The sequence below is a fragment of the Bactrocera dorsalis genome, chromosome 1 (assembly GCF_023373825.1).
Source record: "Bactrocera dorsalis isolate Fly_Bdor chromosome 1, ASM2337382v1, whole genome shotgun sequence".
Lineage (NCBI taxonomy): Eukaryota > Metazoa > Arthropoda > Insecta > Diptera > Tephritidae > Bactrocera > Bactrocera dorsalis.
Genome location: NC_064303.1, coordinates 91,561,402 through 91,840,275, shown reverse-complemented (window position 1 = coordinate 91,840,275; position 278,874 = coordinate 91,561,402). Strand labels below are relative to the sequence as shown.

General features: G+C 35.6%; 1 protein-coding gene and 1 long non-coding RNA gene across 10 annotated transcripts; both read left to right on the top strand.

The window, feature by feature from the left end:
• Nucleotides 1-12,745: 12,745 nt before the first annotated feature.
• LOC125775840 (uncharacterized) lies at nt 12,746-14,002 on the top strand. The gene is made up of 2 exons (XR_007421407.1): nt 12,746-13,217; nt 13,273-14,002. It is a non-coding gene; the product is annotated as an uncharacterized LOC125775840 (long non-coding RNA).
• A 42,268-nt stretch (nt 14,003-56,270) lies between these two features.
• LOC105223796 (CUGBP Elav-like family member 1) lies at nt 56,271-258,952 on the top strand. 9 transcript variants are annotated; one of them, XM_049446804.1, is made up of 10 exons: nt 56,271-56,858; nt 87,214-88,600; nt 107,705-108,054; nt 113,108-113,190; nt 129,138-129,186; nt 232,164-232,342; nt 241,893-242,400; nt 253,188-253,631; nt 257,660-257,806; nt 257,932-258,952. In XM_049446804.1, the coding sequence occupies exons 2-10, from the start codon at nt 87,891-87,893 to the stop codon at nt 258,201-258,203; spliced, it is 2,742 nt and encodes a 913-aa protein (XP_049302761.1). In that variant the 5' UTR covers nt 56,271-56,858; nt 87,214-87,890; the 3' UTR covers nt 258,204-258,952. The 9 variants fall into 9 exon arrangements, with proteins under 9 accessions (XP_049302761.1, XP_049302760.1, XP_049302764.1 ...); XM_049446803.1 differs by lacking the exon at nt 56,271-56,858 and adding an exon at nt 69,305-69,544; XM_011201646.4 differs by lacking the exon at nt 56,271-56,858 and adding an exon at nt 73,750-74,174.
• The last annotated feature ends 19,922 nt before the right edge of the window (nt 258,953-278,874 follow it).

Below are 278,874 nucleotides of genomic sequence, written 5' to 3'. Positions count from 1 at the left end.
AAACACGCAAGCCTAACATTATTTATTATAATAAATATTTGGTGCCGATAATGCCGATAATCTCGATTTGCAGTTTGTTTCATATATATAGGAGGTAACAACTCTTTCTTCTAATCTGGAGAAAATAAAAATAATGCGTGATGGTGTTCTTGGTTCAATAATAACATACATAAACTAATTAATGGTTATACGTGAGCACTTTAGTCCTAATACGCAAGCTATTGCCCCTAAAAAATTTCTCGTTGTAAAGTCACATTATCTATCCTTTTTGAGTGAGATTTAAAGCAGAGAATAGATCCTTCAAGAGAATACAATGGATGCGAGCGCAAATCGAAGACCAACTCAGGCAATTGTTCTATTTTTTCTTGGATTTGCTGATTAATTGATTCAACTGCAAGCTCCTACTTTACACAGCTCTCTCACAACCAATTATTTATGAACGACATGTCCAAAACATTTTTTTAATTTTTATGTCAGCTATTTACATCAAGTTCAATGTGTAGTCCTTTCCGTTAGTAACAGTTCTCATAGAAATGTAATGTGCTTTTTTTGATGTTAAGCCAAATAATTTAGAGAAATGTAACAGCCTGTTAGCCCGAGTCTCCTCTAATTATGTAGACCGAACAATCTTGGAAACCGTAGTTCAGTGAGCTCTTCAGCTTTGCTGCTCATATCGACTGTAAAATTTAGCGAACCACCTGTATTTTGGCTATGACACATAGCTTTCTTCCACTTATCGGTATCTATCGAAACACCGTGTTATCTATACCAACGAGTATAAACACACAGCTGACTTTCTACTTACTTTTATTATTAAAAGAATCCGTTAATCTGTGAACTTTTTCAATAATGAATCGTTTGGTTGGAAGCCAGACCTTGAATAGATTTTTCCAAAACTGATTAATTTCATTGATTGGTATGTATTGGGGAATAGTAATGCTAGTCGTAGGGCTATCCAATCCCAAATCCTACTATTGTATCTTCGCCGCAGACCCTGGAAAGACGAGTAACCCTTGGTTAAGATGCGGTAGTTAACCTCTGTGGCGCCTGGGGTCATGGCTAAAAAAAATAAAGCTTCAGCGGAGTCACTCCGATAAATTCGGTTTAAGGGTTCGCTGAACTCTAGTTGTCTGTGCACCTCTGCGAACGGGCGTCGGTCTTGAAGCAAGCGGCTCACTAAATAAATGTGTCTAAATCTTTACATTACTCACCTAAAGAGGTACTGCGCTGAGTTTGGGACCCGCCACGTAGAAACCACTCCAAATGAAAAAGAAACAACAGCCTCGGATGGAAGACCCCACTTTTGATGACGACCACAGCAAACAGCAAACACATGGTTTGTACGGTCTCTAAATTGGGAAGATGCCGATGCCCAGCTGGTTGATGTCCTCGTAATAGTAAAGGCGAATATCACCGCCGACCAAGAAATGCGATGGATGGAACAAGGACGGAGACGAGTAAGTTCTTGTGACATTTACTACAGCGGACATATAAGGGGGCTCAAATTCACTGTAGGATTTGTGGTTGGAGAAGCAGCAGACATCGAGTCCTGGCATTCACTCCGGTGGATGAGCGTCTAAACACAATCCGCAATTTTGTTTTGCTTTTTTCCCGCAGAAGGCATCTTCGGTACATGGACTAACGGTAGGTTTAAAGATCGGAGTATACTACTTTATTACTAAGAGTGGTGTTCTAGCGGCTTATGTTCAGGGCATTCTGAAATTATGAAGGTAACACTTCTGCAGCCTGCTAAACGGCATGACTATAAAACAAACATTTTATTAGCACCCTTCACTCAGAATATATTTTCTTCATTAAGGTCCTAGGAATGTTTTATGGTATAAAATATCAGCGAGGAGTAAGAGTTCATAAAATTACTCCAAAACAAATTTATACTTGTATAGCCTTGAAGAAAGTGAACATACATCTAAGAAAATGTGTGGTATATACGAATATGGTTCTCATTCATTTGAAATTTCAACAAATCTATCATTGTGAAGAATTACTTTTGAAAATTTTGCCAGGAAAATATCAAAGTTCCAGCTTTAGATTGATGAATGCTAAAAGCCCACTCAATAAGTGTGAGAAATATTCCTTGTGAGCTCGTAAATTGAAATTATTGCAGTAAATATATAATAATCCTACACCTTTATCCAATAAAATTTTCCACACCCAATCTCATACTTATTTATGAGATAAATGTGTCAATAATACACATATATATAGATTTACCCAGAAATATATGTGCTGGCTTAAAGGAGTCGAAAACCGAAAGTAAAAATTCTTATGAGTTATGAGCACGCATCACTCTTTCTGTGCCAGAAATCAATTTGGACTGCAGGAAGTGCGAGTGCTTCATACACCATTAGATGTCAGTATGTATGTATGTTTGTGTGTCCGCATGAAGCGCAGGTTGTCTAAAACACTTCCATCAACCAACAATTCCAACAAATGTAGCAGCAAAGTTATTTACAACAACAGCTAATATGCGCAACCAATCAGCTAACAACGCAAAAGTGTAACAACAAAAGCAAAAAAAAACAACAATAATATTACAAAAACAAGGCAACAACACAACAACTTTATCGACGTAGCGCCCGCCCACCAAAACCCGTTCCTCGCTAAATCAAAATTGACAGATGACATTCGAAAGAGATGACAAATTCCTAAATGACAAAGTATTGATCAATCAATGTCACCTGTCCGCCGGAAATCTATAAACAATATGATACCATTTTTTGCCACCCACACCGAAAACTTCGCCAGCGCGTGAAGCGATACGACTAGCTATATACATATATAGGGAGTATACAGAGCCTCGCATAGTACAGCAGCTGTGCTAACTCGTTTCAATTGTGTAGTTATTCGTCAAAATCACCTGTGTGTTATCGATGGTTGTGGTGGTGGGTTGAAGATGAGTTACAGGTATACGTATTCCTGCTGGCAAATATTTTTAATATTGACTACGCACCACAATAGTAACTGTAGCATTACTTGGGGGAATTCAAGTGTCGTAATATACTCGCTGGCGCTGCACTGCGTGGGTTGCGGCAACCAACACGATACTTACACGAATAGACACGCTTCGGAACAAGCTACTCTATTATTATTAAAGTTATGAGCGCCCACATCTGTGCGAGTTTGCTGAACGACCGCGATAAAGTATGCAATAATAAATGAGCAAAAGTTGTGGTTTGCTAACGGGTTTATAAGTAGCAGTGAATGTACTTCAGGTTGGAGTTAATAATTTCGAAGAGTTTATTTTTTGTGTTTAAGGTAGGTGGCGCTGTCGTTGAGGCTTTTTTACGCTTTGACATTTATTATCGAATTTTCAATAAGTATTACTACTAAACATTTCAGATTTTAATATTTTAATACCGAAAGGATAAGCTTAGACCCGGTAACTTTTTATATCTTTTGTATTTTCCTTCTTTTGTTATAAAACATTCTAAATTCGCCCATAAGTGGGTCTTTATTTCTCAAGATAGTCTCTTAGTTTGATATACTTGACTCTTACTTCTTTAATTTTTCAATCCCGCTTTAAATCAGCTCAATAATTTAATTTAGCAGAGTCCATGATCGTCTTGTCCCTTTCTTCTGCGTTGCATGGCTTTTTCCAGACTGAGATTAAAATACCTCGCTAAACACATCTTTAGAGAACCTGTCAAACTAGCTGGTAAACTTTTGATAGCTCACAACGCATCGACATCTATAAGGTAATGTACTTTAAGAAGCCTTTGGGTAAAAATAAATATTAGTCTAACTGAGATTCATCAACTTTAGATCAATCATACAACCAAACTTAATCTAACCTATCCATCTCCGCGTAAACTGAGTGTAAATTATAGTACTCGCTGAAGTTGGGTGCAAAGGGGTTATAGTCATGCCTCTGGGTAACCAGTTAAAGTCGTAGGGCTATACCGTAATCCTACTCTTGAGTAACCTTTGTGTACGATGCGGTAGCCAACTCGTGTGGAGCCTGAGGCTACGGCTAAAAGAGAGGAAGCTTCAGCGGAACCACTCCGACATATTCAGTTTTAGGGTTCGCTGAAGTCTAATTGCAGCGTCTGTTCACCAGAGGTGTGGCTGAGAGCGAGAATTGGTCATGTCTAGCATTAAAGACCCCTCTTTTGGTACACAACCACAGCAACCGTAATAAGGACTATGATTTAGCAGCATGCACCTGGAAATCGGAAGAGGTAAGGACTGACATCACCACCGTCCAAGAAATGATAATGGGCGGGACAAGACCGCAGACGAGTAGTTCCTTGTGGCACTTATGAGCGACTGGGGTGCGCTTATGACAACTGTTTTCGCCACGATGTAAAAATTGTGTTTGACGATTCCAATGAATTGAGGCTGATCAACGTCGCACGGGCCCGAAATATAGTTGTTTGTGGTAAAAGATCCTAGCACAAAAAAATTCATGAAGCTACTTGGCTGTTTCCGGATTTAAATGCTCGAAACCAGATCGATTATGTTATGAGAGGTGGTTGATATGTATCCAATGTTCTTGACGTGCGTGCGCTCCGAGGACCTGGGGAAGATCCGACGTCGAGAAGCTACTATTAAAACCGACAGCGAAATAGCTCTTTTGCAAGAAATTCGGATGAAATCATGCCCGAAGATTGGAGCCTAAGTGTTATCTATCCAACCTGCGCCAATTGCCGTGGGTTTCCTTAATACCGCATATAAGATCTTATCGAGCGTAGTGCTTGAAAGATTGAAGCATATAGTCAACAAGCAGATTGGATCTTATCAGTGTGACTTTAGATCTGGAAAACCTAATGAGGACCAGATTTTCACCATTCGCCAAATTTTAGAAAAGACCTGTGAAAGGAAGATCGAAACACACCAACTCTTCGTCGATTTAAAAACCGCCTTCGATTGCACAAAAAAAAATTGAATCTATGCCGATGTGTCGGAATTTGGTAGTCCCGCACAGGCAAAACGGCTGAGTAAACTGACTTTGAGAAACAACGTCAAGATCGGGAACAACCTCTCCGAACCGTTCGATATGAAGCGAGGATTCAGACAAGAAGACTACATATCATGTGACTTCTTAAAAATATTGCTGGAGAAAATAATGCGAGCGCCAGAGCTCAATAGAGAAGTTACAGTCTTCTTGTATTAAGAGACAGCGGCTACGCTGGCTAGGTCATATTGTCCGAATGGAAGAGAACTTTGAAAGTTTTCGATTTAGTAGCCGTCGGTAGAAGCACATGAGAAGAAAGACCTCCTCTCCGTTGGTGAGATCATGTGGAGAAGGACCTAGCAGCCCTTGGTATCTCGAATTGTCGTCAAATAGCGAATAGAAGAAAGGGCTGCCGCGCTATTTTTAAGTCGGCTACAACCGCGTAAGTCATCCAACATGAACTCTCCCTTAGTCCGTGAGGTGTACAAGTGGTTACGTGTTTCGTCGACAGTTTCGTATAGGATATATCGCCTCAGCTAACTCGCGCATCTTCAATCAGCGGTTTGGCGAAGGAGATCGTGAGGTTTTATTCTATTATCCTCCACATAATTTTCAGAGTAACTGAGCATGGCTCATCAATATATACTATACGGTTCCCATCTGAATAATATGCTCGGAGATTGGAGAATTTTCTTCGGCATTAGTCTAACAACGGCCGAAAGGTTTCAAACGTTCATAGTCTCAGTTTCTATTACTTCAAATATTGCGCTAGAATATCGGTGAAACATATTAAATATATATTTATTTATGTAAATAAGGCCACAAGTCATATTCAATTATGAGAACCCTATAGGGGGTACATAATTATGCAATATGAAATCCATTCATATACTCGTAAGCTTTATTAAGATATTCCGTACTTTCAAGCATATATAAGAATATATGTATATACCGTTATGTACGTTTGTAAATGTGACCTTATGTACACCCTAACAAACAAACAAACAGATATTTGTTCATATAGATGCATAGGTGTAAACACCACCAATTGTTCGATTCTTTTTCGCCTAGTAATTTAATTAAATCAACACAGCAGTCGACATTGCTTTGTCCTTCCAATGGCATAAATAGAGGTCGGAAATGGCGACGACGGTGCACAACACCTGCTGATAAAGATCACAAATTGAAAATACAATATTTTCATCTAGCACAAACGAGCAGAACTGATGAATAACTTGGCAGGCGGTCGGGCAACGGCCAACGGGCTCCAGGCATCGAGCACTGGCTGAGGTGAAGGCGGACCATAGCCAACAGCAGCTTGACTGACAATCATAGCTTGAAAAGCAAATGAAAGCAATGGTAATGGAGTGGAATAGTAAATTGAACCGAAGCCGTAAGGTATACGGGCACTGTTGATGCTGAGGCGTGTTTATGTGTTTGTTGTACAATGTCTCCTCAGCAAGTCCATCTGGTGTCAGAAGGGCGCAATGAATGGAACTGTTGAGAAATAGTGGCACATTGAAAGACATTTGTTGCAGCCATGGGAGCACAAATGTCGAGGTGGAAGTTAAATTAATAGCGTGTTGCCAACAAAAGCAGCCGAGATGGGAATAAATGAAAATTCAGCATTACGGTACATACATACAAATCGAAACACAAATAATTGGCAAAAGAAAAAGGCAATATTACTGATGTTGGGCATCAAAGGTACATACACTTTAGCTGAGGACGGTGCGGGGCGTGAGTGAGAGTTTGAAAATTTCATTAAACTAATCTCTAATAACAGTACTACCTGAGCTAATGTGTTCATGTAGATATTTTTAAGTTTGCAACTTAATTAATTCATTTATCAGCAAAAGTAAAAACATTTGATGTGATTTTCCCCGGAAATCAATATCTGATAGATCAACTGATGACTTGCTGATGAAAGCATCTGTAAACCATTAGTGCAACATTTAAATGGAATTGGTCGTTAAATTTTGGCAGGATGATGCAGAATTCTTTGACATATGAGTGAAAGGTGACAGAGATATGGTATGGTAATGCTATGCAGATAAGGTTTGAGGGTTATTTGTTTAGGACTGATAAGTCTTGCAGCCTTATTGTGCCTCAATGCAGTACCAAGAATTCAAGAAAGTGGCATAAAAAGTTGGTATCTTAACGAAGATCGTGCCTTATTCAAGTCATTCATTCACTTCTCTTGGCGAATATAACGTCAAAGGCAAAAAGCGGAAAGTTGCGGATGAAATCGAGCAAGATATATTATTGTTGATTTAATTGATATCGCCGAAACTCTTATATCGGTAATATTGAATATTTAAAACAAAGACCATTCACCGGGTCTAAAATCCCCTTACTCTTTTATGTCCTCTCTGAACCCCCTTGTGCTCCGCTCCCTCTACTATGTCCTCTCATAGAAAAAATTGTATATGTCCCCTCTCCCAGACATTGTCAAGAAGCTCTCGGCCAATAGTTGCGAATCCTTTCCCATACAAAGCTCGCTTAGAAGATCTATAATATCATCTTCTAACTCCTAACAACTTCTGCAATAGTCACTGTATAGTGTTCCCTGCTTTGTCTGCTAATTAGAAATACAGTGACCTGCCAATTTCCATACAAGAGTTTTTATGTCATTTGCTTGCTTTTTAAGCAAGTTAGTAATTGAGTCTACCTAGACTATGACTAATCTCTACAAGTAGCTAGAGGCATGAAATTTTCTCTATCTCGAAGTCTAATAGTAAGGTGGTCCTGCCTTGGCAAGTTCGTCTTCTTCACATTTACCAGTAATATCCCTTTGTTCTGAAACCATTGGTAGACCAATAGTTCAAGGCATTATTTCAATATATTTGATGAAATCCTGCGAGACTTTAGTGTTTTCAAGTTTCTTGTCTATCTGCATATACAAAATTCAGCAAATGTTGCTGTATTTTCAATAAGTCGAACAAGAACAGCGGTCTTTACCTGTATATCGATTGGAAAACGTATTCTCTTCGAAATTCGCATCTCTCTTACAATTATGCAAAAGTTGCATCCCCCTATGCCAGAATTTTCGTTTTTACTTTCTACGACACAAAAGTCAACGGATACTTTTTTCGAAAATAGGATTGCAAATACGAAAACAATACAAATAAAAAATTTCGAATTCGACTAAATTCTCTAGGTATTCTCTGACTATTTCATATATTAGCTCTAGTAAAAAATATATAATTTTTCCAAAATATGGATTTGCCAGCGATACGCAGAATAAATTTTGATCCATGGCGTATTTATGCCTTAGCTCTTGCGGCGCTCAGACATCGGGCATCTTTTTTTATCCGACATTGTTCAAATAGTTCCAATCGATTCATTGCGCAATGTTTAGCTCCTGGGCAATCAATGATCGGACTCGACGATTCCCATCATTTTATCAATATGTTTCCGAAAAAGCGCTCCAGAATCAAAATTATCGGAAGAGATTAATCGAAACAAAAACTGCATGAGTGGCTGCTATAGTATAAGGACCATAAATACTATTCCCATTTTTAGCGGCCTGCGTTTTCGCCTTTTTCAACAAAAATACGTAAAAAATCGCTGATGTTCATCTCTGACGCTTGCTCAAACAATACTGATTGCCTGAAATCACAAAATTGTCTGAGAAGCCTATACTACGAAATCTTAATTTCTTTCTAATGCCATATAGTGCAACCCGATCGCATTTATGGAAGCCGAATTGAATACTATATTATATTTAAAGGGTGATTTTTTTGAGGTTAGGATTTTCATGCATTAGTATTTGACAGATCACGTGGGATTTCAGACATGGTGTCAAAGAGAAAGATGCTCAGTATGCTTTGACATTTCATCATGAATAGACTTACTAACGAGCAACGCTTGCAAATCATTGAATTTTATTACCAAAATCAGTGTTCGGTTCGAAATGTGTTTCGCGCTTTAATTTTGTTCAGCGATGAGGCTCATTTCTGGTTGAATGGCTACGTAAATAAGCAAAATTGCCGCATTTGGGGTGAAGAGCAACCAGAAGCCGTTCAAGAACTGCCCATGCATCCCGAAAAATGCACTGTTTGGTGTGGTTTGTACGCTGGTGGAATCATTGGACCGTATTTTTTCAAAGATGCTGTTGGACGCAACGTTACGGTGAATGGCGATCGCTATCGTTCGATGCTAACAAACTTTTTGTTGCCAAAAATGGAAGAACTGAACTTGGTTGACATGTGGTTTCAACAAGATGGCGCTACATGCCACACAGCTCGCGATTCTATGGCCATTTTGAGGGAAAACTTCGGACAACAATTCATCTCAAGAAATGGACCCGTAAGTTGGCCACCAAGATCATGCGATTTAACGCCTTTAGACTATTTTTTGTGGGGCTACGTCAAGTCTAAAGTCTACAGAAATAAGCCAGCAACTATTCCAGCTTTGGAAGACAACATTTCCGAAGAAATTCGGGCTATTCCGGCCGAAATGCTCGAAAAAGTTGCCCAAAATTGGACTTTCCGAATGGACCACCTAAGACGCAGCCGCGGTCAACATTTAAATGAAATTATCTTCAAAAAGTAAATGTCATGAACCAATCTAACGTTTCAAATAAAGAACCGATGAGATTTATGCGTTTTTTTTTAAAAAAAAGTTATCAAGCTCTTAAAAAATCACCCTTTACTTCTTCTTCTTCTTTATTAGGGTAGACTCCGCTTACGCGATTATAGCCGAGTCAACAACAGCGCGCCAGTCGTTTCTTCTCTTCGCTACGTGGCGCCAATTGGATATTCCAAGCGAGGCCAGGTCCTTCTCCACTTGGTCCTTCCACCGGAGTGGAGGTCTTCCTCTTCCTCTGTTTCCCGCGGCGGGTACTGCGTCGAATACTTTCAGAGCTGGAGTGTTTTCATCCATCCGGACAACATGACCTAGCCAGCGTAGCCGCTGTCTTTTAATTCGCTGAACTATGTCAATGTCGTCGTATATCTCGTACAGCTCATCGTTCCATCGAATGCGATATTATATTTACTGTACTTATTATATCAGTCTTGTGCCAGTCTATATACATATATACCAGATGTTTGTTCGTTTCTCTAATTTCCAAGCCTTGTCGAAACACTTAATATTTCTTTAAAAAAGTATATTGACTTGACTTTTTACTATTCATACTATCCATATTGGTGGGTGGTTAGATACATACATATATTCATACTTTGATACTCAGTTCGGTGGTTTGATCTCTATATCGATTGTATTATACAAGCTTCTCATAGAAGCTATTATTTTTTTGCGTTATCAAAATATATGTTTTATTTGTTTACAAAACAACTAATTGTAAATAAAAAAATTCACTACGTTAAAGCGCTCTCCTTTAGCTCTTATATTGGGCAGTCGAAAAAGGTTTTTCGTATTACAGTATAATGTGTGGCTGTAGGTATTTAAAATTTGTTTAGTTACAATTAAATTAAGTGTGATATCATTATTTATTTTAGTAAATTGTTGATTGTTAATTTAACCAATCTGTCCATACTGATTCGTGGAGTAGTATTTCTTTGACATGCTGCGAATGTCTTTCAATGTACAGTGATCGAATGAAAGATCAAGAGGATCCCTGGACATGCACGGTCATCTGTTGATTGGTTCCCTACAATACCAGCATGCCCCGGTACCCACATGATCTTAACTCTTTTTTCGTGTTGATATAAAATTTCTTTTGTTTTGTTAATCAGCATTGTGATATTGTCTTATTCAAAATAGCGTTATTAGTCGATTTGCTGTCGGTCCATATGATATACTTTTTCCTGTTTTTGCGACAAATAGAATCGCTTCATATATCGCAGCCGCTTCAACTGTAAGTATCAAGTAGCATGTTGGTAAAGTTCCGACGGTAGGTGTATCTGATTTGGAACCGTCGGTGTATACTAATTTCCACTCCGGTTTGTACTTTTCTAATGCATCATTGTCTAGCTGGTTATATTGCTCTTCATAGGTGGTTGTTTTTTGAAATCCGAAGAGCGTACTTATTATAGACGATTTTAGCGTCAGCCAGTGCGGATGAGTGTTCACTTTCATGAAAAACCGTGCCGAAATTGAAGCTAATTTATAATATTCAAGCATTTTAAGATCGATTGATTTTACGATTTTATTTCGAAAGAATAAAGAAGATCGAGTTTTTACACTGCAGAAACTTTTGCATGAGCATCATTTTGCTGAATTTTGTTCATGATGATTGCTTCAGTTAATACAACTTTGGTTGTTCAGGTGGTGAATGCGCGAATACTTCTCCTTGCCACTATGTGGTGTGTTTTAGCCCAGTGTCCACAATTTGCGAGTCCTTGAGATGTGTATGTGATAGAGCTTTGACTTTATTCAAATTCGTGAAAACCGAGAATATTAAGACTTCGTCAGCGTAGATAAGATAGTCTACGTTTCGGTTTGAGGCTATTAAGTTGCTGTGCTGGTTAAAGGCTACATTAAATAGTGCTGCTGAGAAAGGAGATCTATGTGGTATGATATTATGGTGGGGGGAAAATATTGGAGTTACAATTTGAAAGGAATACTTTTATAAAGCTATACATTTTGTTTCCAATGCCTCATTTCTATAGTTTTTGTAGCTCTATGGGCTGCAATTCTATCAAAAGCTTTCTTAAAGTCTAGGTTGCGGACGGATAAAGTTTTTTGCAGATATTGTTGAAGAGGATGACTGTTCAAAGTAAAGTAGGGGGTCAATGACACCAAGACCACTTTGAAAAGCAAACTTATTGAGGCTTATTAATTTCTTTCGTTTAGCATACCACATTATTCTCTTTGAAATGATTTTTTCCAAAATTTTTGCGAGAAATCGGTCAGAAGTCACCGATTGAGCTATTTGATTTGTGAAGTTTACGGATAGCGATAATTACAGTTTTTTCCAGCCTTGAGGTAGTATGCTTTGTTCTTAATTATAATTGTATAAATTTATTAGTCCTAAAGTTAGAAATTTTATCTGATCCAAGTGTTTTTCCGAACATTTTGCTAATAGTAGAATCAAATTATTTTATTGTAAGGGAAAATTCTGTCAAGGCAGCTTCAAAACACGATGATGGATTGTGTTATGTTTGGGAAATGACTTCATTTGAAAAAATATTGAACGCTTCACTATTTTGCGTGCCAGGTAAGTTAGTCTAAGGATATCCCCAGATATACGTCTTGAGAATCCCGCGAACATATTTATTCCAAAAATTTGGTTTCCACAAAAGTACATAAATTTCATATGTGTGCCAGATATATATATATATATATGAAAAATATATAACAATTAAGAAGGCAGAGATCCTTCTCTATTCAAAAATGCTCACAATCAAATCTTTTTGATGCTTTTCAAACTTAATTTCACCAATTAAGTGCTAGAACTCTTTCAACTTGGCTGCAAAAAACCTGTTGTAATATACAAAAACAAATAAAAATGTAAGAAAATACTTTTTGTTGTAACTAACAGTTTCCTTCCGCCAAAGGATTAATTCAACTCAGCGGAGAATTTGCGAGAAATTCGTCTTTTCTTGATTTAGTAAAGCAAAAATGCTTGCGAAGTCACCGAAACGCTCGGCACTTAAGTGTGTGTGTGTGCGTGTAAATGTGCGCTTTCGTAGACATTTCTTGGCGCAATTGTCTCTGCGAATTACGGCTTGAAATTTGAGTTGTAACAAAAAGTTTTTATTGCTTCATTGTTGCGCCCTCAGCCGCATAATAACCAAATGCAAACTTTTGCCACTTGCCACTTGCCACATGAATGCATCCGTGCGCTTGCAAATTGTAATCGCACACACACACAAACGCATGCATTCCTATGCATATGCATGTATATATTCTGCGTATAACCCTGCAAAAAATTGTGCGACTAATCTCTAAAGAGAGTATTCCGGGACTAGTCTCGATGTGGAACAATTGAGTATTAATTAGTCGCAACTAGTCTCAAACGGGTATAATTGGAGATCAATTAGTCTCAATTAATCCCTATCGGGTACTATTGGGAAAAAAGTTAGAATTTTGGCAAAAATACATTCATAAATTTCAAAGCAAAGTTACTGAATTTCCTTCAATTCAATTATCATAACCTATTACATTTAAAAAAAACCATAAGTAATGAATTTCGTACATGTAGGACAATAATAAAAATGGTCAAATAGTTATCAACAAGTTTGACTATTGTGAATGGTATTTACATGGCAATTGTCAAAATCAATTGTTTGACAGCAGCCACTTGAAATAACGAAGCGCAAAATATTTAGTTTTTTGGCTTTGTTATATAGATTATGGAATAAAGAAAACGCATTGAAGAATAATAACTAAGGTAAATAAACATATAATCAGATAACAAACGCGTATTAATATTATATTGTTTGCAGGGATTTAAAGTCAATAGAGGTTATTAGTGTGTTGCTGAAATTTGAGAACCCATGTGCTGCTGTAATGGATTCTACTAATGTGCAAGTGGTTTCATTTGACGACGAACAAATAATTGCTGTTGGCCGGGCTCTCAGAGCTGTAGCGGACGAAGTTTTCGAAGAACCCAAACAGGAACTCGTTTTATAGGAATCTGCGATGTCTGCTATTTTATGCAACAATCTCAGAAATATAAGGCTGCTGTTAAATAAGGACGTCATAGCGTCAATAAACGTGGATGGTTCACATGGAAAGATAAGCTTAAAATCTTTCCCAAATTTTTATGCTTCATTGACTGGTAAGATAAATATTCCATACCATTGTTTTACACATATGTATGTTTTTATTTCAAGTTAAATTAAATCTTCTTTTCATTTAGGAGCCCTTGCTAAATTACCATTTAAGGGATTGTCGCCGGAGGACGCGCTGCGCAAAGCCATTGCTTTCGAAAAAGCTAAATGCTTTAAGAAAGCTTTTGTTCACGCGTTATATGAAAGCAAGAAATCAACGCGAACTTTTTGAGTGGAGTACAAAACTGCGTAAACGATTTTTTTTAAGATACATTTTTTTAAATTTTGATGATAATTTCTTTCATGAGTTTTGCAAAAATTTTGATTTGTCAGATTTATGTTAGAGAAGCTGTATTTAAAGTGTTTAAAGTCAATTAAATAAAAATACATATTTTAAAACGAAGGCTTCGGATAAAATTTATCTTGATTGTTAAAGGGATTTTAGAGGTTTTATAACGACTGGTCTCATTCTGCTACCATTGCGACCTACAAAGCGACTAGTCCCTTTTTATACCCATTTGGGTATAAATGGGTACAATTAGTCTCTTCATAGGACATGCTCGAACAAAAGGGAACAGTTCAGTCCATACAAAGAGATGTAAAGTGGGATTAGTCGCATGTTCCTTTGCGACTAATCCCGGACACATCCCGGACTAGTCGCATTTTTTGCAGGAACTTACTTGTAACACATATATAATATATGTAAATGCGTGTGTATTGGTGTGAGCTGACGTGTGAGCTCGTAAGCAATACCATTGTGTCGAGTGTGCAGTGCTTTGGAAAGTTTTCGACTTTAAAGCTAAACTTCATAATTGTGTGATTGAATTAATCATTTAATAACACAAATTTAATTTTATGAATTTGCACAAGAAACGCTATTGCACACGAAGAAAGGCAGAACTTTAATTTGTATGTTCGCAAATCAAAAACACATACAAGCAAATTAAGAAATTGATTGGAATGTAGGAATATATGTCAAAAATATGTATACGTATATAAAGAGTTTGAATAAAATTGATTGATAATCAAATATTGAATGGAAGTTACGAGTTTTTCGATTATAATCAGAGCTCAATTTGAAACTGTCAAATATGAAGAAATTTTATGAACAAAAATGTAATTTTGTTTAAATATTTTCAAGAGAAAATCAAAAGCAATTAATCGGGCTGAAGCTTTTAAATATGTTAGGTTAGGTAAGTTTATGTTAGGTTACACGGGCTGGCTGCCCCACAATACAAAGATTTACGGGACCCTTGTAATGTCGGATTGAGTATAGGTTTAATTAATACGATCTGAAGTTTACATTGTGTAGGTTGTAAAAGCTTTTTACGTGGTTTAATAGAGACTTGGTTTATAATTGTGATATTCATGCCGTTTCTTCAACTGCGGGATATCTTGGGATAACTGTATACATATATGATAGATATCTTAATTTCGAATGAGTTGTAGACAACGCGGGACAGCAACAAAGGATATGTTGCAGCATCTCTCTCTTATATATTTTCCTGCACTTCCTTTATGTGTCATCGTTAATACGTAATGGTAAAACGGCTGTGTGAGCTGTGGCTAGGCCAAAAACCGTCCTGCATTCTTTTCGAAATCGTGTACGTAGAAAAATGTGTGTTTTCCTTCCGTTTCCTTGCATAAGATTTTGGTGATGCTGCATGCCCCTCAGGTATTCCATTAGACCCTGCAGCTCTCTCGAAATTTTCGTTATATATATTTTGGCGACTTCCATTTTTCCGGAACTAGTTCGATAGCCTTAATGCGTTTGCCACGGTCGTCATCAAAAGGGGGATATCTCGTCTGAGGCTGTTGTTTTTTTATGGGAGGGCGCTTTTTACCTGCCGGGTCCCACCACAAGGCCCCGAGGAGATATGGTTCACCTTCTCACTTAATCTCGCCTTAAAACAAATGTTCCTCTGCTTCCCAGAAAATACTTGGTCTAAGACCGCAAGTCGTAAGCTGCTTGAGCCATATGTAGAAGAATCCTTTCTGGCCACTCCCAAATGAATGGCACTCGGAGGGCTTCCTCACTGCCGTGAACTTCTACACACGACCCCATCCGCCTTGATAGTGAACGAGGGCAAGACGAAATATTTTCTGTCATCAGACAATGTGGACAGTCATAACTTCACAGTCGTAGGTAATTTCGTCTATCTTAGAAACATTATTAACAGAAACAACAATATTTGTCTCGAAATCCAGAGCACGATAACTCCTGACAGATGCTACTTCGGACTGAGTAGCCAATTGGAAAGCAAATACCTCTCTTTACGAATAAAAACCCAATTCTATAAGTCGCTTATTATTCCCGTCCTGCTATATGGTACAGAGGCCGGGACGATGACAAGATCTGATGAGTCGACGTTATGAATTTTCGAGAGAAAGGTTCTGAGGAAGATTTGCGGCCTTTGAGCGTTGGCAACGGCAAATCTGCAGTCGATGGAGCGAGGAGCTGTATGACTGGTGTAAACTCGGCTATAACTGCGTAAGCACTCTCTTCTTCTTCTTCTTTACTGGCGTAGACACCGCTTACGCGATTATAGCCGAGTCATGGAGGATGGAGTCATGTGTAGAAGTTCACGCAAGTGAGGAAAGTTCTCTGATCGCCATTCACTTGGGAGTGGCCAGAAACGATTCTTTTACATATGACTCAAGCAGCTCACGACTTCCGGTCTTTGACCAAGTATCCTCTGGGTAGCCTAAGAACATCCGTTTGAAGGCGAGCTAAAGTGAGAAGGCGAAATATCCCCTACTTAGGGTTGTGCGCTGGGTTTGGGACCCGCCACGTAAAAAACAAAACACCCCCAGTGAATAGTAAGCACTCTCTACGCCAATAAAGAAGAAGAAGAAGTTCGGCAGCCACGTGGATGGCTCTTTTAGTTACCTAGCAGCTATTTCGTTCCTCGAAACGCCCTTGCGGCTTGGAACCCAGTATATTTGCAGCCGGTTTCTTGTATTCACTGTATCTACTACCTGTTGTTTCTATGGGTATTCTCTGACGTAATGCGATATAAGTTTATTGCCTTAATTGTCGCCTGGCGATCGACGAACACATTGATTTTATCTATGTCGTTTCCAGCGTTATTAGCTGTCTCAGCAGCTTTCTTCATCGCAAAGACTACAGCCTGACAGTCTGGAGTATGCCGATAGCTTAAAGTCTTACCTGAGATCCAGCACCGCGCAGTAGATCCCGACGCTCACTTCATTTTGGATCCGTCTATATAGACGTTGAAAGTTTTTCTGGTGGGTCGTTTGAATATGGTAAGTGAAGTTCAAGTAGATTGAAACCTATCGGAAAAGGAAAATAAAAGAGAGATTTTGAAACACTTAGACAAAGTTAGTCTCAGTGAATAATGTAAATGGTGGAAGTGAGGGGAACCTATCTCGATAAAGAAACACTGCACTACTGATACTATTCTACTAGCGCCAAGACGCCCAAGTAACTCTCTTGGGCCGTCCCAACGATTAACGTTATATCCTGTTTCACGTCAACAGTACCATTGAGGCATACAACTACAACGATGGATTAAATTTTCTCGCGATTCGATGAATCCACGACCAACAAACACAAAATGAATATATCTAGATATGACCTGCCAAAAGCTCAAAGAATGAAATGGAAACCTGCTCGAATCTAATACCCAAATAAGGCCTGTCGAAGAGATATGATGTTTTGAAGATTGTTGGAGATGCGTTCTTAAATCCTTATTCTGGTTAACCACTATCTTAAGAAAGGATTTTATCAGCATAACATTGAAATTGTGCCGAAATACCGGAAGAATGCACACTTACGATAGAAACAGCTTCTAAAATGTAAAATTGAGAACGCAAAACTATATAAGATCCTTTGGTAAAGCGATGAAAACAGCCCTAAATAGGACTGACTGAAATATTTATTAAAAAAAAATTTCTCACCAACATTAAACAATTAAATCAATGTTGGAAACTCACAATTAAATATTCTTATACTTTGAGTTTCCTGCTTACCTCAGCATTGTTACTGTAGCGGCTCTTTTCGTAAGCTGATTAGCGAAAGCATATGCCAACAGTTTGTATAAAATAGTCTGTAAAATTTTCCGTACTTCTCATACCCAATAGTTGCGCTAATCCCACTTCTATCCCATTTCGAACCATTAACTCCTGATGTCATGAAATATGACAAGAAAAGAACGCCACCGCAATCGCATTGCGGTTGAAAGCAGCCAAATGATGGCAAGTTGGGCTTTACCGGTAGCAAAGGCAGCACAAACAAAAAAAAGGTTGCACACACTTGGCCCACCAGTGACCCATGAACATTTCAAACCGTGCGAATGTTCGTACATCGTATGCTATATGCTCGTAGGTATGTACACACGAATAACTAAGAGTCGTTCTTAACGACAGAAATATTAGAAAATCTCAAAGAAAAACAAAGTGAAATGGTGGGTTAGTTGGCGGGCATGTGGTGGCTTGACAGCAAGCGAATGATTCAAGTGCTGCGAGTGAAAAACCTGGTTGGCGAACTAATGCCAGCAAACGAGCCGCAGCTGCCTAGACGAAGTTGTTGGCGGGAGTGTGTGTGTGTGCGTGTGTTGGCAGGGCTCAGTGGAATGACATAAACTCAAAAGAAATCAGATTGTGGCCGAGTTCAGCACTGAACTTCTCCGGAGAGTTTGGCTAATTAATTAAGTTCATTTCATTTCGGTTGGTTGCCGCAGCTTAGAGTATTTCAGCTATGCCGTCTTGCCATGCTCGGTCGGTAAACCAGCCAAGTGATATGTACTAGTGAGTAGTATGCCGAAAACAAAGAAGAGTAGAACTTGTATGCGGAGAAAACACAAACTACTTTCAAGTTTTTTCAAAGTTCAAGAGCATGTATTCAACTCAAGTTATACTTAGCGGTAAACGTTGAGTGGAGTATTTGAAGAAATTTGTTTTATTCGGTTTTCCTGTTTTTTTTTTATTGCAAAGTGCTTCATCTTTGATAGTCGGATTATATGCGGAAGTAATAGCGATAATTTATATATAAATTTAAGATATTTCATTATTATATGAGTTATGATGCTTTTTAGAGTTAGAATATAGATAAGGTAAGAATATAGTTTCTGGTGAAATATGCTCAAACTACCGATTCTGTACCCTCCCTATGGAGACATATATATATCCCTTGATTCGCAAGATATCTGCATATCATCTACATTTACCCAGGCACTATCTTCTGAAGCCAGTAAAACGGTCAATTTTTAATCAAATCTTTCATTTTTTCTATATCTTACTTTAACAGCTTCCATGAGGCGTTCTGCGAAGCTGATTTTTCAGTTTCTGAAACAGATTAAAGTCACAAGAAGACAAATTTGTTGAATAGGGTCGCTAACTCTGATTTTGTGTTTAGCTGAAAAGACAGTCACAATAATATTAGAATGCGTTCATTTGCGTCCGTTTGCGCCGAATTGCTTCCCTTCGACATCACAGACTAAGTTGTATTCCTGATTGATCGCTTGAATCTCTGCGATGTAATCATTGCAAACCCTCATTACGGTAAACAATGAAATCGATGAGCATCACCTTTAGCTTTGCATGACTTCCACGTATTTTTTCGGTTTTATTTAATTTTTGGAATGTGAATGGTTGGCTCCGACCTCCAATCAACGAGTTTTTGCAAAAAATTCAGGTCTTGTGATACGAGTCTCGAATTGACATCTTCGTACCCGAAACATTAACTAATATGTATTGAGTGGACCCATCAGTGATATTAAGTTCCGCTGCTGTGTCTCGAGTTGAGTAAACTTTTTGCATTACAACTACCAATTTTGGAAGACTTATCTGAATATTTTGTGCTACTCAAATACTTATGTTCCCGACAAAGTACAAACCCAAGACACTTCTTCAATATTTTAATTGATTCCGTAGTTGTTAATTGAAAACACAAAATTTTATTCAAACTTGTTGTTAATTTCTTTGTCATAGTAAACATCGGGGGATGGAGCCATGTGTTGAAGTTCACGTAAGTGAGGAAAGTTCTGTGACCTCCATTCACTTGGGAGTGGCCAAAAATCCATTATTTTACATATGGCTCCAGCAGCTCACGACTTCCGATCTTAGGTCAAGTATCCTCTTAGTAGCCAAAAAAATCCGTTTGAAGACAAGTTAAAGTGATGAAGTGAAACATCCCCTCCACAGGGTTGTGCTGGGGGTGTGGGACCCGCTACTTAAAAAAACCCCCAAGAAATGCGACAAGGACTGAGGCGAGTAGGCCGTTGTGGCATTTACTACAGTGGTTATATAAAGGAGCGCAAATTCAGTGTGGGATTCGCTGTGGGTGAGAGACTCCGTTGTCAAGTACTGCCATTCATCACGGTGGATGAACGTGTAGCCACGATCCGCATCAACGCAAAGTTCTTCAATATTCTTCATATACCTGATTCGCGATGCCTTCTATGAGCGCTTGGAGCGCACCTACTAGAGCTGGCCACGCCACGATGTCAAAATCGTACTTGGCGACTTTAACGCCATTGTGGGAAAAGAAGGCATCTTGGGCACTACGGTCGGTAAATTCAGCCTCCACAATGAAACAGCCCTTCTCAAACTGATCTCTCCAACGGAACGAAGGTCTTCCTCTTTCAGTGCTTCCACCGGCGGGAACTGAATTGAAAATCATCAAGGCTCGAGTATTTTCTTCCATCCGGACAATATGACCTACCCTGTGCATCCGCTGTCTCTTGATACGCTAATCTATGTCAATGTCGCCGTGTAATTCGCCAATGCGCTTATGTTCCTTATGTTCGCTCACTCCAAAAACTCATCAGATGATGTCATTGTCCATGCCTCCGCACCATATAGCAGGCGGGAATAAAGTCAGACTTGTAGAGTTTGGTCTTTGTTCGTCGAGAGAGGACTTTACTTCTCAATTGTCTACTCAGTCCCGACTGGTACCTGTTGGCAAGAGTGATTCTGCGTTGGATTTCAAGACTGATATTTTTGCTGGTGTTGATGCTGATTCCAAGATAGACGAAATTATCGACGGCTTTAAAGTTATGGCTGTCAGCAGTGACGTGTAAGCCAAGTCGCGTATTCGATGACAGTTTGTTTGAAGGCATGAGATACTCGTCTCGTCCTCGTTAACAGACAGACCTATAGCTTTCGGTAAGGTCGTACATAAACAAACAGTTGATGAATTCGGTCTGAGTATGAGTCAAATTTGGTCTGGTTGTACATATAAATCTCAGTTTCACTTCGCTTCAAAAGTTTCCATAGTAAAGTAGTCCAAAATGGATTTAATATTATATTATATTATTATATTATCTTTTGATAAGCTAAAAAGTAATCAATTTCTCCTTCGCTTAGGCGATCAGAGTACAATTTGTTTCAAGGAATATACAACAATATTCAAAAATCGGATATTTTGCTTCCTTTTTTTAACAATTTTTCGAAATGTGCGGCATTATTTAACCCTCTAATATTGAAAACCTGCCACCTACCAGTTTTCACTTTATTGAATATTAGTATAACAACATTTCCCGCTTTTAACATTTTCATGCTAAAAATAAACAATGCCCTCCACCTTCCACCTCACACATATTGCTTATTTTTCCAACTCATTAGGCATCAGCATCATGCCTATGTGCAGCGAGCGGGTTAATTCAATTTAATTATAGTCTGCCAATTATAAGCTGTCAGAAAAACTGTGTACACCCTACGGCACGACTCTGTTGCATTTACATAATCACAAGCACACAAACACACACATGCATGCAAATAAATGGTAGCTCATATGCGCTTATTATGTGCATTTAAATATAAAAAATGTTTATGGGCAGAATATATATATATATATATACATATAATATATATATATAAGTATATGTATGTTAGGTTGTATATTAGGGTGTTCGTTATTGCCCTAGTTGATTGTTTCACTTTTTCATCAAATGTATGTACTGACAATTTATAGAGTGATTTATATGCACATTCTGAGTTGCTCATACGACATGGTGTCCTATATGACTATAGTGAACTTTTATGAAAAAAATCAATATAATCTTTTTTGTAGAAAAAACATTTTTTTACTCAAATATTACTTTTCTAAAGTTCTTGGTTTATTTTATTTAAGATTTTTATTTTAAAAGGTCAAAAAATCACATAAAATATATATTTGGGCACGACTTAAATTGAAACCAATCCTTCTTTAGGCTGAAACTAAAGTAAAACTTGCGCAAAATCAATTTGTGAAATTACACATACCCTAATTTATATCTATAAGTATATGTGCTATCACATATATAGCAATATAGTCTGTGCAAACAATTTTTTGTGGCTCCAGCTCTTATTAACTGATGAATTGTTAAGTGAGCGCTGAGCATTTGGTGACAATACCCAGTTTATTTGCTTATGCCTCCACTTATTTACACACCAACACACACACACACACACTACTTATGCGCCGTGCATAATGCTTGCAGTCCCGTTACAGTGCTGTTTAAAATGCATTCATTTGCATGCCTGTATGTCTGTGCTTGTGTGTATATATGTAAGTATGTGTATGTATTAATATTCATGCACGATTGTACGGTAATAGCCGATTGCTGCGGCCCTGTCGGATCCATATAGGCCGATACGTCAACAAAGCCGCTGCGGCAACTCTCTGTGACATTCACTTAATTGACTGCTGACAGAATGATGAACCAACACAGTGGCCATGATAGGCAGTCCGACAGGCGGACAGACATATCACATGGTAGCAGGCAATAAAAGTCATGTGGCCATTTGGACTGGAGTTGCAGCGCTGGCAACTTGGCTTGCTTGTATACGGTTGCGTGTGTTGTTGCTTGCATTGTCATTTAACATAATGAAATTTAAACAGTTCCTTGTTGCAAGCGGTCGAAGGTTTAACGGTATTATTTTGACCTCAATCGAAATGGCTGCAATTATCAATAAATGCAAATTTACACCTTTTAATACAATTTATATACAAAGTACCGTTTCATTGACGCCTCGAGCGCAGAAAATGTTGTGGATGCTACAAATGGTTGCATGGCACGTAGCGCCCGTCTGCCTATGATGCATTAAAAATTAAACTTAATTAATGAAAAAATCTACGCATTTGTCAAAGTAATTACTTTTCTCCAGTAATGAGTGATTGTCTGCCTGCAATTATATGCAATATATGTTTACACATGCTCTCATTCATTTTATTGGCAAATATAATTTCTTTTTCTGCAAAGTTGTGTCAGGTAGAAGCAACAACATTAAATGTAGGACCATCAAATCTTTCTCAATAAAAAATAAAAATGTTAAAAAAATCAATTCTATAAAATGTTCAAGAAATTTTGTAAGTTTTGAACCAGGAAGATAATATGTCTGAGTCGAGTAGTCTTATTTGTCAACATAGTCTCATTTTAAGATGACACACTTCCGACAGCGATGCCTCAGCATCTTTATTCCTTCTTAAAAATGCGTTTCTAAAGTTCTACGAAGAAAGAGGTTATGTGTAGAAGTTCACGCAAGTGGACGATTCTTTTACATATGGCTCAAGCAGATCACGACTTCCGGTTTTAGACCTAGTATCCCCTGGGTAGCCTAAGAACATCCGTTTGAAGGCGAGCTAAAGTGTGAAGGCGAAACATCCCTTACATAGGGTTGTGCGCTGGGTTTGGGTCCCGCCACGTAAAAAAACACCCTCAATGAAAAACCATCAACAGCCTCGCATGAGAGACCCGCCTTATGATGACGACCATGGCAAACGAAATAAGGACTATGAATTGAAGGCATGCACCTGGAATGTCCGGTCCCTTCAATGGGAAGGTGCCGCTGCTCAGCTGATTAATGTTTTTGGGTAGAGTGAGACTGACATCAGCGCTGTCCGAGAAATGCGATGGACGGGACAAGGACTGAGAAGAGTAGGTTCTTGCGGCATTTACTACATCAAAATACAGATTGATCATGTTGTGATAGACAAAACACACATCTCCAGTGTCCTAGACGTGCGTACGCTCTGAGGCCCTAACATCGACTCGGACCACTCTGTGCAGAAAAAAACGCACATCAACAAACACAAGGAAGGTTCGACATCGGCAAGCTGCAATCACAACAGACAGCCGAACGATTTTCTACTCGGCATGCGCTCCTGTTCTCCGAGAGCACTTGTCAACAAGTCGGTATAAGGGAACTGTGGGACGGCATTTCAAACTCCTTACGTACAGCTGCAACCGAAACCATTCGTTTTCGGAAAACGCAAAAGAACAGCTGGTGCGACGAGGAGTGCCGTTTCGCAGCGGAGAGAAAACGCAAGCAACGTCATGATCAACCACAACTTCTGCGGTATGGGATAGATAACGAGAGTTGAAGAAGGAAGTGAGACGCATTTGCACACAAAATAAAGAGAGAAGCCGAAATGCGTGAGTATCAAGAGCTTGATAAGCTAACCGACAGGGGTAATTCTCGACATTCTGCGAAAAAATGCATAGGCTTACAGAAGGTTTCAAGACCTGAGCATACTCTTGTAGAGCCCCCAAAGGTGATCTAGTCACCGATGCCCAGAGCATACTTAAATTATGGAGGGAACACTTCTCCAGCCTGCTGAACGAATATACAACAACAGGAGATAGTGAATCGATTCCCAAATCTATGACGATGGAGCAGAGGTTTCATTGTCCGACCATGAAGAAGTTCAAATAACAATTACCCGCCTGAAGAACAACAAGCGGCGGGGTCTGATAGATTGCCGGCCGAGCTATTCAAACACGGCAGCGAAGAGCTGATAAGGAGCATGCATCAGCTTTTTGTAGAATATGGTCGGACGAAAGCATGCCCAACGATTGGAATTTAAGTGTGCTCAGCCCAATGCAAAAAAGGCAGACCCCACAATCTGCACCAACTACCGCGGGATGAGCTTCCTCAATATCGCATGTACATACTGTGTGAAAGATTAAATCTCACCGTCAAAAAACTGATTGGACCTTATCAGTTGGGCTTAAGGCCTGGAAAATCAGAAATTGCCCATATATTTCATGCGACAAGTCTTGGAAAAGACCCGTGAAATGAGGATCGACACCCATCACCAGTTCCTCAATTCCTAAGCTGCTTTTGACAGCACGAAAAGGAGCTGCCTTTATGAAGCGATGTCTGAATTCGGTGTCCCCAAAAAACTAATACGGCAATGTAAACTGACTTGGAGCAATACCAAAAAAAAGAAGTATCTCTCCAACCCGTTCGATGATGTGGATATCATTGGCCTCAACAACCGCGCCGATAGTTCTGCCTTTTCCAGAATGGATAAGGCAGCGAAGGATAAAAGTCTAGTAGTGAAGGAGGGCAAGAAAAAATATTCTCTGTCATCATACAAACAGTCATCGCACTCGTGACATGACTCCCACGTAACTGCTGCCAGTCTTAACTTGGAAGCCATAGATTATTCCGTCCATATGGAACCAGCATAAACATCAACAACAACGTAATCGAAATCCAACGCAGAATAACTTTTGCCAACAGGTGCAGTAAGTAAGTAAGTCACTCATCATCCCCGTCCTGCTATATGGTGCAGAGGCATGGACGTTGACAACATCTGATGAGTCTGCTTCAGCCCTGAAAGTATTCGACACAATACCCGTAAGGCAATATAGAATAAGAGGAAGACCATTTCATTTCATTTCAAAGACCAGGTGGATAAAGACCTGACTACACTTGGAATCTTCAATTGGCTCCAAACAGTGGAAAAGAAGAACGAATGGGATGCTGTTGCAAACTCGGCTATAACCACGTAAGCGGCATCTTCACCAATAAAGAAGAAGTAGAAGCTATTGGACGCAGAGGAAATCACGCTGCTTATATATAAACAAATCCATTGCCTTAATGAGGAAACTCCGTCAGATTGTGTCTAAATAGCGTCAAATATGGCTGTAAACCGGAGTGTTCCCAAGCGAATCAGGGACAGATCTTGTTATTTTTACATTTTTCTAATCACACATTTGATTGCTAACGCACTCAAATTGAGACTATTAGACTGATTCGTCTGAATTTTGATAGAAGCGTTTCCTTCATTATAATAAATTTCTTCTGTGTTATGCCATGTATTAGTGAGGTTAAGTGCTTATCGAATATCAAATTTCCTCTAAACTAAATTTACAACTTCTGTAATGGTGCCCTACATAACACGAGCGTGACGAAATTTTATTGCGCTACATAAATTCTTTACAATCGAGCAATTTTTCACCCCTTTACTTTAAAATGGAACTGTGCTTTTAAAGAATAGTTTCGACATCACTGCAAAGTATAAAAAAGGGTTAGAAGAAGAATTTGTATAAGGACAACTTATAACCGAGACTGAGACAATGAATTTTGGAACAGAGTGTCTTAAGCATACCCTCACTTACACTGAATGAACCAATGGACAATGGACCTATAGTACAATAAGTTATGTACCAGAGTATCTAAGCAAATCCTCACTTATACTGAATAGACCAAAAGTCATAAGAACAAGGTAAAAGTATTAAAGCCTCTGTTGTTCTCTAACACGATTTCGTTTGAAATATTATTTTCTTTAGCTTTGCTCATTCATTATTAAATCACTATAGTCAGCGATGTTGAAAAAGTCAAATGAATGTCCAAATTTAAGTTAAATACGACTATACATATATACACTCTTATACTAGGAGTGAACAGAAGACGAATTATTTCTATTAAAATTAGCTGAAGCGCAAATTCAAATAAAAGGGCGCAGAGATTGACTTCAACATCTTGAACTATGTGCTTGAGAGAAAGATGTCAAAAAGTTTGGCGTGAAATGTCATTACACAATAATATTACAAAATGAAAAACGCCAAAGTGGCAAAGCATGAAATTAAAATAAGAATAAGTTGCAGCATTCAACTTGGCGCAACAACCCAACCCACCCTCTCAAGGGACAGAGGAATGGGCGTTGTTGCGCACTGTTTATTATTTCATTTTTCACTTTTCTATTTTACTTACGACGTCGAAACAAGCAGAGAGCACAGAGCATAGAGCACAGAGTAGGGCAGAATTCATTGACAAAGTGTGAATTCTGTCGACCCGGAAGGCATTCGACACTGTCAACGGTAGCACCGTTAAGCGAGCCAACTTCTTGGAATGAAGCCAAGTGAGATGAAGAATGGCGCCATCACAGCAGACACCGTTTTACAACTCAAGACGAATAGTCTGAATGGCAGACGACAAACTGCTGGAATAAGCTGATGAAATGAAAGTCAAATGAAGAAGTAGCTTCAAGCCTTCTTGGCAGTCGGAAAAAAATTCGTTAAGTTGGCGAAAATACTTTGGCTTTTTATAATAACTCTTTCATTAGTTGCCTTATTTATTTTATTTGAGTGGATTATAGTAAATTGTTGTTGTAGTAATAGTGTGTGTCATAATTGCGAATTTTTTAAGGGAGTTAAGATTAAAAGCGGTGAGTTGAAGACCTTGCAGAGTAAGGACTATATGTAGTAAGTCCTTGATACCAAATTGCCATCGATTACTCTTAACTCATCCTTCCTATACTCACTTTGTGTGGACAGAGATTTTTTTCAGTAAACTCTTAGAAGAATCAGCAAGAAGTAAGTCTGAAAACGTCATTGTAAAGAAATTTCCATTCCATTAAAATCCGAATTGACTTCGTTCAAGTTTTTGAGCATTCGTTTCACTGCTCTCTAAGTGAAGTCTTTACTTTTAACAGTCTCTTTTCTTTCTGCTAGTGGATTGTTCGTTTCGCAACTCTCTAAGTGAAGCTTCTCCGCCGCTTTCTAGATAAATCCTCTCCGATTAACGGACATTTTTCTTCGAATCGAATTTGATCAAGTTTTTGAGCGTTCGTTTCACAACTCTTTAAGTGAATTCTTTACGCTTAACAGACCTTTTTCTTTATGCCAATGGATTTTCGTTTCATAACTCTCTAAATGAAGCTTTTTCTCGAAGTGAAGCCTCACCGGTTAACGAACATTTTTTTCATATTAATAGCTTGTTCGTTTCGCCGCTTTCCAAAGTGGCGCATCGTTGTTGGGAAGGTAATATTATGACTGTAGGAATTCAAAATTAACGTTAAGCGCTGGGGGTGATGAAGGACTCTACTAAGTTTTTTTGATCGAGAGTTTTTCTAAACTTTCCAGTTCAACTTTTATTTACTAAAGTTTGGCTTCTCTTTGTGATTCTAAACTTCAGTGAAGACTATAAGATCTCAAATAAAAAAAGTTCCTTAAAGAATCTCATTGTTTCTCACTTGATTAATAACAGTAATTTCTCTTTTACCTATTATATATTATACATGTACCCTATGCTTACCCGAAAATTGTTTGATTGCGAGAAATGTAACACTTCATTAATAAATTAACTTACGGACTAAAACCCATACATATTATTTGCCAAATTGCATTATCAAAAAAGGGTTGTACACTTTAATATTCTGCCAACTGCGTAACTACACCTTAAGAGAAACCTAATAAACACCTCTTTTTTGCTAATTTCACGCAACAATAATTTTACGTTGTAGAACATCAGTGGAAGTCAGTGTTTTGGTTAGTGGGCGGCCTAACCGTCTTACCCTATCCACTTGCTACGGAGATGAGGTCAAACTTCTAATCCTCATTACAAATTCCACGGCGAAATGTACACAGCATCAACACTTTGTGGCGTAAAAGTAGAAGAAAATCCCTTAAAAAACACACACCACATCGCTTGGATAGCTTGGATGGCTGGGTATCCTCGTGTCCGGGCTAAGTAGAAGCGCCAAATAAAAGAGATGAAAAATGCAAGACGTTGGCAAGAAAAAGTTTCCGCATTAATTTTATTGCTTTTGGCATAAACTGGCGCACCAAAAAAAACAAAAAAAAAAACAGAAATTGTCAAAGGGCTTAGGCGGCGAAAATGTGGCGCATTGAGGCTGTTAAAGTTATCGTCGTCCGAGTCCCTAATTTTATTACCCAAACAGTGTCAATATGCTCAGTGAACGCATGCTTACTCGGGTGGCGGGTAGATGTGGTGTTGGCAACTAAGGAATTGCTGCGCTTTAGCACGTCATATTGTGATTTTCTTACCTTTAATTTAATGCGATAAACTGAGAAAAAGGTTAAGCTTTATAAGTTCCTCATTCTTTTTTAGTTGGATGAGTTATTAAATTTTTAATTTCATCAAAGAATTAGGAATTTGGTAGAGTTAATTTTGTAATAACCAAGAGTAAATTGGAAACAGTGATCCTAATGATGAAGAAAAGTGCTCCAGAGCTTTCGGACTAAGCACCCACGGCTTACTTGAGTTAACTGTTAGGTTTCCTGTTGTACATATTTTTTTTTAAGGAGGCTGGGGTTAAGATTCATTTAAGTCAATATAATCAAAGAGTATCATGTTTTTCTTTCATCACGATTATATACATATACATACATACATACATATATACCCTGAGCATCGGAAGACCTATAAAGTGTATGAATAAATGATCAGTATAATGAGCTGATTCGATGCCCGTCTGTCCTTCCATTTGTCCATGTACAAGTATACGACAATTAGTCCCTCTATTTTTGAGAAAGGGATCCAAAATTTTCTGAGATTATTTACTCTGCAAAAAGCTGCTAATTTGTCTGAACCACTGACATCAGAGCACTATAGATTAATGCTGTAATGAATTTCTTCTATAGAAAACTCTTTTATTTCAAAAATATTCGGCGAATTTCGTAAATATTGTTCAAAGCGATATAGCGAACCAGATCAAAATAAATTTAAATATATCAGACTATAGCCTCCCGCTATTGGAATAGTGACTTCTAGGTGAGAATATCTATGTCTTAAGTTAGGATTTCAATGTTGGCTCCAGGTGTTAATACCCTCTAGACGTAAATGGAGAAGATATTTAGTTGGAAAGTAGAATACTATCTCAATCCATACTGACGGATCCAAAATAAACTGCGGAGTAGAGACGGTGGTAAACTCGGAGCATCTTGATATATTTCTATCCACCCGACTACAGAGCACAGCTAGCATCGTCATCCAGTGGAAGTAGTGGATATAGAAAATATCTGTTGAGTTCTATTGAGGGTAATATAGCTGACTACCACATGCCCAGATAGTCAGGCGGCATTACTAATAGCTTTGTCGTCGCCAAAGACAAACTCCGACGAGGAAGGCTTTAAACTCACTGTTCCATTATTTGGCTTCCTAGTCATTGGAACATTTTCAGAAACAAAAACGCAGACAAGGTGGCCAAGTCAGACGGGTCTGATGCGGCAGGTCCAAAAGTAAATACAGTCCTGCAGCCACCATAATGAGACCATGCGTTAACAAGTAAGGAAGGGCTAAGTGCGGGTGTAACCGTTCCTTTCGAGTAGTCACACGGATATTCGAAAATCTTTATATTAGGTACATCGGCGGTAAGGGAAGTATTGGTCAAATTTTGTTTATATACATATGTATCTCACGCATTGAAGTGATGATTTCGGTAAAAAGTAAAACAAAGACACTGAGGACCATATATTCCGCACTTAGAAGGTTGCACAGTTTTGCATCGATTTTGGGCATTTTTTTTTTGAGAATATATGTCGTTATATGTCGAAGTTGGTTGAAATGGGTCGAGAAAGCGGAGATATATGTGATTTCACCAAAAAATGAGCAGTGCAACGCCCATCGTTAGAGTAGGAAAACGGTTCTACACTTTTTCCAAGTCTATCCCACTCCCAATGAAAAGCTTTCAGACACAACACAAGAACGAAAGGAGATAGCAATAGTTAAAAGTCTTACGAATATTGTTTATGACATTGATATTATACTACTATGAAGCGATCAGATGTAACAAGATGACAGAGAGATAAATAAAGAATCCGTAACCTACCCAATATGTGTGCAAAGGAGATTACAGCTTCGAAGCGAGTTTCCAAAATGTTTAAGGTGTTGGACCCAAGACTCTTGGTGTCAATTCCACTTCATAAATTTATGAAATTTTGGCATTCTCTAGAGTTTAGATCAGCCATTTTTAGAAAAGAATCATATGCAAAATTTTATCTTTATCGCCAAATAGATTTCTCAAGACAGAGATATAAATAGGAAAACTTATTTAACCCAAATACGTCACTCCTTAAAAAGAGTATATAAATTAATTCTATTAAACTCCACAGCAGCCAAATCTCTTTTAATTGCAATAATTCAACCACAAGCCAGTGTACATCCTAAGTCCCAAGCAGCTAACAACATTCGCTCACCTTAATTCAGTCTTAATAGCGATAAACACAATGGCCATAATTCAACTACCACAATTCCATAGTTCTCTTCACTCAGGCAATTCATCAAGATTCATACAAATGAGGCTACAAATTGTATAACAATGAGCAGTTGACATTTTGAGGCAAAGATAATTTTCAGCCTATTAAGAAATCCTGGTGCAGTGGATGCGTTTTGATCTCTGCACTTTATGCAAATGAATCCCCAGCGCCTGACACTGACATTTCTTCACTTACCGAGCGGACGGAAGGTGTTTGGCACTGAGGAGCAATAAATTCACAAGAGAATGAAGGCAGTGTCACCAACTGAAATGATAACAGCGCCTTTAGAGAGAGAGAGAGCTGTTTGTATTTGTTGGAAAGTGAAATGTGATTTTATTGGTGAATGAAGGAAGGAAAAATTATAATGTTTATAAATAGACTCTTTAATTTTACAAATATACTTATATACCATATGGTGGACTTAATGTTTTTTTCAGACTTTATTACAGAGGCTTACAAATCATTATTTTCATTTTCAATGCTAAAGATCTCTAGCAGTAAGAAGGTTTGAACCAAATATGATAATAGGTCGCTCGAACAAAATTTTAGCAAAGTTTGATATATATAACATTCTCGTTAAGACTAAAGTAGCATATGCTGAAATGGGTCTAAAGTGCATAAAATTCACACCAACACCCTTTAGACACACATATACTCTGTAAAAAGCTACTCCAACCCAAAAGCTTATGTTAACTGTGAATAAATAACTGAAATAAGTAATGATAAGAAATAAATTCTATTTAGTAACACAGTTAATAAAGTAAATTCATAGCACTCTTAAACAAAATTGGCATTAAATATTGTCAATAATAAATTTCAATGATAAACTCATATGTACATATACATATAAGTTAGTATTTAGAAGTTTAATATTCGATATGGACCGACTTAAAATATTTTTTATTACCAACTTTATTCGTCGACTTAACAAACATATCTATATGTATTTTATATACATCGGCTCATATCTATATACATACGTATATGCTTCTATGCTTGCCATGAAAAAAATGTGACTTCCATTCAGCTGGGCTCTCACTTTTGCTGTTTATTATTGACTTCAGTTTTTGCTGTTCACCTAAACCCATTGAAACTTGCTACATTCGTACTTACATTCATACATGTCGTCACCTTAAATGCAAAACAACGTATCATCAAAAAGAATTGAAAATCTTTGTCAGATATAATAACCAATATATAACCATTTTATAGCGAAAACTCAAATTTTCTTTCAGTATGGGTGTATGATAACCAGCATATTACCATTTAATAACCAAAACTCTAGTGTATGATAACCAGTATATAACCATTTTATAACCAAAAACTATAGTGTATGATAACCAGTATATAACCATTTTATAACCAAAACTCTAGTGTATGATAACCAGTATATAACCATTATATAACCAAAATTCTAGTGTATGATAACCAGTTTATAACCAAAACTCTAGTGTATGACAACCCGTATATAACCATTTTATAACCAAAACTCTAGTGTATATAACCGGTATATAACCATTATATAACCAAAACTCAATTTTTTTTTTTCAATATCAGTGTTTCCATTATATCGTTTTTTCTTCGCCTGTAAACATGCGAAAAGTGATGTTACGTTATATTGCATTTTAGTTGATGACATATACTCGTACAAATGTTTGTCAGGCAAAAAATCATTCGACTGGATTAAGAGATTAGAATGGGATTATGATTGCAGTGTGGTTGAGATACAAGAGCGACAAAAATTTGTATTTGCTGCACCGAATTAAGTTGACGTTGGATAGAACTAAGTCTAAACAATCACTTTTTTCAAAAGGGATATTTAGTTATCTCTGTATACCGTAGGTGAATAAGAGAAATTTTATGATAGCATCAAAAGCTTTGATAAGGTGATAGATTTTTTGGAATTATTGCAGAAAATTTGTTTGCGAGGTGAAGAATTTTTGCAAAATTTTGCAAAAGAAAATTTTAGGCTTGGTTAGCTAAGAACCTAATTACTTTATCCTAAGTGTACTTCTTCGAAGAAATGTGTATATAAATAGATAAATTTCAATGTACTAGAAATTCAGTTTTGAAAATGTGAAAATTCTTGGCTTTTTAGTAGGAAAAAATAAGAACATTCTATAGCGTAAGAGAACTGATAGTGCCTCACAAACTTGAGGTAGCAAAGTCATTAGAGAGAGAAAAAATTTCAGTTCAGTATAACTGTCAAAAATTCTATGTTATGCATACAGATAAGATAATTAAACTTGGCTTTAAATCAATTAAATCAACGATTATCTATGTATGTAATGGCATAGAAACCTCTATCCTTATCAGCAAAATCCTCTTGAGACGAATTTTTCCCCAGTGTAGTTATTCGCCATAGGCAGAAAGAGTTAGTAATCATTTGGTGTGAGGTTCGGACTATAGCGTTTATGTATGTATAAGAACCTCCTAGCTAAGCCATCAGGAGAGGTAATATCGATGTCTTTGGCCTGTAGTTGTTCTGAAAGAACACAAGAAAGAAGACGAGACACGTGGGACATAATTTGGAATTTAGAATTAACCGCAATAAACAGTTTTCATTTTAATTTGTTTTATATTACAGGGTGTGTCCGGAAAGTAATATGATTTTTGAGTTTTCTTTCGCCGCGACTGTATTTCGGAACGTGCGCGCACCGACTGGATTCGGCAGAAGGCTTTATTAGCTAACGTACGAGCGGCTGCTAAGTTATCTCCGAGCACCTGAAGAGTTAGGCCAAAAACGATGCTCATTGTCGTTTTTGACATCGTCCAGCATGAATTTGTTCCCTTTGGACAAATCGTCAGCGTGAAGTTTTACGTGGAAGTCCTCAAGAGACTCAAACGAAGGGTCAATCGGGTGCGATAGGAAGTCGCAGCCTATTGGAAGTTGCACCACGGCAACGCCCCGCTTCCGCAACCGCCCTACAGCCCAGATGTGGACCCTCGGACTTTTTTTGTTTACTTGCCTGAAAAGGCGGATCCCCTTTCGTCGGCAGCTTGCACCTAGTCTCTGAAGGCCATTCCGGAGAATGCCTTCCGTGACGCCTTCAATTCTGGGAAATTGCGCTGGCAGCGCTCCATCGACGCAGAAGAAGCCTATTTTGAAAGTTTTTAAAGAGTTGTAAGGGTTGGTTGAATAATTTTTTTTTAAATCGACTTAGTGCTGTTACTTTCAAGACAAACCCTGAATTTAATCGAGCTGCAAAAGAACTCTCAGTTTGGGTAAAATTTTGCTGAAGTTAAAAATGTTTGAAGGTATTTTTTTTTTTTTTTTTTTTGTTATTTCGAAGATTTTTGGTAGAGAATATTTGAAAATTGTTTCATATTGTTTCATATATATAAAAAGTTGGTTTTTTTTAATGCCATGACTTGTGTAGAATATTTTTGGAAAGTTTCAAGACAATCGCATAAGAAACGTAGGATGCAGAAGAATTGGGAGAGCAGCCCATCTGGCTAGATCGGTCAACTTTAAAGTATTTTTTTCCGAAACATCGTTTTCAAAGTCTTTTGAATTCTTCGTCTCTTTTTTTGCCTATCGGGAGAAGACAGTTTTGGAACCACCGGAAAGCAGCTTCCAATGGCTGAACTAAAATGGATGCAAAATAAATTGGCTAAAATAGGCTTTTTTTCGGCCGTTAAAAAACCACGTAACCCTATAAATTTATAAACAGACTTTGATATAACAGAGAAAAGACTTGACTTTTGTTGTTGTTCCACATATATTTTCCTATGTTGTCGATTTTTTTTTTCAGAAGGGAACTGGGATGTTATATCATAATTTTAGTATCATCAAGCCATAAATGTAATTCTAACTAACTTCACGCGGAGTTTAAACCCAATGCACAACTTATTATGCTTTTTATTAACATAAACTCGACAAATAGAGAAATTAGAGATTGATAAATCCGTATTACTCTAATGAATTTATAAAAGCAAGGACTGCAACCGAACAGTTATCAGTTAAAAAGCTAAGCTTTGGAAAAAAGTTTGCACTTAATACCATCAAACAAAGTCGCGCCTATATGCTTTGCTGCCGGTATATATGTAGCAAGCCTGTATGTATGTAGTTGAGCATTTGACAAAAAATTCTATCGGGAATCCGCACCAGGCTGCGGTCAGAGGTAAAAAACTTTTTGCCCGTCACAGTTGGACATATGGGGATTTAAATCAATATGGACATCAGCGTCAACATGGACGACAGTCTCGTGCAGTCTACTGAACGCGGCGCAAAAGCGGATTAGAGCACACACACGACGACACATAGTCACATATATGCACCCATGTGGTAATGTATTACCTTTGCCTTCACACCCAACCGCCTTGCGCCGTCATTTCCGACTATTTTTATTGTGGTGTGATGAGTTTTATTTTTACGCTTTTCACGAGGCACAAAAATTTCAAATATTTCCTCAATGAAAATGTTACATTTGCCTTCGTTTTTCAATGTGTCGGAGTCAACACACGACAACAAACCCCACCAAAAAAAAACGCACACGAAAACGACTGAGTGAAGAGTGGACCAGCCGTTTTGCTGTCTTCCTATAAGGCCGCGCATATAAAAGTTTGGCATTTTGCTTGCTGGCCATTTAGCTTCTCTCCGGACATTAAGCGCAGTTTAGTGGGCATTATGTCGAACTTGGTTTGTCAGCTGGGCCGGCAACGGTGGGCTCAAAGGCTCACAAGCCTACAATACAACCACATGTGGCCATTTTTTTCACTTGTTCGAAGGTGGGTTGCAGCGTCACTTATGTGTAGCTCCGTTATATAACTGTAATGCGACATTTTTTCAGTAGTCGCTTTTTTCTACTTTTCAATTTTTCTGTGGTTTCAGTCGGCTTCAGCCGGGCATCAACTAATAATTTAGGACATTTCGGTCTCCGTTGTGTCTGCTTGTCATATATTGGTTGTTGCGTGCCTACTGTCAGCTCATGTCACAGAAATCAAATTCAAATTGAAATGAAAATTTCATTACTTAGCAATACTAACTCGCATCGAAGCAAAAATTCACTTACAAACAAACACAAATATTTACACTCATACACAGAGGCCAGCTGCTGTGTTGCTCTTCAGGAAAAAAAAATCGCTTGCCACAAAAAAATATAACCGGAGATCACTGTCATAAAAACATCTCCGCTTAGGCGCACTGACAGCTCGATTTAGCTACGCCAAAGATGAGTGGAGTAAACTAGCAGCACATACCCAAACCGAAACGCAGTGTTGGAGCACACATTATGGATGAGCACTATCAGGAAAATGCATTTATATATTAACACTTGATTTGGCAGCCCTTGCTTGTGCAAATCCGCCAGCTTATAAATCAATTGCAACATGAAATATTCTTCACTCACTTGTAAAGTGGTGTGTGTGTATGTATGTAATATAAAGGTATTGGCAAGCTTTTATCTGACCAAAATCTTTCGGAGGCTTATTTCGGTCATGCGATTTAGTGACAAAAGGAAAGAAAATGCCAAAATAAGCCTGCCAGCAAGCAACGAAATTATCCTTTAGGAAGAGCCTACCAAATGAAAACAAGGTATGTAGGAGGTCGTATGTATGTATGTACTTACATATCTACCATATAGGCAGTTGGGCTAAGACACTAGGGTTACCATTTAGTTTGACAAATTTACAATTAGAGTTTGACAGCTGACAGCAAGGCATTTTAGCATTGTCTCTTGAAAGCTTTGCTGCCAGAAAACGTGCCAATTAAGAGAGCCAAATTGAATACTTTCGGTCAGGTAATTAGCTGGGATATTTAGGTATTAAGTTGAGTTGAAGACTGTGGTATCTAAGTGAACAATTATAGTTTGACAGTTGAGAGCAAATTATAATTGATATCGACTTATCTAACGGATTCTTAAAAAGGGACGCTACAAAAGTAGACCGATAGGGTCTAGCAAACGACTCCATATTTTTGCCGCTCTTTTGACATTTCTCTTCAGTAAAATTTGCCATTTTATCATTGAAAGACATACGATTTAACAACGTGTCAAAATTATTAAAATTTACTACCGAAATTCGGAGTCAGTGGCCTTAACTTTAAGAGCGCTATTACTAATTGTCCTGTCAAATCAGCAATTGAGCGTCTAATGGAAAAATTTGCATCCACAGGCACAGTACAAAATGTTCGCTTGCCAGTGAGACAAAGAAAGACGTAGTGTGAAGAACATTGCTGCCGTTAGGCCATCAATTGAGGAAGACCCAAACCAATCTCTCAAACGTCGTACCATCTCTGTGACGTCGTTGTGACGAATTTTGCGAAAAGATCTTGATCTAACTACATCCCTACCACCAGAATCGTCGTATATTTGTGAATTTTGCAGAGCAACAACTTGAAAATGATCCGGATTTTCATCAAAAAATCATCTACAGCGATGAGGCTCATTTCTGACTAAATGGCTTCATCAATAAGCAAAATATGCGTTAATGGTCAGGCAGCAACCCACACGTACTCCTTTAATCACCATTGCATCCCAAATCAATTACGGTTTAGAGCGCTTTATGGGCCAGCGATATCATTGGGCGTACTTTTTCCGTGATGATCAAGATCGGCACGTTACTGTAAATGTGAACCGCTACCGCTCAATGATAACCGAATATTTTTGACTCAAATTGAATGATATGGACTTGGACAATATGTGGTTCCAACAATACAGCGCCAGAAGTCACACAGCAAATGTCACAATCGATTTATTGAAAACAAAGTTTGGCGAACGTGTTATCTCACGAAATTCAGTTGGTCGCCTCGGTAGTGCGATTTGACGCCGTTAGACTATTTCCTGTATCTATCGTCTATGCCAACAAGTTGGCGACGATTAATGAACTTCGTACGAATATCGAACGTTAAAATGCAGCGATATTGACCGATTTATGCTTGAAAACTGTCGAAAATTTGGTTCAGTGTCTGGATTTCTGCAACCGTGCACGTGGTGACCATACAAAAGATATTGAGTTCCATACTTAATGGCATCGAATCTACTTTTACAGGAATAAAGAATTTCATAGTTTTAATTTAAAAAAAATTTTAGTTCGAGTACTCTTATTGAAAATCCCATTATATGTAAATTATTAGCACGGCGAGCCTTGTCTATGATCATTCATCTATCCATCCGTTCGCCTGTAAGTACGCGAATTGGTACCTCAGTACGTCCTTTTCTCCTAAGGATCCTGCGCATTTAGCGGAATCGTCGATATCAGATCGCTATATCCATGATTTTCATATTCTTGAAGAAATTGTTCAGATCTTGCTATATAAAGTAGCCATGTAAATTTGCCGCAAACTGTATGACCTCTTATGCTATAAGAATTGTACCTGTGAAGGACTTTAGAGCCGAAGCTAATGTTTATTCTTTTTTAATATCAGAAACTCGCCTTTCGAAGAAATAGCCTTCATATTTAATACTCATTGCTTTATTGTTAATTGAAGTAGAATTCAATTAGCCCTTATTAATTACATGAAACGCGCAGGGTTGCAAAGGGAATTCAATTTATTAGCAATTAAGTACTAATTAGTAACAGTTGGGCTTATTATTTAACATGGGTGTGTATATTAGAGCGGGTCGGTGTATTTTTCTATAAAATTCTGCACTACTTTTTCCAACAGAGTCTAAAATAGGTTTCATACTAGCAATTTTTAAAAGAAGAACACTTAAAAAATCTGAATAATCGGCCATGTGAGATATATATTATATTTGTACAATCTGACTGGTTCCGACAAATGATCAATAGAATACCAAAATGCATCTACATTTAAAATTTTATGCCTCAAAAAGAAATTTCGATATTCCAAAAACAGTGTAAAAAATTGTCATGATCCCCAAATAACTTCGCCTAAAAATCGCTGGCTCGAAACAGCTTTAGATCCATGCTCTTTTCGGCAATGTTGTACAGAATGATCCATAGAACATTTCCTGCATACGCAATTTTTAAGTTTTTTTGGCTCCCTGTAAATCAACCCGCTCTAGTGTACATATGTGAATTCTCAAAGTGGATCAATACTTATTTGTAAGGTGTTTGATACGTCGGAAATTTAAATTGAAGTGCTTGGAGCAACGAAATCGATTTAAGTAAATAAAATTACCCCGACTAATGATCATATTGTATTTGTAGCAAAAAAATTGTGTAAACATTGTTTGCATATACAATACTAACTGGTCACTGTCTGGTGACGAGACACGGCCGCAGGGTAGAGCTGATACTTACGTCGAGAAGACTGCAGCAGATCACCAGGGAAACAATGGAGTATCTCTTCCTTAGACTTGGAAATGTACCCTTTACAATACATGTCGAGCTCTAAATAATTATACTAGTGAATTAAAAGGATAATATGAAGCATTTCTCTCAACATTCTAATAATAATTCCTTTGGTAAAAGTAAATCCTTGGCAACCCTTGTAAAGCTGATTTTGTAAACATGTATCCTTTCTGTTTTGGCAATTCTAAAGTCTATTTCCGCCTATGCAAATATGTACAAATGTATTTGTTAGCCTGAAGAGGGATTCCATTGCCTACGGCACCTTTTTAACACTTTCCGAAGATTAGCCACATAAGCATTGTTTGTGCGTTCCTTTTACACAAAGTTTAATACTTTAAGAAATCTGCCAATAATAGACTTAGCTACACAACGCACAAGCTCATATCTACTTTAAAATTTATTCATTGTATTTATTATGGCCGTATACTTTTAAACTGGATATTCCCCGAAATCTTGTGTTTACAATTACATACATATATGTAATGTGTGATAGGAGATTGACCGCAAAGTGTTCTCGGTGGGCTTAGATACCTTTTATCAGTTGCCCTCAGTATATATTTATATTTGAGTATATATATACAAGTATAATATGTGGACGTTTATTTGCAAAATTTTGACATCCTGTAATACATACATACATGTGTATTCGGCTCCTACGGTTAATACCGCTTTATTTCCGTAAAAGTCAAATGTAAACAGTAAACCTTTACGTTGCGTTCGTCGATAGTGATTGTATGAGTACGAGGAAGGCACAGTTTCACGACATTGTTGAGCATATTAAATCTCATCAATTTGCTACAGCTTTGAAAAGTTGCGAATCGAACAAACAACTGATATAAACAACACAAAGTAAATATAAAAAGATAAGAGATTATATCGTTCTACTACATGTATAACGAAATAGCGATTAGAAGTGAGCATTTATACCACTTTAGACGTAACCTAGAGATAGCTCTAAGCTTCATATTATATTGCATTTACCACATTAAGTATTATATACTGGTACTTTCAAATTTGCAAGGTGCAGTGTTCTTAATAAAAGTCTTAAACATGCCAAAACTGAGTGAGCGTAGCGGATTGAAAAAAAACTGGTATAAATATATAAAACTAACTCAAATTAACTAAGTGAAGATAAATTTTATTCAATACACAATGTTTTAAACTGGTATAAACATGACAAACTGGTATAATAAAAATAAGCAAAACACCAAAAACCAACAGAGAATGAATAGTTTATAAACAGACAAACTGCAGTATGTAAAGAGTAAAAACAAAAAACTGGTATAAATAGGAAAAACTGTTATAATGAAATAGACATAAAATACCAAGACTTTAGTTGAATGTTAACATGCAGCCCGCGGGATATAAAAATTAGAAACACTAAACTGGTATAAATCGCAAAAACTGGTTTATACCAGCGTTTATATCATTTTACTAAAATGTAAATAGAGAGATATTACCGCTATATTCTGAAACATAAACAATGTATTTAAGAGTAGAAAAAATTGGTATAATTCGAACAAACTGGTATAATAAAGTAAACATAAAACCTGGAATTTCACAGAACAGCATGGTATATACAAACAGACTGCATGATGTGAAGAGTACGATCATTTAACTGGTATAAATCTCAAAAACTAGTATAATATTATAAATAGAGATCAAGTGGTAGCGTATTTGTCATTTCAGTAAGATGTAAACAGACAGCAATTACTTCTATATTATGATAGAACTGGTAGTCTAATTTTGTCATGTACTCGTTGTGGGAAATCAGTTGAAAAACTGGTATGAATGTAGTATATTGTCATTTGAAGAGAATTATATTCGAATTGCGGCTAGTGACATAAAATACACGGAAAGTAATCATAACATTTTTAATGTTCTTCCATGCTTTTGTCTACGCTTCGAACTTCTTGACGTATTTTTTGACAAGAAAGCAGAGCTCATCTGTAATCAGCAACAAACTGGCAAATAGAAACAAACTTTAATAAAAATAATTTATGCACATACAGCCTGACGCCGATCTGAAATGGATAATGTATTTTATGTGCAGCTTTCCAAGGCAGATATACAAGCTCTCCATGGCAGATACTGTAGTACTTCCGCACCACGGCGGTAACTGAACGCGTTATGTAAAATATTTGGAGCCTTTCTTTCCAGAATATCTTTATTCGAAAAGAGACAAATTTGAACTGCTCTCTCTACGCCCTTTCTTACATGAGCTTCAGGGTATTAAAGTAGCTACAACAAACTCACTCGGATTTCGTTCATGAATTTTATTTTTTTAACGGTGTAGAGGCTTACTTCCGCATACGATCTTGTCAAAATTTGTAAATTACATTTCAAAGTACATCCAGATTGCCGAATAACCTACATTTGCCGACCAGCAGCGCTTCTAAACCCAGCTCATCTTCACTGCAGTGATCTTAATGAGCTACGAAGTGCAGATATTAATTATTTTCGCTTTTACCCACAACAACTGTGACTCACTTTATCAGCAAAACTTAAAACTTATCAAGAAACTCATAAAAATCATTCGTATATGCTTGAGGAGTACGTTAAGAAAGTTGGCACACTTCAGTTGCAACCATGCTGCCCGTTCGCCTTCCGCTCGCATCACACACCGTTATGAGTTGCACTCATATTTCAAACTTGCCTTCCTCTCTCTCCCCAGTAACTTAACGCAGCGTAGCAGTTTTGCTCATTTTTCGAGTTGCTTGCGTTTACTTCGCAATTCTTTGGTCGAACTTCGAGCCATTTTCATTTCACTTTGCCAGCAATACCGCAACATTTAACAAAAACTCTTGAAACAAAAAGCAGCAAAACTTTTGCCCACTTTTCACGCTGTTAGTTTTAATTTTAAACACCCGCACACACGCGTCGCCCACGAATGCGCTCAACAAACCAGGACAAAACAGCGCGATGAGCGGGCGTTGGCGGTGGTGGTCCGAGCTGGCCACAGAGCGGGAACGACTTGGCATTCCAGTCGCAAGCTGTTCATGAGACCACTTTCGAAAATGCATGTCAAATTTAATTAATTTCTTGATTTATACGCAAAACTTTTAACACTCTTTTTCACTTGGCCATCAGCTTGAGCACCGACCCCACCACTCACCCACACACACACACACTGCTATTTGTACAAAAGCAACGCCAATACAGGCTGGTGGTCCGTGACGTACCAGTATCACGGTTTCGCCTCAGTAATTGGTCGTTTGTATGAGCGAAAGTCCCAGGAGAGTTGAGACGAGCGCTCAGCCGCCAGCGGCCGCAATTGCAAAAACAACAGTTTGGTCAGCAAGTTAAGTGTTAAAGACCTGTCATAGGCGTGGGCCACCCCGAGATGCCCCTTTTTCGCCAACTAGCCGAGAGTGTGCCGCTTTTACTGCTTTCAGCACTTTTAGCCAGCAAAGAAATGGAAAAATTCACAATTGCTTAGATTGCATAAAAAGCAGCAGCAGCAAAACTGGGCTCTTATCGGCCGTAAAAATCTGTGTGTGCCCCCGGTTAGTCACGTTCAAAAACCATAAATAGCGGCTCACAGCAAGCCGTCGAGCAGCAAAGAGAGTGAGACAGATCTAGTCGAGCTGTTGGAAAGTTGAGTGCGGCGCTGGTGCGACACGTGCGCACTTTGCACTCGAGGCTGCTGGAGGCTGTGCGGAGTTCATTTCGGCCAATTTTCATGTTTGACGTTGTTAAAATTTATAACCAAATTTCCACTTTCAATTTGCATGATTTTTTACTCGATTACATTTAGGTTTTTCTGAGTTGAACATTTATGATAATTTTTTCAGTGTTTTTTGTTTTTTTCAGGGAAAAGGTCTAAATTTGTACTAGAGAAACTAACTAGATTTTGTTTATAAATCAGAAAGGTAGAAAGTGATAGATACATACCATCATTCAGTTCTTAAGTTATCGATCTGAAATTTTGCACACTTCCCCTTTTCCCCAAAAACTTGTGAAAAAGAAGGGGCGATACCGGATCACTTCATCATACTTCTATAATTGCTATACGAACAGAACGATCGGAATCAAGTTCTTTCTTGGAATCTTTTGTATTTGTTAAAAAATATTCTCAAACTAATTCATACTTCCAAGAGTAAATATATTTTATTTTTAAGGAACAGGCTTATGGTATCGATTTCAGTTTTAACTAACTTGATTTATAGTACCTCATTCTTAAAGGATTAGACAGCTAATGGATTGTGCTCATTATTCTGACTCTTTATCCGAAATTGGCATAACCAAACCTCAGCTTCTACTACTCATACATTTACTGACATTGCTGAGATTTTTTATAAAACATATGGACTTTCATAAGATCTATAACGATCCCAAAAATTGTTATAAAATTTTGACCAAAAAATGTCTGTTCTTTTGATAAATATTGTGAGTTTCTCCATATAATGTACACGAATATTTACGCGCTGCACTGTTATCCACTTAATATATTATATATAAACTTACATAACTCCTTTCTGCGGCATTTGCCTTCTTCACTGCTGATAATTAATCTTCTAAAGTTTCTTAAGTGTTGCGGTGAATTTTCGTTTTTGCCCTTTTCGCATTTGCGGGCTTTTGTTACTGTCACAATTAAATAAACTTTTGACTAATTGAAATATGTCAAATGGTATTGCTGGTGAAATCAATAAGTTTTCGAATAGTTTGGCTTAACTTTGTATGCAAACTAATCCATTCTTCCAAAGAATAAATATATTTTATATTTAAGGAACAGACTTATTGTATCGATTTCGGTTTTAACTAACTTGATTTATAATACCTCATTCTTAAAGGATTAGACAGCTAATGGATTGTGCTCATTATTCTGACTCTTTATCCGAAATTGACATAACCAAACCTCAGCTTCTACTACTCATACATTTACTGACATTGCTGAGATTCTTTATAAAACATATGGACTTTCATAAGATCTATAGCGATCCCAAAAATTGTTATAAAATTTTGACCAAAAAATGTCTGTTCTCTTGGTAAATATTGTGAGTTTCTCCGAGGTCCATATAATGTACACGAATATTTACGCGCTGCACTGTTATCCACTTAATATATTATATATAAACTTACATAACTCCTTCCTGCGGCATTTGCCTTCTTCACTGCTGATAATTAATCTTCTAAAGTTTCTTAAGTGTTGCGGTGAATTCTCGTTTTTGCCCTTTTCGCATTTGCGGGCTTTTGTTACTGTCACAATTAAATAAACTTTTGACTAATTGAAATATGTCAAATGGTATTGCTGGTGAAATCAATAAGTTTACGAATAGTTTGGGTTAACTTTGTATTGAAGTTTAAAGAAAAATAAACAAAAAAGCCCTGAAAATATGTAGGAAAATCGGTGTTCACTTCAACACCTAAGTGCAAAATGAATGCTAATTAATGGAAAAAGGTTTGCTATAAGAAAAGAAGGTTTTTTAGACGTGTAGAGTTCACTGACGCAACTGTCAAGTTGCCCATGCGCTTTTGCCAGCTTTAGACTCATTGTGACCCCGGAAGGTTATCAGTTTATCCAGTAACTCTTCAAACAACCTGTAAAAGAACTGAATGGCCTGGGGAGCTTATGGGAATTGTACCTTCAGCAGCCCATAAGCCGACCAGCTTACTTGCCTTTATCTTTCCTTCTTTTACAATATGACTAGCTAAAAGTCTACTGATTGCCATCTTGCAAGAAATATTGGCATTACGGATGGCCTTAATTGCCGCTTGACTATCCACTAGAATTTTTATGGATTTGCCGCTTAGAGCAGAAGTCCATTTGTCACTCTCTTTTATGCCCACAATTTTGGCCTGAGAGACTGAATTGCAGTGATATAGTCAGTTTGAAGCTGCTTTTCGTATATGGATTACCTTACTACCTTTCGATCCGTTGGTAAATGTGTAAATTTTTTCATTTTAACTATTAATTGTGAAACTATTGATTCATACTTCTCAACTGAGTATTGAAAAAGTTGTGTTTAGTGCCTCGTGGGTATCTTTTACTTGATCGTATTTCCAGCTTAATTCGAGTTCATTAACAAGGTGTAGTATGATGTCAAGCCCATATAGCGTCTAATTAGGCTACAGCCGGCTGGTTGTAAGCATTGTTTAAAACTTCACTTGAGTGAGTATTGCCTGAATTCAAGGATAGCCGCTAGAGCCTTTGTTGAAGTAGTTTTCATAGCGCCCGTAGTCCCCAGCAAACAAGTCAATTGTTTTTGTTCCAGGGGTATACATAGTACGGCACTTTTCCGATAGTGCCATCTACACAGCGCTGCTCTAAATGTTAGTACGGGGCGGAGACCCCTGTATAGAGCCATTAGACCATGTATGTTCGTAAGCTCCATTTTGCTGCAATGGCTGTTCTGCAGGAGTTCCAGATGCGAAGGGCTTTTGAAGCCCTGCTCTGAATGTGTTCTCTCCGGCTTAGTTTTTAACACCGAGAGCTCGAGAGGAAATAGTTCTACCCCTTAATGAAGGGAGATTGAATGGCAAAGAAGCCGATTTCTATTTTTTTCCGGATTAACAATTAATCCGTGGCCCTCAGCCCAGCCGGCGGAGATTTCATAGAGCTATGGGATATACCTTGAAAAGAGAACAGCGACATCGTCCACGTAGCAGACAATCTAAAAGTTCTCCCTGTCAAGGAGAAGTAAGGACTCGTTAATTTAGGTGATTCAACAGCACAGCAAGGTAAACGTTCAACCAACCTATCGGGACAATGCAGCCTTGCACCAATTGTATAAATCAATGTGACCCCACCAAAGATTCCTTCCATTATTTGAGGCATATCGGTTTATTGCCATATTTGTAACAGAAATTGCATGTTGAGTACTCATATGAAAGCTCATACCAAATATTCTTTCTTTGTTTGTTTGAGGTGGTTAAAAATGCACATGAAATGAATAAATATAGAATTGGCAGAGAAGGCGCAGAAGTGACGGTCGAAATAAATGGAAGTGTGCTTTTTGGCGCCACTGTCTCATGCATATGTATGACTTCACATTTTGGTGTGATGAAGTGCTTAAATATATGCGTAAATAAAAGCGGTGCCGATTGAATGACATGGTAGAAGATGTCGCCTAGACCATAAGTATAAATTCATCAAATTTATTTTTTAAAGGGGCACACATAATTTGACAGCCAAAAAAGATGGCTTTGGGAATAAAGAAAACTACTACATCAATTTGTAAAAAATTTTAGAGTATATTTATGAATATGTATACACAATACAAATTTTTAATAAAAAAATAATTATTTTTCGAGTTACATACGATCACCGACGAAGCTAGAGAACAAGGTCTTCCACAGCTGCAGTGATTTCGGTATTCTAAAAGAATGAATGGAGTAAGGAGTCATGTGTAGCAGTTCACGCAAGTGAGGAAAGTTCTCTAATTGCCATTCACTTGGGAAAATTTCAGAATTTCTTTGTTAATAGTGTGTGTTTTTAACAATAAAAAAGTCTAAAAAAAATATTTAATTATTTGAATGCGAAAAAAAAAATTGGAAAAAATGCTGGTTTTTACCCGAGGACACTCATGTGATCCCTTAACCTACTAATATTAAACTACATTATATTCGTTAGTATGTAAATTACATCAATTATGCAAATATATACTATAAAAATCCTCTGCCAACCCAACCCAGTGCTGCCCGGCGCTCTTTGGTCTCACTCACAAGCGTCACGTTTGCTAATAATCATATTTGTGTTAATCAGAATTAGTGAAATCATACGCATAACTTTGTTGATTAGAAGGAGCCAAAGGAAACGGCAAGATTGCAATCAACACGTACGCAGTAAAGACTCGACGCAACAAAATGCACGAGCAATAAACCCGAAGAAATCATTTACGCTTGTTATACAAACACATTCGCAAAGTTAATGTGTGGAAAATATCCGTAAAAATGCTTACAACGACAAGTACCGCCTACATGAAAGGTTACGCAACCATATTATATGTATATACCTATAAGTATGTGTGTGCGTGTGTGTGTGAAGTTGGGTTGTAAGTAATTGAACACGCACAATTCATATAAATCGAATTGGCTACACTTAAATCTGATTTTTGTTGTTGATTGCTTCGCGTTATGTACTAGTAGAGTGGATTTAGCAAAAGTATTGCTTTACTTACTTGTTTTCGGCGAATACATGAGTGGCATGTTAAATGTTGCGGAGTCATTTTTCTTTCAACTTTCAATAAAAGTCTACCGAGAGAAATGTGTCAATGGGAAACTTGTACTTGCGTGTCGAAAAATGTCAAGGTGGGCTATTAAGTACAGCCGTGTTCGATTGACTGCAAAATCACTCAATTTATCCGAAAACTGGGTCGAGTTAACGTCTGCGAAATAATGATTTCCGACTACTAGGATGTCATGAAGCGTATTATTACTGGTGATGGGTCTTGGATCTATGTTCATGACCCGGAAACAGATGATCAATCAGCCGAATATCGTGACAAAAGTGAGCCGATCCGAAAAAACCACCTCATAGCAGGTCAAAATTCAAGGTAATGTTGACAATTTTCGAGGTGTGGTGCACTCCGAACTTCTTCTGACCGGCCAAACTGTCAACAAGAAATTTTATTAAGGTATTATGCGTCACTTTTGCGAAGCTTTTCTCGATACTAGTAAGAAAGGGTTAAGTTCGGGTGCAACTGAATATTTTATACTCTTGCAACTTGCAAAAATCAAAGCCAGAGAAATACTTTAAGAGTCTAAAACCAATCATACAGAGTACAGCCAGCCGGATGTTCGAAAATCCTTATTATATAGGGTCTAGGTCAAGTTTTCGCTTAAATTTATCTAATTTCAGCACAAAGATACACGGTTATGAATAAAATACGCAGTCTTATTTTCATTGAGACAACTCACATATTGTCCGTTATATGCAGTACAAAGCCACCCGGAAATTTGAAAATCTTTATATTAGGTATATGGGGCTAAGGGAAGTATTTGTCTGATTCAACCCATTTTAGGCATACAGACACAGCTTTATAAGCGAAGGAGTATCCCTTAATTTCAGCTATATACTTGTATATCACACATTGGCCGACATTTTCGATCAAAAGTCAACTAAAGGTACCGGGGTTCGAATATTCGGTACTTAGGGACTTGAATGGTTTTTATTGGATTTAAACAGTTTTTGGTCATAAGTAAATTCCATAAAATTAATTGTTTGTCAGCAATATACTCAAGATTGTCTCAACGCTCTGATATTCTCTTTAAAATTGCTGCTTCTGAGCTTCAAAGGCCCAAAAAAACAGTACAACCCAGAAATTGCTAATTACACCGCACACTACAAATTCAATTTTTAAAGCGCTGCAATGCAGAAACATATTTTTTAATAAATATTTCCATAGCTCACCCAAAAAAAGTAAGCTGTTGGTGTCGAAAGTACGTTTATTTACGCAATGTTCAATAATACGAGCCGATTGCATGTAGCAATGAGGTATGTATGTATATGTGTGCGCGTTTGTCCAAATGACATGCGGCAATCGCTAATGTTCCCAAACACATAGTCAATACGTGTATGTGTATATGTGTAGGTATACATATGCACATAAATGACAAGTGCTCACACGCGGCGAACTTGCAGGGCAACGAAAATGTTAAGAAATTGAGTCACGTAGCAACAATCACGGACAACTGATGCCATTGTTGCTCGTTCCAGCAATGTCTGCGACCGGAAACGATGCCCTCTCGCTTTACCCACTCACTCACTTATGTATGTCCATGTGTGTGTGTAGGCAACAGTATCAGTGTGATTGGGTGTGTGTGTTGAATAACGGCGGCGGCTTCCTTTTTCAAAAGTGCAATTGTTTCTCGATCCACACAAACGCCACTGCAGGCAATTGTTGCCTACTTTCAGGCGCAGCATAGTTGGGTGTGGTAGAGAGAGATAGAACCACTGCGTGCTACAGAAGCTCATGGATTGTTTTATGCTTGAATTGACAACGTCATTTAATAGAATTTTAAATTATTAACTTGTCATTCAGAATTGAAGGTCCAGTAAGCCTCTTAAGCAATGAGGGTCAGGAAGAAGATTGCTCTGCAAAGCATAACAACATGATGTTGTTATTCGAAGTTGAATGCACATTTGTGTGTGGTAAAGTATATGTGTACATACATATGTACATATTTATGATATTTATTACTCGGTGCTTATTTTAAAGCAATGTAAGGGCAGCATGTCATTAGTAGCAGTAATACATTTTGCTCAAAATAAGAGAGGCTTATCTGAGTTATGTTACTAATTTAAAAAAAGTATTTTCGGTTTCCAATTTTATGGGTCGGACAGTTCGTACGAAGTTTCTTGTTGTGTTTCTTAACTCATTCGATTACAACTATTAAATTAAATTATATTCATAAGATTAGTTCATTTTCGAACTTATTTTGACATTTTAATTGAATATATTTCGGTATTGTTTTTTTTTACAAGTAATTTCGAATTAATGTTCGAAAATAAATTTTTAATGTTAATTCATATTCGAAATTATTTCGGTAATATAATCAAATATATTTTGGTATTATATTCAAATATATTTCGATATTATATAATTCTATTCGAACAAATTTTTTTAATCAAAGCATTAATTTATAGCGAGTTCGAAATATTTTCTAAAATATTTGTTAAAAAAATAAGTGAAAGATGTAATTCTCACAAATTTTCTTCGAAATTTGTAACTGCAATAAAAAATTGTTTAGGAAATCATAGTGTTAATTTATTTTGATTTCGAAAAATTTTATTCGAAGTTCGTAAGAAAGACATTTTTTAGTAACTTTTTCAAAAGAGGTAAAACAGTTTATTATATCGATAAACTATATTTATTAATTTAGATTTCGAAAAATTTTATACGAGTTTCGTAGTAATTCAACTCGTTTTCGAAAATTGATTTAAAACTTTGTAAGGAAAGTAAAAATATACCTGGAATAAGAAACAGTTTACCGAATTCATTTAATAATTTAATTCGAGTTCGAAAAATATTTTTCAAAGTTCGCAATAAAAATAATTCTTACTTAATTTCTCAAATGATGTACTTGGAACCTAAAATAGTTTAAAATATCTATTATTTATTAATTTCGATTTCGAAAAATTTTATACAAGTTTCGTAGTATTTAAACGTTTTCGAAAACTTTATTGAAGTTTCGTTAGGAAAGTAAAGATTTACATGGAATAAAACAGAGTTTATGGAACTTATTTAATAATTTAATTCGAGTTCGAAAAATGTTGTTCGAATTTCATAATAGTAATAGTCCTTACTTACTTTTCACAAAACATGTACCTAGAACCTTAAAGGGTCAATCGTATCGATATAACAATTAATTTCGATTTCGAAAAATTTTATTCGAGTTTTATAGCAATTCATTTTGTTTTGGAAAAATTTTACTTCAGGTGTGCAAGAAAAGTAAGCAGCATGTAGACATCTTCATTTCAACAAATGTAATTAGTATAAAAGAGAGTTTATCGTAAAAAAGTAATAGATAATTTCGAATTTAAAAGACTTATTCGAAGTTCGTGAAATGATAACGGGAGGATCCTCGATATTTTGACATCGAAAAATGTACCTAGAATATGCATACATAGAAGAGTTTTTCGTATCCAAGTAGTAACTAATTCCTATTGCGAAAAATTCTATTTAATATCGTAAGAAAAAAAGTTCGAACTTTTAGGAAAAATTAATGACAATTATTTTTGTTTTCAAAGGTGCACACCTGGATATAAAAGAGTGTGTGATTTTAAGGAAATAATTAATTTCGAAAAAATTTATTCGGAATTTGGATATAAAAGGGTTTATGATATTAAGGAAATAATTAATTTCAAGTTAGAAAAATGAAAAAAAAATTGTAACTCATACAGATTTTTGAATTAAAATTTTTCTTAAAAATACAAAAAATGATTATACAAGTCCTATCACAGTAATAGTTAATTTCGATTTTGAAAATTTTTATTCGTTAGAAAAGTAGCAAGATAAAAATCATAAAAAGGTTTGCACCGAAGAAATATATAGTATTTAAAGAGTTTAAAATACCCAAGTAATTAAAAAAATTCGACTTCGAAAAAAACAATCGAAGTTCGTGAGAAAAGTAATTAGATGGAAATAGTACACATTTTTGCATGGAAAGAAGTATCAAGAATACAGAAAATTTAAGGTATTTAAGTAATTTCGATTTCGAAAAATTTAAAATCGGCTTCGAAAAATAAATCAATGTTAGTGAAGATATTAATAAGATGGAAATTTTAAATGGGTAATCGGTACCTAAAATAAAGAGAAGTTTATGGTATTTAAGAAAAAATAATTTCGATTTCGAAAAATTTTATTCAAGGTTGAAAAAAAGCAAGATATGCAATAATCTTAGATATCTTTTCTTCGAAAGAATATAAATAGTGTACAATTAAATTAACACTAAATTTCGAATTCGAAATTTTGTTTTCGAAGTTGTGTATAGAGCTTGATAGGATGCACTATCCGTCGATAGGTCAATTTGGTAACGATTACCTATTCTCAATTTGAATTTTTTCAGTAAATTTTGACCTTGAATTCATTATTTAAGAGAGAGTATTTTTTATTCGGTTTCGTACGAATTTACTGCGTTCTTACTTGTAACTTGGTAAACCTTCGATTTTGTTATCAAGCAAAATTGTTATTTCTTCCAACAAAATTTCCAATTTGTTGCCAAACTTTGATTGTTCATTGTGTGTACGCAACAACAACGAAAAGAAACAGAAAATCAACTTTATTGAACTGCCGAACACCATTCACGAATAATAAATGCGCGAGGAAATTAAAGAATCCAGCCCAAAGGCAGGTAATAACAATCGCCAGCGAGATACAAGCAAATAATTGAGCAGCGTGAAAGTGAAATAATTTCATGCTGATTTGTCTTCACTGACCATGCGACCAGCGCGCGCCACGCACCACGCCACCACCCCACGTTTAGCACCTTGCCAGATTGTTATAAATTTGTAGAAAAGTTTTTGCGCAAACGCTTGCACTGCATACTAATTTATTACGACCACAACGACAGCGCGCTATAGCTTCATGTAACTGTACATACATACACATCAAGTTCGGCTTAGGCGGTCGAGCTATCTACTCCAACAGGCGACATGGTGACCACAGCTGTTGCCATCTGTACCAACCAGCGTCTCACCGCTGCCCCTCCCCCGCCTTCCGGCGCTATAACGTCGCCGTAAACTTTACTTTGCCATGCATTAGGCAAACTTTTCGCACTCACCGACGCCTATAAGTATTTACTTGCCCAATTTCTTGCCACTCAGACGATTTATTTTGTTAGCTTATTTTATTTTATACTCATTTTCGTTTTATTGCCGACTTTTTTGGTGCAGCATCTCGGCATCGTCTTCGTTAAGCATTTAAGCCATTTCGCGCTAACGAACAATGTTATCGAATGTTTCAACAAAGAATTTGCTCAACTGCATGAATTGTGTGCAAAGTTGTTATCAACTTTTCCTTGCCACAAGTATTTACTATTCGAAACACGTCACAAATTATTGCCGTTTTTAGAATTTACTTCGACAAAAGTGAAAATTTGCCAGTTTTATGAAGCCAAAAATGACGAACTGACAAAGGAAGCGCGAGGCAGAAGGGAAAGTTTGAATTTGCGACGGCGTTGCTGCACGAGTTGGTAAGGCGCAATTTATTGATTTTGATGGAATGTTTTTAGCGGTGGTGTTCGTTTGAAGAGGAGATAGAAAAAAAATTGTGTCTATATATATTAATATATATTTTGAACTTGTCTTATTGGTAACCTACGTAAAATTTTGAAGTTTGAGTCAAGAAATTGCGAAATAAAAATATACACGGCATTCTTACTGCCTTAGACTCGACTAGAGAGGCTACTGACTTGACAAACCCGTCAGCTTCTTCGTTGTCGAAAAGACTCCTATGGCCGGCAACACAAGTTTAATTGATCTTTAAGTGGACTTAAAGCCTTTATACATTTGTTGATCACAAAGGATTTTATACTTGGCAAACGCCTTTTTGTGTATGGCAGCTCTCTGTACCACTCCGTAGTTAGTCAGTAGAACTAAACAGGCATTTTTATACTGCGCTTAAAAAGCAATTGCCGACCTACCTGTGTCTAAAAATCTTACGGAAGGACCCAAATTGCGGTACTAAGCATTGCATTCCATTTTTTTCACTAAGAGGTTTACATCTGCGGACCTTCGTCCAAGTCCCGCACATTTCTGCATAATCTCTCAGTTTATTTTACTCTCCAGCATGGCTACAATTAGATTGCCGACCTTTATTGCATCAATCAGGTCTTCTACGTCGATGCGCTCCCGATTCCATCGCAAACATTTAAAGAATATGGAACTTTGAGAGCTGCGATGCGCTGCGCTCTGGCCAATACCTTTTCCCGGTTTTTCTTTTTTGCACATTTGCCATTAAAAGCTTTCTCTTTTCTTTTGTGGGCCTTCCTATATTGGCCCTATTATGTCTGCTAAGATAGTAGGTGATTTTTGCTGCCTTTCCTACGACGTGCTGGATGTACCCAAAAGGTTATTCTGGGGTACAGTATATGTGTTTAATTGTTAGTAATAGTAGCTCTGTTTTTTTGCGTAGCGAGCTAGAGGTTGTATGAGTCGAGTCATGCTTGCGTCGTAATACTCTTTGTCTCGAGCTGTAAATAGAAGATTAAATATTATTCATCTGTCAAGTTTTGGTATTCCGTTTCTCCAGAAACATTAAGACGAAAAATTGGAAAATAATCCATGGTTTCCAACCAAAAAAAAAATTTATACAATCTAAAAGAAAATCAATAGCCAGGTTATATTACATGAAAGAACTTCATATAATATAATCTGATGCCTAGTTGAAATTCCATCTGGCCAACAATGAATGTCGAAGTGTTCGACAATCTTACACTGAATTATTCTATTGACTGAATTGGAGGAAGTTGATGTAGGCGATCGTCGCTGCCTGTGGCGTGGCCTCCATGATCATGCGATTTAGCACTTCTGTACTATTTTTCCGGGGTTATGTGACGTCGGTTGTCTGTGCAGATAAGCATGAGACGATAGACGTCTTGAAAGGGAATGTGCGACTCTTTATTGCTGACATACGGCCTCAATTTCCAGAAAAAAGTTGCTCTCGGCTGGTATACTAATATTCTTGACATCTTGCCCATAACTCTAATTTATATCTATATTTTATTCCATCTTCAAAACTACATGTGAAAAACCCCAGTTGATTGAGCTTGGTGTGAAATTATGGAGCCATGCTTCTTCAATTGTCATACGATCGAACAGCTTCAAATATATGTATACTTCTCATATTCATCAACCCAAATATTCAGTCATAATATAACCAAAAAGTATCTTTCATATCTTTTGAGCGTCAGCTTGATCGAATAACCTCACTTTACGGTCATCCAAAATGATTTTGTGGGACTTGTTTTTAGGTCTTCATCGGTAACAGCCGTTTTAGGTCGACCACTGCCTTCATCGTCTCATTTCGCCTCGTTCAAACTTGACAAACCACTTCCCAACGCTTGGGATTCCTGGTACAGTGTCCAAATACTGTTCATCAAGCCAAACCTTGGCTTCAACATAAGTTGCTTCACCGTCCATTTGTACACGTATCTTTTAAAAGGTATGTATGTAGGTGCTGACTATGAATCATATGGATTTAAGACAATATTTATAACAGGCGACGTACTTTTCAGCTCATCTGATAAGGTAAAATTTGGTTTTATTATAAATTCAGTCGATATTTGGGTAAATTTCTTCCACTTGGAGCAAAACATTATATGCCACATACTGTTGTATTTTTCTTCATTATATCACATATAAGGGACCTAGTGATTTAACATTTCTTCTATGTTTTTTATAATAAACACACATAATTTAAGATTGTATTTTATTTTTATTTGTAATAATTCTTTTTAATTTTCGTACCTTAATCCAAAAATACTTTAATACCAAGTCAATCGCGGCGTTAATTCCAAATTGTCTTGTGCTGATTTATTGTGCTCGATACAACAGCAACTATTTCAAACGATTTATTTTCGCTTCAACTTTGTTGCTGTCGCCTGAATTAAACATAATTTAATTAAATTCTTCTGTTTGATATCTGTCACCGCCCGACTATATTGCAGCGTCACCGCAGCCATAAAACGTTTTACTATACACCAGCGACAGTTCCCGAGCACAGAGCAGAGTCCAATGCCGCGGCGATATTCTCCACCGAGCATACGAGCATACAAAGTGAAAATGAGAGCGGGCGAGCGCGATCGCGCGATGTCACCTAGAAGCAATAAAAACATACACAAAGTTTTTATTATGATCATGATCAACGCATTCAAGACATTTTCGGCGGCGGCGGCGACGACTACGAATGAGCGCATAGCGGCCGGTGAGCAACCGGAAAAATTAAACGAATCCATGGAACGTTTTGGGCGATTGCGGCGGACCAGAAACGTAGCAAAACAACTCATAAATATTCTTACAAAAAAAGAAGACATAGTCGCGACAACAACAGCGCAAAGAAAAAACCGAAATGATTTCGTATGAAATTTGTAAAGAAATTGTGGCGGCATTCGTGAGCGCTGGGGGCGCGCCACTTGCGTTTGATTAGCCCACTCGAATATACTCGTATACTATGTAGGCAGCATTTGGGCGACGCGGAGACGTCAGCGTTGAGCGCTAACAAAAAGTCGCTGTCTATTATAGTGAATTCGCGCTGACGCCGATTGCCTTACCTGCAGCGCACAAGTTGTTTGTGCTTCTCCTCTTATTCGCGTCCGAAAATGGAGACTATTCTATTTATTACAATAATTTAGATCTATTATTATAATAGAAATAAAAATCGTATGCGCTTTAAGGTGTAATATCGCCTGACTTCTCCTCCCGCTTGAGCAATTCAACGCGTCTTCGCGCACTCGCCGCTCCACCGTCGAAGTGCATCTCATCCTCATTTAATTGCACCGGCTGTGATCTCTGTCAATCGTCAGCAGTGCAACGTTCCGTGGCGCATCTATCAAACGCGTTGTTGTTGCGTGTCGCTTGTCGATCAAAACATCGGCACTCGTATGTGACACGCACCCCCTACGAGTGTCACTCAACGATCCTGATCGCTGTCGCACTCGCAACGCATGTGCTATTCGCGTTGTGTTCGCTGTCGCATCTGCTACATACCGACATGTGCTTCCAAAGAACCGCTTGCCACTGGCACAACTCTCGGCAATGCCGTTGTGCTTGCGACCACTCGCGTTCGGGAAGTGTTGGCGCGCAGCAAAAGCACACCCAATCAATTTAATTCATTCCGAAATCGCATCGCGCATAGTGCAAACATAATGGAAAATCGTCCTCAAGTAGCCTGCACTTAGGAGAAGTGTAAATTTCTTACAAAAATAATAAAAAAGAAAATTTAAAAAGTGTAAATAGCGTCGAATGGAAAATTTCGTGCAGTTGATGCTATTTATAAAGTGTTTGTTGTGATCGGCGTGTATAGACCGTTGTCAATGTGTTCATTCGTGTCGTGTTTTCGTGTACTCTTTGTAGTGTAATTGCTTGTACCGAAGATGTGACCTCGCACTTCACCAGTCAAGTGGTAGAGAGAACTAATATTATTTTGTTGTTGTTTATTTTCTATAACGCTTTGTTTGTGTTATTCTATGCGGTGTTTTGAAATTTCACTTTGTCGGTGTTTTCTCGTGGTTCTAATTTTTTTTATGCAAATCTCATTGCTAATTATTTAAATGAGTCAGTGAGTGAGGGTCATGTGATTTATATCGAGTGATTTATTTCCGATTCAGGTAAGCAAAAATCATCAAACCCTATCAACCAAAAATATAAAGGGAATTGGCATAGACTTTTATTGTGCTTACTTGACCACAATTATGCTCTACTGTACTATTTATCAAAATTGCTTAATGTTTAAGGTGATTTCTTTTAAGCGACTATAGAACGTTTTATGGCTTTTAACAGAAATATCCCTTACTATCTTCTTAAATAGCGAACCGATTGTTATAGTGGTAACCAATCTACTAAAGAGCGAGGCACTCGGTTGAAATTACATTCTCCTTACTCATCCCCAATATTTTGAACCGTCAAACCAGTCACATCACAATCACCGAAGCATCCAAATACTTTTACGAAAAGTATACATTCTTATGGACCCACATCCTAAGTCTCTAAAAAATTCCAGCCGAGATACCCATTTCCCTATTATTTTTTGTAGCAATTGGCGCATTTGAGATCAATAACGTGCCCAATATTCCCTCCCAATTCGTTTATCGTCCCGAGGTTATTTGTGAAGATAAGTGACTTATTGGAGACCACGCCATTAGCCCATCACTTGAGATAATGAGTTCACCAAAAGTTTCCTTCAATAAATTGATTGTTTCTATAGCTTTATGGCATGTAGAGCCGTCCTGTTGGAGCCAAATACATTCTCAAATTAGGGCACGAAAATGTCATTTTAACCCCTTTAGTCGTTCTATCATCCTCGAACATCCAATAGTTATGATCATCGTCATGATATCAAAGAACTTTAAGATCCAATAGTTATGTTCGAGGATGATAGAACGACTAAAGAGGTTATAAAATTTTGTTTATACGGTTTTATAAAACATTTGCCTTAAGCCTCAAAATAAGCTTAACAGTCCAGTTGGATGATACTCGATTGAACTCCGGTGTGAAATTATGGATTTGTAAGCGCGCGCGGTTTCCACTTTGCACAGAGATTTCGCATATCCAAATATTTATTCACAATATAACCAAAATATACCTCTGATATTAGAGTGTCAGTTCTATCGAATTATTTCATTTTACGGTCATCCAATATTATTTTGGGGACTTTTTTGACGTTTTCGTCGGCAACAGCATCTTTAGGTCGACCGCTGCCTGCTGCCCATTTTCCCTAATGCATAGTTTCAATCCAGTCCTTGTCACTAACCATGACTTTATAGCATGAGGTATGGCTATTGACTGTACTATAGGCCGGCATCACTTGCCCATAGAGCAAAACAAACGGTGAATTTATCGTACCTTTTCAAACGACCTTCTTCTCTGAATAAACTTTTCTTGTGAAAATTGGGATCAGTGTCATTAGTCATTTTAGGTAATTACACCGAATCTGCGACGTGTCCTTCGTAAATACTAATAAAGTGAACAAGCACAGTACTGCGCGTGATGGTGGATGGACTCATTCGGGTCTTCTTCCATATTCTGTTCCAAAGCACCAACAGCGTGCGAAACCGTCCCATGGTTGTTCGAATTAATGACACTGGTGGCTGATTATTGCCACCGAATATTAGACGCAGCGCATGATACATCGCGCTATTCATTATGAAATGGCCAACCAAACTGAATATAAAGCAAGTAATAGCTGTCATAAAGATGAACTAGGAAAAGATATTGCCTTATTGAAAACCACACGTGTAAAAATACAACCGTCATGATATCAAAGAACTTTAAGATCGCTCTGAACACTAATGCGTTTAAAAAGCGCCTTGAATTCATAGCGATTCTATAAGGGCTTACAACGATGGTTAAATATAAGAGGTCCAAAATGTTTCTTCCATTGTTTTGCAAAAGCCGAGCAATTTCCTACTTTTCTTGGATTACGCATACTTTCAATCGATGGTACTATAATACTAGGCACGGGCGTAATCTTGTTATCTAAGTCTGATTTCTGATAACTTTTATCAAAAGACCTTTTAAAAAATTGAGATATTTAACTTATTATCTGAGATACTTATCAGGATCGATCATTTAAACTAAAGTTACTCATAAGAAAACTGCAGTGATATCATTATTTATAGGTAGGTAAGACGGCTGACCTAGAGAGATTGCACATGGACTGCTGTATGCAGTCCTTTGTGGGGCCATAGAAAAGAGGAACTCCTGTGGTTGAACTTATAAATTAGCAAAACAAATGCGTTTAATTTCTATTCTCTCCAGCTCGGTAGGATGTCTGACGGTGTACGCTCCCAAGTGTTTAAGCCTTGACCTATAGAAGTAATACTAGTCATAATCTAGTACCAAAGCAAAAGTCGTCCAAAATTTAAAGGCCAAGAAGACCGCAGGACATTTAGCGTTACCAAGGATGCACCAACTTGGAGGCGGCCTGCATACCATATAGATAAGAGTCAAGAAATTCTTCTCTTTTTATTATTCTTGCTGTTGAGATGTTAAAATAGTATGCCACAGCTTGAGTGTTCTGCAAATTTAATTTTTTTCCAGTTGTTTTTAAGATCGGATCGCTTCATACAAGAACTTCCAATTAATTCCAAAACTATTGTCAGCGTTGGAAAAATACCGGAAAATTTACCGCTACATGCATATGGAAAAGGCCGCAACTCATTACAAGCCATTTTTGAGTTTTGCTTTGTCACGTACACAATCTGTTATTTATTTTTCGAAAACAAAAACACTTTTCGAAAACAAAAACAAAATTTGGAAACACCCACAGATGTAGATTCAGTACCCGAACGAAAATTCAATATATCTAATTTTAATAACATACGGATTATTAATAGAAACACTATTTTTGAATGGTGGAGGAAGCGCATATGTCATGTTCTCCAACTAAACATAACAGAAACAGTGGCGCTGGCATATAAACGAGTGGGTCTTGGACCCCTTTAGTGACAATTATGTAGAGGGAAATGAGTTGAGATAATACTCAATGAAGTGGTTAGCAGTGCTGCCATATAATTTTACATATATATGTCGTCAACTAATATGTATAATGACGTAACATCACTTTTCGTAAGTTCAGAGGTGATAGAAAAACGATGTAATAGAAACCACTCATATTGAAACAAAATTAGAGTTTTGGTTATGAAATGGTTAACCAAAATTATAACCAAATTATAACTAATATATAACCAACTTAAAACCAATAGTTGGTTATAAATTAGTTATAATTTGGTTATATATTGGTTATAAGTTGGTTATATATTGGTTACATATTAGTTATATATCGGTTATATCTGACAGCTGAAGCAGAAAATTTTATCTTACATAAGTGTAATATGATGTAGTGAATCGTAAACAATAAAAAACTCAATTTCGATTTTTTAATGATACGTTGTTTTGCATTTTAGGTGACGATATGTTATTCAGAATATTTTCAAAAACAAACCGCAAGTCAAAAATTATATATATTGCTAGGAAAGAGCTGACTTGAAACCATTATTTTCTGTACACTTGAAAATTAAAAAATATTTGTTATTTGTCATTAGGTAATATAAAAAAAAAATTCTAATAAATTTTTACAATAATAATAATAACAAAAATATAAAAATTTTGTAAACAAAAAATACTCAAAATCCCTCCAAAAGCCCCTTCAAAGTCATATGCATGTATTCAAATTTTGCTTATATTATTTTGACAAAAACATCCAAATATTTCTAGTACATTGTATAGAAATATGTTTGTATGCGCATATCTATGTAGGTATGTATACTGCTTGAGAATCCAAATCATTTAGCTTTTGCCTCATTTTCCGTCGCAATTGACCGACAGGTCGTCGGGAATGCGTTGGCGGCGCAAATTGACAAATAATCACAAAATAAAACCAACACACATACACACACATATATTTATATATCTACAAACAAACATATCTATATTCAAACCGGCCCACAATATGTTGTTGAAAGCGAAAAAATGCGACATAATTCAAACAAATTAGAAAAAGGAAAATGGAAAAATTAAAATCAAGGAAAGCAATTAAGTAAAAAGTTTCGTTTTCCATTTGTATTCTTATATATACACAAGTACATATGTTTGTGTGTGTCTGTAGGTTGCTTTTCCGCTGCAGATGTGTGCCATATTTTAAATTTTCCCTCAATTCGATTTGCCATTCGCCGATCCACAACAAATGTATGGCATAAATTTCAAAAATTTATGACGTTTTCTTCCTTTTTTTGTGATAAGTAATTAATTCGCATCGAACGCGAGCACTTACGAGTGTGAGGCTGCGATTGGTAGGTGAGTGTGCAAAAGGAAAGCATATGTAAGTTTTTTTAATGGTCATTTTAATTTTGCATTGCCGGTGCCAATAAGTGCCACGAATTGACAGATATATGGTTGTGTATTGGGTAATGTATATATATATATGTTTATATATAGTTATATATGTCAATATTGAGTTACGGTACTTTTGGCAAAGTTTTCAAAATGCAAAAATAAAAATCAAAAAATTCAAAATTTTGAAAATGAAAAAAAAAAATCAAAAACTCTGCAAAAAATCAAACAATTTTAAATTTTTTTTTTTTAATTTCGCAAACAAAAAATATTATCGAAAATATTGCATGTTGGCGAGTTCCACAATTTCGAATTATAATTGCTGTCCTTATTCATAAAATGCAGATAAAAAACTTTTATGTAGTCTTGAATCATTTTATCGTCTTCTAGCTTGCCACGGACTGTGGTTAGTAGTGGAACGCAATCGTATTCGTATAGCCAGTCATAATATTTCAAAAATATTAAAAATTATGACATATGCTTGATAATTTTATGATACACATTAGTTTTTTAACATCTGTCTTTTGCGAGTCTTCTCGACAATAAAAATTTAGCTGAAAATTTAAAAGGAACTTGTATTACTTTGTGTATATTATCTGCTAGGAAACTATTAAGCATTCGCTTTTTAATTAGCTATACAATTACCAAAACCTACTTCTACAAGACAATTAAAGAATCGCAGTTTTGACAACAAATTTAAATCACGAAGATATTTAAAATATTACCAAAAAATCGTTCCCCAAGATTATTTTATATGACATAGTGAGCTGATATCAGCGGTTCTGACAAATGATTACCGTTTTGATGAGGAAAGAATATATGCGTAAATTTCAAGACTGAGGGACTAGTTGAATTTATATACAAGCAGATAGTCCGTCCCAATGCTGAAACCTGAGTAACAGCCAACAAAGCGGAGTCCTATCGTCTGATAACTCTCCTCTCCCTAGTAGTCAAGACACTTGAGATCTTACCACTTCAGGCCTTCACACACCGCCTGAGCCTAGTAAACCTCTGACAAGGCTTCCGAAAAGTGCACCACTACAGCACATAGCGTCATAAACGGCCAGATAGTTCAAGGCCTCAAACAGAAACCACCAGCGAGCGGACGATCCTTGTAGCGTTGAACTTTTCAAAATCCTTTGCCAATTGATTGCGGCAACGCTAATTGAGGACATCGAATAATCTATGCTCCCTCCAGCTCTGCTCATCCGCACTATTTCGAGGTAAAAACTCCAAACTGAGAAGAATTAAACAAGGAGTTCCACAGGGTGGTGTCCTCTCCCTGCTACTCTTTAACTTCTACATCTCGAAACTCTCGCAAAAACCAGAGGCAGTCTCCATCACCTCGTACGCTTATGATTGCACAATAATGATGTCGTGCAATGGAATCGATGGCATGTGCTCAAACGTAAACGGCCATATTTCCGACCTTTCTCGCTGAACAAAGGAGTACAAATTTGGCCTTGATATCCAGTCAATGGCGTTAAGATTCCGCCTGTCAATAACTCTAAGATTTTAGGTGTAACTTCCGAAAGCCTGTGCTCCTTCGCTCCACAGCCGACCGCGATTTCTACCAAAGTACAAAGCCGCAACAAAATCCTCAAGTCGCTAGCCGGCAGCAAATGGGAAAAAGACAAAGAAACGTTGTTGGCAACTTACATAATAATCGGCCGGATCCAAATGCATTGAAATGTAGACGAGGAAGCTGGAAACATGTCAGAATAATGCCGTTCGGTTTACGACAGGACGCCTCCTGATATCTCCCATCGAACACCTGAATAGTGAGGTTAACGAGCATAATAAACTCTTCTTCAAGCAGTTTCCGTGGGGTGCTTTCGCAGAAAACATCCCTGCAGTCACCTGCTCCAATGACCATCAAGAGATCATTCCTCAACTACGTCGACGATATAAAACAATACGCTGAATAAACTTCGGATAGAACTAATTTCAGACATGCACTGAACGCCATTCAGAATGGAGCCATTAACACCTTCACTTACTATCTCTCAGTGAATGGCGTACTTGGAGTCAAACTACCACCCATGACACAAAAAGCTCGAGTTACCGCAAGAAACGATAGTGACGCTTGCACAGCTTCGTGCTGGATACTGTAGCAGATCAAATTGCTACCTATCCAGAATAGACTCTGCCATATCAGCCTGAGATTAATGTTCTGACTGAGTTTTAGTTCACCCAAAAATCTGTAGATTTATCACCAATCTACCCCCAAATAATCTTGTGGTGGTGTATAATCCACAAAATGTTCCTCTTAAATCCATTCCCTTAAGAAACCTTAGCATTAACGGTCCAAAACGGTCCGGGCCATATATGCTAATAACGCTGGCTCTATTATCAATTATTTTGAAGGCATTGATCTAGAGCAGTCTACGTTGATAACGTCTCTGGTATGTGGTTGGATACATATATGTATGTTTGTAAATATGTAACTAATTTTTGTAGAAGAAATAACCAAGGATTTATAGGGCCAATCTATGCCTAAGCGGTTGAATACCAACAATCGAGGCAGAGGGGGTGCTTGAAATTGCTCTGTCATGATGGTCTTCATAATATGCAGTTACGTTCATCATATGCTCCAAATTCAGTTCAAAAACGGAATTCCATAAAATTTCATTAAAGGTATTAGTAGTTTACTTGAGCATAGATCAGCTTGTCCACTTTATAATGCCAGCCAGTAGTCGGGAGCTCAATTGCAGCTTTTTTATATTTACGAATTCAGTATGAAAGGCGTATTTAATTGACATCATGAAGTTGAGACTCTCCTGCATTGAGGTTGCAAAAGATGCATCTTGTTTAATGACGAAGTCAAATTGCTATCCTTCCTTGAATTTGAATTTGTTGAGGTCAATATCCTTCATCTTCTAACATCGACATATGCTCTTCGGCTGATGTTTAAATAGATATTTTAAATTCTTGAGTTACGTCTTACTTTTTACCAAGAGTTTTATAGCAAAATGTGGTATGACCTCATACGCACTGTAAGAGTGATCCAGATAACCAACACTTTGAGGCGGTTGACTGTGAACACTCTTTCTTTTTTCTATTGATTTTTCTTTCGTAGGTGGCTTTGTTAGTGATAAGTTACTTCTCATCTAATAAATTATATCAGATTCAGAGGAGGAACCTTTTACCAAACTGCGTTATGCATATAGACACTCTTTAAAAAAGACATAGATTCCTTTAATCGGGTTACAAAACTTTAAAACATTTCTATTCAAAATAAAGTGAGATTGACTGTGAGATTGACTGTGCAATTCCTCATATTTTCATTGAGTGAAAACTAATTTAACTGTGTGTGAACACCCCATGTGGTGCCTAATTATACAAACTGAGTGCTGCAGTTATTAATTGGTCTCTCGAATATGTTGTATGCGGTATCTCATCCTATACAAATGGTGACACTTATAACATTTAACGCCTGCTGGCTTTTGCCAATGATTTTCCCAACTAAAATATTCCAATTAGTTTCCAAATTACTCGCTGACTGTTCGCTAGTACCTTACAAACAACTTTCTTTTCAATTTTAAAGTTTGTCCGCAACACACTACGAAGTTGCAACCCACCGCGTGGTAACCACATAGCCAACGAGCAACCCATTCACCTATAGTCCACGTCAACGCATGACTCGTCAATAAATTGCTATACAAAATTCATACAGCGAAAACAACAACTTATTATACACCCTAATACGCACACATCACAACCATTTCCTCTGGTTAATACAACGAGCAAGCTTCACTTGTATGCGGTAATTACAGCAAACTTGTCACAAAATTATTGACCAGCTAAATGAACACTTCCCTTCGTTACCGGTTTTGTGGTCGACAGCTTACAGCAAACATTGCTCTATATAGTATACCTATAGCTATAGCATGTAAGAAAACAAATGTACAGTTGTATGCATCATAAAACATATTCTCGTGGTCGAACGGCATGCAATCAGTTACAAAAATAACCCAAGTCAAGTCAATCTGGCAAGGACAATCGACGTAACTGCGGTAAAATCCTTTGGTTGTCGAAAATAATTATTGTGCCTGCATCGAATGGCGGTTAAATGGCGCTCAAATTGAGGCAACCCAGTAAAGCAGAAAATGGATTTACATGTGTGAGAAAATATGCAGCCGAACAGCAGGGGTTCCCAAACGCGTATACGCTATACCTTTATGACCTAGCACCCAAATAAGGTTACGATCTGGTATACTATTCAGTCATTCCATACATTCCTGCACCAATAAAGATTTGATATCGTACGCAGAGATGGCTTTGAGTGCCGCTTGGCGCGTTCATTGTGTCATTGCGATAGTTGCGCTGAATATTTAACTCTACGCACCGACTTATAGTAAAGACCTAAGCTTGGAATATGCTCAGAAAACTATCCATAGGTACGGAGAGTTTTGTGCGTGGACCAGCGACCCCCGCGTCAATTTCCTCCAACGTTTTCGAGCCCTCGGTAATTGTACTATCACTAAGCAGTAGCTCGAGAGCGGAATCCTTTCATTAGGTCTTACTGCTGAATGTAAGTTTAAACTTCTTATTGAAGTAAAGACTTTTTGTAATCCTATCCCTTAGGAGGTGAGCCAGTGGTATTTCGGACTTAGGTCCTTCATGCGTTGGGAAGAGATTACCTCTGCTAAACCCTTCTGCTGTCAGTTGGAGCAGAGTGATTTTGGCGACTTGACCAGAGCGGTTTGAATTCCAGCAAGACTTCAAATGCCGCCTTCGGACATGAGCACATGGCACCCGACACGCAGGACGCAGGCGAGTCGTTGCAGCTTCGATAGTTTAAGTCATACCGAAGTCTGCGATGCTTTTGGAGCCCAAGCCACGCCTCCATATGCGATAATCGGTCGAAGGATCATGGTGTAAAACCACTTGACAATCCTTGACTTGCAGCCTCAGGATCTACCAGCATGCCGATTGCACATCATAAGTGCTTTCGTAGCTTTGACTGGTCATATCAACATGCTGCTTCCACGGCAGAGTAGAATTCAGCGTGAGACCAAGATATTTGACCGGATTAGTCAGCTTCATCTCTGATACCGAGGGTTAGGTTCCTGAGGCCAGACAGAGACCTCCGTTTCGTAAATGAGACGATTGCTTCTTCAATGCGTTGATGTTTAGTCCAACACCTCTGTACTATTCCTTGACTAGGCCTAGTCTCCTTTGTACAATATCGCAGGGAGTGTCCTCAAATTTTCCTCCACTTCTTAATCCAGATTTTCTAAGCAAAAAATGTGGCGACTGCTTTTGTTATGTGGGATATAATTACATAAATATACGTACAAATCAATAAATATCATACATTTACCTACCATTGACGGCGCTTTGCACAAATGTCCTTGCATATGCCTTGGGCCGCATTACCCCATCTCCAACTTCTTCAAATACCTGCCTGACAAATTGCTATGCCTATAGTAACAATTGTCTTATTGTTCTATGGCTATTTGTTTACTATTAACCGCAGAAGCAGAAAGCAATCGAACACGTGGGCGGATGCCATAGAATTTAAGGTTATGGCCGAATTTCCTGCAAGAAATAATGATTTACTTACAGGACTAACATTTGCTAAGATTATCAAACTCGTGAACGGTTTCGGAAGGGAGATTAACATAAAAATATATAATTCTATGCCAGACTAATTAGATTTATGGAAAGTGAACAGAAATTTTTGTTTTTCGAGGTTAGAATGACAGGCTAATTTATTATCATTAACATAATTTCCGAAGGTTCTTGTCTGAGCTAAAGAAAATAACTCTGAAGGGTTTTGAATTCGTCATACTTTCTTCCAGCTTTGGGAATATTCTAGCTGTGTGGGAACAAAAATGATTTTTCTGGATGTCATATCGGGACTGTCATGTATAATTCTCGAAACAGGTCATTACTTGATTAAATAACACTCTCCCTCTTGTAACAGCACCAAAAATTTATTCTAAGCCAATCCGCTCCTGTTCAAATAATCGAATTGAAAGACACATGTAGCGGGGACTGACAGACGATGAAGCTGCCGTAGGGCATATGTGGTACCCATCTACAGTGCAAACCAATATATGCGGTGCATTTATTTTGGATCTGAACCAAATTCGTATCCGCTCATTGTATGTTATTAGTTGTGGTCAACAAGCCACGAAATTGTGTTTTGACTTTGAAACGACACTCCGACCACCGGATCCTTATTGGTTAGCTGGTTTGGCATTTGCCTTTGATTTGCGGGTGACATTTTGAATGCGGCAATTCTTAAGCATGTGCATATACTCACACACACTCATACATTATATAAGTACATACATGCATACATATATTAAAGCTTGGTTAGCTTGCGGTTTGCTATGGATTTTTCCGTGTGGTCGGCACTTAACTTTTTCTTGTATACATTTTTAATGAATTATCGAACAATAACTGGCACAAGTGACATTTTCCGTCAGTACCTTGGTGACTTGGGGTAAACACTGCATGCCCCGATACGATATTGGCGCCTTTCCTATTAGGTGCAAGTGGAAATGCCAAGCAAAATATTTGCTATAGTCACCCTGAGTAAATCGGCATTGAAGGGTATAAATGCAAATTCGAGTTTTACGCTGACTGACAGCACTTGTGGGAATTTAAAAAGTGTATGATGGAACCATGGACGTGAAAAACCAAAAATTAACTAACCCTGCGCGCTCTCTCTCCCTTCATTGGTAATAAAGTTGGTCCGACTTCAGCTCTAATTACTCTTGCCATATAATCTAACCACATAAAAGTAAGTTCTTTCGATAAAAGTCAGCTTTCAGAGCCTCTGCCGAATAGTATAACACTTACACTTACGATTCCCTACATCTTATTAAATATAATATATGTATGTATGTATGTAACAAAAATTTTCGGCTTCTGCTGTCAGATATAAACAGTATATAACTAATATATAACCATTTTATAACCAAAACTATTTTTTTTTCTAATATGAGTGGTTTTGTATTATATCGTTTTTAGTTCGCCTGTAAACTTATAAAAAGTGATGTTACGTGATTTTGTATTTTAGGTGACGATGTGTATGTACAATATAAGTATGCATATTTATATATATGTATATCAAAGTAAGTACGCGTAAGTATATCTCTCGCTTTTAAAATCTCAAAATTTTCTTTCAAATTTTCAACGTGCTCTTTGATTGTAAGGTTTCTATGCACAGGAATTGAGATAAATATTATATATAAACTATTTGAACAAATAAGTGGAATTTGAATGTCAAGTTACCTTACCACTGACTCAGTACAGAAATATTTATATAATACAAGGATTTTTTCAAAGAAAAAACACACATATGTATGTACACATGTACACACAAATATATAATTATCAAAACCATAAACACCCCATAAAAATTTCAGAAAAATATTTTATACCCGCGTGTCCCAAAAAGACGTAGTAAATACGCTTTCCAATGCATTGATTATTGTTTTAGAAGCATTAGTCTATACATATAAGTATAAGCACTCAGGCATAGACATATTTGAAATAATTATTATTTATGCCTAAATGGCTGTAGATATATGGAAAAGTGCCACCCCTGCTACCCCCAACCATATGTATATAAGTATGTGCCTATGTGGCGGCTGCCAGCCCATTTAAAATGTAACTGCCCACAACATTGTACAAAGCAATTTAATGCAACTTTCACTCACGTGCCTCCCACTTTCCGCTACAACTACACATACATATTTCTATAAGTACTGTAATGTAAGTATGCGCGGCCAAACACATATCTACATGAACAAGCTGAACCTATACCTCATATATGCCGTTTAGTATGCGCACATAAACACACACATGCATATGTGGGGTATATATGGTTGTACGCACATATGTACCGTATACCAATAAGTTGTTTTCCTGTCCATCACAATTCGATTATTTCCACGATTAATGTGAACGCGCATACGGCGCCACCACACCGCACACCCACGCCTTTAGCACACAACCCTTGCGCCGGACATACCACATATACATACCTACACACATATATATATATATAACTTCCTACTCACACATACATCTATATATACATATACATATAAAAATGCACACCTTCCCACGTACATCCATGCAGCTCCTGTTGGTGTGTGTCCTGCCAGTGGCCGGCACTTCAATCCATTTCCAATGTAATCGTATAATTTCGTTGAACGTCGCTTGCTGTTGACTTTGGTATTGGTATTTTTTTGTTTTTATTGAACGGTTGAGTTTAGTTTATATTTATTACCATTATCGAGCGGATATCGCGCGCGTAACCGGCCTACATAAATAACAGAAAAATCAAATGCGTTTTATATTATTAAAATAGTAACATTATGAATCACAAAAAGCAATAATCGAATAATATTTAGAGTGCTTCTAACGGTTTATATGACGAAAGTTTTGAATGTTTCTGTAGAAATATAGTGTTCGAAAATAAAGACAACAGTGAAAATAAGTAAGTTGAAAAATATATACATATATATTTAATATACATATATACAATTATATATATACATATATATAACGGGTGATTTTTTTGAGGTTAGGATTTTCATGCATTAGTATTTGACAGGATCACGTGGGATTTCAGACATGGTGTCAAAGAGAAAGATGCTCAGTATGCTTTGACATTTCATCATGAATAGACTTACTAACGAGCAACGCTTGCAAATCATTGAATTTTATTACCAAAATCAGTGTTCGGTTCGAAATGTGTTTCGCGCGCGTGTTTTGTTCAGCGATGAGGCTCATTTCTGGTTGAATGGCTACGTAAATAAGCAAAATTGCCGCATTTGGGGTGAAGAGCAACCAGAAGCCGTTCAAGAACTGCCCATGCATCCCGAAAAATGCACTGTTTGGTGTGGTTTGTACGCTGGTGGAATCATTGGACCGTATTTTTTCAAAGATGCTGTTGGACGCAACGTTACGGTGAATGGCGATCGCTATCGTTCGATGCTAACAAACTTTTTGTTGCCAAAAATGGAAGAACTGAACTTGGTTGACATGTGGTTTCAACAAGATGGCGCTACATGCCACACAGCTCGCGATTCTATGGCCATTTTGAGGGAAAACTTCGGACAACAATTCATCTCAAGAAATGGACCCGTAAGTTGGCCACCAAGATCATGCGATTTAACGCCTTTAGACTATTTTTTGTGGGGCTACGTCAAGTCTAAAGTCTACAGAAATAAGCCAGCAACTATTCCAGCTTTGGAAGACAACATTTCCGAAGAAATTCGGGCTATTCCGAAATGCTCGAAAAAGTTGCCAAAATTGGACTTTCCGAATGGACCACCTAAGACGCAGCCGCGGTCAACATTTAAATGAAATTATCTTCAAAAAGTAAATGTCATGAACCAATCTAACGTTTCAAATAAAGAACCGATGAGATTTTGCAAATTTTATGCGTTTTTTTTTTAAAAAAAGTTATCAAGCTCTTAAAAAATCACCCTATATAAACTATACATATATATGTATATATATATATATGTGTGTATATATATACAGTCGAAACTCTCTCTAACGAATTCCAAGGGACCGGATATTTACCTCGCTATATGGAGACTCTAATATGTATGTACACTCAAAGTAGACCCAAAACATAGTATTCTTATAATTGCTTTGCACTAAAGAAACCTTTGTTATAGAGAATGTCGACGTATATTCCCATTACGGAAAGTCCTTATAACAGGACACCATCCATAACTGGACAAATTTTTTGAAAACAACGTTTTCATTAATATTTTCCTCCAAAAGCATTCCTACAACCGCACATGAGTATGTTCCAAGGACCGGACATAGACACTATTTCGGCAATTTTTCCTTAATATTATCACTGATAAACTGAAACGATTTCATACAATGTGTAAAAAACTAGTTTACAGTTCCCATGTTTTGTAATCTTTATTATTACTGTAGTGTTTTTAGACAGTTTTTTAAGGGGTTACATGGTTTTCCTCGGTAAAAAAGCCGTTTTTCAAAAATAAAATATTTTATTACAATTTTTTATTGTTACAAGCATTCACTATTAGCAAAAAAAAATTCTGAAATTTTTGGAAAAAAAAATATTTTAAACTCGGCCATTGCGCCGGCAATGCCGGTGACGTGTTTTAGTTAAAACCTTAAACTTGGAACTTGGACGAAGGAAAAACAAACTGAAAATTGGATTTTCAGAGAAAATTTCCAAAAAAATGTTCGTCCAAGTCTTTAAGAATTGTATTTGTATTGTTGTGTAATTTAAATTTTATGAAGATCGGATGAGTAAATAATTGTGGAGAAATCTTGTTCAACCAACTTTCGAGAAAAGCGCGTTTAAAGACGGCGCGGAGATACAGCCTATTATTACTCGGTTCAACATGAAAGTTTAAGACAACATTTCTAGAGGTGTTTAATAAATCAATAATAAAAATCGTTTTTTTGAAACCCGTAAACCCATGCAAACCCTTAAGAAACGTACGCATAATGATCTCAGCAAATCAATTGACTTGCCGTCTGTTTCACGGAGACTCAACCGAAAAAGGGAAGAATGTCAGCAGGCCCCGATGACATTTGGGAAGTTTATGGAGACTATGCTGTATCAGTTCGTGTAGCACAACAATGGTTAGCTTGCTTCCATTCTGGATTTTTCGATATGAAAGATTCATCTCGCTCCATTACAAAAAGAAGAATTAACATCTGCAATTCTTTGCCGAAATTAAATGAAGTCGAATTATTTCTGAAGCGCCACCATACGAGGAGATGCAAAATGGTTCAAATACGACAATAATATGCGAAAAAGATTCTGTTCCAAGCGTGGTGAAGCTCAACAAATGGTCGCAAAGCGAGGATTGACGCCTCGAACCTGGTCGAATGATTGATTCTACATTTTACTGTCTACAAATGATGAGATTGAAGCAAGCGATCGAATAACCGGCCAGAAATGATCAAAAGAAAGTGCTTCGTCATTCATCAGGACAGCGCTAGACCACACACTGGGAGAGGTTGGCTGGGAGATTTTGATGCATGTACCATATAGCCCTGACCATGCACTATCGGTCAATTTGTTTCGGTCAATGCAGAACTCCTTTAGTGGCATAAAGTTGGCTTCAAGCGAAGCCTGTGAAAATTACTTGTCGAAGTTTTTCGCCGAGAAAACAGAAAAGTTTGCCACTGATGGAAAATGGCAAAAAATGGTCGACCAAAATGGTACATACAAGTATTTGGTGCCTTAAAGTTCATTATATATATAAAAAAATAAGTTGAAGTTTGATTAGAACTACGAAAAGACTTTTTCGACTACCCAATATAATAACATTCTTCATAAACAAAAAACATGCAAGAATTTGATTTTGATTATTTAGTTTGCATGCCAGCTATACGCCATAGTGAGCCAAAGTTAGAACACGATCTTAGGCAGTAACTCCTGCCAAATTTTGTGGAGATACATACATATCTCGTAAAATTATAAAGATTTCCATATAAGCACTTGATCTAATCGTTCAGTTTTTATGACCACTATATGCTATACTGATCCGATATCGGCGGTTGCATCAAACGAGCTAACTCTGGTAGGAAAAAGGAAATTTCAGAACGATATCTCAAAAACTGAGCTGCGAAGTAGTTAGCGAATATACAAACACACAGACGATTCCGGTTCAGGCAGTAAAAAATTTTGATTTTAGCGCTATGAATTTCAACCCCACCTGTTATATCACGAAATATTCGCAGATTGATTGCCTTGCGAAGCCATCAAGCTGTTGCGTAATTGCAATTTTAAGCTTATGCTAACTGAAGTTGACTATGAGGTAGTATACATATACTCGTATACACCATCCAGCAAGATATATTAACTTCTGTCTTGTGTTTTCAGTAGCTGTAGGCAATTAGAGAAATTTAAACTATATTCTGCCGCAGTTACTCTCTTATTCATATTTATTATTTTCATTTTGACTTTATACTAGCATTGCTGCGGGTAAGAAAATCCCCTCCCTATCAACCATGGCACTATATACTCAACTTACCGCGAAACAAAAGTATTGCACTTACGAAATTTAATCTTATCTAAATAACATTTGATATGTAAAATTTATGAAATTAGTCAACACCGATGAAGGGAGGGGAGTATGGACGCACAACGAACTGTCATAAACTCACGTTTCTATTTTATCGCACACTTGTAAATGTTTACACCCACAAATGAGGGAAACAAGTAGACAGCTATGAGCTGCCAGAAAACAAACACACACACGCACACACACTAAGAATAACGAAGGCATTTTTGTATGGACCCGCTTGGGTTTCCGGGCGTAAAAAATCTACTTGCAAACCAAACAATGCGTGGAACGGGCGACGCGACTGAAAAAATGCGATAAATGTCACTTGAATTACCTGTACCGTTGTGTGGACGAAAACTATATGAATACAAGTATATATGTTTATTATATTTATAAGTATACACACATGCATGTGTGAATGTTTGAGTGTGTATGTGGGTTTTAAAGTGCATGCTCATTGCTGTGTTCTGGCTCATGTGCGCGCTGGCATTAACGCAAACACTCACACACTGCTCACGTACACACATATTCATACTTATCCATACACTTACACATATATCCTCACATATACATATACATATATACACACACATGTTCGCTCATTCACTAAATAAACATTTGTAGTGCTGCTTTATAGCTCGCCAGCGGTAACGATCAACAATTTGCTTTAAGATAAGAGCGCGCTATATATGCTTATCGACGAAATGATAAGATTATTCTTATCTAAATGAACGCAGATAAAACAATACACTACTCATATATAGCAATAAACGAAACTGGAGCAGCGTTAGCGTCAGAGAAATATTTTTCGAGTTAGTTGAAGTTCGTGTCTTCTGCGGCAAAGGTTCGATATAACAAAATCAGTAGTTCATAAAAAAATACAAGTGCTTACACACACACAGATATACAATATATATAAAACTATAAACTCTTTCTAAACTAAATTTAAAAGCGAATTCGAAGCGAACTCAAATCTAAATCGCAGCAACAACGCGCGCTCAAAGTAATCGAATTATAATTCAAATATAGAATCATTGGAGTGCAAAAACTAACGTGAGTGAATAGAAAATAATGGAAAAATATCTAAACACCATATACATATATGTATATACATACACATATATGTGACTGTTAGAAAAATTGTCTAATAATACAGCGCATAAAAGTTTTTGTTGTTGGCTAGCCATAGCCGGCAGGATTAACTACAGCCTGACCAGTGTTCCACTGATTGCATATGAAAAGCCATTCGGAAAAGCCAAAGTGCATAACAACACTCGGTCGCACACAATGCCAATAACACAAACAAACACACACACAACTATTTGCTTATACACATACATAGAAAAACCCCCACACACACACCTAAAAACACACACACATATGTAAAAAACACAATAGCTAACACTGACACACCGATTCTAAGTCGCCCAGTCACAGAGTCAGTGGATGAACTCGTTTTTGTGTCACTGATCTACAAAAATAATGGATACGTTGCATCGATTTTTCCGGCTTTTGTGTGCCACACTATTACTTATACACACATACATATATGTATAACTGTTTTTTTGTAGCTTTGCGCACGTATTATTTTCTTTTTGTAATTTGTGTGCCAATAAAGTGCTGTGAAGGCAGTGCTTGCATATGTGCGTTCCCAGGTAAATGTGCATGGCTGGCTGACAGTGTTGTGCGAAATAATTGGTGTGCTTCAGATAAAAAGTTTAGAAAGAAATTATATAAGCGACGAAGAGTTTGTGAAGGGAAGAACTTTGCGTTTTAGGTGTTTTGCAAGAAAAGATAATAAAAAAAATTTAAAAATATAATATGAAAAGAAAAATATTAAAATATAATAACAAATAAAAAAAAAATTAAAAATATTGTAAAACAAGCAAATATTTAAATATTATAAAAATAAAAAATTAAAAATAAAAATATTTAAAAATATTATGAAACAAAAAAAATAGAATAAAACCTGAAAAACCTTTAACTTCAATTGCACTGAAGCTATACACCCCTTCATTAATACAACAGATTTCTTACAAGAACTTGATTTTGATTGATTAGTTTGTATGACGACTATATACTATAATGGTCCGATTTAAAAGATTTCTTCGGAGATTTTTTCTTGGTTTCTGACAATAATTTCTGCTAAGTTTCGTGAAGATATTCTGATAAACAAAAAAGTTTTTCATATAAGTATATGATTCAGGTCGACCAGTTATGTGGCAGCTACATGCTATAGTGAGTCGATCTAAACAATTTTTTCGAAGATTGTACCACTGCTTTAGATAAAAATTCATACGAAATTTCGTTAAGATATATCGCCTTTAAAACAGTTTTTTATCAATTTATGGGCGTCATTCAGGCAGTCTGTATAAGAGCCTTATAAAGTAGTTCCATATCTGCTGTTCCAACATAAGGGCAGTTTTCTGGAAAAAAAAGTGCATTTGGTTCACATACATTAGAAACCATCTCGCGTATATACGCGCAAGGTTATGACTAAATCGATTTTCGTAATCAACTAAATGGGCCAAAAAGTAGAGAGAGAGAGTTGACGGAGAACGACATAAATTTTTTGAAAAAGCGTTAGGAATTTTAAAATTATGAACAAAGTCTTATTATGTTTTGCTCATAGTAGTAAATATCTTAAACGATCACCGACACTTCTTTGAATGAAATGTAAAATTTTTATACCAAACGCTCAGCTTTAAAGTCTAAATTTTTCTATGGGAATGTTCAATAATAATGTTAAATTACTTTACAAATGTTAAATATTTTTCTTAAATTAAATAATGACACTAAAGTTTTGTGTTGTGGACTGTTTAGTGCTTATTTAGCATATAAATTGATACTAAGCTTAAGATTTAATTTTTTTTATAAAAAAAAATTTGTAAATAAACTAGACAGTTATTTGTTAGTCCTGCCATTCACAATAGTAACCCTTGTCGAAAATCTTGAACTTAAAACTTCGTAGCATTGATAGTTGCGTTTATCTTCTTTAAGGGTTTATATACAGTCAGAAGGCCGAAAAATGGGAAATTCCCAGAATTTTTTTCTGAGAAAACTTTTAAACTTATTGACTCAAAATTTATAAAAATATTACGGTATCTTTTAACTGTATTTTATGAATAAGAATTAGTGAAAATATTTATTTGGAAATGAACTACAGCTTATCTCCGGGAGCTCCTTTCAAAAAAGGCGTTTTTCGGTGACCGAATATATCTGAACTGGATGCTCATAAATTTTAAAACCAAACAGATTTAGTTAAAGTAATGTTAAATCTAGTAAATAATCGAAAAATAAGCAAAAAAAATTTTTTGCCAAAATGTCAGATTTAAAAAGAAATCAATTTTTGGCCAAAATTTCGGCCTTAAATCGTTTGTAAAAAAATTATGGGTGAGAAAAAATATTGTATTAGTTACTAAAAAAATATTTTTAAAAAGATCGTGTTAAAATCGACTAATCGGTTTAGCCATTTTGAAATAATATTGGTCACCCCTTTGAAAACACCTTTTTGAGATAAACGCGTTTGAAGTTTGGAATACACTTCTGAAAAGCCTTTTCAAATTTGCCTGTTACTTCGAAAATATTCACTGAAACGATATAATTTTCTCTGTGTATTCTTAAATATATAAATTTTCATTACGTAGATAAAATAAAAAACCGATTTGTTTTAATTTTAACCTCTTAAGGTCGAGAGATGAGGACAAAACTCAGAGTTGTTGGCAAAGTTTCCAAATTCGAATTGCGGCTTGTCACAAATTGTCTGATAACTGGGTATAGCTAGCCAAAAAAGCTACGTTCTTAATGCATTGGGTTTAGAATTTATAGAATCTTTCACTTGTCGCATATCTTTTATAAAAGCTCCACAGTTGAGGAGTTCAGTGCAACCATAACAAATAACTGAGTAATTAGTAAATATTTTAGGACCGATAAATTCTTAAAAATACGTTGTTTTTAAAAATTAATAGTTGTTAAGTGTTGCAGACTAATTTTCAGATTCAATTCAATTAAACTAAAAATAAAATCAGCGCTCAATCTGCGTCATCCCATACATTAACTTTATGGCCTGTGGTCTGTTAATTTTCACATAACTGTAAGTGCATATGAAAACAATAAAATAAATGGCGCACAAAACTGCTCACACATGCATATAGACACTACATGTAAATAAGCTAACACGCACACATACAAGCACACAAAAATGCACGACAATAAAATATATACAAATGTGTTTACACACACATTCACAAGTCGCCGAGTTCATACATATGACCATAAAATAAAAATAAATGCACTACACACACACATACAGAGGACGTAATGTCCTTTCCTAACTGTAACACCTTTCAACAGCAGCAGATAGAGGACAAAAAACGATAGCGCCAGCAGATAGCGACATCAAAACCAAAAGTGCAATCTAAAAAATAAAAAACAAAAAATAAAAAATAAACTAAAAAAATATATAGAAAGACACATACAAGTATATATGAACACATACAAGTATAGTAAATATAATGGGTGTCGGTGAGGTGGAGGCAACAGCAAACTTATTCAAGTGCATTCAGATAAAATAAACCAAAAATAAAGACCAGATTAAAAATGCATTTAAGTTTGCTTTTGTTTCTTGGGCGCATATGTGTGTGTGTGTATGTTGTACGTGCTGATGTTGTTCTTATTACTATGATGCGCTGAGCACAAAAACCCAAGCACATGTGCGCCTGTGTGTGGAAAGACCTCCAAACACATGTGTAGCCGAGGCGCTCACGTGTCGTGTGTGTCAGCTCGGCTGCAGTCTGCTATTCATGCATGGGAGAAACCTCGATTGCCTTGTTCGTGTGCACTTCTACACATGTCTAAGTACGGAGTACCATAGTTGTATGTGAGCGCTGTACGGTCGCGCCGGCAGGAGATGCGCAACGCTCTTGAATGCCACCGGTGGCCATGCATTGGCAGACGCGACAACTGCGGACGACATATTTGGCTCGGCCGCTGTTGATATTTTTATGAGCATCACCTGGTATGCATTTGGAAATCGCTTTACGGTAGCGGTTCGTAGGCAATCAGCCAGTGAGGCCACTCATAGTCAGCGCATACTTTGTGTGACAGCCATAAAATGAAATTATTATTATTTTACTGATGACAAAAATAGTTCATTTATGAGTTTAATAAAAGTGCAATAATGAATGGGGACCATTAAAGCGGAGAAATAGTCATGAATTTGAAATCAAAATCATGAACTTTTTGGTGGCGTTAGAGAGAGGGGTGGTAAAGTGGGTGGAAGAAAGGGAGGGTGGTTGCTCACTGATATAGATATCTGTACAGATTTTTTAATATTTCAAGTTTTTGGACAATAAATTATTTTTAAGGCGGAATACTTTACTGCAAATAGCCCATAATTTATAGAGGCAACGTTGTCCAAGTCCATAGACGAAACGAAACGTGAAGCATTAATACCAACTATAAATCTTTAATCTTAAACTCCCTTCGTCCATGTAGTCATGAATGCATGTACATATTTTCTGTCAAAGAAACTAGAATACCCTTCACAGATAAAGAAGTTTTCATAAAAAAGCTTGATTTTGGTCTTTTTGTATGTTGTTGTGGTCCGATTCGAAAAGTGTCTTCAGATATGTTAGCGTTGCCTTAGAAAAGCCAAGTTTTATGCAGATAACTTTTCAAATGATAAAAATTTCCATACAAACACTTTATTTCGATCGGACAGTTCGCATGGCATCTATATGTAATAGTGTTCCGATATCGGCGGTTCCGACAAATGAACAGCTTCTTGGGGAGGAAGAGAATTGTGCAAAATTTCTGGTCGATATCTCAACAACTGAGGGACTAGGACTAGACTAGGTAACCGTTGACCACGCATTATTTTCTTGATGTGTCGGAATAAAAAGAAGTCATTGGGTGCCAAGTCAGGGCTGTACGGCGGATGACCCATCAATTCGACGTTTTGGCCGGTCAAAAAGGCGCTAGTTTGAGCCGATGTGTGAGAGCTCGCATTGTCATGGTGCACAACGATTCGTCTTCTCTTGTTCGTTTTTCGAATTTCTCCGAAGACTTCAGGCAAACAAATGGTGGTGTACCATTCAGAATTGACCGTTCTACGTTGCTCAAGCAGAACAGTCGCCACATGACGAGTTTTGCCGAAGTGCTTCTTCCACGAACAACTTTCGTTGGATTTGGCTCGTCTTGGAAGACCCACACGGTCGATTGCTGTTTTGTTTCGGGCTCATACGCATAGATCCATGATTCGTCACCTGTGACAATCTTATAAACGTCTTTTGAAGCACTGCGATCGTATTTTTTCAGTATTTCTTTACACCAATCCACACGAGCCTTTTTTTGAGCGATTGTCAAATTGTGCGGGATCCAACGAGAACAAACCTTTTTCACGGCCAGATGTTCATGCAATATCGAATGTATGCTGGTGGGAGAAATACATAGGCAAGCCTCTATCCGAAGTTACGAGTATGTTACATGACGGTCTTGCATTATCAGTTCACGCACGGCATCGATGTTTTCTGGCACAACGGCTGTTTTTGGACGACCTTCACGGAATTCGTCTTTGAGCGAGCGTCGGCCACGATTGAATTCGTTGTAACAGTTTTTCACAGTGCTATAGGATAGTGCTTCATAGCCATTTAAAGATTTTAGTTCATCGATGCACTCTTGTCGTGATAATCCACGTCGAAAGTTGTGAAAAATGATAGCACGAAAATGTTCACGAGTTAATTCCATTTTTTGGCCGAGATGAATGATGTTATGCTAAAAAATGTCAAACTTTCCAATGGAAATGTCAGATTGCACCTGGCAACACTTAGTGTTGCCTAGGCCAGAAATATATATAGCAGCCCTCGTAACATTTTTTAACATAAAAAAGAAGGAGAGATTACATATACAAACCGATTGAACTCAGATTTGCTATAACAATTTCTTCATTAGGAAAACGACTTTTCACTTGGGAGAGGCCAGAAACGATTCTTTAACATTTGACGCAATCAGCTCACGATTAGACCAAGTATCCTCTGGGTAGCCAGAGAACTTCTGTTTGAAGGCGAGCTAAAGTGAGAAGGCGAACCATCCCTCCCAAGGGTTGTGTGCCGAGTTTGGGACCCGCTACGTAAAAAAAGTTCTCTATGAAAAGAAAACAATAGCCTAGGACGAGAGACCGCTCTTTTGATGACGATCATAGCAAATGCATTAAGGATTACGATTTAAGAGCATGCACCTAGAATGTCCGGTCCCTTCATCGGGAAGGCTGCCCAGCTGGTTGATGTCCTCGTAAAAATAAAGGCTGACATCACCGCTGTCCAAGCAGTGTGATGGACGGGACAAAGACTCAAACGAGTAGGTTCTTGTGGCATTTACTACAGTGGCCATTTAAAGGAACGCAAAATTCGGTGTGGGATTTGTGGTAGGAGAGAGACTCCACCACCGAGTCCTGGCATTCACGCCGGTAGATGAATGTCTAGCCACAATCCGCATCGAAGCGAAGTTCTTCAACATATCGCTGATTTGCGCCCATGCCTCGACGGAACAGAAGGACGATGTGACCAAAGATGCCTTCTATGAACGCTTGGAGCGCACCTATGAGATTGATATTGGCGCCAATTCCAGCTTCCAAGTGTAGCAAAGTCCTTCTACATCTGGTCTTTCGAATGGAGTCTTCATCTTTCTTAGCTTCCCATGGCGGATACTGCGTCAAATAGCTTCAGAGCTGAAGTGTTTTCGTCCACCATAGCCGGTGGCTTTTAATTCGCTGAACCATGTCAATGTCGTCGTGTAACTCGTACAGCTGGTCCTTCCAGCGAATGCGAAATTCGCCGTTGCTAATGAGCAAAAGACCATAAATCTTCCGCAGAACCTTTCTCTCGAAAACTCGTAACATCGACTCAACAGATGTTGTCATGGTTCTTACCTCTGCACCATATAGCAGGACGTAAAATTTGGTCATTGTTCCTTGAGAGATTATTTTAATTCTTAATTTCCTACCAAGTCTAAAGAAGAACCTGTTGGCAAAAGTTATTATGCCCGGTTGTAAGCCAGCAGTTTTACACCCTTGTAGCAGATTGTACCTCCTCTATTCAGCTCTACAGCTTGTATTTTTTTCTTCAGCAATAGATTGAAGATGTCGCACGATAGGGAGTCGCCTCGTTTGATATCCAACGTTTCGAAGAGCTCCTCCCCGATTCTGATGGAGCTTTTGGTATTGCTCAACGTCAGGCTCTAATGGGTTCCAAAGAAAATAGTTCTGGAAACCTCATCAATATTCTTGTGTAGTGTATATCCTAGGCTGCCAAATGGTTTACGTTTGGTAGATATATCGATAGGTAGATTGTTGGTTTCTTCCAGTAGATCTTGGTTGTTGATGATGGGAAGCTAATAAGTCTGGGTTTTGCGGTATCATATTTAATACTATTGTATAGGCCAGTAGCTTATGAAGTTTTCTACTGTACTTTTGTATATTTTTAGAATTTTTTTTTAAATCTAAACTGGTTGAGTGGGTATGGAGCAAAGTAGGGCTAGTATTTTTTTAACTTTGGTCGGAGCGTGAGGCCAAAATGTAGGCGTTAAAGTCGATCAGAATTTTTCTAGTTAGTACAAAATTCCTTCAAGTTACCGACGTAAAGTAATTTCTTATTGAATTCTGTAAAATGGTGCTAACGATGATGAAGATAGAACGAATATGGTATGGAGGATGTCTTTGCAAATATATATATTTTTAATTTAAAACTTGTAGGCATGATTTTTATTCAGAAATACTTGGCGAACGAAAGCAAGAACGATTTAAAAACTTGTTGCCGACAAGCAGACGAACTCAAGCTGTGTGAAATTGAGCCACCCCATGCAGCATTGAATGTGAATCCGCTCCTTGCAACAAGCGAGCAAAGCTATTCGCACAGCCAGGCAGAGTGTGGCAACATAGTAAACCCCGAGGGCTGCAAAATTGGAAGCATAAAAGAAAATAAAACGACTGTTTGTGTGTGTGTGCATATGTATGTTTGTGCGTGTGTCCGTAAGCCAAGACGAGCGTGTGGCGGTGACAAAAAGGAATATTCATACAAAAATGTACAATAGATAGATAAATAGAAAAAGATAAAACCAATAACCAATATCTGGTAGATAAATAGATTTACAAGTTGCCAGCAGCAGAAACAGCAGCAACAGCAACAGGACAAACAATATAACAACAACAATCAACATAAAACTATTTATAGAATACTCAAGAAAACAAACAAGCCAGCAGCGCATATTTACGAGTAAAGTGAAGGCGAGTGAAGGCAGCAAAGCCAGCTCGGGGGAGAAGAGAGCGAGTGGGTTGCACACTGGCGGCTGCAGATAAAATGGTTATCTGCAAACAGACACACACACACACAGCCATGCAACGCATCACATTGACATACTTGCGTGTAAACACACACACACACACTCACAGGCGTGCATGGCAGTGGCAGGCGGCATTAGAGTGCCGTTCTTTATTGTGTGCTGAATAAATTATCAATTTACAACAAACACAAGTAGCACAACAAATACTGTTACACACATTGTTAAGCTTACATTGAGTAACTGTAGACACTGTAATACGATGTTTGCTCATCCTTCGAGGCAAAACAGGAAAAACAAAGGCGAAAATGCAAAGAAACGGGCAAAAACAACCAACTGACAGCCAGCAACGGCGAAGGTGCAACAAAAAGTGTTCAATTTGATTGAAAGTACAACAGTATCGCACATGGCGGCGGCAGGTGACAACAAATTTGTAAACTCAGCTCTGACGCGCAAGTAAATTTACCGTTACACTGCGAAAAGGTTCAACACGAAATAATTAAATTAGCTTGTTATCGGTGGAACGACAGCCGGGCGATAATGTTGCAATCGTGTTTTTGCTAAGTGTTGTTGTTGCAAACGAATTATTGCGTATACAAGGTGATTAATGGCGCAAGTAGTGTGATTTCGCATATATAGTTGGTGATTATAAATACAAAAATATGTATATATATGTATGTATATGTGTGTGTGATATAACAGACATATATATTAAGTTGGGTAACTCCCTTGGTGGAGTAAGCACTACTAGCCAACAACAGCCTAATTGTGAGTAAGTTAAACAATATCGATAATGCTAAGTGCTCGTAGCACACGAGCGCCTACTCGCTTTAATGGCAACAACACATATGAAACTCCTCGCTGAATGCTCGTCATAACACGATTTATTGCTGATATGCTTGTGTGTGTGTGTTAATAGTTCTTAGTAATTGTGTGCGTTGAATTAGAGTTGCCACTTCGGCTCATTCGGGAAAAATATAATATTTTTGTGGGCCAAAAATGTTGAAAAAGTGGACCTGGCTCCGTCTTCCAAAAAGTTTAATATATATACATATCTCCTAAGCTACTAAAGCAACAACAACTAAAATGGCCTAGAACAAATATTACAAAAATTCCTACCGACGGTGTGAAAATGAATGAAAACGAAACATAACCCCATTCACTCCTCATATAACGGTTAAAAAGTACTAAGACCGCCATAAATCAATAACTAAATATGCCAGAGACATTAAATTTTATGCTCGAAATGGTATGACAAGCTTTTATGGAGTCGAGGTCGATATCGGACAATGGACGTGGACCTCCCATTTTTATTTCAACCAAGTTCTGTGTATGGCACTGTACATATATTCCTATGTTACAGGGTGGATATGAGTCATATCGGGCTAGAGCCACTCCTACACTTAATATACTTATTTTAAAGATTTTCAAACCTATGGGGACTTTAAACCGCCCTTTTATGGTACAAAAAATAGTATTATGGCTTAGGAGCAAAAGTTAACATTCTTGTTTTTCATTCCATAATTTTTTCGTTATATGTGGCAACATTGTCGCTGTTGTTCAATAAGCTCACTGAGTTCACTCTTAATGGTGCTTGTGTACAGCGAAGCGTGTAAAGTTTACATTTCAGCAATTGACCGATAATTAAGCTGCGCCTGCGGTATTTCAAGTGCGACAGCAAATAATTCGATTTCAATTAAATAAATTAGCCAAACATATGCTGCATTCGTACTTACTTTACATATACATACGTATATTACTCTTGTATACACATATTATGGTAATTAATCGTATGAGTATACCTTGAATTAAATGTGAAAGGACTGTACGGAATGTCCTTGATAAGAGGCGGAATATATAGAGCAAGATTAATGATTTTAACATTTCTCAGTTCTTATGGGATACAATTATCAGAAAATAAAAACAAAATCGTTGATTTTAAAAATTAAAGTTTAAAAATACCAAAAAGTAAAGATTTATATTTTTTTGGCTTATTATGAAAATTGAAAATTATATAAACTGTTAAATGTTGATATGAAATAAATTAAATTTAATATAGGAAATTATATTACTTTAAAGTAACAACTAAGAAGGCAATATTATATTAATTTAATAATAAAAAAAATATAATAAAAAAAAAATATTTTCAAAACAAAATATTGAAAAAAATATTAATTTAAAAATCTGTTTAAAAGAAATTTTGGAAAAAAAAATTTTAAAATTTTAAAATAAAAATTATAAAATCTTTATTACAAAATATTTACAACTTATCATACATTATATGCATTTTATTAAATTGATTTTTAACTCAGATCAGCACAATCAATGGTAATGTCCTTGCTACTGTACGATTTCTCTTGCATTTTGTAACTTAACGAGCCAGAAAAGAGAATGATTTTCAGAAAATATGAAGTTGATTCGTTTACTTTAGGGTCCTAACCACATTATTTATTAAGTTGTGCAGTGAAAAGAGTTTTTGGTGAGTTTCAGCGCGTTCTTTTGTCAACAAGGCTTTTTCAAATCCGTATATATACTTGAAATTTTAAGTATAGCTTATAGTAAAACTATATCCTATACTAGATATGATTGCTGTTATTGTATATTTATACTCTGAGATATATTAAATTTGACACGAAGAACAGAAATGTCTTGGAACTTATACAAAATGTGTATATATTATATGTACATATACTCGTATATAAACGATCAGCCTGATGAGCTGATTCGATTTCGCCATGTCCATTTGTCCATCTGTCTGTATATACCCGAGGGACTAGTATTTTCTTCCCAACAAGCTGTTTATTTGTCGGAAACGGTGTTAAGCACTACTTCGCAGGGTCAAGCTGGAAGATAAGTATCTCTACACACCCTCGCTTCAGGGTCATTCATATTGTCTTATGATTTTCCGCTGAAGTTCTTTCATTCTTAGTTTTTGGAATCTTATTGCAACCAATTTATAAGTTTAAGCCCACTCCAACTCTGATCACAGCATGTGACTCAGTATGTTGTCGGGAGTCATTCCTTCGCTTGTTATTTCTTCTATGGTGGTTCTCTCTACTACATACCTCGAGCAGAAGAAAGAGAAGTGCTCTGCTTTTTATGTGGCATTTCTGCAGAAAGAACTCATCGTCGGCAAATTTGTGCTGAAAGGGCCATGGCTCGACAAGAACTGCATTTAATAGAAGTCTGTGTCACTATCTTGTCTATCAATCCATGCTGATACATTCTTAATTAGCCTATACATGTATCCATCTTCCTTTATCTACCGCATCCCATTGCTTTTATCACTCACCGAGACTCGTATTTTTCTCTTTTTTTAATCCTATCTTTTGTTTTACAATAGATTCTACTTAACTCGAAGGCCTTTATATGCGGTGGCATAAAACCACATATGGTAAAATCGGTTCCTGCGATACCGTTCTAAACGCACTGGCAACTCTAAAGGCGCATAACCTGCACACAGCTTTTGCCTTATTGACACATTCTTTTTGAGGCAGTGCTGTCCACCCTTTCGAGGATCTACGTACATAAGCATTGCCATGCTATCTTTAGCTAGTAGTGCTCTCCTACTTTCGCTTGGGCCACCAATGTTACCACAGTTACCTGTCGAGGACCTTTGGAAACATGTAACTACGAAGCTTGATCGACATTTTGTATCAAAATTCTGTAATTTTGTTTGTATACTGAAATATGAGTTCAATAAGTCCACGAAGAAAATAATTCGATTCATTTTTTAACAACATTTAAAGTTAGGCCTTTTTTCTTGTTTTGGACTGGCCTAGTTGCTTAAGTTTACCTTAAGAGGTTACATGGGTTTACGGCTTTCAAAAAATCGAACTTTTTATTATCTTATTACATTCTACAACACCTCTAAAATATTTTCTTGAAATTTCAAGTTGATACGAGTAATAGTTTCGGAGATGCAGCCTTGAGAACTTGTGTGCTCGAGACTGGTTGGGCTAAGTGCGCCGTCTTTAAACGCGGTTGGCAAGAAATCTCAAGAGCTCGTCAACCGGTCTTCATGAAATTTTAGACAGATCTTTGAAATACAATGCTTAAAGACTTGGATGAAAATTTTTTTGTGAATACAACTATTTGAAAAAAATGTCGCAAAATATTCTCCGAAATTTAAATTTTTTTGTAAGAATATTTGCCAAAAATCAAATTTTCAGTTTTTTTCTATCGTCCAAGTTCTAAGTTAAGGTTTAACTATTTCTTCACTTTAGATGATCCTGTAAACAGTTATCCAGCCAACGTTTGCGCGTATTTTTTCCGAGTGGTCACCGGAAATGACCTCGCAATGGCCGCTTTTAAATTATGGTTTTGCACAAATTTCAGATTTTCTTTGTTAGTAGTATTTGTTTGTAACAATAAAAAATTCTAATAAAATATTTAATTTTTTATATGAGAAAAAAATTGTTGAAAAAATTCTGCTTTTTACTCGAGGAAACCCATGTAATCCGTTAAAATAACTTACTGAGTCATCGGTCACAGGTTCCTTGGCAATCTGTGGAGCTCGATTTTGCTGATAAAAATAGTATTTTGTATGCATGTTTTGCAATGATGAGCCAACTTTAGGCTAATATAGTAGAAATGTGTATATTTGGATATATATTTTTAGTCATGAACAATTTTAAGCTTCTCATACATACTCATATACTTCCTGTGCTACGCCATATAATATATACTTATAATATATAACACATCATTCAAAAAATTTATTTATTAAACTAAGATTTTTTTTGATTTTTTATTACAGTTAACTACTTCTATCGCAACTCTACTGTGTGCCATTTGCCTAACTTATCTGCTGAAAAGATAAATATAAAGTAGATATATATATGTACATAACGGTGTGCAAACATATAATGGCAGTTACAGCAGTGCTGAAAATCTGTGTCAACATCATTGAACTTTAACTGCACCGTAAGGACCAGGCAGTTAGCTTTAATTACGACGCGTCTTATCTGACTAAAAACAACAAAAAAAAAAAACAGAAAAATACAAAAACTGATAAAAATCATATTAAACTGATAAAGTGTGTAAATATTTGCTGAATTTGTGCAACTATTGTGATAATAATAGAGTGTTACCCAGTGCCATACAACCAAAGCAGCAGCCAACTACCGTATATTATTAGCAAATCGCTGAAAACCGCGGCAGTTAATTTTTGCTGCTCAAACCAAAAGCAACCAACCGAGCGCTAGTCCCACACACTTACAGACACGCACACACATATGCATGCGCGCTTTGTGCAAATAGCGGAAATAACGGCATATTTAATAGCGCGCCAACAGTGCGTAGGTGTAATAACGGCATATATGCATTAAAGTGTACGTGAGTGTGTATTAGTGTATGAGTGCGCGTGTGCGTGTGTATGTAAAGTGAAGAAAAACCACCACAAACGCCAATAAAATTTGCAAACAAACCGCGTAAATGATGTTGCACTCCATGAAATTGTGCGCCGATCAGCTCAATGGCATAACGGCAACACCTACGGACGCCACAGCAGCGGCAATGCGCGTTGCTAATCCGTCGGCAACATTGCCAACACCTGTTGCCATTGTAAATGCAAATGCCAATGCTGCCATTTCGGATAATAATAATTTAAATACTAGCAACACGGCCGCCAGCATCGCCAGCCTAGTCAGCAATGGTAATATAAGCAGCGGCAACAACAACAGTAGCAACAGCAATGGTGTTGTGCATCGGCAACTTCATCAGTATCAAGGCAAATATTTGGAAGCGCCGACTGCCTCGAAATTCCATCCATATTTGCGTCCGACGGCAGTGTTGGCCAACGAGAATTCGTGCAGCTCGCCAACTGTGGCGGGTACAAGTGCATTTGCGGCAACACTGTTTCCCGCATTTCAAAGTACGGTAAATTCCAACATTGCCGCCAACAAAACAACTGTAACCACAGCGGTTGTTGGCGGCGCTGTTAACGCCACGACAGCATCGAGTGGATTACTAACTTTGCCAACAACGCCACTGACAGCCGTTTCGAACACCACCACCAACAACAGCAACAGCAGCAACAACAACAGCGCGTCAGCAACAGCAGCGGCATTCATTAATTCCGATGCTAGCTTTGGTAATGGCAACGGCGGCGGCGGCAACAACTACACAACAGCGCACTTCACAAGGTAAGTACAGCCTGCCCAGCCTAGCATTTAAGATAACGGATTTTATGGCTAACGGCATATGAATATGAATGTTAATGCGCAATTAAATGTGTTTGCAGTTAGCAGTGGTTTTCAAAATGGCTTATGTGTCATAGAAACCGAAAGGTTACTATAGTCAGAGCCTATGAGTGGTCACATCTAAAATGAAAGTCTTTTATTTTATTATATTGGTGACCTATTTTGTAGCTAATACTACGTTGAAACATCTTTTAACCTTTGTTTAGACACACATAACACGATTTGAGAGAGTTTCTAAGCACTAAGTATAGGGTTTGTCCGGAAAGTAATAGGACTAAGTCGATTTAGAAAAATGTAAAGAACCATTCTTTACAATTCTTTAAAAACTTTCAAAATAGGCTAGTTCTGCGTCGATGAAGCGCTGCCAGCGTGATTTCCAAGCATTGAAGACGTCACGGAAGGCATTATCCAGAATAGATTTGAGAGCCGAGGTGCATGCTGCTTGGATCCCCTCTACGGCGTGTGACACTAGAAAGATTGCCTCTTTGTCTCGGGATCATACTCAAAGATCCACGACTCTTCACCTGTCATTACGTTATCCAAAAAAAAAGGGGGGGGGGCACTTTTAAACATGTTCAAATTTTCTTGGCACACTTCCACTCGCCGCCATTTCTGGTCGCCAGTGACACTTTTGGTACCATCTTCGCGCACGCCTTTTCCATGTTCAAGTGCTCCATCACAATGTCAGTCTACGGTTTGAGTTAAAAACTTTGCGCATACGAGTCATATTATCGGTGTTTGTGGAAGGTCTTCCAGCACGGTCTTCGTCAGCGACCTTTTCCCGGCCTTCCAAAAAGGCCTGGTGCTACCGAAACACACCACTTCTTGCTAAAGAAACGTCTGGGTCAGCCAGCTTGTTCATATCGAATGTCTCTGTCGTAGATTCGTAGTCCGGATAAGCCCAGTACGCCCCCCTCCCACCAAGAAACTGCTAATTTGTTAAAACCATCGATATCAAACCTCTGTAGAACTCAAGTCCTTGTAAGAAAAATTTGTTTGTTGGACGAGGTTTCTTCACGAAGGTTAGATTAGGTTAATTTGGTACGCCAAAAAGCCACGCATAGACCAGCTTTGGTCATTTGCGATTCCAGATGGAGTTCAGTTACTAGGTCTATAAGGAGTAGTCATCCTTTAGGCTGCCTGTGCTTGACGTGAATTTTAACAGACTCTGCGGCCCCACTATCGATACCTCCTCCTCCAGTGCATCATATCGTGGGGACCCCAGGTGCTTACAGCATTATATAGCCAGTGCGGAACATGTGCACAAGAGATGCTCCACTGTTTCCCTGGTACCTTGCTCTAGATATTTGTCGCAGTCTTCTTCAGCTGCCAGCTCCATATTTCACCACCAGACAGTGACCAGTTAGTATTCCGATCATGTTCCTACAGTCTCTTCTATCGAGTGTCAATAAGAATTTTGTGTGCTTCCGATCTATCGTTTTGCACATGATCTTTGCAATTTTACACCCAGGTAGCTCGTTCCGTCGTGTTTTGATTTCCTTTATCATGCTTCTTGGGTTTCCCAATGCCGATTACGTTTTCGGATTTCAGTCGTACACTATTCTTTGCAATCTCGTTCACTATTTCACTGTCCCCGATACTTTGTGGCCTGATACTCAGTAGAAGTAAAGTTGCCTCCATCTGGCAACAGATTTCCCTGCTGCCCTGCTTCCCAAGACACTTCCGCCCGCTTTGATTACTACTTGGCTGTCTTCGTAGATGTTGACTCTAGAATTGCCTGCAGGTGCATTAGAGGCCAGCACCGCGGCTTTCGCAATAGCAAGGACCTCAGCTTGAAATATACCGCAGTAGGTCGGCACTTAGATGGTTGCCTTATGCCTAACTCTGGACAGTATATTCCCGCACCAACTTTATCCTCCATTTTCGAGCCATCTGTATAGACTTTTACCTTTACGCCAGCTAGCTTTTCCTATGTTTACTTTGAACCTTCTCTCCCAGTTAAAGAGTGAGATCATAGGGTTGTGCTTGCCAAACCGCCATTATCTACCGAGCTATGCCCGAAGTTTCTATATGTAAACTCTCCTGCAGCGAGTAGTCATGCAGTCGATTTTGCTGCGCAGTTTTCAGTGCAAAGGTCTATAGGTGGCGGGTTTATTACCAGCTTAAGAGTCGCCGTCGGAGTTGTTTCTAAAGCTCCTGTTATGCGCAGCGCTGCGAGTCTCTGAAGCCTGTTTATTGGTTTCCGGTAGGTGATTTCCGTACGCCCGTCCACCATACTACTGCACCGTAGAGCGAAATTGGTCTTACAATAGCTGTATAGCACCAGTGCGTGAGAGAGGGATTTAACGTAACATATATTCATCAAATTCGGAACAAATTATTATCCAAGACATTGCTAGAACTTTTGTATAAATTGTTCAGATCGGATAACTATAGCATATAGCTGTCACACAAATTGTCCGATCCAACTAAAGTCGTTGGAAAACTTTTTTATTTGACAAAAAATCTACCATAAATTTGTCATATACTTTTCTCCAAGACAGCGCTATAAAACTGAAAAATGCAGATCGAATCACTATGGTATAAAGCTGTCATTTGCACAGGTTAATCAAAATCTACATTAATAACGATCTTTTGGTACTATTTTATACTCTAAAATTCGCAAGTGTGTAGGATATTATAGCTACGGTGCAACCGAGGTTAACCTTGTTTCCTTACTTTAATTCAAAGTTCCACCTTCTTAAACTTTGTCTCCATTTTTGAAATATATACACCTGTCCAACTAAGGGTTAAGAAATGAAAATGTGGAAAAAGTGCAGCTGACTTTTAAATTGAAATCGATTTTAGTTGAAAATACTGCAATTACAATTGCTGGGCTTATGATTAATTAATGGGTAGAAATGTAATTGTGGGAAAGAAGGCTTGAAGTAGCGCACAAAGTAGGGCAAAGCATTTTAGAGCCATTTCCACAGAAACAGACAAAATAAGTCGTATTTGTGTGTATAGGTGGGCTATATAGACAAATTCACAGTGAACAAGCTTAGGGTTGTAAAAATTCCACATACAGAGACATAGGTATGCATGTATGGTACAAGTATTTTCTCAATAAAAATTAAACATGATGACAAGAAAAACAATGAATATCGATTATTGTCGGTTTTTTAAATAATCTGAAAAATACTTTATGAACTTGCAGCTTATAGCAACACAGCCTTTGGTTTTAATTATTAAAATTAACAACTAAAAATTTATAAATATATTAATAAAAATAATACATAATACATCACGATATATAGTACACGACAAATGGTGATGATAGTTAGTAGAGTCCGACTAAGATCAAAAATATACCGTTTTTCTTGATGACTAGTTGCTATGTGGAAAATTATTTCTTAATGCCACTCTTAGAACTGAGACAGTCGGTTTTCACTAGTTTCCTTTGAGGCTAATTTCACGAATAAAATCTTTCACCAAAGAAATTTATCATCACTTGATGCCCAGTTCGTTTTTTGAGATGTATGTATAGTAGCTCCCAACCAAGCTTTCGATGTTTCTCAATGATACACAGGAGATTTTTCCAACCCAAAGCACCGACGTTTCAAATGTTCAAATGGAATCCCTGTGAACGCCTTGCGGGAACCTACTGTTAGCTTTGAAACGTTAATTCTATGTAACTAAATATTATATAGCATAAGGTTAGTGGCTAGAAAGGAGGCTTAGATAAATTTCACCTTTAAAACCTCTCCTAGTTCGCCTTTCGAAAGTTTTTTTCCCAATATATTTATTGCCTGAGTAATCTTGACAAACTGAGCTAATGAATATCATGATAGGTGAGTTTAAGACCAAGGATACATTAACCACATCACAGTACCTGTATTTTCTCTGCGTCTCTCTGGTACATATTAATTTTTACTTTTTTTGAGCAAGTTTTAAGGCTTTTCAACCATGTATTACATATATTCAACGACTTGTAAATAAGTTACTTATACGCCACCACTTCTACCTACTTAAAACTTCATGTTATACGAACTAACTTTGCAGATTACAAGCTATGTATGTAGAAGGTTTGCCGTCTAGCAACTCAGTGGATTTGGTATAACTCTTTAATATTTTCCACTCCATTCTTCCAATGCCTCTAGTTTTGCCATTTAATGAAGCAGGGATCTTAAGAGTAGATGCCCTGCGATAAACCCTAAATTGTTACTAAGCTCCCTTTTGCCTAGAAGTATGAGCTTTTTGTGTTATTTATCATCAAAACTACTCCAAAGTCATTTTGTTGTTTGTCCTGTGTTGCTTATGTTCCAAGATCTGAGGTGTTGGACCTAAGAACATTGCTTCAAACAACCCTTGAAGTTCTGCTCCTTGCCCTGCCCTGCCTGGCCTTCCATAGTCTAACGTAGTGAGAAATGGTATTAGCGCCATGAATATCCTCTAATATCCGCTTGGCATTTGAGGGTTTATGGACATGGTGGTTAAAGCAGAAGTTGATTGACATATTTTGTTATGCTCATGATTTCTGCGTGAAAGACTGAATGGTAGTCATTTAGCTTGATGCTTACTTCTGCATATGGATTACCAAAAAGGAATCGGTGAATATATATATATTTCTTCGTTGGAACTATTCTTCACAAAATCACTAGTTCATTATCTAAAGTTCACTAACAAGTTTGAGTATGAAGTAATGTCTGTGGTGATGCCGAGTCTGACTCTATTGACCTAAGATCATGAGCCGGCTGGACGCAAGCATTGTATCTCATTTGTATGTGTATTGCTCGGATGTCGAGGATAGCCTCCAGAGCTTTAGGTCTACTACTGATTAAGTTGATGTTTAAAAATTCGAAGATATAAGTTTACTCATATTGTGTGCAATTAATTGAAGAAAGCTTAGCTTTGTTAAAAGTCCTCTTCTAACAATGAAACAGCAGTGGAAAGAGAAATGAATTCAAACGTTTTATGTCTCTCATTCCGATAACAGAGGAAATATTATAATCAGGTCTACTGCAAAACTTAAACATTAGAGTTGAGCTATTTAGTCGAAGAGATCGAAACCCATATCGTCGCCTTTCTCTGACTACTGCTTTTTGGAAAGGAAGACTTTTCGGCAACATTTAAATTGTATTGTATTGTAAACAAATAATTGTACAAATACTTTGAAGAAAGCTAATTATATTTGAATATGTTAAAATCGTACATACAATTAGATCTGGTCTTGCTATGACTTATCATGCATTCACAGACGTTGTTCGAACTGAAATTGTAATAAGACGAGTCCACACTAACACAACTACCACACCACACTACAACTACATCGCCCTATTACCTTTTGAACGGCAACAACTGACACCTGCGGTTGTCAGCGCTTGTGGAATTCATAATTAATAAATGAAAATTTGACAATTTAATTTAATTTCGTATCTCATCATCATTTTTCATACTTTAACATGCAGTCAGTGGCGGCGGCGGCGGCGCCAACTGTCAGGTGACGATTGTGGCGGAGCTGTGCTGCCCTGCAGGCAGCTAACTTATCGCTTTAGAGGCACGTTTGCGCTTACGCCATGATAAACTCATTTAATTGCCACATTTTACCCACCGACTGCGTTGAGTGGAAGCGCCGCGCTGGGAAGCGTCTGCAAATACATTGTGCAAGGTACACTAGAACACGCTACGTGTCTGCTGGAATAGTATAATTTCGGTTAAAATGCAAATATTACAAAAATAACATTTGTATGCGTGCATTGAAGCGGCTGGGGCCGAGGAATATGATATTCGCGATAACCAGCGCGCGGGCAAAGAGTCTTATTGATTTAAGCGGCGACTTCAGGTAGATGTTAGTATGTATGTAGTAGAAGTGCTCAAGTAAGAATTGCTATGAGTATTTCTACGAGAATTGGTATAAGAATTGCGCTAAGTATTGGTATAATTGGCAACGCCGCTTGTATGTGTGTGCGCATTTGCATAATTCAGCCATAAAAAATTTCTTTTGCTGTGAAAATTTATTGTCGGAAATTTAAATTCTCAATCGAAGCGCGCACATACATACAGACAAACGCAGTTACAAGTCCATTCCAATGCCGTGTGAACCGCAACAACACAGCTACTTGCGCGCTAATAGCGTAGCTGCTTTTGGGGCCAGCTGCACAGTTAGCTTTTAGACCGCAAGTGTTGCTTTTACGGATTTTTCCATTTATTTGCAAGACGCTTCGCGCTTTAGTTGTAGCTGCCGCGCGCTTGAAAAGCAAGTATATATGTATGATGCGGCGCCACCACCCACCTGTCAGTTTGCCGCTAGGCAATAAACGTGCTGGAAATTGCATTGGCATTACAAGTGTGCGCTTCAAGCTTCCTCATCCGCTTCCTGTTGTACGCTTGAACGCGCCGCTAACGCAGCGCGCGGCGACCGGTTGTTGCGTATCAAACTCTAAATCAGCATCACACATCGCCCGCAGCGGAGTCAACTCGACAAGCGGCACGCGTTCGGAAGATGCCAATGCCAGTGCGCCCTCTTTCCTCGCTTGCTGGCATATTAATAATTCAGGATATTCAAATGCGAGCGCTGCAAGGGCAATGAAGATGTCAGCAGCCGCCGCAACGCAGACACGAGGCGCATAGCTGCGACAAGACAAAACAAAGACGAAACGAACAGCCAAATAGCAAGCTGGATGAGCTGCTCACTCCCTGTCCTAGCATACATACAGGCGCACACACACATAGCAGTCGCTTAATGAGAAAATCGCCTGTGGTGGCACAGGCGGCTTTGTTGCCGTGCCCCACCCGCACTTCGTCCCATCTTGTGCGCCATGTGATTATCTTCGTTTAGTGTGTGGAGTGGTTATGGCAAATATTTCACGCGGATACGAAATCCCCGTAGGTTGAGCAAGGCACATGACAGCATTTTTTTGTTTCGCAATTTAATAGCGATAATTTAAGTATATTCGTTTTTTAGTGAATTATTTCGATATAAAAAGATTTATTCCAAAGTGGCGCAGTTGCGTAGTGTCTTGCTAAAGCCGTTTAGATATACGGAAATCTCTTGCGTACGGCACTAAGACATAAATAATAAGGGGAGAAATCAAAATCTTAAATGAGAAGGTGGTTAAGCCTATCAGGGTTGCTATTAGCTGTGACAAGTAAGGCAAGGGAGTGCTAAGGTACAAGCAGAAATGAGTGCCAAAGTGGATGTATGTGCGACGCACTTACGACCTGCGGTGATTTACGAGATGGCACCACGCTGATTTTGTTAAATGAAATTTATTTATTCATACCAAGATAATTTGAGGGTAAATAACAATTCCGCAGAATAATTGAGGTTAAACACCATAAAATAAATAGCAAGATTTTTAAACATTTATTTTAGACCGGTTCTTATAGATGCTTGTCTCGCTTAACTGCCGAAGACTCTTAATTTTAATACTACAGTTATTATAGTTTTCAAGATTACTTCTCTACTTTGTTTCTTTAAATTAATGATCCTCCTCAAAATGAACTAAAACTCGCTGAAATAGTTTTTCACCTGACGTATGTCAGAGAGACAGCGATAGTTTTGAAGTTTTACAGTCTGAAGTTCGAAGAGTTTTTAGTTTCGAAAACCTTGTTGTTGATTGAAAAAATTGATTGTTTGTTTAACACTGAATTTCAGTCTTCATAGGTATGTTAAATATTTTAATATTATTTTATTTGTAAATGTTATTCCTGATATTTGTATTTCAGAAATAGAAATACCACACGTAAACCTTAAAGGATAAGTTAGTCTGATAAAGTCGATTCTCACACATATACCAATCTTGGTCCTTAGCAATTCCAGATGGAGTGCTGTTACGTAGATTACGAGAATTAGTCACTATCGACATTTATTCCAGTGTTTCATGCCCTCGCCAACAAACAGGGGCGGAACCACGGGAGGTGAACTGCGGGAGAGTTAAACATTCGATAATAATATTACTGAAAATAGTATATTATATAAGTTACCACTTTTACATCATTAGGTACACTCCGCGAAGAAAAGGACTTTAAGTTGGAAAGACATTTTTTATTCCTATGAGGATTAAAATAAGCGTATTTCTGCGGGTGCGCATGCTCAAGAAAAAAGGTAGTGGTAGAGAGATCTCACTCTCTTTCTCACCGCGTTGAAGCTACAGCGCTGAGGCAGATAACATAAAACAATAAGAAGGTGCAGATTCGACAGCGAACATTTGTAAAATTTTAACCGGTGCACTCACCTCACAACAATGGAATTCACCCCGTGAAATATTAACATTGCTTAGATTTTAACAGATAGGAATCTGTAGAATATCATGAAGAACCTACCACGAGGGCAGATAAATGTAAGTATTGAAGAAAACAATCACGAGGAGATTTCATTCACGGGAGCTGCGTTAGGACAGTTGGTTTTGAAAGAGATGAAAGATAGGAAGTTGGATGTTCAGAAATGAGTTGCAACAGGTACTGACCATTCAAATTGCTTTGATTAAAAAGATATGTGAAATATTCATAGAAGTTACAATGTTTTTTCCAAGTTTAGTGTAATTCTGCTGAACGAATCAATCGACCTTTCGAAAGCATCAAACGTAATAACAACATTGGTTGCAACACGAAGAATGCATACTGAATATCAATTTAATGAAATTTTTTAAATGCTACACAGATGGTTGAAAAATTAGATGTTGAAGTGAAAAAACCCAGAATATGTGGTCGCCAGAGTCATCGAAGCAATCACCCATCTCAAAGCAGTGAAGACTTCTACAGGGTTTCTGCATACATTCCATTCAATGACACGGTCACGCAAGACTTAAAAACGAGGTTTTCCGATGAAGTTCCTTTAGGGTCAGCTGTTACCAAAATTTAACATAGAAAGTATTAAAGGAACTGAAAAATCGAAGCTCGAAGCAGAAGTAGCGTTTTAGCAACAACAATGGCAGATGCCAAGGGCTACAAGAACGCAAGCGCTTTCTGCCTTCGAAACACTCAGCACTTGCGATAAGGTTTTAAACTCGTGGCCACGCAAACCTCACCACTATACTTTCTTATATTTTTTTCCGGACTTTTTCGTTCGTTTGGGATTTTCTTCAATTTGGTTTTTTATGCTTTTAGTAAGCATAAGTAAACTAAATTATATTATCTAATTATAATTATAGTTTTTAGTTTATTAGCTTTTCTGTACTTATACAAGCGGCCGATTTTATTATTTTTAAAGACATGCACCTACTAAAAATCGTGTTTCAATTAAAAAAAAATATAATTAAATAATAACTTTGAGTATGGCGGAAATGAAATTAAATCAAAACAATAAAAAATAAAATTTTTTCATCGCATGTCAGTGTCTTACATTTCTCGCTCATTTTGTAAAGCTTACTATCTTTCAATTGATTTGTCTTTAGCTGAATGTGTTTTCTTTTTATATTTTAATATTTTTGATTAATAATACTCGTATGTCAATAACTTATTTCTAAATAAAAAAAATTCTATACTGCAAAAAGTACCGCTATAAAACGTAATCAAATATGCACAATATTTGAAATTTTGGAGTGGTAAGGTTTGCGTGGCCACTGGTGTATACCCGACGATTCATACTATTCTTCACTTACTTTGCACTTTGCCAGCCACAAATACTACCGCTGAACAATCCTTTTCTTCTTTGCGCCGAATCAACACTCAGAACAACGATGCTCCAGAAAAGATTGAACGGCTTAGCACTCCTCAACATAAAATACGACATTGCTGTTTAACCCGAAGAAGTAATAGAAAGATTTAGTAAAATTAGCAAGCACTGTATTGATGCTGTAAAATAAATTTTTAAATATGTATCCAAAATAAAATTGTAGACTACAGTTACATATTTCTGAAATCAAAAGCAAAATTAAGATACTGTCCCGCACCAACTCCGTTCTCGACTTTTGAGCCATCTGTATTAAAGTTTAATGTGTTGCGTGCACTTCAGTTACCTTTACGCCAATCATTTTGTTCTATGATGCCTGAAAAAGCAAGTCATCCTCGAAGACTCATAATTTGATGAGTATTTTTCAACATAGCTATATTCGAAACATCTTTTCGAACAATGTCGAATTCTAGCGAGGAATAATTAACTATTTTTAGGCAAGAATGGAATATGAGCAATAGAAAAACCTTTCGATTTAACTCATTAGTTGACCATCTCATATATTCGACAACATAATCATAATCTTACACAAGTTATTCGATAAATATTTATTTCCTCAATGGACTCGATGACAACTCATTTTTTGAAGAGAAATAATTTATCGATATTTTGAAAACAGTCTTCAACTACATAAGATCTTATGGTAAAAGTCGAGTTAGTCGTATATTTTTTGCAGAGAGTAACGGGCACCAAAGATTTTAGAAGTTGGTCTAACAGGTCTGAAAAGTTCTAAAAGACACTGTCCACACTGATGGCTTATAAAGAAAAAACAACTGCAGCCAAAGTATACAGAAGAGTTATATACTTCAATTTAATTCTCATTTATAGTATCGTTTCTTGGCTATTATATTTTAAACTGCTTTTATGCCAGTCTATTTAACTTATACCAGTTGTTTGTTCTATACGCTGCGTCCAAATGTTTGCTGAATCAAAGAGCGCTAATGCTATTATTGAATTGTTGTCAGAAAATTGACAACGGATAAGGCTTAAAAGCTTTTCTTAAATAAGATTCAAAAATTACAAAAAAATATAAAATTTTCCTTGTGCACTTTTATTGCTTTTTATAACAAAAAATGCCACAATGGTTGAAAGTGTATGTCCTCGATATTAATTGACAAAGTATGTAACAATTAGAGTGCCTTTTCTAAAATTTGTTTGAGGGAGATTAGTCTAATATATGTGTTTCTTTTTTTCTCATTTTCGTCTCCGCGTGCCACGCATAAATTAAGACATTCGATTTTCTTTGGAATGGTGCTTATCTAAAAATTCCATTATCTTCGGCTTGGCCTTGAATGGCTTTCATACGACACAGCTGACTACTCAGCAGCGTCTCAATATTACATAGCAAACCAATAATCCCTCCACAAGTTAAATTCCAAGCAAATATGCCATAAATAAATATATAAAACCATGCTGTGCATCCCTGTTTGCCCCCAAAATTTGCGAATGAGACAAAAAGTGACAGTTTGAGGTGGGACGCGGTCTGCAATTGTCTTTTCAAATTCGTAAGTTGCGCTCCCTTACTTTCTACCATCTCTCCCGTAAGTGATATACTGCGCTCCACAACCGCCTTATTACTCGCGCCAAAGCCGTGCAGCACAGCGGCGCGTTTAATTTATTACAGCAGTTTGTTACGGTGTTTCTGTCACAACAGTCTACATAAAAATGACCCATCATAAATTTAATATTCTTGCTTTATTACTTAATGGCAGCAAAACATTTTATTTACACCACACTGCGCCTCACCTTACGCGCGGACCTAGGCACGGCGCGCCGTTGTACTCGGTATTTTTAGTCTACTATTTTATTTAATATCTCACACCGCGCGCGGCTATAAATCTGCGAGTATCTGGTATATGGTAAGTAGAATATGACTTTGTCTTTATGCCGCGCTTTCTTATTTTTTCTGCTTTTCATACTTTCATCTACTTCCATTTTTAATCCATCATAGTTCTACGACACTGGGCTAAATCATTTCTCACTTATATGTAATTTTACGACGAAGGCGAGAGCGCTGCTGTTGCCGGCGGTATGACTCGGCGACCCGTCGACCCATTTACATAGCGCCCGCTCTACGCTCCAGCGCGCTGAATGCATATAAAATGTGTCTTAATATGTAGGCCTGTCTGGACATTTACATATCTACTTTATATTGACATATCTACAAATATACATAGTTATATAGATATATATAGTTATTAGTTGTTCTATCTTTCGTGTTGATTTCAATGTGTCACTTCGTCTAATTGTCTCACCAACACTCACACACAGCCTGATAGCGAAATTGTCTGCTGCGCCCAGTGTGAAGGGAAAGCCAATTAGACACTGAAAGGAAACTAAATAATAGGTGCACAACAACAAGCATAATTGCAATAGCCTTGACTTCAATGTGTTACATTGTTGTTGTTGTAAAATGAAGAGAAATTATTGTGTGTGCCGCTGCAAGGTGCCGGGTGTTAAGTGCCATTCGAAGGCAACTTTATGATTATAAATATTGTCGTCAGCGCATTGTGTCGATCGAGCAGCCACGGCCAACCGCTTGTAGCCACCACCAGCACCAAGACATTTATAATTAATGATATTAATAGCACGTAATTATCATTACTGCGGCTTTTGAAACCGCCTTCCGGCATGATTAGTGGGTGGCATGAAGATTTTTTTATTTCGTTTTTGCTTTTGGTTTGTTGTTGTGGACATGTGCTGCTCTATTATGCATAAGTTGAACGATTTTGTTGTGGATTTCTGTTTTAAATATAAGAATTTAAGCGACTTTTACTTAAAAGCGATGATTATTATTTATTATGATTACTTATGGCATGATATTTAAGGTATGAGTATTGAAGCAATTTACTTAGTGTCCATACGAATTTAACATTGCTAAGTGGTTGTATATGTTATATTTAATTAGGCTTATCAGAAAACCAATATTTGATAACCAAATCAAGTACTTCGATAAAAAACAAAAAAAAAATAAATATAAAAAATATGTGATATAATTTAATATTAATTATAATTAGTTTAATAGTATTATTAAAAGCAGTCGATGTTTGTGATAAGATATTTGATATACATACTATATCCTTATCTTAATAAATAGAATTTACGTATTGATGTTATTTTTATAACTGAAAATCGTTCATCAAATAATAGAATTTTCATAGATGCTATGTAATAAAAAATCTATGAAAATTCCATATTGGGAATGTGAACTTGCTCATGGTTCTCGCATTGTTTTACGTACATATATGATAACAGAGGAAAAATATATACAGATCTTCTGCTGTAAATCACCTCTCAGCAGCCGATTTCATGTAGGTAGGTATAATGGCTGTCTATGACGCACCTAGCCGGCCCCTAGTTGTACTACTGTCACTAAACTCCCCTCACTCTATTGGCTCTGCTCTGAATAATCCCGCGTTTCTGATAAATTTCATCGGTACGATAATTTGATCTGCGCAACTTCTGAGAATTTGTCAATAAACACTCGACAGATAGTTCCTATTCTTTTCCTATATGTAGGCTTACAATTGCATGGAAGATGTTTAATTGTCTCCTCCTCTTCTACTTCCTACTCCTAATATTATTCCTATATTATTTCTTTTGAATTTTAATAATTGGTATTTAATAATTGGTATATCCGCTTGATTCAACTGAGACTCGGCTATGCTTATGCAAGTAATATTCTAGTACATAAAGAGTACTCCTAGGCTAAATATTCCATGTTTACAATTGCTGAACCCTTCTTAAATTTTCCTTGATTGATTGTATCGTATAATACAAAGTACTACTTACGTTTTTGAAAAGTCATTTTTAACTCATCCTTAGCTTATAAGTTTCCTGTGCAATATTGGAATCAAAAGAGGTCAGAGCTCAAATAAAGTAGATAACAAGACAAACAAAGAAGTAGCAAGTCCCTCCAGCGAAGTCTCTTATAGTAGACTTGGTGCATATGAGGACTCTTGCATTCACCCGAATCTGGTCACTTAAATCTGAGAATTTTTTGTATTCACATTCTTATCCGTAAACATTCTTTTCTAAAATATTTCTTTTATGTATATTTCTGCATACATTTGGATATATTACCATACATAGATAGAAAATTGAGGCTTTGTATTGCGAGCTATGGTACATTATGTATTGAAATTCATATCGAAATATCAAATATCTTAAGATATATCTTTCTTCGTCGTCCCTTCCCCTAAAAATAACCGGTTTAAGCGACAAAGCAGGACTCGTATGAACAACTGGTGTTACCAAACGCTCACTCGATTTCAATCTATAAGCTCTATAAGGTTAATTCAAAGAGCAAAGCGACAAAATCGTTATAATTTAAAAATCTTCTTCGATAAGAAATGTTTTTCTTTTGTGTTCATATTCACTTGAGTTCCCTTACAGTGTTGATGTTAATGGAAACTAACTACTTCCTAAACCAAAAGATAAGGATACGATAAATTAGGTTTATATTATTTTAGAAAAAGTTTAAAGTTTATTTAACAAATATAGATACTTCGAGGCTTTCCAATACGATTTCCAAAGCTCTTTTGAATTTTATTAAATAAAAAGATTAAATAAAAATAAAAAGTCATAACTTTTATATATTTTAAACACATCACGATTAGTTCATTCAGAAATACGCTCTCGTGCGAAACAAAAAACATCCTACCACCCCTTTCTTAACTTAAGCTTCGCCTACTTGATTTTGTTGACAGTCTTCTTCTGAGCAAAGGTGACTTATATCATTTTGTAACTTACGTCCTTTTTGCCACTCAAAACTCCCCACACCATGTTTCTCTATTTTATTGTAAGGCTCTCCATTTTTATTGCGTTATTATTTCACGTCGAAAACAAACAATTTTAACGACACTTGTGATGGGTGTTTGAATGAAGTCTTACACGCACTTTACATGGATATTCAATTTGATCACATAAATATTTTACTACTTTTGATTTTTATTTATTTCGAATTGCCGCCATCTACAGATATATACGAGGAGGCACAAGATGATTTGGTGTGTTAAATTGAGGTTCTCATACGGATATTTATGACTGTGCAAAATAAACACGAAATAAAATTTTAGGTATTTTATTTCCTAATTTATTGCGTCTATGTGTTATGCATATTTTTTAATGGTGGACAACCCAAAATGGTGCAAAAACATAAAAATTATGGGTGGAACTCTAGAAAACAAGAATGTTTTTGTGGTTTATTTGGCAAAATATAATCTAATGTCACCTTCATTTATCATTCAATTGCATATGTGCTCACCTAGATTTTCCCACGCCTCACATCATCGTTCGGTTAGGTTAGGTCCTCTGTTACGAGGTCGACCGTAATAGGGAATCTCACATGGATGATGGCATCTAACTTGGATAGCTTAGAACGCTAGTCTGCTGTACATATTGTATATATTGGATTATAAAAGCCTTACAATGAGACAAAGCGCTTTAAACTTATAACAAGTTTGATGAGACGGCTAAAAACTGATGGCAATGTCTTCTACTTCACCGAAAGAAAGATTTCCAAGATATTTCAGCTTAAGTCGTACAAGAGTTGGGCAGTGGAAGAGAAAGTGTCTAGGTGCACCACCTAACCCTCCTGCATACAACTTTCGCCATTAGCGTCCGACAAGGCCTTACCACATGAGTGCCTATTGTCTATTAAGAACTCCTACAATTGCGGCAACATGAACTTTGCTCCAGAAAAGTAGTTCACTAGATCTTCTGCATTCTAATTTAGTCCAAAAGATCGCGCAGTCACACAGGAGATGGTCTTCGACCAGAGCATACCAAACGCACGCGAGATTCATTGGTTCAGGGCCACAATACAAGACGCCAATGGATATCCAATTCGAACTCAATTCGATGTGAGCGCACAGTTATCGTGCTCAGAGCCGGTATTGCCGCTAGGCTATCTGAGTAAATGCTCATCTCCCTCAAAACAAATGCACTTCGTGACAATACATCTATACATATACCGCCTCCTTAATAGTAGCCACTTCTACATGAAAAACACTACAGCGGTCTGCTAGCTTAAAGCTAAGTTTGACGAAGAGTTCCTTGCAGGGAACTCTTTCTGTGTCACTATCTCTCTCTCTTTCTCAAATCAATACGTAACTGGCGAATTACAAGCGTGATGATTTCCTTCAAGGCCAGAATCAAAGCCGGATTGTCCCGCATAGGCTTTTTACTATACATATCCCCATAGAAAAACGATATGATAACACACGATGTTGGTGACCAGACGACCGGCCCAAAACGTGGAGTTATCTGCTTACCGAAGTGTTTTCTAAATAAATCCATTGATAGATGCGATATGTGGGAAGTGGCGCCATCTTGTTGAAACCAAATGTCGCCGAGATCATGAGCCTCTTTTCAGCCATCAAACAGTCGGTTATCATGGCGCGATAGCAGTCGCCATTGACGGTTACGTTCTTTAATAGAAGACATACCCAATATATGTCCTGCATACAACGAGTCTCCGCATGATACTGGCCACCTCTTTGCATGCGCTACGAACCCTACTTATCTAACACCATCCTCCCTCTGGTCCGACTCCGTCGAAACAGCACGTTTCTTGAGCCTCCCGTTAGATGACGTCGACGACAATACCCTTAGTGACCTTTACCATCCTAACGGGGATTAGATACTCCGTTAAAATAACAAGAACATCACGGTTACGTTCTCACCGGCATCATTTTTAAAGAAATAACAAACACCAAACCGTGTATTTCTGGATAAAATGGTAGTTCTTGAATCTCCTCAGGTTGCTCTTCATCCCATTGAGCCAAACCACTGAACGAAATTTGGCTTGAAAACATCGGATCTTCTTGGAACTTCTCAGGAGCCCATAGATGTTGCTTGGAAAGATCGATTATTTTGTACACTTTCAATTTAAGATCTCGACTTAAAATGCACCAAGTTGTTCTGTACGTCAATGCGTGTTGTTGCGAACGGCGTCGAGCCGACTCTACACGGCCTTTGTGTATACCCTCAGCTGCAGCTGCTATATTTTCTTCACTGCGCACTGGACGTGGTCTATTCGATCGAATATTATCCAATAATATGGGCTCAAGATGGGTGATGGTGTTGCGAATAGTACGCTCAGTAAGTCTTTCCATGGTGAAATGCCCAACAATACTAAACAAAAATAACATGACACCAACCACGCCTGATCTGTACAAAAGCTCACTGAAAAGATGCTTCTCCTGTTTTTAAATTTTTGTGGTAAAAAATTTCATTTTTCTAAATCTAAATTAAATTTTCTTTAAAATGTTTAAATATTGCACCAATTCAGGGTTATTCTCTACTATTTATTGATCTCACATACACACCAACACGCGCATATTAACAAATAAGTTTGTTTTATCTACCAAAAGTTGGAAACGGCGAAATTTTCGAAACCAAAAACGAAAAAATACCCACTTCACCACACATTCGTTGTGCCCCAGTTTTGACTCCCCAACCGCAGCCACAAGCCACCACGAGTTTTATATTATTTTATTACACAAGTATTTATTTCCATTTTATTTGTTGCACAACATTTCCAATCATTTGGCACGAGCACAACAACCAAAAGCAACAACAACAAGCGCAACATCAAAACCAATCGCTAAACTTTTTAACAAACTTTTATTAGATAGACCTGCAGTTACAGTATATTTGTGCTGCGGCAATTGTTATTCCAACTTCATTTGCTAATGACAATAAAAAACAAATACAGTGGCAACTACAGCCACATACATACATACATACATATGTGTGTTTGGCATGTAGTGGCAGCACTGCGCAGGCAATAACATGGCAATAAGTCGGTGACACTGGCGAAATCGCATTCAATACGAAAGCGCTCGCAATGGCAACAAACAAATAAAATAAAGAAACGAACGGCAGCTACTGCCACAACAACAGCAACGACAATACATTACTATAAAATGTAGCTACTAATTGTTATTACCGAACTAATCTAATCTAAAAGTTGTAAACAGTTTTACTTTGCGGGATTAGTTGCCGGGCGATTACAATTGGCCAACGCTGCGGAGGAATTGGGGCAAGCAAATCTCACTTGCAAGCGCATAAGCGTGTTCGTACGAGTATGTGTGATATGAGTAGTGAGTGGGATGGCCGAAGTGCGGGAAAAAACTTAATAGACTTGTCGGGTATAAGGGACTTTACTTGGAAGTAGCGCAGTTTTGCAAGGAATTTCTGGGGACCAAATAATTTGTTCCAAAAATGGATAGAATCCCCGGTTTTTTATTTTCCCCCAACATGTGGTAATGATATGTGCCACTTGCCACTTTTGTAAAATATTTCATAAAATCGAAATGTGGATTTAGAATAAAAAAAATTTTAAGTAAAAAAAATTGAGCTTTTCTGATTTTTACAATTTCTATAATTAGGAAAAGGGATCAAAAATAGCTAATTTGCTTCGAAATGATGTTGGAACTTGACAATCTGACTGTAAAACTATAATAATACTAAAGGCTATAGCTTTTTTCCTATGATCAAAATTGACCCGGACTGATATAATATTTTCACGTATTTTAATAATAAAAAATTTCTCGTCTTCCAAATAATTGTTTAATCTAAATTTTTTATGCTTATTTTCGGTTTTAAATAATTTTTGGAGCGCTAATCGTCAGATTATTGGTAAATTCAACGTCAACGTCTTATTCATAGACCCTACGTATACTGGTGCGTTTGATGAATGAAGCTTTTTCAGATACGTTGTCAATCATCTCTTTGAGACCTCAACTTGACGTCGTTTTTGCAAAACGTTCGAGTCGTTAGCATACGTTTCAAACGCAAAATCATAACTATACCCAAAACTATAATCAGAGCCATACCACAAAATATATCTCAAAGCATACCCAATACATGGAACAAATGTATTGAGTCAATCCATAAAAGTTGATGACCAACTCTATGGACCCTCTGATGTCAACATGACAGCTATGACACTGTTTCTATAATTTTTTCTATATTAACGTCCTGGTTAACAACTCGCATGAGGCAATGACATCACGACCTTCACTGACGACTTCTCAAATACTTGTGTTCTTGATAAAATAGACTCTCCAAAACACTTCTGCAACCCTTTTAGTCATTACGTATTTAGCTCTGATTCTATTGGAAACACAAAATTTTAAACAAGCTCGTTGTTCAGTATTTTTTTCATGGCTGTCAAACTCACACATTGTATGGAGATCAAGCTTCGCTTGAATAACAACTTAACGGAAACCAAAAAAAATTATATCGATTCGGTTTGCGGAGCTTTCGGGCTCCAATTTGATTTTTATTATTTTTTTTATATATTTTTTATTAAAAAAAAAGATGTATATTTGATTATATTTTGCTCTACTTTCATACCTTAGATCGTTACTGACTTTACCACTATTTAACACCATTTTCCTACATTTTTTCCACTCTTTCAATAGTGAACTAATGTCCGAAAATGAGGACATTAACAGCGCTCAACCAAACAATAACGAACCAAATCGTGCCACTGATGCCTATACCGAGTCGATGTTGACCGATGATTGCTCAAATTTAATAGCCCTTTCGAACAATAACTGCACAAATGGCAACGCCGTGGATAACATAAATGGTGATGCCAGCGAAAAAAATGAATTCAACAAAGATCAACCAGATCCGGATAATATTAAAATGTTTGTCGGTCAAATACCCAAGTCCTGGGATGAAGCGCAATTACGTAAAATGTTCGAACAATATGGACGTGTACACACTTTGAACGTGCTGCGTGACAAGGTGACGTCGGTGAGCAGAGGTGAGTTATGCTAAATTATATAATATTTTACAGAAAAAAATTAAAGTGATGTGAGTATAGTTTTTAAGAAATAAGTTATATAATTTGTACATAAGCACATGCATAAATATATAATATATTTCTTGAATTTTATGAATAAAAATATAATGATAAGACGATCTTTAGTAGGTTTAACAGTTGCTAGTTGTACCATATAATGGCTATCTTACAGGCAGACCTTTGAAAATTGTTAAAATATTTTTTGGGTGCGGATTATTCATATACATTCTAAAGAAGGTTGTGGGAGCTTCTATCATATTTGCTGTTTCCTTTTAAATTTCTGATGTTAGAAATCAAGATTTTAGCTATTCATTTACATACGTTTTCAAAACAAATTTTCAAGTATAATTGAGAATACTAGAAAATCGTCAAATCATCAGTATCTTCTGAACTCTCCCTTTCGAGTATCTAGTTTTCCTTAAGGGAAATTCATTTAACATTTAACGCCAAATCATTACTTCGCAGCGGATGGTTCATCTATTTGATTCTTTGTTCTATCCCAAATATTTTCATTTGTTAGAATGGTTCAGTAAGAGCATATGTTCTCTTTTTGTAGTATTAATCGTATTCTTTTTGTATTTTTTTCAGAATTTTTGAACAATTTTTTAATAAATAGTGGTGTTTTCAGAATATACTTTTTATGCTCCACAACACCATTCTAGACAATTGACAATGAATACTGAAAAGCAAACAGCCATTAACTCCTTAGTGACTCCCCTTTTGACACAACAGCCTCAGATGAGAAACCCACCTTTTGATAACCACCATTACCATTGCAAATGTGTTGAGGATTACTTATTTCCCTTTGTTAATTCATTTTGACCCAGCTGATGATTTTTCCATGATTAGTAACCTGTTTGTATGTTGTAGGCGTAACTAGTCGCGTTTGATCCCCATTGCAGTCTCAAATGGTTCAAAAATTCAGAGCAAATACACAATGTTACCAAATAATACCGCTTTGATACCATTCATATCTGCGAAAAAATCACTAAAATATGGCTTGACCCTTCCTTCGGGAGGATATACCGGTATTGGTCAAGCTACAAGTATTTTGGGAAGCTTAACCATTTTGTTTGGTTGACATTTACCAGATTTAATCACTTCTAAATAGCACTAAGATTTCTTAAGATCCAATTTACTTCTACTTACCTTGAGGATTTGACAGATCTTGTTTACCAGCATTTTGACAGTTGTCATTTCGTAATATTTGCTTAAGCCAAAAAATACTAGTTATGTTCTTGGCGCTTAAGGTACTAATTGAGAAGTAGTTTAAAACCAGGTGCTTTAGATATAGTGCACGTAGCCATATGTGATTTTTAGCATACTTTTAGGCGGGTGATCGCATATTGAAAACAGGGTTATCAACCAATATAAGTGCACATACATATTGGCTGCCTTTCCCAAGAAATCTGCGCAGCGTTCTTACATGAACCTAAAATAAAATATTGATATGAGTCTCTACATGTTTGATTACATATACATATACGCTTATATAATATGTGCACGACCCTGCATTTAAAAGTATATACATACATATGTACATATGCTAGTGTTAGGTGTTTCAAGTAATAATATGTTTCTGAAATCACCATCCGCCGAAGCACCAGCTGCGTTTCGAAAGGAAAGCTATTTGAATTACTTCAAAAGTGTGAAACTAAAAAGTGTTTTACAACTGAGCCGGTCACTAAATTTTTAGTGTTCGACACTTATAGCCAATTATCCTTACCTGAATTATGTAAAGGTGCTACTGCAGTTGCCTGATTGCCACAGTAACACACAATTTGCGGTAATGATTGACAATATTCAATATGCACATGTGCCTATAATCGTGACAAATGTGCTCCGAATATTATAAATATTTAATTTGGTTTTAGGAAATGGGTATGCATGCTAATATTGAGTTAGAAAACTCATATTTAAGATATAATCAACATTCACTTTGCAAGCTACACAAAAATTGGTGGTAATAAATCTATGTATATACCAATATATTATTGTGAAGACAATTTCGAATTTCAAATATTTATGACTTTATATATAAACAAACAGAGATTGATATTGTATAAATTTAAAGGTTGAATAGAATAAAAATTCATCTGAAAGAATGTGCCTCTTTAGCACGTTTTTAACTCTGTAAAAATCTTCGCAACTTGCAAAAAGTTTCATAACTGTATCAAGAATATCGTTCCTCTCCCGAAGGAATTCTTTTGGAGGAAGCAAAGCTTTACTTTTGTATCTTTTGTACTATTTATTCGAGCGGTTTCAGATTTAGACTTAACTGTGACACATTTTGAAGCTGTTTCGACTCAATTGTCTAAAAAGAGCATTTTAAACAGAAAAAGTAAATAACTCTACTTGATAGCTTTGTCAATCCATCATGTTTTTTGTATCCTCAACTTAGGCGATAAGATCATCGCCTATGGGCCTATTTATCGTAGTAAAAACGTTTTTAGCAAAGTTTTTTTTTATTTAACAAATTTTCTCTCAAGGCTGATACACGGACTATAGCGACCTTCCAACTTTTCGATAGCATTTTGCTGGTATGATCTACCTTTGCTTCAAAATAGGTCTCAGATTCTGAGATCATCTCTTCATTCGACGAAAATTTTTTACCAGCAAGCATTCTTTTGAGATCTGAGAACAAGAAATGGGGATCAAATATAAAGAATACAGGAGATATGGAAGAAAGTCAATTCATGGCTTATTGTCATCGTTTTCACTGACTTGTAACACGTTCCATTGCCTTGGTGAAACAACACTTTCTTTTTTTTCAAATACGACCGTTTCTCGGCGATTTCGTCCTTTAGATGGTCCAATAACGCTATGTAACTGGCGTTGTTGATGTCCCTCCTTTTTCCTTTTTAAAATATTCAATAAAAAATATTACATCCCAAAATACAGTCGGCATAACTTTGCAGCCGACTATTTTTCCACGCTTTGGAGCGAAATCATCGTGGGCTGTTCACTCTTAAAGCTGTCGTTTGGACCTCGGATTGGAATGATTGAGCCATGCTTTATCCCTTCTCCCATTTCTATCCAAAAACTGGGGCTTTCCCATACCCAAATATTAGGGAATGTTATGATATACACATTCAGTTGATATCTTTAGTGTGGTATATTTTGTGAACTTTCTGATACTTTTATCGGTAACAACATCTTTTAGGCCTTCACCATCTTCGGTGCTCATTTCAGTACATCGAAATTTAGCATACCAATCCTTGATGGTTGGTTTTCTTGGGACAGTCTCAAGTCAAATTTTTACTTTAACAATACTCTTTGCTTCAAAAAGCAATATTTTATCAATACGTTATATTCCTTTTTAAAGAATTTTTCACAATAATAAAAGCGCTGTCAAATTGAAACACATGACATTTCTAACTAGAAATCATATGGGTTTAATTCTATTAGTGCCATCTATATGCCAAGCCGGGTTCTAATTCTGGCTTCTTCGATTGTTCATAGAGAAAATTTCTTCCATACATATAGATCGTATTACATCTGGCCCAATGACTTCGGCTAATCTCATCTGCTTGTAAATTTGGAGGCACTTCTAGTACGCTTCCTGTCAGTGAGATATACAATTCAGTCTGCGTACTAAATATAGTCGATAATGTCAATATGTCCGCTACAATATTTCGGATTGGAATTAGATTATATTGAATAGAGATGGCAAGTCGTTAATGAAGGGTAAAATTACTTGGATGTTAACTTGTAATTTTTAGCATTTCTAGGCAATCGGTCAGTTAGTCAGGTTTCGATTCGTATATGCAACCAGTGAACTTCCTGAAGTATATTTACTATATGTTCCAATTAAGATTTATATGCAGGGCTATTACTAAGAACTTGCCCGTATTGCTGAGTGGTAACATATTACTCCTCAATGGTGCAGTGTTACTTGTACGAGTACATTTTTCATTTTCCACTTTAATGAAGGCCACATTCAGACTAAAAATAGTATATCTGTTGACTGTGTCGAGCATAAAGAATATAATGCAATCAGCGTTAGCACTGAACAACTTCCGATCCGTGGGCTGGTGAATTTTGGCTATAAGGCTCTATTCTTATCACTAAAAAGTAGAAAATATTGACAGAAGTCAAGCTAAGCAACTCTAATTATAACAACGCTTTGCTTTGTAAGAATGAAATTGTAAACGCTTTGACCTTCAATGTCTGATTCAGCTATAATTTTCTTAAGCTAAATAAGAAAATCATAAAAAACTGCGTATGAAGTTCTAAAATACCTTAGTATGACAAAATTCAGATATTTTTGGTCTTTGGTCGTTTTGGCCTTCAATTCTTTATTCAGCTACAATTTTCCTAAGCTTAATAAGTGCTGAATACGAATTTCTTGAAAAAAAATAATATGAAGTGCCAGGTTGTCTTAGTATGACAAAAATCAGATCTTACCCGATAAACCAAAATTGACCTGCTGTCATTGTACTCTGGTAACCTTACTCTCGCAATATACACACAAATCATATTAATTTATTATAGTATATAATATTTATATATAATTTTTATTAACTTTTAATTATTATACATAAAGTTAAGTAATTAAAATATTAAAATATGCTATCTTTAATGCAATAAGCCACATTAAATTCTAGTGCATGTAATCCTTGTGCGGATGCGATTCAATGTCAAGTGTCAAGTCCACGTATGAGTAATTCTTAGCTTTTAGCCACAGTAATGTAAATGTTGTTCAGTTTTAATTGTTCCAGTTTGTTGCATGCTGTGCCGCATATTATAAAATTAATATATGATTAAATTAATATATAATTAAATTTAAAGTATATACACCCAGTGTCTGCCAGCATTAGAGATAATTAAAGCGCAGTTTTGCATGCGGCGCTTATTTAACATTAATGTCGGCAATTTGTATTGAGTATTGAATTATTTAAATTGACTAATTGCATTTTACCAAGTAGCGAGTATCCATTGTCTTGAACTGTCCACGTTTGTTTTCTGATCTATGTATTTTCGTTCTTCTTTTCCGCTTTTTTCTGTGTTGCAGGGTGCTGTTTTGTTACGTATTATACACGCAAGGCTGCTTTGAAGGCACAAGATGCCTTACATAACATAAAAACACTCGAAGGGGTAAGTACCTAGTACATACATACATAGTGATGCCATTATCATTACTGTTTAGTATTGTTTATCCGCCGCCCCTTTTGCTGTTATGTTCATTTCGAATTTTTGTCTTGTGTGTGATGTGCTCAGTTTACGAAGAGTTCAATTCGTTTTTTTCTATAATACGAAATGAAATTTCAGTATGCTTTTGACTGCAGAGATTCCGCTAGATTGCAAGAGTGTTAATGTGAGAGAAAACGTAAATGTAATTGTATTTTTGTGTTATTTTCAATTGAACGAAAAATTAGCTCGAAATCGAAATTACAAATGTATATGCGGAAGCACAGTGCTTTTATCTGATAAAATGAATGCACAAAAAATAAAAATTGAGAAAATTAAATAATAGTAAATTTTTAGAAAACATAAATATTCTATGTGAGGCAGAATATAAACTGCGTGATTCAAACATCAAGAATTATTTTATTTATTTTAGCAGATCACAATATTTAAAAAAGATTTGTTACCCGTGTTAATTGTAAGTTTTCATAACAAAAATATATATTAATAGTAATATGTAGTGTTTTTCGAATAGTTTTGTCTCTGCATGGTTCACATTTGCTTGTAGTATTTATAATATTATCTGTCTTAAAATTTCGCAAATAATTATTTTTATAAAGCAATAATAATCATCACACATATTATATTACCTATTCTTTGCTTAGCGACTTCAAAGTTGTTAGAGATACATTCCGAAGCCCAATTTAATATTATAATTAAGGGGTTAAAAGTAGTCAGAAATTTGATAAGAAATTAATTAATTAAATTAATAGTTTTAAAAGTAATGGCTGTTTTTGTTGATCCAGTTCCAACCAAAGTTCCTTGCAGTGAGCACCACGATTGCTTGGGGTTACAGTTAAAATATTCAGACAAAAAAATATAGTTTCATTAATAGAAAATCTAGTGTCTGATTTGATTTTTTTTATTTTATTAACAAAATGACGGCTTCATGAACATTTTTTTCAATTTTCAGAAAAAACCAACAGTTAGTTGTTTTTACAAAATCGAAATTAGAAAAAAAAAACAAACAATATATTATGTTTAAAGATTTACATATTTTTAAAGAGTGCGGTTTTCGAGCCACAGTATAGCTTTGTAGAAAATTCATATCAAATTTTATACGCTTGTTTCAGTGGACCCGACAACCCTTTGGTAATGATCAAATAAACCAAAAGTATATTTCGGATTTAATTATGATTTTCAGAGAATATTTGTAAGATATTGTATTTTTATCGAATAGCAAAATTGTGACTACCCTTAAGTGAGTCGCAAGAGAATACCCAACTCGACTGAAAATCCCCTAAAAATATGCAACAACCAAGTTAAGATCACAATTGCCGAACATGTGATGCATTTTGTTTGTTGTTGATATCAGATATTTGCAGTACTTACTGCGATAAACGCTGAAGAATATTAAGGGATTAGGTGGGTTTCAGAAGTACAAAAGAAAAGTATTTTTATGATTTTTTTTTTAATATAAACAATGGTATATTTCAAAAATTTGATATAGCATATTAAAGATACATATCTGAACAATGTCTTCTGAAGTTTTAATATACAAATTGTGAAAATTCAGCCGTTGAGACCTCATTTAAAAACAGCGCACTTGATCGCACAAGTTCTCAAGGCAGTACTACTACTTGGATCAACATGAAAATTTAAAGCAATATTCTAGAAGTGTTGAAAAATTTAATAAGGCAAACAAAAAAACTCTATTTTTTGAAAGTTTCAAACCCTAACCCCTTAAATTCGTATCCTTCCTTTATAGTCAAACAGGGATCGGCATAAATTTCTTCTCACACACCATTTCAGTTGAATTTATAAAACAGGTATATTCATTTTTAAATCGTTTTTTAACTTTTTCAAAACTTTTGTAATTTAAAAATAATTAAAAAAAAAAAACATATTCAGAAAATCACTGCCTTGCCTATGAAATATCTTTTCTTTTCAAGATACCTAATCCTTTCTGAAAAGTAGGCTTTTTCTAGTTTTTTTTTGCCATTTTCTCTACATTAGTCTATTGCAGTCTCTATGTAAGGAAATTGTATTAAAATCAAACACATAAAGTTGCTTTAATTATAGTTGACTTGTCTTCAATATTTTATATAGTAAAAGCACTAAAGAAGTGCTAAACTAAAAATTGATCAGCATTACAAATCTGTAACGTTTGTCAATTATTTTGTAGTACTGCCTTCAAAAGCTGTTCTTCTGTGAGGTAACAGCAGATAACAACTACAAGATAAGGAGTACATATATGGTATTCCATACCAAATCGACCACTTTTGAACCCGACCCCTTTAGATTTTTCTGAAACTTATCCATCATAAAAAAATCGGTTTTCTTTATGTAAAATCGCCATTTTTATTTTTTTTTTTTGTTTTCTATATATTTTTTGAAAAATTCATAACTTTTTTGAAGTTGGACAAAAAATGTTGAAAAAATTCTCAAAAATGTTTTTCAAAGGGTAGAAAACGATGAATAAGTTTCAGCAAAATCTAAAGGGGTCGGGTTCAAAAGTGGTCGATTTGGTATGGAATACCCCATATATTTCTACAAAAGGTACTAGAAAGACTAATTTAGTTATATATTCTGGTATTATTTCAGGTAACTAAGAATTAATTATTTGTTTCAAAATATTTGGTTAAGCTACAAGAAATGTTAAGCAAGCAACGAAAAACTGGTTCTAAGTAGTCAACTTATTAAATGCTCTCAAAAATATAGCATACTTTCAGGCTTCAGAAAACTGCTCTGTGTCAATAGTGAATAGTATAACAATATGGTAGTAGGTATCAACGAACATCGAATTTGTGTGAGATGTCAGTTCATACCATGAAGTGTATTTATGAGACACCGAGTCGTATGAGTAATGCAATAATAATGGAGACTTAACCAAATACATTCATATTTTTATACTTTCATATCTAGAGCACAAGTCAGTGGCGGATCCACATGGGGTGGGGTTTGACAACCACAACTCAAAAAGCGATGAATGACAGTTTGATAATAATTATTAATTGACAAAAAATAAACATATCGATATATGAGGTAAAAAATAATATTAATTCAAAAGAATTTTGAAAGCAGCATTTAATTAGAAATACGAGTGTGTTGAAAGGAAACAGCTCTTAGAATGAAATTCCGGATCCACTACTGGAAAGAGCTGTAAACCTTTAGTATGTACTAGTACTGATAATTGTGCTAATTCATGGTTTTTTAACTGTAAATGCGAAAAAAAGGAAAAATTAGTTTTTTATTATTGTAAATACAAAGAAAAAAAATTAAAAATTGAAAATATAAAGAGTGAATTATTATAACATGTTATGCAATTAGTTCATATAATTTTTTCTAGCATAAATGTGCCAAAATAGTTCTACTAAAAAAGCAATGTGTTCAACCAAATGTTAGATGATAAAAAAATATGTACAAGAGACTATATTTAATTAATTAATTATTTAAATTTAGTCAATGTGACTTTATAAGTTTTTCTTTATAAATGTTTTTAAAAGGTTTTTTGTTTGCAACTGTTTTTAAAAATTTCATAAAATATAAATTTTTCGCATCATTAATTTGCAAGTATTTTGAATGTTGTATCCAATAGCTCTCACATGAGTTACTGTAACGCTGCAAAGAATGCGAGTAATTTTCTGTATGTATTTTCCTTTCATACCAATTTAATTAATTAACTTTACTGCTCTGATATATTTGCGAATACGATTGCAGTGGTGTTCGAAAAAAAATCTTAGTTAGCTTATTGAAATTTCTATCTCATTGTGGCATTCTGTGCAATGCTGAGTTCGCATACAATGTGTCATACATACGTATATTCACATACATATATACAAGCATACATACATGGAATGTATTTGCAACCATTTCAAAAGAATCACTTGAATTCTTTTTCATTAAATGCGTTGGCGAACGAAGTAGGGAGTAAATGTTAACATTTTTTTCGTGTCCATATGAGAACTTTAATCTGCTAGCTATATTGATGTCTTCAGGCGATACAAGGATTTACTAATGTATGGCTTGGCGAAGTATTCTCACTATTGTATTGTTCTTGTAGAGGTGTGAGCAAAAGGGTATTCACCTCTACAAGAACAAGGTGGTACTATCAACATGTTTCTCGTAAAATACGCAATAAAAAACCACACACAGTCAAGAAATCAATTGAAAATTGTTATATTCAGATATTAATACTTTTTTAATTTTTTAAAGTTTTTTGGAAATAATCATTTGATATTGCCTTAAATTTGAGTTTAGTAAGAGCTCAAAGAAGCGTTTAAAGAAAGTCAAAATACAAAATTAACTTCACAGATTATAAAAAAATTATCTAACCGGAATAATAGCAAATATGTTGTGTGTATATGTAGACCAATCATTGAGCCTAAAAAAGCGATATTCTACAGAAAAAAGTATGTTTTTTTTTCAAAATTTCGTAATCTCGAGTAACAAACCTTTAAAGAGGAGTTTAAAAAAATTAGAACCAGGTTAGAAAACTATTTTCCTGTAGAAAATTAAATACTTTTTTAATAAAAAGAAACTAAATTTTTCAAAATTTGTACATGTAATTTTTTTTTTTTTTAATTCTGAAACTCGAGTTCAAAAAATGTCTGAAGTAACCTCTATGAAAATTTTTAATAAGAAAATTATTCTGAAACTGGTTTTTGAAAATTTTCATATACAATGTTTTTATAGGAAATTAAAATTAAAAAAAAAATATTTGAAACTACGAGGTTTGACAATTAAGTAATGAGACTGATTTTAATGCCGCGCTTGTGGTAAACCTGTGACTTTGAAATTCCCTTTCTCTTTTTCCCGCATCTCTCCCCTCTCCATTGATATATGTATCATCGCCCGAAAAAAGCTCGCATGAGCAAGACGAAGGTGAAAACGATGATTATTGCCTTTTTTGATAGCCGCGGAATCGTCCACAAAGAATTCGTTCCAGCGGGAAAAACTGTGAATCAAGTCCACTATTGCCAAGTACTCGAAAAATTGCGAAAACGAGTCAACAGGGTGCGCCCAGACAACGCTCGTAACTGGATCCTCTAAAGGGATCGCCGTGTTACAACAGCCGCCTTATTCGCCCGACATGTCACTCTGTGACTTATTTTTGTTTCCTGAAACAAAATCGGTGGTCAAAGGAACCCATTTTGAGTCGATTACGGACATCCAGGCGGCTGTGACGAGGGTACTCGCAGACATCCCAGTCGAAGCGTTCCAGAAATGTTACAAAGCATGGAAAACGCACTGGAATCGCTGTATAGCTGCCCAAGGGGACTACTTTGAAGGGGATGGCAGAGTAGTAGAATAATTTTCAAATATACGGTTTTTATGGAATCAGTCTCATTACTTAATTGTCATACCACGTATTTAATAAATTCTGAAGATGGAGTTTAAAAAATGTTTGAGGTCACTTTTGTGATTTTTTTTTTTTAATCTATTTTCGTTCAGAGAATTAAGATTTTTTTCTTTAATAAGATAACTATTCTGAAACTGGACTTTTGATATTTTTTTGCATAAATTTTTTTTTGGAAATATGCAATTTCTTTTTAAATAAGAAAATAATTCTTAAACCGAGTTTTGAAACTTTTCTTTTAAACTATATTTTTTATAGGATATATAAGGATTTTTATTAACCCTTGTGTTGCCACCCGGGTACCCGGGTACCCACCGGAGTGTATTTTGTTGAATAATATTTTTTCTAAAAAAGATAGGCTAAAATCCTCTTGGATCCCCATGGTTTAACCGATTAGCTAGCGAATTGTGCATTATACATAGTTTAAATTATTTTCTAACTTCAGAAATGTTATATTTGAAAATAAAAACACGTCTCAGCTACCCGGGTACCTGGGTACCCCGACAGAAGTTCGGCGCAGTTTGTATAATACATTATGATTATAATTTTATTTCATACCTAAAAGGAGTAAATAAGTATCTATAAGATCACTACAACAAATTATGTTCATTTTTAACTATTTATTTATAAAAAATTGCTGTGTATAATAATAATAATAATTTTATTTTGCGACATGAAGTTACAAAAAAATTAATGAATTTTTTGCTTTGTGCACAGTGAAATATAAGTAATAATTTAAACAAGGAAATTTGAATAACTAAATTTTAAGAATTAATTAAAAATTTAAGAAAAATGAAAAATTACTCATTGCAATGTAAACATTTAGAAATGTTCACCGAAAGCTGACCGCATACGGGCTTATTGCACTCAACGCCGGATTTCAGTGTCTTTCGGCGTTTGCGAATAGGCTGCTGCGCAAAGAAACTGTCGACTGGGATTTTGGTAGAGTGGTTTCGCATTATTTGCTGATTCGGGACACGCTCTTCGATCATCGGCATTGATCATTCTTCTCACAATTGTCGAAGGAAAAGTCTTCGTCTGTCTGTTTTCTTGCAAAGCATGCTGCAATGTCGAGGATGTTGAAAAAGAAAGCCAACGGTCATTTACACGTTCGCTGTTGGGTGGAGTACCTCGTACACATTTGATCCATGGTGTCAACGCCAACTTTTGTTTGATTATAAAACAAAATCATTTCTTGTTTTTTGTGAGCTGCATCAGAAATTTCATAATCATAGTGCATCGTACTAATAAGAATTACAGCTTTGTTTTTCTTTTTATTTTATTTTATTCATATTTTATGTTTATTTTACTCATATTTTGCATTAACTTTTCGATAAAATTAAAAACCCATCGTGGTAAATAAATCGTGTATTTATTTTATTTACATTACCTCAAAAACTGTGCTTTCGGTAAATCCTCCATCGTTTTAGTTATCTGAGGTATATAAATAAAGTACAATTATCTTTACTTATCACTTCACAAACTTTTTTCAATAGTATTGCAATTAATAAATAACTACGAATATCGATAAGTAATGCACACACGCTAACGAACTATCCACACTGACTGGAGTGACTCTAGTGAGTCAACGACGGAAACTTAACTATACCGCTTATATTCGTTTCACGGAATTCTGGAACGTACCTGAGGTACAAAGCAATTCAGAGGGCGATCTGTTTCCCCACCACTCGAATTCCACGCAACTGGCCTTCGCAAAAACGAGAAATTTACGTTAGAGCAGCGCGCGTTTTATTCTTGATTTAGGACTATGAAGGTGTCTGTACATAATTTATATGGTACATTCAAGTAGAAATACCTTTCTCAAATGTCAATAAATAGATCCTGTTAGAATGCACTCAATTATTTTTACGTATAATGCACTTATACGCACGAATTTGCGTACGGGTACCCGGGTACCCTGGGCGGCAGACAGTGTGATTATTTTTGGGTGGCAACACAAGGGTTAATAGGATCATAATTCTGAAAGCCAAATTTTAAAACTTTTTTATAAAACCATTTTCGTAAAGAAAATTTTAAAATTTAGATTTCAAAACCTTTTCGTTGAAGAAATTTCAAAGTTTTTTAATAATAAGGAAATAGTTCTGAAACTGAATTTCTGGAAATTTTCTTTTTAAATATTTTTGTAATATGTAACATTTTTAGAAAATAACTATTAAACACGAGTCTTGAAAAGTTTCATTTAAAATATTTTTTTATTAGTAAGATAATAATTCTGAAAGTAAAATTTTTAAAAACTTCATTAAAACCATTTAACTGTTGCTTCTGAACGTGAATCGTTGATATATTAGATACAACACTCCTTACCTCTATATATATTTGGAAAGCACAAGGAATTTATATAAAATTAGTGTGTGGTGGCCGTCAATAGCGACCAAATAGGGATATCCAGAATATTTTCAGTGTCTTTTTTTTTGTGATATCACAAATTCCAAAACATAATTTGCCTTTGTCTAGTTAAAAGTTACAAAAAATATATCTACAGTCCAATATCAATGCTTTTCCACAGCTTTATTTCACCACAATATAAAATAACCATAAAATTAGCCATTAATTCCACTTAATGCTGGATTATTAATTGTTGGCTTAAACAGCACATTAGCAGTTAAGCAGTTTCGAACATATTTTGGTAATTAAATTAAATGTTTTTTCGAATCGATTTTTTCTCTCACCGACACACAATGAGCACGGCACGTGCATTTGATGGTTCTATTGTTTAAAGTTTACACATATGTGCATAAGCATGTGTGTGTGAGTGTTGGTGAGTCGGCAAGCTTAACATACAATTCACATTTGACTGTCATTTCAGCTGTCATGCAAAAACAAAACTCCACTTTATTTGACAAACACAGTGTGACTTTTGCTGAGCGTAAATACTCCAATGCAATTAGCTGTCAAAACAGCATTTAAATGCAAAGTAAACAACCTGTGAAAAATCCTTTCAAATACTACAAGTGTGCACACACCCACTCACACACTCCTGTACTTATATCGTATACAACTACATTTACATAGCCAGACAGACAGAGAGAGAGTCAGCTGCAGAGATTTGCTCCAGCGCCGGCACAGGTGGAGCGCTACGAAATTCATTTACATTTAACACATACAGCCACGGGCCATATATATGTGTGTGTGTGTGGGAATAAACGCCGAACCGAACCCAAAAATAGTAAATACATTTGCGCAAATGAATTAAGCATACAACTGCCCAGTGGGAAAATTGAGAGAGTCAAACAAAGCATTATTTGGGGTCTCGAAAATGGTTGAAAAGTGGGTTAATGGAAACTCATTTCATTCCCAAAGGCGATATTTTTGTATCCAAAAATTAGGAATATAGTTAAAGAAAGGGGTATCTTGCCACTTTTTAGTTACCGATAAGTTAAGTGATTGTCAAATCAATATATTAAGAGAAGATTTCGGTCAAACTTTAACGTGTTCAAAGAGCCGCTCTCATAGGCATCCCTGGAACACTACGGAATACACCAATAACAGCTCTTAATGCCATATTACACATAGCACCCGTGGATATTGCCATCAGCTGCATTCCTGCTGTACGGCTCAAGGAATTTGGGCTTTTGAAAGGGTCCGAATAAGGACACTCGAAAATTATCCCATCGTTCAGTTTTTCCTCTGCTCACATGCCGACGAGAGATTAGTGGAGTCTTCCATGGATAAGTCGAAGCTAGGAGGGAAGGTCGGAGGAGAATCTTCTGTAAAAGGCTCTTAGTCAATTTTAGCTGCAGGATTACGGACCTCTATATTTTGTAGCAGGCAGTGCTATTAAGGTGGCGATAGACGTACTTGTAAGATGACAGTATCTTTCAGATGAGTGCATTTTCACTAAAAATAGCTACTAGTTCCAAGCTAATTCATCATCTGACTCCTTTGAGTGTGTGGTTCTAGTGGAAAACGCTGGCAACTGCAAAGTTGATGAGCTAGACAGAAAGGCATCCTTGCCCCGATCATATCGGAATGAAACCGAATTGAATCTCCATTGGCGTCTTGTAATCTAGCACTGAACCACAATGTGTGCACTTACCAGGCGTTGGTCGACGAACTGATCCCGGGCGACGGCAAGATCCATTTTTGCTAGAGTGGAACGCAGATCTTCTGAAGTACTTAACCTTAGGAAAGTTAATACTTGTACAACCGCAATAATAGTGTGGGGTAATTACTGGACAGTGTCCAATAGTCATATATGCGGTAAGGCTAAAAATTTTGACGAACGTAAATTCTCAAATCTGTACGGAGAAGGGTGAAGTAGCCATATCTAGGCACTTTCTCTTCCAATTCGGCAAACCAGGAGCCGAAACTGACAAAAGCCGTCGCCACAAATTTGCAATAGATTCAGAGCGCTTAGTTGATTTGTGAGGCCTTACGATATATTATATAGAAGTTTTAGGTAACACAACGGGTCAACCTACAGAGCTGTTCAAGTGAGAGCCCTTTTAGAATTGACCACTTAATCTATCCTAACCCTGGATAAAACTCAGTCTTAGTATCCAAGAACCCCGCTATCGGAAAAGAAATCTCTTGGATGCTGTCTACGGTACCTCTTCAACTTTGAAGGGGACTGACAAAATCTGTCTAAAGAGCTTACCACTTGCCGTTTGCTACTACCACGTAGAAGCTGAGACATTTGGCATCTCATAAGTTATATTCTGCATTAACAACTAGACAAGGAACTGCTGATGGCGCGATGAATATCGCATTGGCTCATTCCGAATCCGAAATCCAAAAGGGTTTTCGTTTGATCGACGAAGCATGGATCCACTGGTGTACACCACAGATTTCGGAACAGTCGAATCAGTGAACCTCACCGGCCGAAAGGCTCCGAAGAAAGCAAAGAATTACCGGTCGACCGAGAATGGTAGCCACCATTTGCTGAAATTCGGAAGGTGCGGTGGTCAAAAGGGACTCTACTAAGCACTCTTCTTACCTGAACATCAAATCGACGCCGAATTGCATATAAAGCAGCCCCAATTGGCGATGGAAATATAACTTATGCCGACGCCATGGCCAAATTGGTCCAAATAGGTGCAAACTGATTTGCCATCCTTCATATTGTCCAGATTTGGGAATCGCTGGACGAGGTCCGAACAAGAAAAAGTCACTCAAATTGATCAAATGATGTAGTTACCCATAGTCTTGGGTTTCAGATCGACAGTTGGATAGAAAACGTTTGAGAACCGCTGGATCAGGTGCATCAAACTATAATGAGACTCGCCAGTATTTAAAAATTTCATTTATTTTGTGATCCAAATTATTATAGAAACACCCACGAATAACTAAAACCGGTATATTATCTAAAAGAGCCCTTTCTACACCAGTTGCAAATCAGTTTGATTTCCTACAGGTTATATAGGCATTCGATAAGTGCAGCGTTATTTAGTTTGGAATCAGATGCACGGAAATAGTGAAAGCTGCACGACAAGTATATGCCTGTCAGTTGCTTTAATGAACATTTTAGTTATTCCACACACACACATACACATAAACATACTTCTGTATGGGTGTGTGTGTAAAGAGTGCGGCTGATCCCAACAAAAGCGAAGATACAGCATTTCTACGCGGCAACAACGTCACACAGCCAGAGGAGGAATTGATTTTTTCCGTTGACGTGCGAGAAAATGTCAAGCTTTTAATGCATGTTTGTCATTTCGATTATTTCAGGTAAATTAAGTAGCTCCACGTACAGGCAACCACGTACATACATGTATGTATGCGTGTGTGTGTGTTTGCATGCATTTAAATAATAGCACACACACCCACACTGTCGTGCTTGCGTAGCCATTTGTTGGGGTTTAATTTTACTCCGTAGTTAACGAATGAGTCGGCAGCTGCTGGTTACTCACAACACCAACACAGTCACACACACACACATAAAGGCTAGGTGAGCGCTTGTACAGGTATATACTCACACTCTCACCAGTGTTTAAGTGCAGTTGAGTGCTAGGGCACGGACTTTTCAGTGCATAAAAAGGGATTGGAAATGACGCCACTTGGTCATGGCTTGTGACGCAAATGTGGGCGCTGCCCGAGTATTATGCGAAGCTGACCATTGGTTTGCGCAATTACACGTGGCATTGCACGCACTCAATTTAGCACACACACATACATACATACATGCATTTATATAAAGTAGTGCCTGTGCTGCTATGGGTTTCTATTGGCGCAGGGTACAACGTGTCGTATACGCAATGTTTTGTTTTTTGCAGGAAATGGCAGCGGCTAAAGTCTATTCCACACCATATACTTCGATTTTCCATTAACAATTTGAATATGTAAATCTGTTTACAAAAACATTATAGCAACACTGGCACTCTACTTACTTAACACATACTACATACATGTATGTATGCATATTCACGTGTGCCTCGGTGTGTTTGTAGCGCTGTGGCATACGTTCTAAGTTTGTATGCGGTTATTTGCATACAAGTGTCGTACACTTACAATAGGATTATGCCCAGTAATTGAATCAACTAATTGCCTAGTCATTAAGCAAACACATAACCGAGCTTTGAGTACATCTGATCAACGCTTGTTTATGTACTCACAAATCACCGCATATGTGTGGGCATTAGTGTGTGCGTATGTGTAGGTATTGGTGGCAAATGTATTGGCATGTGTTATGTTTACTTAACAACACAACCAAGAATATTATAAATACCTAGAAAAAACATTTTAAATTTAATTTAAAAATTTATAAAATTAATTGCGTTAAATAATCAGGCAATAAAACTAAAATACAAGTAATAAAAGTAAATGCCATGAAGTTGATTGCAGAAAAAATGAGATTTTGAAATATCGCTCTAAAATTTGCACACACACTTTTCTCTCCAAGACGATGCTCATATGTCGAAACCGCCACTATTGGATTACTATTACTGACAGCTACGAGTATATGTCATACAAATTGAACGATTAAGTACCTGCCTTATAAGAAAAAACTTTTTTATTTGACGCGATATCTTCACGAATTTTGGTTTAGGTTATTTCTAAAGTCTATGCCATTATATATGAAGAAATGGTCTATATCGGACTATTATAGAATATAGCTGTCATATAAACTGAACGATCAAAATTAGGCTCTTATATGGAAAACTTTTTTATGCGACGAGATATCTTTACGAGATTTGGCGTAGATAATTTCCAAAAATAACATAAAGCAATCTGAAGAAATTATCTAGATCGGCCTACTATAGCATATGGCTGCCATACAAACCGAACTTTCAAATACCTGTCCTTGTATGGAAATCGGACAATTATAGCATATGGCTGCCATACAAACTGAACGTTCGAAAACCTGTGCTTATATGGAAAACTTTTTTATTTGTCGAGATATCTTCATGAAATTTAGCATAGATGATTTTCAAGGACAGCATTAAAACATCTGATGAAATTTTCTAGATCGCACTACTATAACATATGGCTGCCATACAAACTGAATGTTCGAAAACCTGTGCTTATATGGATAACTATTTTATTTGACGACATATCTGCACCAACTTCGATATGGATTATTATTAAAGCCATCATCCGATATATTATTTAGATTGTATGTACATATATACAACATATCATAAAGTCGCCATACAAACAGGCCGAATACAAAAAATTCTCGCATGGAAACTTCCTTATATGTATGTATGTATGTGTATGGAATTCTAGCTTCGATAAAGCCGAACTTAACGTTTTTTCTGGTTTCTAATTTAATGTTCATTACTTTCTGGCGCCAAAATTGGATATTTTTCAAAATTTTCAGTTTTTCAAAATGGCAATTTTCAAAATTTTCAGTTTTTCTAAATTTCAATTTTTCAAAATTTGAAATTTTTCAAAATTTGAAATTTTTCAAAATTTGCAATTTTTCAAATTTCGGTTAATTATTCGTGTAGGCCTAACCCATTTCACTCACCAAAAGTGTCATTCAGTTCAAATCATGCACTTTAGCTGTCCTCAAAAACTGTTTCATAACCATGATTTCATTACTTACTAAGCATGGCTTGCCTACATTTTCTTCGTTGCCATCATTTACTGTCATCGAGCGCACACATTTTCCTTTTAATTGCCTTTGATTGTACACGTTTAGGGTGAGAGTTGCGAGCGAACTCGTACGAATCGCTTTGTATTGTAAAGTAATCAGCCATTTGTTACTTCAAATAGAGCAACACCAATAGATAAAAGCAGTCCTTACGAAACAAAAGTAGTAGTGCAAGCACACACACATACATACATGCAAATGTACTTATAGACTCCTTTAGTGTGATCTGCGAGGCATAGCCTCAAACGAATGCATATGTTGGCATATATGTATGTGCTGTTGGATATGTTGTGACTAGAGATGGGAGGCTTTTCGTTGCAACGATTAGTGGGAGAATGGTGTTGCGCATGACTTTGAATAAGATATTGACCTTGATTTTTAAGAAATCGTCAGAAAGAAATACAAATTATATATTTTCATTAAATAAACGTTACTGGTCTTTAAATTTCTAGCCAGTAAAAAACATACTTCGAATTGTTACTTTCCTCGATAAATTGCCTATAACGAGTAAATATTTATTATCGAAGATATCTGGAAATTTTATTTTGAATAAATGAATAGAAAAAATACTAAAGTCTTAATATGCGGTATTTCTTTACCTTAAACGGGCTATACAAAATGGATACTGAAATCGTCAATAAATCAGTAATAGAGATATTCTTCTTCCCAAATTTTACTATCAAGTCGATTTTTGACCTTGACAAATTACACAGCATCCAGAACTTTTGCCAAAAATGTTTACTTGTTATCGATATATATCGGCTATTTCGATAACTTTCGATAATACATTTCTAACGACCTTGAATGTTTCTGAAAAAGTTCGAAATTGAATATTGATCTTTAATATTTAAAGGAAATCCCCAATTTTTCTTGTTCTTTATTAACGATAAATCTTCGATTACTTTAGATAGCCTTTAACTTTGCTTATTTGCACAAAAATTCGAAACTTTCTATCCAATATATTTATATTTCTGTTTAGTTATTTTCGATAAATATTCGATAACTTTACATATTTCATTATCGATACATACCCTCACTTTCGATAATTATAGAAAAATTCTTCTACCGAAATTTTAAAATCCAATCAGCTTCAGAAATTCGCGATTTTTGTGCTCTTCATTATGGATACACAATGAAAACTTTAGATTGCTTTTGATATACAATATATACATATATGTATGTATGTATGTATATCGTTATATGACTTTCGATAAACAATAAGAACTTTCGATTACTTTCAACAGCGCATAAATTTTGATTTTGAAAGTTTTTGGAAAAATTTGGATTATGAATATATAATTCTCATTAACTATACGAACCGTCACTTTCGATAACATAACTCCTTTGACCTAAAGTAATTACAGATTTTTTTTTAATTGTTTAAAAAAATCACTTTTAGTTATTAGTCGAACATGTATAGCGAATTTACGATTTTATATATTTTTCGTTATCGATATACATTTATATCGACACTCTTGATAATTTTCCATAGCACATCTTTTTTAACACTTATTGTTTATGGAAAAGTTTTAAATTTTTACAACGACTTTTTATTTTCAATTATCGATATTTACCTTCATTTTCGATAACTTAACCCCTTTGAGGTTGAATAATTTAAGAATTAATCGATTTGGTTTAAAAATTCATTAACAATATAATTTACTTTTATTTATTGATTTTTATTACAACATACAAAATTTGATTGCTTCTTTATTTGCAAAAACTAAGTCCACGGTATTGATTATTCAGGCATTCCTGCCGGTCAAAACAACATTACACCCCACATTCCGAAAAGATTCTGACTTATATATAAAATTCGAAAGCAATTTTTTATGAGAAAAATCAAAACTTAAAATTTTTAATTATTAAGTTTTATTAGTACACCTCATTTAACCATATTACCCCAAACAAAACTTCCATTACATAATGTATTACAAAATAACTATCTTCCACTATCGATAAATATCGCCACCCAATCGATAGCACAACACACATCACTATGGCAAACAGCTTCTGACTAACACATACCAGCTATTTTCATCAAGAGTCCACAAACATGCAGCGCTGTTAGACAGTGCATTGGCTGGTAAGTGGAAAAAGTAGTGGATGAAAAAGTAATCAAAAGCCTTTCAAAATGCCGAACTGATCGACTACTTTGGCCAATTGTGCTCTTCACGTTGTACACCTTTTATGAGAATGCAAAGAAATAGAGGGAGAGGGGGGTAGCAGCTGGCTTAGAGCATACAATTGGCGTTGTTATTGAGTTTCTGTTTGTATTCGGAGCGTTCGTCCGGCAGTCAATGGTTGCATGAATGTGGAAAATGAAAGAATGGTGTTGTTACTGTTATATCATTGCTCTGTGCTTTTGTTATTGTTGGTGTTGTTGTTTTTTCTTCATACCAATCTGTGCTAAACCTTTGTAAAGTTTGCATTTACATTTGCGAATTGATTAAATCATTTTTTATTGGAATGTTTTTTTCCTTGTTTTTTTCTTTGCAGATGCATCATCCCATTCAAATGAAGCCGGCTGATAGCGAAAATAGAAATGGTAAGTTGTGTATGGTTTTTATTGTTTCTGTAATTTTTTTTCTTATTATTGTTTTTCTAAAGAGATCAAAGTATTAAATACTGAGTTGTGGTTGGAATCAATTTCAAATGGTTGTTTAAAGCCAAAAATCAAAAAAAAAATAAAGGTGCGGAAAACTTTTGAACTATGATTGTTCTCTATAAAGAGTCCATAGATCATCCCTTAACCTTATTATCTTATATTGTCATATTATTAAAAAAAATCCATATAACATGATGGGTATGACCTTTACAATTCAAATAATACTCAGGAGAATACTTATCTTGCTTGTCGCAAAATAATTAACCGATCCGATATCAAACGCTCTGGATGCATATCTTTCATACTTCATAAATATAATAATTTCTCTCTTCGGTCAACAGAAATCCACATATCTTGGAATATTATTTTAAATTGGAAAAAATATGTTTCATACACAGTGAAGTCTATTTTACTAATTTGTTGCTGGAAGTGGCTTTGTGAAAGCCTGCCTGTCGGGGACAGTCAGCGCTTATTGAAACATTTCGCTATAATTCGTGTTTGAAAGATGGTAATCGGGGATGGAATACCGCTCCAACAATAAATAATATTACAACATCGAGTTCCTTAAATGTCGTTCATCACCAGTTTGCCTTTCATACAGACCTTTTTCATTAAAAAACTGGAGTTAATATTTATACGCATTTGAACTGAAATATAAGGTTTTCAATAGGGCACTAGAAAAAAAGATCGATATTGACAGCAAACGATGTCATATATTTTCCGGTCTTTTGACATTTCTCTTCAGTAGGGTTTGAAAAGATATAAGATCCAACAATGAATCGATATTATTCAAATTTACTACCGAAATTCGGAGTCAGTGGCCTCAACATCAAGAGCTATTTATGCAGGCCGCTTTCTACATAACAATCACCAGTTGGAGCTCATAAAATTAGCGTTCAACGCTGGTTGAGGTATGCCTCACCTTGTTATCAATGACCTCGAGTCACTTTATGATAATTCTAATTTGGATGTCAGGCCACAATGAAATCATAAAGCTGACGAGCTGGCAAGGAAAGCCACTCTAGCGCTGCTATTAGTAGAATGGTATCGGATCGATGCTGCACTCTCCTCGTGATTTAGCTTGCCTTCACGTGAACTCGGACAGAGCAGGGCTACTGTAGGTTCATGTACTCTCGCAAGGTCCTTTCGACACAATAGCGATCGTAAGAGACCCTGGAGCTCTTTGCTCTCATTAAAGCTAGCCTGATACTAATTGTGGCCGGTGTACTTGCTGTAAGTTTGAGTATCGTATCGAAAGCCAGCTGTAGAAGCTATATAAACGATTACGATATTGAAAGATCTCAACACTTCCCTCTTGATTATCCCGGGTGTGTGGGATAAAGCTTACACTCCGATGCTAGTGAGAATACAAAATAAACCCTTAAGCAAGTTTTTACTGGCCGCAAGGTTTTTTGCCGACTTATATGATCGAATGCAGGAGTTCTACTTTATGGTTTCACAAAGGACTGCATATAGTAGTCCAAGTGCGTTCTGTAGATCAGCTACTACTCGCTCTTAACCAGCGCACTCGAACGCAATACGTCAGAGCCTTAAGCCTTCACTCAGAGTCCAATACCAGTTGGTTAATGCATCTTGTCAAGGATCTGCTCACTACAGTCAGAATAAGTCGGTAGTAAGGATAGTTTAAACAAGATGTTTCCAGCTATCACCCTCGAAAAGTTGTTAAAAATTTAATTACCGTTGATTCAAAGCCAACACTAATTGTGAAATTCCAATAAGAAGTCAAAACTTAATTACATACCCATATGAATGTGCATATATGTATGTTGCTAGTACTCTTTCATACCAACCGTTGCAACTGTTCGAAATTATTTTTCATATTTCGCATTTGCTGCGCATGTATGAGTCCCTGTGTGTGCACTTAAAAGCTCGTTAAAATATGCCAAAATATTTCACAGTCGTAACAGTCAAAACGAGTGAAAATTCAATATCATTTCTTAGCAATAAACCGGTTTTGCCTGCCGCCTTTGCGAAATGTTCGGCAATTTCGCAGCTCAAGCCTTGAAATCGTGTTTATCTGTGAAACGATTCCAATAAACATTCCCAAGTATCACTGATATGCCGCATGCCAAGTGCACACACACAAACAACAAAAGCAACAACAACTGCAGTAGTCAACGAGTAGCAATAAGTTCGAAAGTATGCGCTGCCATGAAAACGGCCACGTACAAGTAGTAACATATTTTGATAAGGATGTATAGAGAGGACTATATAGAGATATAATGCGTTGCGTTCAAGGATATATTTTCGATGAGTAGTATGTGTTTGAGTAGTGAAACTTGTATTGCACTCGTCTTCATATAAAGCTAAAGATAAGAACAATTGGAAGTAGTGCATTCTGGAGAATTTTTGTTGTATTGCTAGTCTCCTTAATTGGTCGCAACAATATAATTTTTTCATTTCATGAAATGCCTATTAGTTCTTAGACCACTTCAAACAACGATAAGTTCAGCACGAATGTCTGTCTTGAGCTTCTCCATGGTACCAAGTTTACTGGTGTACGGTTTTACTTTTTTCATAACACTTCGAAAGGAAGTTACGGACAGCCAAATCCTGGGAATTGAACGTTCTGTCCATCTCATCTCATTGTACAAACAGACTTTCCGGGAATTTTTTTGTAGAAACTGGAAAGTTTGGTTCGCAATGTGCCATATGTAGCTTGTCATCTTATTGAATCTACTTTTCATCAATTTTCGAGCAAACATAATTATTATGCCAACAAGCTTCCCAGTCCTCGAAACACTTACTTTCATAACCACTTTTTAGGATAACCTTCAGCTTCTTAGCGAATTTTGTTTTATCACTTCGATCTAAGTTTCTGAAGCTTTTTTTTGCTAGATTTTGGCAAATCTTTTTGAAAATCTAGCACTTGGAGAAATCTTGAAAAAATATAGATCTCATAAGACCTCTTCTCTTGCAAAGCGACCCCATTTGGAGTCAATAAAAAAATGTGTAATATCATAAGAACTTTTGGATGGCCTCGTTTCGACCTTCAGTAAATCCGTTCTTTGCAGTATTTACTTATATTAAAGCTTATATTAGCACATAGTGTACATAGGAATGCTCCCATATGTACGTACATTAAAACTAACAAGTTAAACAATAGACACCCTCGCATACACTTGTTACAGGAAAAGGATAAAGTTGATAGGATTCAAAGCGGGAACAAGTGCTTATCTTTTACAATCTTGCATGTTGTCTTCTGCTGCAAAAAGTATGCTACACAGGGCAAATGCTACACATATGGCATATACTATGTATATACATATGTGTCTCTATAAAAATCTGTCTGTATATATATTTTCAAGCGCTACTCATCCGATGTTTGCAAGTATCGCGCAGCTGAGCTAACTGGCAAGCCAATATTGTTATTGACCAGCAACTTTACATTAGTGACTACTACATGCTACAAGTACTCGTATATATGTATTTGTTGCGATGTCGGTGCGTATACTCCACAGTGGCCAATAAGCGCCAATAGTGAAACACCAGAGACTTGAAGCAACACTAAAGTCAATGTAACTATAATATTTGCAAGAGCAGTTTGTGCCACATTGCTGTAGTTAACCACCACACTAACGGTTGTTGAACGAAACTTTGCACGTAAATGACCACTCTTGTATATATGTATATGATATATAAAGGGTGTTTTTTCTAGACATATGTTTGCACGAAAATAATAAACTCTATCTAATTTAATGTTAGAGCAAAGAATTTAACTTCACTAAGAAATATAAGGATTTTCCATCATGTTTCGCTTAAGTGACCGCCGCGACTGGCTCGAATAAATTCCAGTATAGGGACCCAGTTTTCGACCACTTTTTACCGTAATTGGGGTCAGCAATAACGCGCTCTCTAATCCCTTCGTTTCCAATACGTCCATTACTTGGGACTTATCTGCGTAGATAAGCGCCATCACATAACCTCACAATAAATGGCCCAGCCTTTTAGAATCGCATGATCTTGGAGCCTATGACATAGGTCCACAACGCGAACTAATGCCTTTACCAAAAGTTTCATTTAAAATAAATTGATGGTTTCGTTGGCGGTATGACACGTAGCGCCATCTTGTGGGCACCAAAGCTTGTGTACATCAGTATTTCCAATTCAAGAAAGTAATAGGCTTTAATCATTGCTTTATAGCCTTCTCTAGTGACTGTAACATTGTAATTAAATTTATTGCAGTCTCCTAAATATAAAAACACTCATTATGTAGAAATTTGAAATATGATATAAATAGAGCAAAATTTTGGTTCATAAAAGTACAACGAATCATGGGATAAGATAGAGCTTATCACACACAAAGTATGGAAAGGAAAACACACACAGGACATCCGCATCGAAATTTAGTCTAACTTAAACTAAAATAACATAACCAAATCTAATCTCGAACATAGGTTCGGTAAGGTTAATCTGGTAACCTCATGAGCCGCGATACCAGATGGATTTCAGTTGCTAGGGTTGCTCTTTTAGGATGCCTACGCTTGACAGAGACTCTGCGGCCTCACTATCCATACCATATTTTCCAGTGAAGCTCACACGGTTGGACCCCAGATGCTTACAGCGTAATCTTGTCAATGTGGAACAAGTAGGCAAGAGATGCTCCTTTGTTTCCCTGGTTCCTTGCTCTAGACATTCCTAGTAGTCTTCTCTATCTGAATTTCGAACATAATTCATAAACATATTTTGAGTTAGCCTCTCAAGCGCCTTTAAAATAAAAGAAATTTCGAACAACAATCCAGGGCGCACCAATAATGCCGAATATATTAAAACCCCTCCAACATCACGTTCGTGCAAACTTCGTCATTACATACTTGTACTAGAAGTACATATAAACACACACTTACTCCCGCGCACCCATTTAAAACAATCATTATGCAACAGTGTTTTCTCTCACTTCCTTTAGCCGGAATTTCTATTTCTTCCGTGTGTTTCCGTTAGTACAAGGACCCAATACTACACTTTTATTATTATTGTTATTGTAATAGTTATCGTTGCTGTTGCAGTTGTTGCATATTTATTTAATGGCGCTTCTTCAAAATAACCTTTACAAGGCAAACGTGCGCAAAGTGTGGAATCTTCTGCTGGCCAGATATGTAATTACACATTCGTTTAAGTATGCGTGCCCGAACACGTGTAAGTCAGTGTATAATTACGATTTAAGAAGACGTGAGCGCTTTGGAAAATATGTTTACGCTTTTATTGAGTGGCAATGTGGGATTTGCGGTGGCTGCTTTGAAATGGACGGCTGGGAAATTGTTGTGCATTGATGGGAAATAAGGGAAATGTGCGTCTTCGTAAAGTTTTATGTGATAACTGTAATTTGTGTATATATATATATAGAACATTGCTTGGGTATAAATGTAATCAAGCTCCTTCAAAACGTGTACTCCATGGCAACACTAATATCAAAGTTCACGGCCAATGTCGGTTAGTTCACGAACACAAAAGTCAGAAAAATACTTATTTTCTTTAATACTATATTTTCGTTTTTCGACGGCAGAGTATGACGATCCGGTTATAACCCCAAAACCACGAAGTTTTATCACTTATCCTAGATGGTGAATAAATCAATGTGTCTTAGATAGAATATAAGTCTAGCACTTTTGAATTTTTATTAAGAATTATTTTAGAAGAGTTGTATCTCAAAAGCTAACTGGTGAAGACTCAAATCGGATTAAGAACTTCCTTATTGAAACTATATCCTCAACAATGGCCAGCAGTCAAAAATACGTTAGAAGAAAGTACTTATTATAAATATTTACAGGTTGAAGATAGTGTTGAATTTTGTATTGATCCCAGAACTAAGTTCTACCCAAAAAATTGGTGTAAGAGTAGTTATTGTAGCGCTTAAGTTAAGCTACGAAAAAATACGGAAATAAGTTATCTAATGACAGTTATTCCAAAGATCTGAAATTTTTTAAGGAAAAAAGGTTGCCACCTACCAATGAAAGTAAATCACTTTTAAAACGTATGCAAGTTTATACCCTTAAGAGAATTTTAGCGAAAGGGTTTTGAGTTTTTAAAAGTTTTCGCACAGAGTTGCCACCCTTCTATGGAAATAAAATTAATAATACTATAAAATGTGGGCACACACAAAACCAATAGCAAAACTTACCGCAAAGTAATAGGAAAGTCTTGAATTGCATAAAATTTCCAGTAGGGTTGCCAGATATTTTTATAAAGAAACCAAAATATTGTAGAATCTGCACAAATTTAGAATGTGTAAAAAATCCCATGGGAAAGTATTGAGAAGATCATGAAAGTATCTAAATTTTCGAATGGAGTTGCCACTTGTATATAAAGTAAATCAGCAAACAAAGAAAAATATATGCAACCATAAAGCATTGAAGACAACGAAACGAGGAAGGAAATTAATAATATTTTCAAGTAGGGTTGCCAGATATTTTTATAAAGAAACTGAAAATATTGTAGAATCTGCACAAATTTAGAATGGGTAAAAACACCTATGGGAAAATTTTAAGAAGATGCTGAAATTATATAAATTCTCGAATGGAGTTGCCACATATCTATAAAGTAAATCAGAAAATAATGAAAAAATAAACATCTTTTTAAGTGTTCACTTAAGCACATAAGGGTTTCTTTAAATATATCAGAATTTATTATGTAAGTAAATCATAAATTTGTACATAATGTGAAAACGAGGTTGCCACTTAAAAAAAAAAACGAAATTCAAAAAAAATCAAAAATGTTTGCTAAAGCCTTTGGAACGCAAAAAATTCAGCCGGAAATTAATTTGGAGAACTTATTTTTTTCTTAATTTTGGAAAAGAGTTGCCATTTAACACTAACAGTTTTAAAAAGATGTGCACCAAGGGCATAGCTAGTAAAACCTGAAGAAAGTATTTGAGAGGATTTTTGTTAAGTTTATTTTAGTAGAGAGTCCAACTATCAGCAAAATTGTGTGTATATTAAAAAATATTTTCAAACTACATATTTCTTGAGCATAAAAATAATGAAATGCAAATTATTTGAAGAAGTGGACCGTATAGACACCCGTTCTTTATAAGAAAATAACTTATATTCGAAAAACTCTGTAAATGAAAATTATATACCTATCAAAACACCCTGTATTTTTGTGGAAAAATTGTTTATACCATCAAAAATAGCCAAAGTTTTTATTTATACTTACCACAAACACTCTATAAATTAAAATTATGTTCCTATTAGGGCACCCTGTATTTTTATAAAAAATTGTCAATTCCATCAACGTTAGCCAAAGATTGTATTCCTGATTAACTAAACGCTCTAAAAATTAAAATTTTGTGCCTATTAAATCACCCTGTATTTTTAGCAAAAATGTGTCAATTCCATCAAAGTTAAGCAAAAATTTTATTCATGATTACCTAAACACGCTATAATCTAGAATTATGTACCTATTAGAGCACCCTTTATTTAAAAATTCTAAATTCCATCAAAGTTAACCAAAGATTTTATACATGATTACCTAAACTCTTATGTCAATATACATATATATAAGCATTTCAAGTGTAAACATTTCGAAAACATCAACGTTGAAATCTTGCTGTCAACCGCTAAATTAAATACTAATATATCACTTTAAATTGCGCCAAAAGCGAATCGCGCCAGTGACATCATACGCATTAGCGCGCCCAAACCAGCTGCCACATATATTTGCGCTCACGGCCAGAAGAATATAAACGAAACATTTAAAGTAGCGCCAAGCGGATTTTGGGGAACCATAATATGCATGTGTATGTGTGTGAATGACTTTATGTATGTGTGTGTATGGGTGTGTTTAGTTACATATATATTAATACAGGTCTAGTCTCTATGTTTCTAGATATTATGCTTTTCAAACCAGCTTTCACCTCAATAGATCATTGCATATATAATAGCAGTACAAATACACATACATATATATGTATGTTTATATACACAATCATATACTCGTATATATGACATTTTCCTTCACATACAAGCGCTTTTCGCGAAAAACTTTTCGAAATAACCAAATTAAATGCGGATGTTGAGCGCTTTAGTGCGCATTGACAAACTGCCAACTTTATGAAAATACACAAATATATACTATATTCTATTTTTTATGTATCTACACATGTACACACACTTGCTTTGTATTTTTGCTGGCTTTTTGCAGCCGCAAACTTTTTGCGTGTGTTTTTTTTTGCATCGAGCAAATTTTAATCAGGCAAATTAAATGCCACAAATGCTGTTTTCACGTTGTTGTATTGTTGTTGTAACGTTATTGGGGCTTTTTTCCTCAGCGCACTTTACTGCGTGTTGTTGTAGTTTTCACGTTTAATTAATTGAAAATTGCAGCATGTTCGCTGCAGCGCGTCGGCAATAACACCTCTGTGTTGCACCGCAACGCCCTCAAAATAAACGCCCACACGTGCGCGCGACGCACGACGCGCCGGCAAACAACGTCGCCAAAGTTGCTGTTGATTTTGCGCTTAATCGCCAACTGAACGCGTGATAAGCGCAAATTAAGCATATAAAATCATAGCCACACGTTGCGGCCGCCGCCGTCGACCCCGCGCGGCTGCCTGCAAAAGCAATTGCATATGCGCGCGAGTTAAAGAAAAAATAAAAGTCCACGAGTAAGAATAATATGTCTTTATTCTTTGACATCCGAAACTACAATTCCCAATCATTTCTAAGTGCTTAGCCTATTTATAGTAATTAGTAAAATATTTTATATCCGCTATCCTTACAATTTGTTGTTTGCTTAATCGGACCATTTAACGGTCGCTCTTTAGTTTGTTCATCACTGCTATGACAACAACAACATTACCTACAAACATTTGTCAGGTGATTTGGCGGTTGTCCTGATCGCCAATGAATGCATTGTTGCTGCACATGTTGTTGTCAAGCAAGTGTCTTTATTATTTGTTGTTGCATTATTTTGTATTACATTTTATTGGTTTTCGTCTAGCGGTGCATGTACATATATGTATGTTTATATTTAAGTAATTATGTGTAAGTATATAATAAGTATGTTTGTAAATTATTTATATATATATATATATGTATATATATGTACATATGTACATGTATGTACATATAACTCCCCCAGGGCTGCTTAAAGAACTACCCCATATTCTTTTTATTTATTTATATATATATTTTTTTTTTTAAGCTAAGTTTACTAACTATTTTGATTATGTATTAATTCATATATTTTTATTTTCGATTAAGCTTAAAATAAAGAACAATTTGAAAATTATGTCCATATGTAAATAGCTTAACTTATCTAATATTTGAATGATATTGGTGTAAGTGAATAAGGTAAAAGATATGTAGGTTTTTCATATTAAAAATGTATTTTTTTTTTTTTTTTTTTTTTAAAATTTTATTTTTTTTTTTTTTTTTTTTTTTCAATTATGTAAATATATGTATGTGTACGAAAATTTTTGTTTATTTATTTTTTAACTCGCAATCTTAATCCATGTCTCCTGCTAGTGCTATTATGCTTGAATTGTCATCAACAATAGAGTCATTAGTATCTCGAGTTTCATTTTTTTCATGTTTCAAAGGCCTTTTTATATTAGATAAATGGACGTTGCTTAGTGGGTTTATTCTAAAGTAAGGTTTGTCTTTGTGCCGCACTCTTTTATAATTTTTAATTGGACCTATTTCTCTACCTTCCTTATAGTCTTCTCTGGTTTTATTTCTTTTATTTATTACTCTTTGTTTTACTTTATTTATATTATCATGCAAGATTTTTGGATCAATATTATTTTGAGCCATTCTTGGGGAACATTTTATAGTGGAATGGAATCGGTCATTGTAATTACCCATGGCTAGCTGCATCCGCATTTCGGTTGAGAGACTTGGGTCATCAATTCCCGTTAGCTTTTCTAACAGGGTTGAGTGCAGCCTCTCAATGTCCGCGTTACCGGTATGGCTGTTAGGCTTCGTTAAATGAACCTCAATACCTTCCTTTTTAAAATACTCAATAAGTTGTTCAGCCCTAAACTCATTGTCCATTATAACTTTACTGGGTTTACCAAATTTCGCGAATTGTTCTACTATAATCGCTTTCTTTGAGCGCCAATTTCGATCAGTAATGGTGTAAGCTGTAGCGAATTTTGTAAGCTTATCAATAAACGTAACAAACGATAACTTTTTAAAATGGAATATATCTATATGGATAATTTGATTTTTTTTCGTTGCCGTTTCAGTAAAATGAAATAGAGGTCTAATCGGTTTTCTTGAATATTTAATTTGTTGACATTTTTCGCAATTATTAATAATAAGTTGTATTTGTTCTTTTAATTTTGGAAAATAAATTTTGTTTTTTAACGTATGATATGTCTCATTGATACCACTGTGCATAGACTCATTGTTATGGTATAAAGCTATTTGTTTGTGAAGTATTTCTTCATTTTCTATTTCAGTTACTCTTTGGGTACATTTAACAAAATTGATTTTATTATCATGAGAAAACATTGAAATTAATATTTGTTGTATTTTATGATAATCTTTATCTGATACTTCAGAAAAAATTCCTATTCTACCCATTTTAATATTATTTTTCAAAATATTTCTAATGATTGTTTCATTTTCAAGTGGATTTATTTGAATAATTTTTCTTTTATGCACTACTTTTACATCAAATGAAGGACTAAATGTTAATATTATTTGAATTTTGTATTTATTTACTATTTCCTCTTTTATAATAATATGCTCTAAAAGCTCTTCTGCTGCTGAATGAATAGTTTCTGACATTTCGAAATTCGATTCATTAGAATTATTTTCGTTTATTTTTGGAGAATTTTCTAAACGACTTAAAAAGTCTGCCACCTTATTTTCTTTACCATTTAAATACTCAATTTCGTAATTAAATTCTTGCAGCTTTAAAAGCCATCGTTGATGACGAGGGGAACATTCTTTGCCTTTATATTTATTATTAAGATATTTTATAGGACAATGGTCTGTAACAATGCGAAATTTTTTTCCATATATATATGGCCTGAGGTAAGTAACAGCATAAATAATTGCAAGGAATTCCTTATCCGTTGTACTATAATTTTGCTCGTGATTATTAAGGGTCCTGGATATGTAACATACCGGATGTCCTTGTTGGGATAAAACTGCCCCAATCGCATAATCACTAGCATCAGTTGTAATGACAAATTCCTTGTCATATTCAGGATATTTTAAAATAGGATGAGAAGATATTAATGCTTTAAGATTCTCAAAACTTGCTATATATTGTGGATCATTTATATTAATTTTATAATCCTTTTTCAAATACTTTATCATTGGATACGCAATCTTTGAATAATCCTTAATAAATTTACGGTAGTAACCCGTTATACCTAGAAATCCTTTTAATTGCTTTTCAGTTTTTGGAATCTGTAAGTTTTGTATTATTTCGATTTTGTTTGGATTTGGTTTTATTCCATTTGCCGTTAAAATATGACCTAAAAAAGGAGTTTCTTTTTGAAGAAAACTACACTTTTCGGGTTGGATTTTTAAATTATGCTCTTGTAATTTGGAAAAAATTTTCTGTAAGGATATTTCATGCTCTTCTAGAGAGGTGGAAAATATAAGGATGTCATCCAGGTATACCACACAGATTTTATTAATATATTCTCTCAGAACTTCATTAATTAATCTCTGAAACGTCGCAGGGGCGTTTTTGAGTCCAAATGGCATTCTAACATACTCATACAATCCAGATGGTGCTACAAATGCTGTTTTCTCAATATCCTTTTCTGCCATTAATATCTGGTGGTAACCCTTAGCTAAATCCAATGTGCTGAAGTATTGCGCTTTACCTAATTTATCTAAAATACTGTCGATATTAGGCAAAGGATACTTATCATCAATAGTAAGTTGATTTAGCCTCCTATAATCCACTACAATTCTATACTTTTGAATACCAGACTTATCTTTCTTTTTTGGTACAACTATAATAGGAGAGCTGTACTTGCTTCTGCTCTTCCTTATGATCCCTTGTGTTTCCATTTCATTAATTTGTTTCCTAACTTCCTCTTCGTGTTTTGGTGGTAATCTATAAACTCTTGAGTTAATTTGTTGATTACTAATAGTCCTTATTTCATGAACAATTGAATTTGTATTAGTTAAACTATCACCTTCTCTATATATTAATTTACTAAATTTTTTCAAAAGTTTATTAATTACTTGTTTTTCTTGGTTATTCAAGTGACTTAAATCTATAGTTGGGTCTTCACTAATTTCCATAACTTCTCCATAATTTTGCATTATTTTTGATAAAAAAGGAAGACATATATTATTACCTAATTTAATTTCGAAATTTTCTACATCTATACTTTTTACATTTTTTACTATCCAATCCATACCTAGTATTAAATCAAATGGTTTATTAAATTGCAACATTATCCATTTCATTCTAGCATTTTGTGGAGCACTAAACTCATTTGGACATGGTGTAATTACCTTTTTACTAGGATTACTGACCACGCCATTAATTGTATTTAATATAGTTTTTTCTTTTTCATTAATTTTAGGTAAATCAAATTTATTAAAACTGCTTTCCTTAAGTATGCTTAAAGTTGATCCTGTGTCTACTAGTGCTATCCATTGTTTATTAAATAAAGTAATTTTTATATATATTTTTGTAAAATCCGAGGCTAATTTAAAAAAAAAAAATTTCTTCTGTATCGTTTCTTTCTTCTTCAGTATGACTTACTGTATCTACTTCCATTGGAATAACTGATTGCCTGGTTTGCTGTGTATTATTATAGCTATTATTATTACGTCTATTGGAACTGCCAGGATTTGGCCTTTGACTATTTAATTGATTAGAAAATGAAAATGAAGCTTGATTGGTAAAATTTCCGCTATTACCCCTACGAAGGTTATTATTAGTAACTACATTTTGGCTAGAAGGTCTGCTGATACTATTTTGATCCCTAAAACTACTTGTATTATTTTGTTGATAGCTTTGTTCGCTGTTAATTTGAAATTTATTGCTTGAATAGTTTTTTGAATTATTCTTTATTAAAAAAAAAGTATTTAAATTTCCTTCATCCATTCCTATGAATTCATGAATGGTAGCCTCAGTACTGGCTAAACTAATCATATTTCTAATTGCATATGCAAAAGTTCCAGAAGCTAACTGTTTAATCCTTTGGATTAACATTCCGGAAAAAATCTCCCTCATCGTTACACCATTATCATCAAATGCACAAAATTCAGTTATTTCATTTATAATGGCTTTCACTGTTTTGCTTAAATCTAAAATAGAACTTACTCTAAGTAACGTTATATCCCTAGTTAACTGCATCTGGTCCTTTGATGATTTGAAGTGCTGCTTCAACTTCTTCTTGCAAGTATCCCAGTCTGCTGGTCTGTCCAGTTGCAAATAATTTTTGGCATCTCCTTGTATTTTCAAGTCGAACACAATTTGAAAAGTTAATTCTTTCTGCGACTCATAATCCAGCATAACTCGATCAACTGAGTTAATAAATGCAGGTAGCATTTTCGATTCACCATTGAAAGGGGGTAAATATTTTAAATCCCTTTCAATTTTATTTCTTAAGGATGTTGATTGCTGCGCCGCTGATTGGGCCAAAAGCCTTGTGATCGCACTAAGGCATTGAGCCATGGTAGCGTTATCTGGCAAATTTTCATCAGCCATTGTTAAATTATTTATTTTTGTACTACGTTGTAAAAAGTTTTTGTAGATTTTAAATTTTTTTTAACTTTTTTATTTGATTCAAAAACCAAGAAGTCACTACTTTCAGAGTTCACAATACTTTCAAGAGCAATATAATTGCTCAAAAACTTTTTGCCTTCACTTTGTTTAAGGTTCACCGTGGTAAAAAGTATTTCGGTTGATTCATTAGTTTTATAAACTTTATAATGTGAATTTAATTTATTCAAAGTTTTTGCACTCGCACAGTTTCTTATATTTTTCTTTTTTTTATTTAATAAATGTTCACTGTCTGTGTTGTTTCTGCAGCAAAAAATATGCCTTTGTTTTCAACACTTTTTATTTCTTTAATTGTTTAAATTTTTTATAAAATTAACTTTTTATTGCCTGCGTTGTTTCTGCGGTATAAATTTTAAACACCTTCGTTTTCAACACTTTTAGGCTATAGCAGTAACCGACTGCGCCAGTTAAAAAAAAAATTAAAGTCCACGAGTAAGAATAATATGTCTTTATTCTTTGACATCCGAAACTACAATTCCCAATCATTTCTAAGTGCTAAGCCTATTTATAGTAATTAGTAAAATATTTTATATCCGCTATCCTTACAATTTGTTGTTTGCTTAATCGGACCATTTAACGGTCGCTCTTTAGTTTGTTCATCACTGCTATGACAACAACAACATTACCTACAAACATTTGTCAGGTGATTTGGCGGTTGTCCTGATCGCCAATGAATGCATTGTTGCTGCACATGTTGTTGTCAAGCAAGTGTCTTTATTATTTGTTGTTGCATTATTTTGTATTACATTTTATTGGTGTTTCGTCTAGCGGTGCATGTACATATATGTATGTTTATATTTAAGTAATTATGTGTAAGTATATAATAAGTATGTTTGTAAATTATTTATATATATATATATGTATATAACTCGCATGCACTTATACATACATTTACGCATTCACACACGCATATATTTGAATGTGTGTTTCAGTGCGCGCTCATTCGCGTGTGTGCATGTGTGTGTTGCGCGCTGTAAGCATATTTATTTATTTTTCCCGCTAATTAGTTCCTGCTGCCATGTTTAATGAATGACTTTATTAAATTTTAAATCAACAATTGTCGGCGCATTAAATCAATCACTAAATAACGGCTTCGCCACTTAAATTTTGCCGCTATCGCGCCAGCATCGCCAGCCTGCCTGCGCGCCGCGCCGCGTCCTTGCGCTCGTGTCGGTTCGCGTGCCAAATTATGCTGGCGCACCGTTTGCGCCGGCAATGGGGAATGAAGAACGGTGCTTGCAAATCATTAGAGGCATGCAAACATTTGTTCTCTGTTAGGGGGCAATTAATTATGAGCAATTTGAAGACGCCTTTCGGGACGTGCTGGCTCTAACAAATCTTTGCTGTGCACACAAGCATCATATTCATATGGGTAAATTCGTACAAATTTCCGAATATATGCACTTTGTATGTGTGGGCGCATTTGTGTGTCGAACATAAGTGATTTTCATATGTTCGGTGGTTGTAATTCATATAAAGCTATTTTAGTGTAAATTAAGTGCGGATAATTAATAAAACCAACTTAGAAGAAATGAGATCATATACATATCTACGTGGTAGATAGTGCTTGCTTATATACTACTCTGGGCAAAAAATAGTAAGACTTTGTTCATAAATTTAAAGTTCTTAATTTACTCTTCTAAATCTCACCTCAAAGTAAATCCATCTTGGCCTAAATAAGTACATTTGTGTCAACGTTTTTTCAAATCCTCGGAGTCAAGTCAGTTTCCGTAACAGCATTCAAATGCGCGTTTCACTTTTATTGGCTTCAAATTGACTCAAAACGGTTTCACCTGAGCGGTCTTTTGTGCTTTCTGAATAGACAGAAGTCACGCGGAGCTATGTCAGGCGAGCACGGTGGTTGCGAGTTCTGCGAAATACTCACGAAGAATAAATGCAGTATGCGACGGTGCATTATCGTGGTGCAAAAACCAAGATGTGTTCTCCAATAATTGCGGTCTCTTTTTACTATAGCAGAGCGCAAGCGACGCTTAACACTTAAATAGTATTCCCTGTTGACAGTTTAGCCAGTCGAAAGGAATTCGGAGTACACCACACCTCGATTATCGAAGAAAACTCTCAACATGACCTTCATTTTTGAACTGCTTTGATGTGACTTTCTCGGCTTCGGCTCATCTTTGCCACGATATTCGGCCGATGGATCCTCTGTCGAGGGCGTAAGCATCAATCTAAGACTCATCGCCAATAATAATAAGTTTCATGACAAGCTGGTAGCTGGAAAATATTGTTTCATAGACGTTAACGCGCCACTGTTTTTTTTTTTTTAAATTTACTGATTTTGGAACCAATCGTGTTTCCACTTTTCTTACTACCAAATGATCTTCCAAAATGGTTTTCACTGAGCTTTCTGATATTTTAACAATGCCAGTAAGACCGCTGACTATTAATCGTCGTTTCTCAAGCACTAATTTTTTATTTTATTAACATGTTTATCATCAGTAGTGTTGATGGTCGTCCTGGACATGGTTCGTCATCAACGCGTTCTCGAACCTCTTGTTTGTTCCAAACAAAAACACTTGTTCGTGACAAACTAACATCACCGAAGACCTTTTTCTATATTCGGAACGTTTCGGCATCAGAAATTTCATTCCGCACACGAAATTTAATGAAACTTCTTTATTAAGGGGTCAGTAGGGTAATCAGCCCTTTCTCCGACAGATCAAACAATTCCGAAAAAATTTGTTAACTCCACTCCACGCTACGCCTCATTATATGTGAAAAAAGTTCTATTGTAGAATAAAAATTTCCATGAAAACAAATGTCAAAAAAACAGGCCAGGTTACCCAACTGATCCCTTAAATAATTTCACTCATCGTAAAAATCGCCGAATGCACTTCGTGTTCTTCAGAAAGACAATAATATGGAGTTTTTTTTAAGGTTGATACAACTATCTTTAAGTGAGAAAATTTTTTGTCGCTTTTCGAAATGAGAAAAGTCTAGAGATAGTTCTTGAGATGGAACAAAAACATTTATCAACGTTTAAAACGAGGAAGAAATAGTCCAGGAACAGTATATCTAGCTTTATTTTGAAATAAAGTACGGACCGATCAGTCCATCCAACAGACCACAAACCACACCAAACTGTCAAACTCTCTTTGGTGAATGTAATGGTTGTTAATGAATAATTTGTGGATTTTTTTCGCACCAGAATCAACAGATTTGTCTATTTACCGCACCACTGAGATCAGAGTGAGTTTTATCGGTGAAGATGATTTTCTTAAAAAATCATTATCGTTTTTAGTTCTTCCAAGTCAAAATCGGTAAATTAACGACGTTTACGGAACAATTTTATACGGCTACTGGCTCGAAAACCTTTCTCAAAATCCGCCAGGTTGTGGTTTAAGACATTCCCAATTCCGGTAGTTAGGTAAGGTGTCTCCAATAAGGGCGTTGGTCGTCTTCACTTCTGCGAAAAGAAGTTAAAGATAAAAGGTGCTAAATTGTACCAGCAGAATGCTTTAAAAGACGTGAGATAAGTAATATTATTTTAATGGAGAACATTGGATCTTCCAGCAATAGCCAGCACACTACTTAGCAGTGACTAAAAACCAACATTCCTGCTTTTATAGCTGCAAATGATGGACCTTCTGAAAGTCCTGCCTTGAATCCCTTGGACTTATATGAATAAATTTTGTTTATCAATTATTTAATATATGCTTTAATAAGAACAAAGTTTGTCCTACTTATGTGCCATATTTTCCATTGTAAAAATTCCTAAGGTATCCTGAGAGGTTTTTTTCTTTCGAATTCCAGTCAGCCAAATCAACACTCTTAAGACTGCTAGAGGAGCTTCCTTGACGTTGCCATGTGGTCGCAGCTAGTTTGGACATATTCAATGTGAATATTCGAATATTTCGACTATTTCGACTATCTTATGAGCATAATTTTCAAGAAGATACAATTTTTCCTTTAGCTTTCCTTCTGAACTGTCTTAAGGAATTTACAAACTCCGGTCAATGGTATATATTAGTATAAAAAAGAGCTTCTAAAACACAAGTGTGCGCTAAAACTTGTTAATAGCTCCAGCTGGTATTATTCTATACGATTTACATATGCATATAAAACTGGACTTAACATTCACTTATTTAGTCCCACCCTAATAGCTTAAAACAAAACATCTTAAACAAAAGTGAATTGAGTGATATCAGCACTTGATTGCAGTTCATATATCTATGTATACATTCACCTACGTACACCAACAACAGCAATAGCGCACGTGTGTCATCTCTTGAAACATATAGCATATTCATACTTATATTTTAATAAACACAATGACGTATATATACATATGTATGTATATGTAATCATCTGTGTGTTAACTCTTCACTACACACTCCCACAACAAGCAGCTGATCGAAGAGTCAAGTTTACAAAATTTAAGAGAGACAATGTGAGAGCATACTTTATTTGCATAAAGAGCATGCAGATGAAGTTGCCACATAATTCGAAAGTCAAACCTTTTTAACTGAGAAATTGGCTAAGAGCATTATCGGAAGTGGTTAAAAAAATTAAATTTATTGAAATAGTAGCTTGCGATTTTTAATTGAAAGTACAAAAAATCACATCAATATAATTAATAAAGGAAAATGGAAGATGTTAGAATTATTTTTTGTATGTATATTTACTACTTTTACATATAATAAGCAAATAAGCTGTCTTCTTTGCATCATTTCTGTGCTCGCGTCTGCTCTTTTGTCAAAGAAATTTATTTGTAAAAGCAAGAAGACAAGAGAGTATGCGGATACTTCATTAAAGTGATATGGCTGCTATTTTCCGCTAACCGATGCAATTGACTTGAATTGCTTGACCCACCTAGCTCAAATACCATGGCCGTTAGAGGCCGCCGAAGGTTGAAAAAAAAAAAAATTTTTTTTGTACACTATTGCCACGCCCCTGGTGGGGGAGGTTGATAGTTTTCCTGAAAGCTCCAAGTGTCCTCCAAAGTTCTGAAGAAAATAAAAGTAAGAAATCGCCGCCTCAACATTAGATAAGTACAGGGGCATATGCAGCGAAGTATACCACCAAAGTAAGTCTAAGATTCTGCAGAATCTCTGAAATAACCATAATAAAGATAATGATTTCCCAAAAGGGATCAGAACTTGTGAAAATTCGAAATATATGGTTATGAGGTCAAAAAATCGACTTCGAGGCAGTCGATGACTTCAAAAGTGAGTCTCAGTTTTAACAAGAAAATTCATCATGTAAACATCACAATCTCTCAGACAATCTTAATAATGATCGTGAATTCACGAAAGACCTCATAAAGAACGGTTATGGTTCAGACATCCAAAAGAAAATTACAATATCACAAAATAACCTCTTTGAAGTATATTTTTCTACGACTTAAAATTGTCAAACACCCTGAAAGTGTTCAGTATTTTTTAACTCTGGCAACAGAAATAGAGAGTACTATTTAGTTGAAATTATAGCCATGTGATAGTGATGGTTCCCGCAATGCAAAAATAACTAAGTTAGTCCACACTTTATACCTAACATTTAAGTATTTTCACTCTAAAGCATTTTGGTATGTATTAACCGTTATTACTGCCATCAAAAACTATTAATTACAATATTTTTGCCATCTGGCAACCACCACACAACATTCATGTGATCAACCTGCGACAGTATTCGTATGCGCTCTCGCTCTCTTCGTGCACTGTTCATTGATCAATTACGGCGAGCGGCATTGCCAGAGCGCAGCAAAACAGCGCCATACGTAGTCGTTAACGTTGCGCTCCAGCGACATCAATCAAGCAACGACAGCGCCAAAACAAAGTAAATAACAAACGCCGACAATACAAAAGCCAACAACCACCGGCATAAGTGAATACCAGTGGGGAATATTTGTATAACACGTACTTACATACATATATATACAATATGTATATTCCATATATACATTGGTATATATGTATGTTTGTATGTCTGTTTGTCGTTAGGCAAGCTTGTATGGTCGTATGGATATTGCAGGTTTCTACGTTCGATCGGTTTCGATGCGCAATCGATGTAAGTGCGCCATCAGTGACGGTACTTGACGGCGGTACGTTATAGATTTCAATTCGAATTCGTGTCGGATGTGCTGTTCTACAGTTTGCTGCATTGTTTTTGTAACGCGTTGCGCTCTGTTTTTATTAGAAGTGCGGATGCGTTCAGCGTTTGATTGAATTAAGCGCATAGCAAAGTTCGAATTCTCAACGAAAAGTGTTGGTTTACTTAAATTAATTTTTAATTTATTTTGAAAATAATTTTCAATTTATTGTGCAATATTGCGGCAGTGTGTTGTGGCAATAGTAATGCAACAATGTTGCTGTGACATATTTATGTGCAAGTTGTTGTGTCGCACTCGTGATGAACGCGCTGCGCCCGCGTACTTTGCGTTGTCGTGTGTCTAATTTTTTGCTGAAGTTTTTGTGCGACTTTCTGTAGAAAAAAAATACAACAATTGGTGCATACAATGAGCTAACTAACGCTGTGTATATAATTCTCATCATTATCTGTGGAGTTTTGTCAATGGCGTAGGCGAAGCGACTGCTCAAATAATTGGCTTTTTTGCGTTATTTTGTTTGTGTTGTTGTTGTTTTGGGGTTTTATCCAAAATTTGCATATAATTATTATTTTTTTCTTTAACGAACATACATATGTACATATATGAAATTTTTTATTATTTTTCTTTTAAACAATTTTTCGGTGACCTTGGTGGTAATAATTCTTTTTGAACATTTTTTTCGTTTTAAATTTTTTTCTTAAATTTTATTTCATATATTTTTGTTTAGTTTTTTAAATATTTTAATTTCGTGTTTTACTTTTTTTATGATTTTTCTAGTTTTAATTTTTTAAATTCTTATTTTTTTGATAATTAAACTTTTCCTTTTATTTTTTTTATTTTAATTTAATGTGTTGATAACTCTTTCTGAATATTTTTTTTTCATTTTAAATTGTTTTCTTAAGATTTTTTATATTATTGTTTAGTATTTTAATTATTTTAATTTCTTTTCCTATAATTTTTTAACCATTTTATAGTATTTTTCAAATTTCAATTTTTTAATTATTAATTTTTTTTGGTAATTAATTTTTTTTTTAATTTTTTATTATTAATATGTTTTTTACAAAATGTTTGCATTTTTTTGATAATTTTTAAAATTGTGTTTAAATTTTTTCATAAACTTTTTTTATTTTTTAATTATTTTTCGATTGTGTCGTTGCGGTTTTGTGGTTTTATCCAATTTTACATATGTACATACATACATACATATATTAAATATTTTTTAATCAATTTTAATTTTTGTATATAATTTTTTTTTATTTTTTCCGAGCTTGCCGCTAATGATTATTTTTAAAATTTTTCTAATTATTTTAATTATGTATTTTATTTCATTTAAAATATTTTTTTTTAATTTTGTTAAAAAATTTTGTTTAGTATTTTAATTTCTTTTTTAATTTTTTTATAATTTTTAAATATTTTAATAATTTCCAAATCTTTATTTTTTGAATTACTATTTTATATTTTTTTAATTATCTGTTATTTTTTTAAATTTTAGTTTTTTTATTTTTAAATTTTTTAATTTTTTTTAATTTTTTTTTTTTTTTTATTTTAATATTTTTTAATATTTTTAACTTTTTTTAATATAAATTTTTTTTATATATATTTTTTTTATTATTTTAGTATATTTATTAATTTAATTTTTTTATAATTTACATTTTTAATTTTTTTAATTTGTTTAATTTTTTAATTTTTGAAATTTTACTTTTTATAACTTTTTAAATATTTTTATTTTTTATTATTTAAATATTTATTTTTAAATTTTTTGTTATTTTATTAATATTTTCTTTTTTAATTTTCTTATTTATTTTTGTTTAATATTTTTATTATTTTAATTTCTATTTTTTTTAAATTTTTTTTATAACATATAATTTTTTTTAGCCATTTTCAAATTTTAGTTTTTTTAATTTTTCTTAGTCATTTTTTTTTTTAATATTTAGTTTTGTTATTATTAATTTTTTCTAATTTGTTTTTATTTTTATATTGAAAAAATAAATATTTTTTTTAAATTTTTCAAAATATTTTTCGATTACTTCCTTGTCTAGTGCTTGTTCTAATAAATATCTATTAATATCTAAATCAACGAATATACATACATATATGTATATACAATTGTGTGTACTCCATGCATGTCAGCGACAAACTTTGCGCTTCAATGCACAGTTTGTCCATGATAAACTACAAAATAGTAGAAAACAATAAGCTAAATGAACTTTTTTCGATTGGCAACTCAATTAAAAGCAATTTTATATCGAATCGATTCATCGATCGAAAGCAAAAGCGTGAACAACAGCAACAAAAGCACAGCATCAGCGCCAATAAAAATGCCAGCAAACACACAAATATACCTAAATGCATACCTACACTGGCACACAAACAAATTTCTACACATACTTATATGCATATGTGTACATGTATATGTTTAGCTGTGTGTGCAAGCATACCTCAGCGATGACTCTTGAAAAATGCGAATTGACGAAATGCGAATATCCACTTTAAGTGGCCATCGATGATAGCTTATTTGTATGTATGTATGTATGTTTTTAAGCAGATATTTTATGGCAGCGATGCTCACAATGCCGTTGCTGACACTGAAGCTCACTTGCTGCTGCTGCTGCTGATTCACTGCGTTGTGCCAACCGGCGCTAGTTAAACATTGAACTACCCAGCGTCGCATCTACGGTGACGCTCTAGTGTAACACACATACATATCTAGAAATATTTGCGCATATTTTTCAATATAGTAACTAATCTAGTTTTTTTAACAGCGCCAAGGCATATAAACCGGTGGACTGTGTTGGCATGTGATATGCCTAATTTATGCACGGCACTGTGCATACATTAACCCGCCGGTGATAATTTCGCATGCTATCTACCTACACACACACTCACATGTATACACGTATAAGTGATATTAGCATTTTTTTCCCCCAAAGGAGCACAAAACAGTAGGAGCTTCGCGCTGTGTAGCGCGCAAGTGCGTTGTATCGAACTAGACAATATGGAAATTGAAGTGACACTTTAAATGCACATTGAAATGAGCACGGCAATGTGACTTGGGTATTCACGGCGCGTTCGCGGCCACAAATCTATTGTTTTGCGTACAGCGGTAATTGTGCTCATCAACACACAAGCTATGTGCATGTGTATGTGTTAAATACCTGTGTACTACATTTATATAAGTACCTTTGAGCTTTGTTTGCCAGCGTTCTAGAAGCGATTTGGTATGCTAATTACGACTTTTCCACTTGCATATGTAGATTCAGATATTTGTATGTATGTATTTAGGTGTATATCAATATATATGTATGCAAAGCACGAACAAATGCAAAGCGTATTAAAAGTTCGGAGAAAATTCCAAATGCACATGTACTTATCAATATATTATATATGTGTGTATGGCAGTTTATTTACCTTATATAGCTGTATACATATATATAGTGGCGAGCAATACCATCAACATGTCTAATGAAATATTATATTCTTATAACTTTTTTCTACTGGCAGTATCGCAAACATTCAAACAACGAACTAAAGATAATACTTAAATTTTTTTTTAAAACTGGCCTACTTTATACGAAAATATATCATAGATTTCAATTATAAATCAGTTTAATAGTTTCGCACCACTGCATAAGTATGTAATGAATTCCGCACCAACATCAATACCACCGCCTTTTTAAAGTGCTGTTCTAGTCTGAAAACAATTCCGCCTGTCAACGATCTGCCTTCAGCACTTACCTTGTATGGAGGAAGGTTTCCATGTCTGTTTAGATATCGCATAGCTTCTCTGCTTTTACTTCTGGAAGATATAAGTCATCCACTCTGGTGTCTTTTGGCAGGATCCGCCGAACCACATTCTTGATCACTGCTTATAGCCCCTTAATGTCGCTAAGTAGACCAAGGGACTCCTTAATTTAGGAAAATCAGCTTTTGTCGATATATTTCTTCAGTATTTCCAGCCTTTGTTTCCTCTCCAGTAGCGAGATCCAATAGAAGGATTGCAGTATCGCAACTTCTCCTCAATTTTCATAGGGAGCGAGGGTATATCTGAGAGCCAGACATGTGCTTAAAGGAATAGTAGTAGATCCACTTAGCCACCGCCTCTAGTCTAGCTGCCTCCCGATGGATTCCAATCGTTCTTCAGCATACTTTATCAGCTTGTGGAGGCCATGGTGTCATCCGACACTCTTGCACCTGGAAGGTGGCACGGGTCTTCAGCTGACCACCTTCTTACAGACTGACATATAACGTCAGATTTCACTCATCAATGGGAAAACCAAATACCCCGAATTCGGCGGAGCCTGATAGCTTAATGTTGCTGCCGCTCCTGTACGTTGCCTATTGTCGAGGGAGGTTTCCCCCTTAACATTCGATCCCACCCGATTTTCATCCCCTCCATTCAATACTCTCCTAGCCCTTTTAAATGTGCTAGCATGCTGTTCAGCTTTTTGTCCAACATCGTGATACTCTTTGATCTTTGCTGCTAAGCCACAATCAGATTTCTGCTTTTTGGCTGTCGTCACGATATTTCTTCTGGAATCCTTAGCAATTGCTGAGACACCCGGACCCACAGGATCCTAACAGAGGTTCCCCTACTGGTACTGACGATTCCGCCTCACGTGGTCATCCAGCTTTCATTACCTCTTGGTGGGTTTCTACCAACTCCCAACACATTGCCGCCCATTTCGGGGGTTACCCAAGTTCTTATATTGCCTTTACCAGAGGACGGTTCCGTTTCTCTGGTAATGTTCGTCCGGCCGAAGCCTTCGTCTGCTTTCGATGAGGTCCATTCTTACTTATTTCTTGCGTCCTACTTCATTTTTCGTGCTAATTTTAGTTTCCATACTTTAAGGGTCCCCACTCAAAGCCGCTATATACCCACCGGAGAAGTAGTCACCTTTCGTGGACTTAAGGTTGTCTCAGCGTGAAGGCCCAAGCGAGGGTTGACACACGCCCATATGATGCAGTGCATTCAGGGTCAACTGCGCAGTTTGCACCTTTTGCATCAACTTAGTGATGACGAGAGGGAAACGTACTTTGAGGTATGCCGGGATTTTAACGGGACAGCAACATCCTTTGGCATTAACCGACCATCCATTTCTGTAGAGTATCATCCCTATATACTAAGGTGGCAGCATTAAACCAGAATTCTTACCATCCAACCAAGCTTATAAATGTCATTCTAAGAATTTGTCATCTTGGTCAGAGTTTGATGGTCCGTTGGTGTTCAACAAGGCTACGAAGACCGCGGCTCATTTAGCGTGGAAGCAACGCGCAGAGGCGAATTTGCTTTACATTCCATGTGTTCTCTGCTTTTATTGATTTTTTATAAACTTATTAAACTGCATATTTTTTCGATTAAAAAAAGGCCAGTCTTTTCCACAAGTCCGCCATTTTGAGAACGAAATATTTAAATCAAAAGATGTTTTTACTTTATTGGCAAGTCTTACGCAGACTAAGTTCCCACTTTTTTTCTTTTTTCCCGTATATTATAAGTTCCGAGAAACATCTTCGAACTAGAGGCTCTCCGGAAAAGAAAATATTTCGAATATTTGCCCAACTTTTGTCATTTTGCTTTCATATGTAATGAAATTTTTAGTCTTTATTCAAATATAAATTTAATCAAGTATAAAAGAAGCAGAAATTTAATTCTTATTTTCCATTTCAAGCATAAATTGTGGCAGTTATGCCTTTTATTCGGGGCTCTAGACACGCTTTACCCCTCGACAAGACGACAACCTCTAAAATAATAATACACAAACAATAAATAAATTCAAATTCTACTTAACGTTCATTTGCACACCTTGCGACCTCGACTTACGAGTCAACAGTCAATCACTTAATATTCCAACGTCGCCGCCGTTGTGGCAGTTCAATCGTACGAACGAAGCATCAATTTGCTAATGCATGTAACTCGTTTGAAGCCTCGCATACTCGCGAGCTCTCCCCCGACACACCGCGCGCTCAGTGTCTGCTATTTGAAAATAAATGAAGTGAAATGGCATGAAATGAAATAAAAACTGAGAAAATATCGTATCAAAAATCCGCTGAAGTCAAAAACATCATCAATTTCAGCGTCAAATAATTGCGTTGCTACTCGAAATACACACACGCACACACATACATACATACAATGTACAACAACAAGCATACAGCTGCTTAAATATGTAAAAATCGCAACAACGCAAAAAACTCGCCTCAAATGTTTGTTATTTTCTTATAAATTCATTTGATTTCATCTTTTTCTTTTAACACAACGTCGGAGCATCGAGAGTAGCGCGTCAGCAATCGCCAAACCTGTTTGCAACTCGATCAGCTGTTTCTGTTTTTGTTTTGATTCACAGCGGCGCTGGAATGCGCACAGCATCACCAGTTGCAGCGCGGCGAGTTGTGCTACAAACACACATACACAAATATACATATATGTATACGTAAACACACACACACAAGCATCTACTTATATACTCTTGTAGCGCCTAAATGCCAATTTTGTTGTTCATTGTTTGTTGTTGTTGCTGCTACTGCCGCCTCGTTGCAGCTCATTTGCGCTCTCGCTTCCTAATCAAAGTGCATTTTGCATCAAAAACGCAAAAACAAAAACTGGAAGACAAGTTGGAAAAACAATTTGTAACACCAGCCGCTTGCAGTAGGGGAGCCGAGCTGTGTCAATTGCATTGCAGCAACAATAGGTGGCAATTATAATGCGCCAGCTCGAATTTCGCTCGGCGCAAAGTTAGCGATATGTATGCGTTGAAATCAATCATCTGGCGGAAAATTAGTACGTTTATGACAGAGATACGTCGGACTACGCCAATGACATGCGATCTCTCGGGCACGAACGGGCTTAAATGTACGAGCTGAGGCTTAGCTGTACATACGAGTGTCAGTTGGCCGATTGCCTAGTTATGTAACATGTCCATGATTGCTGTAACAAAGCTGATTGATGGAGAGCATTTCTATATGTGTCAAGCATAATAGTCTTGACTGTTTCCTTTTGTAAAACTTTCATTCCAGTCCTCACTAGTGAATATTCAATACTCTTTCCAGAAACTCGGCTTTTTATAGATATTCTGATAACCAATTCTTTTAATATTTCACCCTTTAACTAAACCCTATTTGTCATAGAAATTTATCGTAGTGGCAAGTTTCGTTGCAGAAACCCGAACTAATTTGATTTTTGTCAGCATAACTTGGTTGGTGATTATTTGCTTTCCCGCGCCAGCTAAGCGTCGAGCCATTTTTTAAAGTCAAGGCTGGCTCATTACTTTTATATTAACCGAAATTCTTAAAACTCGATTCCGGTTTAATAAATTGGTATTTAATATTGGCATACAAAAATCGTTGTGATTTACGTGAGTACCTGCCGTCGACGGCCTAACATCACGATGCTTTAGAAACACACTGTTGATCAGCGCCAAATAATAAATGCTTTTTGCACATATTTTTTGGTTTCAATCGGTCAGGTGGAAGGGACACCTTTTCCACCTTGGTCGGGTACGAGGCCGATCTAAAACCTCTGAGGTGTTGTGGCTCCGGCCGCAGTGCGACTCTTCAGTGAATTCAATTTTTCAATTCTACCTGCCTTTGGGTTTAAAGCACAGCCACCACGAATCTCCCCAAAGGCCAAAACCAATGAGCAGATTGGAGCGAACTCAAAGGGCTAACTGTTCCCCGACCAGACTTAAGTTTCGCTGAGACCTTATGCTACGACCAGTTGAGCACTCAACAAACTCAACGAATGAGTTTGAACTTTAAATGTATTTTCATTAGAAATGTTTTTTCATTCATAGTCTATACTACTATTTCATGTTGAATATTATAGCACTATTTCTGACAGAGTATGCAGGAGTACCTTACCGACGGCAAATTCTACCCTCTGCCCGCTGGGGAACTAACATAGTAATAAAGTATTTGGAAAAATATATGACCAGCTCGTTCTCTCGACAGCCGGGTTTAAGTAACCGAGATGTACTCGGATTTTTATCCAGCCAAGAACTATCAACTCAATACCATGCCTCAATATTACTTCAAGAACGTTTTCTGTCGCTACAACAACAACAGTCACCTCGATCTAGTTAAAAAACTCGACAAAGCGACCGAGAAAAAGGTAGCCATATGGAATTAAGCATAATGGTTTCATTCCCCAGTAGATAAGATTTAATCAGTGGTTCTGTGATCGACAATTCCAAAGGTGATATCTACATATTTATCCTTATAGCACCGTCGGATCAAAGGGTGGAATAGGAACAGGACAAGCTTCTTCTGTGGTAATCCATACACAAAAGCTAGCTTGCAACTGAATGATTACAATTCAGTCTTCAGGCCGCAATTGTGCGCATAACAGAAGGTGCCAAATGGGCTTCGGCTCTAACCAGCCAGTCCATAAAAAACTAAGCAACAATTATTACTACCAGTAGCGTCCAATGCTAAGTCACTCTGCGTTAAGTTATGCAAGTAATAACTAAACTCTCAATAGCTAACCAGGCAAATATCATCAGAGTACTCAGTCATTTAGGAATATAAGAAAATGAAAAGGTCGACGAACTGGCACGCCCAGGGGAGCTGGAAACACAATTCTCCTAAGCTTCCCTAGACACTTTAGCTTCCTCAAGGGTTGTTAGAAGTAATAGATACTAAAAGAATACCTCAGTTCTTGGAAAACTAGGATACAGGGATAACAAAAAGTTACTTTTGGGTAATATTGATGATATATAGGCTTTTAGCTGCTACTTTTCAAAAGATAACTTAGTAATATTATATGAGTCATCGCAGATTTCACTTTCAAATTCGGTTTAATGCAGAGTTATATTTCTTGGCTCCCAATGGGATGGAAAAACAAGTTTCTAAGCAAATCCACTGATTTGGGACATTTTCAACCAACCAAGCAATAATAAAAATTAGATTCATTAAAAATTTATATTTCGAAATCTTCCATTTGTTTCATTTATATCAAGCAAAAATAGTTCTTCTTTATGATAAATAAGTCTTAAGTTCAAGTTAATAGGAACAACGCTCCCTTAAAAGCCACAAACATAAAAAACTCTGCCCTCGATAGCAGTTCCATTTCCGACCCATTCGATGAGTAATTCCGCTATATGCAGCATATCAATCAGAGCGAATGACGTCAATGAAACGTTATTTTGAATGTAAATGTAGCTCAGGCTATTTATACCGTACAACTTTTCAACTGCTAAACTCTCCAATTATTCAATAAATGCCTACAGATTGAAAATTTACTGGTTATGTTTGTGCGCTGCTCTCTAGATTATGCCATTATGATGTCTTTATACCAGTTGATGGTTCGATTGAGCTCGATATAAAGGCTTTTTCAATAAGTAAGAGATTACATGACTATATTCTAAAGGGAGTACTTATCGTCTAATTCCAAGCATTTTAAATATTTTTTCATAAGTCAGTTAAATATACAGGTCTCGAATTACGCTGACCTCCCTTAACGATACCCGTCTATCAATCTTTATTTAAAAGTAGATCGTGCATTGACTCTTTCTAGTTAAGAAAAATAATGCAAAACGGGAAATCGGACGCCCATTTTTCACTGCACCACAAATGCAAGCGAGTGAAGCTGTGGAAGCCACAGAGCTATGTGATATTGCTGTACATATATGACGCAGTTTAGTGGCACAGTTACTATACATATGTATATATAAACCTCTGTTCCACAATGCATATTTTTTCCAATTGATTGCGGACAAATTTTCTATGAAAACAGAATGTTGAAGTGTGTATTTCATTAAAAATCTAATTAAAACAAACCATATGCCTTGTAGTCGTCCATGAGGTACATGCGATTAAAATCGCATTCCAAATGGCGGTCATAAACGAAATCAATGAGCCCTGCAAAATGTGTAATATGAGTTTGGCAGTGGCTTCACAGCGCACACACTATAATGCGGTGTGTTGGGGGGAATGAAATGCTACGCTAGTAATATTCAGTTCCATACACACTGTGTGTGTGCCTTTGTTAGCGCGCACAGAACCGGCGCATATTCATTCAGATTGCTGACGTAGTTGCGATGCTTGAATCTGGCGTCTTTGCCACTTGGCCCCACAAAGCGGGCGCGCACATTTCGATAATTGAAAATAATAATTAAAATTCTGATTGAGAAGCACTTGTGACTAGGTCGTTTCAGTCAGCAATGCCGGTCACAAGCATATGCGCATAGATAGATCAGAGATACGCGGATATATATTCATTCATATGTATGTATATATATATGTGTGTGTGGGTACTTCAGTCATGTTAAACACTTCGCGCATGCCCAACAAATAGCGGCTGCCATGCACTAATTTGTGCGATTTGCTAGCGCTGATGGTGGCTTCGCTTCTGTGGAATGTCGATATAGAGCCGGTATTAAATTAATAAATTTCCCAAGTCCTATATTTCCTACAGGGCACACACATGATTTACAGATACCATTTATGATTTCTCCATATCTCCCAAAACAGCGTAAATCAAATTTAAATTATTAATGTGACTTCTCGTCGATGTGCTCTGAATATTTTTAAGCTGTTATCGGCGCTCTATTAATCAATACTGTATTTTTTAATTGATTTTTCGGTTTGAGCTGTCATCATTGGGGTGTGTCATTTCTCTTTACTCCACAGCATTTTGTTGCATTTGCATTGTTCATCCCCTTTTTTGACAAATTATATGCATCGTCACATCATTTTTGGATATCAGTTGTTTTGACTCTTACTTGAAGTCGTGTTCTGCATTTCAATTTAAGAAATATTTGTGGGCGTACTTAATACATTTTATGATAGGCGATTCATAATCGAGTTATATATGGAAGCTTTTCCATTTGCAATATAATCGTAATGTGTTTAAATTATTTTCGAAACTCGATTCTAAAGTAGGCAACATTGAAGGATTAAAAATACTGTATTAAAAAAATTCAATCAGAGTTATATATTCAGCCTACCATGAAATATAGATTCGTGAAAAAGTGAGATATAAAGCCATCAGCGCTTTATGTCTACCTTTTCTAGCTCAACGAAGTAATACTGTCTCTTTCATCACCTCTACTGGGAGAACTGATAAAATATTGCATAGGAAATTTTGAAATTCTTGGGAGCTTATGATACCTCCCTCTCATTTTGAAGTCACTCAATCTTCACAGCACAAAATTTGAACTTGAAATTGAAGAATTATATAAATTATGATCGTTTACTGATAAACAACTCAAATTTTGTATGTACTAGATTTATATACAAGTATATAAATGCGATTATACATATACACTTCAATGCATATGGCTATATAGATATAAAGAAATTCTACTCTTATTTAAACAAGTGTTTTCATTTATTACGGTTCGTTGCTGTTGACATGCATGATCACGTGGTTTATACATATGTACATACATATAAGTATTAAACGAATCCCAAGAAGAAAATTAACTGTGGTGCTCTCTTGGAAGTGTATCATGAGATAAAAAATATGCAAATCTCTGCTAGATTCACAAAAGCTTAGAGATATGCGAATCAGACAACAACTGGTATAAATCCGATAGAACAGCTGTCAAGTACGCTTAACCTTGTTAAAAACGAATATCACAAATTACTGGTATAAAGTATAATATATAGAGATTTATACTCAGTTAAAAATTGTCTTCAATATTCTTAAATTTAGAGTGGCGAAACAAATAAGAAACTGGTATAAATGTAATTAAATTATAAAAAAAATTTCTAGAAAAGCATATCAAACAGGAAACTGGTATAAATGTAGTGAACTCGTATCGAACTTCTAGAAAAGCGTATTCAACGATAAACTGGTATAAAAATGATACACTAGAAAAAAATGAGTTTATGAATTGCTAACTTGCTGACGAAATATGAGAAAAATAACTGTTATAAATGCAATTAACTGGTTTAATTTTTTTAAACTAGTATAAATTCTAAAAACATATAATCAGATCAAATCAGTATTCGATTACCCCTGCTTTAATAATGTCGAATCAAACAATAAATTTGTATAAAATAAATTGTTTGGTAAAATTAAATAAAAAATATTTTTGTATTAATAGTTTGAAGAAGAAGCGTGTAAAAAAAAAACTGGTATAAATGAAATGAACTGGTATAATTGCATTCAGCTGATATAAATGTGGGGAATTCATTATCAGATTAAATCACACTATGATTACCCATGCCTTAAGAATGGTGAACCAAACAAAAAACTGGTATAAATCAAAATTAATTGGCAAAAGTAAATAGAAACTGCTTTTTAATTGATAATTTGTTGAGCTAGCGAACATAGAAGTCAACTGATATGAATACCAGGAACTGGTATAAATTCACCAAACTGGTATAAATGAAAAACTGGCAAAAATTACACAAAATTTTATAAATTCAATGAACATATGTAATCACACGGTAAAATTTATACAAGTTTATCCCCATACTTTCTTCAATTGAATTCAACTTGAACTTGAACTTTGAGTACTAGCAAAAAGTTCTCACTTATAAAATGCAAGATGAGAAAGCAGATAAATATTTTGTTTAAATATCTACTTTTTGAATTATTTAAATATTTTGTTTTATAGAAATTTATTTATATATATTAAGCATTTTAAACAATAAACTCAAACGAAATCATGAACAGTAAAAGTTAAATGTTTACTTTTTATTTATATTTAATTTGAACAAGTCCCTTCATGAGTTTTGTTAAATGTACTCATACAGAGCTTAAAGTCACAAGATTATGCAAAAAATAAAAATCAAGCTTGTAAATCCTTTTCCCATGGTTCTGCATTAATTTTTTCCTGTAGGGTAGGTGTTGCCATTAAGAAAAATTGTATCTATGTGTAAATAAGAGAAATTCCATAGCAACAACAGTTTCTTAAAAATTAATAATTACTTTAATATACTTCTTGTTGCATTTATTCTCATTTAATAAAAAAATTTAATTTTTTGGAGTAAAATTGATAAGTTTTTCTGTATGACAAACGTTCATGTCCAAAAAAAAATTTCTGCTAAAATTTTTGTCAATATTTCTTTCGAAAAAATTTAAAAATTAAGAACAATTCAATAGCTTGTAAATAAATTTTAGCAAAGACTAAAATTCATTAATACATTTTTAGTTATTACTTAAGCTCTAAGAAAATATGTTCATTTGTAACTCATATTTGAAAACGTGTGCAATTTGCCTTTAGTTAACCAATTGCCAAAGAAAACACGCGCACATCTGTCTTCTATTAATACATTCACGAACACGCACACACACACACATGTACACATACATATACTCAAGTGCGAGTATATAATCTTACAAGCACCTTGAGTCAAAAATGACACTTAAACAAAACTAAAAATTAAAATTACTGAAATACGATAAACTCTGTACAACAACAATAATAACTGCAACAACTCACAACTATATGTACATATGTATAAAAGTCGTGTACAATAACAAAAGTTATAAAAATAAATAGAGTGTTTGTCGAGTAAGCATTTACAGCCGAAATGAAGGCACTTTTTCATGGCATTATGGAAAATTGTGCGACATATTTTAAGGTTTCCGGAATTTACAAAAATTTCGTGACACAGTCTACCTACCGCTTGAGCTTTTATACTCGAAGTCAGTGCACAATAATTAAGTTCAAGGCTTGAATAGTAATTGTTATCATTTCGCCCGTTTAGATCAAATTGGAGAATTGCTTGCTGTCGCTCGCTAATAAATATATATTTTCAATTGTTAATATATTTTATTTTATTTTTTGCATAAATTTTATTTATATGGAATTTATATAAATAATCAATTAGGAGAAATAAATAGTTACAATAATTGATTCTGGGAAATTCTCAATTAATATAATTAGCAAAGGGCATACATTCAGTGATAGACTAGTTACCACGAGAAAATTTTTATTAGTTTAGGTTGCAAGTCAATGTTTGTACTGCGGATGTGAAAGAAACTCAGTTGATTTCCCACATTCTTACTGGTTTAAGTGTCATCATTCGGGGTTATACGAGTATCTTTCATAATTTTTTGGATTTGCATATTTCCAAATGTTGGCCGTGGCTACGTTTCATCCGTAGAGTTCAATTTTCGAAGACTCGTTCGAGCATTTCGACAGGTAACTGGCTCCAAGGCCGGAGTTGAAGTGGGATTTTTTGCATACAGTTTTAGTCGATAAATTCCTGTCGAGAGCCTTAATATTTGAACATTAGAGAACAACTTTACATACTTAATAACTCAAAAAAATATCAACTACGGCTTATCATTTCAAATGCGAGAATTTCGTTTGCTGACGCATCCATTCAACCAAAAGAGAGCTTCAGCGCAGAACAAAATTCTCTTGTAATAAAAATCGGGAGCGGTGCCCATCTCGTTTTTGGGCCATTCTCGAAATTGTACGCGCCTGATGATCTATCGGCTTCAATGCCACAAGTTAGATAACGTGAGCCCGCAAACCTTTCACTAAATCTTCCATAAAGTGGCTAGACACAGCCTAAATTTTTTCGCAGGATGGTGGATGAACTCATTCGGGTCTTTTCGATGCTCTGCTCTACAGCAGCAATAGCGTTGTAGGTGTCAGAAAGACAAATGCATGCTTAACACTAATGATTATTTTGATGCGTTATCTGGCACAAGTGTTATTGACAGTTATACCAACATAGAAAAATAATTTCGACTAATGGGGTTTCGTGCGAAATTTAAACAAAAAAGTCTTACTATTTTTTGCCCACGGTAGTAAGAGCTCTCTAACATTGGTCTTGAAAGGTAAAGAAGTCACATGGTCAAAAATCGGCATACGTAGATTTCTATGGTATTTTTTAAGCTCACTTTGTTGGAATACTACACACAAAGACCACCATCTAAAGCTATCGCATTTTTATCAGAAACGAACACATATGTACACGTACTTTTATTTCCAATTTCTAAATTATTTTTGTGGTGTGGTCAAATCGTATTCTTTTTATATGCTCAACCAATGCAAGCTGCTTGGAGCAACGAGCAGCGCAGAACACTAAAAAAGTGTCACACATGCATTCGCTCGTGCACGCATCTATGAAAACGGTGTGGAAATGAAAAAAAAAATGTGAACAATTTGGCAGCAAGCGAGCGATACGTTTGGCAAGACAATACGCGAGTAATTCGTATTCGAACGATGTACGTATGGATGGATAAATGGATGGTTGGACGGATGGATGGATGAGCGGATGTTTATAACTCATATGCGGTGTATATAAGCGCTTACTTGTTTGTGTGGTTGTGTTTCTGTTTCTGATTGTGTGTTTGTGTAGTCTTATTTGTTTGTGTGTGTGTTTTTGGTTGTTTGTGTGTCTGTATATATGTTGATTTGTTTGTATATAGCTATGTGGGTTTGGCTAAAATGGGCTAGGCCTGCAAAACGTCACGTCAGTTTGTCATTCGTCAGCGTTTAAAGCGAAGCGCGCACAAAGCGCTGCGACAACACCGGCATTTCACCGCTACCGACAGCACTAGTATCAGCAACGGCAACGACAACAAAACAGCGCGCACCGGCAACAGCAGGCGCTAAGCGCTAAGCTATATATATGTTCATATAATTATATACATACATATATACGAGTATTATATGAATATTGTGCAGTATATAATTTATTGTATGTCATCGGCTTGTATTGTGTTCGTGAGCATACGCCGGGCGAGTACTTAGAGTACGGGCGTTTAGAAGTGAGTGCGTGTGTGTGTGCATATTCATATACATATGTGTGTGTGTACTATATAAATATATACGAGCCGAAGCTGTATTTATGGCGGTGCTAAAAAAATTTGTCATATCCATTAGACACAATATGAAATTTTGCGCGTATCTCTTAGTGGTTGTTGTTGTTGTTGTTATAGTGTGTTGTAGTACATGGCATTTACCTGTTGCTCAGCGCTCAATAAGTGGAAAGCGCTCGTCGCTTTGAGCGCGCAATGCGAAGCGGCGGCATAGTTTGAGGCATTTTAGTGCGCCACTGATAATCGTCGCGCTAGATACGCGCACAGCAGCGTAAATTGACGCGTTGAATTGAGAAATATTAGCCAACAGTTAATTGTAGTTTTTTGTAATTTTTTGAACTTTTTTTACAATTTTTTTGAAATTTTTTATTTGAAAATTTTTTTTGGAATTTTTTTTTGAAATTTAAAATTTTTTTTAATTTTTTCATCCTTTTTAAGAAGCTGTGCCAGTAGAAAAGCATAAAGAACGAAAAGAATCGTTTATCGCGCGTTCAAACGTCAAAACGCTTGCAATCGCGCGTGTGTTTGTGTGCCTTGAAGTGTCTAAACAATTATAAAAACATACAACATTACTTAAATGTGCTTAAATACATATATATGTGAGTGTGTTTGCATAAGAAAGCTCTGTGCTCTGTGCGCTGTGTGTGTTACCTGGTAAGAGTCGCTGTATTTGAACAACGTCTTGCTTTGTTGCCTTGTGGCAACGCAACGTTGCGTTTGCATACAGCACAAATACACGCAAATATATGTATGTGTATATGGACGCCTGCATGCTGGTGTAAGTTTGCATATTTGTTGTAGTTGCACGCACGTAACGAGCACATTAAATATTTGTCATTATTCTAGTGACACTAAGTGATTTACGCTACACACGCGCGGCGGTAAATATATACATATGTATGTATGTATGTCGCGACGAAAGTGGTGTGATAAAATACATAGAGAAAATACACGTGCATACACATACATACATAGTTATATCAACACACACATACCAATTAAGCGCGCGGTTTGACTTTGCTTGGCTTACAAGCGTACTTACAGCCGCTTAGATATATATAAATATATCTACATATTTACATATCGTTATCTAAAATGCAAAACAGCGTATCAGCAAAAAAAAAAATTGAAAATAAAAATAATAACCAATACATAACTCTTTAATAACCGAAACTTAAGTATATGCTAACCAATATATAACCAATTTATAACCAAAACTCACATTTTGTTTCAAAATTAGTTTTTTATCACTATATCATATTATATATAGTTATGCTACACAAAATTTTCAGCTTCAGCTGTCAGATATACCCAATTTATAACCAATATATGTATAACCATTTTATAACCAAAACTCAACTTTTGTTTAAAATTAGTTTTGTATTCACTATATCATATTATATATAGTTATGCTACACGCAATTTTCAGTTTCAACAGTCAGATATACCAAATTTATAACCAATATATAACCATTTTATAACCAAAACTCATATTTTGTTTCAACTTGAGTGGTTTCTCACAAACCAGCGTATCATCTAAAAAAATCAAAAATCACTGTCAGATCAAATAACCAACATATAACCCTTTTATAACCAAAACTCAAGTATATGATAACCAATATATAACCATTTCATAACCAAAACTCATATTTTCTTTCAATGTACATTTCTATTATATGGTTTTTCCTTCGTCTGTAAACTTGTGAAAAGTGACGTTACGTTATTTTGCATTTTAGGTGTCGATAACTTGTAAATTTGTATTTATAATATGCATAAAATATATTTATATAGTATGTGCCTGTTTTCACGTGTGTTAGTATTCAAACATTATTTGCTTGAAACGTAAATGTAAACTGAAATGTGTGGTTTCAAATGAAATTGTCAACAAAGCGCAAATTTTATTTATATAGACGAGTGAGAAAAATGTGTGTGTTTATTTTATAAAGTCTGGCAACTTGTTGAAGAAATCAAAACGTCGTTTCGCGTTACGCGTCGCGCAAACTTGTGGAAAATGAGCCAAGTAAAATGATAGTGCCACAAACTGGTGTACGATTCCTCCCGCCAGCAAATATAGCCACACAATATTTAAACACATGTTGTATGTGTGTGTGTGAGTGTAGCCAAATGACTTCATCTGCCAACATCTCGTGCTGCAAAGCTACTTGCCATTGTTTCTTCTCTGCTTTTTTTGAGTTTATTAAGTTTTCCCTTACCTTGAAGTTCATTTGGCGTATGTTGCAACGTTGCGTTGCATTTTCAAACACATATACATACATAGTTACAAAAGCATACAATATGCGCATAAATACATGCAGTTAAGTGTTTGCTTTGTGCATACATTGTTACATATTTGCATATACTTGCTTATTTGTATGCGTCAGAAGATGCCTTCGTGCTGACATGCAGCTCTCGTGACATACTCGTACCTGCATTACTCATACATATGTATGTGTGTGATTACGTCGCAAGATTAGTAATTAAAATTTTGCAGGGTATTTGCAAGTAGTTATAAATTGAGTATTTAAGTATGGTAATTAATTAAAAATAATTAATTAATATTTAATGAAAAGCATTAATCATTACATAAACATAAATGGAAATAATTAATTAATAGCAATTCTTTGATATTTAATTTAAACGAAGATAGACAATAAATTAATCATTAGATGAAGCTATAAGCTATAAATTAACTTCATAATAGATTAGTAATTATAGTTCTACAAAGAATTTGTATTCATAAATTGCGATAAATTACTAAAAATAAAAATAATCAGTTAATAATTAATTAACAACTAATTAAATATAATTAATTAACAATAAGTAATTAGTAATTAATTTGAACTAAAATAAATATTAATTTAATTATTAGATTAAAGTAAAAGCTATTATTTATGTTCATAATAGCTTTGTAATGAAAATTTTGCAAAGAGTTCGCTTTCATGCATTGATAATTGAATTACGACAGGTAATCAAAAATTAATTTAAAATTAATTACGTTAATAATTAGTTCTTTATTTACTTAAATTAACTATTGAAACTAAACACCGTAATTTAATAAGCATAAATCTAAAATTAATAAAATTAACTTAATTAAATTTTAAATTACATTAATTATTAATTAATTATTTATTAAAATGAATTATTTAAACTAAATGAAGTAATTTATAAATATTTAATTTAAAGTTAATTTAATTAACTTAATTAAATTTAATTATATTATTTCTAATTAATTTTTTTATTTAAATTAATTATTAAAACTACGAAAGATAAATAATTAATTATTAATTTAAAATTAATTACAGTAATTACTAATTAATTATATATAAAAAACAATTATTAAAACTTAAAACCATAATTTAATAATCATTAATTTAAACTTAAAGTTGTGAGTCATCTTAATGAAAATAATTTTAATGCTTTAATTTCTGCGACTACTAAATAAATAAGTAAATTTCATTTCATTGGTTTCAAAAAACTATAAATTTTTGTCATAATAATAATTCAGAAATTTCGTGTTAATAATTAACTACACAATTAATTACTGTATTAATGTATTTATTATAATTATTTACTTAAAAATTGGGCAACAAGCATTAAATTAAAAAATGCATATTTTTCTTATAGACAAAAATTATTTACTTTATTTTGTTATATAAATTATTATAATAAATTAACTTGTCATTTTATTAAGATTTTTTCTAGTAATTTTTAATTTTTTTTTTAGTTTTTCATTTAAGTTTTGATATAATTTTAATTTTTTTAATACTAAAATTTTTAAATGTTTTTAAGTATTTAGTTTTTGAATAACTTTATTCATAAAATTTATTTTTAATTTACTTATTAATGTTTTTAGTTTTAATTTAATTTATTTTTTCACAATTTTTTTTTTGATTTTTGATATATTTTGATTTTTTTTTATATTTAAATTTTTAATTCTTTTTTATTAGTACTTTTATTTTGAATAATTTTTTCTTTAATTTTGTTTGTTATTATTTTTCATTTTTGTATTATTTTGATTTTTTTTTTAATTTTTAAATTATTTTTTTAGTTTTTCTCATACTTTTTTTTATAAATTTTTGATATAATTGCAATTTTTTTCATATTTAAATTTTTAATTTTGTTAAATACATTTTATATATGTATATACATATTTTGTTTTTATTTTTTTTGTTATTATAATTTTTTTTTTGTTCTTATGCCAAGTTTGGAAAATATTATTGCTCATTTGAAAGACAACAATTTCCCACCATGATTTTTTTTTTCATTTCTGAAAAATTGTTTGCTGAATTTTCGTAAAAGTTTCCATTTTTCTACATCCAATGATGAAGCAAAAAAAAAAACAAAAAATCATTGTTCACTCAGTTTGAAAATTGCACCAATGTCAGTTTTAATTTGCACCGGAAATTTGAGAAATCTTTGAACTTAGCATGCTGACTATTTATATATAATAGCACAGCATGAACATACTAGGGTGGACCGTTAGAGTAGCAAATATTTAGCCAAAACTTAACAAAAACGGGAATACTTCAAAGAAAAGTTTCTAGAAATCTTTATAACAATATATTAAAAAATTGCTAGAACAAAAGAATAGATTTTAAATTAAAAATTAATAAAATAATTAAATTTATTAAATAAATTAAATAAATTAAAAAAAAAATTGAAATTAAGTAGAATAAAATAAACTAACGAAAATAAATTAAATTAAATTAAAATTAAAATTAAATTAAATTAAAATTAAAATAAATCAAAATTAAAATTAAAAAAAGACACAACCAAAATTTTATTTGTGTCTTAAGTCTTTTGTTTGCATTATCAAGAAACTGCCTTTAGAACCAGAACTATACTTCTTAGTTTGAAACTATCTCTTTTAATTTTCGACGATATAAATTTACTAAAAATAATTTCTTCGAATGAACACAAAATTTTCTTCGTTAAATGCCTTATAGAAGATTAAAATATTTAAATATTTTTTTTTTTATTTGCAACAAACTAAAATTAATAACGTTTCACAATTACAAAGGTATTTCAAGGCACCAAAGAACCGAATTCAAAATAAAAAGTTACCCACCCTAGTGTTCACTTTACTATTTCCCCGACATTTTAAAAGGCAAATATTAAATTGTATTCAGTTTCGTACCAGAGTAAAATAAATGTTTTTCGAGTAATTAGTGAACAACAACTGTATATTGTCACTTGTCAATGAGACCGAAGCTGCTTGAGCAAAAAATCACGCACACACACATACATACATATGTAGGTATTTTCACACGTATGCGAGCACGATTGGACGAAAAGTACAACACAACTTGACAGATACAATTAAATACGGAATATACTTGTATGCACTGTGTGAGCAAGGCAAGCGACACGTCAGCAGCACATACAAATTCTTTACCACCCCCTATTAACCGAAAATACGTAAATGGCAAGTACAGAAGTACAAAAACAAACAGCGAACCGTGCTGGCGTGAGTAGTAAACAGATACTCATAAAATATTCATAAATACGGTTTACAGCGCGCGGCATATTTGCAGCCACATATGCACAGATGTATGTATGTGTGTGTAAAGTAGACATGTGAAATGGAAGAAATTGACATAAACCTCATTTTAAGATGCACTTTTTGGGCATAAAAAGGCAATAACACAGATATTTGCACTCAGAAACGCGTGACGTATACGCCCCACACCGTCGCCAAGGTAGCAAATGCATGTGTATGTGTTTGTGTGCGTGCATATGTAAATAAGTAAATATTGCAATGCCACTTAATGTGTGGAAATTCCGACATTTTGGTCTTATTCAAGCAAGTGCTAAATAGCTCATTGTTGGTGGGAGTTGAAGGCAAGGCTGAATATATACAAGGCTATATACATACATGTATATATGTATAGAGATAGATATTGACTTGCCCTAATTGAGGATGTAATGAGGTAGCGAAAGAAATTTTCGATTTTTGGAAAAGTTTTTGGTTTCTAGGTGGAAAATTGGTTAGCCATAGTGGTCGCTCAAATTATTATTTTTAGATCATTATTTTTTTTTTATTTATACTAGAACGCAATGAAAAATAAAAACAATCAAATAAAGTAATTTAATATGAAGAAAAAAATAAATTAAAATAGAGTGAAAAAAAAATAAATTCAATAAATTAAAAGAAAATAGAATAACTAAAAATTATACAAAATAAAACAAAATAAAGTATATTAAATTAAAATAATATACTACAAATTAACAAACAAATTAAAATCTCAAGGAATTGAAATTAAATAATAAAAAATTACTTAAATTAATAAAAAAAATAAAAAATAAACGACAAATTTAATAAAATAAAACAAAAAAAAAAAAATAATAAAATAAATTGAATCAAATTAAAAAAAAAATTATAATAAATAAAATCAATTAGATATTTAAACAATTAAGTGAAAATTAAATAAAAACTAATTCAATTTTAAATTTAATTGGAATTAAATTAATATAATTAAAATAAAATATTGTAATAAAAACTAAAATCAACACCTCTGAAATAATAAACTAAGAAATTAAAATTAAAATAATTAATTAATAAAAAAATTTAATTACACAAAAAAAAATATAAAATTATATAATAAATAAAAATAAAATAAAAGAAAAATAAATAAAATAAATTTAATCAAATCAAGTAATAATTATTTAAAATTAGAAAAAAAAATTTAATAGGAAAAAATATAATTTAATAGATATTTAAACAAAAAGTACAAATAAGAAGAAGCAAATTTAATTCAATTTAATTAATAAAACTTGTTTAAATTATACTAAATTATATTATATAATATAAATAAAATAATAATAAAAATGAAATAAAAAAAGAATTTTAATTTAATTAATAAAATTAATTTACTTTAATTAATTAAAAAATTAAATAAAGCGAAATTATTAAAAATAAATTTAGTTAATTTCAAAAGAAAAACATAAAAACAAAAAGTAAAAATAAGATAAAGCAAATTTAATTTAATAAATTTAAATTAATTAATAAAATGTTTTTAAATTAAATTAAATTAAAGTTATATTATGTAATATAAATAAAAAAAATAATCAAAATATGTAAAATAAAAAATATTTTCATTTAAATTAAAAAAAAATTAATTTATTTTAATTAATTAAAAAAAAATAAAGCGAAATTAATAAAAATAAATTTAATTAAATTCAAAAAAAATTAAAAACTAAATTAAACTAATTAAAATATAATTAGAAAATTAAAAATTAAAATGCTAGAATAAAAAATTCAAAAATAATAAATTTCATAATTCATAAATAATAAAACAAAAAATTAAGAAAAATAGAAATATTAATTTTATTTATAATATAATTAAATATTTAATGAAAAGAAAAATAAGTAAAATGAAATAAACTTACGTTAAAACAAATTGAAAATATTATAAGATTACATAATGAAATGAAATTCACATATTACAAAACACTTCCAAAGAAAGTTAATAAGTACTCTTTGTGGGTTCACATCGAAATTAGCGCGGTCATATTTTCATTTTTTTTTTGTCATTTCTAATATTCGAAATAGTTTTCTTTAATTTTGTTTTTCCAAATTTGATAACATCTAATTAACATGAGACGAAAATAGCAGACACGCTGACTAATCACGCAAAAATCATTAGCTTTTCTGCAACAAAATTCTTATACTCTTTTTGTTGTTTTTGTTTTTATTGCATATATTGTTTTTTCTTTTGTTGTTATTGTTGTTTTTCCAAGAAAAAAATCCATAAAATTTTTTCACCCTAAACTGTGCCAAATTACTTGCACCGAAAGAATATTTACACGTACTTAAATTCCAATAAGATGCCAAACTGGCAGCTCTATTTCACTCAAGCACTTATAAACTTAAAAATAGCAACTAAAATAGTTTAAGTGAGTGTGCGGCGAGGCAAAAATGCAACTTATCGACAATGGCAATGTACTGTAGCAACAACAGCAGTAATAATAAGAACAACAACAATAATAATAACAACAACAACAGTAATAATAACAACAATAGCAACAATTGTAGGACATAAACAAAAACAATAACAGCAAGAAAGCAGCAAAAACAAAAAAAAATAAAAATACACGTAAAACAACAAAAACAAAAAATACATATGAAACAACAAAAACAAACACAAAGTAAAACCAACAACAACCACGGCGAATGTCATTTTACTGACATCAACCATATTTCAATTTGCCCATTGAGTCAATAATAGCGAGCAAACAAGTGTACGAACCGAAAAGTCGAACGATCAGTCCGGCAAACACTCACAGGCAAACGGTTGGGCTAAAACAGCAGTTCCGTATTGCTATATACATACATATATACATATACAGATGTACATAATTATATAGCGACGCATGTGAGCACTTGTGCAAACAAAAATACATATGTAGATATGTATGTATATGGTAGATATGTGTGTGTATGTATTGTGCCCAAATGGAAATTTTGGCTAAATGCAGCGTTGTATTTTGTCGGGTTTTCTTTATAATTTTCGCAAAAGTGGAAAAAATATTACGAAAAAAATGTTTCATATATTATATACTATATGACACGTATACATAATATATCATTACCTAAAATGCAAAATAACGTAACATCACTTTATTAATTTAAATGCAAAAGAAAAACGACATTGAAACAATATTTGAGTTTTGGTTATAAAATGGTTATATATTGGTTATCATACACTCATAGTTAGGTTATAAAACGGTTATATTTCGGTTATTATATCAAATAGCGATTTTTGATTTTTTGTTTATATGCTGTTTTGCATTTTAGGTGACTACATAATATTTTACATTGTTCACACAAACAATTCATACACCGTTATTCATCTTCCAAAAATGCTGATTTTACATCAACTCAGCATTGAAAACTGCTTCCAACCGGGCACTTTAAAATAAATATGCGCATAGTTACCTATTTATAATGTACTTTCGTATAAATCCAGCTGACAGTTGCCTCCACTTGCATATATGCACACACAGGCACATGTACACACACACACACATAGCAACCTCCATGTTTACATTTGGTCATGTATGCGATTCTGAAAAGTTCATTGTTGACCAAAACGAACAGCCACTTAAAATGCCTGCCCGCCAACCACACACACATGCATATCATACGCCGGGCAATGGCCAATAAACACACTCACACACATGTCTTCATGCAGGCACACGGCGCACTTGGAGTACATTAACATGCTCGGATATGCTGCCATTCTCGACGTGATGCAAAGCTGCGCATCGATACAAGTTCGAAAGTCTACTAAATCAATTGTGACATAGCCGAAAACAAATGTTGGCAAGCTGGCGCTATATAGACATATGTATGTGTGTATGTGCGCAGGAAGCCGGCAGACAAGCATTTAGGCAGCGCATAGTCGCGCTTGCTGGTACTTTTGAATAGTTTTTACTATGACTTGCACTGCTTGACCGGCTTTTAGCCAGCCGCCCGGCTAGATAGTGCGCTAGTAGTCGTCGATTTATGCCGCCATCACTTTCACAAAGACATTTTCGTTCGATTTATGTAGTTTAGTATCGCTTGAGTACACTTCCTTGCTTTGCCTTCATGCTTTTCGCTTTTGAGCATTTTCAAGTAGTAAACAGCAAGTGCTTCGAGGAACTGCGAACATTCCAAGTAAATTGAGTGTGTATGTGTATTTTGTAATGTGATTTGCATTTGTTTGTTTTTTAATAAATTGTACGCCGTTGCACTATTGAGCTTACAAATATTAGATGATAACATTTTCGAAATTATTTGGAGCACAGTGCAAACAATTGGGATGTATATGGAATTCTGTGTAGAAAGAATTGTTATTATTAAAATATCTCAGCTTATTCTGTGAAATTTTTGATTTATTTTATACAACGAATCCTCTTAAGAAGGCTACTACTACGACTTTAAGTCCGCTAACTTTGAAATTTCTACCAGCTGCTTGGAAAGTAAAGCTTTAGCACACATTTTTGGAATCACATATATTTCTAGATTCTTAGAACCACTGATTTGGATAATTTATTTGCACCAAAACTATAATACCCTTCACAAATACGCAAGATTCTATACACGAACTTGATTTTGATCGGTCAGTTTGTATGGCAGCTATGAGCTATAGTGGGTCGATCTGAAAAATTTCTTGAGAGATGGTACCGTTACCTTATATGATAATCTGTAGCAATTTTCGTAAAGATTGGTTGTCAAGTAAAAAAGTTTTCCTTACGAAGATATAATTTTGAACGATCAGTTTGTATGGCAGCTATATGCTATAGTGTGTCGATCTGTAAAATTTCTTGGGAGATGACACAGTTGCTTTAAATAATATTATGTGCCAAATTTTATGAAGATATCTCATAAAATAAAGAAGTTTTCCATACAACGACAAAATTTTGAACGGTCAGTTTGTATGACAGCTATATGATATAGTGATCTGATCAAAACAATTTGTAAACAAGATTATACCATATTTATGCAGAATAATCTGTATTTAATTTTGTGAAGATATCTCTTAAAATAAAAAAGTTTTCCTTAGAAGAAGTTTATTTAAAGCGTTCAGTTTATACGGAAGCCATATGCTATGGTAGACCGAAATCACCGGAAATGAAAAGCTTCTTGGGAAGAAGGGCTTATACCACACTTTGCGGCAAACTTAATATACTTTGTTGAGATACAAAATCGTTAAAGACATCTTAAGTGTTCATTTTCTGGAATTTCTGCTGTAAATATTGATGCCACTTTACAAACGAAGGCCAAACATTTTTTTTTTTAATATTAAAAAATTTGTATGTGACTCTTTTTTTTCAGAAAAAATACTATTTGATTGACTTCTTTATCAAAATTTTATATTTAAACTTTCTATCGAATCAACTCTAGTTACTACTGTAGCCACATGACACCAGGCAGCTCAGTGTGCTGTGCCGTCATTTCGATAATTCAATATTTACTTTCAATACTCAGATTATAAATTAGACTTTAATACGAGCGCATACGAGCGCTTTGTAATCGCTACGTTCCGCAACTCTCTACAAACTCTTTTATTTGTTCTTCTCTAATCGTCTTCATTAGGTGCTAATGAGGCACATAAGCATGCGGTTGCCATTGTCCTCGGCTAAATTCGTTACTTTTTTGTACGCTCGATGTTATATTAACTACTTTGCTTTTTAGCACTTCGGTGGCGATATGTAATACTCGTCAGCAAAACAACCAAAAAGTGAAAACGGCACAGCATTTCGAGAAAACACAGTGGTTGCTTACTAGGGTGGGTGATAAGAGTTTGCTACGCTTTTGTAGTTGTTTGGTTTTTGATTCAAGCACTTGCATTCTTTCGATGAAAGTTTAATACTAATGTGTTTTCAAACTAAAAATCATTACAAAGAGAGTTTAAAATAACTACAAATTATTCAATAATTGACTCTACATTTATATTTGTGTGCGTTTTTTGTAAAGTATATTATTTTAGAAAAAAATGCACAATAGTATTACAAAGCGTATTATCCAACATCTTCCCATCTTTCTGATAATTTTGGACTACCTTCCAAAACAGTTGCACCAACTTGGCGACCAAAAATTTAATCAAGCTAACTTTTGATAGTTTGTTCTATTGTTAACCACATTCCAGTAAGAGCGTTCCGAAACAAATGGTAGTCAGAAAAGGCAAGGTTTGGTCCATAAAGCAGATGAGACAAATCTCATCCCGGAATCTGTTTTCCAAAAGTTTTGAAACGGTTTTCTAACACGAAGTCAACCGTTGTCGTGATGAAAAATTATTGCCGCGTGTCTAGATGCGAATTAGAGCGATTTGTGGCAACTACTCACTTCAATTTGTTGAGTTCTTCTCTAAAGCACTCTCCATTAATGCTGTTTTCTAGCGTCAGTAACTCAAAAAACAGCATGCTCTGCTGATTCCACAAAATACAGAGCATTCATTACCTGGCCGTCAAGGATTTTCGGCGTTCTTTTTGATTTGGCTTTTTCACCAAGCTTCTCACGTGATATTTGTGTTTAGTGTTGCTTTAACGAATATATTTTTCAGTACAGGATACAATTGATACAAAAACTATTTCTTTTTGTAACGCTAAGGCAGCATTTCTGACACTCAAACTCGTCTTTCAAAGCCTCTTTGCTCAATTCATATTTCTTTGCTTTTCTTGCTTTTGAATGTAACCGTTTCGAACATTTTGTAGTCACTGCTTGAGTGACTCCCAAAGATTTTGCAAGCTCTTCTTGTATTTGGCAACAACCTTTATAGAATCATGCCTCTGTTTCCCCATCTTCAAATGTTTTTGGCCGCAAGGGGTGCTCCATGACTTCCAAACCAAAATCAAGGCTTATAAATTATAATAACCGACTTATTCGTCCACTAGAACATAGTTTGGTGGATATAGTGGATATCTGATGGCACACTTTGGCTTTTAGTATACCCATTGTGTACCCATTGAAATCACTTCACTCTATTATGTTCTATCTCAACCACCCTGAGCTCCTGATAAAGCTCAGCAAAGATTTATTTGTGCAATCTTTGAGTGATCGTCAATAAATTCGCAACTACGAGTATTTTCCTATAAAAAACCCTTGCTTCACATAGTTATAAGATGTCCTTAAGTCTGATTTTCTTCCACCTCCTGGCAGATTCTACACAGTTAGTCATTCTGACATATCTGCCAATTACACATTGATCTGTTTGGACTCTTACTAGGATTCTTCTGTCATTACTTTCATCTGCTGCTCAGCTATCAGGAATACGACTAAATTCTGGTACCTATTGCTGCTTTAAAAAGGATGTTAGATCCACTTAGAAATCAAAACAATATTTCATTATCTTTTATAACACTCTAAACGGCTTTAGAGATTTCTAAGCCGCTTAGGTATCTGAGAACATAAATACATTTCTTGTTGTGGGCACACTTTGTCATACTCAGAAATGTTTTCCCCCGTACCCCGTCTTCTTATCGCAGTTTCTCTGTAAGTGTGATTAACACGCGTGTTGTTTTGCTTCAAGGCCCTTATCGAAGCGGTATTGTAGGCATACACTTTAGACTTTACATGTCTCCACAGGAAAAAATCTCATGGTGTGATGTAAAACGTATTTTTACGTACCCATTGACCTAGAAATGGACCTCATCGCTGAACAAAATTTGACTCGAAAACGTCGGATATTCTTGGAACTTTTCAAGAGCCCATAGAGCAAAGCGATGTCGTTTCGGAAGGTCGAGTGGCTTCAGGTCTTGCAAAAGCTGTAGTTTGTACGTTTTCAATTTAAGATCTCGAGGTGAAATTCATTCGTTCACATGAATGACTTTCCATTCGAATCGTATACTCCACGTCTTGTTGAAAAAGCTAGATGCAAGCTTCTTTACCCAAATTATATGACAGATTGACACGACCCACGTGGAATCTGTAAAGATATTTTACTAATTTTGTCGAGGCGAAAAATTTATAGACCAAAAAACTTGAAAACTTACACCATAAAGAAGTTTATTTCTTGATCAAAGATTTGTGTAACTTATCACAAACACACATACACATATGTCAATCATATTTGTGTTTACGATTAGCTTTCTTTTTCTTCTCCGTACATTTCCACTGCTGTTGCTGGGCCTTCTGGCTCCGTCATAGGGTACACGCTAAGTATGCAACCTGTTCTTAGGCAAATATTTGTACACGCTTTTAGTGGCCTACCTTTAACGAGACATTTTTAACCTCACTTCAATAGCACACACAAAAACAGAAAGTAAAGCAAAGCAAAAGCTGATTAAACAAAACACCAAATAAGGCTTAATGCGACAATTGAATGAGCAAATTAAAGTGCGGCACATATTGAAACGAAATTACTTAGTCAAATATACGGAGGAAATTAAATAGCACGAAATTGAAAAATAATGACGATTATAATTGGTTTAATCAACAGGCAGGCGCACACAAAATATCACCACAGACGCTACGTGCGCAACGCGAATGACGCCAAACTGCGTGCAAATGGCATTGCGAAATTGAAATTCACCACACACGCACACAAACATACATGCCAACAGATTTTCATACACATATACACAAACAAATATATTTTCATATATAAATACATATATTTTTTAATGCAAATATTTAGCTACACTAAAGAGCAGCGCAGCGCCCGAGTACGTGCAGTGTGAAAATTAAAAAATAAATACAACAACAACAACGAGTGAAATAAAATAATTAAAAGCCATAAATAAGTGCGTGCAAATAAACGAAAAAAATAATTAATTTAACAGATACAGTGTTGAAACAAAATTAAAAGAAAATTCAATAACAACAACAAAGTAACAAATATCAGTAAACTACAACAACATTGTGACAGCCAACAAATTTAACAAAATTAAAACATACACACACACACCCACACAAACAAAGAGTTTGTTTAACTCAGCAGGGCCGTAATGAAAAATCCGAACAGGCTGGAGAGCCCGACGCCAGCCAACCAGTGTGGCAGCCCCACCACTGCCAACAGCCTGCTACTAACCAACAACAGTAACGCCAATTCTAACGGCAATTCCAGCAGCAGCGCCAACAGCAACAACACCGCCAGCATTCCCAACAACAGTGGCGTAGCAAATGACGCGATTAATAACAGCATCACCACCGGAAACGGAAGTGGAAATGTTAACGATGGCGGCAGCAGCAGCGGCGGCGGACACATCGTTGACGGTGGTGGCAACGCCAGCATGATGGGTGGCATTGGTGGCGGCACTTTGATTTTAACAGCGGCCATGCAACACCACAAGTCAAACGTGCAACACCGCCACTCACCACCTAACAGCTACAACAACAGCAACAATATCAACAACACCACCACCACAAATGGCCATCAGCTCTATCCGTCGATATCGTCCACATATTGGCTGCCGCCGCCAAATCCGGCGCCATATTTAGTTCCAGGTAATTAGCGCAATTCGCAAATAAGCCAACAACAACCAATTTGACCATTGCAAGCAAACACAAATGAAAGTACACACACATACACATATATGCACACTCACAACTTATTAGTATGTATATAAGCAACAATACCGTAATTTAAAGGTACGCGCTCATTGTGGCCGTACCGCCCATTTTAATGCGTTTGGGGGTGTGGGTGGCGAGTGGGCGGGACCCGTTAACAATACACCGTAAATGCAACTAAAACAACATTATAGCCAAACAAATCGCCAGATCCGTTATTAAATTTGTTGTTCTTGTTATTGTTATTGCTGTTGTTGTTGTTTATTCAGATTAGTTAGTTTGCTTTGTATTGTGCGCGAGCGGAAATGAAAGTACAAAATCGTTGTTAGCCGGCTGGCAAGCACAAAGTTCATTGAAAATCCGCGCAACGGATAAATAAACAAATTGCCAAAGCGCCAAGTGTGCGGCGGCAGCGAGGTGGAGTGGAAGGGTTGGAGCTTTAGTTAATAGACACAGTCATTTGTTAGCTTATGTGCGCATTTTGCCCTTGGTTTTTCGGATATCCGACATTAAAAGGAACATACAGTGGCCATGCCAAGGGCTTGCAGGGTTTTTTGAGGGGTTGAAGCAAACGCATTTAACGGTAAAAATATCAGAACTTGTTTTAAAAGTTAAAAATAATTTTTGATTTTTTTTTTGCTGGAAAAAATATTAATTTTAACCTCTGTGAGAAATCTGTACCCAAGTTGGATAGTAAAATTATGTAAAACTGAAATTTTTATATTTCAAAACATCTTTATCACTTTAATAAGCGACGCCGCTTACGAAAATAAGTATGAACTCACTTTCTTCTACATTCTTTAAAATCGTATATCCATATATACGTACGAAGACTGAAATGTCCTTAGGTTAGATGAGTATATACGCCTGAGCCCTTACCGAAGCGAGGGATCACACTTTGACTGTTACTTACAGTCCTTTGTAAAGCCAGACGTACGATTCCTGTAGTTCGATATCAGCTTTCAGTAAGTTGCCAGGATCTATCACAAATCAGCTTAGTTTTTGTTTTTTTATTACCACTATTTCAACTGGCTGTCTAAAACTATTATATCCTAGTTGAATTTGTCTTGATTTGGCAAAAACGGGACATTCGAGGCGGAAGTTTTCAAATAATCCTATCCCATTTTCTGCACCTGATTCTAAATAGCTCAGAAATATGTAGAAGCAGGCTCACGGCCCTAGGTTCCATCTACGTGGGCAGGGTTCATAGCACCTCCATGGCGCAGAGCAAGCTCCTGGAATTATTCAGAGTGCGGAACCTTTGTGACCAAATGTGATATAGGAGAGAGCACAATAGACCAGTAGTCGCAGCACAAAACCTTAATTATTTTCTATATATCTTTCTATCTCTTTCAAAGTAGTAATGCACCTGGCATTCGATAAGATATTCAATCTAACTGCATTAATGCCGTTCGGACGGTGTCCAGTTAGTGCTACTGCGATTAGTGAAAGATGGACCTTAGAAGGACCGCACTGCTGACTGGTAGTTGATCAATACTTACTGACCTGGTTTGAGACCCAAAATTTCAAAAGTAAGCCACAAGCTCCTTCCCGTTTGCATTCCGAAGTTATTGAGACGGTAGTGCCTGCCTAGCAAGCTTCTGAGATTTACAGTTTACTGCTGTGACCAGGCACCCAAACCAGCCTATTCATATAATAACTCGATGGTAGAGAAAGGGAATGAGATGCACTTACGTTACTTCAGGGTGTTTTTGATAATCTCTTAATATAAGATATGCATAAAGCGTTTCTAGGATCCGATGTTGGAACTTCGAGAACTCAAAAAAAGTTAAGTTGGCACAAACAATCAGCTGATACTCTTTCTCAAACATCTAATTCTAAACATATACCATATAAAAGTATGCATAGGTCGTATTAAAATATAGTACCCTCAATGAGTTCGTTATTATTACCTCAATTAACTGGCGAAACATGCCCTAACGAATGGAATCTCGTCATTATCATTATCGACTCCAACTTCTACTAGTGTTAATGTACTTTATAGCCAATTTGCAGCCAAACATTGTTTGATCATGCCATAAAAGATGTTAAAAATCTTTCATAATCTTCCCATCTTTTGCCAACAAGATGTTTTCGAAAGAAGTGTTCTTCCCTTTTTCTTAACTTCCTTGAATATTAGGGAGTATTTGATAAGTCACATCACTCAAGCCTTCTATAATAATCCCAGAAATATTTTTGAATGCCCGTTGATCCCTAACACATAGACAAACTAACCTGACCTAAGCAAATATGTGTAAAACTTACTTTATGCAAGCTTCTTGAATATAAGGAATACGCTATCGGTATCTACGGAATATATTATGAATAGTATCCAGTAAATAAATGTTGATCCCGCTATACAACGCTGGTTCAGAAGCCTTTTGAACTCTAGACGGATAAGACCAAAATGGAACGACGCTAAAGCTACCAAGGAAGTCTGTATATGGACTCTCTAAGGTGGACTGCTATCTCCGCTTCTATGCACATTAATGGTGAATAAACTGCTAAGGAACTTTGAAGGCAAAACACCAAAGAAAGAGGAAATATGCGGATGACATTGCCATTTTAAATCGGCTAGGTGTCTACAGACCATTAGCAGATCACCACTATCAATATAGTCCAGAAGTAGCATTCGGCCCTGGGGTTGAAAACGTAGAAGTCGGATCTGCTGTGTTCGCAAGGAAGCACAAAATTCCTCTATGAAGGTTCTCTTCGATAAGTCGGACACAACTCTCTTTCAGTGACCGCACCAAGTACCTTGAGGTAGTCTTGGACAGTAAACTGCTGTGGAAACACAACGTAGAAGGAAGAGCAATGCTTTATATGCGTGTAGGTAGATGCTCTTTCACAATAAATGGGAAGGCTTTCCGAAAGCCTGTAAACTTATGAAGAGCAATTTTACGTTATTTTGTATTTAAGGTGACGATATGCAGTTAAGCTCAAATCGCTTTCTGTGCTGCGGAGCCAAATTTTGACCATAAAAAGTTCATTATATACATACATATTTAGATAAGAAACAAACGCATTTTGAAATAACTTTCACGCACTCCAAAATGTGGGTGTGTAGATTGGTGTACATTTTTGGTACCACTACTCAAATTTGTACATATGTATATATATATATATATATGATAGCTATATAAACATATACTCATAATACACCCCTTTTTTACACACATATGTATGTATGTACATTTAAAGAAATAAAACAATAACTTAAATAGACTTGACAAAAAAGAGCAGCTTTCAGTTTAATTCTTTTCGTTTTGAGGTGAGCAAAAAACTAATGAATTTCATACAAAACTACATACATATATGCATTATAAGTATACATATATGCTTGTATAATACATACACCTAGCATTTGTATATCGAAATGCTAGTACGCTTCAGTGCATCGAGCTGGGCGCGTATGTAAATGTCAATATCGGTACGTAGCGCTCGTTTAAGATGGTTTAATATGCAAGTCATGTTCGATTTGGTTGCGCCTCACTTACGGTTACATTGCTGGGACAATTTGCTTACGTATTGTCGTTTCACAGAAACACACGCACACACACATGCAAACAAAGAATTTTACTGTCACTATTTATAGAATGAAAATATGTAGAAATATTCGACCAGAATAGGCTAACTATTCACCGCAGGTAGACTTTTAGTGAGCTTACTGTATTAGTGTGGGTATACGTATAGCATATATTTAAGTATGTGTGTATGGTTGTATAGTATGTATTAATTATTGTAAAAAAGACAGCACGAAGAGCACCAATAGTGATACATTATCAACAAAAGCAAAATAAACAAAATATGAGTATTATTACTTTTCGTAGTAAGAAATAAATAATGCGTTTATATAGAAAATTCTAAAGTAAACAATCAATATTGACAACAGATAGAATTTACACCACATTATTGCCATTCAATGTCGGCACAGAATATTAGCTGTCTCTTTTTCGCCTAGCCATAGAATGCCAGCAATTGAACAAGCTACACCAGCTGTTCAAAAGAAATGGTGCGACTTAATTTCAGTAGAAATAGTATTTTTGCGTTATATTTATATTTAGATACAACTCAAGGTCTCTTGAAAATATTTTCTACTCTAATCCCTCTTCAATCTCTGCTAGGTATCAAGCCGCAATTAGTTATTATTAGCTATTTTTTTCAAATTAAGAATTTAATTTTAAACAGGTGGCAACCTTCTTCATTCGCAAAATTATTTACTGCTGCACAGCTTCTTCAATAAATTTTTTAAACCAATTTTTTTTAATTAAAAATTTTATGTGAAACAGGTGGCAACCTTCTTCATTCGCAAAATTATTTACTACTATACAGGTTCTTTCATATTTATAGAGTATTCAACTAGAATTAGTTTTTTATACAAATTTTATTAAATTCAGATTTTATAAATGTGGCAACCTTCGTCATTCGCAAAAAAATTTTTTACTATGATCCTTTCAACCTCAATAAATTATAAAATTCTTATTAGTTAAGTAAACAAATTTTTTCGAATTCAACTTTAACACAGGTGGCAACGCTTTCGATTAAACATTTTTAATATTAAGCCCTCTTAACACTCTTAGACTGATACTTACACGCCGTTTTGAGTCTAATAAGTTTCTTGAACTTAATAGTAAAACAGGTGGCAACATTCTTCATTCACAAAAATATTTTTTTATAATTTTTTTTTCAACCTCAATAAATTATAAAATTGTTATTAGTTTAGTAAATTAATTTTTTCAAACTAAATTTTAACACAGGTGGCAACGCTTACCGTTAAAATTTTTTAATAGTAAGCCTGCTTAACCCTTCAGATTTGTACTCACAACGATATTTTAAGTCCAATCAGTTTCTAGGACTTAAAAAGTAAAACTGGTGGCAACCCTAGCGATTAAACTTTTTCCAAAATAATAACGTTCTTCAATTAATACTCACACGCCGTTTTGAGGTCAATCAGTTTCTTGGATTTAAAAAGTGAAACAGGTGGCAACCCTTTCCGTACAATTTTTTTTTAATCTTCCTAGATTTATTCTTACACTTCGTTTTTGTCTAATTAGTTTATTAGAATTCAAATGTAAAACAGGTGGCAACCCTTGCTATAAATGTTTTTAAAAAATAAGCCGTCTTAACCTTTTTAGAGTGATTCTCAGACATCGTTTTATGTCCAATCAGTTGCTTGCACAAAAATGTGAAAAAGGTGGCAATCTTTTAGCTAACAGAGAAGTATTTCAGTCAGCTCAAACCTCAATATATTGTTTCGGCGCTCTATGTATATATGTTTGCACGTCATGGCGTCATGGTATTTGGCTCATTTTCATTACTCAATCTCAAGAAGAGAACGATGATCGAACTGTTTCTACAAATATTGAACTTAAATTACAACATGTAATGGCTTCTTTGTCCAAATTCTGTAAAATCTCCTTAATTAATAGGCAGAAAAGAGCCATAGAGCGCCTGAAAACCACATTGTATTAGAAAAAATCTTTGTTAACCGTATCATATTAAGAAATGGTGCCATTAATTAGCAAATGGATAAGCTACTTTTTTGACTCAGTAATCTGAAGTGATGATCTGAAGTGATGATCAGAAGTGATCTTCTTATGTGGGTCGCTTATAAGAATGCTCTGTACTGGTCAATCACCTACGAATGACCCGATAAAAGCATTTAATGAGCACGTTATTGGTAAAAAATATGTCAGCTAAGTTCGAAAGAAATGATTATTCGACATGTTACTCTTCACAAGATGCAGTCAATGTTGCCATATGTTTGAAATTCGACACAAAATGTTCAAATTGCTGATATTTGTGACCCACGAAAGCCAAAATAATGGGTGTGTTAATAGCTTTCCAGAGCTTTCTAGCATTTAATATAAAATAACAGGCTTTTGACACCAAAAAGACACCCTATATGTGAAAATTTACTTATTTTTACTTATTTATATTTCTCCTTTCCCTCTATTGTGTGCCTAATTTAGTTAACATTTTATGCACCTTGCCAGCACACTCATACACAATAGTTGTAAATATGAAATTCAAATGCATGCATGCATTTATATTTAGGTGCCTTTGTTGCACTCGACCGCCACCAAATTAGTAATGCAATCGAAACAGCACACACAATTGATTTGAATACAAAATTCACAATATTATCGCGACAAAATTCTATTACACTCTACCGGGACAAGTGGACGCTCATTTGTAGCTGCTAACTGCATTATGCATAGCCGCACCGACACACATACATATGTACATATTTACTCACAAACACACACATGCTTATATGTGTTTCCGCTTGTATGTGTGTGTATATCCACAGCAATCAGCCAGTGCACTTTTCCGGAGAGGCACCGCTCTGTGCTCGGTAGGCGTACCTACACACCTAATTCAATTCATGCAACAACCATACCGGCAACAACAACAACAAATTTGTCGTTATGAATTCATAACAAATATGAGTATTGTGAATATTATGAAGTTGCATCAGAATTTCAGCAAAAGTTAAACCCCTAGTACTACATGGGTGTACTACAACGGTGGCCAATAGAAGTTCGAGTGTCGTGTAGTGTTGTCTATGCGGCCAGCGCGCTACTTGGACACTGTCGGTGGGCTTGTTCGACTAAATGAACTTCTAGTTGTTAAACAATGGTATATTTGGGGAATACATGAAATTTCACTGGCAATCGGCAATGCATGCCGCCACAGTAAGACCTACCGCCGGTTGCGTTTCATTAACTGCAGACAATAAATGCACATATCCATACACAGGCACAACAAGCACACGCATATGTACATATGTGTGGCAAGCAATATTTGGTATGTGCCGAGTGCAAAGCGACAACAATGGAATATTTTCTACCAACATAATTTGTAGTGGCGTGCAATGGCATTGTGTAATATTTTCACCAGTTTGTTGTGTTGAATTTCCATTTAAATGTGCGCAAATATTGGTGTGAGCACCACCACCAGCCGAAGTGGGCTATGCAAACATGAGTTGCACGCATGCGAAACCGAATACTCGGTCAGATAGAGAACAGAGCAAATTCATAAACTCTCACATTTGTATTTATTTATTTATTTACTTACTTATTTGTTGTAAAGCATACACACACACACATATAATGCTGGCTGTGAGTCTGTTGTGTTGTTGCTAAAAAGTCACATCGAAGGTTATACTAAAAACTCAACAAACGAAAATAATATCAACACGCCACCAACACCAGTTACACCGAAAACTTTTTGTGCTCTCCGATTGTTGTTTTTTTTTACAGTTGTTATTTTCCGTTTTTTGTTGTTTAATTAACACGTGTATGTGAATTTCCACAACCCACAACTAGCTGGCAACTATAAATACATATACATATGTATATGCATATGTGCGAGTTAAAGTTTAGTAAATATTGAATATGTATGTGCGCTTGGTAGAAAATATATATGAAAACAAAGCAGTTCAAGAGCAGCTTAGAAACAGCGCTTTCTGTGCGAGCACTAGTCTATACTAGTTTCGATAGAAAAAATTATAAAAAGTATTTTCATGCATTAAAAAAATTTAAATTTTCCACTTAGAACTTTTAGAAATAATAAAAATTAACAGGCTTTTCGCACAGCCTAATTAATTTAGTACATTAAGACCATAATTGAGAAAGCAGATTTTGCCTTTCGCATAGCTGGCTACTCGATTAAAAATAAGTTCCTTTAACAATCAGCTGATATGAATATGTTACATAGGTCTTTCCATGATGAAATAGCAAACCGTATTATAGAGAAATGTCAAAAATGCGAGAAAAGGGAAAATATAGCATCGTTTGCTGTCCCTAACGGTCTACTTTTGTAGCGCTCCTATTGAAAAAACCAATATTTGCCTTCATTTCTATATATTTTTTTCAGTTTGTATTTTTTCTAATAATATAAATTCATCACCTACTATTTTATCAATGGACAGAACCAAATTTATAGCCTAGACAGCGACCCATTAAGTTAAACACAGAAAAATTTATGGCCTGGACAACAACCCACAGAGTTTCAACTCAATTGACATTCCTGTTTCAACTCAATTTCTATTCGATTAAGAATTAATGTAGTAAAATAAGATTTTTATTTTGTTTGGTAAATCGAACTAAATTAACGCTTTAATCTACTAAAGGTTAATTGCTCAATTAACTTCTGTGCAGAAGGGCTATAAAACAAAATGTAATTACAAATATAAAATATACTAAAATTACCCAAAATGAGTTTCAAAACACTTCCAAGATTCTAACTGTGAGTGTTTAACAAAGCAAGTTATTGGAACACAGTTGGATTACCCTTGAGTAGCTCTGATATTTTATATGAAACAATGACAGTTGTCATAGTTGAGGAGGTTTTGAGTTTAGCAATTGTTCTCTCACTTCTAACGAGGGACGAGTTGGATATCTCTTTATCTCTGGAATGCTCAATTGGCTTTAAATTTCGGAGAGACTATTTAAAAACACTGCCAATGTTTTTTTAATGTAAAAAATTGCTGAATATTTGAAAAACAACTTATTTGATTTTAGATGAAGATCTTTTGAGAAAATTTTATTTAAATTTTCTTAGAAGCGTCAAATATTTGAAAGCATTTTTTAAAGAGAAGTTTCCTCCAATATCAGTTATCGTAAACTCTTTGAAAATTTAAAAGAAATAGTTCTATTTTTTTTCTATTTCTACTTCTTCTAAGCCGTATAGAAGTATAAAAATATTAAGCTGAGTTATGTTGTTCCTTCAAATGTCGTAAATAAGAATTCTAAAAGTCAAAACAAAACGAACGATTGCGGAAATTCTCTGGTAGATAATTATATAAATGAAGTTGAGCATCTTATTGGTAAAATAGAGAGGTTATGTCTCTGCTTTTTGACGAACTAAGTGCATTGTTTCTTAACATGAATGAAATTCATGAATCAATTCTTAGTTTTACTCCCTTTTGAACAATTTTTAAGGTTCTTTCATTCGGTTTGAGTTTTGAGTGAAGTTGGCTGTGATTATTTTGCGAAATATATCGAGTATTTCTTTAGCGACTTTCCACACTGGCGCTGTTTTCATGCTTGGTCACACTTCTTTTTGAACTGCTAAGTTTTTCCAAAGAATTTTCGATAAATTAAAGAAGCTTGAATATTTGAACTTGTTCCTTACAAAAACACGGGGGCAAAATTGCAAGAGGTTTTAACTGAAATTCAAAAACACTGGATTTAAATCGGCTAAATTGGGTATTAAATGGGATACAAACTATGTTAGGTTGAATGCTCGATCCTAATAGGGATCTCACTTGGACATCACATGCTCGTAACGTCGGTGCGTTATGGTAACTAGAACTTCTTCAAAATTTATGTTAAAAATTATAATAATTCGACCAAGCGATTTGAACCACCAGAAATTTGTTGAGGTGACCAATGACACTTTCAGCTATGTGTGTTGATACCCCGAAGAAAGGAGATATTTCAGCCTCAGTCTTGCTCAGTATCACTGCGTAATTACCTGTCCTTCTTACTTATGTAGTTGTTCTATCTGACGCGTTCTCCATTTGTGATTATTCTTTGCTCGCTTCTTAATTTGTGTTCGAAGTAAGTGAGAGAACTAACAGTGGTATCTCTCTGTTCCCTAATCCTCAAAGTAATTTTTAAAAAAGGAGGAATTTACTAACATTTGAAAAATAGATAAATATTTTTCAAAATATAGATAAATATTTTTCAAAACCCCTTAAATATCGACTTTACAACTCACCCATTACGCACTAGTATGATATTACCCTCGAGTAGGGTAGTTGGTAGTCAACCTGCATATTTCTGAAACTAATTCGCTTAGCACTTTAAATACGTATTTTACAAAAATGTACAATACTCAACAAAAATTCGTGTTGGTTACTTATTTTCAAAACTTTCGTAGTGTAAATGTATCAACTTTGTAGCATATCCGCAGGTTCAGCGGTGTGGTGTTAGTTGGTACCTTGCATTAATATTAATATTGTGGTCGAAACAATAAGAATGAAAAATCAGAAAATCCGGTGATAAGCAAACAAAGCGATACGAAGTTTTTTTTAGAAATTTTTCATAGACAATGGGAATAATTCAATTAGAAGCGTTTACGGAGCTGTAAATTTTCATTTGGAGTGCATATTGCAGAGGTATAGTATGTACATATATATATGTATGTATGTATTTTTGTACCGAAAAATATATTTCGTATGGAAAAATCTGCAATTTTTAGAAATTTAGATTTAGTGTAAGAAGTTCAGTGGAGAATTGTAGAAAATTTATGATTTAAAAATGAAATGTAGCTGCTAAAGTTTCTCTTTTGGAAAAAATTAAATTTTAGCAGCAAAATGCAGATATTTTTTTGCTGATTTTGGAATTTGTAATGTCATATGCAACAAAGTTTGTAGCAGAGTAATAAGCAATAAAGCGCAAAACAGACGCAGTTTCGAACTGAGCTCTAGCTCATTGGTTGAATGTATAAACGAGGGCAAACTCCCAAATAAAGTAGCTACCAGATGTCACGTTTTGGTATTAATTCAAACATTACATCAAACGGAATTAATAAATTTTCTAATATTATAAAATTGTTCACTAAATATTTATTATTATATCTCAAATTTAAAGAAAGTAATTAATATAATAGATCATATTTTATATTTATTTTTTAAACCACCCGAATTTAGCTACATACTTGAGTATCTATGCCTATGCTTGGTTGAGTTCAAATTTACATTTTTTTTATAATCAGCAAATGAAGAATGCACTAGTGTTTAGAGGATAGGCTAATCTAGAGACCGCTAAAAGACATAACTTTAATCATTTATTCAGAGAGTCTTCTTCCTTCCTCAATTTGGCGTCAATTTAAGATATCAAGCGTAGCCATATCCTCCTCCACCTTATCTCTCAGAGAGTATTAAAAACGAAAAATCGAGTTTTTTCGCTGTATTGTAATCACTAAAACACTTTTTCATCATCCCTTGCCCCGGAACTGTTTTCGCATTATTTCAGCGAAAGCTTTCCAAGATGGACTCATTGCAGGTTTTTACTCTCCCTGCATCCAGGGAGGCTTACAGCTTTGAAGTCAGCAAGAAGCTTTTTGGCTTACCTCCTATTGACTCAAATTTTTCAGGACCGGAGAGTCTGCTTTTAAGTTCCTTTTTTAGTACTAGTACATATCACATATTGTCACATAGGAGGCAATTCGCTGCCACTTTTGGTCGCTGGTTACCATTTTTTCAACTAAATTTTATGTAATGAGTTTTTCACGCTTCTAATATTCTGATTGCATCATTCCACAGGCGGCGCTTAAAAAAGCATGGATTTCGTCACCCAGAGGTTCGTCTCCGTAAATAGATCGAACTTGGGATTTGCGGAAACTACCCTGAGTGGAAGACATCGGTGTTAAGTATTAGTGTGCCGCGTCGAACTTTCTACTAAGCTACATCTCTATGTCTTTGATTAGTTTGGCAGTCCATCTTCCTTTGGGCTACATCCGTGTCTACCGTGTCCATAAATACTATCTTGACAGAGTTCAAGTGTTTGCTTCCTCGTTGTTGTCTTGTAGATATGTGCATTTCTATTCCCACCTTCTTTCATAACTAGAGTTGTCCTATCACCAGTACTGCGGATTCGAATATTGCGCGGAACGCCGAGACAACTCTCAGCGATGCTGTTTTATGTACCTTAGCAAGTACTTTCCGTCTAAGTTTTTCATTTGTGTCCATGCGTTTTATCCATGAGCAGTTTCTTTCTACTTGCAAGCAGATCTTGGGTACTTTCTATAAGTCCTGATAGCGACGTGGACATGTTGGCTAACTTTTCAACAGCATGCTGAATTCGAGCTTAGTACGTCAGTTTATAGTCCTTTCTTATACTGACCTATTTTACCGTTTCGCCGTTCCTACGACAGTCGGGTCTACGTAACCGAAACGGACCCGAAGATTTATCCGGCCAAGGACTGTCAAGTCGGTAAACTTCTACCGCTACAGCAGCAACCACAACAACAGGGTTTCCGTCATTTGGGTACCATGTTCACCTCCAGCGGGCGTGTTTCCTAGTGAGCAGAATCAGTACAGTTTTTGTCACGGCTATGTAGATTATGGCGGTGTGAGTCCCAACTACATCTCTGTTCGCAGCATAATTTGTGTTAGTTAGTTGATAGTAGTCGTCTGGGATTTTGACGTTTAGATTTCGTCGTAGTAAGCATTCCATAGATCTGGTACAAGTATGGATAATACGAGATCACACAGAACAGAAGATTTGCTAGTCAAGAAAGTAAGTTTCGACCTTTGCATAATTTTTTCGCAAACTGATGGTGGTCTCATAAAAAAAAATTAAATTTCCTTGACTATCCTAAGACACTTTTATGTAATGAAAATAGTCTAAGTTGACGAATACTACTAACCATTTTGCTAAATAAGCTGCAACGAGAAATCTTAACGTCGCCAACGGCAGCTTGAATTTCTCAGTATGCCAAGGAACCCGTATACTTTAAACTTAGACACATAAGATCTGTATATAAATATGCTCATAAGATATGCACCAACTATAATGCATTTGACTTGAATGACATCACACGCTTGCCACAGGTGGAGCGCATTTATGCAGCAGCGCCACCAATGAAAAACATTTCTCACACAAGTGCCTTTATGAATCGACCAAGAACACACTAAAGACACCAACACATAAAAATATGGTTTTGCATATGTCTGCGGCGACGCTTGAGCACCCAACTCTTTTAACTGCCAACGTCAGTGGCAACAAGAACAACAACACGCTGCCAGCCAACACGAACGGATAGACAAACTAAATAATCGCAATGGTATTTGAGTGCGAAAGCGTTAACGTAAACACGTTGCTTTGCGCGTTACGTGACGTTACGTGTCATGTCACCACACATCAGATGTCAGCCAAACGAAAATGTCACGTCAGAGACGACAGCCTCAAGGTGTTGTGCTAACCCCGCCACTGCCTGCTGTCGCGCACTCGGAGCAGCGCTGGTGTACGTACCAATATTGTTGTTATTGTTGGTGTTTCAGTAGCGCTTTGGATTTTTATTTTTGTTCGCGCCAACGACACTTTAACAAATAGACAAAATTTACAACAACAAAATTGTTGTTAAATTACCAACGTAGCGCGCACAGGAAGAAGGAAATGAATGTCGTTGAAGAAACGGAAACGATTCTGCACTGCACGCGTAGTTGCCACACTTACACGAATTGTATACATCTACATACATACATACATACATATGTACATGCGAATATAGCTAGTGGAAGGGCGCACAAATGTGTCTAGCACGTGTTGAACAACGCCTGCATTTATAGAAATCGTTGAGTGTATTGTAGTAGGTCCTTCAATGCCTGCCGGAAAAGTCGTGTATAAGTAAGAGTGTGTGTATGTGTGTGAGTTGTGGCACGTGAATGTAGTGCTGTGTAAAATTTTCTCTTCTAATTCAAGGAATATGTATTATACATATATATATATAGGCATTTTTATATAGTTTTGGTTGACATAGTCGACATTTAGTTGCCCTAGCAGACCAATCCATGAACTGGTGGCTACAAAGTCATCTTACTTTATGTTAGAGTATTTGTATGGGTTTTGAACTCATTTTTATACTTAACTATTTATTTTGCTATGAAAATGTTCCAAGTTATCCTGAATCAAGGAAGCTCTTGACTAAAAATATCGTGCGTCTTCTTAAAAGCTCAAACGAAGCTTAGCGATTTTCGGATATTTCGTTGAGTAGTAGGCCGAAAAGCTATATGTGATATGCTAGCGGTGGAACTAACTTACATATATATTTTTCATTTTTCTATAAGCAATGGGAATCCAAGTTTACAAAGTCGGTCGGCTAATGTCTAATCTTCGCCATCCGATAGCGTTACTACTGCAAGGAGAAATGACCATTGTAAAATAGATTCTCGCAGACGGATACTGTCAAAATTTCAACTGAAAAAATCTACTTGGATAAATGCGAAATAAGAAATGGTCCTAGAACTCTTCTTCTTATTCTTCATTGAAACTACAACCGTGGGTCGGTCTGGAGCAAGAACACAAGACCTGGCCTCTATCTTTTGCTGAAGAAAATGAACTTGAAGATATGCAGTATGGTGGTCTTCTTCTTCTTTGGCACTATAACTGAGGGTCGGTCTGGACCGTGAATACAAAAACCCGCCAATTGCCTTTATTGTTTGCGATGTCACGCCAGTTTTATACGGCAAGTGCACACAGGTTGCCGTGCAATTAATCTTTCGTTGAATGCGTGGGCGACCTTGCTTCCCTTGTCCAACCATAAGTCTCGAATAAAAGTAGTTTTTCGCTGTAGCATTTACGTCAATGTGAACGACATGGCCTAACCAGCGCATTCGTTGGATATTTATACGCTGAACTATATCCTGGTAGCCGCAATATTCATACAGTTCTTGGTTCTATTTTCTTCGTTATTCATCGATCAAGTGAACAGCTTCAATGGCTTTGCGAAAAAGAGTTCTCTCGAACGTTCCAAGTGCTTTCTCAGCTCGGATCGTCATCATGTTGCTGCGACTTATAATAAGTCGGAAGTAACGAGAGATTTAAAGAGCGATTCTCAATTTGCCTACCGATTCCAAATTACCACCAGTTGACAAGAGTTATACTTTCTTTGATATCCAGACTTAGATTATCGCTCACAGTACCCGCTGGGGGAGCAGAGAAAGGGGATGACCTCCATTTCGTTAGAAATACCAGGAGGAGCAGGACCTGGATACACTTCATATCTCCAATTGGTGCTAAACTGTGTGCAAAGCAGCACTTTTGTAAACGGGGATATAATCGCGTAAGCCGTGTCTACGCCAATAAAGAAGAGGAAGATTATTGGTGAAATTTTTGCCGATTCCGAGATATACACAGTCCTTAAATTTTTCTAATTTATAGCTACGAATAATGAATGAGACCAGGTACTTTGTCTTAGATCTCTACTCTGCTGAATTATTACGCTGAATCGAAGATTAATCGAAAAAAATAGCCCCATTTATTCACAAGAGCATGCTTTTCCGACACAGCCGCTCAAATCTCAGCATCATCACGGCAAATCAGTCCAATTAGGGTACGTACTGTTGCCTCATCTACTGTACTCTCTAGAGCTAACCCCATGTGGCTTCTATTCGTTCCATAACCTGAAAATTACAAAGTTATCGGCGTCACGGATGCCTATGAAGAGCTCCAGCAGAGGTATTTGTTCAAACGGATGACAAAATATCGCGAATCTTGCGTCAGGTGTATCAATAATACCTGTAAGAAACAAATTTTCTTCAAAAAGCAGCGTATCTAACCTACCACTATGACCGCCACATTGCCAGCAACATTTTTTATTTGACGCTGTGCGCTTTTGTCGAGTGCTGCCTACATTTTTATGCACACACATTCTCCATTCATGCCGGTGGTATTTGACTGCTGTTGAAAAAGCTGCAAGCAGTTTGACATTTTCTTGCGGTGACACAGCAGCGACGTGCAACATGAAACTTGCAACCATTTCGATTTAACTCTGCATTTACAAAGTATGTACTCGCTGTGCAATGGAAAATTTAGTTGTGTAGCCGTTTCGAAATTTAGTATGAACACTACATATTTTACACTGTATCCCTAGAAGTAGAAGTAGGCAAGCGAGCGCACTAAATTTTTCGTTTGATGTGTGTGCAACATCAGCTCTTTATAATGTTAATACAATGCTGCTGCCGCCAACTGACAGCTTTTATTGGCCTGTCATAAAGCACCAATACAGATTGACGTGAACCTATTACATTGATGCTTGTTGCAAACGATAAATGGCAGTTGTACGAGTGCTATGTGGAATAATCATTTCCGAATTGCAAACACGATTGAATTTTGGGGAGAAAAATGTTGTAAGCTTTCAATTTTTGGTAACAGTAGTTTCTTTTTTCTTATTGGCCCAATTAGTGGATAGCTGTTGACTTCGGATGGAATTTTGTTAAAAATTAATCGAAAATTTCAGAAAAAAAAAACTATTACAGATATACGTAGCGCAGGGTACGCTGATTGTCTAAAAAGAGATAATAATACCTCCTGTGGTGTTTCATTCCGTGAGGATCCCAGATGCTTACAGCGTAGTATTGCCAATGCGGGACAAGCGCACAAGAGATGTTCCATTGTCTCTCTGGATTTCTCTAGACATTTCCAGCAGTCTTCTTGATCTGCCAGGATCATTCTGCGGATGTGTGTCGTCTCAAGACAGAGACCAGTTTGTATTTAGACCACATACCTGCAGTATCTTCTATCAAGTACCAATAGGAACTTTGTGTACTTCCTATCTGCAGGTTTTGCACCGACTTTTGCAGTTTTGCATCTAGATAGATTGTTCTATCGGGTTTTGATTTTCTTTACCATGCTTCTCTCCAAATCGTCGTATAGACCGTGCATGGGTTTTCCATTCTTAGCAATCTCGACCAATAATTCATTTCGCTCGATGCCTTTGTGGCCTGACACCCGGTAAAAGTGAAATCGCTTGGCTTTGGCAACACTTTCCACTGCTGTCCTGCTTCTCAGAACATTTCTTGACGCTATGCCATACGAGGTTATTGTTTTGATTGCTGCTTGGCTGTCTACGTAAATGTTGACTCTGGAATTGCCTGAAGGTTCATTAGAGGCCAGCTTCGCATCTTTCGCAATAGCAAAGACCTCAGCTTGAAATAAACTTAAAAGGCTCTCTTGTACCTGACTCTGGCCCATATATATAACTCCATCGTCTATTTTCGAGCCATCAGTATAGATGTTTGAAGTGTTGCGCGTAGCTAACATACCTTTAGCCAAAACTTCCTATGTTTACTTTAAGGCTTCTTTCACAGTTGAAAAGTGAGATTATGTAGTCCGTGTTGGCTAACGCGCCATTACCCACCGAGCTATGCCTGAAGGTTTTATATGTAAATTCTTCTGCCGCCAGTAGTCTTACCGCCGATTTTCCTGCGCAGATTTCAGCGCAAAGTTCTATGGGTGGTAGTTTTCGTACCAATTCAAGAGCCGCCGTTGGAGTTGTTCTTAAAGCTCCCGTCATTCACAGTGCAGCGAGGTTCTAACCCCTTCCCTTTAGTTTCTGGTAGGTGGATTTCCGTACGCCTGTCTAGCATAGTACTGCTCTGTAAATATATTAACGAAACAAAGTTTCCAAAAATTTAGTACGCAATTCCTTGTTTGTAATATAAAATCTTTGTATTTCGTATAGGAACTAATTGGCGCTTAAACCCTTTTGTTTCAATTCTGGCGCTCTCTGGCGGTCCTATATTTGACAAAGAAAATGTTTTGATTTCAATAAAATTCTGTAAAAAAAAATCTACAAAATCGATTTAAGCTATAGAATACGTATCTATATATGTACATAAGTTATACTTGTATAAGTAAATCCCTTATGGAAATAAAAATATTCAAGCTAGTGATATTTAGGTTGAGTGATTTCAGTATTTCGCAACTGATTCAGAAAATCTAGTGTTTTTGCTTATTCACAAAGTTTAATAATATTTAAATCACTATAATTTTTCCACAATCATGAGTACGTACATTTATTGCTATTACTATTTATATATTATAAAAGTATGATATTTTACACACACTTCCTTACACATTGCTTAGGCAACTAGCCTCTCCAATTAACACTGGGCTTACAGAATAAATGTTTACAATGAGCTTTGTTTAGCACGTGCGCTTCAAAACCAGTTTTAACACAGTTTAAGCACATCATATTTATAACAGCAAAGATTACGCTAAAAGCGAAAATGCGATGATTTTGCAGTTTCTAACAAAAATCAGTACATATTAGACAATTTTGTGAATATTTTTTCTCAACAGAAAATTATTTGCCAAAAACTATACAGTTACGTGTATAGATATTGATATACATACAATCGAATTGCGATTATGAACAATAATCATTGGGAAATTTTAAAAGGTAAAAAAAAAGTGAGCTTAATCAAACAGTTTGTATGACGGCTATATACAATAATAATCCACTAATGGCGGTTTTGACATCTGAGCAGATTTTTTAGCAGAAAAAAATATCTGCAAATTTTCAGAACGATATCTCAAATACTGAGGGTCTAGGCCATGCATTCTCGTCCTCAATAGCAGGTTGACTTCATCAATATGAGAACAATTAAGTTAAAGACTTTAGAAAGATAGATGCTAAACTCAAATCGATTGCTTTTAATCATAACTTCCTTAGACAACCTAACGTTCTTTAAATGATCTAATACTGAAATCAAAATAAAATTTTTTAAAAAATAATTTGACATTTCCGAAATTGCACCAATGCTGACGAATGTCAAAAAATGTAATTATTTTTAAATGACTTTTTCCTTAATAAAAATGTCTAGCGCAAATCGAGCTGCTAAAATTTGTATGACTGCCATTATAAACTCAACCAAACCATATATAATTATTTTAAATCATTTTATAGTTATTTGTCAAATCATAAATACTGCAATAACCGAATGTGCGTGACTTCCATACGAATTGCAGGCAATTACTTCATAATGGCAGTTGGCAATTGACAAGTAATGTCAGGCAGTAGAGTCATGCAACAAATGCATTATTTTTATTTTTCAAATTACCAATGTGGATTAAAACTAAGTTGAAGTAATTTTCTAATAATTATTTTTTAATTTGCTCAAATTTTATTTTTTTTTTAAAATTGCAACAAATGAATTTATGTGTTCTTTTTTTTCAATAACTAAGAAGAAAATGTTACTAAAACCAAAGTAATTTTTTAATATAAATTTTTTAAAATTTTCAACTTCTTTTTAATACTATTTTTTTTATTTTCATTAAAATTTTTACATACACATAATTCATTTAATTAAAAAAAATATATAATAAACAAACTAAAACACAAAAATCTTAAAATTTATTTATAACAAAATATTATTATAATAAAAAAAAATATTAGTTTCAAATATTTTTTATTTTTACTTTAGATTTTTTAGTTTTTAATTTTTAATTATTCCTATCTTTCCTGTAATTTTTATATTGTTTGTTTTTAACTTTTAATTACCATTATTTCAATATTTTATTTTATATCTTACGTAAAATTTCTTTTTTTTTTTTAATTTTTATACCTTGTTTTTTCTTTCTTAAATAAAATTTTTTTATGTAATAAAATAAATATTTTTTATTAAATAAATACATTTAAATAATATTTAATTATTTTTGCCTGTTTTTTTCATTTTGTAATATTTAAAAATTGTCTTATATACATATTATTTTTAAATGTAGGAAAAAAATTAATAAATTATAAAGTACAATTTAATTTTAAGATTAGGAAAATAATATTTTTTTATTTTGTCCTTATTTATTAATATCATTGTCATATTTTTTAAATTATATCGCATATAATATTATTATTATTATTTTTTTAATTCAATTTAAGTCACTGATGTTTGAAATTTTGATATTTAAATAGTAATATTTAATAATTTTTATTCATTTATTTTTTTTTTAAGTTTTCTAATATTAATACACTTTTGGTATACGTATATTTTTAAATAAAAATAAATAAATAATAAAACCAGATTATTTGTAATTAAAAAAAGTTATTATTTTTGTTGTTTTTAATTTTTTTTTATTTTTTTATATTATTGTTTTAATTTCTAATTGATATATTACATAATATTAATTTTTTATTTTAAACTTAAGCATTGGTTTTTCTTAATTTTTTTTACGTATAAAGTAATAATTAAAATTATTTTTTTTTATTTATAATTTTTTCATAAAAGTAATCTCATAAATTAAAGAAAAACATTAAAAACTTATAATATAAAATAAAATAAAACTTTGTTTTAATTTTAATTTTAAAAAATTTTTAATTCCATTTATTTTCGTCTTATTTTTTAATTTATATCATACATAACACTATTTTTTTCTAATTTAAATTTTTTTATTTTATTTTATAGTTTTTCTATATTTATATAGAACATGTGTAATGTATATTCTCGTAAATTTGGGGATTAACAGAAAATGTTTAAATAATAAAACCTGCTTTTAATTTTAAAAATTAATTAATTATTTTTTTTTACTTCTTCCGTTTTTTATTTTATATTTTATTTACAGTTAATATAAGAATTTTCTGTTTTTAATTGAGGCATTATGAGATGCTAGAAATATATTTTAATATAATAAGAAAAAATTAAAATTAAAGTTGAATTTTTTTTAACTTTATTGACTTTATATGTATATATGTATGTTTTTAAATTTTTTCTTATTACTTTTAGTTCACTTTTTGTAGAATTTATTTTATACATAACAATTTTTTTTTTAATTATGTTTCTAAAATATTACAAACTTTTTAAATATATATTTGTTTCATTATATATTTTTTTTTAGTTTTTCCATATATTTTTTTGAATTAATTACGATTCCTTTATACATATATTTTTCTTTTAATAAATTTAAATTTTTTTAATTTATGCAATGAGAGGTATGGACACGAAATTTTCAGTAATTTTTGGTCCAATTAAAAACCATTTCTAAAGTTCTTTACGGTAAAAATATTTTATTTTTAGACCTATCCACAATTGTTCCACTACGAAACCTATTATTTTGATTATGAACCGCTTTCATTTAGTTGCATAACCGCAAAGCATTATTTAATATCAAAAAAAGAAGAAGAACAAAAACGACAAATTTACTTTCCAACCACAGCAATATCGAAAACAAGTTGAAAAGTTTTTCCGCTAGTTGTCTGCGCCACACACATCTCATACACACACACATATGCGCGCGTTCATAATTTCATTATTTCTGCTGCACGCTTTCGGCATGACGCAAACAAAGCACCGTATCTAACACAACCTTGAACTAGGCAAAAATAAAAATAAAATTCACCAAAACACACATGCAAGCCAAAACTAACACCAACACAAACACACACACATGCACACCCACAGCAGCAGCGCCGACTGAGCGGTGGCGACGACACTTGATGTAAACAAGCAGCAGATTTGCATGGATAAAAAATCGAGTGTGTGCACTTGCACGTTAACAAATAAGAAACGCTTCTTCACAACTTACTTTTCATTTGTGAAATATGACTTCAAGCTTTATTCTTTTATGCACTCGTGTACTGCCACACACACACACGCAAGCACTTGCTTGGCTTGTGAGTAATACAACATTAAACGAGTTTACTAGTAAACACACATGTACATATATAAAAGTGAATGTGTAGGTGTTTGTGTAAAAGTTAACGTGTTTTGTAGTTGTGAAAAGTTTGTTGTTGCAAAGCAGCAAAGTTGAATGAGATTTTATGATGGCAGAATTGGGTCAGAGTTGAAGTACTTTATGCCCAAATAAAAATGAAAAGATTCACAAACACACACACTCACACACATGCATGCGTTTATGTGTGCACATTTTATCATGCGTGTATCTTTTGAATTAAACCGAATGAAAAGTGTAACCGGAGAAACTTCTAAACAAAACCAAATTCGAAGTAAAGCGTAAACTTTATGCGGAAAAGTGAAGAAAACTTCAGTTAATTGCAGCAATTGCAACGCGTATGAATAGAATGTTGCATGGATTTTCTAACAACGCCGCTAGAAATTTGTATTGGCATTCTTGTAAATATTTTTAAAATAAATAAATATAAATACAAATGTATATAAATAATATCGGCAATTAAATGTGAAGTGTTTATCCACTTTCAAATGAAAAATATTTATTTTAGGAATTTAAAAACCATCAAGAGATTATTTCAACAATATCCAGCTAATTGGTGATGTGTGTAGACATCAAAATATTGTTCTTATTTATTGAAAGATTCAATGCTTGAAAATTAAGAGAAACTTTGTACGAATGTGAATTAAATTCGTTCGACTTCAATGAGTTTGGTTAGCAGAACCAAATTAAAAGAAGCTTGTTACATCGAAAATATATATGTACATAGCAACTTGCTGATTGTTTAAAAAAAAGTTATAAGGTTGCCACCAGTTTGAAAATTTTAAGCAAAAGTAATTAAATGTATGGCAGAACAACTGTAAGACCATAAAACTTAAAAAATTTAAAATTTCTTGCAGTTCAAAATGTTATTCAAAAAGGTTGCCACCTGGTTCAAACTGTTAATAAAGGTGAAAAGATAACCAAGCTTTTAAAATGGTCTAATCAAAACAAAAAAATTTAATAATAATATGGATTGTTCAAAGTTATAGGGTTGCCACCTGTTCGAAAATTATAAGTAAAACTAATGGACTATATCAGAGAACAATGTTAAGACATCAAATTGAAAGAGTTTAAGATATCTTAATGTTAAAATTTTTTACAGAAGGATTGCCACCTGTTTCAAACTGTTCATAAAAGTACTAAGAAAACTAAGTTATTAACGTAGTGTAATAGAATTAAAGAATTATTATAAAAATACAACTTTTTGAAAATAAAAAATAAGTTATAAGATGGCCACCCGTTTCAAATTTTTGGTCAAAATAATTTAAAATATTATAGAATTAAAGCATGACAATAAAAATTAAAAAGTTTACGGCCCAACATCTTTTTTTATAAAGGTTGCCACCTGTTTAAAACTGATAATAAAAGGAATAAAATAGAAAAAATAGTTACAAGGTGGCAACCCGCTTCAAATTTTATAGTTAGGATATTTAAAAATATTAGAGTTTTTTTTCAAGAAAACTTAAAGAGTTTAAGACATCTTAGTGTCCAATACCTTTCCAAAGTGTTGCCACCTGTCTAAAACGAAATACAAAACGATTAAAATATATGAATTATAAGAACTGCGGCAGTAAACTAAAAATGTTAAGACGTTTAGTTTGAAATATTTTGAGAAGGGTTGCCACCTATTTAAAAATCTGAAAAAAATCATAAGTTTAAGTAATTACAATTGCATTATCAGGCTTCAAAAGAATAAGCAGGCTTATGTTGGAAATATTTTTAGTAGGGTTGCCACCTGTTTAAAACTGACAAATAATGTAACAATATAAATGTATAATCGCTATTAAAGAATAATAAAATTAATATTATGGATGATGTGAAGAACGATTTTAATTAGAAAAATTTTGAAAAGGGTTGCCACCTAAATAAAAATCTAACAAAAAGTCAAAAGTTTGTAAAGTTTTACAATTGCGTAATCAAGGTAAAGAAGAATAAGTGTGCTTACTGTTGAAAATATTTTCAGAAAGGTTGCCACCTGTTTAAAACTGAAAATTAATTTTATAATAAACGTATAGTCGCGATTAGAATATCAAACTAAAATTAAAAGTAATGTGAGGGATTTTGGTTAGAACTAATTTGAGAAGGGTTGCCACGTAATTAAAAAAAACTCTACTTAATAAAGGTTTTACAGCTGAATAATGAAACTGAAGAAGTAAAATAGAAATCTGAAACATAAAAACGTTTTTATAGTGGTTGCCACCTGTTCCAGACTATCATAGAGAATGAAAAGAATGTTTGAAATTATTGTAGTTTAAACTAGTTAAAGAGTTATAACTTTTTCGTTGAAAATATTTTTCAAAAGGGTTTCCACAATTAAAAAAAAATTATATTATTATTTTAATAAATGTAATGTTATCCCATACCTCAACGATTTAAATGAACTTAACTGCTGTGTTTACGCACAATATTGTGGAATGGCGAATCGAATAGACACACTCTTTTGTAATAGATCTATTGATGACTTCGCTGTTGTTTTTCAGAAGTATGTTGTTTGTGTCAAGAAACCAGAGCTGAAACTTTGGAGAGCCCGAAATATAGTTTTTTTTCTTAAATTCCAAATCTAATAGTTGCTAGAAGGTTCGACTTTGTAAAAATACTTGGCTTTCGCAGTGTTATTATCATCTTCTGTGTAGAAAAGCTAATACGGTTTTGGAGCATGGATATTATAAGGGGATTTTAAATCAATAGTAAATAGATATTACCATCCTTCTTACTATCCTTCTTACTTTAAAGAGTCTATGTTACTATCTTTCCCTGTATCTAGAGTTCGTATTTCTTACTTATTCGTTCAAATATCGACTACCCGATTGTTAAAACACTAATTTTAGACCAAAAATCAACTCAATTGATTTATGCATTTTAAAAATTGCTCCCTCAGTTAAGGGTGTTGAGAGTTTAATGGACTTGTTCTTTTGCAAGCAAAAAATCTCGTAATTTAGTGAAAAGTTGCATGAAGGTGTTTCGCATCTACACTCAACCTACAAGTAAACGTTTATGTTGGTGTTTTTTTAGGTTAGGTTAAACTGGTAGGCGAATAAGCCACGCATAGACCAATTTTGGTCCTTTGCGATACCAAATGGAGTTTAGTTGCTAGGTCTAAGAGAAGTAGTCATCCTTCAGGCTGCCTGCGCGAATTTTAACAGACTCTGCGGCCTCACTATCGATACTTCGTCCAGTGGTACCTCCAGATGCTTACAGCCGGCTTTTTCTTGGTCTATAAAGTTATATTGGCTATGGCTCTTTTAAAACTCCTCAATATTCATATAATCATTTAGCAAAATTAGACAGTAAATATCTCATTTCATAAGAAACTTTAGTGAAATCGAACAACTTTATAAAAACCGTAGGACTGAATGAAACTTGAAAGAATCAGTGGGCATAGTTCTATAATCAAGACCCATATCCTCCCAATCTATCTGTATAACTTGAACAAAGTAGTTTGGTTTGTGTTATTACCTTAGCAGCACTTTCTTTTCTTAGTGCATGTTCTATTGTCACTCACTAGCAAGAGTACGAGAATAATGCCTGCATCTGAATGTGCTATAATTAGCAGTGTTGCTCAGTACACTCATTAAAATTTTTGTTTGTAAATATGTATTGTAAACACAGCTGCATATAAACGCATTTTTGCCACTTGAAAATGTCATTAATTGACACATGTGCTTTACGGCTCAAGTAGCCAATTTGTTGCCGATGCAATTAAGCTTCAAATTCACAATGCAAACCAGCCTTTTCTACGGACCTATTAATATATAGCAGATTGTTTGTAATATGCATTTATTGTAGCAACAAATTAGCGTTATAGCATTTCAATACACACTTCAGCACACTTTGTGGTTATAAACAAAGTGTCATTGAAGGTTTTGCGTAATGACAAACGTAGAATTGATTTAATTAACAGACATTAACGGCAAACGCCTGGGTCAGCATACAAAATTGCATAACTAACATAACTCGGGCGGGTTATTGTTGTAACAGATAAGTAATCATTTTGTGGTTAAAACAAGTATATGTATATACAAATATACGTGTACTATTTATGTAATATGCACATAAAATAAGAATCTCGAAATGAAGCTGAACAAATGACTCTCAGATATACATAAATATCGTCACCTAAAATGCAAAACAATGTATTATCGAAAAATCTAAATTGAGTTTTTTAGTGTTTACGTTTCACTGCATCATACTACATGTAACATAAAACTTGCAGTTTCTGCTGCCAGATATAACCGATACATAACCAATATATAACCAATATATAACCACTTTATAACCAAAATTCAAATTTTGTTTTAATATGAATTATGTGTAACATAAAATTTTCAACTTCTGCTGTCAGATATAACCAATTTATAACCGATACATAACCAATTTATAACCAATATATAACCACTTTATAACCAAAACTCAAATTTTGTTTCAATATGAATTATGTGTAACATAAAATTTGCAGCTTCTGTTGCCAGATATAACCAATTTATAACCAATATATAACCACTTTATAACCAATATATAACCACTTTATAACCAAAACTGAAATTTTGTTTCAATATGAGTTATGTAGTATAACGTAAAATTTGCAACTTCTGCTGTCAGATATAACCGATATATAACCTATATAAAACCAACACATAACCACTTTATAACCAAAACTCAGTTTTTGTTTCACTATGCATTTTTATTATCTCGTTTTCCTTCGGCTGTAAACTTATGAAAAATGATGTTACGTTATTTTTCATTTTTGGTGACGATATATAGAAATACATACATATGTATGTATGTACATATATACAAATATTTATGCCGCAGAAATATGAAGATATCAAATGCTTTTCTTCTCGATAAGGCAATTAAAGGGCCGCACACACATACGCACAAACACAATTAATTCTTAAAGTCACAGTTAATGCATATACTACCTCAAATGAACAATTGCAGGCCATTTGCCAAATTGCTCTTTCTATTCACTGCCTTTCATTGAGACAAAACAGCAAAAGCAAGATATCTTAATGATCCTTTCAATAAATTGCTGCCACAACTACACTCATGCTAGCACTATGCGAAAACACACACATACACTCAAATATATATCTGTATATAAATATCTGTTCATAGTAAATCGAAATATAATGCAAGCGGCTATAAATAAGTATATGTACCAAATATATCTATATAGTATACATATGTATCACTATATGTGCTTCTTCTTTATTGGCGTTGACTGTATGTATATACATCCATCATAACTGCATGCATATTACAAGCAGCGTACAGCAATAGCAACAACAATCGAAGTCAAAGCGGATTAAGCAATCAACGTCATTGTATTCTAATTTCAATTGTGCATAGACAGTCTGCTAGCTAGCCTAGCGGACGGACAGTCGGCGCATTCAAGCACTTTAAGTTCAGTTCCCTTTGTCTTCGTGCTGCTCAAGTTGGCGACGTCGAGTAGCGTGCGCTGCTGATTTTGTCTGAATTGTCGGCATTGAGCGCGCGCTGTTTTATTACTTAAATCAACTAGTGCGCACTCGAGAAGAAATGCATTTTCCATATTTTCTCGAAGTCGCAGCAAGCTACAGTGAGGATTTGAAAAAGTACGAAGTCCAAAGGTTTATTGCAGCCTCCGGAGAAAAAGTACGAAGTCCAAGCGGTTATTGGATTCTCAAAAGAAAATATTTTATGCTAGCCTTCTGATTGTGTCATACTAGCATTACTTAATTGATGACAGAAACTTGACAGCCAGCTGGCAGGTGGAAGAATAAGTTGTCAGTCTCTATTAATGACATAAATATGGCTGTCAAATTTGAAGAGAGATTTATAAAGTAGCAACTGATGGAGAAACCCTTTCCATCAGTTTAATTTGAGTGTATTTTGTAATACAAAAATTCCTCTAAACAAGCTTCACTGATTTGAGCACAATTTCCTTGAAAAAAACTGACTGTAAATTGACAGTCAGGTAACAACATGGCTGTTGAATTCTGTTAAAGTTGAACAGCTGTTAATGTTAAACGCTGTTAATGATTAACGTCATTTTGTAATCTGGCTATCAAATGCTTTGAGGATCTATGAATAACACAAGACACATAGCATTCCACTGAACTAGACTATTTTTAGCCGTGTCGCGTACTAGAACTACTTTCTAGAAGAAACTGACAAAACTGTCAAAATAACAAATGGTCTGCTTTTATAAGTGACTATGCTGACGGCTGTCAAACTGGCGAGGTTCTAAAAATCACTGAATATTCCATGGAATATTTCACCGAACTAGACTAAGTTCTGAGTGATGTCATTTTTGCAGAATTTTCTCTCTATTTTTTCTTATAAAATTTACGGGTGATCGCAATAAATTGTCAACTTTTATACGTCAGAATAGATGTCAAATGCGCTGAACAACTATCATCAAAACAGTTGATTGAGAAGTCTTTGGATCATATGCATCGTGAAAATCCACCAAATTTTCCACGTAATATTGCATTTAACTAGATTGACGTCATTTAGCACAATTTATTGGCTGACAGAAAATTGACAGATGGATGACAGGTTTAATCAATGGGTTGACAGCTATCCTAACTCAGTAATGCTGTCAAATTCGCTGTTTAGACAGCTCATAGAGCAAACTATGTATTATCTTAATGATATATACAATTTTAGAATTGAATAAGTATTAAATTGTGCTACAAAAGAAAGCATTATTTGGCTTGTAAAAAAATATTCCATTTAATAGCGAAGAGTCTATATTTAGTGTAGAAAGATTTTCCACGAAATAGAAAAAAGTATATAGAATAAACCATAGATATACATATATTATATTATATAACCACATAAATTGTAAATAAAACATTTAACCTAAACAATCAGCTGTAAACCGCGCTCTAATAGCGCACTATATTTGCTCACCACTGTACCGCCACACAGCAATGAATTAAATGAAGTTTATTGAGTTTATCTACGGCGGGAAAATTGAAGAACAAGCAAGTTTTTTCAGAAATAGCGCGCAACTGCTCGAGAATAAACGCGAATAATGAAAAGAATTGTTGCAAGCAGCAATCCCCAACCAGCCGGCAACCACTTGAAGGTCGAGTGCTGCATAGAATTGTGCTTGACGTTTTGAACGCGGTTGCGAGCAAAATGCGACAATTGTTTAGTATAATATTCGATGTAGTTATCATTGCTTGCGGCAGCAGTTTTCAAGTGCCTCTGAGAGCGCAGCCACGAACGTCCTCGTACAGCAGCAGCAGCGCCATTGTCAGTACAAGCGCGGATAGCAGACAAGCGGAGCATTATCGAACATTTCCGGGTCGCATAATTGGGGGGCGGATAATGGCAAACAATAAGATAGCTATAGTTATGGATCAACAGATTTTTTTTTTTTTTTTACTGAATGTTAAATTTGTATTCTTTAAGTGCGATTACTTGTTCAAACAAGGTATTCCGTGCTGAGTAATTAACAAATATATTCGCATTGTAATTTCAAGGAGGGTAGTAACATGATGAAATGAGAAAATTAGCGCTCAAAATGTTGCAATAAAAATTTGAGGACTAATGCAACAGAGTAGCGCAGCAAAAATAAAAGCAACAAGTTAGTTGGGGGCATAAATCGTCTAGGGAGTCCTACTAGGAGTGAGGTAATCGCCCAAAAACCGCCTTGCAGTACAAACGTATCACCCTTTGGTGGCCATTTTATTGACTAAACGGGGCACTTTGACCAGAAAAACTCCAGATTCACAGCTACTACTACTTTGGCTTACAGCAGTGGGTGTTTCTTGAAAACTAAATATAGCGGCCTTCTTCGATTCACCGCTGTTCTGCTCGCTTATCGAAAAATGTGCACATGAAGGCAACAATAAATGGAACCTCTTTAAAGTCATAGAAATTCTTGATATTATATCCGTATTTGAATCCTCTCTTTTATTGACTTTTCGATCCGGAAAGAGCCAGGTAGCTTGATGAATTTTTCTATGCTGGAATCTAGTACTACAGATAACCATATTTCGGGTTCCGACGAAGTCGATCAGCCTCAACCCATTGGGGATGTTTCATCAGATGCTGAATTTACCGACCGTTGTGCCAAAGATACCTTCTTTGCCCACCCTGACGTTAAAGTCACCAAGCGCTCCAAGCGCTCATAGAAGACATCTTCGGTCACATCGTCTTTCTCTTCCGTCTGTGCGTAGACGCAAATTAGCGATATGTTGAAGAACTTCGTTTTGATGCGGATTGTGGATAGACGTTCATCCACTCTGTGTGAAGGCAAGAACTCGGCGAGGGAGTCTCTCTCCCACCACGAATCTTACACCGAATTTGCGGTTTTATATGGTCGATGTAGTAAATGCCACAAGGACCTACTCATCTCAGTGTCTGTTCTATCCATCGCATTTCTTGGACGGCGGTGATGTCAACCTTTACTCCAACGAGGACATCAAGCAGCTGGGTAGCGGCTCCTTCCCAATTAGGGTATGGGGGTATGGGACATTCTAGGTGCGAGCCCTTAAATCGTAATCCTTAATGAGTTTGCCATGGTCGTCATTAAAAGGGGGTCTTTATCCGAGGCTGTTGTTACCTCTTCATGGGGACGTTTTTTACGTGTCGGGTCCCAAACGCAGCACACAATCCTGGGGTGGAATAGTTCGCCTTCTCTTTTTACGTTTTGGATACGCAGAGGATACTTGGTCTAAGCCCATAAGTCGTTTGCTGCTTGAGCCTTATGTAAAAGAATCGTTTCTGGCCACTGCCAAGTGAATGACGCCCAGAGAACTTTTCTCACTGGCGTGAATTTCTACACATGGCTCCACCCTCCATCCTCCACACATAGTGAACCTTAAATCACTCGTATCCACATACCAATCTAGTTAGACACACTCACACCTCTGTCCAGCGTAAATCTTCCAAATCCGAGACTTCCAATGGGTATTGAGTTAATTCATTTAACAAAGTAAACACTTTGAAAGTGCATTCCACCCACAATACACCTGCCAATATAGCGGTACTTCAACGATTAAAACAAAAGAATGTATGGCCTGTGCTCACCCAACCTTTAGATCAATGATTTTTATCACACTAAGCCAGAAAGGAGTGCAAGCACATAACTGTGCATACAAACTATTGTGCGAACGGGATGTGGGCAAGCCTGACTCGACGATTGTACACAGAATGGTTCTGATGACTTTTGGCACCGGCCGCCATCAACACTTGCTACCGGCAGCAGCAAAGCTACAGCTATAATGGGCGAGTCGAACAAATGAACCTGCCTGCCTAACAGGGGGGAAGGGGGGTAGGCGCGCGGCCAGACATGCTGCGTGCGTTGCATGGCGCGCGTGTTGACTGCACCAGCTGCGGTGCCAGCGCTGCGGCACGGCATATGTTGCCAATAATACGGGCGACTAACTAACAACAACAACAATGTGATTAAACTTGCTGCTGTGCAGTTTGCAACACAGCATTGTTGGCGCAAAATTTCGTTATTGTTTTCGGTTTTCTTGTTTTTCCTCCATTTTAACGAACGACTACGATTGCTTTTTGGTTTTATTTTTTTGCTTTTTTGCTTTTGTTGTTTTTTTCTTTCATTGCTTTGATTAGAAATTGTCGCGCTTGCACCCGCTAAAGGGTCACCACGTCCTTGCGACGCGCGTTCTTCGCTCTTCGCCCGCCTCAGCGCTCTCGTTTTGGCACCGCTCGCCGCCAATCGCTGGCGCAACGAGCCAACAGTGGCGTATGTGGCGAATGTCATTATCTTTTATTGTCATTATGTGTGATTTTTATTCACTATCGTGCCATATTGGTATTATCGCCGAGTTCTACTCCTGCTTTGGCATTGGCTGTGGAGTGTTTTGCCGATTATCATTTGGCCGAATGCGAAAAAAACACACACACTTACTTCTTTCTACACCGAGCAAAGGATTTGTGTGTCACTTGAGCGCAAACATGCCGTTATTTGTGTCTGGCTGTGTGTGCATAGGTTTGTTTGTATGTGTGTGCTAAGTGTGCGTGTGTAATGGGCGGTTGGCGCTCGGTGCAAAATTGAAATTAAAATTGAAAATTGTAATCTGTATAAATTAATTGGGTGGACAGACTGTTATGGCGTTGCACGGTCGGGGCGTTTATGGCAATTGCATTTCGAATAGGTAATTAAATTTACGTGATCTGCGTGAATTTTTAATTCAACGCATACCAAGTATGCATATATATATGTGTATATATAACTATGTATGTTAAGCTGGCTACAAAAAATTTAATTTCTTTATTTTGAAGGAAAATTTAATGAAATTTAATTATTGACAATTAAATTGTAATAATTTAGTCTTCAGTTTTTGAGATATCGCTCTGAAATTTTGAGCGCGACCTTCTCTCACCAAGAGACTGCTTATTTGTCGAAATAGCTGAAATCGCACAACTATAGCATATAGCTGCCATACAAACTGACCAATCCAATTCAAGTTTTTGTATGAAAAACTTCTTTATCTGACGAGATATCTTTACAAAATTTGGGGTAGATTATTTTTGAAGATAACCCTAAAACACGTGAAGAAATTTTTCAGATCGGATCATTATTAAATATAGCTGCCATACAAACTGACCAATACAACTCAAGTCCTTGTATGGAAAACTTTTTTATTTGACAAGCTATCATCACGAAATTGAGAAAAAGTTATCATCTCACATATTGCTACAATCTCCAAAGAAATAGTTTAGATCCGAAGACTATAGCATATAGCTGTCATATAAACTGATCAATGAAACTCAAGTCCTTGTAAGGAAAGCTTTCTTATTTGACAAGCTATCTTCACGAAATTAAATGCAGATTATAACCTAAAAAATCACTCCAATATGCATAGAAACTGTTCAGATCCAATAACTATAGCGTATAGCTGCCATACAAACTGAGCAATCCAACTCAAGTCCTTGTAAGAAAAACTTTTTTATTTGACCAGATATTTTCACGAAATTAAGCACAGATTATTATTTCAAGCATTGCTGCAATGTGTGAAAAATTTGTTCAAATCGGATGAGTATAGCATATAGCTACCATACAAACCGAACATTCGAAATGAACATACAGATCTTTTTTTATCCTTTTATTCCATAAAAATGCAGATGTGAAGGGTATATAGTTTTGATGCAGCCGAAGTTAACCGTTTTTTGTTTCATTTATTTTATTTTATTTATTTTTTGATAATATTTTTCATATCGGTAGAAAATTTTTATAGCCCGCCTTGCTCAACAGCAGCAGAAATGAGTATATAAACAGGTATATGGATATAATTCCAGTAATTTTTCCACTAACCAAAATAAACAATTACTGAAGCTATTCGCACTTTGCTAACATGCATACTAATTGCAGAATACATATATACATATACATATTTATAGAAATAGTTACATATATTTATTTTCACGCAGTTAGCTGCTCACTTAAGCCCCTTCATTGTAAACATATATACTATCGTACATTTATATATATAGACATATGTGAAATTCAATGCCTCGCTGCAATCCAATGCGTTCCAATCAGCAATGCAACGCACTCATACTAATACTAAGACAATTAGCGCAACAACACCGAAAACACGTGAGCTTCCTACTTATGTGAGTTCGCAATTTGCGCAAACAATTCAACGTAATTTAGTTGAGTTAAGAAAATTGTTATTATTGTAAAGGAAAATGCGTGCACGCACGCAAGCAGACAGTATATTACAAACACATATGCATTTAAACTATGTATGTATGTGCATTTATACATGCAAATAGATTAGGCTTAATGCCAAGTGGCAAGACAGCTCTAGACAGCTCTAGAATGCAGCTAAAATATATTGTTACTAAGCGGATTTAAAGTTGTAGATATGTGCCATAGAGGTAGGTAACAGTAAAATATATATCGCTGACTCTATTTTCTAGCGCAAATTCTATTTGAAAAGCTAATCCTTCAAATATATGTATTTCTCTAGCACCATTATAAATAGATAACTAATATACTTCGTAGTTCCATCCATTGAGTCCAATTTTCGATGACTGAGCGACGAGCAGTTGGCGAATGACACGCGTCATGTTTTGCTCTAAGGCCTGAATCGAGCTGAGTTGTCCGCATAAACTTTAAACTTTAGATATTCCCACTGAAGAAAGTCTAACGGTGTGATGTCACACGATCTTATTGGCCAAGTGACCAGCCCAAAACGTTAAATTTATCTGCTCACCGAAATGTTCTCTCAATATATCCATTGATTGTTGCCAGTACAATATTTTTAGGTTATATTATAGAAGGCATGCAGTTTGGGTTTATTTAAATGGAATATGTTTTTTAATCAGCCTAAAAATCGTGCATATTTTAAGAAAGCGTCCTTTGATAACTTCTTAAGGTTTTTGGCAATACTTATTGTACAATTCTATTTTGGAATACTGTGCAATAAGTATGTCATAGAAATATTAAAATTGATCTCATTGTTCATTTTAGATAAGTTAAAGCATGCGAAAAGTCTATCAAAACTTTAATAGAACTAATTAGTCCAAAAGAAATGACAAGAACCCTTACCCTGTACAATATCAATACCTCCTTGATATTGATAAGGAAATCAATTTTTTTGGGGTTACTTGTGTTTATGGTTTTTAAAAAATCGATTTTTTTCATTGTCTTCTTAAATGCTGCAACATTTCTATATTATTGTCTTAAATTTTCAAGTTGCTCCGGGTAATAGTTTCGGAGATACAGCCTTTAGAACGTGTGCGCTCGTGGCCAGCTAGGCTAAAAACGTTTTTCTCGAAACTTTGTTTTTGAATTCGATCTCAATTATTAAAAAAAAATGTCGCGAGCTTTTTACTGAAATTTTCATTTTATTGTAAAAATTTCTGCCAAAAATCGAAATTACTTTTTTTCCTTCGTCCAAGAAGTGTTGAAAAAATGCTGTTTTTTGCGCGAGAAAACCATGTAACCCCGTAAGTGCTCGCTATTCTATCTCAAAACAAGGAATTCGCATACTTTTTTGGATCACTAGTTTTTGATTTTAGCTCCATAGCCAAACTTGCGATCTCCCTCTGCTGCTGTAGCCCAGCGCCGGTAGGCCTAGAGTCATTGTCGTTATGTTGTTTAAAGAGGTTAAGTGTGTTAAGTAGGTTTTTTTTATAGAGTTTTCGTTTTTGATTTTAGTTAAACCAATAAAGAGTTATGCTGTCCACGGAAAGGAAATTTCTTTGAGACGCTAAAGGAGTTGAGTTACCAATGGTTAATTTTTCGCAATTTTTAAATAAAAATGTCACAGATTACTTGTAAATATGTTCATTTCATATGCTGTATTCTTTATTTTAAATATATTTATTAATTATAAATAGCAAAAATACTCTGTTTCTTAACTTGCGAAACTCAGCTTAAATTACTTCGACCACCAAGTCCACTAAAAATAATTTGCTGTTTATTGTTAATTTTCTTCGAAAACAAATATAAATAGAACTAGCTGTTTCTTCCATGATTTAAACTCCAGTAATCGCTTAAATACAGCATGGTCTAATATAAATAGATGCGGATTGCATCGCGACCTTAGGTCTATTGTCCCCTGAACAGCATATAGTAACAGTCTCCAGAGCGCATATCAGTTTATATCCAATTCTTTAGTATTCAACCATCATTGAACTGTGACTACCGTTAAGCCAAACGTGATATTTGGTTATGTACATATATGTATACTTGTATGTATATATTTAAGTGCAGTTATATGCATGTATTAACCGCTCACCTATGCATATTTGCCTACGTTTGCCATTCTCGAAACACTAAAACGCATGAAAGCATTGCATATGTTGTTGTTGCTGTCGTCAGCGTAAGAGAATACATGTAGAAGTCAACAGAGTTGCCACTGAAGAAATTTTATTGCATTAAAACTAAAATTAATATTTAAAGGAAATTTCATATTGCTTAAATTTTTTCAATATTTCTAAAGAGCTAGGATAACATCACGAAGCCTACCTGTGCTTTAAATATATGCACCTACAATGTTGCACATCTTTTTTCACATTTCAGCATACCTCAAATCATACAGAAATCCGCTCACCTGGCAACTCTGCCAAAACAAATATGATTGCATGATGCCAGAATGATGAGCGCGCTATGCGAGCTATGACTGAAATGTAGACCTGCAACGCTGCGCAGTGCCAAACCATGAATTTGGATATACACATGTGTGTGTGTGTGTGCGCCACGTTTGCTTTGTGTTTATGAATTCACACAAATACCAAGTGTGCATTACATTATTTTGGGCAAAATGAATGATTATAGCTGGTTTTGTTGTTTGCTGTCTGTTGTCTCGTTGAGCATAAAATATTTGCTGCAAGCGGAATTGTAAACAGCGGAAGCGGAAAATGCATCAAACTGTTTTCATGAATGCAAAAAGTTGTAGAGCAAGCACTCTTTACCAAATTGTCTGCACAACAGCACACCAGCATTGTGGCATCACTCATCTATATATGTATAAACATGTACATACATACAAATCATGTACATTCATATATGGTATATGTATATGTCTTCTCAAAGCTTTCATTACTTACATTTGTATGTGCATGTATGTGTGTGTGTGCCTTTGATACGCCATTATTGCAAATATCTGATTCAATGAAATTTATCCGTTAGCATCGCTGTTACTTTTCATGTATTTTCAATTATACAAGCAATAAGTTAATTGAGTTTTCAATTCAATGCCAGCAATCGGTAGTGTCCTGTGCCAGCTGTAGGTATGTTTTAATGTATTAATATATATGTATAGATTCAGTTATGCTTGGAGATGCTGCGAATAGTATCTGTTAACTATAAGAATGTTTGGGATATTCGGCTGATTACTTTTCAGAAATAATGACCTCAGTATGAAGGAGTAGCTTTTCGATCGTTTGGGAAATGATGTGACTTAAGATCTCTTGATAGACAGTCATGTATCCATGTAGTTTATTGTGGCAAAAGCGTAAGGAGTGCTTTTTCGATAATTGCGGAATAAAAGTTATTTAAGATTTCTTGATAGACAATCCTGGAACCATGTAATACATTGTGTCAAAAGTTTGAGGAGGAGTTTCCCCTAATTTCGAAACGAAAGTCAGTTAAGATCTCTTGACAAACAGTCATGCAGTAGTGTAGCCGATGGTGCGAAAGCTTAAGGAGTATTTTTTCGATGATTTTGGTATGAAAGTCACTTAAGATCTCGTCGATAGATAGTCATGGAATCATATGACTATTGCCATATTTCGAAATTCTGGTTAGATGTACGCACAACTGGGGCCTTTTGTGTTCCAATGAGCCCACAGTTAACTTTCAATCAAATAAAGACCATTAAAAAGCTATTCCTCGAACAACTAAATACTACTTTCCTTTATTAAGCACTTCAGCGTCATATACTATGTTTTCAAAATATATTAAAATCAAACTCATGCCAAAGCTTTAGATGAACTATGCTGATGGAAATCCGGAGAGTTTCATGTATTCTAACACATATTTATATCCAGCCGTGGCATTCTTTCATTAGATGGACATATATAAAGACAAAATTAGAGGTAAAGCAATGACGTTAAATCCAAACCATCTAAAATGCCGAAAGTATCCAGGGTTATTGAAAAATTCATTTGTATCTTAGACAAGATGGGATTAGTTTCATGCATTGTCTCGAGGATTTTCTTACAAGGTGATAAAAAAATTATAAAAATAAACATATTTAGCATTTATTTCGTGGATACTTTCTTTGACGTTGCTTTAAATTTATTAAACAGAATCTCAATGATCATCAAAGAGTTAGCAGATAGTTATTTGATAGTATTCGGAAATAATTGCAGAATTCTTCCTTAATAAGTGATGAGATAAAATCTGCCTTTCTGTGCTTACTAAGGGACTAAAACCATTTAAAAAAACAACTTATAGTTGACAATCTACGAGGAAAGATGCGCATTTTTCTTATTCTTTCCCAAAAGGTAACTTCGGGGATCCCATTAAGTATATAATATTGACTTGAAATTTGGCATGTGTCGATTTCTCACTGAAAAGCTGCATGTTTGTCAGAATCGCCGATATCGGACTACTATAACATATATCTACCATACAATTTAAACAATCGGAATTAACCGCTGGTATGAAAAACCTTATCATTTGTCGAGGTATCTTCCCAAAATTTGGCACAGACTATTGTCTAAGTGAACAATGTAACCTCCGTGGAAATTGTTCAGATCGTAAGACTATAGCACATAGCTGCCATACAAACTGAACGATCAAAATCATGTCCTTGTAGGGAAACTTCTTTATTTTACGAGATATCTTCACAAAATTTGGTACAGATTGTTCTACAAAGAAACTATATAATAATTTATACAAATTGTTATGATCGGACTACTTTATTATATAGCTCGCATACAAACTGATCGTTCAAAATTATGTCCTTGTATGAGAAAATTTTTTATTTGACGAAATATGTTTGCGAAATTTGGCAAGAATTATTGCACAAGACAAAGAAATAATTGACGAAGAAATTGTGTGGATCGGACCACTATAGCATATAGCTGCCATACAAACTGACTGTTCAAAATGAATTCTTTGTATGGCGAGCTTCTTTAATTGACGAGATATATTCACGAAATTTGCGAAAGATAATTATCAAAGACATTGCTACATTTCTCGAAGAAATTGTTGGGATCCGACAACTATAGCGTATGACTGTCATGTAAACTGACCTCTGAAACTCAAGTCCGTGTATGGAAAACTTCTTTATTTGACAAGTTATCAGCACGAAATTAAGAAAAGATAATTATTTCGTGTATAACTATAAGCTCCCAAGAAATTGCCCAGATCCGAGTACTATAGCGTATAGCTGTCATATAAACTGACCGCTGAAACTCAAGTCCTTGTAAGGAAATTTTTTATATTTGATAAGATATCATCACGAAATTAAAGACAGTCTATTATTTTACGCATCGCTATAATATTCCAAGAAATTGTTCACAACGGATCACTATAGCATATAGCTGCCATACAAACTGAACAATCAAAATGAACATAAACATCTTTTCATACGCTTATATGCTATAAAAATGCAGCTGTGAATGTTACTATAGCTTCGGTTAAAGTTTTTTCTTGTTTTCTTTATTATTATTTTTTTAATTTTTTTTTTAATTTTTTTTATATTTTTTATATTTTATTTTTATTTTTATTTTTTTTTTCTAACTTTTTTTTACACATTCGCATTCGCTTTCGTCCACTTGAAATTTCCACATCACCAATATCCACATAGTATAACATCCAGTTGTTTCAAAACTCCCACGGCAATACTTTCACATTCCGCACAAGAGTATCGCTTTATCGCTCCTTTTTTACACCGAATTCAATTGTATATAATATATGCATCTGTTAAATGCCTCAGCTCCTGCTGCAATGCTCCAGCTTTATTAAAATGAAATGTTAAATGTGAACGCCAATTCCATTAACGCACTGCAATGAATGCAGATAAAAAGAGTTTAACGTCACAAGAAAATAAAAAAAAACAACACAGCGAAGAGCGTGTAAAAGCGAGTCTGTATAAATAAATATTGTTAAATTGAAAAATTCGGTACGCAACGGCAATGAATTCCGCCTCTTAGTATAATTGCAAAATTATGCAAATAATGCACCTCACCATACCGGTAGCCTTTCCGCCAGCGTAGCTACGCAGTCGCATCGTCGTCAGTTTGACAACGTCACCGCGCCAAGGACATGCGGAATATTTCACATACAAAACTGCAACACACACACATATACATACATGCATTTATAGTTGTGTATGTGTGTATTGATGGAGTGAAAATGAGTAGTGAAGTCGCAATTCAGTTGAGTTGAGTTGAGATGAGTTGTTGCCACAGTGGCGAGGTGCCACACACCTGCTGCTCGCTTGCCGCTTGGTGGCAAGGGTATATACGGTGTTGCAAGTTTTCTGCATTTTACAACTTAATTGAATTAATTTTCATTTTCTTCGTGTTTTTTTCTCCCTCCCGCTCTCTCTCTCTCTCTGGCTCACACGCTATCTACGCTTGCCGGGTTGGCATTTTCCAAAACTTGGCAGTCTACTTGATTGCTGTAACGCATACGCCCTGGAGGCCATCAAACTGGAATTTCTGCATAAAATGTAAATTTAAACTTCCCAACTTATTCTTTGCAGCGCACTGTTTTATACTTTTACACTTTTAATTCTTTTCATGCATAACGGCGTTGTTTTTTCTCTTTTTTTTTTTACTTCGTACGTGTGTGTATGTTTCCCTTACACTTTTCCCATGTTTGTGCATAGTTCGCACAACAAATTCGCAATTTTTTTCGTTATGCAAATAGTTGAAGTGCGCGCGTTTGCATTTCATTGCTGCAGAATGTGCGGTGGCAGGCGACACTGAATTCAATTGCTGGCTGCCAATGCGCTAACATGTGCAAATATTTGCAAAGTTTTCTATGTGTGTGTGCTTTATAAAAATTAATATAAGGACATATATGCCATTTACTACAAATCACAGCGCTGAAAATTAAATATGTTTGATTTAAATCACAGAAATTTTGAAAATATATAGAAATTATTAGCTTCAAGTTTTTGAGTAAACATATTTACAAAACACTGCATTTTTTTTGTATTGAACTCATTCAATTATGACTTCAATATTTGAAGCTTATTCACTGTTTTAACGAGATTATTTTATGTTGCCTAACTGAAAGTAATATACATTTTCATCACAGCATAAAAATTTAACATTTTTTTCTTGTAGGTTGCTAGCCTGCAGAGGAAATTTAGTTGTAGTAGCTATAGGAGTTTTGAATTACTTTTTTATTTTTTTTAATAATTATTTTTGTTGTAATAGTTCTTATAAAGAAAACGATTTTTTTTATCATGCCATATATGCACTTAAACTGCAAAGTAATAGCACCAGAGTCATGTTCTATCGTCCAAATAGTTAACTATAAAAGCAAAACTAACAAAAAATATATGTATTTTGAGATATGTAGGTAGCATAGATTATATAGGACAGGGCACGATAGACGTAACTTCGCGGTGCAATCCTCATCTAATAATGTATTTGGTTAAGATTGAAATCGGAATCCGTCATGTGACATATAATATATGTCATGTGTCATATAAAGTCTGTCATGTGTCATAAAAAATCTGTCATGTGTCATATAAAATCTGTCATGTGTCATAAAAAATCTGTCATGTGTCATATAAGGTCTGTCATGTGTCTTATAAAAGCTGTCATAGGTTATATAAAATTTGTCATGTGTCATATAAAATCTTTCATGTGTTATATAAAGTCTGTCATGTGTCTTATGAAAGCTGTCATAAGTCATAAAAAATCTGTCATGTGTCATATAAAATCTGTCATGTGTCATACAAAAGCTGTCATCTGTCATATAAAGTCTGTCATGTGTCTTATAAAAGCTGTTATATGTCATATAAAATTTGTCATGTGTCATATAAAGTCTGTCATGTGTCTTATAAAAGCTGTCATAGGTCATATAAAGTCTGTCATGTGTCTTATAAAAGCTGTCATAGGTCATATAAAATTTGTCATGTGCCATATAAAATCTGTCATGTGTCGTATAAAATCTGTCATGTGTCTTATAAAAGCTGTCATGTGTCTTATAAAAGCTGTCATATGTCATAAAAAATCGACCATGTGTCATATAAAATCTGTCATGTGTCATAAAAAATCTGTCATGTGTCATACAAAATCTGTCATGTGTCATATAAAGTCTGTCATGTGTCTTGTAAAATCTGACATAGGTCATATAAAATTTGTCCTGTGTCATATAAAATCTGTCATGTGTCATATAAAGACTGTCATATGTTTTATAAAAGCTATCTTATGTCATATAGAATGTGTCGTATACCATATAAAATCTGTCAACGCCTTTAGTCTATAGTTGAATATTGGCTATTAGCAAAAACACTCGGTTCCTATCACAAATCTGCTTAGGTGCTATACTATTACTTTTATGGCACCCTAGGTATTTTTGCCTAGATCTAAGAAAAATGCGACATTCGAGGGAGAAAAGTGGAGATAATTCTTATTCTCATCTTCTTCCAAACATGTGATGCATCCAGCAAGGAGTTCAGTATGCGTGAATTCCAAACTGACAGTGGCCACTTAGAACTCCTACAATTATTGAAAGGTGGAATATAAGTCTTTAAGTGGCTATCGCTGCTTCGTCGCAAAGAGCACAGATATCATTGAAATTTTGACAGATTTATGACAATAAATTACAGTTTTTTAGAAAGAACGTATGCTTGGCAACAATTATTAGACTGAAACAAATAGTGTGCACATGTTAAATTTAGTTTTGTTTGTTTGAAATAAAAAAAATAAAAATAAGATTATTATAATTTGACAAACATTGTCATTAAAATTGTCAAATACTTCATTAATTTTGACATAAGGTAAACATTGCGTGATAAAGAAACCTCTTGAGTTAACAATAAACATTAATTAACATACATTTTTAAGCTGTCTTCCATTCAGTATTAGATATGACAATGCTTCTCACTACTCGAAAGTGAGCAGATCAGATGAACTGGCATAATGATATAGTTATGACATATCATCTGCAAAAGTTTCTCCTGGCCTTCAATTTTCATAAACCACACAATATATCACTTAGTGGTAAAATATTTTCTGTAAAAATACTGCCAGCTTAGTTTAACATTAAGCAACCGTAGTTTGATACAAAAATTTGGCAAAATATTATGGCGCTGTTTTCGTACCCAGAAGGGTAATCAGGGGTCCAGTCTTACGCCTAGGTGATTCACAGCTTTTTGCGTTCTTAGAATATTCTTAGTCGTTTGCATGCTTATTACAAGAGGTATGTGTTGTGGAGCGAGTTGTAAATTATGTGAGTCAAGCCAGTCAGCGCGTCCGAATCATGACCGGATTCAGCTTTCTGCTGGCTTTCTCTGTGTATTGGGCTATCATTACTGGTGCTATGTCATCCGTGTATTTCAAGTCATAGCATTCCATCACAGCTAATGTTCCACAGGTCTGGGCCTAAAATGGATCCTTCAGTTTTCACTTACTAAGATAGTTCCCCTCTACAACATTGAGGTAATCGGTGATTCTAAGTTTTTTCTAAATTATCGATCATCTCCACCCATCTCGCGCCATTGAAGGCGTTTCGAACGTCTAAAGTCGCCAATAGAACTATTCGTTTGTATTTGGGGCATCTAGGCTGGGGTTTCTACATTCGAAAACATATGGTAAATGAAAGTCATTTTACATGTGATTTTTTCTTCGAAATACTGACTGTGTCAGTCACTTGCAAGACAGCATTGAAATTATGCTTTATGGAAACCTTCACTTTTTAATCGAAGTTCAGCACTGCAGCATACAACAAATCATATTTTTGAGAAATTCAAACATGCAGCTCATGAAAAAAAAAAAAATTTGATTGCCAAAGATTCTGACACCCTCGTCAGGCAAAAAAAAAAATTAATGTCAAAGTTTTTGATACCCTTGTGGGTCGCTGAATGGTGAGTCGTTAAAGTGGAAAATTTATATCAGTCTCCATTATAGTAAAATAACTGGCAATATGAGGAGTGTGAAATTTTTTTTTCTTTCTTTTCCGTCCCCACCATAAATGAAACATCACTCCAATCAATGACAATTAAAACTTCACTCTTTTTTGCGACGCTTTAAAACTGCGACACCTCTTAACACATGACAACTGCATACAAAGCAAGCATGCCACAGAGTGCACTCCTGCACTGCACAAAGCGAAAAAGGCTGCACAAAGCCATTTGCAGCATTCAAGCTGTCAAACAATTGCAAAAGTGTGCGTTAGGCATGTTGCATATATTAAGCCGGCAGTCGCTCTAAATACGCGCATAAAACTATTAGAGTGCTGCACTTGTGAATTTATTTAACTTTTATTTTCGTTTTTTTTCTATTTTTTGCGACCTCACACATTATGCCGGTATAACGAAATTTAATGAGATAACTTTTTGACATTTAAGTGAATCATATCAAAAAAGTTTCTTTACGATTTCATGTCTATTGCGCGGCACGAACACACACACACACAGCGACATTGCCTGGGCAGGTATCAAAGCTATTAAAGCATGCAGACGATGCGTTGTATGTATGTGTGTGCATTCATATGTATGTATATACTACAAATATATGTATATAGTATGTCTGTCTATAAGCAGCTAGGGAAGCACTTTGAATATCGCAGGCGTAAGTTCGCTTCCTGTGTGGCATGCAGCATGCACAAAGGCAAGGCTACAAATGCATATTTGTATATATATACTATACATATATGTATATATCATATATATACATATATAATAAATGTATATATATACATTGCGACCATGTCTCACGTTAAGCGCAGCTATGCAATCTTAGACGTATGGCACTGGGGATTCATATGCATATGCAGCTGTGTGTGTGTGGTGAGGCAAGGCGGCTGCTGCGTTGTGCGCGCAAATATGAGTTGCTGAGACATTTGCAATGCTCCGTTTGCACTATAATTTTCGCACACCCACATACCGCCTCACACATATGCCAGAAGTCAACGTCTTTTTGCGCTTTATTTTTTCACGATGAAATTACAATTCCACCACCAATTACTGCAAATTGACATTGCATTTTAAATTACTTACTTACACGCTTCCCACTGTAATTTTGTGCGTCGCCTTGCAGTTGTTGTTGTAGTTACATATGCATATAGCATATCTACTTTGGAGAACATAACTTTACTTCCAGCGCAGTTTTGTCAGTCATTTTTTGTACTTGAGGGGCGAGTGCGGTCTGGAGTGCGCAAAAATGGTCTAAATTTGATAATTTATTGTGGGAGTGAGGAGGGAGAGCGTAATTTTTTGCTTTTAAGGCTTTATTGAGTACATATTTAGGCATGTGAAAAATTTATTAGGTCGAAATTTGTTTACCATATGACAGCTTCAGAGACAAACTTCGGAATCACCCTTTTTAAGAGATGACCTGCAGGCGACGGAGATTCTTAGAAATATTGATATTTGAAAAGAGATAAAACAACAGCATCTTAACATATGACTGCAAAATGCGGGAGAGTCAAGAAGGAAGTTTTTAGTTGCTTCCCCCTCATCTTCTTCCATACAGCTCCTAGAGATGGCATCTTGTAGGATTCCTAGCCAATAGGACAATGGCTCGTTAAAAGCCTCAAAACGAAAGAAGAAGCTAGCCTTACTGAGGGCAAACAGATCACTAGATCTCTTGTCATCGATCTTGGGTCAAAAGGCTGACCAAGCTTGGGCGTGGCCCTATTATTATTAGCTTTACATAAATTTTTCGTAAAATGACGGACTTCTAAACAATTCCGGGATTTTGATCGAAAAATTGGCAATGATTTGTTTTTGTAAAAGATAGTTGCAACTTAACAGAAAAAAATTTAACATAGCTCACTATATTATCCCACTGTTAATCTACAGTTACTATTTTAATAAAAATATGTATGATAGTTTACAAGGATCGCCATCGAAAGATTTCAAAAAATTTGCTTTGACCGAATTGACTCGTTTTCTTCAAGCTACTGGTAAATCAGAAAAAAATGTTTTTCACCAGTCTACCAAACCAGTAATGTTTTCAGAATGCTAAAATACACTTTATGCAAAAAATATATCGAATTCTTGGAAATCTTACGCTCGTGCCACCTTGACCCTCAGAATAGATCGCAGAACACGTTGATCAAGGTAATGAGTAGAAGAAATTCAGAAATGGCGACACACGCCAGCAGAATTGAGCTGACAGATCGAGAAATGTGTAGAAAAAGGCACCAGGGAAACATTTCATTTGAGCATCTCTTGAGCACTTGTCCCGCTTTGGCAAAACTACACTGTAAGCATCTTGGGTTCCCACGGTATGATACTCTAGAGAGGTATCGATAGTGAGGTCACAGAGTCTGTTAAAATTATTGTCAAGGACATGCATTCTAAATGATGACTACTCCTCATGGACCTAGTAAGTAAACTCCAACTGGTATCGAAAGTACCAAAACTAGTCCATGCGTGGCTTATTGGTCTACTATATTAATCTAACCTTAAAAAAAAAACAAATTTTAAAGATTAAAATCGCTTTAGCACAATTTCCAGCAAAATAAAATGGCACAGTTCTTGGTAATGAAAATACCTATAACTTTTGAAAGCACACCTTTTTAACAAAACCTCAAAATTTTGGCGAAATTTTTATAAAACCAAATTTTTTGGGTTTTTAATATTTTTTGTACCAAAAAAATTCCATTACAAAATTTATCCAAACTTCCTTAGTCCTAAATACTTTCTTAGTCCCAAATACACTATATTTTATTTTAAATTTAAATTTTTATATTTTCACTTTTTCGAAATAACTTCAAAATTTCAGCTAAGTTCAATCAATAAAGTTTCTAGATTTTTTATTTTTATCTTTTACAATTCTTTCACTAAATTTTGCTAAGCCTTACTTTATTATGCCTCAAAGAAGCTGTTTTGCAATATTAAAAACAAAAGCTTATTTCGATTAAAAAGCGAAAAAACTCCTAATTTTCAATCGAAATGTTTCATATTAAAATTAGATTTTTATAAAAAAAATCAGTTGGTGTAAAATGTAAAAAATTTAACAGATTACTTTACTAAATTTTTCAGAAATTTAAAAAAAAAATTTTTGCTTTAAAACTCACTACCCTTAAATTTTTGTATAAAAATATGTATGTATATGTGCGTATTACACCGTTACTCTCGCAATTGGCAGCATCTGCATATTTAAAAATTAATCTTCACCATAAAGCAACTGCGCTGCCTTCCCCAGCAGCTTAACACTTTTGTTTTTAAGTGCACAAGTCAAATGGCAAGCCGGGGCGTATACGTGATATATTTCGTAGAACTTTAATCTTGAACAATAAATGCAACTTATTGTACCCGAAAGTATACTGAGTGCTACGCGATGCAACCGTAGTGAAGTTGCAGACAAAAACTTGGCTTTGGGGTGTGACTGGGGCTGGGGTATGGCTGTGGAAGACGCGCAAAAGCTGCAGCTAAGTCGCAGCGCCGGCAAGTTGCCGTTGCCGTTGCATAAGCACCGACTTAACTCAACAGTTTTCAGTTGCAATTGCACATTTTATTGCATTTCCTCCATTATACGCACATACATGAAGATAGATTTATAGCAATACATGTACACACACACATATATGCGTTGCTGCCTGCGCATTTGTCTATGCCATGTAAAGCGCAGTTGACAAAACTTCTGCCCAACACATGCAAAGTAAATCACAATTGCAGCAAATCGAATCATCACAAAAGTTTGCACATCTCTAACACGCATACATACACATGCATGCATGCATTTGTTTGAGTATCGCTCGACGCGCTGTGGCACTGTCTTAAATATGCGCACAAGTTTATGCAACATTTTGTTGGCTCACATATATAGTACATACACATACACACGTACACTTACAAATATTTATCTTGCTATCTATCTAACTGCACACACATTGACTCAGTGTCTTTATCACACGTTCGGTCGAAACTTCGTGCAACACAAACGCAATTTCAGTTGCGAATTCTAACTGTAAGCTCTCAAGTGTGACCGCCATTGCAATTTGTAACGCTGGATATGGTTCGGTGTCACTCGAAACATTAATACAACATGCATTTATATATACTCATATCTACTGACACACACATACATACACCCTCAAATCGTTGGCTATACGCATTCTGCGCGCTTTCGTATTGCCTTTTCCTGCAAAAGTTGTACGTAAATAAACTCGCATGCAATTCTTTTATCTCAGCAACGGAAGTGATTGGAAATTGTTTCGTTTTGCAGCTGAAAAGTTTACTTTTTCACTTTGTCAACTTGCAACAAGCGCCCCCCTCGACCCATATATCACGAACGCTGAGTGCCACCTTATAGTTGGCGCAAACTTAAATTTTCCTTCAACGTTTTAGTTGGATTGTAGATGTCTATATACAAACATATATGTATAGATTATATATACATATATACATATATGCGTACGCTTGTGGCTTGCTCTAGAGCAGCTTGTTTGTTTATAAAATACGACTGGCGCTTATTCTCACACAAATTTGTGCACTCGCTCGTTTCTTTCTTGCTTACTCTCTCCTCTTTTTTATTGCTTAGTTTCTCCAGCAACTACTTGCTGCCGCTTTCTTAGCGCACACAATTTATTTGAGGTTAGTTTTCGGACGTGTGTCACTTGTGCTGGCACCCACCCGCCCGCTCCGCTTGTGCGCATGCAAAAATTGTTGTGGAAATAAAATTTATTTTCATTGCGAGTGTCGTCTACGACCACTTCGTTTGGCACTTTGTGCTTGCTTGTATGCGTGTGTGTGTGTGTTTTGGCATAAACCGTTAGTCGTACACGTTCTTAGATTATTGGGTAAATTTTTCTTATTGAAGTGTTTGTTAACGAGTAATATTGCCAATGCACTTTGGCTTAAGCGCACACAACTTGCAACACTGCTTTGTTGCTGTTGCTGTTGCTTGTTGTGCAACTAACGAAAGTAAGTTGCGGCGTGATAATGCGAAAGTTTCGAGAATTTATAACATTTTCCACTAACACAATGAAGCGTAGCTGGCGCAAGACTTTAAGTTGCATAATTAAATGACTGGCGTAGATAAAGATTTAGGGCAAATATTGACACTTGGTGTGCTTAGTGTAGATTGTATTGCTGATATTTTATATATTTTTTTTTTACGAAATCCTCTTAAATATGTATTATATGAGAAAATATAGTCTAGGTGGACAAGAAATTATGAAATGAATGTTTGAAGCAGTAAAGTTGGAGCATATACCATATAATTCTATATACAGCATATGATCAACCAGTTACCAATTACCTTACAACTAGTATGAATTCTAAATAAAATGAGTTACGCTATACATGTACTTCTTCGAACAAAAATTGTTAATGCTTAGGAGCCAATACCTTGCTTTTTCTAGATGAAATGGCAGCAGTTGAATCTCTTCAGGTAAGTCTTTGTTCCAAATGCGGCAAATTTGCTTCTTTATATGTATATCCATTGAGCCAGAAATGGGCCTCGTCGCTGAACAAAATTTGGCTCAAAACGTTGGATCTTTTTAGAACATTTCAAGAACCCATTGAGCGAAATTATGTCGAGTTCTCTTCTCCTGTTCTTTTACAAGCCGTATTTAAGATCTTGAAGTAAAATGTGTCAAGTCATTCCATGCGTCAGTCCGAGTGGCTGCGAACGGCGCCGAATCGACTCTTCACGGTCTTCGTGTACACTCTCAGCTACAGCTGTTATATTTTCTTCACTGTGTGCTGGACGTGGTCTATTCGGTCGAATATTATCCAGTAATGAATGCTGGGTCTCAAGATGGACGAGAATAGTACGTTCAGTAAGCCATAAGTTGAGTGAGCGCGCGAAACACATTCCTTATAGATCGAGAATTTTCGTCATAAAGTTGATAACAAGGAAAGGCTATTGAGTATCTCTACTTAGATCAGCCGTTATAACAATGCGGTGTCAGTACTTTTACAGAAGCTTACTTTGTTTTGAATTTTATTAACTTATTCGACTTATGTGACTATTTCGATATCAGTCGCGTTTTTTCTAGTTCTAAATGTGTCGATTATTCTCAAACTTTCTATTCAATTTAATAATTTTTTCAAGTGTATCGTCTAAATACGTATATGAAAATATCTACTATTATATAAATGATATTTCGTACTTGAAACGACTTGTTATCAATTACTTTTCGACTGGCAGAAGCCAAAAGCCAAACTAGTCAAGAAATATCTATTTCTATACAATCACCGTTTAGTTCTCATTCAGCCGTTGCCTTACAAGTTGTCAGCTGTCACGTTTCACTTAGGAATAGTAAGCCGTTGCCTTACATGTTGTCAGCTGTCATGTTTTTGTCAAAAATATGTTTCATACTTGTTCAAAAGCAATACATACAATATATTCTTTCTTCTTTTTTTATTTCGATTTATACTTAGAATCTCCGCCTGATTAGCCAACCTCACTAAGCGACCTTTTTGAAGCAACTTTCCAAAAAATTGTTATAATATTGCTTACTTCTGACAGATTCAATATTAGTCCGTTGCTATCTAGTTCAAAATACTTATATTTCTTCACTAGTTTTTTCTCTTACAATTATTCTAGTGGCTTAGACGTAATTTTTGTGGGATTTCATCAAGTGCCTTGGATAGCTCAGAGCCTTGGCGCTCGATCTCATTCCTCTCTTCAAGTTTGAAGACGTCGCCTAAGTTCCTGGAAAGATATAATTAAGAGCAGTTTACTCTAGTTTCGGATTTATATTTTTCTTCTGAATATTGATTAAGCAATCTTTTTTGACATATTTTAAAATTTTACATAAAAGATTTGTACGACGATGTCTACAACGGAATAATCACTATTAGAAAATACTTTTTCGTAAGTTAAGAACACGATTTGTTGTAACTTGAGACTTTTGCTTGCCGGTTAAATACTATTACTTAAAATACATACTATAATGTAATCAAGATGATGAGATGACTTGAAATCCGAATGACCGTTTGCCTGTTTGTCCGTCAATGCATCAATGCAAGCAAGAACTTAAGTAATTTGAATCCGGCGGTCCCCTAGTCTATACTACTTATTGACTACATTTTGATTTCTAAAAAAAGTGGCTGCAGATTTCTCTATTTAGAACTCTACCAGTCTATTAAGCAAATTCAGATACAAAATCACGATATTTGATATAAAAGACGCCATCATGGAGTTTTAGCGTTGATCTAAGGTAAGACTAATACTTTTCTGTAAGAGTAGAATACAAATTGTTGCAGTTTGAAGCCTTCGATTGAAAGGCTCTTACTCAACATACTTTACTCTGACGATTTTTTACTCAGTGAGTTTCTGATCAGATTTCTATTAGAACACAAAACATACACAAGTGGCTGACGATTCTTATATTTCCAGCTCTATTAAAAGTTCAACAGATTTTTTGTTTATTTTTTCTAATATTCGACTTAAAGTACCTCCCTTTCCAGCTCTAAGACGTGTCTACAACGTTAATAAATTTTAAAACTTTGCCTCAAGAGGGTGACAATAGTTTAAAGGATCTTTTTTATTATTTTCGAGTGCAACCTTTCATAGTCTGAAACGTCTATAATCCAATTAAAACACTTTCAATCATTTTCACTCACCATAGTCAAGTATAGTGGTCGCTAAATCTATCAAAGTAACAAGATTATGATTTACGAAAAATATACAAAATTATATGAAAATAGCAATTACACTCATCAGCCTCATTAAATAAATAATTTGAAACCAACTTGAAGCACGCATAGCATACTACCACATATATAGCTGTATTAACATGTAACTATATAAGTGGCAACAGCAGTAATAAGTCAAGCTCAACGTGCGTAAAAAGTCGCATATAAACAACTACCAGTCAACAGCACCGTCGATACAACAGTTGCTACGGTCACAGATTCTCAAGCGCTGCGCGTACTCAAGCGGCAGTTGAGGCGTGCAACGACTTGCCGGTTTTATGTAGCATATGCGCAGGCGCACTGGCATTTGGTAGTCGTCTTGCAGTTAATGTCGGTGCAATAATTGCCTATAAAGTGCTGTAGGTGTGCTTTCACCACTTGCCTTACATGCACCACTGCCCCACCAGCACTTCACCTGAGCGCATTCGCTTATTTATTTGTGTAAGTATGTGTGTGTGTTTGTGTGTGCTTTGGTAATTTTAGTAATGAACACTTGGTTTTGGGAGCACAGCTGCTATGCGCCCGTCAACTACTCATAAATACTCGTAAATATGGCTTTCATGTGCATTCATTATTGTTGCAATTGTGGTGAAACAACTTTTCTGCGGTTTATGCGCGGTGTATACTTTTTTGATATGCTTTATGCTTTTTAAAATTTTTATTTTTAGTTTTTATACCCTCAACAGAGTTTGACATAATGTTTGTAACATCCAAAAGGAAAAATGTTAATATGAATGCTTTAGATGATGAGCTCAGTCGATTTAGTCATGTCCGTCTATACATGACCTAGTCTCTCACTTTTTGAGATATGGCTCTGAAATTTTGCAGCTGTTCTTCTCTCATCGAAAAGCTGCTCACTTATTGGAACGACCGATATCGGATCACTATATCATATAGATCCCATACAAACTGAACACTTGAAATCAAGTTCTTGTATGGAAAAGTTTTTCATTTAACGAGTTATCTTCCCAAAATTTTGTACAGGTTATTGTCTACGTAAATAATCCAATCTCCGAAAAAATTGTTTAGATCAGATCACTATAACATATAGCTCCCATACAAATTGAGAGTTTAAAATCATGTCCTTATATGGAAAAAAATTTTATTTCTCGAGATATATTCGTGAAATTTGGTATGCATTTTTTTGAAAAGAAGTTATATGATATTTTTAACAAATTGTTTTGATCGGACTACTATATCATATAGCTACCATACAAACTGAATGATCAAAATCATGTCTTTGTATGGAAAATTTTCTCATTTGATGAGATATGTTCATAAAATTTTATGTGCATTATTCACCAAAGCAACTTTATAAGTTTTGAAGAAATGGTGTAGATCGAACCACTATATCATATAGCTGCCATACAAACTGGCCGATCAAAATTAGGGGCTTGTATAGAAAATTTTTTTATTTGACGAGTTATGTTCACAAAATTTGGCGAAAATTATTGCCCAAGACAACGGTACATTCTCCAAACAAATTGTGTGGATCGAACCACTATAGCATATAGCTGCCATACAAACTGAACGTTCAAAGTCTATCTATTTTACTGAATCTTTTGTATTTGTGTAGGGTATTAAAACTTTGGTCCAACCGAATTTACAGTTTTCCCTGTATTTTTTACTGTTTATTCTTACTTTACTTTTTTGCGCGTGCTTACACGGGCTAACCCTACAGCAGCGTCCGTCAACCACTTCCCGAAGCAAATTATTTTTGTAGTTTGTTTAAAGTTCATTTTTCGTGTGTGTGTATGTGTGTGTTTGAGTTTGTAATTTGCACATTATGTGCTTATATTCGGCCATATGAAAGCATAAGTATATAATTTATGTGTATGTGGGGGCATGTTGCAAGTACACCGAAACATACACGTGTTTTTTGGAGTTGCAGCCTCCGTTGCAGCAATAGTTTTAGCCGTTTTTATTTCTGTTGTTTTTTTTTCTTGTTTTTGGTGCAGAGCTTTTCAACATTCCGCTTTTGTTTTTCTCATTTCAGAGCGTAAACTTTTCGTTGGCATGCTGAATAAAAAGTATAATGAGGCCGATGTGAGGCAGCTGTTCACGGGCCATGGCACCATCGAGGAGTGTACGGTGTTGCGCGACCAAAATGGGCAGAGCAAAGGTTGCGCTTTTGTGACGTTTGCAACGAAGCACAATGCCATTGGAGCGATTAAGGTAAGTACGTGTGTATATTTGTGTATATGTGTGTGTATGTGTGTGCGAATGGCTGAGCAAGTGAGTGTTGCGCAGTTGCCCGGCACCACTTGCCACTTGCCACTAACCACTTGTGGTGGCACCGCAACGATCAACGATGCGCATAAGTAGAACGCGATTTGGTTATGGCGCAAGCATTTTTAAATACCCTTCTACTTGCAACTGTGTTAGTGTGTGTGTGTATGTGTGTGTGCCTCTACATGCAATTCTGTTGGTCTCCGCCAACTTTCGTATCCTTAATCTTTGCTACGTACTTGCCACTTGCAAGCAAGCGCCGGAAACTGCTGGTTTTCGTCTTGAAGATTTCGTGCTCGTGCTTCGTGCTGCAGCTTCTATGCGCTTTGTTTTGCGCAATTTCTCATAAAGCGCCCACTTACGCTGCCATATCCCCACGGAAATACCGCAATGCCGCCGACGGCAGCAGACTGTCGCACTACTCAGCCACCATCACGACTGCTACACACACCAATCGACGCTTCGTGTGGGAGGGGATGTTGGAGGCAGGCGTTAAGCGCGCACACATCCGAGTGCAGCAGGCGGCGCATGAATGTATGAGGTAAATGACCCAAGAAAATAAAAGTTAAATGCTGAGCACCCAGCAAAACCGCTTAAATAAAATGCATGTAGTACTTGCCACCACCGACGACTTATGCGTGGCGCGCTCAGTGTGTGGCACTTGACAAATTGGCGACGCTATCATTTTGGCTGAAATGCACTGGCTGTGGCAATAGCAATAAAACAACAACTACTTCAATCACACACAATGCAGCTCAACTGCAACGGGAAATCATGAAATAACAAGTTAAATAAAACAAGTAGGGAGGGGCTAAAAGCGAATGCAATCGAAGAGTTTGTAAATTCGGATGGTTATATCAGAGAAAAAACTTTTCATATGAATTCAATAGCAGTTTTTCATCGAAATAGTGATTCAATCTTAACATTGGTTATATTGTGGTTATACAAAGGTTACTTAGTGGTTATGTAACGGTTAGTGAACCGATATTTCTTCAATCTATAGCACTAAAGCTCCATATGTCCGAGATAATACATATGCTACCTTTTAATTTCATTAAAATATCATACATTTTAGTCGATATGGAATATATACAGTCAACTGAAAACTCAAATATTATCATATTAGGTAATACAGCTGCCATAATAATTCAGAGACCGTTTGCTCTACTTTTCAGCACCAAGCTATGATATATCGAAAACAATACGTTCACTTAAGGTTAGGTTCGGTTATGTTAGATGGCTCGTCAAAGATCGCATGTGGAGTTCTTTGTGAAGCCACAGAAAAGAAGAACTCTTGTGTTCTAACTTACAAATTAGCAAAACGCTTGGTATTGAAGACAAATTTGCACAGGCGTTTAATTTCCTTACCTGTCAATTAGGTGGAATGTCTGCAGGTATGCACTCCCAAGTGTTTAAGCTTTAACCTCCCAAACGCGGGATTGTCATAAAGGAAAAAAGTGTTGAGTTGTTTCCATCACATCTGCAAATGACGTCTGGTAAAATTCCCAAGCTTCCGTAAAGCCCAGCTAACCAATAGTAAAACACAAGAGTACACGGGAGCACCGACCCGCTCACATGTTTGCTTACTAGCTCATCAGCTTTACAATTTCGTGCGAAGCCGATTTGGCTCAGCATCCCTACCAGTCTTATCACAAAGACACTTGATGCTATTGATAGCGATGTTTAGCACTCCTCGACCAACCGTAAAGGCACTGTAAAAGTGTTCAAGTCTAAAATCGCCGCTCTGCTATCTGGGTGAATGGTCACTTCTATGAAGGAGGCTGCATTTCGGAGCAGCAGATCTACTGCTACATTAATGGCTGCAACCTTGGCTTGGAAGACAGTGCAACAGCCAGGAAGTCTAAAGTTGGAGTGGATAGAGCGCTCCTGATAGTAAACCCTCGCACCAACTTTTTCTCCAAGCTGTGACCGATCCGTATAGAAGCTTTTACGTATATGAGCAGAGAAGGAGCCGCCAGAGCTCTGTTTGGCGTCTCCATGATCTAATTGACCCGGTATGAAGTCAAAGTGCGTGAGAATATCCTAATGTTCAGATACGTGTTCTTTTAACAACCCAAATTCTCTGAGTCCGATAGCAACATTCGCGGCCATACACCTTCAGATGATGTCTACCGACACTATGTGCAAGATAGCGTTAATTGTCATGGTTGGAGCGCCGCTCGTTGAACGCTCTCGAGTTTTTTTGCAAGTGTTGACTCTTCTAGAGCTCTCCGTCACATAAAAACTCCATGGAAAATAGTGGGCCTGATTATGGTGTCATAGAGTCAGAGGACCACTTTCGGTGAGAGAACTCAATTTTTACCAATGGCTCCTCTACAGCAGCATAAAGCAATCGATGCCGTTTTTGCTCTCTCTTCGATATTCCACTTCCATGCAAGCTGCCTGTCTAGGATGAGCCGTGGCTATTTCACAGTATCCGCCGGTTGCAGACGGATGTCTCTCATTTGAGGCAGCGGTGTCATCTTAGATATTGATGAATATAGACCGTACAAAGTAAACTGGTAGTTCCGAAATCATTAAGATCGGCTTTTGACATTCCGACAGACAGTCACTCGGACTTCAACTCAATCTCTTCCAAACTCTTGACATATGTATATTGTATAAGTCTATCATCCGTATCGCATAGTTTAAGGTTTTAAAAACCAGTATTAGTTGAAAAAACTCTCATACGTTGTGCAACATGTGGCGACAGTATAAATATTCAGACGTGTAAGTTACAGCAGTCTTGCCAGATTTGAGCAATTCCTCATAATATGTGGAGAAAACATAAACGCAAAGTTGCATAGCTTTCTTCTAGATCCTTTGGCACAAATAAACTCAAATTTTCAAAGCCACTGTTGAAAAGCCATTTCCATTTGCAACGTTGCAACTACGCGGTCGCATAAACTACAACAATAAAGATCAATAAATTCCGCTGATTACATCTGGCAACATTGCATTGTTAAAGCGCTGCGACAAGAACAAAAGCTGCAACATGGATGGCAAGCAATGTCAAAATCATACGTTGTTGCATGGCACAAAACATGCCACGAACCGCATGCCATATGCACTGCATGCAAGCCATAGCAACGAGCGCACTCCCCTAATCAGGCGCATTTATCCTTAAAAAAATATATATATCATGTCTATATATATATATTTGTGTTTATATGTATATGTGTGTATATATGTATCTACATATAGTATATTTTGTATAAATATGTGGCATATAAAAAATAAGCCCTTTTGATCGGCTGTGCGGCAGGCGGAAGGCCTTGCCGGCGACGACGTCGTCAACAGCATCAAGCGCGCGCTCGGCAATGGCGCGCTACAAGAAAATAAATTGCAACGGATAAGCATTACACATAAATATTAAATGCAACGTGAAGTAGAATGCAACTAGGATGCAAGCACTCCTTCCGCGGCAACTATAAACAGTTAAAAGTGTAGCTTGTTGGCGCTTTCAGTAGTTGTGTGTGGGTTGGTGTGCGCCTCTCTCCCACAATGTACCAATCCTGCGACGCTTTTGCCCCCCAGCCACCTCTGCCAACTCCACGCTGCAACACAATAAAGTTTTACTCCACGGCGCAACTGAGTTGTGGCATGTTTCGCTGCTTATTTCCTATGCTTACAACTTTTCACGCGAATTTTTAAATTTATAGCGCAAATGTGTTGCACGTTCCGTGCCGCCGGAGAAAAAATCGCTTGCTCCTATCGATTTTATGTATTTACGCCCCTGCATGACTGTATGTGTGTGTGTATTTGTCTCTATTTGCACTTGAGTACACACGTCTGCTGCATCTCCGCCAATGGCAACAAATTATAAAGCGCAAAAGCGCATATAATACAAATGTGGTAACATTTTTGTCTTCCATGGCCGCGTTCCGCTTGACACTTGCCTTCAAACCATATAAATCGGGTAAACATACACACATAAGCATTTAAAGATAATGCAGTTTTGTGTTCTTTAGGTCGCAATGACATAAGAGAAATCCAATATCTGAGCGACATTTGCAAGCATCGTTGGTTGAATCTATTTGGAATTACAAGTAAATTCAAGTTAGGTTAATCTGGCAGACCAAAAAGCCAAGCTTAGATCAGTTTGGTCCATTGTGATACTAGATGGAGTTCACTTGCTAAGTCCAAGAGGAATAGTCATCCTTCAGGATGCCTACGCTTGACGCAAATTTTAACAGATTCTGCGGCCTCACTGTCGATACCTCCTCCAGTGTATCATACTGTGAGGACCCCAGATGCGGGCGTGTGTCGCCACCACAAAATTTGTGTAAACTATTGTCTAACTACCGCTTATGAGCTAACCGAAGGCACCTGAACGTAATATCCAATTAGACGAATAGAAGCGACTTACCCAACTAAAACTGGAATGCTCTTATTTACCAAAAGGTATAAAGTAACAGACGTTCCTCTCTCTCATTCGGAAACTTACGCATTCGATCTGTTGATAAGGTGAAATATCTAAGGCGTATTCTTCGTAGAAAGCTTTCATGTCAATTAATGGAGATCAAATATTGAAGAGAGAGTAAGGAAGGCATCGGTTGCCCTATATTACTGCAGGTCGCTATAAGAAGGAAGAACTGTAGAGTATCGCCAAAGGTAGTGTTTGGCTCTACGAAACGAAGGCAAGTCAATAATATGTTGTAGTATATTCGTATAGTGAAAGGTACCAAAAAAGGTTACACTCACCAAGAAGCTTGAGCATACCAAAAAACGGCTCTCATTGGCATCTCTACCCTTAATGCCATTTTACAAAAAGCAGCCTTGGATATTTACCACAGCTGAATTTCAGCGTAGCTCGCTCCAAGACTCAGGGAACCAGAGAAAATGAAGTAGTCCAAACAGGGACACTCTGAATTTATCTCTGCCTTCAACTGCATCCATAAAAACTTGGACCACTACGTCGCAGAGACTACTCGACATTTTGTCTGTTCACATACCGACGACGATTTGCTGGAGAAAAGGTGTAGTGAGCTTTTTCGCGGAAGGGTCGAGGATAGAAGGAAAGGTTGAAGGGAGTTTCCTATGAAGAACTATCCATCCAGCTTAGTTAAGCTATTGGACCAATGTACTACATTGATCCATAGCTTAAACACTGAAGAGACTGCTATTATGGAGGGAGTAAACATGCTGCTCGAAAATGCAGAAGTGAGGCATTATTAACACTAACTTTGCAAAATGTTCGCTTGAAATTTGTCAAAGAGTCTGTCTTTCTACTGGAAATAGAAACAGGCAGAAAGAACAGCTTTGAGCTGCTGACATCGTAATGGAAACGAATTGGACCTTCGTTGTCATCTTGTGTTCTAGCACTGCACCTATGGACCTCGCCTCCTCTTTGCAGGCATTGGACGACGACCAGCTTCTGTGCAACTGCGAGATTCTGTTGGCCTAGAACTGGTTACTTGCCGTTAGCAAAGTTCATCTTGTTGGTGTAGGCATGGAAGAAAGTTAGGTGGCAACAGCCAGCCACCAGCTGTTCGGCTTTTGCAGTCCAGCTTTTGCAAGATTGAACCAGGAAACATAGCATCTCAAAAGCCGTCATAACAGATTTATGATAAGCTCAAAACGTTTGGTCGATTTATGAGTGACTTCTAATCAATCGCATTGAAGTTTTAGATATCACAATTACCGGCGTTCTTAAGTGTCCAAGTTAGATCAGTGTTAAGATCGATACTAAGCCTAGTCTAAGTGATTTGAAGGCAGTTAATCGTGAATACCTCCTAAAAATAAAATAAAGCTTTTCCTTTCAACTTCTGTTTCTGTATGCTAGTCCTTTGGCTTATACTTATTTTTGTTAACTCCAAGTATTGCCGAATTGCAGAAGGTTAATTCTGAGTACCTACAATTTTAATGACCTTATACATTTTTTAACTTCTGATTTATACCAATTTTTTATCGATGATTTATACCTATTTTTATCCAAGTTGGCGAATTCAAGGCATTTCGTGCTTAATATCACTTAAATGTTTTGTTTTTTTCGATTTTTTCTGTCATTATTTTGAATTATACCAATTTTTCATCTACAAAGACAAACTTGTTTATCTGCATGGTTAAAAGAATCGAAGCTTTTGGTAATAAATACATCACAAAAGTAATGTGAAGCTTTTTCGATATATTTCTATTACTCCATGTCAGTCGTTTGATTTATACCAATCAGTCATTTGACTTATACCAATTTTTAACTTACATCTAAGGATTGTCGAATAGAGGATAGTTGGTGCAGAGTAACTCCTTAAAACTGTCTGAGCTTTTCAATTATATTTGAATTCCTTTATGCCACTATTATGACTTATACCAGTTTTCTATTTAGAATACTTGGCACATTAAAGGAAATAAGTACTAAATAGAACACAAAATAGGAATAATGAAGTTTCAATTTCGAAGTCTTTCCGTCTTTTGTTGCGATCTCGATGACTTTCGAAACTTTTGCATATACAGCTATTATGCCACTTTATTCTCCTTTGTTTTGCAATAATTTCCCTCTTTAAACGAAACGTCTTAAATACAGACTTTCAAATCCATCCACAACAACTTAAAGCAATTATAATTGCAAACCCATTGTTGCATAAATAATGTGTTCACATAATTCCTTGGAAAATTACTGCCCAACCCTTTAAATTTTCAAAGAAAGTACAGCCTCCCTCATTAGAATAAATATTTATGTAAATATGTATGCACACTTACATGTGTATTGTCCCTTAATGTCCATCTGCAGCGGAAGTTTGTGATTTTACTTCATTTCCCATGTACTATTAGTTGACCTCTTCCGCTGTTCTTGTAAATGTATGTATGTCTGTGCAAATACCTACGAGTTTGAGTGCAAGCTGGAGCATACTCCAGCCTTGTTATAACTATACAAACATATCTACCGCTTACTTCGTGAAGCCTCACACGAATGCATGGCAAATATTCTAGGTACGAGTGCACTAGCAACACTAGTGTTGGTGCAATTAATCATCTTGACAGTTACTGCAAAAATATAACCGCGACTTATTGCAAAAAGATACGGAAATTTCAAAAGTACGATAAAGTATAACCTAGAAATATGTATATATAAAGGTATAGAAATAGAAATGATAGTGGAAATGAAATTCTAAAATTCTCAAGGGTTTCAAATTCATATTGAATTTACGAGAAGTTTGCTTTAAGCTGACTTTGAAGAAATTGAAAGTAGGAAAAATGAAAAATGTGAAAGGAAGAAGTAGTTTCAATACTTACTTTTTAATGAATATGAATGGATTATTAATGGATAGTTTTAGATATTATTTATAAAAGTATATACTATAGATGTTTCTTATGAAGTTTACGGGAGCTTTAATTCACTCTGTAAGGTCCAGAGTTATGTTCTTAAACTCACTGTAACATAACGCTGGTTAAAGAATTAGATTATGTTAGGCTTTTTCCCTATTATTGCAACTTTTTTGTACCCTGAACAGGGTACATTAATTCCATCACGACTTTTTTAAAATCCAAAAGGCAACGTCGAAGACCCTATAAAGTAAAGTGTATGTCAGTCTGTATATACGCGATCGACCTGAAACTATTTCTAATTCCATTTCACACCAAAAGGCTGGTCATTTGTCGGAATCGCTGATGACGAACAATTATAACATGTAGCTGACATACAACTGATCGAAGAACTCAAGTTCTTATATGTAAAACTTGTTTAAGTGAGAAGGTATCTTCACGATGTTATGATAGATTCAAAGAATTTCTATAATTTTTTTATGTGGTGGAGAAAAACAATACTTGCAAAGAAAGAAGAGAGCGTTCCACGGCCGGCGTATGTGTGGTGCACTAAAGTCCACTCCAACCATGGCAATTAACGCCATTTTGAACATAGTACCCGTAGACATCGCCGGAAGACGAATGGCCGCGAAATTGGCTATTAGAACCTAGAAAATCTGGATTCTCAAAAGAACGCGTATCTGAACATTCGGATATCCTCACACAATTTGACTTCATACCGGATCATCTTTATCATGATGTCGCCAAATCGAACTCTGCCGGCTCCTTCCCTGCCCATATACCGACGAGGGAGCTATAGGTGAGGAGAAGCTGTTCGAGGAGAGGGATAGTGAGCATCATTACGGATGGGTCAAAGCATGGGGTGAAGGTTGATGGAGGGGTTTACTGTTGGGAGCTCTCTATCAACTCTCGTTTCATACTTCCTGGCTATTGCAGTGTCTTCCAAGCCGACGTTGCAGCCGCTAAGGTAGCGGTAGATCTGCTGCTCCAAAGCGCAGCCTGTTTTAAAGAAGTAATAATTTGGTCAGATAGCAGAACGGCAATATTAGCCTTGAACTCATTTACAGAGCGTTCAGGGTTGGTCGAGGAGGGTCTATCCTCGCTATCAATATCATTGAGTGTCTTTGTGATAAGACTGATATGAGTGCCAGGGTACAGGGGAATCGCGGAAAATTGTAAAGCTGATATGCTAGCAACAAAGGGCACCCTAGTACTAATAACGGTAGCATAGGAGCAGACTTCGCGGAACCTTAGCCAGCGCTGGGCTGGGCGGTACTTGCTATATTGCAAAAGTTTTTTTGGCCCAGATTAATTGCGGAAGATCTAGCGATCTCTTTGTCCGCCGTTCGGCTAGCCTCTCCCTAGCTGTGGGGCTTTCAACAGGCCATTACCCTACTGGCGTCTTGGGAATCTAACCAGACACCGTTTGCAGAAGCTGTTTGGAAGAAGATGAGGTGGAAACAACTTAACACTTCCTTTTTGACTTTCCCGCGTTTGTGAGGTCAAGACTTAAACACTAGGGAACGCATATCTTCAGAAATCCTGTCAATCTAGAGTAACTGTAACTTTTATGTATTTTGGTACTTAAAGTAATTTAAAAGCACTGCAAAAGTCTAAACACTTTCTCACTCTCTCTCTTCATCTCCATTTAATTACCCAAAATATGCTTGCTTCAACTGCAAGTGGCAGCTACAACGCGGTTGTAATGTGATCGCTTTGCCGGTTTAAGAGCTTCGAAGTGTTTCGGGCTTGTTGCGGCGTGTTGCCGATTTTCTAGCGTAGCCTGCAATAAACTCTCCACACAGACAGCGTGCCGGCAGTGGTCTTTAATTACCGTCACCATAATTCCTGGCCACCACAGGCTTTGCTGCAGTATTGTCTTACATTGCACGAGAGTAATTAGGAAAATTTCCTGCGCGTTAACCCGCCAGCAGTGGGGCAGTAACGTTTAAGACAATTTCTGCCACCAAAAGCACCAGACAATGCACACACTTTGAAATATGCATTTAAATACACGAAATAGAATAGACACTTGCGAGAGATACGCCAGCGTTTAGCTTATGCCGTGACGTTAAATTAAAAACACATTTTCACAGCACTTCGGAAATAAAATGTGGAAACTTTCCGCATTTAAACCTTTTGCGCGCCACCGTTTAGTATTACACACACAAACAGCTGTTTTAACACTTGACTACAACGAGATTTTCATGCACATTATTTCACGCCATTTCAGGCTCTGCATCAAAGCCGCACCATGGAGGGTTGTTCGGCGCCGCTCGTTGTCAAATTCGCCGACACACAAAAGGAGAAGGACCAAAAGAAAATGCAGCAGCTGCAGGCCAGTCTTGTCGGCATCACCGCACTGACGACCCCCTCTACCGGCAGCATTGCCGGTCTGGCTGCGACTCCTACCAACGGTCTTAGTCCGGCTTCGGGCGCCACCCTAGTACCCAGCCCCCTAACGGCGGCCAGCGTGCGCTCAAATTCCTCAATGTCGGCAGCATTGGCAGCAGTGGCCGCTGCACCACAACCCACCGCTGTCGCTAATCCTGCCTCCGCTTTGGTACCCACATCGGCAGCCATCTCAGTGTCGCCATCGCTACTAACGGCCGCCGGCACAGCAGCGCAGCAAGCATCGCCATACCTGACCACCACGGATGCCATGAATGCGTCGGCCGCACAGCTACACCTATTCCAGCAATTGCAGGCCTTCGGTCTGCATCCAGCGCAGTATTTACAAGGTGAGTGACAAATGACTAGCATACAAAGCAAACAAGTATACTCTTTATAATAGGAAGGTGGCGATGTGAAGCAGTTTCTCTCCAACCCCAAAAAGTGGCGCTTTTGGCGGGAAGCTTAGTCACGTTGCGAGTCTTGCATATACATACATAGTTTTTTTTTCTCGAAACTCGTTAATTTTCATACTTCATTGATTGCCGAAGTTGTTGAAGCGTTGTCTTCTTTCAAAATTTACAACATTCGCCCCACCGTTGTCTACTCCTTTTCCCTCCAAGTTATGTCTATCAACTAGAAGAAACTAAATTATTTTGTTTTTTTTTTTGCACTCTACTTGTATAGTTTTTGTTGTTTATTATATTTTGTTTGTGCCTTGATTACTTGTTTTAGTTGTTGTTGTTGTTTTTCGTATGTGAGTCTATTAGTGCAAACATATTTACATGTGAATAACTCCACAGCCTGCAAATGCATGAGCATACAGTTATACATGCGGATTTGTAAGCTCCCAATATATGTATATATGTATTTGTGATCACTTACATATGTATGTGTAGTGTGTGTAGTGATGAACCGCCGACCATATGAAACAGCTGCAATTCATGTAACTGCCAAAAAGTAACAAGTCAGTTGCCACAAGAGTGTAACAACAGTTTTAGTTAATGCCAAACTAGAATATTTTTTGTTGGTGATATTTTGACAGTCAACAATAAAAGTTTTGTTTCAGATTTGAAGTGAGTAAATGCTATAATATAGGGTGTATTTTTTTAGCGATAAAATTTCGTAGAGGTACAGCTGTGAAACCAGCTGTTATATGTATAAAGGATATGGGTTTGACATTTCTACTCAATTTACGAAATTTCGATTGACCGAGTTTACGTATTATCAGAAAATTTGCTTGTGAATTGGTCATTTATGCCATTTGATTAGACTCCATTAGATTTCTTCGTGTTGAGAATCATCGAGTCAAAGGTATGTGCTTCAATAAGTCTACTACTAGCGTATTTTACGAGATAATGTCTGTTATACTGGAAGAATTATAAATTAAGCCTACAGAACGATTCTAAGATGAGCCGATGGATCCTATGCCCGATAAAACCAACTACATAAAATTTGAAAAATATTAAGTGGCCAGTTTTAAATTTCTCGGCGATTTATTTGTAAATAAACCTCTACGAGAGACCCTTTATTGTATTATATGTAAGGACTTACTATGCATTATATTTGTACTTGTAACTAATTTTTTTGGATTCTTGAGGAATCCCTAAAGTACCATGTATATTTATGACTATTGTACAAATATAAATATTTAATTGAACACCGAAGAAATCGTGCTATCCAAGACAATGCAAACAAATTTTGATTCTTTCAGCATAACCATCTTTTGATCGGCAAATCTATCACTTCGAGCCCTTACTTAAGTATTATAGAATTCATCAAGCATCTCAAAGTACTAGCTACAAGCTCTCTCTTCATATATTGAATACTTACTTAGATATCGATATTATCGAGCTATCCAAGATAATACGAAAGAAGTTAATTTAACCGACGCAATCTCCTTATGATCGACGTATCCATCATTTTGAACCGAAGCTACTAACTCTCTATTCATATTGTTAGGTTATAAAAAACAGATCGGTCTATTAGCACTTAATTCTGGATAGCCCAACAATTTGTAGAAGCAGGTTCAAGGCTCTAGGTTCATTATACGTGGACAGTGATCACATCACTCAGTCGCACCCAGCCGGCTCCTGGAATTGTTAAGGATGCTGACTATATCTCACAATAGACCGTAGTAATTTTTCACTAGCTATCTATTAGCAGGTAGAGAAGCATACTATATTCAAACTAAATTTTTCCTCTCTAAGTCTCTAATCTCCTGGTATGATCTCAAATATGAAAATCTTTCACTCACTTATTTATTGTTGTTGTAAGAAGCGAACTCTACTTAGGTGACCTCGAAAGTTCAATGGTTACAGCACAATTCTTTTTTTGAAGTCGGTTTTTTTTTTTTTATCAAACTCGCAAGACTCAAAAAATCGCTGAGTTACGTTACTAAGTATTAGTTTACCGACCGGACACTCACAAATTTTTAAGGCGTCTTATCAAAATGTCTCGAAAAACTGCTCATAAAGCTACCAACAGAATTTCACCCGATTATCCAGCAAAATTTGTTGTTTATCCTTCACAATATCTAGCATAATAATCACATTGGAACTCTCAACTTATTTTTAGTTTTTATGAGACCTCACTAAAATGCTAAATCAGCTCAGAAAATGTTTAGAAAAAAAGTTTGATTGTTATCTCATTTGAACTGAGAAGACCTCTGTATAAACTTACGAACTCTTTGAACCATCTCAAACTGTGGAGAATCAAGCTAAAAACTAGTATAAAATAACTAAAGTCTAATAATTAAATATAATTAAATATAAAGTTCAAATTGATATATTTGACGAATCGTGTTCAAACTGATAACTGGTATAAAGTTAAATTTTTTATAAAAAACTGGTATAATTAAATAAATGATTTCTTCCAACGTTATACATAACTTACATAAAAAGCCTGCAAATCGCTTTCTTTTGCGATTTGCGGTTAAACAGAAAACTGGTATAAAGTAAAGTTTTTGTTAAAACTGGTATAATAAAATAAAGTATTTATTCCAATGATATACATGATAAATAACCGTAAAACAAACAATTGATATAAAATTAAAACATCTATTTAGTATTTAAACTGGTATAATTATGTCAAATATGCTGAAATCTTAATATCTTCGATGTACATAATAAACTGTCGTAAAGAAAAACTGGCATAAAATAAATAAAATGGTTTAATAAACAATTTTTTTTATAAACTGGCATAAATATTTAAAAAAGCTTTAATCGATAAATATAAAATACTTAAACTGGTATAGTTAACAAAAATACGATTCAATCGATGTAACTGCGATGTACGTAAAAAATACGGTAAAGCGAATAAGTGGTATAAAACAAATAAAAAGGTAGCGTATAACTGGTACAAAATAAATAAAATGGTAAAAATAAATGTAATAATATTATAAACTGATATTAATATATAGAAGATGCTTAAATCGATATATCTGCGATACACATGATAAATTTCGTCAAAATAAATAACTGGTATAAAATAAATAGAAGGTTATAAACTGGTATAATGTCACAGAAAGTTGTTTAAGCTATATATTTAATAAATTACGTCAAAACATGTAACTGGTATAAAATAAATATCAGGCTATAAACTGGTATAATTTCATAGAAAGTGGTTTAAACTATATGTCTGATAAATTTTGATCAATATAAAAACTGGTATAAATATAAATTGCCTTAGAACATCTATATTTAAACCATATTTTGTCTAAATATTACATGGCGTAAAATAAATATTTAATAAACATAATATAAATCAATAATATGCAATAACAAGCATAAAAGATACTGCACAAACATTGCTGTCATTAACGTCAAATCATTTGATAGCTAAAAATCATATCAGATCCTTTTTAAATAATCGGCTTACTAATTTTTTAATAACTATAATTCTTAATCTTATTCATTCCATTTGCGAAAATTATATAAAAAAAGAAAATTCCATTTGCACTTGCGCCACTTGGCCCACAGCGCGAGTTAAAAAAAGCTCGACTTTCGACAAAACCTCCCAGTGCTTTGCAAGGATTAACAAAAACCAGCAGGCATTAACTCGTACACACACATACAAATTACAATTATTAATGTATATGCTTAGTAAGTACATGCTTTAAAGGACCAGAGCAAGTACATATGCGCAAAAAATATAATGGACGGCACACTTGTAATCGGATTAAATGTGCAGGCACTGACGGCCACCCAACATACATACACACACATCGTTGTGACCGGTTACTATAATAAAGCAAATGCAAATATATGTGTATGTATGTATGTGAAACAAAAAAATATTGCATTTACATAAACACATACATACATATGTGCTACACAAATACATAATGCATTAAAGCCTGCTTTGTTTAAATTCACTTAGGAGTATTTTTGGTGGGTCCATGGCAGCACCCACCACCGGCGACGAAAGATGACCCGCATAATGATCATCACATATGTGTATGTGTACTTACACAAGCGCCAACATGACAGTCACGTCAATCATTTAGAACCATATTTCCATTTTTTGGGCCCCCTACAACAACACTGACCGGCCAGTTTTAAGCAATTTTCTCTGCTTTGTTTGGGACGAACATTTACGATGAGAGAGCTGAAAGGCAACAACTGTGTTGAGTTTTGCTGATATGACTGTAGACATGTTTGCAATTATTTTTTGTGTTAGAATAAATTTCATTTTATTTATAACTGTGCCTGCACTTAAATATACAATAAATAAATATGTGAATTTGCAACAAAAATTATTCTTCTTTACTATTCATAAATATAAAGAGAAATATGTATATGTGTGTGTACTCATGTATTTATTTAGCAGAAGAGTTGTCCTTCAACCATAATGACACCATACGTATTTAAGACTGTAGGCCCCTGCTAGCATGGCAACTAACTTAAGTGCAGGCACAAACAAAGTACAAATGCTGCAAAGAAACGCCCATTGTGCTTTGCACTCGTTCGCCATACTCTTTGCGAAAGCGCTTTGTAGGTGACTATTTGAATGTATAATATTTAAAATGTCAACAGCGTTGAGTGCCGGCTCGGCAGGACTTTTAAAAATTTCAAAAAAAAAAATTGCAGCTTGACAGCGGAATGAAAGCTTTCAGGGAAGATAGTATGGGCCACATGGGAAACAATAAAGCTGAAGCATACGTACGACAAACTGCTTATGCATTGCTGGTACTTCCGAAAGTCGAAATGGAAACTTAAATATCAGCAAAACATTTTGTTTTGTTCTATAGACATCAGAAGGCTCTTAGTATACTCGTTATTGCACTAAATATTATGTCACGTGCTTATTTAGTTTCAGTTTTTGATGGACAATAGAAATGTGTTACTTATGACTCTAGAGCGCAAAGTGAAAGCACAATTTCATTTATTTCTATTAATAAAAGTAACGTTACTTCATACACTAACAGTGTTTCACTCAGATTGCGGTTATCGGAATGATGACATATACTCTTTGAGTTCTAATTTTATCTCCGAACAGCATCACCTGTCTACCTGAGTAAAATCTTTGAAAATTTTCTAAATATTCACTATAGTTAAAGTGTCAACGGAAAAATGTGAAGATTTTTGTCATAATCTCTTGGTATATTGCCATGCTAGGGTCGTAACATCTTCTACATACTGTTTGTTACTTCAAATATCAATAAATTTTCCATTCATAGAATCTTAACCCAGAGTGTGCATAGTGACTCCTACACTTCATACGAGGTGTGTACAGAAAAATATGGAAATGTCAAAATTCCGCGTTTTCAGAGAGTCCAATTGAGAAAATTTTTAATCTATGAATTTATATCATTCCATTTTCATTTCATTACCAGCTGTATTCATTGCTTTTTTGTCTGTTGCAGCCGCTAAGGTTAGACGTGTTTTTACGAGCTTGGCGATTTTCGTTTGTTAAAAACTCACACTTCGTTGCTTGTTCGTGAATTTTTCCAAAAACAATACTAAAATGATGCCCAGCATCCACACTCGGCAGATGGGGCTGACTTTTTTCTATTTCCAAAAATAAAGAGTTTAAAGTTCATCATTCATAAACAGTTTATGGGTTATCGTTTTTTCAAAGATCATTAAAAATCGCCGAAAGAGCTAAAGCTATCTCAAAAATCGAGTTTCAGACGTGTTTCGACTGTTAGAAGAAGTGCTGGTATAAGTCCTTAATAACGAGTGGGGACTATTTGGAAGACAACAGCATTAATGTAGACGAGTGATTAAATATATTTTATCAACGAAATTTTCTTTTATAAAAGATATTTTTTCATACTTTAAAAAAGTTTTCTGTATTTAATTCACAAATTACCTTTAAATGCTTTAGACACGTTTAAGGCATCTCTAGCACAACATTGATTTCAGAACCCCAATAAAAAAGTATACAAATCAGCTGGAGAGGTTTAACTCTATCTCGCACACACAATGTTGCCCAAATGAATCTTCAGTTCCAGGCTTAGTATATGAGGTAGATTGAAAAGTCAGCGTCCTACTATAGTACAACACCCTTTTTTATCAAAATTCGTTTTTTTTTTATTCAACATAGTTCAAGGATAATACACGGATTATAGCGACCCCTCAACTTTTCGATACAATTTATCTGATACGATTTGTTCTCAGCTTCAAAAAAGGTCTTAGTTGCGGTCAGCTCTTCATTCGTCGAAAACTTCTTTCAAGCGAGCATTCTTTTGAGATCTGAGAACAAGAAATAGTCACTAAGAGTGAGCTCTCGAGATTGCGGTGGATGCGGTAGCAATTCGAAGCCAATTTATAGATTTTTGTCATCATTGTTACTCACTTGTGACACGATGCATTGCCTTGACGAAGCGGAATTTTATTTTTTCACAGTGCGGCCGTTTTATGGCGATTTCGTCTCAGCTGGTCCAATCACGCTACGTATTAATCACTTTTAATGGTCCCTCCGTTTTCGAGTTAGTCAGTAAAAAATATTCCATGCGCATCCCAGTTGCGTATTTTCACACTTTGGAGAGTGTTCATCGTGTGCAGTCCATTCGATAGGACTTCGGAGTGAAATGGTGGAACCATAACTCATTCATTGTCACATATCGATGCAAAAACTCGGCTTTATTGCGCCTGAACATCTCCAAACACTGCTTCAAACTATCAACTCGTCATTTTTTTTGGCCAAAAGCGGCACCTACTTTGTACAGAGCTTTATCATATCCAAATGTTAGTGGATGATATGATATAGACATACAGTTGATAAATTTAGAGTGCCTGCTATATGCAACAGCTTCACTTTAGGGTCATCCAAAACTATTTTGTGGACTTTTTTCATGTTTTCGTCGGCAAAAATCTCTTTTGAGCGTACACTGCGTTCACCATATGCGGTACGCATTTCACTTCATCTAAACTTGGCATACCAATCCTTGTTTGTTGATTTTCCTGGTGCAGTTTTCGGAAACTCGTCATCAATGCAAGTTTTTGCTTCAACTTATTTCCAAAAATGCTGTATTTAATCAGCACGCGAAATTCCTTTTTTTTTAATTTTTTACAATAACATAAGTTGCTACGCCAAATGTAAAATTTATAATCGTAGCTTTTATGTGTTAGGCCAGGAACTTTTCAATTCTAGCGGTATATAATGCTCATCATGGAGCTTGAGCGCTCACCGTCAGTTTAGATTCTGATTTCGATAAATGATAACTTTTTTTGTAAAGTATTATATTGAATTTTTTAGTTCGACAATGATCTAGTATTGGCATTTCGTCAATTCTTCAGTATTGCTACTGTCAAAAAATTACCAAAAAACAAAATTTTGGTAATTATTTCAATGTTCATATGTTATTCTCTCTGCCCTACAACTGAGGTTTCGTGAACTAGTGAGGCTAAAACTGTGGAACTACCAGCAATAAAAAATGACGTTGTTAGTATGTTAAAGCTGTTACTCCACCTATTGCTTTGGATTTGGAGAGAAAAAAAAAACAAATCAGTTTTTTTTTTTAAAGTGAACGATTTAGAAAATTTTGCAAAATGAATATCTATATATTTATTAAGAATAAAATTTTTTTAATATGAATCAAAGGTGAGCTATGGACAGATATAAGGCGCATAATAAATTTGATTTGTATTTTTATAATAAATATAACAAATTTTATTTATTAAAAAAAAAATAATAATTATAGTCTACTAAAAAAAACCGATTACAAATACTTCCCCCAACTGTTGTTACACTCAGACTTTTGGCAAACACTTGGTAATTGAAAGCAGCTCTAATGGAAAAAATTATACACTTTTCTGCTCTATTTCTTGTGTATATGTATGTATGCATAGGTGTGTGTAGTTAATTGCGGCGATTACAATTAAACCATAAGCCACACAGAAATAATTATTTGCTCTGTTTTTTTTTTCTTCTTTTTTTTGTGGTGAGTAATACTTACGATGTTTGTTCGAAAAGTATGGTGAATTAAAAATTGCATACGCCTCATAGATTCAAATTAACAAAAAATGTATTTATTGTATTTTTATATTAAATAGTTGAATGTCAATACAGAAGAAGAAGATGAAGTTGAATGTCATTCACAGCATCCATTCACAGCGATATTCGTACTTCAATTCTTCTTTTCGATATTAAGGACTTTGAGAATAAGTATCACCCTCTAATGCTTCTTTCTTTAAACATCTAAAGGAAACCAAGGCACGTACAAAGTGAGGTCTTTTCATCAATGGAATGGAATTTATCTAATTGAGAATCTGTTATGCTTCAAACATACTTTCTTCACATCCTTCTTGCTTTTCACCAGATCTTGAAATGCTGGCGTATTCGGGCACATCTTCGTGTAGGTTATACTACTTGTAAAGATATTTTTTACTTAGGTTATACTCGGCAATACCTCCACAACTTTTTCAACATCAAAAAGCTTTCTATAACACTCAAATATAAAAACAATGGATTTTTTGTAATCAATGGAAACGCAAGTTCAATATTTCATTGCATTGCACTAGTTACCGATCTCTACACAAATGAGGCCACGATCGGTCAGTTTTAATATGAAAGTGTGCTAAAAAGTAGTAGCTAAGCCGATTTCAGAGCTTAAGAAGGTATTCTAAGCTGATTCTAAAGACGATATTCAAATATTTTTCCAAGAAAACCACTTTCTTACAATTATTTTTTAACAATATACTATACGGCTAATAAATCATACGCCAGATATGCTATACTACTCATGTGTAAAAGTCCACGCAAGTGAGGAAAGTTCTCTGACCGCCATTCACTTGAAAGTGGCCAGAAACGATTCTTTTACATATGGGTCGAGTAGCTCACAACTTCCGGTCTTTGACCAAGTATCCTCTGGGTAGCCAAAGCACATCCGTTCGAAGGCGACCTAAAGTCATAAGACGAACCCTCCTTCCTCAGGAGTGCGTGCTGGGTTTGGGACCCACCACGTATAAAACACCCCAATGAAAATGGATGATTGATTTTTTCTTCTAAATATCCTAAATTCTAAACATCTTGATCCGTACAATATCATGGTGGTAGAAAACTCGAAGCTTAATTCATTATACTTTGATATCACTAGAGTGTCAGCTACCTCAACCGAACTCATGTTATGAATTTGTTTGTTATTGCCATTCATAAGATCGTCCTGATCTAAAAGATAAAATTGATTTTCATTAAATTTTCTTATAAATGCCAAAACTGCAGTCACTCAAAATGTTGTGTCTCAGCGATTCGAGTCCGAAAGTCACAAAATTCATGCTCGTAAGATTTGCAGGTTAGGTTTAACTAGAAACTATTGTTTGTATTATAAAGGTTGCCTTGAATATCAATATATAGACATTTTCAGCCAAGTTGGCGGAGGAATCATAGCTGTTTTGCAATAATTCTACAATAACCACGAAAGCTGACGCGCTGAACTAGTGCTATGCCTGTCTGCCTCTCTTTCTTAATATTGGATGATTGTATGAAGTCCAATACAACAACAATATAGTATGGAATTTGATTCACGTGTCATGCGATATTTGAGATTTCATCATTCTTTTCGAACAAACCTCATAAAATTTTTGTTGATACATACTTGTATATATAAATTATATATGTATATGGTATGTATATATGCTATACATATTCTCTCACACCAATATACATACTTTGTCACATTATGGCAGCAGCGCAGTTTTCGCCACCACACTCTTGCTCATCGCCTGTCTCCGCCCACATGACCACCCACTCTTCGTGTTCTTTCTCATTTCTCTTATGATTTCATTACTTCTAAAACATAAATCTCTATCCTCAATGTCTCGCTACAATTAAAGCATGCAATTAGATTGAATTTTGTCTATGTATAAGTGCATACATACATACTTTGTATATTATTTATTAACTCTGAGTCGCTGTAGTGATACCACAATGCATTGCGCTGACTTAAACGCTAATACAATAATGTCATTAATTAATACACACACACAACGCTTACGCTATGACGAGCGTCTAGCGTGACAAATAATTCGCTGGTGCGCAAATTAATAAGCGCGTTGTTACCGCAAAGTCTCGATTTCGCCGCAGCACTTTTAATTTTCCCATTGAAGTTCTCATTTAAGTTTAGTTTGTATTTGTTGTTGTTATTGCTAACCGCATTGCATTTTCGCAAAGTTTTTTTTTCTGTAATTTATTTTTATTGTATTTTTATTGTAATTTTCTCGATACTAGCCTATTTTGATGCATTTCCTTTCATTAATTATTTACATTAATCTATAATTACTCAGTTTATTTATGTAAGTAGCATTTAGCATATTTTTGTATGATTTTTTTATACCCGTACACTTTGTATGTATGTTTATATGTATTTGTTTTATGACATATTATTTTGTTCTTTTTGAAATTTTACAACTTAAACTGCAAATAGCAAAAATAATTTTTTTGTAAATGTAAATAATCCAATTGGGTGTGTGTTTTCTTCTATGTTTATTTTTATATTCGTTGAACATTTTTTGGTATGTCTCTATGATTGACTCTGTGGTCATGTATAAAAACCAAAAACCAAAAAAAAAACCTAAATCAATATCAAAATCATAAAACCACAAACAAATTCAAACAAAAACCAAAAATCCAAAATACAAAAACCTTTGATAAACCAAAAACAAAAAAAAAACACATAAAATGGAAATATCAGGACTAAATTTCCCACCGGATCACAGTGTCACAACCGCATCTCTATCGGCCGCTGCCGCCGCCGCCACCGCCGCCGCCAACCATGCCACAGCCGGTGCAGCTGATGCGTCTGGCCAGCCCAGCAACACTGTTGGCAATGGACTACTCTCAGCTCGATCCATTCCGATGCAGAACCTGGTAACGCTGGCCGCACTAGGCGCGCACAACTATTCACCCAATCAAGCGCTGCAGTCACACAGTCACCTCGTCGCCTCATCACAACAACAACAACAACAGACTCAACACCAACAACAACAACAACGTCAAATACACGGCCTGTCGTATGCCCCCGCACAGGCGTTGAGCGCCAGCAATCAAGCGCAGGCGCAAGCGCATATGGCCCATCTACTACAAACGCCCCTAACTATGACTGCACAGCTAACCGGAGCCACCGCTGCCAATCTTTGTAAGTATGAGCCAACTGCCAGTATGAAAATGGGGTCTGTATTTATTGAATAGTCTTACATAATATGGTGTTATATATATAATGTGTGTAGTTGAAGCATAAAGCGCTAAACTCGTATTTAAGCAATTTTGAGAAGTCAATTTTTTTAAAACAACCCAACACAACTTAACTTTTAGAACAGCTCAACTTTAAACACTGCTAAATTTTGAAAACAAACTTACTTTGAACAAAATTCAACTTTGAAAACAACTCAATTTTGGCAACAACTCAACTCTGAAAACAACTAAACTTTGACAACAACTCAACTTTGACAACAACTCAATTTTGAAAACAATTCAACTTTGACAACAACTCAACTTTGACAACAACTCAACTTTGACAACAACTCAACTTTAAACATAATTCAACTTTGATAACAATTCAACTTTAACAACAACTCAACTTTTGAAAAATTTCAACTTTGAGCACAACTCAACTTTGAACACAACAGAACTTCGAACACACAACTTAACTTTGAACACAACTGAACTTTGAACACAACTTTACTTTGACAACAACTCAACTCTGAAAACAACTCAACTTTGAAAACAACTCAACTTTGAAAACAACTCAACTTTTTACAAAAACTTAACTTTAAAAACAATTCAACTTTGAAAACAACTCAACTTCGATAACAACTAAACTTTAAAAGCAACTCAACTTTGAACACAACTGTACTTTGACAACAACACAACCTTAAAAAACAACAATTAAACTTTGAAAACAACTCAACGTTGCTTTAATTCGAGTTTAGCTTTTATGACTTTCCCGTCTCATACTCGTGATTGTTCTTAACGTTTCCTAGTTGTGCACCGCATGTAATATTTAGTTGGAAAAAATATTATTTGGGTTCCTCATTAACACTGCATCTTATTAGAAAATTTAGTTTTTGTTTGTTCCTGCTTGAGTTTAGCACATTTGCATGTCTTAAAATATGTAATAACGTTCATACAAACAAATAATAAAAGCTATAACTGTATAATATTCAAACATGTAATAAATGTCTCCAACTAGTTGAGGTCACATACAATATTATTTGTTTCGAAAAGGAGGTCCACGTAGTAACACCAATAATACATATCAGAAAAAGGTTATTCAGAGATTGCTACTAAAACTAGATGAGTTATCAGGACCAAAGTAGTACCGCTTAGAAGTGGAAAATCACGAAATCTTAAATATTTCCCAAGCACCTAATTCATATAATCATAAAATGGCAGTGATAACTAAAATTATCATCTTTTGATCAGTTGTAAGGTTTGTCAACCGAAATACAAATAAAACCAAACTACAAAGAGGACCCTAGGGTATGCCACTTTTTCCCATTTGGTCTTCATATACCACAATAATACGAGGCATGACAATTAAGTAATGAGACTGATTCCATAAAAACCGTATATTTGAAAATTATTCTACAACTCTGCCATCCCCTACAAAGTAGTCCCCTTGGGCAACTATACAGCGATTCCAGCGCGTTTTCCATGCTTCGTAACATTTCTGGAACGTTTCGACTGGGATGTCCGCGAGTACCCTCGTCACGGCGGCCTGGATGTCCGTAATCGACTCAAAAGGGGTTCCTTTGACCACCGATTTTGTTTAGGAAACAAAAAAAGTCACAGGGTGACATGTCGGCGAATAAGGCGGCTGTTGCAACACGGCGATCCCTTTAGAGGTCAAATACTGGCACACGCTGAGGGCGGTGTGGCGCGCGTTATCGTGATGAAGGATCCAGCTACGACCGATGTCTGGACGCACCCTGTTGACTCGTTTTCGCAATCTTTCGAGTACTTGGTAATAGTAGACTTGATTCACAGTTTTCCCCGGTGGAACGAATTTTTTGTGGACGATTCCACGTTGCGCATTCGCGTCAGCCCGCACCTCGACTGGTCTCCCACTCCGCGCCTCGTCTTCCACTCTTTCACGCAAGGTCACAGGTTTACCACAAGCGCGGCAATAAAATCAGTCTCATTACTTAATTGCCAAACCCCGTAATTATTAAAATATTAAATATAACCATAATTCCAAAGCTGAGTTTCAAACTTACGTATTTTTCGAAACTTGATAGGTTTTTGTAAAGGGTGCTGTTTTTCGACATTTAAACATGTTTTGAAGTAGTCAGGGATGGCTTAATGTTCAAAGGGTCTTATAGATACATATGAATTAGTTGATAATAATTAAGGATCGGAGTTGAACAAGAATTGTCAGAACCTTTTATCAATGAGTTGAGATCTCTAAAGCTCAAAAGCTTCTCGTTCAGGAATTTTTGTCCATAAGTTAAGTTTTCCAAAGCCCAAAATCTTCGCTTTCGGAAATTTTTATTAATGAGTTGAGATCTCTGAAGCTCAAAAGCTTCTCGTTCAGGAATATTTATTAATGAGTTGAGATCTCTGAAGCTCAAAATCTTCTCCTTCAGAAATTTTTAGTAATAGGTTGAGACCTCTAAAGCCCCAAATCTTCTCGTTCAGGAATTTTTAGTAATTAGATGAGATCTCCAAAGACCAACATATTCTGGTTCTTACGAGAAATGCTGAACATAACATAGATCTGAATTATAACATAGATCCTTTGGAATACTCTCGACTACAGTAGCCAACTTCAAGCCATAGTGTCTCGTTAAACACACTCCACACTCCCTTCTCTTTAAAGAGAGTACTCTCTCTGGCCACTTTCTTTTAGTGTGGTGTATAAAAATTCCATAAGGACTTTATTGCTTAATTAGCTAAGAATCTAAGAATTTATATATTATATTCCCAAATGGTCCAGTGAATTCAGTTCACTTTATTAGGCACGATCAAGTTTTTTAAATCATATACTTTGGCAAGGAAAGGCAACAAAAATAAGCACCCTTTACGCGTCGTATGCAGCTACAGCAATATGGTTATACAATAAAACCACAAAAAAGAAGAAAACGGTATACAAAATTTTAACAAATATTCTGCCTAACACAAAGCAAAGGATGACAAACTGTTCATAGAATTTTTTTTATAAAAAAAATTAAAATAATATTTTTAACGTACAACAAAAAGGCTGAACTAGCTGTTGACAACCATATTGAATATAACAAAAAAGTTGCATAAATTCATAGAGATAAACGCCCATAAAACCAAACTATAGGTCGATATTAAGCAACGACTTAAAAAGAAAATGGTTAGTTTCAATAAAAATATAATATATATCGTCAGCTAAAATGCAAAACAAGTTATCATCAAAAAAATCGAAATTTAGTTTTTTATTACTTACGAATCACTACAATATATTATATGTATATATGTAGCATAAAATTTTCAGCTTCAGCCTTCAGATATAACCGAAATATAACCGAAACATAACCAATATATAACCATTTTATAACCGAAAGGCAAATTTTGTTTCAATATGAGTGGTTTCTGTTTTAACGTTTTTCCTTCGCCTGTAAACGGATGAAACTTCCGCCGGCAGATATAACCAATAAATAACCAATAAGTAACCAATATATAACCATTTTATAACCAATACACACATTTTGTTTCAATATGAGTGGTTTCTATTATATCGTATTTTCTTCCCCAGCAAACATATGAAAAGTGATGTTACGTTATTTTGCATTTTAGGTGGCAATGTATACTATATATATTCACGACATGTAGGCGCATAAGCAGGTGTATCGAATCATGCGCACCCAGCAAGAAAATTATGTATCGCCCTCAGTGCATGTTTCCCTACTTTTATTGAAGGTGTTGTAGTCAACTCCTATTTGTACGTCTATGTATACCTATGTATGTTAATGTCTTTACATAGCTATATATGTCTGTATGTACCGTGAATTTGTGTAGCTCTGATATTTCTCAAACAGACATTTGTGGATGATATGTTGCGAAATCAGTGAGCTCGTGTATACAAACTGAACAAACATGGTGTTTTCAGCGGAAAAATTATGAAAATATTTAAATTTGGATTTTCTAAGCATTTAAGTAATATTTTTTATGTTTTATTATGCGAAAAATTTTATTTAGGGCCCGGTGGAGAAAGCCTTACCTCACCCTATGCACCGACACTAAGCCCCTTAACTAACGGTGCCGCCTTTGCAACAACTGCTACACCACTAACCACCACAGCACTGCAGGCCGCGGCAGCAGGCGTCGCTGGGAAACAAGTCGAAGGTGAGTTGACATCAATTTATAACTAAAATAATATTCATTTTATAGTAAATTAATTTTGAAAAAAAATATTTTGAAGCAAACCAGCACTTACACTAATACATATACATATGTTCAACTCTCTGCAGGACCGGATGGCAGTAATCTTTTCATTTACCATCTACCTCAGGAATTCAACGACACTGATCTCGCATCCACATTTCTACCATTCGGCAATGTGCTGTCCGCCAAAGTGTTCATCGACAAGCAAACTAATCTGTCCAAATGTTTCGGTTTTGTATCCTACGATAATCCGCTCTCCGCGGGCGCAGCCATACAGGCAATGCATGGTTTCCAAATCGGCACCAAACGCTTGAAAGTACAACTAAAACGCTCCAAGGACGCAGCTAAGCCATATTGAAGTAGCTAAAGCATAGTCGCCGGCAGCTAATGTGTGACAATGCGGATGATAAATGAGACGTTGAAGCGGAAGAGCAGTAGAAGAAAAAGAGTATAGCCTGCAGCGACAAATAAACCAAAGGCCCCCAAATTTTCATAGTGAAAATAAAAGTTCAAGTCAAAGTGCTTAAAAGCACACTTACATACATACATACATACATGCATATATTTAAATATAAAGACCAAAGAAAGAGCTTAAACTAAAACAAAGCAAGCAAAAACTGTTAGGGAAGTAACTTTCCTCAAGCATGGTTACATTCAAACAAATTTGCTGAATTGTTTAGGGATAAATTAAAAAGCAAAATAAAAGGCAAACTAAAATGTTGTTTTTGTTTTTGTATGTAAACTGTAACTATACAAATATATGCAGCAACAATTGTTATATCTAGTATATTATACATATATAGTAATATTTACAAAAGTCCATATTTACAAAGAAAAAATTGTTCTTGTAATTAAATGTACTATAATTACACCTTCATTGTGTAAGATTTGTTATAAAACATATTTTTTGTTTCAAAAGTCATTATTCGCAAATTTAAATATATAGTTTATTATTAACAGTGCTATCACATAGATCGACTCACAATTCCTCAGTGCCTCGAAGCAAGAAGAAAAATACGCCCTGCAGCTAACTAAAGACATATTTAAAGAAAAGGTGTAGAGAACGTTAGGGCTATAGTTAGGATAGTCTCAAGACCAAAGTTGCTATAATTTTGATTTATTTCTTCAACATCTGAAACAAAATTTTTGTTAATAAATAGTCACAAGACAAAATTTACTATAATTTTGATTTTTTTCGAAACTACTTTTTGTAAAAAAATATTGTCAAGATTTGATTGATTTTTTTTCAAAACCACTTTTTTTTAACTTACAATCTCAAAACCAAATTTGCTATAATTTTAATTTTTTGTTTTCAAAACCACTTTTTGTAAACAAATATTGTCAGAACCGAATTTGCTATAACTTTGGTTTTTTTTTCAAAACCACTTTTTGTTAACAAATAGTCTCAATACCCATTTTGCTATAATTGATTTTTTTCAAAACCACTTTTTTTTAACAAACAATCTCAAGACCGAATTTGCTATAATTTTGATTTATTTTTTCAAAAGCAATTTCTGTAAAAAAAATAATTTCAATACCAACTTTGCTATAATTTTAATTTTTTTTTTTCAAAACCATTTTTTGTAAACAAATAGTCTCAAGACCAAATTTGCTATAGTTTTGATTTATTTCTTCAAATCCACTTTTTGTAAACAAATATTCTCAGAACCAAATTTGCTATAATTTTGATTTTTTCAAAACCATTTTTTTTTTAACAAATAGTCTCAAGACCAAATTTGCTATAATTTTGATTTTTTCAAAACAACTATTTGTAAATTTTTACTGTTACTTTGTTTTGATATAAATATATAGCGTATGGATTCTTGCGTTGTCTTGTTAAAAAAGAGTAAGATTTTTGCGGATTATTACAAGTGTCTTATGTAGGGTAGCAGATCTGCTTTCAATACTTCCTGGTACTTGGAACTATTCATTCGGCAAGAAGAGAATGTCAACGGTACTGCCTCAGAATTTGAAAATGTGCCCGTACCATAAGTGAGCCTCCGCCGAAATTGCATTTAAAATAATCACGGCTCTTTTCGTAAATCTCTTCATTATCCCAAAAAGCTGTCTGTACAGTCCAGGATGAACTTTTTCTGATCGGAAAAAATAACCTAGGGCCAATGGTAAAGTTTTTTCTGTAAGCCCACAGTCTATTTTGCCGCATCCGTATTATTAAAAATTTTAGTTTTCTTAATCTTAACTGATACCAGTTTCTTTGTTCATGTGATTTCAGACAAAACTGAAACGGGAGACTTATAGTGTATGAGAGAGACCGTATGGTGTGGTTTCAAGAGAGGTGTTTTCTGCATTTGCTCATGTACAATGTTAGGATTTCGTTTAACCGCACGACAAATTGTTGAAAAAGATGCAGAAATTTGGTTCTCTCTTATCACTTTCCTTATTAACGTTGTTTTATTTGATAACTGTCGACAAATTTCTCTTTCCTGTCGCTGCTTATCATTTTTTGTTTCCTTTTTTCACCATATTGAGTAATAATTTCCTTTGTTATTCAGGTAATTACACAACACTGTTACCGACCAGATTGAGTTCATTGGCCATAATTTTCTTTCTTCTTAATTACACATCACTGTTACCGACCTTCGCAAATTTTGAGCATTTGCGCGATTGATCAAACCCTCACCATTCAAAGTGTTTATAGGCACAATAGTAGGAAAAGTACCGTTAGCATTTTTTTATAGAATTTTTAGACTCACCAAAGAGCTTTAAAATAACATCACTCGTTTTTGGAAGGGGAACACATTTTTTTCAGTATTTTCATAGTGTTTTTTTAACCCACATATCGCTCATTTGCTGCAAGACCGGCATAAATCAAAAAACGTGATTTTTGAGTTAATGCTGCAGAATTGTTCGTTATATCATACTTCATGTTGAGTGAAAAATTCATATGAATACCTCTTATATGCTCCGCTTGAGAAGAGGTGTAAGGTTGGAGTCAGTTGAAAACTTCTAACGCGTTTTCTGGAAAATCGATTTTTTTGACTTATGCCGGTCTTGCAGCAAATGAGCGATATGTTAAGTTCAGGTTTCTTGCATATGATGTTGAAGTAGAAACAATTACAAGTAATGGAAGACATTTTATATTCAGTCCGTTTATGCGCACCCTATTTTAGACTCTCTGACTGTCTTTTCTCAAAAGAAAAACTATTTGAAAAGCAGGAATAAAATTATCCAGTTGTATTTACCGTGTGAGAGATTAATCCCTGGCCTGACAGCTTTCCATGCTATTTTCAGTTGTTTATGTCAGACTTAGTGTTTTATACCAGACGCTTGTTCACTTCGCCACTATTTTACATTTGGCCAATTATAGCAAGCTCTATATGAGTGTTCAAGGGAAAAGTTTTAAATAGAACTTTTGAGCTTCATTCGTAGTTTTTCTGACCCACTAAAAATTTCCACAATATATTTTCGATAAATAAAGTAACGACTCAACTAAATTAATATTTTATACCAGTTTGTGGATCTAAAGTGTCAAAATTTTAAAAGTTGTTATCAATACAGATAATTTTTAATTAAACTCTTATCAAATTTGACACAAACTAAATATTTCTTCGTCTTTTATGTGATAAAAAGAAAATGTGAAGTATAATTTGCTTAAATAAAAGTATTTTTCGGAAGTCAGTTGAGCAATTTAATCAATCTCCAAATCAAAATTTATAATAAGTTCTTTATTTCTTTGCTGTTTTTGCTTTAACGGCAGAATTCTGCCGAGTTGACAGTCCTTGACCAGTTAAAAACCCGGTCCGTACCGGTTACGTAGACCCCACAGTAGTGGGAATTATGCTTAAAATTATTTCTTTAAAAGTTGGCTGTTCCCTTACCTTAAACGGCAGCTTTACAGGCAACCAGATGTTAGTATTTTTATAAATTATAATCTACTTTATTTTCTTAAAATTCTATACTCTCTGCTACCTAACCTGCTAAGTAAAAATATTTAAAAATATTTTTAAAATATACTGGGTGCATTTCTTACAAGCTCGCGATACTAGTAATGCTACAAAAAATTTCATTTCACTTTTACACACAAAAAAAATAAACTTGAATTAAAACTACTCTTAGGACCGTTTTCAGTAAGCAATTGGCAAAAGAACGCACAACTCGCTTAAAATTCCACTAATAGCAAGTCATAAGTTCAGCGTATTTTCTTCAAATTTGGCACAAAAAATTAAAGATTAAATTGCTATTATCCCTTAAAAAGCATTTTTGTATTTTAGCGAGCGTTCTTTTGCCACTCGCTAACAAAATTACGGTACACATAATAACGTTGCCACATTACAACACACATTCTCAGTAGCCATGGCGTGATCGAGAGCGCTTTTCTTGCTGGTTCAATGTATTCATAGCACAAATGTTAACCGTAAACACATATATTATATATATATTTTAAACAGTTACATTTCAATTTTTTTTTTTTGTTTTTGTTAACTGCATAATAAGTTTAAGCCAAGCTCTTAGCGCAAGCACTTCTTAGTCATGAAACTTTCGCACCAAATAAAAGTTGCAACAAAATAAAATAAAATTTGTAGGTCACAAATTGAGTCATAGTAATTACAAAGAGTCAAATACATACATACAGTTATGTTATATAAACATCTCCGAATATGCCACGCTTTGTTTTAACGCATACATACATAAATCAAATTTACAAATTTTTAATTAAAATTAGTTATGTGACTTAGTCTTAGGCCAACATTCGTAGTAAATTAGTAGTGTTCTTAATTTCCGTTAAATATATGTATGTGCAACAATTTGTTGCACGTAGAAATTTTATTATGTAGGCATACAGACATATACATATGTACGCGCATAAGTGTATATGTGTGCTATCAAAAGTGTACTTACTATTTACATAGCGGTAAATTAAGTGTTTTACCTTCAGACAGTTTCATATTCAAGAGCGAAATATGAAAGCATATACTAATACATAATATATATATATACATACTTACATACACTATGCTACAATTTTGTAGAATATTTTTTTTTCTGTGGAAATCTGTAAAACGGAAAATTATTTTAAGAACATAATATTAAATATTAATAAATGTATTATTGAATTATTATTTAATAAAATAAAGAAACTAGTAAATGCATTAATGGGAATATATTAAAAGCAAATTTTTATTAATTAATGTCTGAAGAGAATGAAGAAGTTCGAATAGCAATTACGCGTCTGAAAAACAACAAAAATGCGGGGGCCGCTAGATTATCAGCCGAGCTTTTCAAATACGGTGGCGAAGAACTGATAAGGAGCAGCTTCTTTGTAGAATATGGTCGGATGAAAGCATGCCCGACGATTGGAATTTAAGTGTACTCTGCCCAATCCAAAAAAGAAGGAACCCGAAGCCTGCTCCAATTACCGTCGAATACATCTTCTTTTTATGGCATATAAGGTCTAATCGAGAATAGTAGGTGAAAGACTGAAGCCCGCCGTCAACAAACTGGCTAGACCTTATCAGTAGCTCCAATAGCAACTACCCGTCAGAAAAACAATAAATTTGCGGGAGCCCATGGCCGGACGAGCTATTCAAATATCAGCTTCTCTGAAAGATATAGTCGCATGAAGTAATGCCCGACGATTGGAACCTAAGTGGGCTCTACCAAATCCACAAAAAAGAAGACCACACAATCTGCGCCAATTACCGTGGGATAAGCTTCCTTAATATCGCATATACTTGTATATATTATAGGATCTATCGAACGTATTGTTTGAAAGACTGAAGCCCGCCGTCAACAAACTGATTGGACCTTACCACTGTGGCTTTAAACCTGGAAAATCTACAATCGAGCAGATTTTCACCATGTACCAAATCTTCGAAAAGTCCTGCAAAAAAAAGATCGACATACACTTTGATGCTGTTTGTAGTGAGGAGACTCCTTAACTAAGTTTGATCGCACAATTAGCGAGGTCAACCGCTTTGCTGTCGGAGTGAATGCTGATCTCCCAGAAAATGGCTCCATTTCATAGCATTACATCTACTGCTACCTTAACCCTCTATAACGTATGGTAGACCACAGGCAACAAACCGTTTCACCTTCCTAAATTCTACTCGTAGTAATTTTTTTCGTCTTGTCAAGCAATGTAGAATGTAGTCTACACTCCATTCCTCTAATCAAGCATAAGCAAAACAAACTAAGTGCGGTTACTTTTTTCCAATGAAGCTTTTTCTTCAGTGAAAGTCGGGCACTGGCCTCAATGTGCGGAAAAAAAATCCGATGCAAGTTCCCGAAATGTGCCGCGTTCACTCACACGGTGTGTGAAAAGTGCGGGTTAGCTTTATGCTATACCAGAAACAATAATTGTTTCAAGAACTTTCATTTGTCCTGAAGGATTTCCATTTTACTCATAATTTTGCCCACTTTCTTTATCACTGTTACTCATTGTTTTTTTGTGTTATATGTGTTATAAATAAAAAGTAAAAAAAAAAAATAATAATTTCTGTATATTTTTCCCATAAAACTAACCGATTCCACTAAAAATAGTTAATTTGGAGGTTTTGAGTTATAGAGGGTTAAGAGCAACGACTTCTGCTTGAAAAAACATTACATTGGTACGGCAGCTTAAAGCTAAACTTGGCGGAGAGCTCCTCACAGAAAACTCCCCAACCAACCTTCCCTTCTATCTTCAACCCTGCCGTGAAAAAATTCTCCGTGCCTCTTTTCAGCGACTTCTCTCCGTCCACATATCCCTCGACGGTAATGTGAGCGGGGAAAAAACCACCACTAGTATCCTCTGCGATGAATTAAGTTTTTAGGGATGTAGTAGAATGAGGAGAGAATTCAGCTTCTTCATGTAACCAGCTTCACTTAACCACCAGATCGCCCTTTGCAGCAATGAACCCGCGACATTTTCTAGGGATCTTATATGTAAAATGGCAATAAGAGTTATTGTTGGTGTAGAAATGCGATGAAGTGTTTTCATCCATTCCGGCGACATAACCTAGTCAGCGTAGCTGCTGTCTCTTAATTCGCTGAACTACGTCCAAGAGCTAAGAACCACCAAAATGCAATTAAAATTGTACGATATGAATCTTTGGTCCTTTGAAAAGCGTTTTGAATAGCAATTTGGGTTAAAATACAAGCCATTTATGAGACAATTTGCTATTCGCTTCGTTTGAGCTCAGCTCTTTTAAATTTGATCCTCCCTCACAAAGTGTTTTCCTTTCTCACAAAAATTTATTCCGGGCTATCAATGTTGCGTGTTCTTTTCTCAAAATGTTGCTTTCTATCCTATATTGTTAATTAAAATCATCGGTATCTCAAAGGCATCTCATGATCCAATTCAGCACCCACTACATTCGTCAGATTTGGCCTCGCCGACTCTTCTCTCTTTTCAAAATTAAGACAGCAGCACTTTGGAAAAATATTTTACATGAATGAGGAGGTTTAGATGGAAACCAACGCATATTTTGGATACTTTGTAGCTTCATGTGAAGTATTGTGACAATGGTCGAAGAATAGGAACTTAACATATATATGTATATTCTTCAAAATGCGATGAAGGTTAGATTAGGTTAGATCGTAGAGTTGACTTAAAGTCGATAGATCGCATTTGGACAAATATTTGTCTTTTGTGCCACCCATAAATTCCTAAAATCAACGCATTTTTATAGATCGCCGAAGCGTTTTGAGCTTACCACAAATTTATGAAGGCGGTTAATTTCAACCCAAGCAGCTTCTATGGGATTGTCAAAGTCATGTCTGCCTAGGTTTCTCCGCCGCGCGTGTGAGTCTTTTGGACAAAACACATAGAATATCAACGGGATTGACTTTGCTAAGAGCCAATAGTTCGGAGGATCTCTTACAGTTCACTCTGAGCCAAACGAACCACGCTGTCGTAGATGTTCTGGTTGTGAACCAGCGCTTGTTGGGCAAACAAAAGGTTCAAAAGTCCAACACCAAAACACAGAATACATTAGAATACCGACTAGCTTCAAATTGGGTTGAAGTTGCCCTTCACAGCTCTCGGCGATTCCGCTATGACCAGTCGGGGAGCTCAAAGCCAGAAAAGCTGCACGGCTATCGGATTGAATGCACACTTCTCTGACGGAGGCTACACTTTGGAGCAGTACGATACATCTACTGCTACCTTGATGACAATCACCTTTGGTTATAAGTCGCTAAAGTAGTATTTTAGCCTGAAATTAAATATGATGGGGAGCTCCCGACAAACGATTCCACCACTTAATATCCCTCTCAACTCCCAACGGTCTCGTCGCACCCACAAATCCTTCACAGCAGAGAAAGAATGTAACCGAAGCAGTGGTGGAAAATTTCAGTATGTGACATCGAGTACCATGGTTGGGGTTGTCCTTAGTGAACCACAGATGCCTTTGAGGGCGGCTTCATGAACACGCTCCAGCCTCTTAGCTGGTGTGATTTTTCTAATAGTCCTCCTCTAGATAACGACTCTATAAAACATTATTGACAAAACTACGCGTTTATAGAACATCTCACAACTAGATCATCATCTTACCAATTGCTTCTCTACAACAGAATAAAGCGAATAATGAACCGCCCAAACCCGGCGAGAGTAACATCAGGGATTTTATTACTCCTTGCAGATAAAACTAGCTCACTTTTCATTTATGGCTAATGCATTTCTCTCTGCTCACTTGACAATCACATTTAGATACATTTGGGTTAGATCCTAAACAGTGTTCAGGAAGTTTCCTTTTATCCAAAGAGCTAAAGCGTCTGCGTAGGTAATCACCTGGCAGCCTTGTGTAGGCTCCCTCGATATCAAGTTAATGATAAAAAAATTAACAGTCTTCATATACATAATTGCTGCGGACACTTGCTAATTCTTGAAAATGCAATCAATTTGTGTATGTAATTTGTAAATAGCGGTATTGAGCAGCCTAAAAATATGCAACGATTTCACACCGGAAATTGCTTAAAAATACAATACATTTTAAGAGAGTAATCAAAAAAACCAAATTATAGTTAATCTAAAATGAAATATCGCAAGTAACTATAAACCTAAATATTAAAGGAGAAAATAAAAATTAATAAAAAATCACTGCTTGTATGGAGGCGTACATTGTTTGTTTTTGCAACAAATATACTCTAAATGCAAACAAAATTGCAAGCGTTGGACTGTGTGGCATGAGAGACAGAAACCAAGGAAAATTTTATTTAGGAAATTGCTCTCAGCAGGAAATATATAAAAAAAAATATGAAAAATATATATAAGAAAATAATTGTATTATTTATTATATGCATTAGTACTTAATATAACAATTATTTGAGTTTTAATATTATTACTAAATACAAGAATTGATAAAAAGGCTTCAATATACATATATGTAGCTGCACTGAAACTTTATAAATAAATAATAAGCAGTAACTGCAGGATTTTATTCTCTCCATTCCCCGCTTTGAGCTCCAAGGTAAATTATACTCCCTTCCTGCGACTGATTAAACCACTGTGCCTGTTAACTGGAAAAACCGAAGAATATAGTTGCAGGCTATAAAAGTGAAAACAAATAAGAGTGAAGCAGTGAAAAGAAATTACTTGCCAATTTATGTTTTCACACCGACAACAGAAAATCACCCGCGGCACTGGCACCAACGCGAGCCGCGCCATGGCGTTGGCTATACGTTGGCCGCGCTACAGGCACGGCACACAGCGGCTGTTGCAACAAATCGAAACAAATAAAATAAGAAATACATATGCGAAAAGCATATATAGCACAACATGGCTATTGAAACCGAAAATCCAACATAAAAACAACGAAGTGTTGCAACAATATTTGCAACTATTTCAGCAGTTTCGGCAACAATAACACACCTTTGACACCTCAAACCAAAGGAAATGTGGAAAAAAGCACTGAAATTGTTGCCAAACACTGAAATTGGTTGGAATTGAGGGGCGCGGACGTGGATACATGTGAGGGCTCGGTTGAGGATCATGGTAAGCGGGTAAGAGGGCGCACAGAGCTTTGCTGTTTAAATATTTCATGTGTTGATAGCAAACATTGGCGGCCTACTGCCGCAGCGCCGCTTTGGTTGCGTTGTTGTTGGCGCTATTGTTGCGCCAGTAGACGGACAACCGTTGCCTGATTTATGACTTTAAGGATAACGGCAAGCATTCATGATCTGCACAGCTGTAACGTCAACATTGTAGCGGATGAACACACGGCAAACGAAGCTCGCACGTCTACAACGGTGGGTGGCAAGTGCCACCAACTGCAGATGGAAGTGCAGCAAACGAAGGCGTAACGCTGAAGAAGAGCAGAAAAACTTTAGTCAGAGAAGTATATAAAAAATATCCTGTGTATCCTGCGAGTAAACTGATTTCGCGGATGCCGCACAGACATTTCGTTGGAGTTGATATTATTAGTAAATCAAATTTACAGAAAGCATCAAGTAACGGTATTTTATGTGTGGTTGTGAAAACCCAACGTGTTTTGTGGCAGTGCATATTTGATGCGTGAATATTCAATTGTGGTGTTTTAAAGTCAACAGTTTGTATAATTCTACTTTTAGAAATATTTTTTTTTATATTTTGATGCTAAAAGTACAACAACGTTCGTTAGAGTAGAGGTATGCGATTAAATTCTATGCGAAACTCGGTAAGTCTGCGATAGAGGCTTTGGATATAATAAAGCAGGCTTACCCAGATGTTGCTTTAGCAAGAAGTGGTGTATTTCGGTGACACCAGGCTTTTTTGGAGGGCCGGGAAGATGTAGCTTATGAATAAGTAAATCTAAAGTGAAAACGTTGCTCATTCATTTGTTCCTCCTGGACAAACCATCAACGCCAATTTTAACGTGGAAGTTCTCAAGTAATTCAAACGAAGGGTGCATCGGGTCCGACAAGATATTGCAACCGATTGGAAGTTGCACCACGACAATGCCCGCCCCACACCGCCTTACTTGTGAACAGCTACCTAACCAAGTTCGGCATCCCAACGCTTCCGCAGCCGCCCTACAGCCGAGGTGTGCCCCCAGACCACCCCCCTTGAGGGGATACAAGCAGCATTCACCTCGACTCTCAAGGCTATTCCGGCGAATGCCTTCCGTGACACCTCCAATGCTTGGAATTCCCGCTGGCTGCGCTGCATCGACGCAGAAGGAGCCTATTTTAAAAGTTTTTAAAAAATTGTAACGATTGGTTCAAGTTTTAAATCGACTCAGTCCTATTACTTTCCGAACAATTCCTGTAGTGATCTCTTATGACCAAATTAGCTCTCATTGAGTCAGTCTATGTAAGGTTAGAAAAAGCTATTTGGCGATTCCTTAGCTTGGCGGAAGGATCACACTTAGACCGTAATGTCAAGTATTTCTGAAGCCAGAAGAAAAAACTCTGTATTTGAACGTTATCTACCGTCGAAGCGGCTTGAACCTGTCATAAATCTACTCAGGTGCTTGATTTATATTTTCGCTTATTCACCTCAGTCTTGATCTGGCAAACAGTTAATGCAGCAGGCATCTGTTCAATCTTAATGCATAAATCCAGATCAGACACTGTCCAGTTAGAAACTCGTACAACTGTCTTGACCTACCCTGATCCAGAAGGACCTTCCGACTACATAGCTGCTGGTAGTTGACCAACGCTTGCTGAGATTAAAGGAGCTTCTACAGTCTTGCAGTTTCCTGCACTACCGCTATGGCCAGACAACCAAACTAGTCTAATCATAAAATTGTTTGATACTTTGAGTTAAGAAGTCTAGACCTTCCTCTACCAATCTGGAGCGAACAGTCAGCAATCTGAAGGCTAAAATCTATCGGAATAGATAGCTACAGCTATGAAGGAGGATGTGCTTGTGGCCAGTTAAGGACAAAGAGTCAGAAAAAATAACGGGCATTGATTCTTCGACCAGGAGCAGCAAATATTTGCGGATATTTCTTCCAACCTTACAGTATTTAACTGGAAACGACTCAAAACCCTAACGCGAATTTGTAATGAACACTCCAGTCACTCAACGCCTTCAACAGATTATGATTTATTGTTCCCTGGAATTTCGGATTAAACCACTACAACAGATAAAAAGTAGGTTATATAAAATAATCTACTTTGTAACCGCGGTTTTCGATTTTAAGCGAGTCGGATCCGATATCGTCTTACGTTTTAGCGCTGGACCTATAGACCTACCGTGGCCTCGGCTAGCTCAATTAGAACTTGTGCGACTTCGAGGTCTTGAGAGAACCGAAAGAGGTCTTCCTAACTAGGGTCTCTTAGCAAAATCAATATCGTCGCAATAGTATTAGTCTTCACTGGGTACTGTCCAATATGTTTTCACACGCAGTGCCGCTAAATATTTTTTCGGACGCTCTTTGCCAGTACTGTATGTAGGCAGGCGAGTTGGAATCTTCTTGTCATTTCCACCTTTATTGCCGGACTTTTATTAGATTCAGATTGAAATATCTCGGTAGATACACTTTTGGCGAACTTAGCGAAGTGGCTTAGAAAATGTTATCCGCCTTAATATATTGCTTGGTTTTCTCAAAAAGCTTCGTCGATCTTTGAGAATTTGGTGATCCATTTTTAGGAGTTTTCGCGTAACACAAAAAAAGCATATCTGTCGAATTAAGATCCGTTGATTTTTGGATGAACCCTACGACCTTACCAAAACTATAATAATTTCCCACCAAAAAACACTCCGGCTTTTGGAAAACATTTCTTCTATACCAAATCTCACAAAGAGGCTTTACATTTAGTCCATAGTTTTCCAAAAAAATCACTGAGTTATCTTTAAAACGATTAAATTTTTTGAATTCCCTAATTTTTTTAGTCTAAAATACGCCTGGAACTGCAGGAATGAACTTTTAGTAACCCTATCGTTAAGTTTGAACGACGAAAGCGAACATGAGACGCTAAAAAAGGGGAACAATTGGTGTTTAGTCCCTGTTGATTAACTACTTATGTAAGAGAATTTCGACGAATTAGAAAGGTAGGGTTAGAAAAGCAAATGCCAAAGGATTTCTAATAAAATAAACAAAAAAAAAATGAACTTTCGCTGAACCGAAGCTATAATAACCTTTTTCAAGTGCGTTTCTTATAACATAAAAAGATAGTAAAAGACCTTTGATTTTGATCGTCAATTTTGTATGACAGCTATAGTGGTCCGATATGAGCAATTTATGCGAAGATTATACTATGACCTTTGACAGTAATCTGTACCAAATTTCGTGAAGTTGTCTCGCCAAAAACAAAATTATTCTTTAAAATGACACGATGTCGATTGTTCTGTTTGCATGGCAGCTACATACATACTATGGCGGTCCGATATCAGCGGTTCCAATCAATGGGTATCTTCCTGAGGAATAAGTGACGTTTGTAAAATCTCAGATCGATGGCTCAAACCTAGGAGACTTGTTAATGTATATATAGATATACAAACAGACGGTCTTGTACATAGACATCTTGCAGAGTCTGAAGCGTATTCTTCTGGATATTGCATGGATCATACCAAACTTAAGGTAGTCGTCTGGTAACTTATGCCTATTTTCATGACTTCTTTGGAGTGTGGTTTTTAATAGGAAAGAAAAAATGAATTATCTTGAATATTTAGAGTGTTTTTACTTACATATTGAAAATGAAAAAAAATATTTAATGGCCCGGGGGATTTTGGCTCTTGATGTTATCTGAAATCAAATATTCTTGATTATTCTTAATCTATAGACATGTCATTCTGGTTGGAACTACTGAAGTTAAATTTCAAGGTAAATAACAAAATGGCGAACTTTGAAAAAAAAAGTCATTTTATTTTAGCAAAGAAAGGGTTGTAAAATAAAAAGTTAGAGGTGAAAAAAATTCTCGTTAATACCGACGAGAACTTTAAGTGTGCAGAACAGCCTTTAAAATTTGAAAGCAATCGGTTCAGTAAAAAGAATTTAGGGGCCGACCAGAAAAACAATGTTTTGAGAAAAGCGCGTTTAAAGTTCAACAACTCCGAGAGAGAGAGGACTCCGAGGCGCTCTAGGAAACACGATCTAACTCCCGAAATATTTCGAATTTTTGTCTGAAATTTTCACTTTAAAACTAAGCAAAAAAAATTTCCATTTTTTTGAACCCAAGTTACTTAATACTCGTATACTCTTTTCACGGTACGAAAATAATTTCTCAACTTACCAAACCTTTGCTCCAAATCGTGGATTTCTTTACTCGCTCACGCTCAACTATTATTAATTTTCTCAGTTGCAGTTATAATTCCAATATTACCTGATGTTTTACTTACAAGTTCGTTAATCAAGTTATAGCTTTCAACAAATAATGAAAAATATTTTAACCAGAATTTTCAAAAACGCATATTTATTCGCCATTGCAAAGTTCCTGCATTCGAAGTGCCTTTTGGCCGAGTTTCCGAATTACTAAAAAAGATATTGAATCTAGTGAAAAGTTTTCAAATAATAATTACTAACAATGTGTGTCTGTATTCATAACTGATATACACCATATACTATATATTAAAATTGCTGCACCACTCCAAGTTCCTTAGTTATTTCATTTTCCTTAATTACCGAACTGGAAAACTAAATAGAAATGAAAGCACACACCTTCTGCAGAATTTAATAACAATGAATATATTCGAATGCAACAACCAGCACACAACACTACCACATACAACATGCCATATTCACATAAGTGAGCGCTTATGATATACACATATGTACATATGAGCATATGTATGTATATAAAATTTCTTTCCACTCATATGCTGCCCTGAATGTTGCACGATGAATAAACGTTGCCACTTGCTGTTGGGGGGAAGGAATAAAGCACTGTCGGTGGGATTTTTAATCTGGCCAACTATTTTACAGTAACAACAAAGTTTAAGTTTCAATAATGAAAGGGTGAATTTTCAAAAAAGTTCCCAGCTAACAATGGCTGACAGGCTGCATAATGTCGAAACACAATGGAATTTGGAAATTGAAAAGCGCATATGTGAGGGGAGGGAAGCACAAAAAACAGAAAATATACCGTAATGTGTAAAAGTATGAGTTGTTAAATACATAAACGTAGTTATGTATTTTTTAAACACAAGTGGTATATATCTACATACACATGTGTATACTTAAATGTGCATAGCTCGATTCAAATTTTAGAATTTCTAATACAGCAAAATTCGGTATAAAGTTATTATTTGCTAACTCTCACACTTTTTTCAGCAAATTTCAGTTTAATTCTTTATTCCTGCATTTAAATGAAAAACTGAAATTCAATGGCAAGCTTATTGCACAAACTTCTTGACTATAATCCTCTTGCATTTATGGTAAAGTTTTAATTAACGTATTTATTTACTTGGAAAGCTGTAATGCGAATTAAAAATTTACCTCGACAACTAATTTCTAGTCTTGTCTTATCAAAACAATACAGGGTGCGCCAACAAGTATTGGAAAAGTTAATAGCCGCTATGGCTGTACGAACTGCAGACGAGGAAGCTTTAGACATAACAGAACACTGCACTGCGGTCTATAACGTAATACCTCTTTATTCCTCCGATCGAACATCTGCAAAGTCAGACCCGTATGCTCTCAGTTAAGAAGCATAATGAACTCTCCAAGCAGTTTTTGCTAGGGTGTTTTATAAGCTGCAAAGCACAACAGACAGCCGAAACGATCTCTCCTAATCGGCTTGCACACTCCTGCTCTCTGAGAGCCCTCGTCAACAACTCGGTATAAGGTATAAGAACTGTGGTGGACGCATTTCAAAACTCCTTAGTACAGCTGCAACCGAAACCATTGGTTTTCGGAAAGTGCAAAAGAAAACAGCTGGTACGACGAAGAGTGCCGTGTCGCAGCGGAGAGAAACAGGCTGCCTACCGTCGCAAGCGTTTAACGATCTGGACCAAACAAACGTGCGTGATGGGATAGATACCGAGAGTTTTGAAGAGGGAAGCGAGACGCACAATTTTCAGACAGAAGAAGAAAGAGGCCGAAATGCGTTGAGTACGGAGCAGCTTGACAAGCTGGCCGACAGAGGGTAATTGCTCGAAAATTCTACGAAAAAAATGCGGCGCCTTAACAGAAGGTTTCAAGACCGGAGCATACTCCTGTAGAACCCCCCAAGGTGATCTAGCCACCGATGCCCAGAGCATACCTTAGATTTATGGATGGGAAACACTTCTCCAGCCTGCTGAATGGCAGTGAACGCAACAACACCAGGAGAAGGCGAACCCGATACCCCAATCCGATGGACGATGGAGCAGAACCTTCCATTGCCCGAATCATGAAGAAGTTCCGCAATAGCAATTGCCCGTCTGAAGAACAACAAAGCGGCAGGGGCCGATGGAATTGCCGGCCGAGCTATTCAAACACGGCGGCGAAGAACTGATAAGGAGCATGCATCAACTCTCCTTTGTAAAAATATATGGTCGGACGAAAGCATGCCCAACGATTGGAATCTAGGTGTGCTCTCTGCTGCCCAATCCATAAAAAAGGAGACCCACAATCTGCGCCAACTACCGTGGGGATAAGCCTCCTCAACATCGCATATAAGGTTCTGTCGAGCGTACTGTGTGAGAGATTAAAAGCCCACCGTACAACAAAACTGATTGGACCTGTATCAATGTGGCTTCAGACCTGGTAAATCAACAACCGACCAGATATTCACCATGCGCCAAATCTTGGAAAAGACCCCGTGAAAGGAGAAATCGACACTCACCACCTACTTATATTTCGTCGATTTCAAAGCTGCTTTCCGACAGCACGAAAAGGAGCTGCCTTTATGCCGCGATGTTGAATTTGGTATCCCCGCAAAACTAATACGGCTGTGTAAACTGACGTTGAGCAACACGAAAATCTCCGTCAGGATCGGGAAGGACCTCTCCGAGCCGTTTTCGATACCAAACGAGATTTCAGACAAGGCGATTCCCTATCGTGCGACTTTTTTCAACCTGCTTCTGGAGAAAATAGTTCGAGCTGCAGAACTCAACAGAGAACGGTACCATCTTCTATAAGAGTGTACAACTGCTGGCCGTATGCGGATGATATTGATATCATAGGCCTTAACACCCGCGCCGTTAGTTCTGCTTTCTCCATACTGGAACAAGGAAGCAAAAGAAATGGTTATGGCAAGTGAACGAGGACAAGACGAAATATCTCCTGTCATCAAACAAACAGTCGTCGCACTCGCGAATTGGCACTCACGTCACTGTTGACAGTCATAACTTTGAAGTTGTAGATAATTTCGTCTATCTTTGGAACCAGCGTAAACACCACCAACAATGTCAGCCTAGAAATCCAACACAGAATAACTCTTGCCAACAGGTACTATTTCGGACGAAGTAGGCAATTGAGAAGTAAAGTCCTCGACTAACAAAACCAAAACTCTATGAGTCACTCATTATTCCCGTCCTGGTTTATGGTGCAGAGGCCTGGACGGATGTCAACAACAGATGAGTCGACGTTGCGAGTTTTCGAGAGAAAAGTTCTGCGGAAAGATTTATGGTCCGTTGCGCGTTTCGGCCACGGCGAATATCCGCATACGATGGAACGATGAGCTGTGCGAGATATACGAACGACATTGACATAGTTCAGCGAATTAAAGACAGCGGCCTACGCTGGCTAGGTCATGTTGTCCGTGATGGATGAAAACAACTCCAGCTCTGAAAGTATTCGACGCAGTACCCGCCGCGGGAAGCAGAGGAAGAGGAAGACCTCCACTCCGTTGGAAGGACCAAAGTGGAGAAGGACCTGGCCTCGCTTGGAATATCCAATTTGGCGCCACGTTGCGAACATCTACAAAGAAGACCCTTATGGCGCGCGGTTAAGAAGCTATAATGTGTCCCGAAGAAGAACGATCCCTGCAGTCGCCTGATTGAAGCGGAATCACCTCCTAGAAACATCAAATGGTATTTGCTTAACTACGTGGAGGACATAAAACAATTCGCCGATCTGACTTCGAATGCAACTGATTTCAGACATGTACTGAGCGCCATTATACCTTCACCGACTCTTTTCAGTGAATAGCGTACTTGGAGTCAAACCACCACCCATTGCAGACAACGAGCTCGAGCTGCCGCGAGAATCGAGAGCGAACCTTGCGCAACTTCGTTCTGGATATTGTACTAGGTTAAGTCTTCGCATGGCTCTAATCTCTTTGTAGGTCAAGATAACCCTTTCTATCTGACACCCTTCTCCCTATGTCCGATCACGTCGAAACAGTACATTTCCTGGGGTAACCGTTGGATGACCTTCATGACAACTCATCAGAAACTCACCACTATAATAGAGACTTAAAACCGTTACTACAATAACATCAACAAAGTACCGACTCGATTCCAATCGGATGAATTGGAGTTAAAGGCTCATCTCTAGCTTTTTTGAGATTTTTTTAAATGCAAAAGTGTTTGCTACCAATCTTCCTACAAAGTAAACTCTCGGGTCAACAACATCGCTGTAGCACCCGAGATGCTCGGCTAAGCAATAAAAATTATCCCAATATCCCAAATTAAGAATAGAAGGCGCACCTTGTATCTATCGAAGCGCTTTATTATATTACGCAGTATTTTTTTTTATTGCACCAAAATTTAATTGCCTTTATAAGCATTTAAATGTAAATCATTCTTTAAGTATACTTAATATTTGCAGGTGAATTTAAACACTGCATTATTTGTCCAAATGATGAAAGATGAAATTCGCTGGTTTTAATCAAATTGAATTTATGCAACAAATTTAATAATATTTAACTAAATAAATCATAGGTACTTAAATTGAAAGTGCACATGAATACTTTCAATATATGCAATTTTATATTTACTCAAAATATATTCACGTGAATGCCGGAAATACCAATCATGCAATGATGTGTAGAATTATAGCATTTTAGTACGAATTATGAATTTTACATAATTGATAAGATATTTATAATAAAAATCAGGTAAGAGTATTAAATAAAATCAAGTTAGGCTCCTCATTTAACGGCTAATGTTTGGTATAACAAGTAGTACGAATATGAGACAGATATTCTCAATAGATATTCTAGATTGTATGTAGTTGTTCTAGAAAAGTTCTACAAACCACCATGTTTAGAACACGTAATGTTAGTAGCTTCCTCAAAAGTAGCTGAGTTCCTAACGATGCAGTAAATATATATAAGGGGTGTTTTTTTAGACATGAGGTTTTCAAGAAGGTATAAAACGGATATAATTTAAAGTCAATGCCACGAGTTTGACTTTATTATAATGATAAGTGTTTGCCATTATGTTTCAAAAATGATTTCGGGCAAGTGATCGAGGTGGCTGGCTTCCGGCGAATATTCTTGAACACGTAAGTAATCTGCGTAGACAAACGACCTCACATAGTATTCCCACAAAAATAATCCAGCGGTGTTAAAACGCACGGTATTTGAGGCCACGTCGCAGGTCCACGACTCGAGATAAGGCGCACATTAAACGTTTCTTTCAATAAATATATTGCCTCGCTGGCATGTCGCGCCGTCTTATTGAAACCAAAGATCTTCCACATCAACATCTTCCAATTCAGGCACAGAAAACTCATTAGCATGGTTCTATATAGTTGAACACACCTATTCAACTAAAGGCGATCTTCATCTCTAAACAAAATGTCCGTCTCGTTTTGGGCCCATTCACCCAACGAGCGACGCTCTTGATGGTAATTTAGCTTTAATTCTAGCACGAGCTTAATTTGAAAATCTCTTATCCTTAAAGGGGATAAACACAGATCCACTTATTGTGCATAACGACGGATGGACTTATTTGGATCATCTCGGATATTTTGTCTCTATATTCTGCCTGCTATGCGCCATGTACGATGTCACTGAGATAAGAATGATGAGCGATCCATTGCCCAAGATGAGTTTTTATCATGTAACAGCTGAAAAAACGACCAACCGAAAAAATGGTTGCCTTGTTGATAACCACACCTCTAAAAACCACGTTCGCAGCAACTCGGACTGACGTATGGAAGGACTTGGCGCAATTTACGTCGAAATCTTAAATTGAAAGAGTACATAATACAGCTTTAGCAAGAACTGAAGCCGCTCGACCTTCCCATTCTATCTTTCAGGTGGGTCTAAAATGTAAAAACTTTTTTTCTCAATAATGCAAAATTGTATATATACAATATATATGATGAAATACATATATGAAACCCGAAATTTTTTAAATCTTCAAGATTTATAGCGCGACTACTGAAAATACGATGTAACTAATATTGACATTTTTGTTTGGAAGCCTATTTTTTGTGTTCCAGTTTTTATTTCTATCACCTTTCAATATACTATATTAAAAAAAAAACTGATTTGTCAAACAAGCTGCTCATAACCTCAATTGCATATCCTTTAATTACGTCAGTTTAAATAAATAAATTGCCGTTAAATTTAACTGATTATTAATTTCTCTTATAACTGTGTACATAAGCTCAAACAATTTGTACATAATTAACTTGACAGGAAGTTGACCATAATTAATACTGAATAAGCAATAAATAAATATTTTTTGTCGCATTTTCAACCAAGCGGAATGAACGGTAATACAACTAATTATTATTTAGTTAATATATTATTGCCCTATTGTGTCACTTAAAGTTCAGTTGGAATATAAATTTAATAATTTTAATGCAACAATCGTTATTATAAGAACGAGATGGAATTTGAAGCTGCGTTGGATGTTTGAAAGAGGTTCAGAGTATTCCTAACAAGCAAGCATGGTAAGATTATCCTTCAACTTAAAGGTTATGTTAGATCAGTTTATGTTATAGGGTTGATCCAAGACCAATGAATCTTACTTGAACGGATATTCGTCCTTTGTATTAGCCATAAACTACTAAATGTGGATCAGATTAATCTTGTTTAATGCATGTACTAGTAACGTATCCTTACTCGAGCGCTAGAACGCAAGGCAAAAAGAAAGCACTGACTCTTTCACAGTCTTACAAAGTTAGGGAAAAATGTCAAGTTCTGGTAGCAATAGGCCTAGCGCTCCGAAGCCAATTGAGAAAAATCTTCTTGATGCTCCTAGGAGGTGGTTCCGCTCCGAGCAGGTGACTGCAGGGATGAGGAGAGATGTCAAGTGACATCCTGTAATAGTCCAGACTGCACTG

Coding starts and splice junctions, on each gene's coding strand:
- LOC105223796 (XM_049446804.1), top strand. CDS start 87,891: ATGATGTTGCACTCCATGAAATTGTGCGCCGATCAGCTCAATGGCATA. Junction 108,055..113,107: donor GGTGACGTCGGTGAGCAGAG/GTGAGTTATGCT, acceptor TCTGTGTTGCAG/GGTGCTGTTTTGTTACGTAT. Junction 113,191..129,137: donor ACATAAAAACACTCGAAGGG/GTAAGTACCTAG, acceptor TTTTCTTTGCAG/ATGCATCATCCCATTCAAAT.